The sequence below is a fragment of the Vidua macroura genome, chromosome 9, assembly GCF_024509145.1.
Source record: "Vidua macroura isolate BioBank_ID:100142 chromosome 9, ASM2450914v1, whole genome shotgun sequence".
NCBI lineage: Eukaryota > Metazoa > Chordata > Aves > Passeriformes > Viduidae > Vidua > Vidua macroura.
In genome coordinates, this window is record NC_071579.1 from 21,454,206 (window position 1) to 21,742,563 (window position 288,358).

Sequence of the window (288,358 nt, forward strand, 5' to 3'; positions counted from 1 at the left end):
TACACCTTAGTATAATGCACAATTATAAACATACTTTCCACATTATAGTTGGCCTGCAATGAGTACTTGAGTGGAGGAGCCTCTATGCCAGTGTACATCAGCAACTGGTAGCCAAAATATTCAGTGGAATTTGGGATGAGGGCAATGGTTGGCGTTTCTGTTGATGATCCAGATGTTGTGTTCCCTAAGTGCATCGTCTACTGGCTGTGTGATCTTGCTGGGCCTGTCTCCTTTCCACCAGGACCAGAGGCAGGCTGTTTGCACATGCAGTCAGTACACAGAATGCCTCTAAACTGGAAGCTGCAGTTACCCTTCAGCCTTGTCACCTCCTCAGAACAAAAGACCAGACAGTCTTAAATGTTTAATTGTTTTGTGACTTATTGATGGCAGTGTGGCTCCTTAGCTGGGAAAAAAAAAATCATTTTTTAGAGAACTGATTTAGATCTGTGCCTAATTTTGAAGGGAATAAGAAAAAGGAAGTTTTTGTTTATCTACTACCCTTCACAAAGAGTGAGAAGAAAAGGGATCTGGTGTGATACAAGTAGTTAAACTCTAGGTGAGTTCTGCATGTCACTCTGCAGGAGTGCTGAAAGCACTTAAATACATTCCCATCACACTACGTGTATGAAGGCGTTTTTCAGAAAAATATTGGTGATAGAAGTGCTTAAAATAGATTGAAAGGGCGAGGTTAACTGTATCGGGACCACTTTGATATCCTTATGCCTTTGAAATGCAGAATGAGTTATTAAGATTTGATAGGTGGGAAACACGAGAAAATATTTGTTAAATACTTAAAATTAATCTAAAAGTGACTCCTGGTAAGTGGCATCATTGTGTCATTTCCATTATATTCTTGGTCTGTGAAGCCCTGGATCTGTCTCCTCAGGAGCTGGGCCTCCTGGCTCTACTGAAATAAACTCCTACAGCCATTTTTTCTGTCTCTGCTTGCTGGGGCAAGGAGCTCACTTGAAAGTGTAAAGCTCCCACTTCTGCAGCCCCATGAGGCTGGAGCTTAAACCATGATCACCAGCATAGAACAGAACAGTGCTTGTCCTGGGCCTGCAGCCAGTGACATTTGGGAGGATGGCTGGAAGTGCCATATTTCAGAGGAAAGAAGGAGGCTTTTTTTGACTGACTACCTAGAAAAGCAAGACTAAAGGTGCTAAGGAGGTTGGAATATGATGAGAGTTTGTGTGGATTAACGGACAGCAGGGCAGTCAAAAGTATATATAAAAAGAAATACATCACACTGATATCACCTCCATGTGTTGTTTTATTATTTATGTATATATGAAATTTTAACCTCTTTTTCCCAAGAGAAAGGGCTGCATTTTTGCCTTGAAACACAACCAATGGAAAACATTCAGCAGCCAGCAAAGTAATGAGCCTACACTATAGATTTTTCAAACTGCCCAGTGATTCATGAAATGTTTCTCAAAACTTGAAATATGCATTGAGAATTGGTCAAAAAAAGGTAGAAACAATATTATAGATCAGTCAATACTGCCTCTCCTTTATGAAAGCAGTCTGCCTTTGAACTTCTGACAGAAGCAAACAGTGATAGACGCATAAAGAAATGAAATATTGCACGGAAATAGAAGTGCAAATGAAAACAGGAGGGGGAAATGGTGAGATAAGATCTGCTGAATCTGCTGGTTTTTCCTTCTTATTTCTTAGCTTCCTCCCCAATCTAAATAAATGTATTGGATGTTTCAGAAGAAATGTCTAGCTCAACTGAACTGACTCATCTGCTTTAAAACCACACATGAAACACTGTGCTTCATTCTAATTACTTTTTTGGAGAAGTTAATCAAGACATATCCTGGCATATACAGTGTACTCAAAATTCCTCATCTAAAGTCAGAAAATTTGAAGATTAAGAAATTAGCATAGGAGGCTTGAGATGGAGTTAACCCAATACCAGTTGTGGAAGCAAAACAGGCATGAGCAGGAGCTCCTCCATGGCCTTTTGTTTTACCACTCACTACCAAAACAAGAGAAGGAAGGCATATATCCTGTCTATAAACAGAGCACAGATTTAACACATGGACTAAAGCAACTGAGGACATCATTACTATGATTTTGTGAGAGATTGGATAAATTTAAATGTGGGATATCTTTGCTGTAATAGAGGAGATCTTAAGATGATCCTGAATGGCTCGGTTTTCAGTCTCTGTATGTTTGTTCCTTTGGAGAGAAAAACTACACCAACAGGAAGTCAAAGTGTTAAACACAACAGAATTTCTAAACTTTAAAAAAAACTCACAAGGCAAATATCAGACACAAAACATCAGAGCAAAAAGGAAGCAAAGAAGGATAAGTGCTCGTTATGGATTGGTTTGCAGTTCTTTATGTATTATTAGAAAGTCGATAGAAAACTCTCCTGCTATTTCTAACACAAACACAAACATCGCATATGATGACAGGCTGAGCAAAAACTGTGGCAACCAGGGGATCCACTGGCAGCCAACTGAAAAGGCACAATCATAGAATCAAGTAAAGTCCTTCGGTGACCAAGCTATACAGATCTTATGTTGGTAATAGCTACTGTTCTTATCTACACATTTTGAGGAATCATCTTTAATATTCACATAGTATATCACTATATATGCATATGTGTTAATTCAGTGACCATGTTTATGTAGTTTCCTTGATTAATTGCAATTGGACATGGAATCTAAACGTACAAGAGAGTACAGAGCAGCTATAAAATTATTATTTCCTGTGTCCAAATCAGGTCCTGCAAACCACCCTAGACAACTCTTCTTGCCAGGATAAATGAGTATTGTAGGAACTAGCCTGAAACAGTGGGAGAGTTTCTTCACTGCAATAGACGTCTAACTGGATGCTTGAAACCAGCTGCTGAAACAGATGGATTGTTTTCCTTTACGATGTGCTGTGTCCTTGTTTAAACATTTCTGCCATATTATTGATATTTGTCACTCTTAAACAAATACAGAAAGCAAGCCTTCTCTGTTCCATACAGGATAGATATCTTGGGTATCTAGTGGCATCCTCAAATCATGGATTAGAGCAAATCCATGGCTACATACACTCATTTTTCTTTCTAACACTTCAGGGCAGAGGACCAAGTTCAGCTCAGCTGCAGAGCTGGACAAGATTTCCTGCAGCAGCTGTACCCTTCTTTCTTTGAATTGCTAATAATACATGTTATCACATTCCCTAGCCTTTGTCATCCCCACCTGCCTCATCGTTTTTATTCAAGTGACAGGACTTCAAAAAATCATGTACTTTCCCCAATCATGTCCTATATTTTATTCAAGGTGATGATTATATGTCTATCCTCTCCCATAAACTACAAGGCCAGGAACATACTAACTGGAGTTTTGCCCCAGTACTTTTACTGCCATCTGATTGTTTCCTTGGTGGGAATTGCATTTGGCCTCAAACACTCATATTTATCTATTCATTTCATTTTTCCTTTTTGTTTATGGTTTATTTTAGTTTAGATGGGATTAATTTGATGTCTTTTCCTTTACCATAGTTTTGCATGGTATCTAATTTTATTTGTTACCAAAAGCCCCCAAATTCCATAAGGTTTGTTCAGTTTTGCATGTGCTTGGTACTTGAAACGTGAAGCTGAGCTGTGTAGAGCATGTGCTGTTTCTATCCTGACTTCAAATAAATGAGGCCTTAGGCCATTTATGGTTTAGACCATCAATTCAGATGTCAAAGGAACAGGTGGCAACGTGACACAAGCTGTTCTTGCTCATTGTTGAGCTTCCTCTGCTCAGTCTCCTACTGCTTCATCTCTGTCACAATCCTGAGTCACTCTCCAGCAATGGTTCCTCCACTTTGGCGGGTTCAGTTTCTGTCCATTGATAAATGAGAGCTTCTCTGCTTCTAAGCAATATCTGTCTGGAAAACATGGAGCTTGGAATGTGAAAGCATGTCTCTTCTGGCACATTAACTCAGGCACAGAACCACATCACTGACTAAAGCCTTCTGGGATGAAGTTGGCTCACATCAGCCAGTCTGGAGCCTGTGCAGAGGAGCTCGGGTCCATCTGCACATCAGCTCCAACTCACGAGCAGTCTGCTGCGTTGAAGGACTGTGGGATGTGGTTCAAGAACTTGCAAACAGGAAAGAAGAACCAAAGCAGAAAAGTGAATAAATGGACATGATATATTAGTATGAAATAATGTAATACTTGTTCTGTGTATGTTCAGTCACTGCTTTTGGAGATTTTTTTGGTATATATTTTAATATCCTGCTAGTAAGCAAACATTGACAGTGTTTCTTCCTAAGTGAGGAGAGAAGAAATTATGTACTAGTGTTGTCTGTATAGCTGGCTCAATCATTTTAATCAAACTGACTTCATAAATTTCTTTGGATCCTCAAAATTTTTTTCCTAAGCACTGTTCATATTCAAGAGTTGTCTACACACTAACTAGTCCTCACAAAATCTATGTGGCTTCATCCCTATTTCCAGAAGACAGTTGTGTAGTGAAGGTAAGGAATGTTGCTCACTCAGCTCTAAGCTGTCACCTTGTAACTGTGAATATTCAGTGCCTTGGGTATTGAAATCCACAAAGCCTAAAGATGGGCACTGAAAATTAGAAGGCTGTTTTGGAAACTTGAACCTTCTTGACTTCTCAAACCCAAGAATTCTTATTTCTCACCATCACCTGAGAATTGCTGCATTAGCAACCTCTCCCATCTCGGCTTGAAAGAAGTTTCAAACAGAATGGGGTGGGAAGTGACCTCACACAAATACTGGCTTAGAACATTACTTGACTCTGATTCTGCACTTTTCTAGCTACCATAAGTTATGAAGCCCCACAGTCTTTCCTGAATTACCATTAGCAGTTACCCAAAGCTGATGAGACACACGGGAGACTAATGCGCCTTGGAAAAAAAACCTGTTTTCCACGCTCTGACCAGAAGACAAAGACAGGCTATGCACAGGCTCATTTCATGAGAAGCTGAGTCAGCTTCTATTAGCAAATGTTTTAGGCATATGGTCCAACTCTGGTTTGCAGTTTCCTTTCCTCAGCCCTTTTTGCTTTGTATTGCCTCTCCAGACAGCAAGGCACAAAGGACCTACAAGAAACCATGCAGACCTGAACCAGAAACCATGAACCAGGAGACATGATCACTGCAGTGCTTTCAAATTACCTGTACTAATTGTTTCAGCACATTACACCTACAACTAAGACCAACAGAAACCGTTCTCAAATCCCCCCATCCTCATCTTCAACTAAAACCACTTGTGCTCTTTTCTTTCCCTTTTTTTAAACTTTTCTTTGTCCAGCCATTGAGCAGCTGGACTAGGTCCTCCCTGGCTACTCTTCCCCACCATCTGCTCCACCACGTATGTACCAAATCCATTCCATACAGAGCTCCATGATGTAATTGGCTAATGATTGGTCTGCTTGGCAAGCTGCTTTTCAACAGAGCACCGGGTGATTGCCAGCACAGCTCCTTGTCTGTAGCTATATCATTACAGGATGTCTTTCTGATTAATTAGAAATGCAGTACTGTAAGTTTTAGTTTCGCAGTCTGGATATTATTAACTAACATTCAGAAGAAAGACTGCTCTCTTCACAGCTTTACATATTTGAAGGGTGAGAGAGGAAGGAGAAGGGTGGAGGAGGGTAGAAAGAGTATATGCAGCAAATACAGAAATAGTGCAAGGTGGGAAGCACTTTGAAGGGTGTGTCAGGGATAAACAATGTCTTAGCATCACAGACAGTCCAGAAGTCAATCAAAACATTATGAAAATCGTAAGTTTGATCTGCACAGTTTCAGTCACACAAACAGAAAAGAAATCTGTGGGGTCTAAAGCTGCCCATGGCTGCTGACATTTCAAGCCAGCTAATCAGGATTTAGAAGATGAAGATGGTACACAGAAGGTATGGTATGCAATGGATGCCCCCTGATCATACCCAGTGTAAGTGAAATAACATTTCTGAAACTTAATAAAGAAGTGGTGTAAAGGGAAATAACATCTTTGCTTCCCTGTGCCTGGAGCACAAGATCCATGAAAAGGGAGGCTATTTATTCAAATTTGTGTGATTAAAATATATTCCTAAACTCAAACCTATGTATTTCTGTATAAAGATGTTACTGCTCAGCATGCTGGGCTGTCTTGAAAATACAGCTCCGGACCTAAGCTGGATCATTGCCTTATCTTTTATCTCACCCAAAGCTGCTTAGTCTTTGTGTACACGTGGCCTGACCTATCACTATTATAGTCTATTGCTATTGAATTGTTCATAAATCTTGTAATCATTAGACAAGGTTAGCCTTCACATTTCAAAAGGGGAACTTTTTTTTTTTTTGCCAGCCGAAGTTGGCTGTTTTTTTCATCTTTGTAACACTACATTATGCAAAGCAGGTGCTGACCAGCAGATACTTCCCTGACTGCAGGGTGCTGATTCTGGCAACATTGAAACAGACTGAAACATATAGCAATATAGGTTACATTGATCCATTTTATTCCTAAATGCAGGTATTAACAAATTGGCAAAGTTATTGGCCAATTGACTCAAAGTATAAGCACTGAAATAATTCATCCTGAACAATGCGTGGTTTTATTTTATGTTTAGTACAGTAGGCTCACCTGCACGAATTTGCTGTGCTTGTTTAATATCCTCTTTAAGATGAAAAATGATGCCAGTTCTGTGGTAATAGCATCTTTTGACGCTGAGAAAGCATTTCACTGGATTGAATGACAGTTTCTCTTTACTATGATGGAAATTTTAAAATTTGCTGTAAATGTATTGCATCAGTTACACTGTTCTGAGCAAGGATGCATACTAATGTCACAATACTATCTCAATTTTGACTTTCGAGGGAGACTAGTCAAGGGTGCCCACTTTCAGTGCTTTTTAGCTAATAGAAGCAAACCAGTCCTCAAAATATTGGGGAGATTGGGTGGTGACTCTATAAACTAGATTGCATTAGAGCTTAGAGCTTGAATTTGCAGAACTGCCCTTAAAGTGGTGTTGCATTTTGTTATACATTAATAACCCTCTGGAGACTCTAAAACAGAGTCTGCAGGGAACTATGGTTTCTAAACTACTTCCAAAATATGCAGTAGATTAGGATTCAGCTAAAGAGTTTGGAACTGAAGTCATGATAACTGTGGAACTGCTCTGAGTCCCTCACTAACAGCAAAACTTAAAACTCACAAGTCTGAGGACCTTCACAATGGCCTGCATGGGGTGCAGTGGGGCTTCAAATGAAAAAAAACACTTCAGACTTGGATTTTCACATGACTTTAGGAAGGAAGAATTCTTTAGAAGCATTATGGACTGCTCTCCCATGCTGTGATCACTGGGGGAATGTAAGGAAAAGTGGCTCTTCCCCTTGCAGTAAGACATATCACCATGAAGATAAAGGACAAATCCTTATGAATTCTCAAAAGGCTAGACAACTTCTTCATTACATTTTCTTCAGTGTTCTGAAAGAGTCAGAAGTACACCAGAAGTATTAGGATGAATAAGCCTTTGTCTCTACAAACAGAAAGAAAACACTTTCAGTCAAAGCAGGCTTCCTGCTTTCTCACATTCATATAAGAACCCCCTTCTGTGATATTTTAGACTTTTTTTGTACTGCTTTCCTGCATCAATAATGCCGAGAGAGACCATCCTACCCCACAGGTACTCTCCAGTGCACATCAGTGCACCTTACTTGAGTCTTTCCCCACCCCTAGTTACTGCTGCTGTTCTCTCATGCACCAGATGAGCCTGGAACTTCTTGCAGACAGACACTGGCAGAGATCCTTCCACTGCCAGCTCACTTAGAGCCATAACCTGTAACCCCCTACCAGTCTCAGTGCTAGAGATTTGGGAAGCTAGAATTGGTCCCTATGGCAACAGGGAAATCTGCAAAGTCCAGGTAAAAGGCTGAGAGGTACCTGATGAAAGTCACTAAGCAGCTGGTTCCCATTTATCACAGGCTTCTGCAATTAAGTCTAATCAGATCAGCATTCCCACTATGGAAAATATTGTTGGTAACACTGCATGGCCAACTAAATAAGTTTCTTGGGTGGAATGCAATGATTATTGTAGTACACAGGAGAACCAGGTAAGGTGACAGGACATTGATTGGGCCCTGAAATCAGCATTGTGTAACTGCCATTTGTTCTTGCTCACCTTTGCCTTTCAGTAATGTGGTAAACTGAGGAATCCTGAAGGAAAACTAACCTAAAATGGTTAAATACTAATCTTCCATTCTCATACTATAAAGAATGGTGCAACTGAAGGCACTTTTTGAAAATTATTTACTCTTATTCTCCTCTGAAGTTATTTGTATTAATGTCTTTGTTACAGGCTCAAATACATGGTCATCTAAATTAAATACACATCAAGTGAAACATTCAGGAACAAGGCATTCTAGTTACAAAAACTGAGATTTCTGTAAGTACTTAGAAGTTAAACACAAAATCAGTAAATAAAATTCAACAAATGTAAATTGAAAGGCAAAATGAACTCATTCTGGTGAGTTAATATAATTCCCTTATGGAATGCTGGTTTCCGTACTATAATTAATTTTAAACACTAAACCAGTATGTCTGGGTTTTGATAATTATAAAAATGCATTCACCCGTGTCCTTGAAAATTATTAATATTTATCATAAGATATATCCTGTAGACATTAAGAATCAAGGGAGACAGTGTTTTCAGCAAATTCTTAAACAGCTTTACTAAAACAATAATGGAGTTTTAAATACTTGAGTCCAAACCAGAGAGACATATAGGGCTAAATCCTCAAGCCTCCTTCCTAACATCTACCTCATAAATCACTCAGGCAGAACTTGCACTGAATCTCAAAATCAAACATTTCAGGACTAACTATCCCATGTGCTCACTTCATTCCTGTTCCACTCCAGGGAGCCAAGAGTATCAAGTGTTCTAAAGGGATGAGGCCATAATGATCTTATAAAAAGATTATGGAAGACCCTATAGTTCTCCTTCCTTTCAGGGACAGCTTTAGTGATAAGGAAACTGCATCATGACACTATTGAGTAACTTCTCTGACATTTCAGCAACACTGATTATCTGTATTTCTGTTCATGGATATTTTTAAGCCTCTCAGCACATTTGGACCTAAAGCTTCACACTTGTAGGGACTCAAACTCATCATCAGTAGCAATAAGATGCTTCCCTTAAGTCAGCAGGAGTCAGTGGGGGGTTTGCTTGCATAGAAGCTGCTGGATCAGATGCCTGCAATCTAGTTACATGTTGGCTTACGGATTATGATAAACCTGAAAAGCAGAAACTGGAACCAAATATGAGTTTGGCATTTTGCCGTTTCAAATAAATTAGGTTCCAATTTAGTTTCTTTTCCGTTTAAAAAAAACCCAACCAAAAACCCAAAAAAACCAGCCCCACATATCTCACTAATTACTGAAATGAAAGTTGACCAGAATGTGCTTTCCTTCAAAATATACCCCAATCCAAAGTCAGGAAATGGCAATTTCATGGAACAGATGATGCTAACATACACACTAACGTATGTGTGTGTATCTGTCTATGTATACATATATGAGTATAGGTATCAAAACTTCCTTGGTTGACTGGTTAGCTCTTAAACTTTAGATAACTTGTTTGAGAGAGAAAGCAGAAACTTACCCACAATAGCAGCAAGGATTACAATAGCAAAGATCAATAAAACCTACTGTACCCTTCCAAAATTATAGGCAAATATCACTTTACATTTTCAGAATTGGTGGGAAACAACTGTCATCTTCACAGATTAGGAAAGGGAGCTGACTGTTGGTTGGAATGTTAGGAAATCTTTACAACATTTTGTGGCTAATTTCTGCAACAGACTGAAGGAGCTGGGTTTTCAGAAGATACCCTGAGTTTTTCTTTTTTCATTTTGCTGAAGCTGAGCAGCTGAGCTCTGTTTGTGATGGAGACTGTGAAAACACAGAGGACCAGAGGAGACAGACGTAGATAAGAAAAGGCATGTTTTCCATATCCTATCTCTACTCAATAACTAAAGGAGGCAGGAGCACAGCCATGTCAGTATAGGCAGATGTGCATCACTCTCTCTGCACTGATGATGCAGCAACCTGTGCTCCCACAAAGCAAATTAACTTACTGCTCTTTCATGTACCAATGGACAGACTCCAACCAGCAAGTTAGATAACGTGCTACATACAGACTGACAAAAGAAACAATGAGATTTACACTAATCCAGAAGTACTGAAGCTACACAGCATAACCACTGTGGTGCGAAACAAATGGAATGTTTTAAGGAATGTCTCCCTTGATTCTTAATGTCTACAGGATATTTCTTATGATGTTTTAAGGATAAGAAGTTCTTACCTCTGAAAGTGGAGTTGTAACTGGTTTGCCCTCTCTCTTTCACATTCCTAATTTTGTTCACCTTGCTGACCACCAAGAGAGGAATGAAAAGAGTTGGAGTGTGTGATTGTAGGGTGCTATTTTTTATGTCAGCACTCTTCATTATTGAGTTGGCTGTTTATGCTGCTGGTGTGTAATGTTGTGAAGCAGATGAGCTGGTAAAGTATGAAGGGTATTCTATAACCTTTGCTGTACTTTGAATTACCGTACAGTAACTTAAAATTCAGAAAGGCTGCTCTGAGCAAAATCAAAATACAATAAGATAAACTCCATTAGGAACTGATGCACTAGGGTTGTTGTTGGAGGATGGCAAAATGGTCTAATTAATAGCTATTGCATTAAACTCATGCTGCAATTGCACTAATGACACTGATAATATTGATGACATTGAAGATAGGGTTTAGTTTAGAATGGAAATGAGCAGAGTATTCATCTTGAACTGCATATTGCTGTAGGCAGTGGAAGGCCTCAGAGCTTCTTTGTTTTGTTGTTCCACTGTTCAGCTGTTTTTCTTTGATAGTGCAGCTTCAAGCTATTAATATATATATTTACTCAGGACAGAGCTTGCTCATTTCACTGAAGCCCCACAGCTGACATTTGGCTCTACTGAAGAATAAGCATTTATTGGATTTCATTCCTGCTGTTTGGTTTTTCAGGGACAGCTACATGTAGGTGGATAGTTATCTAAGGGGTTCCCTCAACTTCTTTATAATTATTATAAAACATTTCTCTCCCTTATTTGGCTTGTGAAAGCTGTTGGCAGCAGGAATGCCAACTCCTGCATCCTGAGATAAGGTTTCAGTATTTGGTCTCCATTCAGACTCCTGTTGATATGTTCTTTCTTTCCCTTTACTGATGTATCTGTTTGGCTTATGTTATTGTTCAGAAATAAACACATCACAGTCTTCCAGTAACCAAGCTGATTTCTGTAGGTAGATGGGCTCTTCATCAAATGTCAGGGTCAGTAAAGCTCCTGCCCACTCAGATATTAATGCCCACTGTCTCACAAACACCATTTATTAATATTAAATGTCAAATCCCAGAACTGAAACAAAAATGACTGAATAGGACCAAAACCTAGCAAGCAATCCAGAGCTTGGAATATATCTAGGGAATTCATCACAATAACTGACACCCAAAACCACTTTGATTCCTAATGGGTCATGCCATACAACTAAGATCAAGACAGCCCTGTGATCAAAAGAAAATAGTCAGATTTGCATATACTGGATAAAAACCTTTTCTGTACCATTGAATTTGGTGACAAAATTATTCTTGCCAAAGAAAGATTAATTTCCTTGCCTTTATCCAGACTTCATTCACCTGTCATGTAAACTTCAAGGCTGCAATTGCTGTCACAGGTGGTACAGAGTCGCAACCAAGCATTCTAGGAGTTTACTCAGGTGAAAAACCTCTCAAATGCCTTGTTGGACAAGTTTATCACACAAAGAGTGTGCCAGACCTCCAGATACACTGTACAAAACAGCTAGAGCATCCATTTAGCCAGACATGTGCAGACTCAGCTAATTAAAGGATAGTCCTCTGGTGAAGAACTGGTGTAAAGGCTCTGAACTTCTCACTTCAGAACAACAAGAAATTGGTATCCATTTTAAATACCTCCCTGACTTCAGGAATGGTCTCTTGTGATAGGGAACAGCCTATCTGCTCCCTCAGTGGCAGTAAAATGCTGGGTCATTTGGTATTGAAACTTCTCTGAGTGAGTCTTATCTGTTGCCTCAGGGGCATACTTATTACTTGCTTTGTTTATGTTTTAATTTACTTTCCCTAAAGATAACACTTCAAAGCAGCAATTAATATTCTTGTAACCTCTTTACTGGTTCATCTTAATACCTGTTCATACATTTACAAAGAGAAACTACACAAGGAAGGCAGCAAATATAGGAAGTATTGTAGAGGCCTCGATATATTCCCAGCCTTTACCATTAATTTCTATGTTTAGTATTAAGAATAGTTGTAGGTTTTGGTTATTCTAGATTAGGAATTTGTATGATGTCTTAAGCAAGTTATCAGCTTGGTCCTGATCTACATCCCAAAAATCTCTTAGTCCAGAGCTGTTGATAGCACAGCTGATTGCTCCATTTCACCAGTTATAATGTGCCACAGAGCCAGAAAATTCTCCTTTTCCAGGACCTTTCTCTGCCGTACTCTGGATTTTGTAACAAAAACTTTTCTGTGCACTTCCCAAGCTTGTCCAACCATTGGCACAGATCAAAAACAGTTATGACAGTAGCTGAGAACACACTAGAGCAGTAGAAGCAGAAGCACTGACAACTTTCCTTTCCAAAAACATGATTTCCATGGTTATCTTGGTTTGTAAGGTCCAGTCCCAAATTACTGTGTAGAGGAGAGCATCTCTAGCCCAGATTCTCAGCAAATGTCAATCTACCTACAGCCATCAACTCCAGAGCAGCTGCCAAAGCAAGCCTTAGAGCTGATTCTGCTATCTGCTTTCCCCAGAATAAAGAAAGGTTATTTTTCATTAGCATTTCTGTCAGTACCTTGCCTCACTGTGTGTAGTCTTACACTGATACATTAATATGTGGTCATTTGTTCATGATTTGGATTAGGAATGGCTGGCAGGTAGTCAGTCTGGATTCACCTATTTCGACAGAGGAAAAGTTACCAGCTTTGCTTTTCCATTAGATTTATAGGATTACAGCTGAAATCAGACCTGGATCCAGGGAGTTTTATTATCTCTGATCAATAGGCAAAGAACAGGGGTAATATTGTTCATGTAATATGGACACAGTATCTCCATAGGATATTGGAATAGCATTCAAACAAGGAATTACAAATCTAGTTTGCTGGGAGATACCATTTACTAACTGAATTTCTGTTCAGTTCTTCAGTTTAACTAAAATGGGGATAAGTCCTCTCACCTGCCCTATATAAATGAGAATGATATTTTACTTGGTACAGGATTTACAGAATAGTATCTTATACTAAGATGAAGTTTATGAAAGCCAAAGAAGTATTTAACAGATAATGTTAGACCTTTAAGGACCTGTGTTCTCCCTTAAGATCTGTGCAGAAGAGGTGCTGAACTTTGGCCTCCTGCTCTGACTGAAATAACCTTCAGACTTGCCAAAGCTTCCTCTTATGTGGGAATCAACAGAAGGGAAATATTCTTGCATTTTTAAGTTACGAAAGCTTCATTACACTAATTTTGTTAATTGGTTACTAAACAGCTTACCCTAAAGCTTCATTTCAAGTCTACATCTGCTCTCATTTTTTACCATATCTTAGTATTTTATACAGTATTTATTTTCTTTTTCCTTTTTTTTAAGTGGCTATCCTGTACCTAAGGCTATTTTGCTGCACATGCTCCTGCCTCACTGCTTTTTACCTTTCTGTGAACTACAGAATGTTTGTTTGCAAAATAAGCTTCATGGGTCCTTTACTGCATTCAAGAGCATTTTCCCCCCTCTCTTCTGCTACCCCATGCAGGATGTCCATTCTGTCTGGCCAAAGTAAACACAGCAAAGCCAAGGCTGCCAGATTCCTATTTTGTTTGACCTTGCTGGGACAAGTGGTGATCTGTGTTATCTACGTATTAAAAGCATCCTTCAGAGTAAAAAACTGGCCATTAGAAAGCAAGGATGAGTAAGAATGCATAAAAGTTGTTCCCAAATCAAATGCTTTCTAGAACTACATCAGCTTTAATGAGAAATGGCAGCTCACAGCACTACACACATCTTTTTATACTGTCAAACATAAATGCACAGGAATGTATAGGACATGATTGGCAAGTGCAACCACCAGATCTGCCAAAAAATTTGTGCACCTTGCCAAATAAATGCCAGTCAGACTGGGCAGTACAGACACTGTCTCTGGCCCTGGCACCTTTGAGCAGTAAACCTCTGCCCTGCTAATAAATGGTAAAACACAATTGCATTTTGGTTTACCAGCATATGGTCAGAACAGCATTATCTCAGTCCTTGAAAAGAAGAATCACTCTTCTTTTCTTCCCCTTTCTTCTCCATTTTTTTCTATTTTTTTTTAGAAAAATAATTTCATGTTCCCCTCCCTATGCAGCCAGTAGTATGTTCTGTTACCAGTCATGAGTGATGTTCTGAGCACTAGAGTGCACAACCTGTTTTAATGAGTTCTGGCAGAACATCAGACTCATTCCCCCACCCCCTGTCTAATTACAACCTGCCATTTGTATGACTCTGGTTCAGGCTCTATCAGCAGATCTATTGGATACACCTATTTCTAGGGATTTATAAATAAGCAATAATAATGAGCTTAAAAATGACTGAAGAATGGCATGCAGCTGCAATATTTTTGTATCCTTTCTACACTGTTGACCCCATTGACTTAGGATATTTTTGAGGTCTATGTAAAGAGCAAAGTTTCCTGCAATTAACATATGCTGTCAATTAATTCACTTTTGGTACTTGAAGTAAAGTTGTGAAACTCTTTGGTGACAAAACAATTTGCGAAGTTTCACCCATCGTTCAGAGCTCATCCTGAAAGGACAAATACACATATTTTACTTGCTGCAATTTAGCAGACATGTTTATATCTAAAGGATGACTGATATGCCTAAGAGTCAAGCCTGATGAAAGCCTTCAGCAGACCTCGATCACCACTAACAGGCTGAAGCTACTTTTGGCTCCTAAATATTGATAAATTAAGTTTAAAACAAAGCATTTGAAAATTACTTTCCGTTTTACTCATGTGCCAACCATGATTTTTTCTGGACTGAGATCTTGGCAGATAGATATAGGATATATATCTAAGAATTTTTAATGTGGACCAGCTAGGGACATAAATTGCTACAGAAAAATGCCATTCTGATGATTAAGGACAGGTCTTCACCATCCTTTTCTAATTCTTCTGAACTGAACAAGAATTTTGCTGAAATAAAATCTGCTTATGACCCAATCTACATGGTGCCCAAGTTGCTTTTGAAAATTTTAAGGCTTTATGGATAGAACTACATACACAGACACACATATGTGTGTACAAAAAAAATGCTGGTTTGATTTTCTAAGCTGTCAGTCACTCTCTAACAACCGTAGACTGTAATCCAGGACAAAATCAAAACATACCTTCCCTGCCTGCAGAGATGGGTCATAAAGGTTTTAGGGTTATAAAGCCATCAGCTTACACACTAATCAGATCTTAAAATATTTGTTGTCTATTTAATAGGATTGACTTAGGGTCCACTCAAGAGATTTGGAAAATAAAGGTATCAATCTTCACAGTTGTTACCTTGCTTCAATACAGGAATGAGTCATTTACTTTGCTTATTTCTGTAGTAGGACACAGTTCAAATTTCCTAAAAATCAATCTCAACTTCACCTGGTTACTAAGCAGTCAACTGCAGTACTCTTTCATTAGCCTACTTTCTTGGTAATTCTGTGGCCTGAGCCCAAATCTGGGGCTCCCATCAGGCCCCAGGAAGAAAATGAAAGGTGACTGAGCAAGTAAAACATGTAAGAGCAAATGCAGATCTGCAATTCCCACCACCCACTCATGTCTGGCTTGACTGGGTGGTCCAAGTATAACTGCAGTGCAAAGAAAATTTAATGAAATATTTCATTTAAATACTACACCTGAGAGTTCCTTACTGTTATACCAAGAGTACACAATAAAGACAGTACTTGCTCTTTTTTCTTTCTACATAGTTACCAATAGAGCAAAATTGATAATCTGAAGAGGAGCTTTATAGGAGGTCACAATTTTTTTTTATTATTGCAAGTCCACTTCACTCCATGCAACTATTTAATATGCTTTTTGATTTATTTCTGTATTGCATTTTCAAATCTCTGCTTTGTTCTCTGAACACTGCATGCCATGGCTCATGGTCTGACTTTGTGCCCAGTATCTCCTGCTTTCATCTACAGAGCTTTTTCTGGCTCTGTTATCTGGAACACGTTCCTCAAGGCTGGTTAAAGAGTGGATGATGGGGTATTACTTCCCTTATCCAACACACATGGATCTTCCCATAAGACAATGCACAGGCAGTATCTGTGCTGGTTGTCAGTCTTCCTTTGCTTTTGTAAATCAAGAATGTAATCTAGTTAATAGGTTTCCCCTTGTATGCCTATTTACATTTCTACAGCTTAATATATTCCATAAATTAAAAGGTTGAAGGGGCATATTTCAAGTTCAAACTCTGGCTACAGTTTTACAAGTGAAGGCTGCAATAGCTGTAAAATCCCAATTTCCAGAAGCGCTACATGTGTTAATTTTGCAGACAAGGGTATAATGGTAAACACAGATGTAATAAGAAATATTATCAAATCATTCTAAATAAAAAGTAGTTTTAATTTAGTAGTTCCATCTGCCATTAGTAGGTCCATTTACCTGCATCAACCTATGACTGCATCAGTATCTGATGACATATACCTCTGCATCCTATGTTTCACCTTTTTTTGCTGCCTGTCTTTCATGGATCCCTAGTACAAATAAAAACTTTATTCTTTAAACCACTCAGTCATTAACTGCTACATCTACAGTACCAACAAATTCCAGGTTTTATTAGCTGGCACTGCTATGTCCTGTTTTCTGCAGACAGAACTGGCATTGTTTGATTAAAGGGACTGCAGGTACTAAAAAGGTCGTGTTTTGAGGAGGACATTCAGAATCTGTTCATTTTGTCCAACTTTATTTTCCAGTTTCATTACACTTAGCAGAAGTCACTTGCTGCTCCTAGAGAAGTAGGATGCATAGTGGCTATAGTCAATGATGATTTTTTAATTGTAATTTATAGGTTATTTAATTTCATTCAATCCTCAGGTATTTCTTCTCTCAATAACCTGAACTAGCATATAATGTTAGGGTTCCCATAGACCTAGGATTTGCTGCAAGTCTTCATGACTTTAAACATAACTTTTACCTGGCACTCACTTTTCCTATGTAGAAAGCAGAAATAACAGTAGCAATTTAATGGCTGTGAGACATTCCAGAACTGTTGAGAGGTGGCCACAGAATAATTCAGGTAAAATCTGTAACACTCATGGAGTGATCCAGTGAGGGTTATAGTAACACTTCGAGCTGGCCAAACATTTTTGGATGGCCTGTGTGAATTAATGACCAGCCTTAGTTCTCCATTTGGTTTTCTGGTTGCTGTTCCTTTTAGAAACAGTGTGAAAAATGCAAAGAGAGTTCAGTTTCCCTGTTTGACAGTTGCCAAAGGAGTAATTCTTCATACAACTTTTACTTGCATCCTATTACATTGTCATGTCAAAAAAACCAGTGATAACTAAAATGAGCTCCAGTGTGGTTTTGGAGTATCTCTCTCCTAACCTTTGTATACAGGTAATAATTTCTAGGGTTGGTCATCGTTCCTGAATATATATAGAAGGCTGTATAAGGCCTGAATATAGCTCCTTTGTATTTGCAAGGTGGCAAAATAATGGAGTTTAAATCTGAAAATTAAGGTATACAAGAGAAAATTTCATGAGTCATAAAAGTAAAGATTCTAGACAAAGACTGTTCAGCATGGATCTAACCTTCATGACTGCAATTTTTCATACTATGAGATGCTTCAAAAGAGTAGGGATGCTCCCTGGTAGTGCCCATTAATCCTTTGGAGTATGCTAAAGAATGGATTCCTAGAGGGGTAGATACTGAAGTTCAAGGATGCTGGGACTCCTGAAAGGCATCAGAATACAATATAATCCTGCTGATAAAGGAAGGAAAATGCCAAGCAGCCAGTACAGCTTCGCAAATGTCTACTCAAATAATGGAGGGCAGCAAGAATGTTCTGGAAATTGAAAGTATTATATATAAATGAACAGAGTTGGACAAAGATAAGAACAAGTGAATGTGCACTGAGGTAATTTTAGTTAAAGAAGAAACAGTGAATAAAAGAATATTTGAAGATATCAAAAAGAAAAAGTACACTAATGAGAAATTAGACCAGGTAATAAATGATCAGGAGGATTATCTTACTAACGATTCAAAACACAGCTGAGCTGCCCACACTGTGGGTTTGGGCTTTTTTTTTTTTTTTTTTTTTTCTTTTTTTTTCCAAGTTTGGTCTGTAAAAAAGAGAAATAAGGAAAGGTGGTGTGGATAGTTAAGAAGTAAAGAAAACCTGTTATTTCTCTATGCCTGGCTCAGGAGCCCAAAGTTTTACCACCCTTCCCTAGAACAGACCCACCTGGAGACAGGCATGTTTTCCCCAGATCTCTGCCTTCACTTCAGGGAAAGTTTGCTGAACCCAAGAAGTTTCAATTAACTGTTGTTATCAATGAAACCTGACTTCAGTGTATTTATTTCTACAGTTAGCTAGACTAACATTTGCAAGAGGGATCCTGAGGCTGGCTGAGCTGTAAAATAAAGAGTTTGTATCAAGTGAGTCCTCTCTGACTCAGTTTATATTGCTTTAATTCTAAGAGGTGGGAACAGAACTGTGCATGGAGATACATGACTATAGGGAGCTAGATAAGACCTTAAGAGGAGTTTGCTTTATTCTGAGACAGAGTAGGTAATAGTCAGCCTATTTCCTTTTTCCCAAAATCCTCTGCAATATCTTGCAAAACTTCCAGAGGTAGCCTGCTCCAAACTCTTTTTTTTTTATAAATCAAAAGGATTTCCTAACATCAGAACAACAACATGTGTTTCAAAGAGATCAATTTCTTTATTTTTATTGTCAGTAGAAACATGGAAATAAAACCCCTGTATCATTGTATTTTTCAGACAACATTTCTTGCAGGTGATTATTATATTCAGCTGCTTCTTTAGCAATCAATTCTATCAGCCTTTCATTTCTAAAGCTTGTGTTCTTGCTGGCATTCTCTCAGCTTTCTCCAAACTGTCCACATGATTAAGTGTGAGATTGCAAGTGGAGTACAATGGTCCTGGAGAGCCCCAGCAGTACTAAATATCATGGCATAATTAGATCACACTCCTGTTCCACACTTCAGAGTAGCATTTGCTTTCTTTTATATCCAGCATCACATTTGTGGAGTGATTCCTATCCAGTTTCTGGCCAGATAATTATCTGCAGTGATTTTGCACAGCTAATCAATTCACAGTGTGTTGGTGTTTCTATCTAGAGATCTGCCTCTATTGGATGTCACCTTACTGATTTCAGAATGTTTATCCAACATCTGGCAATATTTTTCCATCACCATTTTCAGTTTTTATCTCCCCCTTACAGACCCTCCCAACCTTTTGGTCTCATCTACATTGAATTTCTTTTTTTATCCTCTGTTTCACAATCTCAATTAATAGCAAAATGCTTATAAAACCAGACACAGCAAAGATCATTCTGGGATTGCACTTATTTTGTCTTTAGAGTTTGATGTATCAACAGACTTTACAAATTACTCACACAATCTTATTAAAAAAGTATTGAAATTGTTTCAGATGTCATCACTGTTTTAGCAACAGCAAGCAAAAATTGCCACAAAGAGGGGGCCAGAATGCTTTAACAGTGACAATTTAAAGGAAGTGGAAAATAAATATTTCATATATTTCATATATCAGCATATAATTTCATACTAAATTTGCCAGTTTTATATTTTAGTCAAAGAGTAATCATACAAAAAAAAACCCAAAAAAAACATGTAAGAAACATGAGTAAAAATATTAAGAATTAAATCCTTCCTCCAAAAATCCAAGTCACGCTTTGTTATGCACTGCAATTCCATAGAAAGGACACACTGGAAAGTCTAAAGAGAGAGCCAAGCACGGTAAATTAAACCTTCCTGTGAAGATCTGAAGAAGCCAAAACAGTAACTGGCTCTGTGTTGTGGAAATATTGTATCACAGCCCAATGAGGTGATAATCCCCTGGCTTTGGTGACACTGCACATGGAATTCTGTACACAGCTTTTGGCACTCTAATACTGAAAAGGTGCCGGTGAACTAACCACAATTCAGAAAAAACCTGAGAGGGTGTATGTAGATTAGAGAGGATGCTTTTGAAGAAGGATTAAAAGAACTGTTAACATTTGCTAAAGAAAGGCTATAGGGAATATTATAACATCTACAAACATCTACATTTGACAAGGAAAAAGTGATTTTTTTCAGTTATAAAATGGGTTGCAATAATGAATTACAAAATTAAGGCAAAAATCCAAACATAACCAGAATTAGAAGGAGCTTCCTAAGTCTGTGGCCAATGCATGTGTTTACTGTAAATGAAAGAAACTCCCTCTTTCATCAGTAGGAGAACTTGCTTGAGAAACCCAGTGAAAGTCAGGAAATGGATGTCATCTTCATGAACTTTCTGAGCACATGGTAGAGTATCATCTCACTTCCATCTAACTTTCCATCTCACTTAACGTTGTCAAAAACTAGACTCCAGATTCAGTTTGGAGTATTGAGTTTGAAAAATGGGATCTCCCAGTAAACCTTTCCAGAAGGCAGTGAAAGATGATGAAAGTCAGGTAAAACTGCTGTTAAAGATACTTCTCAGACTTAATGAATAATCATTGCTCACTACTGTTAAGAAGCAAATGGAATTTTAGTTATGTTCTTGTCTGAGCAGCTGAGCAGCAAGAGAACGAAAAAAGGAGTGTCCTGGTCACATGGATGACACAATTAGATTGGATTCAATTAGATTACTAGGAATCACAGAATGATGCAACTTGAAATAAAAAGCATTCTACCAAATAAATGAGAAATGGAACATTAAACCTATGCATTATATCCCTTTCCTCCTCCTGTGAGTGATCCTGCCTTGTGAGATGGAGGTCAACTGGGGCAAGCCATGTATCTTGAGATCTGTTATAGCTTTAATTACTGCACCTAAGAGTGTCAGGTAAACCAAAAAGGGGACAAGGACCAAGGAACTGATAATCTAAATAGATTACAAGGGTTAACATGAGCCCCAGCAAAGCAACCCCAATAGAGAGAGATGGGCCCCAGGTGATACAAGGCCATTCTGCCACAGGGATTTTCAGAAGCGAGAGAATGGGCCCCACATGAGAATGCAAAGATTTGGTAACACTTTTATTTTAGTCTGGGTAATGGGGTGCAGCCTCTTGGGCCACTCTCACCAAGAGTAAAACATTGACAAGTATTCATTGCCTTCAAGATTTGGCCTTAGGTGAAAGAAGCAATGATTTCAGTACTTGATGCAGGACTTAAACAGGACTCAGAGAATGTCTAAAATTGGTTAAACAAGAGAAAAGCACTAGTCCTTCGACTAATGCACATAAATCCTCTTTTTCTATGAAAGAAGTCACTTCTTAGTATTTCCATTGTTTCTACCACAATGTGGTTTTTTTCAAAAACACTGTTCATATCTGGTTTCAACACCTAAATCAACCTATGAAAAGGTGTATGTTTAATTGCAGTCCATATATATATCAAATGAATTAAAAAAAAAAAAAAAAGATCCTGTGATTTATTTTTAAATAACTAGCTTCAGTTATACTTCTGTAGAAGCTCACACAATTTATTGACAGACATTTTCCCAAAAAATTTAAACAGAGAAATATTAGGTACGTGACTGCTTCTGTACTTCAACAACCACCATTGATAGAGAAAATAGTGGAAAAAACTAGACATAAAGAATGGATTTTTTGTTGTTTTGGCAGACAGAGCAGCATTACCTTAGACATCATTATTAATATTCATATTGTGCCCCAGGATACTCACAAAAGCACCAAGAAAATTTAAAAAGGATTTTAGCAAAGTCTTTTAATCTGTTTCAGAGATTTTATCAAGTTATATAAAATTGACAATGTCAAAATCCAGAGATTGCTGCCTGTCTCTGATGAAGTTATCAAAATCTGATGAAAGAAAGCTGTGTTACAATTGTTAGTCAGGAAGCCTGGCCAGGTTTGCTTCCATACTTGCTGGTGAAACAAAAGTTACAACTTGTAGAGAACAATTGAATATTTCCATGTGTTATTCCAGCAATAGCTTTCCCTGTCTCTTGCTTCCAGCTACCAGCAACGCTCGCCTCCTAAAATCTGACAAATGGACTGTGTTCAAAGTTGGCTAATTGGCACCTCAGTAGTGTGGACGTGACTTCTGTCTCTTCAAGCTCTGACAGTTCATCTGCTCTCAATGGTAACTTCCACAGAAAGCCCAGACTACCCTTTTATCATCCATTGCTATACAGTCACAAGCACTTGCTGTCACAATTGTCAATATACCTGAAACAAAACTATTGTAAAAACAGTTTCTATGCAGTCTTGAAGAATTTGAGCTGGTTCAAAAAAGCCTCATGAAGATATAGTATGGCAAAACAGCTTCTAAGATATTCTCAAAGCCTATAGAGAAGATAAAATTGAACCTGATTTTGGAAAGTGTAGGATTAGGAATGCCAGAAGTATGCAGTAATTTAAATTTAGTTTGGATTCTTAAAATACATACATTTCTGCAAAAAATGTAAGATATGGAGGTGCCACAATTGATTAACCCATTTGATAATAATTTTTCTCTTAAAATACGTGATAAATATTGTCAATAACTGATAGTTTACACTGTTTTAAAATAAGTCAAATGTTCACTCCCCTGACTGCTTTCAGATTGGAATTTATAATGGCAAATTAGCAGACAGCACACTCACCTGGACTATGCCTGTTGCACATGACAGGGAGTCCTCACTAACATTTGGGAAAAAACAAATTCATAGTCTTTACAGCCTAATAAACACTGAAAAATCCACTCCAGTCAGCTTGATTCTCTCACTATAACTTCAGCTAAGCAGTGTACTGGGAGAGTACCTGGTTTAAACAGGTAAGTGAGCAATGCCTTTAATGTAAGGGCTTCGTTTGAGTGCCTGCAGTTTGTTATTTGTTTACCCAGGCTTAAAGCAAGGTGATGCAGTAGGAATCACACAGACAACGTCTGGACTTCAGGTAGTCTGATCAGGAATGAACTAATGACATGAGACCATGGATATGTATGTCTTCAGGACCAGCATCTTTGTGTTGGTTAACACCATTGAAATTAATAGACTTGAAGTAACCAAAGTGGAAATATGAACAAGTATTTTCTTCTTGTAGCTTAAATGGGTTTTTTTAGTAAAATTCAGATATCAGCTTGGGAAATTTGGAGTGTTCAGAAAATGGATAAAATCCCTTCCTTTTTTAAATATAAGTTTTACAACCATCTTAAGTGTTTTGTAAATTAGATACAGCAGACTTCTCGAAATTTTGGAAGAAAAGAGGGGACAAACATGGCCAGACACTCCCTAATGTATGTCAACAATGAGCTCCCATTCAGAGATTTTTCCATAAAAACACTTTTACCCAAATGATTTGCTATGGCAAGTCATTGCTGACTATATTAACAATTCCAGTAACCATTAACATATGTGAAGTCTTTTTCATATGACTCATCACTATCAATAAAGCTCAAAAATGAAACAGAGAATAAGTAAGATTGAATTGATTTGTAACTTATAGGTCAGTCAGAAAAACATTTTTAAAAACAGATTGTTAAACAGTTGAATTTGTCATGGTCTCAAACTAAAAAACCTTCACCTCATTCTAAAAAGCATCAGTAAAATGAAAAAAAAAAGGGTTTGTAAGAAATATCTTGGCAAGCAGTGATTAAGTAAAATAACCTTACTTTATTAAGTCTTCATTATTTCAAGGCAGCAACTTCTACTCTATGTTCCCCCACCCCTGAGTGCAAGACTAGTCAAAAACTATGTGGATGTGAGGATGTGAGAGAAAGGGCACAGCAGTATTTCCTCCCACTTCTCCGAGTTGGCTTGCAGTACTCTAAATGTGATGTAATACATGGCAAGGCAAAACTCTTTTTATCACACCCAGAGGAAACTAAGACTAAAGAAGAGATCCACTTGCCTCTCAGGAATCCAAAGCAGTGGTGATCAAAATGCCACGTGAGGCAGGGCAGGATGCCTGGGTGTTTGTGAGTGTGTTTGAGTCACATGCTTGAGGAGTATTGCAAGAGCTGGCAAAAGCTGCTGAGGATTATCATAAACCTTGTGCATCTGTGCTGGTTAAGCTCTGAAAGGCTCTGGTGTTGCAGACAGTCCTGTGGGTATTTGTATGTGTGTGTACATGGGCAGTGACTCCTTCCAGAAATCACTGCCATATATTACACCAGTTTCTAGGAATTGCCCACTCTTTTATGACATGGGTACATATTTATACCTGCAATGCCAGGATTTAAAATAAAGGTGCATGAAAATACTGGGTCAGATTATAATTTGCACTAAGGTAACTGTATCTGCTTTTGGCCATGTTATGAGGCTGTAAATAGGGAGCAAATTTCAACAGATCTTTTTAAACACTCCTCTCCATTGCTCAACAGGTGGCAGACACTTCATGTAATCATAAGAATCAGGCCCCACCAAAAAACAGCACAACATAAATTCAAATGGCTAATAACTACAGTTTCAATGCATTTCAGCAACCATATGGAGATAAATTCATAATGTAATTAAAACAGTTCAGAAATTCAGAAAGTGAAACACTGTATTTGCAGTTTCATTCACAGCCAGATTAAATGGTGTTATTTTGCTCATCTCATAGAAAATTTTATTCATATTTTTTGAGGAAGTGTCTACATAAGCATCTTTTTTGTATAGTTCATGAAAATAACAGAAGTAAGACCATTTATTAACTGGAACCTGACAGCGTGTACACATGTGGTCTTATTTGCATAATTCAATTTAACTTCTGTGGAACCACAGACATGAGCAAGCACCTCACGTCTTTAAAAGTTCATAAGATCAACCTGTGTCTGTTTTTCTCCTTCAGTATTGTTAAATTTGGTCCAGTGTAACCACACGTGAGTACTGGGCTGCAAAAGCATAAATTAAGGGTTGATGATCCTTCACATACTGGTTTATACTGTAAAATAATATTTGCTAAATAAAAACTGAAGAAAGAATGACCTTAGGCTTGGTATTTCCATTACATTGAAAAATCTAGCAAAGAAGAAACAAATCCATTTTACAAAGAAAGCAAGAATATGAACAGTTAAATACCACTGTATTGACTTTGCAAGGTAATGGAAAAAGCAGTGCTTTTGTTTGTAGAAGTTACTATTCCACAAGTAATTTTCACTATTTTAGCTATTATTTTTCTATTTATTCTCTAGAATTTAGATGAGAAAAATTAGCATTTTTATTCCTTTACATTGTCCTAAAAAATCAAACATATGTGTCTCCTGCAATGGAGATACACACAATATCCAGAACTTCTATTTTCCATTTTTTATTTAACTAATACTGTCCTAGAAACTTTTTAGCTTTGGGTGAAAAATTGCATCTCAATGACTTTACAGAATGTCAAAAACTGTTAGGTTAATAAAGCAGATTTTTAGCTGCTTGCCTTTATTCTCCTGTGCATAGCTCCAACTACCCCTATTTTCCTTCATTTGATCATAAGACTAGCAATAAAACTTCACTTCACCTTAATAAAATAGAATCAAAGCATATCATTTAATATATTTCTATTTTATTTTAAATAGACACTGATTACTGATCTGAAAACATATCATTCTATACTGTTGTACCTTTCAGCCTCATTTTTCCATTTATATCCATTGTTGACTGTGATGGAATTATACTAGCAAAACAATATGATCCCAGCCTTGAGAAGGTGTCTCTCTGCTAGGTCAAACAATTTGCCATAATGAAAATTGCAAAAAGAAAATAAGTGCATTCACTAAACAGTCAAGAACATTGGCCTTTCTTCTCCATGCCTCATGATAACAGATTGGCCTTGCCAAGTTCCATCACAAAAACATTTTCATCTGTAGAAGATATTATAATTCTTGTTTTGAGTGATTGCTTTTAGATGACACACAGCAATAAATATGAACTTTATTTTATTTAGTGACCAGCGCTTCTGAAAGACTGCAAGCCGACTAGAGCAGCAGAATATTGAATACATAAAACTGCTGTTAAAGAAGGTTAAGGCTGTGTCATAAACCATCTAAAATGTTATTATTATTTCAAGCTCAAGCTGATATGCTGGTGTACTGTTGGGAGAAAAGAAAAGAATACAATAGCAGGAGTAAAAGCAGAGTCAGTCAGAAAAAGTCCCAGTAATAATGACTTTGGGATTACTCCAATACAAAAAAGGGCAGATCCACTGTGGGTTACAGTCAACATCAGTGATACCATATCAAAGTCATTCTACTGCAAAGCCACAGGAAATTTTCTTTCCAGCTAATGGTCTAGAAGATGCAAGGATTGGCCTTGTCTGCAATTAATACGATGTGAACAAGAGGCATCATTTGGGAAGTGAAAGTTAAACTATATTTCTTCCATATTTTCTGTTTCCACTACTACTTTTTACATCTGGAATGTAGTTGATGGTGTTCATGCAGAACAGACAGAAAAAAGGTCCTGTTTACTGCACAGATACTTCAGTTGGATGAACAAGCACAAGTTGTTATAGAATTTACCATCCAAATAACAACACCTTTGTACACATTCACTCCTCTCCCACTCCCACGCAGCGTCCTGGGGAGTGGGAACCTTTTTGAGGTTCTTTGGCTCTTTAAGCCTTAAAAATGGTGTTGGGCATCCATCAGTGCCATAGAACCATGTTCCCAGATCACTGCTATGTGTACTTTTATTTGCCCCCATAAAAGTAGGCTCAACTCTGCCTTTCAGTACTGACTTCAGCACTGTCTGGTAAGAAAAAAACATTTACCTCTTCCAGAAAGTTGAGGAGCAGCCTCATACTTTCACAGAACTTGGCCAGAATACAGCCTAGCCCTGCCATTACTTCTAGCACATTTTAGAGATCATGATATATTCCAAGTCCCCATGCAGCACTCAAGCCCCAGTGACACAGCACTCTGTTCCTCCCCTTGGGAAGCACTTTGCCTCATTCAGTTTATGGACAGTCCTAACTCTTTCAGTGAAATTTCACCTATGAACTTGAGCCTTAAACAACTTGAACTTTAATCATGTATGAAATAAAGCAGTGTAAAAGCCTTGCCATACTTTTCAGATTATGCTGCAGACTATTCCCCCAGCCTCACAGGCCTACCCACAGCTCCTCTAGGGTGTCAGGAATTGCCTAAGGCACATGGGCAGGTTTTAGGCTGCACAGCCAGCCAGGAGGAGTTTCAGCATTTCAGCCTCCTCTTGATAACACTGCTGAGTTGAATTGATGATTTCTGCACAATCATGTTGTTATAGCCATAATGGTTGGTGGGTAAAAGAGAGAAGATGATGATACTTTTAACAACTCTAATGAAAAATGTAAATGGGAATTATTTCTAGCCTGTGTGAATTACAAGCTCTATTTATTGACTAAGTGCTATGGCTTGCAGAATGGCTTGTGATTTACTTGTGAATTGTACATCTGGTTAAAACATCTGAAATTCACAATCTGATAATCAGCTGACTCTGATACTCTTGGATTTTAAATTAAGAATGTTTTTCTTCTACCCAGTGCCCCAAGGAGCTAAAACCAGGGTAAAATTAATTACATCTTTTCTACTACCTATTTGCTTATATTAACATTAATCCCATCATATTTTTTTTTCCCAAAATACTAGCTGGTTTGTTTTTTCTCTCAGCCTTTGTACCTCCTTGAATTTTATAATGCAGGGATCCTGGAAAGCAAAGCCTGTTCTGAAGCTGTAAAGCTGACAATTACAGTAGAAATTTGCTACATCTACCTTGCTCAAAAAGAACCCCTCCACAAGAGAACAGAACATCTGGATGGCATCTTCAACACCTTGGCATATCTAGTATAACTGCAGTCTGGTGCCAGGCACTGAAAGAATTAATTACCACACTAGCTCAGCACTGGAAACATGATGATAACAAGCAGATAAATGTCATGTACCTAGAGACGATGTGGTAACAACTTCTTTGATAATGATGTAGATATGAGGTACAATTTAGAAGTAGGAATCAGAAGGTTTTTCTTTGCCTTCCTCTATGGAAAGTCTACCTCCACACTGAAAATAACGAGCTGATTTTCTTTGTGAACTCTTTTCTTTCTGTTTGTGTCTTCAATGTATGCTCTACAATAGGGGAAGGAATTTGGATGGTAAAAATGTTTCTCTTTAAAAGTGTTTAAATAAAAATCTATTTTCTTCTATAAATCAATCGTACTCCACATCATATTATTTTTATTATAATGTGTGAGGGAGAAGATAGAAGATATTGCATATACTGATAGGAAATGCTGCAATTTTAGGTTAATCACTGAAAAAAAATTACAGCTTGGTAATGAGGTTAAGAATGAAAATGCAGTCTATAAAAAAACCTTATGTGATATACATTTCAAATGCAGTTTTAATCAACCCCTTATGGAGGAGGATGAAATCTAAGTAATAAAAATGACACACCGCCTATGAAAGTTTTAAGGTGAGATGAAGTTATATGCTAAAATGAGGCTGGATAACCTCACAAATAGTTATTGGGTATCATGTATCAGCTTTCCCAGGAAACTGAAAACTGATTGGGGCTGACAATGGCTGTTACCAGCAATTTCCAGGACAGCTTCTCCATGCTTGTCAGCAACAAAAACTAATGCAAGTCTTAGTATAGGTGTCTTAAAGCTGTTTTCAGTGTTATTTTAAAAAAGCACACTGTGACTAGATATCACAAACAAACCAGATAGATGATGACAGTGTCTTACAAAAAAAAAAAAAAAAAAAAAAAGAAGATTCCTACTGGTTTTTACTTATTTTTAAAATACAACTTCATTATCAGGTCTAAATGCAACATTTCATATCAAGAAGTCCCTCTCATACAAATAAGAAGTAAACCCTAGCATACTTATTAACATGTCTAGAAATGCCAAGTAATGAAGCAAGGGGCATTGGAAAGGTTGTTTTATTACCACAACTATAGCTAACACTAGGCTTCTTTTACAACAAAGAAAAAGCCCAACAACTTTAACATGACAAAAGATAAATCAGTGCTCTCGAAAAGCTATTAAGCCATAAGTGTTAATTTCCCTTAGTTAAATCTTTGCTCCATCACCTTGTTATATATGAATCATTTCATAAAAGTGAAAAAATGGTGCTTTAGAAATATTAAAATCATAGTTTTATGTCTTCTTGAATAGGTCAGGTTCTTAAACTTTCAGTAAAGGGTATCTAAATGCAGCTATCTTTATAAAAGCTAAAAAAAGATGACAAAGTGCAGTGGAGAGAATCTGTGAAAAATCAAAAATACAGACATATCTCAGGTCTCATTGACTTTTAGAAACACTTTGAACAACAGCTGTAGCCACTGGGGTGCTGTAATGACATAGCCCATTATAAAAAGTAACACTAAGTAAATGTAGGAGTGGAAATTTAACAATTGGACGTTTAATGGCTGCAATTATGGCAAAAGAATAATGAACCTATTAGACAGAAGAACTGGCAATTACTCTAAGGCTTATTGCAATACAGCTGTGAAAAAAGTAATACAGAAGCATGCTTAAAAATGGTTATTAAGGGGGGATAATGCATTCTGTTTACCTTGACAGAAGCAATTTTTCTTCTGAAATGAAATGGAGCTTTTTGGCTATCAGACACGGGAGCTCAGATGTGATGGATCCTGCTATTTAAAGGTAATGTATTTTCAGATGTGCTTTTCTAGGTATAAATGATGTCTATACAAGACTATAACAGCTAGATATATCAGTCAACAAACAGACAGAGGAAGATGTTTAAGAACATACAGAAATGAAAAATAAATAGCATGCAAAAATTTAAGGTACCCTCTAAGCAGTCTAAGTAGCTACTCTTCATGAATGGAACTATTAAGTAGTAGTTGTCTCTTATCAAGACAGATTAGGTGCCAGACCCATTAGGGACCTTACAAAATTCCCACATTGGGATTCAGATATAATTGATTTGGCTTGCTTAATTTTCAGCTGTATACATCCAAGTGAGGGTGTAAGAGAATGGAAAGAAGTAAACAGGGGTCCAGGTGAAACAAGGAAGGCTTGTTCAATTGTCTCGTATGGAAGTGAAATGTTTGATTAAAGCAGTATATCATTTTTAAAAGTAGTTTCCTTTAGATAGCCAGAGGCAACAATTAAGGGAAGTTGGTGAAAGTTTTGGTACAAGATACAGGATGTGTTGTTCGTCCACATATTTAGTGATCTGACAGAAATTCAGAGGACAGCCATTTCAACCTTGCCCAGGCCAATGATTTAACTGGTGACTGTGTTAAGCATTGTGGAAGTAAAATGTTTCACACCAGGTCATGGAATTGTTTCTAAAACACATATCCTAAGCTCAACTAATAATCAGTATGTGTTGATCAGCTTTCTACTTCGTTTAGTGTGTCATGACAGATTTATTAAACACACCAACTCTCAGCTGTTCCCACAGAAGAGCTCAAAATATAAATATGGATTTAACTTGGAATGGCAGAGAGTGTAACCAAAGAAAGGGCCTCAGGGCTCTTATTGTATCATTTGGTGCAGATGGTTAGAAAGAAACCAAGACTTGACTTTAAAAGGCAAAGCAAATAGGATCAACTGATTGAGGAATAGAGTCTTAAAAGACACAAATCATAATGCCTTATGAATGCCTTTTTAAGGCCAGGAACAAAAGAATCAAAACGTTATGCACTAACAAAATTCTTGTCAAGGTCTTTGCTAAGCTTGCAAAGATCATGGAAATGAATATGCACAAAAAATGGGTTAAATCTTGGCTTAAACAGCACAACAATTAGCAATCTGTGTGTATTTGGTTCAGGTTCTGGGACTAACTTTGCCTGTTTTATGTAGCTATGGCTGCTCAAAGCAGTTGAAAAACTGCTATAAGGGACCATAAAAATATTCCTGTTTGCTCTAAATTATTCAGTAGGTGATTTAGGCCCAAGGCCAGTGTGTGAACATGGGTATGGAAAAGTGGCTTTGAGCTTTGGCTCAGCTTCCTAGCATTGAAATTAATTTTAAGAATGAAAGGGTGAGTTGAAGATTGACCTACAGACTTAAAAAGGCGTCTAAAAGCAACATGAAATGAAAATCAAGCTATTCTTAATGTGTACCAAATGTCCCTCTTGCACTGCGGTACTTTTGTTACAAGCTTTGGTTACTCCATGGAAGTGGTTCCATATACACATATTCCCTGCATCCTTTTCTCAGGAAGTGTCAGTTGCAGAAAGTCCCCAGATCACTGAGAGCAGAAGGCTCTTCAAGCTCAGGAGTGGGAGCCATATAGGCTATGCAGAAACATATTCTAGAGATAGCAGAGGAGACCACTAAGGAGCTCTAAGATAAACATAACCCTGTATTTCTTGTCCAGAGTCAGAACTCATTTACTTCTGAAATGCAGGCTGTTTACTTATTCCTAAAATATATAAATATCTATATTTATAGATGACTTGTGAATGATAAAGTGAGAAAATACAGTATGATAATTCCTCTGAAAGAGAAACTACATTGACCTAGAAGTGTACCCTGAAGTTAGTGACACTCATACCATCACTTCTAAAGCATGCCTGCCAGACAAAATGTCATGATGCTATAAATTATGTCTCTTTCCCCACATACACTTCCTCCTTGTTTCCTTCATCTTCCCTGAGATACTGCTTAGAGGTTTCAGACCATACTTACACTAGCAGTGTATTGCATCAGCATGCAAATTATAGTTACATCCTGCAGTGTGCGAGTGGCTGTTTTCTCAGTGCCTCAAACATGAGACTTCTCCTTAGATTGCAATGTATCAGTGGCATCTCTGGCTGGGAAGGTGATGTTTTCACACATCCAACCCAAGCATGACTAAGAATGGAGCTTTAAAAGCATAGTCTGCTTGATTAGTGTTGATCTGCACATCAGAAACTAGTAAATAGAAAATACAAGAAGGTGAATATGAAGAAAAGTGGAAAAAAACATACCATGAAAAAGTGCCATTAAAGCAGGATGCTATCCTCAGTTGTCATCTGCTGAGAATATATTTGTTCACCAAGCAATAAATAAACATATCCTCAGGTTCCCTGCTTTGAAATGATGCTACAGAAAACCACATTGCTATTACAATTGAGTTTAGGCTATCATTTGGTTTATGGCAGAGATGGCAATAGTTAACTATCTCTGGGAGGAATTATTCATTCAGAAGGAGGAACAGTATTTTGAAGACCTCCCTACAAACTTTTCAGCTTCCCAGACATGATGCATATTACACAAGACTAGAGAAGAATAGACACTGTCTTTGAAGAAGCATTAACATGCAGTGCCATCTCTTAAATGTTTTAATTGCTGGTATTCAGCATTTGTATGAGTCAGACAGTATGTTTATATCAATTTTCTCTTTCTTGCTAACTTCCTTTTTCCTCAGAAATTGCTGAGAGGAGTTTCTGCTTTTTCTTTACAAGCTGTACATATTCATCTGGGTGCCCCTCTGCTCATTATCCTTCAGAGAGAAAGCCCTTGCTCTTACACCTTCTGAAACTTCTTATAATATGTGTGCTTTTTCTAGCATGATTGTCTTTCAAACAGTACAGAAAGTCGCCGTTAAAATATATAAGGACTATAGCAATGGATAAAGCAAGACTGGGTAATTTTTAATCTTCTTGAATGTGCTAATATAATTGATTCCTGAATTCTAAAAATTGTCATTCGGGTAGTCAATACACTAGGGACAGACACTCAGGATTATCCTATAAAACTTCTCTTTTCTTTTTTTCTTTTTCTTTTTTTTTTTTTTTTTTTTTTTAATTCTCCTGCTACAGCAAACCTTTTTAAATGAGCTGTAGGTTTTCCTGGTTCATTTAGCTCCATCTGTCTGCTCCAAATATGGTCTCATTACGTGGTAGACTGTCTAAAAGTATCTTCTTTCTACAGAAAACTTTTAAATTAAATGTTACCAGAGTATGAGAGCTTGCTAACCAAGGATTTGCCCTGTTTTCCCAGGAGGTTCTTCTCAAAGAAACATTCTATTTTCAAAAAAAGTCCAGAAGGAATTCCACTTACTGTGTTGGAGCAACTGTGCAGTGAAATAAAGGATTGCTGTGTGAACCAGTGCAATCCAAGGCTGGCACAGCACCACACAGACACCCCAGCTCGGATCTGGAAGCAGGACAGTGTTGGTCAAATGGTTGTGACCACCCCAAGAACCCCTGCTGTGACAATAAGGGGGTGTTTTGGATCCAAGCTGCTTTGTGTACACCTATGTAGGTGTTACTAAGCTGGAAGACAGAAACTCTACAATGCAAGATACATCTGTCAAGATGGCTAAAAATACATCCAAAGGTGTGTCTGTGAAGAGCACAGTGGGTAGTGAAGAAAGGCTTTAAATGGGCTGAGCAGAATATCCACAATATTCCTGCCATTAGCTACTGAGTAAGATTAGTGGGAAACATCAGCTTGAATGGCACTGACTGTGTGACAGACTCAGGTTTGGTCCATCAGAAGTTAAGCATTTCCTGTCACCAGAATACAGCACCAAGTTCCTAATTGAATTAAATTATAAACCTCTGAATTCTCACTACTTTGGGGAAATAAAGATGAATAATTAGCTCACATATTTTTAATGATTGTCTGTATTTTTTTTTTCAGACAGTAAAAGGGAATTCTATGCATGGCTGCATTTTTTGAGAGCGCAACTAGACTGTATTATTTATAAAACAAGGGTGTTACTTGCTTAGATTTCATCTATGCTTTAGAACTGGACTGACATCTTCACAGCTAGTACCAAAATGTTATTGTTTAAAAGAAAAAACAAATCATGCCTCCTAAAGTTTCACAAACTTAAAGTATGTCTACAAACATCACAAAATGTTTGGAAAGTTTGGGTAAACTCAAATTTCATGAGAATTGTTTGTCCCTAATTTCATGCATGAGTCATGTAATTGCCAATGAGTAATGAAATAGGGAAGCAGGTGGTAATGTCTGCACACTGAATTATGAGTGCAGTTCTGAGGCAGGATGCTTTTCAGTCTGTAGAAGAGTTACTGAAAAATGTGACAGACCAGGTTCTTTTAGTTACTGGACAAACAGAAAAGATCTGAAAAAGCTGTTTAACAGGCCAGCTAGAAAGCTACATCAGAAAGTCTGTTTTAAAAGAAGAAAGATGATTTGCCAGATAAGAGATATGAAAGGCTCAAAAAATTCAAAGGATTCTGAGGGGTCCTATTATAATCTAGCTCATCCAAAGATAAGAGAATAAGGAAGATTAGAGAGATATATTCACAATGAGTGAAAAAAAAAGTCACACCCTTTTTATTCTGCCCAATAGCTTCATTAAAAACAACAAACTACCTTGTTATAAAACTGAGATCCACTGTCTGTGTTCTTCCACTCTAGCACAGCCTGTTGTATTGCATGACATTTGCATATTCCCATCAAATTTAGGCTGCTTGCACATCTTTCTAAGCAGCATAATACCACAAAAAGTAATGCACTAATATTCAGTAATACACCATCCTTTTGACTGAAGACAAGAAATAGAAACAAAAACAGGTATATAATCTTCAAAAATACCGTTTTGGAAACTGATTATATAACTATATTGTATTTCTGAAATGTTTCTCACCAGTGTTTTGTATGTGCTACTTTTTTGACTGCTAAAAGAAAAAAAAAAAGAAAAAAAAAAAGAGGCTAATGATATGGAAGCACAGCTTCTCCAGTTCAGCTCAGGATCAGTTCAGAAATTAACAGCACCATAAGAACTAGACATGGATAGACATGACAGTTGTAAATCATGGGAAAGCATTGCACAGTATTTATAGTGCAAAAGTCTTCACCTGTCATAAACTAAGCAATCCTGTAGGCTGGTTGACAGGCACACCATATTTCAGAATACAATGGAAATAATTAAAGCTCTCTTTATTGCTGGGTCACTAAAGTAGAATAATGAAATTCAGCAGAAGGATTGCTAACTGTGGAAAGCATTCAGGAGTGCTCTGCCATTGAGATCAGTATTTCTGACTTGTCCATTTTGAAAGATGATAGCTGTGTACTGAAAGCTAAGGGCAAATGTTTTGTCACTGGCTTGGTGCATTACAAGCTCCATTTAGGACTAAACCATCCGTACAGTGACAGGAGAGAGAAACCATGTAAACCACTACAAACTTGAGAGACATTGTGGGATCTCAGCTGTGTATGTCTCATCCTCAATGAAAGAGAGTTTCCAAGCAGTAAAGGCTTTGAATGGACTTCAGAAAGTAACCTGCACAGGAAAGAAGTGAAATTCTCCCATGGTTTGCTCTGAAAGCTGCAGTTTGTCTACCTAAACACTGAGTTTGAGGAGCTGTCTGAAAAGTGAGATCCATACTGCAACTAAGAAGCAGAACTAGCTGGAAGAAGAAAAGGCAGGAGGGATCTCTTTGGACCAAGGTTGCTAAGCAGAATGAGAATCAAAGGTGAAGCAAGATTGATCAAAAAGAATTTTCTTGTCTTCAGATTTTCAGTGCTCTAAAGTCTTTGAGAAAAAAAATGTCCCTAGGATTAAGAAATGCTTTGCCAAACATGGATTATGATTATTACCTCAGTACCAACCCAGGAACATACTGAAGTTGCTAGGCTTTCTGGTTCTATCACATCTTCCAGTGCATCAGCAGATCAGGGCAAAGCAAATTAATTGTCTTGTACTTTGCTTTATGTATTCTTACATCTCTTAATGAACAGTTTAACAAAACTAATTCATAGCCAACACAGAACAACCTAACAGATTCTAGCATTTGTGAAATGTCAAGTAGATTTATGTGCTCACAGAATCCAGAGCATATTTCTAGATCTAAAAGTCTGACCAACAAAATAATCTGGATGAAATGAGAATTCTTACAAACCACCAAATTACTAACCATCAGTGTTCAAGAATCTGCTCTGCATTTCTTATATTTCTGATTCTTAATGGACAGACTTCTGTGACCAATGTGCATGAGGAGAAACTATTATAACTGTGTCTGCAGGAAGAAGGGCACTTGGCAAATAAAACATTCCTTTAGACAAGGCAGTTGCAAAATTGCATATGGGTCTGTAGCCCTTTGCTCTTCACTTCTGCTTAGAAATAGCTCTCTTTGGCTAAATTAAATTAATTTCTTAATGATTATCAATTATGATACTTGTTGCTGGTTTCTGTTATATTCTGCAGATTTCCAGTTTAGTGCCACTGAGATGTACACTTCCTGACCTTCAATACATTAAGCTAATGTATTACCACATTAAAGTAATCAGATGACCACAGCACTTCCCACCATCTGCAATTTACTTTTACAGAAATGAGTGCAGAAGCCATCATGTTTGTGTTGTCCACTCTAATAACAATCTCCTTGCTATGTAGCTTTTAGTTCATTATTATAATGCACACTTTCCAAAGGGAAAAAAAAAATGCTGGTGGCTATAAGAAAATTTTACTTGCTGAATACAAAAGCAAGGTCAGTTTTTGTGAAAAATGTGAATTTGACACATTAGGGAGAGGTATATCCTTTATTATAAAGTGAACACAGTAAGGACAAACAGCCCAGCTTTGGGTGTGCAAGGCCAAGTGAGGGATTTTTTCCCCCTCAAAAATTGTAATAGCTGTTATATAATATATAATATATATAATATATATGACTTTTTCCTGAAAACCTTGCCTTATCTGTATTCTTAGACCATAATAACAACAACAGCCATTTTTCCCTTTATGTGTTTACAAAACTGAAACCTTGAGGTTTCTCAAAATTATTTGTAATTTTTCTCTATGTTGTAATGTTTATTCACCTTTATACCTTAAACAATGCCTGCACAGAGACATGAGTGTGCAGCACTGAAATTGCATCACAAGTATTTGATAGAGAAAAAGAAGTTTCTCTTGTTAGAACTAGCAGAAGGAGTTAAATTCTAATGCAATAATTACAAGAATTGGAAGCTTTGTATTTTTCCAGAAGAATGTATAATGTAACACAGCAGATTATATCCTAAAGAGAGCTTGCTGCATGTCAGCAGCAAAACAGAATCAAATTCTAGCTCCAAGAGGCATCTGGACTTGATCATGGAGGTGATGGAGCAATGCAAACAGAAAATGCATAATAAATCTGTATATGTTTTAAAACTTATAAACTTATCTTACAAGCTGGTTACATGATATATTCTCTCTGAAAATATTATAGATAAACTTGTGCCAGCTACAGTCCATCAATTTTATGAAATGGTATTTAATGAATGCAGCAGATTCCCACAGCATGAGTACAGAACCATCATGAATAATGGACATAATAAAAGAAATACACCTCCAAGCACAGAACAAGCTACTGACTACATCATCATTTAAAAAAGAATAAAAAGAAGAAAGAGTGACTTAAAGAGTTATCTGCAAATATCATTCTGTAAACAAATTTGAATATAAAAGCCATACAGAGTTTTTATCCTTCAAATTTGTATAAAGGATTTGTCATCTCTGAAATGACAATCCATTCAAAGTACAAAGGCAAGCGTGCTGAAGGTACCAGTTTGATTTACCAAAAATACCAGGAAATAGGGCAGAATGCAGCTGAGCATAAATTCCTATGAAAAGTTATCCTCAAGTGAGTGATCACCAGGGAGCAAAATACTCGTGCCTCCACTTCATAGAGATATCAAGGAACAATAGTGCACTTATCACTAATCAGTATCATTGCCACTGTACTCCAGAAAATTGTATTTACAGAAGCTTATTGCTTCCTTTATTTTACTGTCCCCAAATATAAGACAGATTAAAAATGGCCCTAAACTTCCCCTGAGCAGAAATAAAAATACACAAAAAATTCCCAAATCACTTGTCTCCCCATTCAGACAACAGTTTGAAATCTAAAAGGAAATGTATTTCCCTGTGTTTTCCCAGTGCACTGCCTGCCACATTCAGGCCAGTATCACGTATTGAAAGATCAGCTAGTCGACAGTGTGATCACCTGACAGAGGTGGCACAGACAGCCCTAGAGCCTGCATTTCCTACCCAGCTCAGGGTGTCTGCCTTGGGCACAGCTCGGGCTGAGCCTGAGAACAGGAGGGCTGAGGCTGCACCTGCCAGCCCTGAGCCTTCCTGGCTCCTCTGCTGCCCATGCAGCTCCTCCTGAGAGGGGAATGTGAACTCACAGCAAGGAGGAGGGAGAAGTAAACACCCCAAACAAGAGTACAGCCTCCAAAACACTTTACAGACAGGGGAGAGGCATTTTCCACAGCAGAGACTGGGTGAGAGCAACCCTGAAGCAAAGCCCTTCCTACATGTTAGCTGGGTAGCCTCACCTGAGGGTCAATGTAAATAACCACCAAGGGGGGCAGGTGAAAGGAATCTGGGTTTATCTCCTCCCTCCTCTGAACAAGAGCTATGCTTCAGTGAGAACCTGCCCTCTGGAAGTTCTCCCCTTCTGCATTATAACATTATAAATAGCAAATCTTGTTATGTACAAAGTGCTCAACAAGCCAGTGAAGACTGAGGCTGAAAAATGCTGGATCTAACTGTACTTCTTAATGATCATTAGTAAAAACCTGGCAAAAGCAGAAAAGGCACACGTAGGGTCCCACGACTGGTATGAAATTTAAAAATCCAGAATCCAGAATTTTATACAGCGTGCTTACACCTCAGTTAATGAGTCTTTTGACTCAAGTGTGCTGCTTAGTGCCAAAAGAACACCTGCTCTGGACAACATAGTGTTACCTCCGCTACAGATAGAAAAGTTTTCAGCTGGCTATAGACATAGTAAGGGAAGAGAAACTGATTTTATTTATCTGAAAGCTAATGTCTCCTATGCACAGAAATATCAAGGAGAAGGTATGAACTTCTACCAGATGATAGAAGACAGAACAGGAAAAAACTGCCAGAGAAGTGAAAGAAATATCAAAAGCAAAGTACTAAGTGAGTGGTGTGGATGTTAATTTGAACACAGAAATGTTGTTTAGATTTTAGGATGACTAAGATGTGTTTTAAGGGATCTCAGAATTAATCAGAGGCTTACTCATGCAAAGCAGTGGTATGCATGGGACCCTGTATCAGCAACTGTGCTTTTCACTGTTTCTTTTTTAATGTTTCAGGAAGCCAATTAAAAAACCACAATTATAAGCAATCTGGTTATGTCATTGCGTTTCCTGGATGGTAAATCAGTAAAATGAGGCTTGGACTTTGTATAATTGTGCCCATAGATGTCTCCCTGAGGAACTGAAATATACATGGAAAAAGATACATGGGGTTTTGGTTGGGTTCATTTGGAATGAAAAAGCACAACCCTACTGCAAAGCATATTTGTGACACTGGGAAAAAAATAAATGTTGTTGTTGCCATCTGGCTCTTTCAAAAGGATCCCTTCACAGATCTGTCTCTGCCTATTTACACCATTTCCATTGTCATCATATCTGACCATCCTGTGAGACAGCACTCTGGGCAAGAAGCATGTAGGATGATATTCTGAAAATTATGGAGACGGTTCTCAGTGCAAATCAGCATAGAAAGATTGATGAATGAAATATGTAGTTTACACCAATTGAGAATCTGCCCTCATGAATTAATCACCTGTTCTTAAAACATTTTAGAAATACTCTTGTCATGGCTGTTCTGACTGTGTTCATCCTGCCTCAGAGACTGGGGATAAGGGAAAATGTTTTTTTGCTTTCATCTTCTGAGGAGCATTTCAATGTTCATGGACCCTCTTTAAGTGTATTCACACACAAATAGACCTTATATCAGGAAATTTATGCCTTCACCTCTGAAATTCTCTGTAAGGAGTAAGGCTAAGAGGATCATGGAAGGGCACTGAAGAGAGAAAGACTAAAGATAACTTAAACACAACTACTAAAAGCTAACAGTGAGGTAGGCAGGCAGTCCTTGTCATTCCATGTGCAATATTCAGGAGCACAAACAGAATATTGTGCCCTTCCCCCTTACAGAGCCAACTCTCCTTTTTTTTAAGGCAGTAATTGCCTAACAGGTCCTACCAAAACTCATTTTCTGATTAAAAGCATTGTGGGCATCCACTCAAGGAACATGAATAATACCATGTGATTAGACATCCATTTAGACATTAAATACTCACTAAAAAGTCCATTAGGAAGCCAAAGAAATATCAATATCTTAACAACAAAGGCGCTAATAAAATATATTTACCTGATTTGTGGGAGGGACCTGGTTTCAAGAAGTACAAGTGGCCATATTCAGCCAATGAACTGCTCCTTTCCTAATTTCATATCCCATCCAAATGATAAAAATTTTTCAAAATATTTGACCAGCCAAGACAAAAATCCTAAATGAAGTCCACAGAGTTTCTTTGTACAGCAGAAGAAATGCTGTCAACTTCACATGATTGTAACTAGTGTTCTACCAGTCTTTGTAAACTGCCATTGACATACACAAAAAAAACCCAAATCTGACAAAATCTTTAAAACTAAAAATGGGTTCAGAAATTCTGTTTTCTTACCAAAACCAGTCTAGCATAAGGCAGGGGGCACAGACAGCTGCAGTACTTACATACTTCTCCAGAACCCCCTAAACGGGGGAAAGGGAATCTCCTATCTTTTAACTGTTCAATGATTTCTGAAAGCTTTCAAACTGGTTTTCCATCTAATATCACAGACCTAGCACTACTGCTCCTTAGGTACCTTATAAAAATTGCTAGGTGTTCAGATATGAAGGAGCATCAGCATCCATCCCACACAGGTGGCTTAATCCTGCTCCTATTTAGTTCACTTGAGAGCAACAGGGGCCACTTCTGTGCTGCTTTAAGTTTCCACAACATGCCCTAATCCCTGCTCACTGCTGGCTCAGCACCAGCACCAGTGCTTTTGGCAAAACATGGCTGTGGAAGCCTTTCAAAGATACAGGAGCTTGCACTGGGATGAAGGACTGTTGGGAATGCAAACATCCGAATTTTGGTATCTCACTGAACCCTTCCTGGACTCCTCCTCACAGCAGATGATCTGATTCCAATGCACTACTTAGGTAAAAAGGTATGAAATTTGAATCAAAATCAGTCCTACGATTTTCTTATAGTGGCAAATCCACTTAACCATATTTGAAGTAGGAAGAATTCCTGATTAATTCACCAGGATTTTCACACTAACCACAGCTGCCAATAAAAAACCAAACCAGAACAACCCAGTACAGGGAGTAGGAAATACAGTGACAGCTTTTACAGGTGATCACCAGGTTAATGTTAAAATATTCACAGGAGCTACTCTTGCAAAGGCTGTGAAATGTGAATATTTATCTGAGCCTGAATACATACTACACATCATGCCTCTAGTATATTCATTTTTCCTCAGCATTTTGCTATGAATAACTCCTCCAGGAGTTGATTCTTTCACTACATTTCGGCCACCTCTTACAACAGTTTCTACTTTTCACTCTTTAGGGACCACTTTTATATCTTTTTTCTAATCACATCTAGCTCCTTTGCTGGAAGTTGATTTTTCTTTCACATTTTTTCTTCAAGAAAAAATATTTTCCCAACTACAACCTTTTGTTCCTTTCTCTTCAAATCACAGAATTATCATTCTGTAGCTCCCTCTAAAAAAACCCTTCTATTTTATATAATTACTCATAGATCAAAATAGCAAAAAAAAAAAAGTTCTTTCCTACTGCAGTTTTTTAGAGTGTTTCTGATAACTATATAATGAGAAAAGGCTTTGGGCTTTGCCTGTATCCTAGCTGGATATTACTTGTATTTAGATCTTGACAATCTGGAGTTTGAAATTAATTTTCATGAATATTTATTATAAAAAGAGGACACATTTGAAATTACAATACTTCGATTCTGTTACGGTGTAATCGACCAGCTTTCAGACAGAAGAACAGAGGCTCAGAAAGAAATTACCTGAGATCCCTGTAGGACTCAACATTCAGTCCAGATTATCCATTTGTCTTCAATGGAGCAATGCTGATGTACTCCCACACACAATCTGGCCTTGTTCTCTGTGGTACTATTGCACCCAATACTTCTTTTTAACAGATTTTCCTTTGTCTGAGTCAAAGATTTTTTTTTTTTCCCCATTTCTGATGCATCTCCTGGAAAAGCATAATAATTCCTGGAAACTCTTCTAGAGATGAATGTGCCGAAATTTCACTGTGTAGGGGCAAAATATTATATTACATAATATTGAATTTTAGTCCTATAGCAGAAATTTTCATCTGGGGATATTAGAGCCCTCAAAATGTAATATTCCAACTTCTGTATTCAAGCATCAAGTATTTACCTGTCAAATAAATGCACTTTCAGCTGGACAACTTAGGAACTCCAGTGATATCTGAAGCTCATCAAACAATTCTCAGGTTTTTTTTCCCTTGATTTCTTGGGTAAGTATTTCAAGCTAGACTGCACATATGTATGAGCAGCAGTCCTAAAGCAAAGCGGTGAGTGCATCCCACATGTCCAGATAAAACATCATCTCAGGTTTATTGTCCAGCATTCTGCAGTTACAGATGTGGATGACACACAAACTCCAGAAGATCCTTTCATGCATGTGTCTGTGGGGAGCCTTCATTAACAGCAGAGCTGAACCCCTAAAGCCATCACTGGAGGTTTTTGCACGGCATCCTCCTGGCCCTTTGCCAAGGGCCATCTCCATGGCCTCTTACAGCCCTGGCACTGAGGTGTTATTTACCTCGTCTGGGTTCACAACAGCACCAGTGCTTGCATGAGAACATATTTTCTGACATTGCCTATTCTTCATTAACTTTTAAGCATTTAACTAATTAGATTTCACTTTGTGAAATGGGCACTAAGTAGGATGGCTTTTATCCTGGCTCCTACTCAGTGAAAAATTATGGGATTGTGAGCAGCAAATGTTAATCGACTATACAGCAGTAGCTGAGTTCTGCTGCTGCCCTTCTCTTCCCGTTGCCCTTTTCGAGACTGAAGGCTGCCATTATTGTTTCATTCCTCTGACCTCTTAGAAGGGCACAACAGAAAGGTCAGGCTGCTCTTTTCTTTCCTCTCCTCCCCATTAGCTGGCAATCCAGACTTCTCCAAATCTCTTCCCATAGTTTTCCACTACACAATGTCTCCCTGCATACTTTGCCTCTGTCCTTACTTCTGATTTATTTTTCTAGTACTAACACATAAAATACAGGCACCTCCAGTTCTCCAGGTATCAAGACAACCTCTTAAAAAACACATGACTGACACCTGTTTGATCATACAATCAAACAGGAACAAGAAAGACACTTAAAATGTGATAAAACCCTCCAAGGGTTTCACTGCTGCCTCCCCTCAGCCCATCTATGTCTGTGACCAAAGGGGAAGCCAGCAATCTGCCTCATAACTGGTCCTGAAAATTAGCAAAGGTGTCCACTGGAATAGTAAATCACTGCCTCCATCTTCCCACTCACTTTTGTGTAAGCCTAATGTCCCAATGCAAACAAAGCTCATGTGATCACATACACGCTGCTTGTTTGCATGCCTGTCTACTTCCATTAAGTAACTTTGGATTTCACTGGGTAATTTAAAACTAATTTCACAGAAAAACAAAGGTCTCAAATATAGGCATGGGTTTCATGGAGCTCAACAGCCAGATAATAGGAGAGGGCCCCTACTAGAACTTTAAATGAAGGAAAGGCAGGAGCAGTTTAAATTGTCTCTTTTTGTTCAGTTTGCTCAGAGGGAGGAAGCAGAAACAGTGAGTGGGTACACATTTATTAACTGGACCAGAAGTCTACACATAACTTTAAACCAGCCAAAGTATGTTTTCTTTGGACCACCAGACAGGAAAAAATGTGGTAGAGAATATGTGAAGGAGCTCTGAAGCCACCTTAGCTTCAGTTATCACAGTAGAAAATCTCTCTGGAAACATACACGAGATAGGCAGGAGAGGCATAGGTGCAGTGTGGAAAAAGAGGACATAAGGATATCACAGTGTATGAAGGTTTTTAAGGGACATGGGGAATGTGGAGCAAAATCAATGGAGAAATGCAGACTATTAAGGACAAATCCATTGCTAACCAGACTCCACTTCTCCCAGAGCTAGTAATAGGGCTATGCCTTATGTCCCTTCACTGACAATAAACAGTGCAACCATATCAGACAGAGCTTCTTCTAAGGATTCATGCAGATTTTCTAGCTTTCTAGATCAAAGAAAAAGCTTCAAATGAATCTGGGAGACAATGGCATGAATGGTCTTATGGGGTAACAAGAAACTTCAGCTCTTATTGATACCAATGAAATGAGATCAATAAATGCAGTCACATAACCTCCAAAAGCTCAGGCAAGCCTAGCTAATTCATTATAAATGAATGTAGCAGCACTTGCTCTGTTCAGGTGTCAACACTTTTAAATTGAGATAATATACTGGCAAAACATTTTACTGTGTTATCTTCCCAAATAGCCTTACTAGAGTATTTATGCTGTTCCCTGAAATTGTAGAGTTTCCAGAGAGCCCCTGGCCAGGCCAAATACAGGCATTTGTAAAACTGTCCATAGAAATCTCTGCACAAAGAATCAGGCTGATCCTGAATAGCAAAGGCACTGTCTTTATTAATTCAAACATTTTTTTATTAAGAGATTTTAGTACTCTCATTAACATTAACAGCAGAAGAGCAATACCTTGTTAAGAGGAAATACAGTAGTGGAAGGAAGAATGCTCCAGAGAGGAAGGTTTTCATGAGGCTTAAAGATCTTTGGCATAAGATACAAATGAGAGAGAGACTTCTGTGTCTCAGAAAAGTTACCTCTCTGCCCACAGGAGAAATATGTATGACTCTGAGTCAATTAAATATGCCCCCAGGCTTGATTCCTATAGCCAACAAGTTGGATGCTAACTATTCCTTATACATTACAAATTATGAATGTACTAATTTTTCATAACTTGGATGTAAGTAGCTCTGCTTTGTAAAATCCAAAGCAAACATCATATATAGGTTTCCCAACATCTGAATACAACTGACAAATTTGTTCAACAGAAATAAGTAAATTTGGAATAAAATTCAGGAAAAATGATAGATTTCTTACTTGTTAATTTCCCACTTCACATGCATTATCAAACAAAACATTACTGAGTTAAATTATGCAAGTAAATTTGAAATACCAAAGTCAAAAGACAAGCCTAATGTATCTTTAATCTTCTTTTTGTTCCCAGAAGTTTTAAACTTTTCATACTGAGAAAAAAAAAGTAAACCAAACAGCTAGTATACGGGGGCCTGATGACATCTGATCTACTGCCTGTTGTGGCCCATCAAACATGACTCTAGGCACACTTAAAGGCAGGGCATGGGAGGAATAAAAATGATTCTTTCATGTATTCATAGCTAATAGCTTTTATCAAGTTAGCATGTAGACTGATGAAGGGAAGAGTTGAAATACTTGGTGACTTGTCACACTGGATCCTTTAACTGTTTGAAATAGTAGATTATTTTTAGACAGTTGCTGCTGTTCAATTATGCATTTTTGTTTTGTGATGCATATAATCAGTCACCATATTCACAAATTCAAGATTTCCCAGTGGGACAAGTTTTGAAGATAGGACTTCTATTGCTTTCTCGCCTTATCAAAATGGCAGCAAGCAACAAATATCTTTCAAATAGCACTTTCAGCAACAAATATATCAGGAAATATCCTGAGATAGCAATCCTGTGTTCCAGACAGAAAACTGTTTTGGGGGCTATCAAATTCCAGACCAAAAGGGTAATGCATGTGTCAAAAGAAATGCAAAATAATGAACCTTAGGTTTTATTGTTGACACATTGTCAACATTACGAACCATTTTGGTGACCAAAACAGGAACAAAAACCTTTAACCAGGGCTACAAACTCTCCTCCCATGTAGGAAAAGAACCTGTTCCTAGTCAGGAGGAATGGGCAGAGCTGCAGTTGTCCTTTGTGGTACCTGCATATCCCAGCCCGTGCCAGCCCATCAGCACCAGCTGCAGACGCAGCAATGGTCACACACCTCCTCTGGGAAACAACTGTGCCTGCACGCACCTGCTTTGGCTCCACACAAACCCTTTCCATTTTTTATTAAATGAAAAGGAGACATGTACAGGAAGTCCACCTAGATTTGCCCCATATATCCCACCAGGAGCTTAGATTATTTTGATATATTAAAACCAGAATTACATTAAGTCACTGAGACACTGAAACATAATTCTTGATCTGGAGATGCACAGTGATGGAGACCCAGGCAGTTTGGGAATGTGAGTGCAAATCATGAGCTCTTAGCTCGCTGGATGCAGTCAAAGCAGTATCTAAGATTTCAAGCCTTACAAAATTTAAGGCAAAAGAACACCAAAATGCAGCTCCAAGCTTTATCTGGTACATTCCACTCTATTAATATTGTGTGAGGATATTCCCACAGGACGAGGAGCATGTCAAAGATGGCTATTTTTGCTTATGCATCATTGCCCAGAGGAGAGGGATATCAACACAGTTTTTACATTTCAAATCTTTGTTTTGCTTAACATCAAAGTTATTTCTAGAGCCCCCTTGTGAGAATCAAGATGTCATTATTCTGTGTACTGAATGGGGAGTTGGTGAACAACCCGATTCTGGCCTGAAGATTTTTCCCTTCCCAGACAAGATGTATATAGTCAACTTAAACAATAACATTTCATACAATTCTCTTTGATTAGAAATGTGCTCAGAAAACAGTCCATTAAAATCTGAATGAAAGGTCAAGTTTCCATTTGTGTAATTACGTTTTTTTCAAGAGAGATCAGAGAGAACCCTGTCAACGTATTGTGGATTAGTATCTGCCACCATATGGCACTTCAAAATGACAAACAGAAACAATGCACATTCTTCGTTAAAGAAGCAAATTGTAACCCATTTTAAAAACTGTTTTACAAAATCAACCCTTGGTATTAAAGACTAGGAACCTGGGGACATTCTCTTCTATTGCTGTTCAGATACAGAAATATACAAGACCAAGTCCTGGGAAATTATTTTCAAACTTCTGATTCTTTTCATTTGTACTAGCTAAGAAATCTTTATAGTATCTCTATGCCTAAGGAAACATTTGAGTTGATTAAATACATGCTTAAAAGGCAAAGTAAAGATACCCAAGTACAAAGGTTTTGTAGTTAGCCGTATTAAAATAACAGTGGGAAAAAAATCCATGAAATTCAAATGGGATAAAGTTTTCATATCAGGACTGCTGACAGAAAACAAAATCAAAACAAGCTGTTCCTCCTCCTCCTCACTGCTTCCCCTTCCTACAAATTATGAGATAGGCTTAAAAATTAAGAATACAAAAGGAAAAAATATATATTTTTACTTCCTTCTCCTTTTGAACCGCTGAAATATACACAGGTCTGTTCCGAGGTTTTGTTGCACGATGAACTGTGTGTTTTGGGGGGGTTGGGGTTGTTTAGTTGTTTTTTTTCTTTCTACAGAGCGTTCTCAAAAGGACCGGGTCTTCTGGGGAGAAAACCCGACTCAACAAAACCGCGCACAATGTGGCACGGGCGAGCTCCGAGCCCGGCACACCGGGCAGCGCCCCGGCTCCGGCCGGCCTGCGGGGCCGGGCACACCGGGCAGGCCCGGGGAGCGCCCCCGGCACCACCGGCACCCCCTGCCCGGCCCTGCCCCGCCCAGGACAGCTCTCCCGGGGCAACGGGGCGGCCCCGGGCCGGCAGCCGCTCACGCCGAACTGGGTGCAGGTGCTGGAAGGGCTCCCCAGAGCAGCCTCTGCCACCCCCGGGGCGGCAGCGCACTCACCGCAGCCCCCGGGCAGCGCCACAAGGGCGGGTCTCTCTGTCTGTCTGTCCTGCTGCCAGGGACCCCCTGCCCCTCCTGCAGCCCCGGGCAGCGCCACAAGGGTGGGTCTGTCTGTCTGTCCTGCTGCCAGGGACCCCCTCCCCTCCTGCAGCCCCGGGCAGCGCCACAAGGGTGGGTCTGTCTGTCTGTCCTGCTGCCAGGGACCCCCTCCCCTCCTGCAGCCCCGGGCAGCGCGGGGTCCCTCGCTGTGGTGCAGCCCCGCTCTCCGTGCGGGGCAATGCCCTGCGCACAGCCCTCGGACCGGCCGGGGCAGCCGGGCGGCGGCAGCTGCCTCCCAGCCCGGCCCTCCCTGCTTCAGCCTCCCCGAAGGGAGCGGGATGAAGTCACCGGGACAGACAAACTTCTCCCGAACAAACCAAACGGAGCCATTGTGATCAAAAAACCTGCGGGAACAAACCGTGTGAAACAATCATGCGGCCTCTCTCCTACCTTATCATTCCAATTACATTCTCCTAATCTACAAAATTGAAAGGTAATGAGCAGTTTTTCCTTAAACCACATTAAATAACACTGTCAAAATGCAAATTTATTCATTAAGTATAAATGAGAGTGTTAAATATTCATGAATTGTTGCTTGCAGTATATAATTAATCCCATGGTCTGTGTGTCCAAAAGCATTTAGAAGACAGAGTAGAGAAGACGGTGCTGTAGAATGATAACATTTAAAGCATGTTTTTAAAAGCAAAGGTCACCAGCCCTTTGGATTCTAAACTATTACCAGTGCTTATAATTCATTTTAATACCTCTTCAGCATATATACATGCTTTCATGATTCAATGTTTGTATCCTCAACCCTTGCTGTATATAATCTATTCAAGAAAAGAAATACTTGAGAGGGGAAGGTGCTGTTAAATTATCCCATTCACCACTGATACACTCAAATTAATACAGTACTTTCCACATTTTAAAACTCCCAAGGACTGCAAGGCTGCCCTCAAAAAATGGTGCAGTTTGACTCCCTCGTCCTTTTTTGGAGGGGAAGGAAAGTGCATTCTGACACTTGAACCATCACTAAAGCTGGTTGCCATTTCAAGTATCATGAAAGATAAAACAAAGGCTTCACACTAGAAAAGGACTGGCCTCTTTTTTTTTTTCTTCTGTGTCATTTGCAGATATGAAAGAATCCCTGAATCCTGTACTAAGCTTTAAGTAAGTGCTCCCATTGATACCAGTGAGAAGTACAGTACATAAAGTGCTGGAATTTTAGGTCTCAATGTCCTTAGTTTAAATATTCACTCTTTTCTCTGCCCTTCTTAAATTCCCACTGCTTCTTTTCATGCAATAGAAACTACTTTCAGAAACTGTCAGCCTGCTTTGTACTTTTTTGGGGTAGAATATTTGAGGTGCTGATGAAAATAACTGATCTTTTTCAAGATAGCATGAAGAAATAACAAAAAATAAAATCCTTATAGTGTTCACAATAATTCCCTTCACAATCTCTTGATATTCTCAAGGTGCTTACTGTATACAGCTTTCAGCCAGTTGTGAGAGTATAAACTCTGCTGTCTCCCCTTCCTTCCACAACACTTGTAGAAAAAAAAAGTACATGACAGTGACTTGATCTTTTAGTGTAAGACATTTTTACCATGCCATTTTGTGTGTGTATGTGATTGTGTGAATTAATCAACACAATACCAAGTGATTCACAATTCCAAGTAACTCAACCTGTTGTTCCCAGCACAGTCCAGAGGAACCAGGAGCTGCAAGGCTGTGCTCAGACAGATTTTTAAAAAATGTTTTTCCTTGCAAAAACGTAACAAATGGTCTGCCATTTGTATGCAGGCACAGTTTGTTCATTCAGAGCCAGGAGGACTATCTCTGCATGGCATGGGGCTTGTACTGTACCATGTGGATTTATCCTGCAAAATTAGGTGCTGGAATACTTTTAGTTTCTATACAGTATGTTCAGGGGAAGCATTTGCTTAGCTCCCTTCCTCGTTCTGCAGAACTAATACACAGGACAAGGCAGCAATCAGACACTTTACTTGGTGACATCACCATACATCAAGTGTCTTTTTCATCAATCAGGTCACTAAGAATGATGAAGCAATGCTACTTGTACTATGTCAGATCAATGAACTGAGCATCTTTTCTAGAGTGCTGACAAAAAACCTGCAATGTGAGACCAAATTGATCTGATTTGCCTTATTTTAAGGCCTATTCAGTAGGGCTTGGTGAACTATAAGGCATTATAAAAACAGGTTGAAGGCAAAGTTGGTCACAGAATGCAGGATAATGTTTCACTGTGTATTAAAGAGGGAAGCTGTCAGACCCCAAGGCCAGGCAGCTGCAATGCAAGCACTGTTGACAGTCAGTTTACAAGACATTTGTGATAAGTGCTTTTGTTGTAATTAAAAAGCTGTGCAAATCTACCCAGTTGTGTCGTAACCAGTACCTTATCTCCTGTACCAAAACGAGGACAGACCTCACCTGTCAAAGACAATTAATTTAGATAGCTCTCCTCTGGACAGGAGAAGAGTTAATCACAAAGTCTCTGGCAGAATGTTTTCCTTTTGCCAGTGAAGAGTGCCAGCTGATTATAATTTAAATCTCTGATACAAAGATGCAGATTTGGATCAATTTTAAGACAAAACAAGCCAAATTTTAGTATTTCATTTTTTGACAGTTCCTTTGCTCACTTTACACATAGTCTCAGAACCCAGACTCCCTAGTTCCCAAATTCTGCCAGTCCTGAGGAAAGATGGAAGCTGCTAGCCCAGGGACTGAGCAGCCCACAGAGGTCTGGTTACTCTGTGCAGCAATAAACAGATGGGCCCGAGCAGATGAGTTAACACAGCCTACACTTTCCTTTGAACAGACAGTTTCCCTCCATCTCCAGTTCACCCCCACCCAAATTCTAGAATTCTCCAGAGGCAGAAGTGTTTTTCAAAAAAGGACAGTTAGGGATCATGTATAGCCCAACCAATTTGGGGAAAAGGCTGGAGATTAAAGATGATTGGAAAGACTGTATGCATCAGTGCATAGGGATTGTCTCACAGATCTCAGACAAGGTCAGGGAACCCTGAACATTGCTTAGGAAGAAGAATGTCTGTGTGATCCTCCAGGTTATTATCCTTGGCTGGTGAATGAAGGAAAAGAAGATTCTGAACTTGCAGCATCAATCTTTTGATGCAGGTGAAAGGACAGCACCATTTAGGTGGTCTCCTGCTCTGCAGAAAGGCAAACAGCTTGCTAGGAAAGAGGCTAAAAATAAGTACTAAATAATTACTAAAAGAAGAACTGATTAAAAAAACCCCAAAATCCAACCAAAAACCCCTAGTCTTTCAGAATTAAATTAAGATGGCAAAACCAAAATTCATGAAGAATGTAAAAGTAGTAGATTTTCTATAAAACAATACCAGATAGTCTGGGTAAAAAAAAATGAAAGTAATTAAAATTACATATTTATAAATTCAGTGTAGCAGGTATTACTGAAATTACATGGGAAGAATTGCATAACTGAAACATTAAAATCAATGGTTATAACCTATTTTTGGAAGATCAAGTAGAGAGAGGGAGAAGAAGAGTGGCACTTCACAGTAAAAGAGCCACAGTCTGTGTTCAGGACTGGCAGCTCAGAAGCAAATGATGTGAATGTAATGGATCGATACCCTAACAGATAAAACACTAGATGGGATAGTAGCTGCTGTCTGCAAATCACCCAATCATAGAAGACAGCAGGATGACTGGATGCCTTTGCACCTTCTGTAATGTGTAGGAGCAAAAAGGCTGCACAATCATCTGAGTCTGCAGCCTGCCCAACATCTGCCTGAAGTTTCATGATGCCAGTACCTCTGCTGAATTATTGAACATTCTATATGAACGTTTCTTAAACCAAAATGGAGAACTCTCCAAGAATGAGAATTTTATGTCAGACAGCATCTCAGAAAAAAGAAAAATTATCAGAAGCATTTGGTCAGAGAAGTAAATTAATATTAGTGGCTATGATGATAACTTGATTGCTCTTTATGGGCAGGAAGACAATGAAGCCCACAGTTATATGGATGGTGCAGTCTTTTTACCAACCTGAAAATTATGGAAAAGGAGAATCATCTCAGAGAAAAAACAGTTCAATAATTGGAAAATACAAACGTTTATTAGCTGAAAAAATCCAGAAAGAAAGTTGTATGTGTTCAAAAATTATCTAGATAAAATGGTTAATGAAAACCTCTACTTAATTGTAAATCAATGAAATGAAAAAAGAAGGTTAATAACACTGAATATAGAGTAGAACTAAGGCATTACATATATAATTCCTCCAGTAAGTGTAGCCAAGTTGTAAGGAGAAATTTATGGCCAAAGAATTAAGGACAATATTTTTCAAAATCATTAGGAATCCTGACAATAGTACCAGTTCTTTATCAGATTGAAGGGGAAGATTTGTTAAGAGTAATGAAGACAAGAAAGAAGTGTTCAATACGTATTTGTGTTCAGTATTTAAGGAAAAGACAGACAATTGATGATACTCTATGAGGATGATAAACTACCAGGCAACAAAAAAAAAATTCAAAAGAAAAAAAAATTAAATGGTTACTGATGTAAGTAAGAAACACTTGTGTAGGAAACTTCAAGTAACTTGTATCCAAGAATTGTTCAATAGCTGACTGCAGAATCTCTAGTACTATTACTGCTTTTTGCTAAGTCTTGGAACAATTGGGAAGGTTCCAGAAAGCTGGAGGAAAACGTATGTTGTGTTAATATTTAAGAAGGATAAACTTAATGACCTAGATAATTACAGTCCTGTCAGTCTAAAATTGATCTGGAGTAAAGTAATGGAATGGCTGACAAGGGACTCAATTACTAACTAATTAAAGAGGAGAAATATGCTAAATGCCAATCTAAGTGCAATATGGAAAATAGATACTGTCAAACACATTAGCTGGCTTTTTTTACAATTGTGAGTACAAGTGAAAGACAACACTGTTGATACACTTGGATTCTATATGACATTTGATGTGGTATGCATGACATTTGAGTTAAGAAAACATGACAATACAAAATTGACATGTCTCACATTAAAGGAATGGAAAACTGGTTAACTGACATTTCAAACTGGCAATTTAAATGGGGAATGATCATAGAACAGGTATTCTGCTGGAATAGCTTTCTGGGCATACACTCAGAATTCACAATTTTATCAGTAATTTAGCAGAAAACACAAAGGTTCACAGAAGACTCAGTCATTACAGAAGAAATTGGTAATAAAAAGAAAATATCACTGAGATTGTTGACAAAGTATTACTGGGTGATCTGGTGCAAATGAATAAAATAAGATCCAAATGTAAAGCCACAGGAGCAAAAGCTTCAGGAGTCCAGGCTGGCTATTCTATGGGGGTTTGAAAGCTCTAAGAGGGCTAATTCAACAATTAAACTATTCTTTTTTTACTTGATTATCTGGTCCTATGACAAACAGTAAAATAAACTCACATTCACATCCCATGTCACTACTATCACATCTGATGTACTTCAAGAGTAATATATCCAACCATCCTGCATGGAAAAAGGATGAAATGAATCCATATTACATCATGCTACTAATATTCATTCAGAGCTCACACTGTAATAGTTCTGAAGTGAACATTATGGTTAATGCAGAGAGTATGCCTGAAAAAGTAACACACAAATTCTTAACAAGCCGCTTGGCAGCATATCAGACTTGAAGGACCCTCAAAGCTGAGCATGTGAAAAGCATTTCTTCCCTTTATTTGGTCTTATCCTTACCACAGAAATACTTTTTTTCATTTCCCTTACTCTGGTAGCTGACAAAGTACAGCCCAGTTCTAAGTGGTATATACCAGAATCTGGCTCAGAATTAGTAACAGCTGCTGCATTACATATGCCAGAAAAACCCAGAATCTCCACTCCTTTCACAAACCAGCTACCCTACATATGTTTACTTCACCACATACAGACCAAGTTAAGATTTACAGATCAGAGCTATTGCTTGTTAATCAATCATGTTCTTACCTGGGAATGGGAAAATAGCAAAGTTTGAGGCTGAATGAGTTCTAGCTCCCTTCCTCCCTTAGCACCATGGGGTCCACCGGGGAACAGCTAATGTAGGCCTCACACTCCGGTATCTGCAAGTAGAGATTTGCACCTTTTCCTGAAATGTGATCTCTCCCCCAGCCCTTCTAATTTACACAGCTCTCTCAAGCATGTGCTCAGTGTCCACTCCTGGGGTTTCAGTGGCTTCAGCCCGAGACCGCTACGCTCTGGCAAGGACGTGCCCTTTATGACCAGGATCCAATGGAACTTTTCCACAACGGGCATTTGTGCCTGCAATGTGTTTTAACATACAGAAATACAATCATGACTTATTGCAAGTGTAGGTTTTGTGGCTGAGTTTATCCAGCATTACTGAGTATTTTTAGGGCACGTGCCTTAAAATGTCTTTAAAGTGTGTACAGCTGGTTTATAACACTTATGAGAAAAAAAGATCTTTGTTTCCTTGGGTTCGGTGAACTGTCAGATGTTATTATAGTGGTGTATACATAAACAAGAATAAAAGTGTTTTGCACAAAATCATGCATAAATTATGTCAGACAATTGGAAAATTGTATACATTTATTAATGTTTTAAAATAATCCAGGCACAATTTTGCAAATACACAGAAGCACATTCTCCAAATGGGAGCAAAAACTAAGTAACATATAGCAAGAAAACACATGGCAAAACATACAAAGTTAAGTATAAATGGTATGAAAGTTTTTCTTAGTCTACGGTGGTATCTGCTATCAGAACACTTGTCAGCATTACAAAAGGCAACCAAAGAATACAAGTAATAAATTGTGTAACATGAACCACCTAAAAAAGTTTATGTTAGCAGCATATAGTAACTTTCTAAGAACAGAAGAATGCTTGCACACTGTATATAAATGCATATATGCACACATATACAGATACAACTGGAAGGCCACAAGAACAAAATTATCCTAGAAAAATGATTAAGGGAATTTTTATGTGTCTTGCAGTATATAAAAACAATGCATGCATTAGCAAGCACCCAGCATGTTCAGGATAAAATTACATCCACAAGCAGAACCACATTAACTCTTCATCAAACAAAGCACTTACAATGCTGTACCCATGTTGGAACACTTTGTCCTATATCACACTCCTGATTTATGGAGCACATTTGGATGGTAAATTTAGGAATAATTAGGAGCCCTTGATTCCTATGGTCTGACAGGAGGAATCAGATCTCAAATTTGAAAGAAAAATACCCATGGAAAAAAATACCCTTGCAAAGCCTGAGTTATAAGATGGTCTAGCAGGAATTCCACTTTCCTCTGGGACAGTCCAGTACAGTGGCCTCACTTAATGAGCTGTAGTTTGCATGATGGAGTGTTCCTGAGTATGCACACCAGATAAGGTCCTCTGGATGGAAGCAAAGGATGTGCTCCAATCACTAGTGGCATTCAGCCCCTGGGATCAAACTAGAGGTAAGTGTGGAGATCAGGTCCTTAGCACCAACAGTTTCAGGCTACAGGTCCCATCCAGCTAAGCTAATTCTTTGCTAACACAGACACAGGGTTTGGAAATACACAGAATAAACATTAATCAACAAGTACTATAAGCTGTATTTACCATGTAGATTAGTCTTAGTTGTTCTTACTTGCCCCTACCTGACAAAAAAGGGACCTTCCCTACAGACACCCATTGTGTTTGCAGACACTCAATGTGTTTGCATTGTGTGTGAGTGTCTGTGTATGAGGGGGATGCAGGTGATTAGCCAAAAGATCAGTGAGCACACAACTTGTTTTTCCTTCAACCATCTTCAGAAATACTATTTTCAGTAGCAAAATTATTAAAAACTCTGCAGGCATCTTAGCCAATCTTCCACATGTTCAATTAGTAGTAAAAAGATACTCCCATAAATAAAAAAAAAAAAACCTAGGGATCATTGCCCTCCTAACCTCTTAACAACATCAGTGTCAAGAAAGTCATTCCCAAGTTACACTTGGGATGTGAGATTTCCTTAGAACACAACACAGAATTGTGATTGTGAGTGCCAGAGTAGGTTCACAAAAGCAAGCTGAACTATTTCTGATATTTCAGTGAAAAATGTCAAATTTAGTAATTATTTCCTGACTGGTTTCAACAGTTTGTTTGCTGCCAGCTGCTAATGGCACTTACAGAGCTCCAGCAAAGTGCTCTGGGCAACATATGATATGAGAAAAAGAAAAAGTACTACTTCTGCTGCTTGAACTAAGTTTACACAAAACTTACATTATTTATTATAGTGGAGAATAAAATGTGTAACATGCTATCATGCATAATACATGGTAAGAACATGCATTAGTTCAAGTTTACAGTCTCTTTCCAGTAAATTAGAACAGCTGTGGCAGATGTTGACAGCTGCATATTTTGAAGAATTCCCAGAAATAGCAGCAAGCAATGCAAAAAAAGACATGAAATCAGCTGTGTAAGACATTAATGAAACAGTAACTCTTTGTGAGTTAATAATACAAACAATAACAAAACCCAGTGATATCCTTCCTATCATATTCCAAGAAACTGAGTTCAGCACCTGAGGTGAGACTGTGCCCCAAGCAAATCACACTGCTGACTGGGAAGTGTGTCCCTGCTCTGACACTGCAGCCCCAGGGCAGATTCAGCACTCTTCTGGTCCCCAGAAGGGAAGGAAAGGCAGGCTTTATGTGGATCACAGGCTGCCTAAATCAGATGGAGAATTCTTCTCCACTGGGGCTGGAAAGGGCCCAAAGCTGCAGCTTGGTGGGGACCTACAAAAGCTGGGGGAGCAGGCCCAGATGTGCTACACATGTTAGTATGGCTTCCACAGAAGTCCTCTCTTTCAATGGAGAGAGACCTTTTCTTTCTTCAGCCCCTTTTAGAGGGTTTGCCTAGGAGGCTCTAATCCAGAACAGACACACAATCTTCTGTAGATTATGCTAGACAAGGTTTACAAAAAGTTTCCCCCTTCCCTATGTCTTTAGCTATACACATCACAGCAATAGCCAGAAAAATATAAATCAATTTGGTGGCTGGCTTCACTGCTCTATGGTTAAGTTTCATTCCTGTGCATCCTCTCAGGAAAGAAGGAACAGAACAAAACACATCTGTTGAAAATGAAATGTTTCCTCCCCAAAGGAACTAAATATAGTCAGGAAAAACAGGACTTTTTAGAGTAAATATATGGTTGTTGCTCACAGTACATCACAATGCCCACAGACAGCTCCTGTGTGATACTAACACCGAGGTTCACTCTTGTGGGTACCCTAAGGTTCATCATAAACACACCCCAGGCTTGCTTCAGCACAACAAAAGACACACTGTTTCTGACATACATGCAGAAAAAAAGATGGCAAATTCTAAGCATCAATATGTAAAGTGCTTCTGATTTCCTGCTTACTAAGAGCATCATCCAGTTATAATTCACAAGGGATTATTTACTTAGTTCTTACTTACCTGGACATGTCTTCTGGTTGAGCATCTGTGCTCTACTACCAGCTATCTTTGTGTGGGGTCCTACTTCAGTCCAGCCCACTAGCAGGTGAATAATGGAAGACCATCAGCACCAGCCCTCCAAGAGTTGGATGGGCTTCTCTTTATTAATTCTGCAAAGTATTTTGTGCTTGGTACTTCCCAGACAAAACACTGCTTACCTTGGCACCCAGGAGTGCAAGGATTTTACTGGGGTAGGTGCTGTATTCATGAACTTGCCAAAGCCACTTCCATTAGTTTTGAAGAGAGTCCTAAGGATTCCAAAATCAGTGAGTGTTCAGATAATTTGTGTCAGGCTGACTTCTTCATCCCTGGTGGTGTTAATGTGCAAATATTTAACAACACAGAATTTGCCTCCATTTTTTCCTGTAAAGGGCGTGCTTTCCCACTGCTGATAATTCCTACTCAAAAGACTAGGACAATTATTCCACACAGGAGCTAAAGGCATTTGAAGAAACTGAACACTACTTTAGTAAAGTATTTCCAAGAGAGATCAATGGGTACTCCTTGCCTAAAGCACTTTAGGGGCATGTTTTAGAAGTTGGAACACCATCTGCTCCTAAGTAGAGCTCTCCATAAGTCCTCCCCATTTACTGATGTAACTGATAGGAGCAGTCTGCAGATGGAGCCTCCCAGCCCAGATGGAAAGGGAATTTGGCTGGATAAATAAACTAATTTTTTTCTTTCTGAGGAGAGGCTTTGGTATAAGCAGAAGGATGTGATCTGGACATCTAATGGGGATGAAAAGGTTGGGATGATGTCTGTTATGTCAGTTTGGAAAGAAAAGCAACACTATTTTATTCAGTCATTTATCTATGAATAGTAATTAGCCAGCCAAAAAGAATATTTTTAAATGAAAACTTCTGCTCCTATTTAAAACTTTCTATTTTGAAAATAAAAAGTCAGAAGGTAATGTAACATAATACATAAAGTATATTAACATTTAAATGTCTATTAAACCCAAACCATTTGTGCCTTTTTCCCCCTCTTAAAAAAAAAAAAAATATTTAAACTCCCCCTACATTTTAAAAGAAACTTTTGATGACTACTCAGCTCATGATGGCAAAAAAAAAAAAAAACAAAAAAAACAAAAAAACAAACTATTTTTGAGCATTCCTCTATTAGCAGCAATGTGAAAATGCATTTTGAAAACCTCAGGTAAACTCCCTGCTTGTTTTATACTCATGAGTAGTTGATTAAAATAGGACTGCTTGAATGAATAAGCAATTAGGATATGATTACATTCAGGTAAACTGTAGTAGTTTTATCTTAAAGAATTAATAAGTGATTCTCAGCTGATTTCTGAACTGCTTTCAGAAGGTGAACCACCAAGATCCCTTATATACATCCTAGTACTGACATTCTTTCTTTAGTACCACAGCTGGTTTTTAACAGATTTCAACCAAGTAATTTCTTTGTAGAATCATCTTTAACACAGTGGTCACAGTTACTTATACAATAAAAATCATGTAAATATGCATTTAACATGCTAAAGACAGGCTCATTTATGTAAGAGAACTGATGTTCATTTTTTCTAGTATGAATGAAGCCTGCTGCAATGTTTCTAACGTGGATCTGCTCTTAAGTGCAAATCCAGGCAGAGAGTAACACCTTTATTTTGCTCTGTGATGCCCAAACTCTCATTGTGTTCTCAATTTTGTGTAAATTTAGATGTTCTTAGAGCTGTATTTTTCTTAGCTATACTTTGTGATAGTGTTTCATGCAGCATGCAAGCATTCTTCAAAGAGCTTCAGAATGAAGCATGTATTTTACAATACATTTATGGTGAATTGGCAAGTATTAATTATCTTTAAAACTTTCTCAAGCTTAAAAACCAGGTGAACACAACTTAGGCAGAATCCTTATGCTCACTGGGGAGTAACACCCAGGGGAATAAACACTCTGCTTCATGAGGACACGTCCATGGAAGTCTGTCCAGTCCAAACAATTTCCATGTGCAACACTTTCATAGCAATTTTCTATTAACCCAGAAACCTTCTAAATACAAGTTCAATTGGCTGATGTTCTTCCTTGCACTTCCTCTTCCCTCAAGGGAATGATAGGATTTCCCAGGCTGCCCTGTAAAATATGTGTGGAACATTCTCCCTAATTCTGCATGCCCTGCATTTTTCAAATTCTGCCTTACAATTTTTTATTACCTTTCCACATATCCAGCCACCTATGTGAACTGCACAGATGTATGGTGATAAATTTGGTTTTTCTACTACAGCTCTTCTTCCAACCATGACCTTTTCCCCCCTTTTTGATTTCATCCCATGTTGTATCAGCATACAACTGATTTTAAACTCCAGGGACAAGAAACAGCCACTTTTAATTACTTGTATATCACAGCATTGCCTGTAATTTTCAGACACTTTGGGCATCTTTTCTTCAAAGCATCATACAAATAAGTTGAAAATGGGAATACTCATCTCAACAGCTTTCAAGAAAGTCAGTCAAGAAAGGGAGTAGGAAAATACTATTGTTCTCCTGTTCCAAACAGGAAGGTGAGACATAAAGTCATGCCAGAAACCTGTGACAAAGCCTGTGTTTGAATACAGATGTTTATCCAAGATCATAAGCATGGCCCCAGCCTTTGTCTGACAACCAGAATGAATACTTAGAGTACTAAAGAAAGCAGTGAATGCTGAGCTATATTAAAAAAAAAATAAAATCAGAGAGCTGCATTTATGGTAGAAAATAAAAGGGGTAATAGAGATGATACCCTGGAATCACCTATCAACAGGAACAAGAAAGCAATGATCAGGAGGAAGAATACTGAGGAAGAGATTTTCTCCCCATCCTATGAGTTGGAGCTGTTGATGAGAGAATATATATGCAATGAACATATAAAATATAGATTTATATATACAAATATACAATAGGAAATAGTCAGTATACAAATACTTACATGTAAAAATAGTTTTTTACTTTCCCCTTTTCTTGATTTACAAAAGCATACAAAGTTTCCTGTTGGTAAATGTTTAAGCAGTGTGAGTAAACCCTGTGTGACATGTTCCACACATAATTCCTTCAAGTGTTCACAGTATTGGCTATTACAGTGTTGAATCTGACATTCTAGATGTTAAAATATTCATAGGACACTTTCTAAACTTAAAGCATTAGTTTAAATACAGTTTAAATAAAACTCACATGTGTATTTGAATTATGGTCATATTACAAATGAGTCTGCTGCAGTTGAAAACTTTCCATGACAGTAAGCTTGGAAATACATACTTAAACTAGAGATGAGTATATTTTAAGATTCTTGAACTGCCTTTTAATGTGCAGGTAATACTGTGAGATGGGGAGTTCTTTCAACTTCATCTGAAGCAATGCAAGCTGATAGAACTCAGTATTACAAATTATCCTCAGTAGGAAAGCGGATGCACAGAACAATTTGCCATCAGAGCCAGACACACTGTCACTTTCTTCAAATACCCAACAGACAAGAATAAATGACAGGTACCATTGTTTTTGTGTTAAGAATAAATGATCTGGAGCATTCTGCATCAGGAAAGTGCTTTAAATTAAATTAAATTAATCCTCACAATTCTCTTGTGAGGTAGATAGACACTACCCTTGTTTTTAAAGATGGAGAAACTGGAGATCTAAAATAAATTATGATGGCTGCATGGGAAATACTGTCAAAACACTGTTATTTGGATGTTGGAGCAAGTCAAATGCACAACTGGAGTAAATGGAGATATTAATGAGACAATGTTACACTCACCAGCTTGGGTACTGACAGCAGGCTTGGTACAACAGCCAAAGGTTTATCATGGGCTGCAAAACACAATCGTTGCCAAGTGCCATTCTGCTGGAGCTGAAGTGTGGGACAACAGCTTCAAAAAGCACAAACTACACAGCCCCAGATGGTGCAGACTGACCAGGGTGGAAGGAAGCTGCATTTCAGAAGTTATGAATTAATCAGGAGTCTTGAGTAGGAAATATCTTCTCATTCAAGAGTTGGGTACAGTTCAAGAACCATGCTTAGCTCATCTCTAATTTTACCATATATGCAAATGCTCACAATGTGCTGTGTATCAATATATTCAGGTGTTGTTTTTTTAAAATTTACTCACTCCTGGATCTTGGAGGTCTGTATTTTCCTCACATTTCTCTTGTTGAAAATTTCTACTGATACCACATATGGAACTAGTGCTTCAGTACAGCAAATGAGCTACAAATAATAATTTTAAATATCTGAGATGATGGACAATTTTCAAAGGACCACCGTGCTCTCTGTTTGTACCTGTATATACAGGAAATCTCATCTGTCTTTAACTGCTCCTGCCTTGAAGTAAAATCCAGTTAAAGTATAAAGTGCATAGTGTGGATTAAAACCCTAAGAAATAACAAACAATGTGTCTGCCTTCCACAGATGATTAATTTTGCTTAACAGCTGAACCACCACCCTCTTTGTCTTCTGGTTTTTAGTTTAGTGTTACCTAGGCTGAGAAAGGCCAGCCAGATGTAAGCAAAACTATTGTAAACTGAGACATTTTTGTAATATGCTGTTAAGGGAGAGTTAAGTAAACCAGTATCAAGACACTGTCCAGTTGGGATGTGTAAATATTATTGTGTGCTTCTTGGCCCACTTAGCAAATACTTTCTTTTCTGTGATAAACCTGTGGCCTCCATATGGAGCATTTTCATGGAGAAAGTATTCCTCACACTCATCTCTTCCCGGCTCGTAATAGTGGTAGGGAACTTTGCGAAAGCCTTCTGACCTAGGGAGAAGAAAGACATACTTCAGTACTGTTTTCAAGAAAAACATAAATATATAATACACCTGAATACAAGATACAAGCATCCTGGCTTGGATCAGCAGCAGTGTGGCCAGCAGGAGCAGGGCAGTGATTGTTCCCTGTTCTCAGCATTGCTGAGGCCACACCTCAAATTGTGTGTTCAGTTTTGTGCCTCTCACTACAAGAGAGACACTGAGGTGCTGGAGTGAGTGCAGGGAAGGATAATGGAGCCAGTGAAGGGTCTGGAGCACAACTCCCATGAGGAACGACTGAGGGAGCTGGGAGTCGTCCTCCTGGAGAAAAGAAAGCTCTGGAGGGACCTTACTCTTTACAACTGCTTGAAGGGGGGTTGTAATGAGGAGAGAGTTGGTCTCTTCTCCCAAGGAACAAGTGACAGGACATGAGGAAATTGCCTCAAACTACATCATGGGAGGTTCAAATTGGATATTTGGAAAAATTTCTTCACCAAAAGGGTTGTCAAGCACTGGAACAGGCTGCCCAGGGAAGTGGTTGACTCACCAGCCCTGGATGCACAAATATGGCACTTGGGACACAGTTTAGTGCAGACTTGGCAGTGCTGGGTTAATGACTGAACTCCATGACCTTAAAGGTCTTTCCCAACCTAAACCATTCTATGAATGATCTGAAATCCTGTCCATATGTCAGCACTTGAACTCCTTTGCTAAACTGCAAGAGCTTTCATTCCATCATGATTTCCAGGAATTTTCCTTTGGCAGAAGAAGCTCAGTGTATCTCTCAGCATACACCCATCTTACCAGTCTGTGAGAAGCCGATGGGCTGGCTCTTACGGGCACTGCACATTTTATTTAAGCTGTGATAACTCAGCCCACAAGGCTCCCTCCCTAAGCAAAGTCTTCTCACTGGATAGTCCTAGCTGTTGAAACTGGTTCTTGAACTGGCTGAACAGGGCAGTTATAAGAGTAACATCCAATTTAAGTAGGTAATCCAGTCAGAATCACAGCTTAAAGGGGACATCCTTCTCTGCTGCCAACAGTGCTATCATGCTGTTGACCAGTTTTACATCAGGGCTATGCAATGCCAGCTTGGCTGAGCTCTCTGAGGACAACCTTAGTCCTGTCACCCCTCATCCCAGGGTGCCTACTGTGTGTTTTCATAAACAAAGAACAACATATGTTCATTCTGTTCATTCCATCTGGATGACTCAATCAGTGAGATCTGCAAGTTCTAAAAAGTCAGCCTCTAATGTTAAGATATCCTAATTAAACAGCTGTGACTCAAATTCTGTTGTTTGTGACATTTTTTTAGGTTCTGCCAGCAATGAGTCTCACACTGGAGTGACACAGAATGTGGAGTGAGAATCTGCACAAAGGCTTGACTTCAGGAGCTCGTGATGCACTGGACTGGTTACATGCAGGACATGGGCCAGCTTAGGCACAGAAGAACAGATGTGTATGTACTAGTGCCATACATTGTTCATGGCATTTCCTGCTTTTCCGAATGAATGAGGAATAGTTTCATTTTATATTTTTTCTACCATACACAGTAGATTAAAGTATTTAACTTGGACTTTTAAAAACTGTGTTTAGAGTTATACTTCTGACCATAGGATTAATCCACTGTCACTGTAAGGTCACCAACAGTAGCTGGTTGGAATTTATGTCAGTTTATGGTGATAAAGCTCACAGGACTTGTTTTATTATCTAATTAGAACCCTCTACTACTCAAAACAAGCCATATATAACTGAGAAAGTTCAAGTAGGTTGCTCAATGGTAGTGAAATGTAATTTCAGGTAACTATCCTGGGCTAATCATTTTATTTCACTTCCAGGTGTATTTGGTATTCAGAAAGCAATGTATGAGTTTTTTGCTCTACAGATTTGTTTTAGCAATGTAAGCAAATACATTTTATCAAAAGAATATGAGCATACTTTATTTCCAGCTAATTCAGAAACTGCAAAAGATCTTTGATTAAAAATAGCTCCTTATGACATCTGATGTTAGATTTTGTAAATGGTTTTATTTTATCAACAGCACATGCCATATCAGGAGTGAATATGCTGACAATAGTGTCACATCAATGCAAAACACTGGGAAATGACTGCCTGATCCATTTTTTGGATTTATGATACTAAAATCAATTGTGAAATTTTGACAAGACATCAGAATTGTAGATGCATGAAAATAATTTTCTTTGATCTTACTTGCAGTAGGTGTCATTTATCATCCCATAGACATGAATTCCATAGCAGGCATCCATAGCCAAAATTAAGGTAAACCAACCCGTGCTGAGATATGAACCTGACTGGACTCTGTAAAAATACAACATACACAAAACAAATTGCAATGAGAAATTATCAACACTTTATCAAAGAAATACAATCTATTGCCTGGGACAAAAGGCATTAAGCAGCTTGACAATCTGTCAAAACCATACAACTACTTTGAATTATTTATAGATGTCCTCTCATTCTTCCCAGCTTGGAGCCTCCAGCTATTGTCTACAGAAAAAAAAAAACCATGTTAAATACTTGAAGTCAAACAGTGCATCTCCAGTAAAACAGAGAAGTATTTCTTTTCATTTATTTATCTCTTAACTGAAAGACAGCAATTAGTGGAGTTTGTAAAATGAGATAAAGTTTACCAAAACATAAAGTACTGTTGGAATTTGTGGTGTGTGCATGTGAGTAGGCACCATCTTCTTCTACAAGCAAAATCTTAATCTGCAGTGGTCTATCCTCGACCTGAAAATTCAAACAGTTAGGAAACTTCCAATGATATTTTAGTACAAAATCATCTAATATAAGGTTCTGTAAACCAAAATTCTGCGCATATCCCTTTACCTAATTTTGTGTTATCATTCTTCAAGCTACCATAGCAGAGAGAAAACCACAAGAGGATAGTGCCCAGATTGACAGTCTTTGCTCAAATGATAGATATATCCAATCAGCCCAGAAGTATTACCTGCACCAGTGGGAAAAGGATTTGGCTCACAGACTGGTTGGTTGAGCCAACACATGCATTGTTAACCACAAACCAAATCCTGTTTGCTCTGCTCACACAAATGTTACCAATGGGGGACTAGGAGTCCATGGAGTTACCCAGATAATGTGGGCATGCAAGACTCACTGTTTTCACACCTCACCAGTAGTGAAAACACACTTAGCCCTTGCTGCTTATGAACTGGCTGAAGTCCAGCTTTGTGCATGTATTGTTTTCAGTTTGACTGAAATCAGTGAAAATAATTATCTTTAAATTATTTTAAAATGCCCCATTTCCAAAGAAAGACACCACAAAACCATCTTAATAGAGCACCTTAATAGAGCTGGGTGTGAGTGAGAGGAGGGGCTAGATGAGCTTTCTGCCACACTTGTAAGCTCTTAGCTTTTGGGTATGGCAGGGAGCAGTCTGTTCTCCATCCGAAGTTAAAGCAGCCTAACGTTTGCACACAATTAAGTTTTGCTGTAAAAGAACTCCCAAGTAAGCCCATGTGCAAATCAGTTATTGCCACCAACAAAATCTTCTGAAAACATAGGAATAAAATTTTCATGTGGAAAAACAAAACCCTACAGCAATTTACCCAGCCTATAAGCCCCAACTTCCCTGTGAGAAGAAGAACCAACCTAATGGTTTTTTTCCTGGTTCAGAGCAAGAGTGTACTCTGGTCTCCTGCCTCCCTCCTCCTGCATAAAATACCCATCAGTGGCTTTTGGCACAGATTCTGTGTTACTTCCTTGCTCAAGTTGAACTAAATACTATTCAAGACAATGGGTGAAAACGTAGTTGTACAACCTTTATCATGACAATTACCTGGCACATACAGGTCTGAGATCAAATTCCTTCTCTGTGTAATACCTTCTATTATGGATACTAGAAAAGCTCCAAGAGCTTTACATTCCTAAAGAAACTCCAGTACACTCCAGTTTAAATAAACCTTTGGTTTTTTAAGTGAAAAACAATTGCCTCAATTCCCAGTGCTGAGTCCAAGAACACTGAAAGTAGTTAAATATTCTCTTCCTTGCCCATGTCTGTCATCCTTCATGGTTGAGCTGGTGTGAACTTCTATCCCCACCTTTCCTGAAATATCCTTTCCTTTGGGGAAACAGCTAAGTATCTGTTTAGCTGCTTTTGTAAAGATCATACTGGAAATAATACATAAAGGCTTAACTTAAACTGAAGAACAACAAGTGGAAACTAAAGACAGGGTGCCAAACACCCATGTTTCATTAGGTGGAAACCAACTGTAATTGTGCTTCTACTTTTGACAGCTTTATAGCCACAAAAGTGTACAGCTGTTTATCTGCCCCATCAGGATCTTCATCTCTTCAACCAGAAAGTTCTGCTACTGTCTAGCAGGGAGAATTCCCAATCCAATTCATGTTATTTCAAAATAACATTCTGCCATGATAAAAGGCTGCATTGCTTCTAACTTGCTTTCTGCTCTTGCACCAGGAAAACACTGGCCTTGAGCTTTCAAGGCATTTTAGAATCATAATAACCATTTTTAAGAACACGATGAAGATCAGGACCCTTCCAATAATGGAGAACACTATATTGACAGGAGCATCTGAAATTTGCTATACGCAGGAGGAAAAAGGAATTTAAAAAAAAGAATTAATCAATATTTCATGTCTTGTTTTAACACCATTGGACCTTAGTCCTCTCATCTATATACTGCACTGGCAGGATAAATAAAAACAGCAGAGTGAGTTCCCAGGTACCTTCCCTGGGAGATGAAGTACATGACAGAATACAGATTATATACTTTAAACCAAAGCACTTATATTCATCCCATTTTTTCCTCTGAAGATACAAAGGGATAGAAGGGAATATACTTAAGGAGGGGAGATTCTGGATGATTTGGTAACACCATCTGGATGATTTGGTAACACCATAAACATACTTTCAAAATTCTAATGAAAGCAATATTAGAAATGCGAAAACAATTTTAGCTGTCCCTAAAAATCCATAAATCTTTGAATACCTTTTAAAATATCATCCCATAAAACTGTAGTGCAAAGCAATGTCTCAGCCCTTGCTATTATGCTAACACTGTGCACTCAAATTCCCTCTCTACAGGAGAGTTTTACATGTTTCTTGGTCACGGGTTTTTGAGACTCATTAGAAAAAGAGTTCCTCTTGTTACTGTAATTGTACTCAAATTTCAAATTTTACACATAGGAAATTAAAAAATCCTCCATTTATGGGTAGTGTAAGGCTATGTAACTGCACAAATCGGGGGGAAGGAGGATATTAATCCCAAAACAGGATAAACAGGAGTTTGTTAAACATCATCTGCAGAACTACAGCAGGCAGATCTGTTGTGATATATGTATGTGCAACAATCCCAACATTGTTTCCTATGGCTTAGAGAGACTTTTTTTCATAGTATAAAATTAATGGGGTACCAGATCTGGACAGGAAATTGTCTCAACAACTCAGGAGAAAATAATGCACTGTTTTTCAAAATACACTTTTAAAAAGATGGCTTTGCTTTTAAGACATGATTTACAGCTGCATGCAGCAATAAAAAGGCAATGCTCACAAAAAGTTGCTTTGTTTACCTTAAAAATGAAACCTTATTTTGCATACGTCCTACTTTATTAGTATTCTTAAAGAAATGACAGTTATAGGTTGTAATTCACTCTGCTAAATGCCATCCACCATTTCAGAAAAGTACATAGGCATATGCTTAACATTAAAGACATTAAAGGACCAGTGGAATCAACTTAGTTAAAATGCTTGAAACTAAGTATATGCTTGCTTATCTTGCTCTTAGTAAAGGTTTAAGTGCTTAAAATGTCATTATTTAATCTCAGAATATATAAGTAAGCTCCAAGATTAATAGTTACTTGAAAGTTTAAAGTCTCAAAACATAGAATTTGCATTTTTAGTAATGCTTTCCATAACTCCAGCAGAAGTAACTGATTACAGTTTCTCACAACATGTTACAAAAGAGACTTGCATTCTATATTTCACAAGAAAATAGTAAACCCAATTGCTAGAGTTGTTATATGTGACACATATAGCTTTAATTAAAAATCAATTTAACATAAAAGCCAATAGACAGGGCTCTTCAGTTCTAAGTTTTCACTATTTCACAAAAAGAATAAGAAATTGATATAACGAAGATGGAATAGAGAATGCACCCTAAAAATGCTGCAAACTGAAATTCATCTTTTTTGACATCTATAACCATGCTTTGATGTAGGCTAAATGAAGGAAAAACTCATTCTTTCTGTCACTGGGGGTAAATGCAAGAACATAAAATATTTTCTTGGTGATCCAGGGCAGGTGAGTTCAAAGTGAGTAAAAGTTTTCTTGTCACTTGAGTTCTGATTTTAGCAGAGAATTCCAGGAAGTTCTTTTCTTCATTCAATTGTTCCAGGATTTTTTATGTGCACAATCAATTTTAGTTCTATGGTTCAATGGACTGTAATTTCCAGTGGGGACTTCAGTGGTAAAAAATAAAAATGAAAAAAAACGTTTGTGAAGGCAGAGAAGATGTCGACACAAGCAATTGCATGTCAATCTGATTGCAGAAAAGAATTTAGAAGTCTATTTTTTAATTCTTTTGGGAGAAACTAGAGATCACAGAAGGTCAATTAAGAGTGTTAATTAAGATAAAACCGAGGAAATTTAGTACTTCAAAAAGCTATTAATTAACAGAGAGCTTGCCAAAAGCATTAGATAGACACTTTTCCTTTTTGACTTAATTTCAAAATATTGCAGTAAAGTAAAATTCAACAGTGACAGATTGAAATGACAAAATTCTACAGGCCAATTAATTGACAAAAAATACATCTTTTCATAAAGGCTGTTTATAGAATCTAATCCTCAGATGACTCTCCTACCAAACTACTGAATCAGCAGCAGCTTTATTTGCAGCAGCTTGTCAGGCTTCTTGATTAATAAATAAGTATAAATAAGAGTATTGGTCTAAGCAAACAAAGAGAACTGTAATACATGGAGTAGAGGCTTTATAATGTGAGATGCCCTTCCAACAAAAAGGTTTGTTAAAATGATTCAAAATAAACAGAAATATTTTCAAAAACATGTCAGAATTAACTTAGACTATGTTCAGGTAGAATTATCTCTGGTACTTATTTGTATCTGCAGTGCATCAAGAGACCATGAATCCTCTGGGAGGGGGTCGGGGTACTCTGGTTTTGCCTGGCACTCTGTCATGTGCCCTGTGTCAGCCTCATCTGTGACAGGTCCTTGGGAAGGAGGGTAGAAGGTACATGGCCCCTCTGCACTCCCTTGTTAAAGACAATCAGCTCTTTTTATCCCTGGGTTTCTCTGGGTTTTTGCATTGCTGAAACACAGTATATTTCCTTACAACTAAAAATACAGGAAATTTATCTGCCAGCACATACTGGTGAGCCACTACTTAATTCTATATACTAACCAAATTAATGTACCATTGTACTTATGTTGACTGAGACTTCTCCCTTTTTTTTTTTTCTTCCCCTGTGGGATCGTCTCTGAGTACAGCTGCTGTAAAACTCTTCTGCTTTGCCAAATTAAACACCCACATTCCCCAAGTCACAGTTTTGGTCTATGCCTTTCTCTTCACATCAGATGTAGGTTTGTAAATGACAGATTGGAATGAGTTGACAGAAAAATGCACCCACCACTGAGAGAACAGCAAGACTCTCACCTCTCTCCTGAGGAGCACATACACTTCTCTTGCCAGACAGCTGTTGTTTTGAGAAAAGTAAAGGAAGTACCTTTGGTACAGGTACCTTTGGTACAGGAGAAGGGCAAGACTCTAAATCCTGAAGACTATCAGCCCTAGCCTGGATTTATTTCTGTTTTTTCTAAGACATGGTACTTTGTTGCTAATTATTTCATTACATACTTTCTGAATTAAAAAGAGCACAAGAGCAAAGAAGATGCAAGCACAGAGAATTGATTTTAGCTGGTAAAAATGGTTGCTATTTCTGCATTATAAAGGTACCTGTTGGGCAGCCATTTATCATAATTATTCATTCTTTTGTACATCTGTGTGTGAGTGTACACACGTGTTTGCTTTGTATTCCATAATGGTGCAGGACATCTAATAATAAACAGCTGTGCCCCTCTAGCAGTGAGCAGACTGTCTCACACATCCTGCTTCAGGTCATGAAAAGTGAAACATTTGTACATTTATTAGCCATCATGTATAGCTTTATGCAAAGCTTAAACAAGTGGAATGCATTATGAACAGCACAGACCACATTCCAGATTCAGACAGTGACTGTGCCCAGCAAGATGTACCTGGGTGTGGAGAAGTGATGCACTCCAGCCAGCCCAAACTCTTGGCAGATCATCCCTACTGTGAATCCTGAAAATAAACTGCAGTTGGGTGGCATGCTGTTCAGTTAATCTCCAGAAATATTGGCTTTCTGTTTATATTAATACTGCACCAATGGAACACAGGGAAAAGAGTCCATTTCAGCAGAGTTTCTATAAACCTGTAGTAAAGGCTACTCCTAACTGGCCCATGAGAATCTCCCCCCACAATCTGTTTTAGAAAGAGATGCAACAATTAATAAATCCTATGTCAAAATGGCATTGAAAAAAAGACAGGAAGGACACTTATGAATGATCACAAAAAGAAGCGGAGAAATGATGGCTTTGTATTTAACTGCATCTAATTAAAAAACCACCAAAACTATTTGACTTACTATTTACTTATTATTTTGGGCAAGACAGGCAAAACCAACATTAGAAATAAGGACTAGTCTGTTACTACAAGTACAGAAATAGCTCAGGCATCTGCTTGGGTGTTTAATTTATGGATTTATTTCCAATTTTTGTGTTGTGTACATTTTTCTAATTTATTTCCTTTCTTTCTTTGTCTATTCAATACACTCATGGAAACCTGAAACAAAGAGGAAAAAAACCAAGGCAGCAGCCTGAGAAAATTGACTTCTGCTGTCCAAGCTTCTGTAGTTTCCTTATTTCTGATTCCTTGACCTGACTTTGATGCGTCTCAGTTCAGTTTTGAACTCAGGCAACGAGACAAGGAAGTTACTTCACTGTGGCAGAGAGAGCTCCTTCAGACACCTCTGCTGCTGAGCTCAAAGAAGAAAAGCAGAATTCCTGTTTATCAAGGGTGATCACAGAGGTCCAGCTTGCTGCAAAGCACACAGAAGAGAAACAAGACTAAAGAATTATAATGTAAACTCTGCCCTCCAGCCTATATATTGCACATACATATTATTTCAAGGTGATTCTCATGCATTTTCAAACCTGTGCTAATCTCTTAAAAAGAATGGCATCCCCTGTCGAGAACACAAATTGGTAGATGGATTTCTTACAGCTACTGGGCTTCTACAGGTTGCACTGAGTCTTCAGGTGAGAACTGTGGTCTTGGTGCAAACTGTTTACAGAACAGTAAATCCCAATTTCAAACTTTTTTCCTTCCCCACTCTCTTCCCTAATCCTTCTGTTTCCAGAAATACATATTCTTTTGATTTCTCTTGAGTCAAGATTCTTTATTTCCCTTTCTTAAGTACAGAATGTGGTTGGAGCCACAGCCCATGCTATTGCTGGACTCAAGTAATCAGCAGAAGATGCCTCTTGTGAGTGCCCAGGTTGCACTTGTCACCTGGGGTCCATGCACTCGAGCAGTTTATGCACAATCACAACCAACCTCGACCTGCTGCAGCTGCACTGTGCAGAAGGAGAAGTGCATGGCTCCACACATCTCCATTTGCACTTGGATTTTGTTGATGAACAAAATGTATGTGTAAATCAGGACAGGATGCACAGAAATGTTGCCCATTACAAACATGCAATTAAGTTTAGAACAAAGGAAAACTAAATTCACATAAGCAGGTTTGCGGGCTAAGCTGTTGGCATCTTTACACAGCCAATTTTCTCTTCAAAAATCAGCTAAGTGAAATTCATTCTGTGCTTAGGAAGACTTTATCAGGAAATGCAGCTCCTCTGGTCAGTGGCAGTAGAGCACTTGCTCCACAGGACAATTACTTATGCTCACAGTGGTTGAAGCAAATGGGGGGTGATACTAAACTTCCCTGGTTGTGGCACCACGGTGTAATCCTGTTCCCCACTTCTTACTGGACTATGCCAGGCTGAAGACTTACTGCAATCCATGGTGGCTGTGACAAAGGGAGTGACAGCTGAAACCCTGGCACAGGTTTCAGGGCTGGTGCCACAGTTATCTGTAGGGCAGCTTTATGTGCTCTTCTCTTCACCAGTAGCTACATCCAGTTTGCTGAGTCCTGGTTCAATATTTTCACACAGCGTGAAAGGGAGTAGAGAAGGATTTAGATTTTCATCCTTTGTAACCAGAAATGAGTCAAAACTAAAAACTGTGCCAAGTGGAAGAAAAAAGACAACAGGGCCTTTTCCCTGCATCTCCATTTAAATCAATATTTGCTGTCTTGGGTCTGCACATTTTTCTACCGCGAGGATATAAACTAAACAGAGCTGCAGTTAATCCAGGATCCCTGAAGAGATTTAATTAAGGAGGCTTTCCCACCCTTTTCTTTTGGTATTAAAGGGTACTCACTACTCCTAGCTGCATATTTTAGTGAAATGTATTGTAGGTGAATACAGAAGAAATTTCTTGATTAGCTCTTACCTTCTCAATACAAGATACAAAGGAGTTCATCTAACCTCGTCTGAAAGCAGCTTAAATTTTTCATAAAAACATTTTCTTTTAGGTTGGGTCTTTTTTATCTTTAAATTGAAAATATGATACAACTTTGTAAAGGTGTATATTGTATTTCTGTGACACTGGGATGTGAGCAGAGGCTTTTATAAAGATATTTTGTTTTATTGCTATGGTGAAAATGAAAGAATAGCTAGCACGAGATTGTACCCTAAGTCTATTCATTTAAGAGGAAAGAACACTGGACCAGATACTCAGCTGACAGAACCCACACTGATGTACATCAGCTGATACCCTTTCAAATTTTCCACAGTCTGCAGTCATTGTGATAGTTCAAGCACTACTTCTTTGATACTGATATGGAAGGGAAGGCGATGTTACATTGTTCTCCACACATTTCACATTTATCTGAGAACTTTGCTTTTTGCCAGGATGGATGCCCATACGAAAAAAAAAAAAAAAAAAAGCTTATGGAGGGCCAGAATGTTAACTGTAAGTATTATTTCTGAACAGATAATATTCACTGGAAAAAGAGAACTCAAACTCCACAGATTAGACCTTCATCAGTGCACATTCCTCTATCAACAACTCTTCTTGCCCAGCTCTGGTATTCAGAAGAGTGAGAAGGGTGTTTCCAAGTATTCTAAAATTCATTCCTAATTTGTTGCTAAATTACTAACTGATTATTTACATTACAGTAGCACTGTGAATCCTCACTGTGCAAGGCACTGTACACACACAGCAGTTTTTGAACCAAAGAGCTAAACTGTCAAATACCCAAGAGGATCAGATCCTTTGGAGAACACACCTGTCCTTACCCCCAGCACCGCACCGCATCATAAAGCCACGCTCTCTGGAATTGCATCCGGAGCCACAGAGCTCTTCTCTACACTGCCTATTTGCACTAACCAAAAGTTCATTTCTGATTATGGAACATCAATATTTTTAGCAAAAACAAAGTCTTAAATCCAGACAAATTATTCTGATATGGAAAAAGGAGGTAAAAAATAGAACTTGCGTGGGTCTGAATTTTAATTCAATTGCAAGAGGCCATAAAGTAACCCATCAGTCAAGCTTTGAAGATTAACTGCTAATTAACACAGATGTTGCCTTCCCTTTTACTACTGTAACTTTCTCCAGATTAACTTTTCCTTAAAGTATAAAAGGAACAAAATATTTCTCTTTCCTTTTCTTTTTTTTTCTTTTTTGACATACATTTTAATGAAGCACACACACATATATAGGTGTCATATTATGATTTAGTATCAATATTAGGGCCTTGCTTACTGTCTATATGACATCAAAATAGATCAAGTCTTTCACTGCTTTCTTAATTAACTCATCTCTATCCAAACATCAAGAAAGAAGCAAATAATCTTCACATCTGAGCTACTGAAACTTCCTCTAACTCCTCCACTGCTTGGCTTATATAGTAGGTGGCTTTCTGAAGGGCATCTTCCACTCATGCATATTGTGGGCAGAAGATGTTGAAGCCTAATTAAAGCCTCACTTAAAATATAGGGTCGCAAATCCTGAGGACACACAGGATTAGCTTTTGTCATTCCTCTTCTGTTCCCCCAAAGTCACTATATTTATACAGCAGGGTCTTCTGAAGGGCAGATGCCTGCAGCCACTGGTTCAGATATCTACACTGGAGGCAGCACCTTGGTTGTAGGCAAACATATGGGGCAGAACCAAGAATGGCCCAAGTTCTTCTCTTAGATGGCAGCCTTTAGAAAAAGCATGGTATAGCAAACAGGTCAGAAAAGCAGGAGACTGCCACAGAGAAGCTCACAGGAAGAGGAACTAAGGGTCACAGCTTATTTCCTACTATCCCACTGAACTGTGCTGGACAATTTCAGAATATATTATTCCAATATTCATTGAATAGTCTGTAGGAGGTTAATAATACAAGTGGAAGCTTTGAGAAAAATCTCCATACTTATTAGAATGGCAGTTAAATGCTCGAAACCAGAATTTTTATGGCTTCTCTGCTATCAGCTGAAGTAGCAAATTAGTTAATTTTCCAAGTCTTTTGCAATCCAGCTTTTTGAGAATAATAAACACAAGAATCATCATACTAATCATCTAGCCAGCTCACTGTCAGTTTAAACTAATGCCTAGGTATCAAGAATGGTGAGGACTTCAGCTAGCACCAGGAATAAGATATTTACAGTGAACCTAAGTAAAGTGGGATTCATGAAGTGGGACAGTGGTCCTTTGCTTTATAAATAAATGCTCTGATTTCTCTTCTACATTATACTGCTCCTAGTAACACCATCTTTTCAGCAATTCCCAGTATCAGCTAGTTAAGACTTGGCAATGTCACCATGGAATTGTGCAGGCAAGCAGCTCCTTGAAGGCCACATATGTGACAGGACCCATCAGAGGAGCTTGTGGCTGTTCTCCTCGCACCAAGTTCAGGACACAGTTAATCAAATTATTATCTCCAAGATTTGCATAACAAACATTAAAACAATTTAATTAATTACAACTAGAAAATGCAACCCCTTGCCACAATTTAGCTGACTCAAGTCAGCTACATCCTTTTGGCACCAAACTGTAAAATCTAGAACTGACTAAAATCTGTTCTATGGTTACATTACAGAGAACTCCAGGTAACAGTAGGAGCTGCACAACTGGAAGGAATACCACATTAAAAATTAAGAGTTCAATCACATACAATAGCAGAGATAGTGTCACAATTAGCTTTACAAAACAACATAATTCCTTATAAAGCTCTTTCTTTGCCTCTTCATGCTATGTGCCGATAAGCCCTTGCCAACAAAGACATCATACTAATTACAATTAGTTATACAAAGTGTAGGACAACTTAAATGATTTATTGATTTTTTTCCTCACAAAATAAATGTTATTTTGAATTCCAAATATACAGTAAAAAAGTAAAGCAGAAGCCACAGATGTCATGTTCAGTCCAGACACGTATGAATGTGAATATACTTACAGGGACACTCAATCCATTTAAAACTTTAATCTTTTCCCTGGAAAAATCATTGCAGAGTAGGTTTTATGCAATTAAATTCATTTTTCCCTGAGCAGAGACATTTAAGGTACAAAACCAAGAGCTGAGCTGTTTTAAAAAAAACCCCTTAGAATAAAGAGGATCTTCCACCAATTTTTTTCTTAATGTCTTCAGGTCAACAAATAAAAGCATGCACATTTGTCAAGCAATATTAATGTGACGCTATGTTTGCCTTTTATATAATTATTATCTACATGCAATCTGAAGACATAAAAGAATCTGAAGTTGTATTAAATAACTTTCTGTGTTAACTATCAAACTGTGGTAATGACTACTTCATACCTAGGCATGGAAATAACAAAATAATCTTTCTGCTTCAGTTCTTTGGGAACTCCTTCTAAAAATTACTACAAGACCCTCCTTTGTCCTCCATCCTGCAACATCATGAAGGTCCTCTAACCATACTGAGAATTTGCTTCTCCTGTGAATATCCTCATTGTTCAAGTGCATTTCCAGGAAGGATTTGCAGCACTGAGAGTCTGAGCAGAACACAGCACTTGATCCTTCAGGGGGACCCTCTCATAAGTCTATTTTGAACTCCTCTGAAGTTAAAAAAAATACCTTGACTCACTGAAAAGTTAAAAGCTGATGCAGTCTGATGTTCTCCCAGTCCTTTCTACATGCCCCATCTCCTGAGTGCCAGTGCACTCAAGCACTTGGATGCAAACCTTCCGTAACACAGACAATGAGTGTACCCAAGAAAAAAGGCTGAGACACAACAGCCACCGCCAGGAAGCAGCAGGTTTACTCCCTGTTCTCTGAGTGCCTTTTGCCATTACACCAACCATTTTGTCCTCAATCTTGTCAAGTGAAGGCATAGCACTTAGGAAAATACATTTCTCTTTTTTTCTGGTCTGCAAGTCAGCATTATCTGATTAGGTCTACTTCCTAGGGCTTGTTCAGTCTCGCTTATCAGACACACTGGAAAATATTTCCAATAATAAGCCAGCAGAAATCTGCCTTCATATCTGGTGTCAGGCTACATATAACAGAAATCTTTTCATTTTAGTTTTAAAGTATTGCTTCATTCAACAAACCGACTGCTGGCTGACACACAATCTAACCTAAAGGCTATGGATCAGCAGGTAAATGCAGAAATTCTATTAGTTTTCAGACCTGAGGTTTACGCCTTTCATTTCAAATGAAATCAAAATCCTACACATGAATAGGTAAAGCACAGAGTAAAGATCCTGTCTTAAAACCATCCATTACATATTACATGAGTGCAAGGAAGAAAGCAGTTTCTGCATCTTGTAGATACTGTATTTCTTGTGCTCAGTGACTCTGGCAAGGATGGTAAATAGCAGACATAAAAGAGATCCATTCTGAGAAAAAATTAAAACCATGACGAACATTATATTAGGCAATGTGAAATCCTGCAAAGGTACAAAGACAGGCATAGTCAGATATGCTTGATATTAACAAAACCTCTCCAAGCTTGTATAAATTGGACTTCCTTACCTAAATCCTATTTTAAAAGTCATAATCAAACTTGTCTGTGCTTTAAAGGTTTTGGAAATGAGCATCCTCATATAGGACCAGAAGAAGGAAATAGTGCAAAAGGGCATATTACAAAGTATGCAGAATACTGAGGAGAATATTTCTTTTTCCAAACTGAAAGAAATATCACCAACAGAGCGTTTTCATTTCTTTGTTCTTTCTAGAAGTGTACACACCCAGCTTTATATAGAAATACATGAGATTTAGGAAAGATTGACTCCTAACTTAATTTTACTTCATTTTACTGTTTGCTCTAAAGAGATAAATTCACTGAAGTTCTCAGAGCATAGGCATCAACATTTTGACACACTATATGAGCTGAATCCCCAGACTAATAGCAGAGAGTATAATTCACTTCTGGTGTGGTTTTCCTTGACAATGGTGGATCATGATAGTCTTACAGCAAGAAAACAAATTGTGATTACATGGTCACAATTATGATCACACAAATAGTGGTTTGGTTATTTTTGATGTAGGTCTATTCTGTGCATTCAGTTAAGGAAATTGTTACATGGCTTTGCTATTTATTCAGGGAAAATATAGAATAAAAGCATGACTTTTTGTTCCTTGAAAACATAGCTGTAATATTTGCCTTTGGAGTATGGCATTAAACAGTAAAGAAGCTTGTTGGGCTCCCTCTTTTTCATTATATAAGCCTACTCAGATCTTTCATTTGTACTCTGTGTTTATTTGTATTTAATCTGCATTTTCCCCTGGCAATAGGTTTGATAACCTCTAGTTACATTTTGTGCTGATGCTATCTTAAAGCTAGATGAGAACAAGTGAGTTGGTATTCTTTATCATAGCTCTTAGCTATTATAATACACAGCTCTCATTCATAGATATCCCTTACATTTTCTCCAGGAGAGGTAGAACTGTAGGTGTTACACAAATATATTATGTCAACTGGCCTAGAGGGAAAGCAAACAGAAACATCAAGATGCAATGTACAGGTCCAGCACTCCCCCAGGTCCAGTAAGTCAATTAAATCACAATTTATGAAGAAATAAAGACCCCAAACATGATAATTCTTGTTTGTCTCAGAGATGATAACAGAAATGATGCTTTATCTTGTCCTTTTGACAGGTATAATGGCAACTCTTCTGATTCTGCACAAGTATTTTTGACAAGAAAAGAGTGCTCTGTACTCTTCATTCAGAGGCTGACCTAAATGGTGTTTTAAAAGTAACATTTTGTTGGGTTTTACTAAACCATGGCTTCACAAAGCTAATATAAAATGTAAAATATAAATAGAAAATATAAAAGATCAAGTCTGAGCTGGCATCATTGCTTATGGAGTACCTTCCATCACAAAAGGCTTTTAGTACAATACATGCACACTGACAAATGCAGCCAATTGCACATGGCAATGGTAGAGGACAATTTAGGATGAGGATGAAGAACCATGTATCAAGTGAACTCCCCAGAAATATGGGAGATTCTTGTTCAGTGCTGGCAAGAGAGGAATACTGCTATGGAGCGGTTTCCCAATGCATTCTTGAATTACCTTGGAAATTGTTCACCTAAGTATTGACCAGATCTGACTACATTTAAACTTGTTTGATCTGATGAGATCAGGCTGTACTGCTGCAAGTTTGAGATAAGAAGCTAGAATTAGAAATTGCAGATCTCAGAAAAGCAAAGCAAGAAAATGTACAACCCTAAACCATTCAAATGGAAATCATTCAATATAAACAGGTAGTTTCTTCTTGAACTGCTCATATAATATTCCATATCCATGGATCATTATGAAAACCACGTGCATACACAGATTATTACACAGATTATACTGAAGATGTCTTACGTCCCCTCATAGGTTTGCCAGCATTGCTCAGGGCTTTGTTATTTGAGAGCAATGTCATTATCCTTTATCTTTATGCTGTGTAGAATCGTCCTCCATTGTGCAGTATTCATTATTACACACTTTGTCATGCACTGCCTCTGCATGTGTATGTAACACACACAGACTACACCAACTGATTTACAGGTACCACAGACACACACTGCACTCACATCCATCAGAGTATTCCTCACCCTCACAAGGCAAAGCTGCAGAGTTACACTGGTTTGTACATTAGAAGATCACACTCTGTAAACGTTGAATGATTTTAGTGGTGACATTATGACTTTGTTTTCCATCAGTTTGTTCCTAAGAGGATGTAAGATATAAAAATGTACTTGTGGAGGAAGGAATATAAATAAAACTATTTTATAGATTTCAGCAATTGCTCAAAAGCTTGAGAATAACAATACAGGTGTGGAGGGAGAAGAGAGAACATCTTCAACTGAGATAATTCAAGTTTGCCATTTACTTGTACAAGTATTACCAGAGAGCTGCTCTTCAACCAGGGAGCTGTCACTTCTCTGAACTTGACAGAAGCTTTGTTCTTTTTTACCTTTGTATTTTTACTCGATTTTTCTGAGTGCAGGTAAAGGATTAGTCTGAAATCATGTTTTTTTCCCCCCACTGTGGAACGAGTTGCCCACCTCTAACTTGTAAAATACAATGTAGACTAGGCAGAATCCATAGCATTTAAACAGAGTTTACAGAGGCAACCAACAGAAAACAAGCAACTGGAGTGGAACTATTTTGTACAGAACAGTGTTTGAAAAGATGCTAGATATTATCTCCCTCAGTCCTCAAATACCACAGTAAATGAGCACATAACTCAAACCTCATTTCTTCCTGGAACATTTTTTAAAACTGTCTTTCTTACTTATTTCTGGAGTTTCCCTTTAAGAAGAGAATCTGGGATGAGAGCATTACAAATATAAGATAATCTCCTCTTGATAACTTAGTTTGCTAGTGCATAAATCATATGAAATGTGATTCTGAACTGCATGAATGCATGAAAATTAACCATGGGAAAACACACTGCAATCCAGAGGTGAAATCTACATTGGCAATATGCTCCTTTTAAAGCAGTTTGATGCTGCACATAAACAAGCCCTCATAGTTTTATGCAAGGTATGTAAGGACAAATATTATCATCAACAAGCAGAAGAGCTAAACCTGGGGGGACAAATCCAGCCCTGTGCAGCTCAGTTCCATCTATGCTGAGCTCATGTACCCTCCCCAGGCACGCTCAGCAGCCTGTCAGACCCTGCCTGAGATGAGCTGGGGGGTACAGGATGTTACTGCTCCAGCTGTTTGTCAACACCAACAGCTGGAGGTGGTTGATCCCAAACAGTTGTGGAACACAGAGCACAGGTCTCTAACCTGCTCTGAGCAAAATAACCAGACTAGACCAACTCCTGGGCCTTGGAAGCACAACAGCAGGGGCAGCACAGTTAGGAAGGGGCTGTGTCTTAAAGCAGTGCAGCCAGGAACGTCAATCTTGGTAAAGCATTCATGAGCCCCGGTAAAACAGCTTCCTAGAATTTCTATTAATAGGACATTGGAAAAAATAAACCCACCAGGAGAGAGCAAAATATCTGATCTTGTGACTATGGACAAGTAAATGGCTTCAAAATGGCCCGATGCCTATAATGACAATTATTGGAATCACATTTTTTCCAGCCTGGATTGAAGCATACTTGATATTCACATAGAAAGATCATTGATGTAATGGTAATTTCTTTGCCACTCCAGGAGCCTGAGTAGCAGACTCAGCTATGATTAAATCATTCAATTCACCTCTTTGTATCTTTTACCTGGGATGACATTGTTATTTACCTGAACCATGGCTATAAACCCTCACAATTCAAGTATTATACAATGCAACAGACTATTGCCAACCTGAGACAAGACCACTAGTAAAGCACTCCTCCCTAAGCAAATAATGCTGTGAGCTTCTCAGTACTTTGCCTTAGGTGCTTAGCTTTGTTCAAAAATAATAATGAAAAGAGGCAGAAAAGATATTTGACAAAGTGGTCAGGTGGAGGCTTACATTAAGATGGATTTTCATTCAGTAGCAGCAGGTTGAAGAGGCACATTCTAGAAAATAGTATTTTTGTTCCTTCCTCCTCTTTCTAAGAGAAGAAAAAGTTTCAATCCAAATTAATTTTTATCAAAATTCCATAAAAATGAAGTAAAATTATTTATGCTCTTTGTGATCTCTTTCGGTATTTGGTCTGACATTAAACTGCGCTGTGATTACATCCAAACGACTTTGTGGATAGAGGGCTTCAACTGCCCCAGAAATAAGAATTAGAATTTGCACAAAGTTGTATTAAATTATTACATTCCTTCACATTTTGGAGTGCTCCAAAATAAACAACAACCTTTTGGGCTTTGTTCCAAGTGCTTTCTGCAAACAGAATTATTAAACTATTCACACACCTGTCAATGCAGGTTAGAGCATGGTGCTGGCAACGCCAAGGCTGTGGATTTGATCCCTGTATGGGACACCCATGCTGAGAATCTCTTCCAACTCAGAATATTCTGTCATTCTGTGATTCTAACTTACTAACTGAAGCACATGGAAGCTGTGTCAGATATCCACATGGCCTACTCATGGACAACACAGTTGTACTCTCACTGTCTCCAGACTCATAGTATCAAGCCCAGAGTAAGCTGCAAATGGACAAAAGATAAATCTAATTCTCAATCAATTGCACTGAAAATGCACCATAGACTACAGGACAACAGGAGGACAATATGTTTGGCAAATACAGGTTACAGAGACAAGTTATGGGATGTCCCACAGGGCATACATAGGCATTGGCAATATGACCACTGGTATGGAATTTGTCCTAGAGGTTACTGAATGGCTCCCTTATGGGTGGGCAATGTGCCAGCAACGTGCAATTGCAATGGCCAAGCAAATGGAGGTCCACCAAAAAGTGAAAATCCCTGTCTGCTTCTGCCTCCAAATCTCATAACTAAGTGGGATGTATGCTTGGTTTTTGCATGCAAAGAAAAACCTTCATCCTAGCCTGAATGCATAGAGAACTTTTCAAAGTACAGAATTTCAAACAGGATTAAACCCCAGTAAATCCTCTTTTGCTGTGCAGACTGTCCTTTCACTGAACACAGGTTTGAAATATGGAGAAGCTGATTTCCCAGAGTGCCATCCTTCTTTGGCTCAAATTCTCACAAAGGTTTGTTTTCTCAGCCAGCCCTGCATATTCCTCCCTGTAATGAGTGCCACTGTACTGTGAAACAGTCAAAAAACAAAAAAAGGATTGCCTTTTCACAGGATTCAGGCTCCTACAAACAAGAAATAAAAAAGAGACAGTTATTGTTCAACTCCATCTCCCAAAATGGTGCAAAATTCCTGTCAATAAATTGGCCTCATGATCCTGGGGATTTTGCAATTATTGTTCTCCATATTTTACAAAATGTTCTTTTCAAAAAAGTTTGAGTAGATCTTCAAAAATTTAAATGAACTGGTCTGGAAAGGGCAAGTGGTCAGCTGTGAAGGCAAAAGAAAATAACCAGTTTTCATTACAGATTTTATATATCATACAGAAACAGCATCCTAAATTTAACCTATATGGCACCCACTAATGAGCATGAGCCTCACTTGAAGTAACAATATTTTGCTGAAAGAAAAAAAAGTACTGATGGTCTTTTTCTAAATTCTAGCAAGAGACAGAAATTATTTAGAAGAAAAACAGTGCAAGTGTTGTAAATATGGCAAATATTTCTTTAGTATGAAGCAGAAATTATTTTATAGCTTTCCTGTGAGAAAGTCTGAAACTCATTTTCTTTTCCTGCAAAGAAAAGTAAAAATATTCTGGAAGTGTATAACTATTATGCTCTAAAATATGTATTAGGTACAGATATAAACTCTCCTAAGAAAACAGTAAGAAAAAATCTATTCATGAAACTGTACATCATTACTGCTCTGGTTTCTTCTGGAATAAAAATTAGTATTACAGCAATTAAAAGGATGAAACACAGCAATTAATTCATTCATTTATAAGGGCAAAGGAATAGAAACCTAAGTGCATTCCCATGGGACTTGCTGAGCCATTTAGCACCTTCTAAGTCATCTACCAAGAAAAGGTCACTTGAACTAATCCATGCTTACACCTTGGCATCTCCACTGAAACATGTCACCTCTCCACTGCAGAGGAATTACTTGCTGCCTATGACACTAAGTCTCAGAAACAAGGCAGACTAAATGGAGGCATGACTGATGTGCATTTCACAAGCCAATGAAATCTATACACTGGGTGTCTCAGGAGACCAACAGTCCAACTTCCTTTGGAGTGTCTTCCTCTTCTGTTTACCTTTCAAAGCATTCCTCCTCCTGACACAGTAACAGCAGTGTGGAAAAGGAGTCATCAATACAAATCAACATCAAACAATTAACTTTGTGGGACAAAACTCAAAAGGAAGCTAAATGTATTTGCTTATGCTCATTTTCCCGAAATTCAGGGTTTAAACATTCATTACTAGTTGAGACTTCATCTTCTCCTGGTCTCCCAGGCTTTCCCTACACAAAGCCATCTCTTTGTAAACTGGGAATCCTGAAATCTCACAGTGAATGCCTGGCAGCAAACAAACAAATGAAACAACAGATCACAGAATAAAAGCAGCCATAAAAAAAACCCTCATGTATAAAAATTAGTTGTCAGGTAGCTGACAACTCCATTCTGTCTTCCTGTAACTTGTAACATGCAGGAAACAATCCCTTCACATTTATCACTATTTAGCAATACTACTCTCTCAGGTCTCAAAGCTTGGACCAGCTACAATTGCCACCCACTCCATATTCATGGAATCCATCTCCTTCTCCTGCCATCTGTTCTTTGTCCTGGATTAATCATGATGTATAGGGCAATATGGTTGTTACCTGCTCTGAGCACTGCCCCCAGTATCTTAGCATAGGTTTCAGCAGGATCCAGCTGCGCGGCTGTGAGTATCGGCTCCAAATGCTTGGTGCGAAACCACTGGAGCACAGAAGCAAGTTTTAGGGCTAGTACTATTTCTGATGCTCTTATCACTCTTTGTTCAATGGTGGAAGATAGTTTTTCTCATATTTCTTATCACTACCATGCTCCAAAACTACACTTGTTGCAAACATACCTAGTTGGTAGTGACCTCTGATGGATAACACGTGATCATGTTTTAAAGTTAGACTTCAAAAGGATTCTAAGATTTACCTCTGAAAATTAGGCTTTGATTGGTCTATTTGGGAGTATTATCTGTGATAATACATGCATTTTAGACTCTTGAAGAAACCTGACAGGTGCTAGACATAGAAATTGTAATTTTCCTCTGTGAGTCTGGCTCCATTACACACATTTTCAGATCCCATTTTTTAAGCAAAAGCCCTGTTTAAAAAATAATTTTACAGGTTTTAAGATGCCTGTAGTCATTTATTCTGAATTTCTCCTTTTTATTTCAGTCAGATATTAATAGAACAGCAAAGAAAAATCTTCCTGTGGTTCAAAGAACTCGTTTTTCTCTATATCTGTCTTTGCTTACATGTGAGGGGGGAAAGGCTCTGATAATCTACAGTACAAGCAAGAAATGCAACAAAGGAAAACTTATCTTTTAACGTGTTCTCCCATTTTTACTTCAGGTGAAACAGGCATTTAATATGCTAGAGGGTGCTTTCTGTGTAGCCTGAACAGCAAAGGGACCCAGCATGCTAAATGTCACATATAGAGCCTGAATCATAACACAGCAGCTTAGGTACTACTGGAAAATCTGTGACAACTTGAGACAGATGGACAGGAATAGAAGTTTAACCAGGTTTGAAGCGAAAAATTAAATACCAGTGAGACTATTTCTTACTATTCCCAATATTAAGAATGTCAAATAATTTCAGAGAATCACAGAATTTGAAAAACTAGAGTGAGGGTAACATATGCAGCAAACCACAGAAGACTTTACCCTTGCAAACAAAGTTGGTGAGCATTTTTGCTCACAGGAAAACCATCTTAGTTTGAATTTGTATGATAAGTAAATATTCCCACTTCTCTGCTGGTTTGGAAGAGAGGTTAATAGAGGTGAAACATTCAACCAACATCTCTAACATACACATTTTTCTATGCAGGAAATCATTACTGTTCCTGCTTCATGATTTTATCAGCCTGGATATAAGATCTGCAAAACAGAGAAAGGTTTACAAATGTAAAAAATTCCTTTTTAGAGCAAAATAGAATTACATATTTATGTTTCTGATCAGAAAATAAGCTAGGACAGTAATTTCATTGAATAAACAGAGACCAAGTCATCACCCCTCTCTCTCTCTCTCTCTGCTGAGACCAAAGCTGGGATTTGCAGATCTCATCCACTGAGACTTGGATCGTCAGACCTATCAAGGCTGGTAAGATTCAATCCAAGCAGTTATAACATTTAAGTGGATTCTATTTTTGTTCAGCTCGAATTAACTGTCTGAAAGATTCATTACTTACATTGTTCAAGGCCCTGAACAAATCTGAGTTAACTTTAGTGGTTCATTTTCATAGGACAGAGCTAGTTTGTACACAAGTACAAGCTGAATTTTACCAGTGACCTAGGTGGATTTGATATGCACAAGACAAAAAAAACTCAAGGTACTTGAGCATGTTAATTCACACTAATACCAAGTGTATGGAGTATTGTAGTTTAAAAATCTTTGATGTTAACAGCATGAGTGATAAAATATGGGTCTAATCAAAATGACTCAGTATTGCACATTAAACCCTGCAGTACCCAATTACTCATTGCTGTTTCTGGTGAGAAATGTGATATTCAAGGGTATAACCTAACCTGCAGCCATAAATAACACATATATTAAAAAGAACAGGTTGATGGCAGGGCTACTAAATGCTGTTCTTTAACTTTGTGATCCTAGCTTTGAATCCAGTGGTAGCAGTAGCAGTGCAGTAGTTACATGGTACGATCAGGTCCGTGGACTGAACAAAACCACAAAGTGGTTGCGCTTGTCAAATGCAACATTAATAAGCTTGGGCTTGTTATGGAGATGATATTTCTTTGAAGAAGGATTCACATGTTTTGAACTTGTCATTTTGATTTATCTAGGAGTCTCTTCTTGATTTGCCTTGAAAAACCTTACAAGGGACAGCAAAAGAGTTTTTTGGAATGTCTTGTCACAGGAAAAGGCTTAATGTTACTGTACACCCACTTTGCTAAATAAGCAACCTGTCATGCTTGTATTAATTCAATCAGGCCAAAGCTGAAATTCATTTTGAAGCTTGTATTTCATAATTTTTTGTCTTGAACCAATTGAGCTTGTTGTGTGCGAACACAAAGCTGTCTGTCATAGACAGGGAAAACAACTTTTTAAAAAAGAAGGAAAAAACCCTGTCAAATACTTTGGGTTAGGATTTTTTTTCCCTTTCAGTTCAAACAAGTGCCTGCTTTGTGCTGCAGAGATTGGTACAACACTTCATCCATTTCAAACGAGAGCCTGCTTTATGAACTCATGGCAAACGGTTATTTTATACAGCAACTTGCAGATATGATCCTCTGACAAGCAGTGCTCATTAAAAGAACATCAGCTGGCTCAAGCTGTAGTCTTGGTCGTTACTGAAGTAAGTCAGAGCCTTGGGGATTTTAACGCCATTTGTTCAATAAATAGTCTCATTCTGCCCAGCTGAAAAAAAATTTCCAATTTAAAAATAAATCTTTTGTAATGGGCTCGAGGAAATGTATGGTATGGGAGGATTGAGAAGTTATCTATTATACAGGCATTCTGTTCACATCCACGATGATTCTGCCTTGATAAACGAACAGTGACACTATTGGCAAACCTGGGATTTGAAGTAATGGTTCATTAATGCAACTGCACACTAAGTAATGTACTTGGGTGTCAGCATTCTGCTTGGTTTTCTTCCTCATTGTAATACTCTTTTTCCTTCTGGATATGCTTAAAAATATCCTGGCATTCTGTCAATATATTAGTTTGAGAACTGTCACCATGGGCCTGTAACCGTGGTGTGTATATGTAACTGTGCATTGACACATGCATTGGCTTGATGCATTCTGGTGATGCGAGTTCAGTCTCCTGTAGAGATCCAAATTATGATACAATTGCACTGAGCTTACAGACTTGTCTCATGCTGGGGTGGAGATGATGTGAGGAGCTAAACTCACAAAACAGAGCAACATGCTCATACTGCATGGTTTGAATAGCTCTTTCAGCTGCACACAGAGAACATCTTGCTTTTCCTTAGAGGAGTTCACAGATTAGATATGACTGAGCTGGGGATATGGGGTATTCAGTTCTTCCCTCTCACTAATACAATCCTTCTCCTTCTGACTGGAGAATCCCTTCTTCCCTTCCCTTCCCTTCCCTTCCCTTCCCTTCCCTTCCCTTCCCTTCCCTTCCCTTCCCTTCCCTTCCCTTCCCTTCCCTTCCCTTCCCTTCCCTTCCCTTCCCTTCCCTTCCCTTCCCTTCCCTTCCCTTCCCTTCCCTTCCCTTCCCTTCCCTTCCCTTCCCTTCCCTTCCCTTCCCTTCCCTTCCCTTCCCTTCCCTTCCCTTCCCTTCCCTTCCCTTCCCTTCCCTTCCCTCTTTGTTTTTTCAAACTGTATTCAACAGCTCCCACACCTGCCTGTCAGGAACCAAATGTTTAATGCAATGGTTTGTATAGTCCATGAGTCTGCTCCAAAAGGGTGAGTGCTCAAAGGCCCTGGCAAGAACATTTTGTTGTATTATTTAGTATTTAGAATCTATTTGAAAAAAAAAAACACAATCAGAATTGGTACTGTTGGTATGGCAAGGTGTTAGAGTGCAAATAGAGTAAGGCAGGCTTCAATATCAAGGGGAACAACATCCAAAAGGGACAGACTTAATAATTCCTTCCATCTGCCACCTATAAATGACAGAAGGTTGATCAAGCCATCTTTGTGTGATCAGAGAGGAAAAGCACATTTTCAGCACAATTATGTAGCACTAATTTTAACTATTATCATATTTGTCAGCTAGAATTGCTTGCTAGTCATTGGATGGCTTACATATATTTATTGTGTGAAGAACTCAGAAAAGGTGTGTGTAATTGTTTTAAACATGTTTCATTAGTTTTTAATTTGTAGACTGATGTGACTAGTGTGGAATAAAGCAGCCTCATGCTTCCTGCCCCAGGAAATTCTTGGAAATTAGATATTTCAACTCAGTGGGATTCACATTGCAATGTATTTTAAATTACAAGAACTGAGTCTTTTGCTCGCTTCTGTCCATCTGTGTTATAGTCTTGGATTTACTCCTATACACAGAATGTATAGATTGCTTCTTATCTACATAGCTTAGTGCAGCTTACACAGAAAAATCAGGAAGGAAATCTCAAAGGCAATTATGTTGGAATTAAACAGCTGCAAGGAATCGTCAAATGCATTCTGGCCAGACCCAGCGGGAGTGTTTGCAATAGTTTGAGTTTATGTGAAAACTCACCTCACATGGACTTTCTGAAGGAAGACATAAGTCTCTGGTCAGGACACTGTGAAATTTTACAGAATTGCTCCGTTTTTCCCAGTCCTATAAAGACACCACTGGCAGTCAGCAGAGCTCTCCTTTGCTAGTGGCTACTCATTGTAATCCCTTTTCCCCCTGCCCCCACAGGTAGGGAATGCGAACAAATATCCACTGCAGTCAATGGGATCATCTTAAATCCTTCAGAGAAAGTTATCCTACTCCATTAACCCACTGGGGACTGGCTGCAACAGAGGCCAGAGTGTGGTTTAGTCCCAAACCTGCCTCAGTTGCCACCCAGTTTCTCAGGATGCCTGTACCAGCCTATCTGTGCACACAGACAGGGCTGACTGCACTGAGCCAGCAACGATGACCTGCTGCTCAAGCTGGAGAACACACCAAGGAGCTGGCCTGACTAATTCCACCACCAGGCTAAGATCATGTTGTATTTTTAACTTATCTTTCCAGCTTGGCCAGGGGAACCTCCATTCTTATAGTTTTGGCATTTGATGTGCAGCACCTAAGGAGCAAAAAGACTTAACAAGCTGCAAACATTAAGGGGGTGCTTGAAAACTTCTTGTTCCAAGCCCACATATCTGATATTGAAGGTGCCCATTGGCACATTCCAAGCAAGAGCAATTTAAAAAACTGAACTAAACTATTATTGATCTGATTTTGTCTGCTGTGCAAGGTGCAGCCCTTCACCCTGAGGTACCTATGTATTTCCACAGCTGACGGCCACTCCGAGTACAAGTTGATTGATTTCCTTTTTGTATCCAACAGCACTTTAGTGGCATTAAATATTTTTTAATGGCACTGATTAAATTTTAAAGAAATTATAAAAAATCCTCCAACCAAAAATAACAACCATGTCTCCCTTAACTGTAGCACTGTTCCAGTTCTGAAACAAGCACGCTGTCTGGTTGCATTGGAGGGTCACATCTTGATTAAGCAGAGTGTCAAGAGTATTGATAACATCTTTTCAGTATTCTGGGGAGCGGCCGTCAACAAAATCCTAACAGAGTACAATGGCTTCTACTCTCTCTTTATTAATCATGAAAATATATTTACCATTGGAGCAGAAGTGCATTGTATGGACACATAAGTCCTCTTTGCCCACATCCACATTGCAATCCCCTTTCATTTCACAGGAACTGATGTTACAATGGAAGTCAGTTCATATGAATCTTCCTGTTGCAAACAATTATTTTTACTAGAAATCTTCAAGAAAAATCAAAACAAAGCTCACAGACAAATAAAAATGACAAGTTCAAAACAAAAGCACATTAAAGCTTACAGAAAAAAAAAAACCTTTTTCCCTCACCAAGTCCAACTTAATAAAAAAGAAGATTCTTACAATCACAGTCCTGTTACATACAGAGATGCCAGAGTCTACATTCCTGATTGTTTTATATGAGTGGTGTCAGGAAATTGCCCTTTCAATAGTACTAAACAGGAAACATATCAAATGTATTTACTTTAAAATCAAATGCAGGTGAGCAGGACACTAATTTAATTTCTCCTTTTATGGTAAAATTTCTCTCTCCTTTCTGGGCTGCAGCTGTCTGTTTGCAGATTGTTTGACTTGTCCAGAGAATGTAGAACATGGACAGAATCTCAAATTGTCAGGGCACAGCAGAGGGGAGAAATTTTCTCCTATAGGTCAGCAGTATCTGGTGTGGGTCAGACAAGTTTGAGTGTTCACAAAAACCAGGGAAAAAAAATCCCATTGCAATATGGAGAAAATCTTTCTGGAAAGAATTCACTGAAGCTGAGTTACTTGTTTTACCAATCCCAGGAGGTGCAAATTGTCTCCTGGGATATGTCAAACTGCCCATGTCTTGTTAGGGCATGCAGTTCCTACTGGGAGATGGTCAGCATCTCACGTGATTTGGCCCTTTTACACACAGGGGCAAAAGAAGAGAAAGGAGAAGACTAAAATACCTGCATGGCTCATATCCAGGAAACTGAGAAGGCTCCTGAACACAAACAGCAGAGGGGAGCAGTGAGGTGGGGCTCCTGCCCAGACAGGGAAAATGTTCCATTTCCTATGTCAATCCTATGGCAAATATTTGCAAGGACTAAGCAAGCACACTTAACTAGCTATTCTTTTTGCAAGCAGAAGCCACAGAAGATGTTTATCTGATTTCATACCTTAGCTGTCACTGTGGAAATTAAACATTCTGCAAGTCACTTTCGCTGTCAAATATGGAGACAGTTGGCAAATGAGGCCATAAAGCGAGAGATTAATTACTGGTTGCATCAATTGTTGCTGTTTTCCTCTGTCAATTACGTCACAGTTAATCATGGAGTGAACTCCTGAGAGTTTTGTATCACTCTTCCCTGCATTTTTCACAAATAAAAAGTAAACAAATGTAACCAGAGGTCAGGCGAAACTGTCCGTATTCACTGGCAGGAAAAAGTTCTGGGAATTGCAGCATCTCTCTCCCTCAAGATTAATTTAAAAGTTTGAATTTCACAAGACAATTTAAAACTGGCAGATCAGGACATCATGATTTAATTTAGGAATTTAAACAATATTTAGGCACATATTTATTCCTGGTAAGGGATTTTCTGATTACTGTATTTAGTAATTTCTGGGTCTTGGGGGCTCAGAATAGCTTACAGTAGGCTACATAAGACTTCTCATAAATGGTCAGGGGCAAAGAGTGAAATAAAAGAGAAAGAATGGAAGGAATGTATGTAGTGTAGGTCAGTCTCCTTAGTCACAATTACTGAGCTAAGTATTTCTTCCTATGAGGCCACTCTGGACTGGGTTTTCACCAGAAGGACTAGCTATAATAGATAAAGGCTGAATTTCATAGAAAGGCAGAAATATGATTTGCTATCAAAGAAGGCAATATACCTGCCTGTGCTGGGCAGGCAGCAGCATTTCAGTACTCCTCTAGTACTTTAGAAAAGACAAGCATCCCAGCTGCCTCCACAGGTGTCTTTTTTTAGAAAATGTGTTATTACAATTAATTTCATTAAATAAGCCTAGATATCAGCATTAGCCCATGTTCATATAGAATTTCCCATAGGAGACAAGTTGAAAAGAAGACTGTAAAGATGTCATTAAGGTATGTGCATAGATGAGGGAATGAAATCTTCCTAAAAATTAATGTAGAACACTCTAGAAGCACTCTAGAAGTTTGAGTTGTTTTCCTTGGGTTGCAGGGACAGTCAAATCCAATTCCTATATGAGTTAGGGAGTCTTCTTCCATCAAATTTGACATATAGGACTAAAACCACCATAAGCAGATACAGGACATCATTCACACCTGCATCAGTTCATTCCTCCCTACAGACAATTATGTCCACACTGTAATTAGCACAATGAGTATGAATACTCATAAATGGACTCTGCAAGAATAAGAATTATTCTCACTTCTACCTTACAGGACCATCAATACCTCTACCAACTTTCTTCCTTTCATTTGACACTAAGAAATAGGAAGTTTAAAACCCTGCTCTGGATCAAATGGCAAATCTTGCTGACAGAAACAAAAAAAAAACCTCAATAGTTTTTATTTTAAACATAGGAAAGAAGCTCTATGGATTACACTTCACAGAAATTATTAAGACTGAGCATTAATGAAGGAAAAAACATATGCATTTAATTACTTGACCAAAACCATCTTTCATTGGGGAAGTTGGTTGTAATTTGTATTTAACACTGCTCAGTGATACAGCATGGGTAGAAAAATCTTCACACAGTTCTGTGTCAGAACAAGCCATTTGTATAATTTGAATCATTTGACTTGACTAAGGTAACAGCATCTCAGTCTTACACTGGAAGATTTGCAATGAGTGAGATAAACAAGACACGCTGCTCAGATAAAGGAATAAAAATTAGCAATTACTGAGGGGTTGCTACTTGAGTTTGCTAGACATAAAACTGATGGTCATATCATCTATCTTTTCTGCATCATAGAGGCTGACTGGTGTGAGATGCTTGTTGTTTCTTGCCTACTGATCCAGGAACACTGTATTTCCAAACAGTTGTGGGAATGGAAGCCAGCAAATGCATTTTCCTTCACCTGGAAGGTAAATGTACTTGAATATGTAACATATGTGAGGATATTTCAGTGGTTACACCAGTTCTGCTGGGCAAAGAAAGAGGTTAAAGAGGAGACTTTCTCTGTGTAACTATATAGAAGAAAATAGGCTCAAAAAGTAACATAATACCAGGGACATTTAGACACAGATTCACCACTGTACACAAGCCTCATGTGCTTTGCTACCGAAGTTTCATTTCAGCTCCTTAGCACAAGCTCCACTGCTCTGTGTGGGACTGGCACCTGCTTTCACTGAAGGGAATTCTGGCCTGACATGAACCTCCTTTTCATACCTACTTTCTTTGTGTGATTACAATTAGATCCAAACCTTCCTACAGCTGTTGCAGAAATTCAAACCTTAGCAAAGATATTCAAAATTTTATAGACAATCTTCTGTTAAAGTCTGTAATTCTTGCCTCCACAGAGAGGGATAACATCAATTTATAGATACATACATCTTGAAGAACATAATTCATTTCATTCTTCATTAGAGTAACTAATGACTAAACAAATAAGGGATAACAATGTGTTTGTCAGAATAAAGAGGCTGTGAGGGAGATCATGACATCCAGTCATTCCTGTGAACTGCATTTCTCCAATCTGGTGTGCCAGAAACTACATGTCATTCAGGCTACAGCCAAATGAAGATTGGAGTATTCTCGTGCATGCTGTTATGACTGTAAAAATAATTAGTTGCTTATTAACCTACAAAGGATTATCTTGAACCAATAAGATTCTGCTTGTTGGACTGGAGCCATTTGATTACCTCCTACTTCTGTTTACAGGGAACTGGGGACTACTGCTATTCACTCTATCAGTGGTTATGAGAAAATTACTTTTTCCAATCAAGCTATTATGGTTATGTGGCTTTACCTTTTCTATTTACTGATAGTATGAATTACTACAATATTGACATTTTTTTTCTGGTATTATTTTAACAATTGGTCAGCTTTCAGGTTTGGCCATAGGGCTGTTAAAATTAACTGCAATACAACAATAGATGTTAAGAAACATCCTGACAAGACCAAAAGAAAAAACAATAATATGAGGTAAGAAGGCTGAATTATTGCAGTTGTAAGTTAATATCATATACAATCTGAAAGCAATACTTGGCTGGTTACCTTCCTGACAGGCTTATGCTTGACAAATCTTCAGCCTATGGTGGAGAGCAGTACACTGATTATTTCCAATTGCTGCCAAGTTCTGTACTAGACCCATGCAAATATTTGAAAACTGTGTCTGCAATAAGCTGATTGGTTCAGCATTTAATTTTTATATAACAAAAAAAACCCCCAAAAACAACAGTGAAAAAAGAAAAAGCCAAACAACATAGAAGTGAGAATTTTATGGGATTACAAGCTTACTCAGCCATCACAGGATGCCTGAAAGGCCAAGCACTTAGATTTCCTTGGTAGAGATTAATTAGCTAGCTGTGACTCCCAGATCTCTATTTTTAAATAATGACTTGCATAAATCTCTGAAGACAAGAATTTAACATTACACACAAGCATGGCTGCAAGATATTATTATCACTGGAAATTTTCAAGTTTGCAGGAAACTGATGTAATGCTTTTTCCATGAAGAGTAAGAAAATTAACCCTGACACCTATATAATTCCACTTGGGCTCACCTCGATTTCCGATAAAACACTACAAGAAATTGCATCCTCATACTTCTTATACAGCCCCAGAGTTGGTAATATTAAAAAATCTGGCAAGGTGCCTGTGTTTTAGCTAGAATTAATACTTGTGAAAAGGGAAACGTTTGGGAAACGTTGCAGTAAGCAAGGCCTGGTGCATTTGTTCCAAGGCTGCGTTACAAACATTCATACATGGATACTTCTACCTTCAGTGAAGGTAAGCAGAACTGTTTTGCCATTTTTCGGATTGTTTTTGTATGTTTGTGCTTGTTACCATTGGGCTCACACCTCTCATTCTGAGCAGCTGCACTGAAGTAGGTTTAACCACCTGCAGGTTTCAGATAAGAGTTGCTCCTTTTTCCAACTCAGGTTTTGAATTCCCTCAATTCATGCAAAATTTCTGTCTGCAGTCATGGTAAAGACAAAGAGCAGGATGAAAGGAATAGCTGCCTGCAGAGCGATCCTCAATAACTGCATACCCCAGGATGCTGTCGTCAGCTGGCAGGATTCAGGTGCCATTCACAAATGTGATTTTTAACAGAATGATAGTCAATAGAATTGCCATAACATTACAGTGAGAAGAGAGGAGACATGAAACACTCCAAAGTTGATCTATGCTGCAATATTAAGTGAATTACCAGCATTTTGCAGTAGGTTTATCTCAAGGAACACAAAAATAACTCAGCTTTGAAATATCCCAGTAGTTATTTAATAGGCGCAAAAGATCAACAGATAATTACAATGTATTTTGTTAATTACAGTGGATATGATTTATGGTATATTTTAATTACCACAGAGAACCTAGCATGAAGGATGAACACTAAAAAGTCAAGATAAATATATTAATACATCACCTATAAAAATAAACTTATTAGGTAACATGTACTTCACTGATCTTTGCAAGAAACTGCCAAGCTACAGAAGAACAGCCCTTTTCTGTTTTTTACGTAAAGACCCAGTGAGTTACAGAACCATCTCTCACTATTTGCCAGATTCAGTAGGACAAGTTTTACTCCCCATCACAAGCATATACCTTTAAGAAGTCCAAAGGAAAGAAAACACCTAGTGCTTCAGTTTAAATAGGTGACATCAAATGCTATTTTCTTAGCATTATTTCAGCCTTATGCTAATGAATTCAACACTGCTGTAGGTGAGTCTCTCCTCAATTATGCAAACTTTGGTCCTCAGTATAGAGGTCATTATGTGACACACAAAATTTGTATAGTAATGAGGTTATTCACATTCTGTTACAGTGCATAAGAATTGAAAACCAAAAGTGAAATTAGCTTTCTTCCTCATCTTTTTTGTCTTCATAGATTTAGGCTAATAACTCTGTGGTATGGTATGACTGGGATACGAATATTTTAGTATACAGCACTGAACTAATATCACAAAGCAAACACCATAGTGGGGAGCATTGCATTAACACCCCTCTCCTGAGCTCTGGGAAATGAATTTCAGATGTAATACAGTGTGATGTTTACCAATTCATTACAATGACCTGGCTTGCTGCTTCCCCTGAAAATGGCAAAAATGGAAATGTCACACATATTTGCATTCAGGAGGTTACTGGGTATCACTGCACACTTCTCATGCTGTCTAAACCCAAGTCTGGTTTTGCTGTCAGTCCAATGGCTCAGCTGTGACCCCGTGGATGCCTCTGGGGGCACCAGGGCACCCTGGGCACTGGTTGCTTGTAGCATGAAGGGGATGAGGCACTTTGTCTCCTAAAGAGAGAAACTACACTCAGGACAACCCATATCCCACAGGATCTTCTGGAAATCTTTGGAATAGGCTGGAAGTGTGACTACAAGCAAGGGGATGTGGCAGAGGATGGCTGGTGTGAGAAGCTGGAACTAGCTTGTGCATTGCAAAGGGATTTGAATTGACGAGAACAGGATTTCAGACTGGGAAGCTGCTCAAGGTGGTGCAGAGTGCATCTTCAGGCTTTAGGTACATTCATGGATAAGGACATCCACATGCAGCTATCTCAGCTTAAACCTCCTCTGTTTCAGATCTCTATGTTATTGGATCTTTTTAGACTAAAAAATAACTTCATGAAATCTGTGTACAATATATGGTCCCAGTGTCTTTAAAACACATCTTATGCAAGCCACAAGAGTGTCTGGATTAAGACAGAAAAAAAGGTTTGGAGTTTTTTTCCCCCCCTTTAAATTTTCATTAGCAAGCTGATGAAATCTACAAAGCCAAGCACAGAAAATTACTTCAGAGTGACATTCCAGTCTTGACAAGGCAAAATGCCCAGCACCCTAACTTTGTGGAATATAAAGAGTGATGTAGAACACTTAGCTCCCCCACAGAAAGAGAAGAGCTATAGCCAGGTCAGCTCATATTCCACAAAGTGTCTTTCTGGTAGTGATGAGGATGTGCTGGAACAAAAAAAGAGGTCCAGAATGTGGTTTCCATTTTATGGCAATTATTGATCGTCCAAAATTCAATCTCACTGCAAACTAATAAATATAATTTCCAAAGCAGAACTCTACAAGCTGTGGGATTGGCCATTTTTTATCCTTAAGTTTCAGTTTAAAAATGAGGTTTGAATTTTGATTTATTATTTTTTCAGTAAAATAGCATTAATCTCTGTTACGCACTATTTTGAGTTTAATGCAAATACGACCTATAGGAATCATGCTATATTCAGAAAACTGATTAATGGCTGATTAATACTCAGTGTTCTTCTGCTTTTCTGAATTAAGGATACACCTGTGTAGAACAAAGCATTGCAATACAAAATACATTTAACTTTAGCTAGAGGAGTGAAGTGCAAACAAGTTCCACATCTCCTGTCTACGCAGTAATAAAACAATTCAAGAAATGTCTATCCAAATGGCCTGACCTTCTAAAGTAATAACTACCCAGCAGCTACCAGTGAGGTTGCTGTACCTCAGAATTAGTTTAAACTAAAGCTATTTAAGTGGAAGATTTTTACAAGGAAAACATGCAGTCATGGGAACAGAAATGGACGGTGCACCTTGGGAAATCCCATCACTGTCAAACTCTGGAGTGAACATCTAACTTTTGGTACCAAAATGTGTAAATCTTAGTTTTATTTTCACTGTGTTTTGCACACAATGGCTGACAAATAAAAAGTAATTATGAATTAGTGGTGACACTTACTAACTCTTCTGGGATATGCTAAAGCCAGAACTTCTAGTCCAGCATTTATTCTCTTTCCAGTTCTCCATCTTTACCTCTTGCAGCAGATCTGTGGCCTTGCCAGCATGTGCAAAAACCAGCATGACATAATCGTATTATGAAAAGTGTTCTTTTCAAAACAGTACCTTTTGTGACTTTCTGGGAGGCACAAGTGGAAGGATTCCATCATGGCTTAATGCACCTTCCAGAATTTCTCAGCTTTTGGGAGATAATAGCTGTTCTCTGATTCCTTTGTGTGAAACGCCAACATATTTATATTGAGATCCAGAGTCTGAGGCTGAAGCATCATTACAAAAGCAGTGAAGTAGGCAACAAGTTCTAAATGCAATTTTCTGTGAGACAGAAGTACATTCTGTTTCACGTTTATATTCAATGATCTTTACATGCTGAATGCAATACCATCATCACATCTATTTGAAATCTTTTTCTGCTACTGCACAAAAGAAATTATTCTTAATCACACAGTCTGGCAAGTCTTTAGGAGACCAAAGTTTCCCTATGAGCTGAAAGGGCTGCATCAGGAGAGATGGGGAGGTGAAAGACAGCTATTGCTCAGCTGCAGGACAAATCCTGTACTCCACACCCTGCAGATTGGCAGCATCCAGCACGGGGCTGCTCTGCTCACCGGGTCAGCTCAATTCAGCTTCAGCCTGGAAGAATTACTCTGGATCCAGAAAAAGGAACTTCTTGTTAAGACTGGGGCAATTGTTTAGTATCTTGCTAATGGTGCTGAATGTGCCACTAGTGAGCAAGTACTTGAGGTGTGGAGCAACAGCATGTGCATGAGGTTACAAAATTAGTTGTCTCACTGAAACATATGGTTTACCTTTACTTGGGCCACGCAGGTAATCAGAGGACTCTACCTGTTTGCAAGAAAGCCTCAGCTTTCATTAAGAAATAATGTCTGAGATTGACAAGCTTGTTTACCCAAATGCAGATGCAGCTGAAATTTGGAAATGAGAGAATTGTTGCAATTGCATTCAACACTGAGGGTGGGTTGTCTAGGGAAGCCTCTGCCTGTGCTCCTTCCAGGGAAGCATCAGTGAGATTCTCATTGCTCTCATCCCTCAGGGTTTTTGAGAAGGGAGAAGCCCTCTGCTCAGCACAGGAAAGCAAACACAGCTTCACTGGGACAAGATCCTGGTGTAATCATGCTGTGCTGTGAAAAGTAACTTGGATCAATGTGGCTTTCTGTACTGTCAGATACCAGGTACTGCAATGCACCATTTTCTCTGGGTGATCCAGCACGTGCCAGACGCTATTTCAGGAGGACCAGTGGTAGAACTAAAGCTGATGGGCCACACTTGTATGGTGGAGGGAAGTGAAATGGTGGGGACAGTGAGGTCCCATGAGTGACTTCAGAGCTTCTGGATGTAAATGATCCTTTCCCTGAATCCGTGAGACTGGGAGGTGCAAAACTCATCTATTCAGAAATTAAGTCACCTTTCTCATCACAGAACTGAGTTATATTATCTGTTCAGTGACTTCTTGGCTGCCTTCCACCTAAGACACTTCCCATTCCCTTCCTGTACCTGGAGCTAAAGTTTCAGCCTTAGGTTTTCCTTAATATCTTAAATTACAGGTTTTGGGTTTTGTAGCTCCTGAACCTAAAAAATTCTTAGTTCAAATTATGTTCCAAATCTCCCTAACCATTCACTTTGTCATTCAAATACACACAAACATAGATATGTGTATGTAATCTGAAACACTTCTATAAATTACTTTGATGACATTTCCAGTATTCCTCATTATAATTAAAGAACCTTTAAGCCATTCCATCATGTGAGAAGTGAAAGACTCTGGACATGAGACTCAACATGAACCCCCTTTTTTCAAGAGTGAGTTTGTGGGGCAGTTTCACTGTATGATCATAAGACTACAACCCTGAAACCTCTGGGATTAACTCTTTCCCATCAATTCTGAATTCTACCCCACTAGTGGCATTAAGATGAAAAATATCTGCTGGAACATGCAATTTTTATCACAACTATTAATGAAATGCAACATCATAAACAATAAAGCTTAATTAGTAACTAAAGTGTCTATGGCAATTAAATAAGAAGGAAGTGTTCTGGAACACAGCAGGATACTTGGAGTCATTTAAATTGCAAATGGATTTCAAAGTTGCTATTGATGGAAGTTTAGGGGAAGTTAGGATTTTTAGAAAATGAGACATTTAGTCTATGACACTCAAATACGTACCTTGGCTTAACATGAACTTGGTAACTGGAACTGAAGGTGGAATTAATAGGAGCAGCCAATCATATGAAGTGCAATGAAGAAGCATTAAAAAAAAGGTTAAGAAAAATCTCGTGCAATCTAATGCAGTGACATGACTCATTAGTGTCAGGCCAAAATAGAACTTAAAATGAAAGAATACATGTTCAGTTATACAGTAAGGAAATTTTGTTAATGTATTTCATGCCTGATTATTTAAAACTGAACACAGCTGCTTACTATACTACACAGTCATAACTTGACCTGGAACACTGCAACCATTTAAGATACAGAACAAAGGTCCTATTTCAGGACAGTCTGCAAGTAACTTAAGTGGACAAGTGGTGGAACACTGTCCACTTGTTTCAACTCACAGTTCATTCCACTTGAATTATTCAACCTACAACAGCAAAGCTCTAGTCATCTAGAGAAGGCTCTACAAGAAGAAAAACAAGGAGGAAAAGAGCCAGGTGGCTGAGATTTGAGGCCAAGATTTCTCCTCTGTGACAGGAAGGTAAAGCATGAGTGTCTTCTCTTCCCCAGAAAAAGTAATTGAAAGCTACATGGGGAAAGAATTATCACTGGTTGATTCACTAGGCAAGTGAGGTTTTGGTTTTGCAGAGAGCTCTGAAAGCAAGCAAATCCTCCTGGGTTTGCAAAAGGACAGGTGACCTCCAAACCAGACTCGTCCTCAAGCACCTCACTACTGTCTGCACCAAGACTCGCTGTGTTCCCCCAGGAATGTGCACTCAAGCATGCTGAAACATTGCTGGTCTTGGTACAGCAGCTGTGACTGTGCAAACTGCACCTGAGAGCCTCACAAAGGCCATCCAGCTTTTGAGCTGTCCATGAGGATATATTTAGGAAGAGGCAATTTGGGGTTCTTTATCTGCAGGGTACAGGAATTTGAATTGTTCCCACTGACAGTAGCTATAATATGCCCAGTCAAAGATTCATTTTTATGATAGAAAGAATGGAAAAATAATGGCTTTAGATTCCTTCATTTCACAGGTTCCCATGAACTTGAAGTGCTTTAATTTTCAGACCTATCTAAATCTGAAAACACTGTCTGCCAGCTCTAATTGGCTTTCAGGATCCCTTCAAGGTTTTTTTTCTCTCTCTTGTTTTTTTCATGTCTCCTTCACTATCCCATGCCCACCATATCAATCTCAGTGAAATTAAAAAAAAATAAAAATCTGGGCTTTGGTGCTATAATAGAATTCCAGCTGGTTTCATAAAAATCCTTGGCATTTTCTGCTTTCTCCTTAAGGGAAGAGGTGAGTAAACAGAGCAAAAGGTATTTGTCAATCGCTTAATAAATAAAATCCCTTGACACTTCTGGTCCTCTTTCATCTCTCTTTGTTTGCATATTTACAAACATCCCAGCATCAAAAGAAAGTATTTTCAAATGCATTCAGGAGATTGTTTACTTTGCTCTTAGTGCACAGGAGGTAAAAGCGTCCCTTACCTAATGGGAGCCCTGTCAGCCTTTGCTGATAGTAAAACCCATCTCCAAGCTTTTTCGTCCCAGAATGTATGTGGAATAAGCACCAAAAGAAGCTGATAACTTAGCCATGGGGATGTCTGCTCTACAGGATGGCCTCTCCCTGGAATATCTGCTGCTCTCCAGTGAACCACAGAGAGGATCATTACCACCACACGGCCTTGACAGGTGACAAACTTCTCTTTCTTTTGCTCTTCTGTATTACAAGGAGACATTGCCAGTACCTTTCTTCTGTTCTGAGGTACAGTGGGCACAGTGAATAGCCACACGTATTTCTGAGAATGCTCTGCACTCCAGTGCTCACATCTGTGCAACATGAAAGCAATGAAAAGGCATAAAAACAGTGAAAGCAAAAAATAAAAATGCATTATTCAAGGGTTTGAAGTTTTTGCTTTATGTTCTTCTAATAGCTCTGCAATGAAATGCCACTGGATCTTTTCAAATGAGTGCAGAAAATCTGACCTTGCAAGTGCTGGCTGCTCCTGTCCTAGTGCTGAGTGCTTCCCCTATTGCTTTAGAACTCTGGTGCTCAATGCATGTTCTTTATACCTATGGGACCAATCTCATCATTTATATTTTTATATTTTTTGTATCATTCATATTTTACTATTGCAAAGTGAAAGAAAAAATGGAATTGTCAGAGCTTGTATTGTTAAAGTGTGGAGTTAGCCACAGAGCTGACTTTTAGAGCAAAACTTAGAAACTGGAGGGCGCATGCAAATGTCTGAATACTAAGGGGCTGAGAGATTGTTTTTCTTGAACTCAAACTTCAGTCAAATGACATGACATATGGAAATCGCTCCTTCAGGACTGGCTCATTAGTGCTCTTAAGACATCTCATTCACCTTCCATCTTAAATGCAAAAACTTCCACAAGTTTTGTATATATTAAACGAAATAATAGTTTGCACACAAATGCATGGGCAGGTTTTCAGACAGCTTAGGGGAAAAAAGTACTGTGTTTGTTGCCACAAAAAAATCACCTTTTTTTACCTCTGTAAATGTAAACTTTCAGGGGTGGTGGTGAACTCTGGCACCCAGGGCCAGTAAGCCCTGCACAGATGAGGAAGGATAGCAAATTATGAGACCTGAACCAGGAAACATTCACATTTTGCAAAGGGTCTTGAATCTTTAAAATGAGCCAAATCTAAATCCTAACTGAAAAATATTTACCTTTGAGCTATTTGTTAGGAGGTAAGCTTAAGTCATAGATCTAGTTTGAATTCTTTTGTGCTTCCTGATACCTGTATTTCTTCCCTTGCCTATCAGTGCAACAAACAGGGAATAAAAGCTTTATAATTATAGCACAAGGCACAGCATGAGGAGAGAGGATATTCACACAATTTAATTGAGGCACTTTTTCCCAGGTTTTCTACAGCCACAGAAGAGAGTCAGCTTCACAAGGCAACTCAGAGCCCCTAAGTAACCCTCTATGTCCAATCCCCTCTCTCGGATATGACTCTGAAAAGAACTCCCATAGCAGTGGAAAGAGGTTTTCTCTTCAATGAATATAGGGAAAGCAAGAAAGCCAAGGTGTCCTAATGAAAGTTCCTAAGCAGTATTTTGAGTCTTCTCTGTTCTGTTTATGCTTATTCCACAAGGCTGTGGCTGACAAAAAAAGCAGGTGCCTCAGCTGCCTCTCCTTTCAGCAGCTCCAGGGCCGGAGGTTGATGCTGAAGCCTGTAAAGCACCACAGCTGTGCCATGAGAGGCAGAACAGGCAGGATGTGATGCTTCACATCCCAGCACACCAGATCCTGCCTCTAACAGCAGGTCTTCACAGAAAACATAACCAGAAGAAAGGAAGCACTACCAGTCTGAAACTGCTATGTGTGGAAACTGGAATATGAAGAGAGGTGCTGAAATAAATGCTGTGCATTAGTACTGAGAGGCAGTTTGCCCAACAGAAGTGCTATCCTGTACCTATTTTAAAGTGTTTTATGATTTTAAAGCATCATAAAGGTCAAAGTTTAATAACTGTGGTGTATAATTCCCTCTACCTTTAGCTCTGCTTCTAGTGTTATTAACTTATCCGCAGTCTGCACATAATATGCAGTGCAGCAGTTGGAGCAATGCTCTGCCAAGCTGACAGGATCAGCCTCTCAAGGGATGTAAGGGTAATTCACCCTCCAACTTCACTGAATCCTCTTTGGACCAAAACCTGCTAGCTGAACAAAAGTTGCCACAATGTGTCATCTGCTACAGCATATAAGAGATGTGAGATGTAGCAAACATTTGTAATTGAAAACACACAGCTGAGTGCAAGAGGAAGCTGTATTTCAGAACAGGAATGGGATGGTTCCACATGTATAAATAGCAATTTTATTTAGTGTTATGCAGCTTCTAAGAATAAAACACTTGCTTTTGCTTCCACAGGAAAGAACACCCAGGCTCTAAACTGATTAGGGTGGCCACTTTACTTGTATTACTGTAAGAGCAAAATGCAGCCCAAGTCAACATTTCACTGTGGAGGAATCCACATTCTCACAGCCTCAATAAAATCAGTTCCCCAAACTCAATTAAAATAACAATTTATACAATTAACTTAGTCATTTTTTCCTAGCTCTGGTTGTTCTCAACTGCATCCACGAGGAGACTGATCCAAAACACACTCAAGCCAATGAATGACTATTGGTGGCTTCAATGGTTTTAGAACAGCAACTGTTTAAATGAACTTGAACAGATTGCTGCTCTAAGACTTGATCATAAATATTTAATAATAAAAAGCCCAACATTTTAAAGTCATTATGCAACAAAAGTGATTTTTCACAGAGAACAGAGAAACTTCTCTCTGGCCCACACTTTTGTCTGGGTGAGCAGTAACATATTTTTGCACATTCAAAATCAAAACTCTTCTTCTACAAAAACTCTTCTATGAAATAGCAAAATTTACTTTCTGCAAATGTTTATACCAGATGTGATTGCTTGACTGTTTGCAGAGTTAATGTGAGAGTGTGAAGTAAATTAATTTTAAAATTAAAATAAATATTCATAGACTTTTTTAGTTCACGTTATTCATCCACCTTTGTTTAACATAGAAGCCAAGGAACAAATATGCAGAACAAAGGGAGATATGAACATAAAACCAATTTCCTTTTTTTTGCCCCAGTCTTTCTACTTTCTGGGCATAGCCTGTTACTCCCCAGTTCTGGCAGTTAGAACATCCATATTGAAAAAGAAAGAAAATGTCCTCATTTTGCTCATCCCAGAACACAAATGTGGAAAAAAATGTGGCCTTTCTTAGCTGTAGAAAATTGCAGCAGGGATAACCTCCCTTCCTGTGCTTGAGTCTATCTTCAGAATTAGTATTAATGCCGTGACACCACACAACAGACATATGGAAGTGTTATTTGTTTCTCATTTACCAAGCAGATAAGAATATGGAAATAGTTTCAGTCCATTTGTTTGATGAGCTTCCTAAGCCAGTAATAAACAAATCAATACAATTAGTTTTGGCTCATCATCATTAGAAACCTTCACTACTGGGATACAATTTAATTATACCTCTTGTTCCACAGCAAAGAAAAGCCTTTGAAAATAGACTACTTTGCCAATGATCGAACCAGGAGGGAGGAGCAAGAGGATACATCAGTGATGGAGGAGTTATTATCTAAGCAGGGTGTACAACATATAAAGCATATTGTGCAATACAATTTCCCTGATTGCAAGTCTAAAATATTCCTGCCATTAAGTGCTTATGAGCAACCCAATGTGAAATCCAGCTGTAAAATGACTGTGTATATGGCATGCTTCATGTGAATGTTGCAATTAATATGGCATGCATCAATCACTCTTGGACTTGATTACAAATGCACTAATCCTAATTGATTAATTAAGCTGCAAAGTTACATACAGTAATGTAGGTTTAAAAAATCCTCACCATATGTGTGCTAATGTGCCAAAATATACTTTCATTGTGGAGATTTAATGCTGATACTTCGCTCTCAGCTGTGCATCAAGGGTCTAACAAGTTGGGCTGCACTAAACAGACATTCCCCAAACTGGAGACTCTTCAGTAGAGGAATGCAGCGATCTATAACATCAGTAATGGAAATAAACACTCACAGTCAAATTCATTCAGAGTCAGGAATACTTTTGGGGGGAAAGGAGGAAAGGGCTGAAATCTAAACCTGGCTTTCCTGATGAACTCCAGCATCACAATTCTACTGTGGCAACACCAGCTGCAGAACAGTCCTCACCTTGGAAGGGGTAACAGGAAATCTCAAGTTTTTGGTGCACTGAATGCACAGAGTGGCAGCTCTCCAGCAGCACCAATCAAAGCCTCGAGGCTTTAACTGGGATTTGCACATCATCTCTTTGTGCCACAGTTGCAGCCACCCTTTTCTAAACCAAGTCTGACAGGCTTGAAAGTGAAGATTACCCCAGAGAGGAGGCAGCTGGGGTAGGGCTGTGCCAACCTGTGTGGGGAGAGGGGCCCAGATAACCTGTAGCTGGAGATGAAAGAACTACACAAGAAAAAAACCTCCAGTGACCTCCCCGTTGTGCCACCTTAGCAAGGCCCATGTTTACCAGGCTGTTGATTGCTATGGTTTCCATCCTCCAGGGAAAATACCTTTGCAAAATCTAAGGTGACTTGATGCATAAATAATGCAATTGAGGTCACTCAAAACCCATTACATTCATTGCACATCCAGTGCAAAGCTCACTATTGTATTTATAACAATACATCTTGGGATGACACATTTTAGATTGACTTGTAGGAACTTTTTACACAATCAATAAATGCTATCTCCAAATTAATTGCTTAGATATTTAAAAGTGTATTTCTGCTAGTACCCAGCATTAGGCACTGGCAATCAATGCACTCTGCTGTATAATTATTATTCTAATTTTTGTCTTATTTTTGAGTGACACTAAAAGGAAAAAATACCATTATTTTAAAATACAGGAACTGCTGCATGTATACTTTGAAAAACTGGGGTATATTTTACATTTCTATATGAAGACTTAAGATGCTCACTTCAGGCAACCTTTTTGAAGTATCTTGCTGTAAACAGACACGTAAAAATTGCAGTAGGTTGCCTTAGCTGAAATTGAAGTTAAGTGTCATAATGACAATGGGAGATGTTGAGATGTAGTCTTTCAAAGTGTAAGAGGTTGGTTTTCAGTTTCAGCTGGTCTCCAGTGTTATCAGAAAGGACCAAATTATCCTGGAAGGCAGGTATGAAAGGAAAATTACCCCAAGGTTTCTTAGTAATGCCAGAGTAACACCACCAATGCAGTATCTCGGCAGTACAGAACCAGAGAGAGCATTTGAAAATTTCCAGAAAATAGTAGGATTTTAAAAAGCCTCTTACACAAGCTTCTATATTTTGCTTGGGAAAGTCTGTGAAAAATCATATGGTCTATTTCATGTTTGTTTATTGTTATCTTTGTCTTCAGGATGCAATGCAGTAATGTATTTTTCACTGCATGCATGTATGCATTCACCCTTCCTTAGGTTTAACACTTTAGCTTCTCTTTCATCAGATCCCTGGACCATAATCCAAAAGTAATAGTCCAGTATCACTTAAAGTGTCATCTGAGTACACAGATATTAAACAGAGCCAAGCTGATAAAAGGAAATAGTGAAATGTACGGATGGCTGAGTGCTGGAACAAATTTATCAGCCTCTTCTATAATGCATTATCACTAGATACTGGTGTGGCAGAGTGGAGAGGGCACCATGTGGAGGAGCTACTTAAAGTCCATTTTTCTCTGAGGAAGTTTGCACTGCTCAGATTGAAGTGCTCCCCTCTGCTGAATTGTCTTTGTCACACCTTCCTCAGCCTCGCAGGACACGACAGTGGCTGCAAGCCAATAAAGCAAATCCTACAAGAGGCTGCAGGTCAAATGAAAGGGACGTCAGCTTGGGGGAAGAAATGCACATTTATTTGCCTAGTCATGCCTGAAGAGCATGGGGAGCTGAACCTTTGGCACAGTTCAAGGATCTCTCAACAGGACTGTGCCTGCCTCACTCATTGCCTCTGCTGAGAGTCCAGGGGAAAAGCCAGCACTAACCTTAACTCAAATGACTCTACAAGGAAAAAAAGGAAAGTTAATCAAATCTGGGCTGTTGTGTTAAAAATGTAGCAAAACTATTTTCCAGGGTGTCTTATCCTCTACAGTATTTCACATAAATACAGGAAAATTTCATCCTAACATATTTTTGTTTTAATGACAAGACCCTGGGGCTGTGAGATTTCACAATTTTATTTTACCTTATCTACCATGCTTTGAGCCCCACTTTTTGGAATCCATTGACTTGACAGCATGTGCTGCTTTTGCTGCAACCAAAGGAATTTCCTAGCCCATCATGATTTCAAAGAACTGTTGGAAAGCAAACTCAAGAAGCCCAGGAAAAATAATAAAATTTAATGGAATTCCAGTTTTATCCTTCTTAAATCTCATCACCTCGGCTCCAGCCTTGGATGTGAATGACGGCATCAAGACCCTTGGTGACACCTTCTGTTCCTGGCCCAGAATCTACACAGGGACTCAGAGGAGAAGCTCCGAGCACGTGTCAATGCAGATGTGAGGAGGAGCACAGGCACTATCTGCAAACAGAGACTTTCTTGCAGCACCTGGTGTTCTTCCCAACAGTACTGACTGCACCAGAGAGACAAAGTTCAAAAGGCAAGTAAACCAGCACACTTTGGGACTTGAAGGTGAGGCAGCTGACTGAAGCTGTGACCTCACATGCCAGTGAAAAAATGCCAGGCTTGTTACCACATGTCTAGAAACCCCTTCCGAAAAGAAAATACAAGTGCCTTTATTTCAGAGGGCATCCATTCAAAGGACTGCACTCATTTTGTGCTTTTAACTCAGCATCTGATTATAAATATGAAAAAAAAATTGATTCTGTCATCAAGTGAGCAATTTTGTTGGTCTATTGTTTCCTTTAAAACAGATGATAGTTGCAAACAGAACAAAACCAGCTTAAAAGCCCTAAATGCACAGAAGTTTACTTATGTTTTTTCTGTGGTGCATCACTGTCTGACAGCTCTCCACTGGTGAGTCATTCAGATCCATGGTTACAAAGTCCATTAGGATCTTGCAGTGAATTCTATTATCTGATTGTTCTAACATTTCTAAGAGGATAAAGTGGCAGGGCCACATTCTCTATTTCTAGAGTGCAGTTATAATAACAGGCCCAGAACTCCAGCAAGCACTTTGCAATATTCAAGTGCTGTAAAACACCGTGAAATCTAACAGTAATATCTTTGAGACCCCTCAAAATTGTTCTGCTTTTCAAGGTTTAGGTAATCTGATCTGGGAAACTTATGCCAATGGGAATCATACACATTCATCTGCAGATTCTTGTTCAAAGGACAAATCTTGTAATTTCAGAATATATTATTCCATTTTAATTGAACCCAGGATGTTGAAAGCATACTGTAAAACTCAGTGCATTTCCAGTATCATTATTTCCTTCGAAACTGAGTGGTTTGAGTGGTTGATTGTTATGGAAATGAATGAAAAATGTCAAGAGATTCTGAATTTTGAGTGTTCTGTTCCTGGTATCAGATCAGACTGTACTGAAGCATGTAATTAATGGTGTATCTGCCCAATCTACTCAATTACACTGTTTTTAGAAACTAGAATAAATATTTCTTGTATGTATACACCCAGATGGTTAACTTGCATTAGCTGTATGACCTATAACTTTGAATATCTTTGCATGCAGTTAGATACTGAAGTATACTGTTCCATCACCGTAATTTCTTGAATTTAATACTACATTAATTCAGCAAGTCACTAAAAAAGCATTTGAGATGAGATAAAACAAACGGTAAGAATTTCACCTAATCTAAAAAGTCCAGTAACAAGGGAAACATAGTTTTATATTCTTGCCTCAGAAGAGTCTTTCACATAATCGCTCAAAATTTTAATTTCTCTGCACAAAATGAAATTCCAAGTGGTTTTTGACAGGCATAACTCTTACGCAAACCTATTTCATTTTAGTAGCTGAACATCAGTTCATACCATAATGAAAAGCAAATCTTTAAAGTTGTCTCTCTCTCCTCCCTAGCATTTAATATAAATCAATGACACAACGTGACCACTATGACAACATCTCTCCTTGCAGATCATTTTCTTAGTTAGCTTCACACATTTAATCAACAATGCTAAGATACTAAAATCACTTTGCTGCTTTTTTCCTATTTATCAACACTGGATTGATTTGAGGGCAATAGTTATGTGTAAAACAGCATAAATTGCATTTATGTTTAGTGATCTAAGGTGAGCAGTAGAATTTTTGAGTACATGTATCACAGATGGTGTGGTATATTTCAATAGGTCTCCTGTTAAAAGCTGTAAATTTCACTCAAGCTCAGTAAAACATTTTGCATATATAAACTGACCCCTAATTGTGTGCTGACACTTGTAATAGTAGAGAATCCCATGGATCTTTCTATTTGGTTTGGAAAAGTGCTCTTTACTGTAACATTCACTCTCTCTCTTGGCATATCAAGGTTTAACTGGAGCTCCAGGATACACTGCTCACGGTCAGGAATTCATCAACAGCCAGGGAGCCTCTTTGTTACTCCTTCATTCTCTGGGCTTATGAAAAGAGCTGTTAATTCAGTGAGCAGCACTCTCACCTCTGTCCCAATGCTGCTGGAGTGATCATCCTGATTTCTCCCACACCTGCATTGTTCTAAGTCTGCAATAACTCCAGTGACATCATCAGTAAAACTGGTCTTTGTGAAAGGAAAGTGAAGCCCTTTATCTTTCTGAGACCAAGTGTTCTTTTTTACTGTAAAGTAAGTGCTTCTTCTGTATTGAAACTATTAAAAATGTCAGGGTGCCTTTTGCAAGGCCAGAAACATTTTACTTTTATGACCAAGTTCCAGTTTGAATAATTACAAGAACCAGCTAAAAATATGTCTTCAACTAAAAGGGGCAACATTTTCGTGCAAATGTTTTCCTTCCATGCCACATTTTCCCCACTGTGTCAAGCACACATTTGCTCTTTTCTTTCTTTCTTAAATGTCTACATGCTCTTTAGTAAACATTGCATTTCATCCTGGAGGTGACTGCATTACACAGTGGATAAAAGAGACTCTTTTATAAATAGTAAAGTCAATTATTTCTTATTTCTTCATTTCCACCAAGATTAGCTGTTATAAATAAATACATTTACAGTCATCAAATATTACTGTCTAATTTCCCACTAGATTCATTCTCTATGATTCTTTTTCATAAAATCAGACTCAGCTTTTTTATAAAAAGAGATCACATGATTTTTAATTCCACTAGGATTATGTCTTTGGGTCAAAGCATAATTGCTTACAATAAATAGAAGCATAAAAGAGTGACTTGGAAATGCAGAGACAATATGTTGGACCCGTTTAAAAGACAGCTGGTGTCCCAATTCACTGATAGCAATGCTGGAGGGTATTTGTTTTCCCCTGCTATGTGAAAATTCAATTTCCTTTGAACTAGAGTGAAATCGTATTTTTATCGATTAAAGGGAACAAAAAAAAGCAGACAGGTACCAAATTTTGTGGATATCACACAGAGCATCTCTGGCCTTGCATATGGCATACTACTGCTTGAACTTAAACACTGTTGGTCTTAATTTCTTTAGACAGCAGCCAGATCTAGGGAGCCAAGTGGGTATCTATGGGAAGACCAGTGGAGAAACAATTCCAAATCTTTACATTTAGTTAGCCTGAGGCTCTAATTATTATACACTAGAGCAGCTTGGCAGGAAAGGTATATAATGTTTTGTAAGGTAAGAAAGGGTCTCCATTCCCCACCCTGGCACCAGATGGAACTAATGAACTACAATTAATGTAACATTTGCTTCATCCACAGATGAACTAGCAGACTGAAAACTACAGGGGATGTATGCTCAGTGTTGCTCTGAAAAGGAGGTGCAAAGAGAGCTTTTAAATACCAATAGCTGTGTGCTAAGTAACCTCTGCACCCCCATCACCAGCAATAAATTCTCCTGAGTTGCTGTAGCCACCTGCCAGTCCCTAAACCAACTCAAGAAGCTCTCCTAAATGTCAGTCGCTTTTGCAGTGGCTCCCAGACACACATCTGGCACCGACTGTAGGTGCTTTGCACAATTGACTTTCTAATCCCTCAAGGTTATTCACATGCGGGGAGTAAATGCCTTTTCAATCAGCCACAGAGCAGCTGTGAACAGCTGGAACAATGAAGAACAGCCTGCCAGAGCTGGATCCTCTCCATTCAGGTATCCTACTACTGTGGCAGCTCCTGATGCTCTGCAAGCCCTGGGAAGGTGATGGAGATCCAAGTATCCCCACCAGCTGCCCCCCTTTGGCTGCTACACCCCAGCACTGGCTCTGCGGGGTGAGGGCATGGGGCATGTGGGGCCCAAGGCAGCAACATCACAAGGATTTAGTGCCTTTCCTGAGGCCCCAGCCTGGCCAGTGGGAGCACACTTGTTAACAGCAGGAGGAGACATTTGGAACAGTAACATCCAGAACTAAAACGATCGATGGGAAAGATAATTTACTCCAGGACAGCAGACGCCAAAAAAGGTTAGTCACAGAGACACAGGTCTGAACAGGCACTGTAAACACAGTCCAGTATCAGCTTAAGGTATCTTATTCCTTTGCAAAAAGAGTTTCTCTTTTATCATTTCCTCCAGTGGGTTCACTGCTCTGCCCTTTATCCCTCATCTCATGGAGAAACAGATTAAGTGTTCAGCAGAGTCACACAACAGCCCACGGGCAAGTCTGACCCAGCTGCAGCTCTGCATGTCCTAGAGGGTAAGTTTACAATGCCAGGAGAGAGTGCCACACAGAAAGCTCTGTCCTCACCAATACTGCCAAATTACCAATCTACGAGCATGCTAAAGGCTTTCAATGTGTGTTCCTAAACAAACACCTCAGTGCAGACACTTGTAACAAAGAGAAGGCTTTCCCACAAATAATTAACTTTTCCCCCTTCTCTTAAAAAAGAAAATGGAAATTTAGTGAAAAATAGTCTGTGTCCAAACAATATTCTAAGAACTTAGAAGACCAAGTGTTAATGGGCCAATGGGAAGAATGAAATCCATAAGAAAAGGCAGCCAACTAAAACTGCCAACCATACTCACACACTTAAGTCCACAATTCTGTTGTCTTGACTGTTCCATCTGGGTTTAGTCATACAGAACCAGAACAAAGCAATTTCAGCCTTTTCTAAACTCGATTTTTGCACTGGAAGGATTCCAGGTAACTTTGGACAGTAATCTCACTGCAGTGAGAAATGTCAAGACTTTTCTATATCCAAGTGAACTCTAATACACCTTGGATGGTTGTAGGACTTCTGTATAACAATTAAAAGCTTCCCAATATTGTTCACTATAACTGAATCTATGGAAAAATACTTCACAGCTATTCCAACACCTGCTATCTGGCAAAACTTCTTTTTTTGGTACCTCTCTCACTCATTTTTCCGTGTCACCTTTTACCTCTGACCCAGGGTGGAATTAAATTTCTGACCTAGTTTTATGTTGCTAGAAACAAGAAATTCTTTAGAACCAGGAAGACAACCAGACTGAAAAGAGTATGACAAAGCATTTGAACTTTCTGCTGTGATAAGAACAAATCACCTCTGTCATGCCTTTACCAAAACCTTGAACTGAGTAGAACAGCAAATACCTGTTAGATGATACAACACATAACAAGATATTTAACCTCTATTTACCTCACCTTCCTTTGCTAACCATGAGCTAAATGTCTAGATGACTCATCTACACCATCTTTAGTCAACTGAGAAGGGGTGGAAAATTTGTTTCACCCATCTTTAGATGACTCTTTCAGAAAAATACTTTTTAGAGATGCTTACTGAAAATTGCCTGAAGGGAGATGAGTAAACTCTCTAAACCAAACGTGTATCCTCCACACTTCCAAAGTGACACACTGAAAGTCTACCTGCATTAGATACTTTTCATCTCAGACTTATGTCACTTCAATAAACTTCTCCAGATTTTATATTTAATGTGCTAAGAATTGAAATTCATTTAGTTAGCTATGTTTAATGCAAGCCTTTGGTTTTCATCAGCTCTTACCTGCAGTATCTACTGCCTTTTACATTAGCATTCTGTGTCAGGAAGCTGCACCCTATGACATTAAGGGTCTAAAAGTTTTATGACTGTATTCTGTAGCATTAAAATCAAAGAACCCAAATCAATGCTACAGAGCATAGAATGCTTCATTGGGAGTTTCTCACCATTAAAAACACATGTCCTATGATCTATGTTGTAAATACACACTCAATCAATTTTTAAAACATGTATTACTCTAAGTGTGTAGTGATGGTAATGGGAATGGCAAGGATGCCATGAGATATTCCTGCCCAAATGCCTCCCCTGTGTGGAAGATGTTTCATTGAACTGATATGTGAAACTATCAAAACAGTCATTACAAATACACATACACACAGTTTGTTAGTTATAGCCAGACTTTGGTAGAACTGATGACTAAATTTATCGCCATTAAAAATGTTAAAAACTCATTCTGGAAAGCCAGTACTTCTATAATCCATAAGGGTTCAGATCACACCATAAGATACAACTTATCTCCATATAATCTTCCACACAGTGGCTTATAAATATATTTTCCTTTGATAGATAAGGTAATGGTTCAGCAGAATTCTAACTTTCTCCTGAAAACTTATTCAAACAACAATGAAGATCAAGCTGTTCTATTAATCTTGATATGACATGTGATTACAGGTGATTTTTTTAGAATCAGATGAGAAAGCAGAAAAGGAAACCCAGCCCATAAGCCAGTCTGAATGAAAACACACCATACCATTTTGAATTCTCCTCTTCTGTTGCCAGGCACAGACATGTAAGAAATGAAAGTATGTGTGAAATGCAGGGTGGAAAGGCTGCTGATCCAACTGTTTAGCATTCAAAGGGCATGAAACAAAGAAGTGAAAAGGGTCTAAAGTTTCTGCATGCACCTGCAGCTCACTCGGTACTGCACAGTGCTTGGCTGATACAACTTCTTAAACTAACATTTCAGGGTAACTTGGAGTTCAATTGTACTTTAAGTGGAGAGAGCTCCTCTAGGAATTAGAATAATCAATTACTGCAGATTAGGCACAGCAGATATAACTTTTGTGTGAACGTTTAATCTGAAACCAATAGGTTCTGGCCTCAGTAGAAAAGCATGCACTTTGTAACTCTGACTTTAAACAGTGTTTTCTCAGAAATTTTTTCACTGAGATTCTCTATCATGTTGCCTTCCTACCCACTCCTTTAGTTTAGTTACTACTACTACCAAGTTATAATGCTAAGACACCTGCAACACCAGCAACCATGCAGAACTTCATAATCCTGTTCAGGAAAAACAGCACAAGACATTTAGACAAACGTTACCAGAAAACCTCCGCTTCTTCAACTAATGTAAACATCCTGGAGTAGTGTTTCCAGTTCTGCTTTCAGAAGAAAATGGGAATTGGATGGGAAAAAAAGCAAGACACCTAAATTACTCAGGGAACTGTTTCATTTTCAGATGTAATACAGGCTATTTGGTCAGCGAGGTGCTTTGGAAAATATTTTCCCTATACTTGTGCCATGTCCATTGATAATAAATAGTAGTTACTGATGATCAAGAAATGTAAACAGGAATAAAGCACTGGCAAAACTTAGCTGCCAGCTCTCAAATTTCCTAGAATGAATTGAAACATCTTTCTGGCTTAGAAGAGAGTTCCTGAGGCAGCATCCCATGTATCAATCCTGTTTGTGAACAAAAGTGCAACACAACGTCTGACCTCCTGACTTTGGTGGGGGATGTGCATGTTGAAAAACAGATTAGAGATCTGCTGTTGAGGCCAGGCTTGGATTTACAGGGATTTGGTGGCAGTGAGAAGAGGGGAATAAGGTGGTAATGGCTGGCTGAGAAAGCTGTAACACTGCTCAATTCACAGTGCAGGTGAAGAGAAATCTGCAGCACACAGCAAGAATGGCTTTTCTGCCTTTTTTAAAACAAAAAGTTTTCATCAGGTTCTATTAATGCCACCTGGACACCACCACAAAGGCTTCCGAGCTTACAGTTCACCAGGCTGAGGAAGAATTGCAGCGTGTTGTGGATTATTTACATGAGGATTTATACAGCTAATTTCTTTCCTCTCATGCTATAAGATCACTCACAGCAGCTCAGAAATGTCTAATGAAAAGAAAAGTAGTGTATCTGATTCCAGTCATGCTGTTCTAAGAGAATTAATTGGAGTCGTCATTACCTTAAACACTTCCATTCAGAGTGGGTTTTATGATGAGCTCAAGAAAAGTAAATGCTGTTTCAAATAGGTACCTCTATATATTAAATCAAATAAATGAATGATAAAGTGCTGGCACTTTTTGGCTATAATCCTGTTATTGCTTAGAGCTATTTCTAATGCAAATAAAGAATGATGTAGCAGAGCTATTTAGCAATTTTCTTTGATGGGCAGTGTTAACTGTGGGGAAGTGGCAGGAAAGCAACTGCTTGAATATGGAGCGCTCCAACATGTCTTGTAATATTCCTTGCCAAATCTAATGATCACCTCTCCCTCCTGCAAATTGTTATCTTTAAACAAGGCTCTGCTGAGCAATACAAACCTAACTTTGCACAGAAGCCAAGACACAAGAGATGGGTCTAGTGATACAAAATTTTAGGAAACATAGAATTTCTAATGAATTCTTTTAAGAAATCCCAGTTTTTTCTTTCTGCCTATAAAAATGCACTTGGTCATCACTTGGTCACCCAGGACTCTCTCCCAGTTGAGCAGGACCTTGCACAGGTAAGAATAAACATTTGTGCCTTCTGAATCTCAGGGTAAAGCATCAGAGACAACTGGGAACCCTGACTGAAGGGTACTTTCATAGCTCTGCCACAGACTTGCAGGATGATACCTCTGTGCAACTTGACAAATGACTCCCTGCATGAGTTTTACAATCAGGAAAATGGGAAAATTAAAGCTGATTTAACATCCTGCTGTGCTTTAAGGTCTATGGATGATATGCACTATGAAATGCTAAATAATATTAATGAAACCCAACACTGACTTCAATCTCAGGAAGAAAGATGGGCTGGGGAACTGTCCCTCTATTTAATAAAACATTACATGGGGCCAGTCGGAGGTTGTCATCAAGTGAGAGCATACATACCAAATGTGGTAGATTATATTGCTACTGTAAATTCAAGCACAGAAAACTTCTTCAGAGACTGCTAACTATCTGGACCATGTGAAATGGTGCATAAACATCAGCTTTAAAATGGAATAGCGTGTTCTCTCTTCAGGATATACATGGGGAAACAATAAGCCACATCTAACCTCAGTTTCTTGGGCTTCTTTGATGTCTGTGTCATAAATATGAGATGTGGCACTGACTGGAAATCCCAAGCTAGTGGGATGCAACATTGCTGGCTGCAGCCCAGATTCCAGGTGTTCAGACCCAGAAACACAACATAAGAGCGAAGTGCCACAGAGAGATGGCAAGAAAGAAGGACCATCCCCATCTGCACAGTCACCCCAGCACACTGAACAGCCCCCCCTGACTGTGCTGTCACACTGCAGGTGTGGTCCTTTGGAGGAGTGTCCCTGGGGGGACACTCAGAGACACCCAAACGTGTCTCAGCCCTCAGCAAACACTGCTACATATCTGGGGGGAAAGCATTCATACTGCAGTGTCCTCGTGAAATATGAGACATCCTGAAGCGAATGAAAACATCAATAAAACTATTTCCACTAGGATAACAGGTCTGGAAAACTGGGCTGACCTTGCTGAAGAAAATGGCCAAGGAAAAAACAACTCAGAAAGATGTTTTCCAGTCAGGCTGACCAGACTTGAAGGATGCTAACCAGCATTTTTGCAGCACTACATTTTTGCTCAGACTTTTCCTTCTGAAGAATGACTTCGGAAATGGAGAAGCAGAGCTTGCTGAGATCCATATGTTGCAGTGAGAAGAGCTGTAACTCTGAGCATTTTCCACAAGACTGGGCAGGGCAATCTGTCCTCAAAGGGCATATTTACAGGAAATCATCAAAGATAAATTTGTGGTTTCCATGTTCCTGATTGGAGCAGATGATTGCTATTGCAGGTTCTCAGGTTTCCTGCTGTTTTCAATACTTTGCACTTTAAACTGTCTTACAACTGACTTTGGTCTTTTTTTTTATTTATTAAAAAACACTTCCATCCATTTAACTAGGTGATGCTTTCACAGCCCTTTGAAGTTGTAAAGCACTGCAAATTTAGAAACTGTTCTTAATAATCACTTGGACAAATGGATGCAGAAAATTGCATATTGATGGAAGGAGTTTATGTTCTTTGCAGTCAAATATTTCCTCACTCGTTTCATGCAAAATTGCTTGGCCAAACAGATTTTCCCAAGGCTCTCTCAATAATGAATGTAACTTTCTTTTGTTTCTGGCTCTTCTCCGAACCCATCAGGAAAGGGTAAAGCCTAATGACACAGGTCTGTTGCCTCCTGTAACCCTCTGGGACTGTTTTCTCTAATGTGATTGTTTGAAAATCAGCAGTTTTCTGCCAGGAAATAAAATAAGCCACTTTCCTTCCAAGTAACACTGAAAAAAATCTGAATGTCACAGAGCCTGCTCACTCATACAACATTAATTTTTAAAAGAATCAATTTTGTAATCTTTCCATTATGGTTTATTATAATGATAATAATCACTGTGAAATCAAGTTTTTTTTTTTTTTCCACTGCTAGCGCTGGTGGCTGTCATCAAACCACTTTGAGCAATGCTGAAAACACCTGGACTAATAAACCAGGCATAATTTATTTATACTTTAGTTTTACTTATTTAGAAATGTATTAAGCATCAATTCCCTTAGTAGTTGGTGATGTTACAAAAACTAAAAGCAAATAAATTATAACTATCGACCTAAAAGTCACTGCCAGGCTGGCTATCTTGTACATTTATAATAGAAAAGCACTTACAAAAAGCAAAGCACATGCACTCTCCTCATTGCCAGCCCATGAATAGAGTCTCTGTGTGAACACTCCTGTGCTGGGAGCCCACAGAAAGGCTGCCCAGCCCCAGATCCCTTTGCTTTTCACTTGGAGATCACACTGTGCGAGGTGGTTGGCACACTTGAGAGCAGTTGTGAAAGCTCCTATATTCACATATATAAAAATTGCCTTATAACAGCTTCAAGCCTTAATCAATGCTTACATATACAGAGCTACATACCTGTGTGACAGGGAACATGCACTGTTCATACAGCAGGTCAGGCCAGGGCTTAGCATTTAACAGCAGGAGCACAATGGGTTTATATTATGTTCACATTTTACAATAAAAAGTGTACAGAAAAATCACTTGTTTCTGATCAAAATCTGAGCTCCCTGCTGTTTTAATTCCTGTAACCAACAATCATCAATAAATAATCACGCACAGCTTCTATGCCCCACTGTGATATTTTGGTTTTGTTTTAAGAACTGGATGTACTGAGTTGAGATCTGCAGTTCCGGACCTGCAGACTTTCAGGTGCTCTGCACCAGGATTCAAGTGAATGAGGAAGCACAAGGACAAGGGCAAGAGCAAGGGCACAGAGGGAAAAGCTGCTCCTCATCACATACCTTGCAGGTCTGTGAGCTGTTTTAAAGGAGATTGTGTTGAAAACAGGAGGTGTGTTCGAGGCAATATGTTTTACAATAGAAGGACAAAAGGCTGAAAGAAGAAAGCTATATGGATGACATAGTTACAAACAATGAGGCAGAAATAAAAGAGGAAAAAATGTCAAAAATATCCGTTAAAAATTCAGAAAAGGAAAAAATATTTCAAGAAAAGAAAGGAACATGTAATAGAGAAACAAGTATCCCATTGGGAAGAGCGTGGCCAGCAGGTTGAGAGTGATGATCCTCCCCCTCTTCTTAGTCCTGATGAGGCACATCAGGAGTATGGTCTCCAGTTCTGGGCTCCTCAGGATAAGAAAGACAAGGAGCTTCTGGAGAGGTCCAGCAGAGGCCACAAAGATGATGAGGGGTCTGGAGCATTTCTCTCGTGAGGAGAGACTGTGGGAGCTGGGCCTGTTTAGTCTGGACAAGAGCACACTGAGAGGGGATCTCATCAATAACATAAATATCTCAAAGGTGGGCAACTCTTTTTCAGTGGAGCCCAGCAGTGGGACAAAGGAAGGAGCAATGGCCATAAACCAAGACAAAAGAAGTTTCATGTTAACACGAGGAACGAGTTCTTTACACTGTGGGTGGCAGAGCACTGGAACAGCTGCCCAGGGAAGTCGTGGAGTCTCCATCACTGGAGACCTTGCAAACGCATCTGGGCGCGTTGCCGTGCAGCCTGCTCTGGTGACCCTGCCTTGGCAAGGGGGGTGGAGTGGATGATCTCCAGATCAGCCTCCCAACAACAACAATCCTGTGATTCTGTGATCAGAAAGAGAAAGTGTAAGAGAAGCATGGAGAAGAAAGAGTTTGTGACCAAAACACAGCGACAACATTACAGCTTGTGATTTGAGTTAGCTAATACAAATGGGAGAGTCTGAGAAGGCTTGAAAGTTGAAATGCTTCAGGAATTATTTGGGACCAGGCCTAAAGACTCACAGACAAGGTGTGCCTTAGTATGTACTGAGCTGTCCTGGCATTCAAACAGAGCCTCAGACAGTAACCCTAAAACACTCTGAACACCCTAAAACCATGCACACTGCAGCTCACAAACTCAGCCCACCATTTAGCTCACTGGAACATAAATTAATTAAATATCATGCAAAGAGATTTTCTATTGATGTAATTTCATATAATACCTAGTAAAAGCAATACAATTATACTTTGTAACTGCTTAATTAATATCTCTTAATTCTGTTCTGGAGTGAAATGGATTAGATTATATAACTCCCACCTCCATGACTTTGGCATTTAAAGGTAACATTCAAAAAATAATTATGTTTAAAAAATATGCAAAATATTGAAAAGTGGAGGACAATCTTGCTGCATCTTTAAAAATCAGTGTAATATGGTCTGTATATAAAACCACAAAAAAGTCTTAATTCTAATTAGTCTTCTTGCCATTAAGATAATTTGGGAGCTCCATCTATGCATTCCTGAACTAAACATTCTTCACTCAGAGCTTAGTATCCTAACATACATACTGAGAGATTTCTCTATCCATGCCAAAGCCCTGTTTTGCTGTTTGTTCTTGCATGTTCCACCCCTGGATGCAATAGAAAATAAACTTTCTCACCTGCCTGACAATACTTTGATTAAGTATTGTAGACAATACTGAATCAAAATTGCCACAGATGGTAGGTAATGTACCTGTTTGACATTTCTCATTCACCCAAAGAGAAACAGTATTCTACTGACTGACTCAGTGTCAAGCTGCATTCATTTTTCTAACACTTCAAACCTGAAGAAACTAATTTTATTTTTAAATTTATGTTCTGCATAGTCATGCTGCAAATTTGACTCCCTCTGATAACTTAGTTTCAAAAATGTTCTTTGTGAAGTCTATGTGTACCATTTGATAACAAAGAACATGCAACCATTGGTCTTAAAACAGTAATTTGAAGCACATGGAGAGTGGACACAGACTTTTAGTACTGAGGCATGCCAATCTACAATTCTGTGCAAAATGTTCTCTTTATGGGAAGAGCAAAAGTAATGTAGAATGTAATTAGATGTAATCTTTCCTGTTTTCATTAGCTATTAACTTTATGCAAAGATAAACTAAAGCATAATGAGTCCTTTCAGTATCACATAATTGTTATTTTAATGGTTGCATTATGAGCAATAGAATACTATAGATCCACCTCTCATATTAGTGGGCAATTATTTTGAAACTTCGTATTATAATCTGCCCACAAAGACCAATGTATTAATGCCACCGTTTCAGTGTAATGATGACCGTGGTTTTGCAATCAGTATGATAGCCTCAAGGAAAAATGGAAAGTAATAATGAAGAAAATGTTTATATTACATGCCAGTCTCAGGCCTGGAATGCAGACCAAAGAAGTTTAAGGAAAACATGTGGAGCTTCTCTTGCTTGTGCTACCCTGAAAATGGTCAAATTTATATGACAGTGTCGTGGTTTGACACAGAAGTGAATTTTCTCAGGAAGCTGGTAGTCAAACCAACTTCGGGGTTGGATATTGGCATTTGGACTGACCACTGAAGGCATGGACACGCCTCGGAGAAGACAGTGGGTTAAAAGCAAGAACTCCCAGGGGAGCTGTCTCTTTGGTTCCGGTCGTCGGAGAGTGCAGACTCTCCCCTGCCCAGCCACGGGCTGGGTGTGGGAGGGGAAGCCACGCGGCCTGGGAGAGGTAGGCCCAGGGGGCTGAAGGACTGGAACCGAGCCAGCTCCTGGATGGAAGGGTGGAGAGAAGCGGAGATGCCTTTGTTCCCCCTCGCCCCAGAGTGAAAGAGACAGAGAGCCTGACAGCACCTGGAATTTGCCAGCAGAGGAGAAGGAGAAGCGGGGGAGGTGCCCAGCCTTGGGAGTTGGAGTTCTGGGCAGAGATTTCAGCTGTCCAGGCAGTCTGAGACTTTTAACTCTTTCCTGGGAAATGGAGGCTTTGTAAAATATTACTCCTCCTTGATTTGTAGTGGAAGAGAGACAGTCCGGGACATGAGATGTTAGAAGAAGAAATTTTTAGGTGGGGAGGAGATGATGGAGTAGCTTTTGGCTGGACTTTTCTTGTTAGCCATGGACTGAACCAAAATCTCCTGCAATAGAGACTGCTCTTTAGGGGGATGCAGTGGTGACCCAAAAGACCTGCTTCAGCTTCAAACAGCACAGGAATGGCAAGAACAGAAGAAAGCTGAAGAGGGAATGGTGATGCCCTCTGTCTTCGGGAAGAAGATGATCTCTGTTCTTGAGACCCTCGGCCCCAGGGGAAGAAGAAAATGGGGGGGAATGTAGTCCCAAGATGAGAAGCTGAACTGTTGTATCTTTGGGTCCGTGGCAAAGCATCCTTAAAGGAGCCCTATGAGCAGTCTGTCCATGCACGGTGGTGAGAGCACTGTGACATGGAAAGGAGAGTGTCACACTGGCAGATTTTCTCCAGGGGGTTGCCATGTGTGACATGGAAACACAGGAGGTGGCAACTGTGTTTCCTGGGGGGTCTGTGGTGCAAGAGAGACTTCTCTCTCCCTTGATGGAGTGAGAATTGATTATCTGAAGGGTGGCAATTTGATCAGGAATCCGGGGTGGTGTTTCACTGTGGTTTGTTGGAAATTGGGTGGGGGGAGGAGGAGTGTTTTGGAGGGTCTTTATCCTGGATTTAGTGTGTGTGTCTTTTATAACAGTAGTAGCTTAATAAAGTTTTTCCCTTTGTTATTAAGCTTGGGCCTGCTCTGCTCTGTTCCTGATCGCATCTCACAGCATTTATTTTGGGAGGGTGTATTTTCATGGGGGCGCTGGCACTGCGCCAGCATCAAACCATGACAGACACCAGTGATTATTTCAAAAACAAAGGAAAACTACCAAGTGATCCAAAACTAGGAGCTTGGAAGGGAAACTGGAATAAGCCTTCCCTCAATGTATCATTTCCAAGTACCATCCTAAACCATATCCAGAAATCCTGAAAGCCTGCATTTACCCCTGATAAATACTGAACTGGCTTTAGCTACTCCTCCATTCATTGCCTCCCTTCTGACTAAGCAAAGCAGTGTAACTTGGCAGGAAATGATTGGACAGATCTAAGCAGTACATAAAGCTTGAGGATACCATGGGGATATCCTCTGTAAAGTTAAAGGAAGTTTCATATCCAAAAGGCACTCCATGAGCATGACTCAAAATACCTCTAGGAGTGTGACGGTTCTGGGATGTCACTGCAGCTGAGAGTCCCTGGCACATTCTGTACAGTGAAGCTGAAATCCAACTCTCCCGAACACTGTGCATTCTTGGAAGGGGAGGTAAAGGCAATTTCAGACCATGAAATTAGTCCCAAGGTGTTAAGGACCTCTGCTTGCTTCTTCTCCAAACACGAAACGTATTTCAACAGCATCAGCACTTATATAAAATCAGAGCAGCACAAACAGAGCGAGTGAAAATCCACAACCACTGAGCTCTGGCAAAGACACAATTCTCCCTTGACAAAAGAAAAAGCTACACATGACCAGCACTAGTCACATTTCCTAAAGGGCTAAAAAGGTGTGCAAAGAATGCTGAAATGCATGGACAAATAATATTGATAATATATGAAATAATACTTGAAAAAAAGAAACTAAAAATCTTCTTTTCAAGGAATACTGCTTTGCACATACTCTTTATTTTCTTTTCCTGATATTTTGATTGATTTTAAAATGTCAAGAGACTACTGCTGATTTCATATAGAAGGAAATGTGGTAACGTTTCCGTGTTTGGCTGACAATGGGTTATAGGGAAGCAGAAATTTGTTCCATAGTGCACTTCCAGACCATTCCAACCCCAAATAAGGACTGTATGAGATTGAAATGCCTTCATGGTAAGCACACAATATTCAAAAAGCCCTATGGACATGAATTTCTGCACAGCAATAGCTTCTGCTTTCCCCTAGTGTCCTTTTCTCTCAGAGCAGTCAGGTTGTAAAAAGGGGACAAATATCCTTTGCCTCACAAAGGCATTTTGAGACTTAAGTGATACCTGCAACATTTTTCAGAAATGGTCTCATGGAAAATATTTAGGATACTTTTTGGAGACAGCAGTACTAGAAAATCTAATGAATTTATTCAAGAAAAATTCTGAAACATATGGAGAGCAAACTCAACACAGAGCACATACTTCTGACATTTATCTTTGTTTTTATTGTTAAGATAAAAGCATGCTGATTGTTTTTTAGAATTTCATCTGCTAACTTGTTCCTTTCTCTAACTTTTTCTACACTAGTGACATCATCTGCAGCAATTTTTAAAGCTTTGCAGAAAATCCTGTGCTCTGAAAGCTTTAATGACTCATGTAGAGAATGTTATTAGTCAAGGAGTTTATGCCTCCTTTCTGTAACCTGTAGGACTAGAGCAGAGAGGATATGTGTGTTGGCATGACTTGACTTAAATAAAAAAAAACAAAGAAAAAGAACTCTCTAAATTTAAGGATGGAACACCAACAAGAAACTTGTAAAAAACAAATATGAGCAGTTGAAAACCTTTTCTTCTACTGCAATTGCATGTTTACTGAATTCTAATGCATCAGACAGGGCTGCTCAGGTTCTGAGTGGTGTCTCTGGTAAGTGGTCCCAACTGTACTGAATGCTTCCACAATCAGAAACTGCTTACAAAATCCTGAAAATAGAACAGCTGAATCTTTGTACATCTGTATAAAAAAAATTATTTCCCTTCAAACACAAACTAAGCCCTATGCTGGTCAATATCTGAGACTTAACACAAACTGTTTGAAGACATAAGAGTGAAGATTCATAATAAATCCCCACTGTTACAGTTATGTTTTTCCAGACCGTTGAAAGTTCCAAAACCTGCTGAAGATGTGAATCTCTGAGAAAAATTGTACATGCTGCTCTTGTGCATGTTACTCTTCAAATGCAGAGTTGCCTCATGGTTAAAAGCTCAGAGAAGTTGAGTATCACAGGAACTGTGTAGGAGTGATTGTTTTCCAAACACAGGTTGTAGCAAATCCCAATAGCACATCAGGCTCCCCAAGAAGCATTGCAATGAATCCTGAGTCACCTTCAAAGGCATGTGCTATAGATCCATCTATTTGAACAGTTTCACTGTTCTGAAATTGCAGCCTAAATTCTTTATGTGGAATAACAAACACAGACATAAAAAAATGTAGAATATCTGCTTTGTTTTCATCTGGGTAAAAATACATATTGAAGATGTGCACAAGCAAGCACCTAGTTAACAATGAGTTCTAAATTAACATAATGAGTCACAAAAATTCCCATTTCCCCCTAGTTTTCCTCCTGCCTATGTCTATGAGGTCTCACACAGCCTTGACTTCTTACTAACTAAATTTTCCATGCAGAATTTGATTACTAATATTTCTACATTTTAAGATAAAATACTCAAGCATAAGTTCAGGCTAAACTTTTTCTACTTTCAAACAGATTTTCTTTTGCTGTATTGTTTACTTGTACAAAGCTTTGAGATGACAATCTTTTCTAAATATCATTCTGTGAGCTGTGTATCAGAGTTCTCATACACCTTTTCTTATAAAAGTAGTTTCTAATACATTTGACTAGCTCATGGTTGGACAGATGTACAGAAACTCTTCTTTATCCAAAGCAAGATATTATTGTAGAGGCTTATTCCCTGTCTCCTAAAGTTGCTATCCTCATCTGAGCAGCAGCTCTGTAACACAAACCTCCCAGTGCATCTCATGCAGTTTGATTCCAGTATTTTATTTTGCTTAGCACTATAAATTCAGCTCAGAGCTCTTTAGGGAGCTTCCATTAGAAACCTCACAGTTACTAGTAAGCAACAGGTATCACATTTAAGCAATAGCAACATTACATTTATCTTCTAATCTGTTTAATATCTCTTAGAAAAGAATTGCTGTGTGACAACAGGTAATAAGTATAGACTTCTATGGTAATCACTCTATGTTTTTCAAGACAATTACTTCACCTGGCAGCAAGGCTGAATTTTAAGAAATAGATTGATTTATTTTTTAATAATTTTAGATTTTTAAAAAAATATTTCTATTCCTTCAAAATTTTAAGCTCCTTTAGGAACATCAATATCTATTCTACACACTGTGATCTGAAAAGTGAAAAACATTGAACTATGGAAGATGAACACCAAAGGCTTCATTCAAAATCTATGCTTCTGCTAATTTTTCTCTCCAATACTTTTTTCCATTTGCAACCACAAAATATCCTCACCACCAGCAGCAAAACTGGAAGCCCTGCAATCGAGGATGCTACCAGGATTGCCAGCATGAATCACTGACTTACATCATCCTTTCCAAAGGTGGATGTTCATGGGATGTGAGAATCACAGGATATGCTGAGTTGGAAAGGACCCTCAAGGACCTAATCCAGAATCCCATCCATATGCACAGTTCCTTCTGAGAGGTATCAGCAATTCTCTCATAACAATAAAAGCTGCAGAGTATTTAAAGCACAGGATGGAAAAGGTGTGCAAAGTTCATCAGAAGCAGAAAACGGATCCACTGGCACATAAAGAAGATGTGATAAATTAGAAGACATAAATGGATAAATTCAAAGAACATATGAAAATGCACAATGATAGTGCATTTAGGATAGATCCTGATTATATATTCCTTGTCTTTAATCATTAATTAAAAAGAAACAACTCCATGGCTATAGTCAGCAACCACTGCAGAATCAATAGGTCTCTAAGCTCACACCAATCTATAATCAGCCACAGCTTTATCACAAAATAATAGCTAATATTGATATTTTTTAATAAAGTTTCACTTTACTATGTAATTAGTGTAATGTAGTAGGAGCTGTGTTTCTTAATAGAAGTGCTGGTGCTTTGAGAAGCATTTACTGGCATGTTAATAAAGAACGGACTTCTTCTATTGAGTTCCATCTGCCTAATAGAGAAAAGTGTTCATCTTAATTAGGAAAATCTTCATAAAGAATATAAATGCAGTTACTAATGGGCTGCAGGGAATAAATGCAGAACACTCAGGAACAACTGGTGTTTTACCAGGAAATGGAAGAGTGGATATAAACCCCCAAACAGTTGTTAACCATCTGGTGATTGACCACAAATAGCAATAGATGCTGAGGTTTTAAGTGTTTTATAATGAAAAATCTATTTATTTCATTAAGGTTTCATGCTTTAGACCCTTGTTTTTTCAGGTAATAAAGCAGCCTTGACTGACAATGAAACTATTTAAACCCTTTATGAATTAAGATGGACAAATCCATTAGCATCTTTTGAAGGAATTACTTTATAAAAAGAAAGAATGGAAGTGCCAAGCAATAGTTCAAGAAAGATCCACTGCCAAGTACTTGAAAAATGGTCACTGTATCAAACACGTATTTTTGGGGTTGCTGAGATGCTCACGGGCAGTTGAGAACCTTTTGCTGACTTTATTGGTGCAGCAGCAGATATTACATCATCATGATAAAGACTACGGCCAATTGTAAACTACAATTAATCTTTGTCCTTAAAAATGTTCCAACAGGCATTATTCATTTCCTCTGTCAGTCTGAGTCAGTTTTTTCATCCTTTTCTTCCTAAAGTTCTGTAATTCAAAGACACTGATATTCCCTAACTCTGCTCATTTTCTATTCAAAATGAAATGAACTTTTACTCATCATCCAGAATTTTTTTTTAATCACATTAATATAAAGTGCTGATAGGACGTACTTCCCAAGTGCCAGAATTTAACTCTCTAAGCCAGACTCAGTATCAATGTTCACAGTTTCCCAAGGAAAACAGCTTTCTGCAAATTTTAAGCAACATTAGCTAATCTTTTATATTCCCTCTGAATAACTTTGATAAAGAAACCAATACATACATGAAAGCAAGTCCCAAAAATGAAAATATCATTACTATAGTATTTCATTCAAGCCAAAAAGGAGAAACACAGCATAAAACTCTGATATTCTGGACACTGGCAGCTTTACTGCCTTAATTCACAGAAAATATCACCAAACAATAGAACTTGCAGCTACTTGAACCTCAGAGAATGTAATTTCATTTATTCATTTCAATGACATTTTTACTAGACTATAGCTTCATGTAGATTAGTCAGACACATGAAAAACTACATATTAGCTGAGGTGAAGCTGTGATGACTGCAGTTGACTTAACAGTGTCAATCCAAATTTTAGATGAATGTAATTTGCTAGCTCTAAATGACAGAGATATAATATAGATCTCGTATATCACCAAAGTAATAAATAATTAGTGAGCAGAACTGAGTAAAATGGCAGCTTGAACACAACCCCAAATTTTGAATCTTGATGCAGAAGTCAGCGATCAGAATGATACATCTTTCTGCCTTGAATGATAAAACAGCTTTCTCACAACCTAACACATAGCACCATCTGGCATGAACTGAGGAAACTAAGAACTTCTGGAAGAGAAACACACAAGCAATTTTGTTTCTTCAGAATTCTCCAAGATATTGACAGAAGTCTTTCAGAAACAGCCATTTGACTGCAAATGTGGCTCAGTGAACCTGCCTCCTGAAGACATGTGTGTAGCTAATAATCTTTACAAAATGTTGGCTTGAACTGATTGGGCATGGGATGGGCACTGTCAGAGTTAAGACAGTGCACGTGGAAAGTCCTCTAAAGTCTACCAAACTGGCTGGGTTTCCGAACATCACCTCACATCTCTTACTGGGAATTTTAGGAGCTCAGGGTACATTTCTTCAGCAGAGCTCAGCAGGCTCTTTTCAGTAGTTACTCACTACAAACACCCAGTTCAGCTGTTCCTTGAGCAGTACCAGCACTCAGCACGGGCTCTTTGCTGGGGCTGAACACCTCCCCTGTGCAGTGGGACACAGTGCCCTGAGCCCACTGCCAGCCCCGAGGGGGACGCGGAGCTGGGCCCTCCCAGGCACTGCTGGGAGCTGCAGTGCTCAGGGGCTGGCCCGAGATGCTTGCAGTAGAAACACAAATGGAGTTTCCTGCAGTCCAGGAAACATCAGACTTCTCTGCTGATATCAGCACAGATTTATTTTAGCACTGCTTGTTCAAAGTGACTTTTAATGCAGACTGTTTTCTAAATGATCCTTAAAAGACACTTCTTTCTTTCTCATCACCTTCACCTAAGGCAAGAACATCCAGTAGCATTGATCTATTTGTTGCTAGTTTTCATTAATTTTACCCTCCCTAGGGGTGGTGAAGCTTTGGTGCCAGCTAATTAAAACCTATTTAGAGATGCTCAGTGCACTTTATCAGACCAGAATTAGCTTTGCTGCCTTAATGAAGACTACGGTTTTCTCTGTTATTACCAATTAAATGTTATTATATCATATTGCATTGTATTTGTATTGCATGGCAGAGATATAGATGGCTTTAGAACCACTTCTCTGGATTGAGGTACATACAAAGATGGCACATTTAGTAATTATTTAATATCTCTTTAAATCCTTTCACTTGAGTAAATATATATATAATACACCAGCATATTAGTGAAGTACTGGAAGAAGCTGCCAGCTTTATGCTCCCTCTAGGGAAGTACCAAGTAAAAGGCATTAATGAAAAATTGTGAATGTCTGGTAATGAATATTACTTATGTACAATAATTATTCAAAGTGGATGAGCATTCACCACTTGAACTCGACTGCTTCACTAACAAATACTCTCAGAAAGAACATATGTTCCCCAGATTCTTAACACTCATGCAAGGTTAATTACCCAGTGTGGACAGCCCATATCAGAGGGTATTTTGTACTGCTGTAGAATTAAAGAATGCATTACAAAATGAAAAAAAAAACCTGTTTGTTCAAAGTTACTCAGAGGCAATTCTTATTTCTTCCATGCATCAGTAATAAATCATTCATCAATACCAAAGTGGATTTTGGACCTGCACCCAGGGATAAAGCTTCCATGTCAGCACTGCAGGACCAGAGCTTTTCTGCAGTAGAGAAGTGACTGCAATACCTACCTGTTAGCTGCTTCTCACTAAATCCTTTAAAAACTTGAGCACCACAAGCATGAAACTGCTGAAAAGTCCCACTAATTACCTAAAAAGATTGTACATCAAAGAGTAGAAACAGAAAACTCATTAAAGGCTTGACAGACTAGAAATCTGCTGCAATCTCACTATGCACTACAGCATACACTGTACAGAAAGACAGTATTTTAGGATTAAACTAAAATAGATGTAGTTGCAATACACTCAGTACATTTTAAAATATGAGTTGAAATTGGTTTCCTTCCAGAATTTTTGCTGGAAACATGTCGAACCAGACCTCTGTTCAATCTAATATTCCAAGCAAGGGTTGATGTTTCTCTGTGGAACTGATGAATATTTGGCTGAGGTACCTGAATCTGTCTCAGCATCATAATAGCCTGGCACAATGTGTGGAAGTATTTTCATCACCCACAAATCTCCAGTGCTCTGCATTTACTGCTTCCACAAACGCCACATACCTCTAACAGTCTCATGACCCTCCTCAGAAAAAGAAGACAGATCCTGCAAATTGAAGATGTTACAGAAAATGAAAGAGTTTCCAAACTGAAGTCCCCGATTACCAGGAAACTGCAAGATGTTTTCTTGAGATACAGAAGGCATTGGCTGGTGATGCATCAATCATTTCCCGTGTTTTTCTGCATGACAAAATCACTAAATGATGTTAAAAACATCACTAAGTCTTTGATGTGGAAAAGCAGGACTGAAAATGAAAGTTGCAGTAGATACAAGGACGTTAGCTGGCTGCCACTGTGAGAAGTGGTGGGTTTTTCCCTTGGTGTCAAAGGGACGCACGTGCACAAACAACATGAAGGGTCATGAGACAGGCTCATAAAAATTTATTGCTCTTGCAATGTGAAACTTAAGGAAAAAGAACATGGGCCACTTTGACATTAGGCTGCTTAAGAACTTTGTTATAAGCACTGAGAGAAATTCAATCTGCTTTTGACATGAAAAGAAGCATTTGTATTGTGTTAATTGCGTAACTATAAAAACTTGAGATGTGTTAATTTGTTGAAGAGGAATGGATTAGGCTAGAGAGAAGGATACTTTGACATTGAATGATGAGATATTTTCTTTCATAGGAAAAAGAGGAGATTTTTTCAAGGTCTAATCTCACAATAAGGATTTTGATGAAGTAATATAAAGTCGCTGTGACTTCACTGACTCATAAATATAAACAAATTTATGTACGGCAATAAAATACTGTACCTGGGATCATATTTAGCTTGATTAATAGGTAAACAGGATGACATGGATTATTAAAGGTCATTTTTCAAGAATGGATCTTGTGTATATATTAGCCTCTGGTTATCAGTTTGTTCAGTTAAACTAAAGAAGCCATGATAACCTTGATACCTTTATGAGATATATGAGCTCCCTCCAGCTTCAGAACCATAGCAGCAACATGTGCACTTGGTGAACAGGGGCCGGCTCCTCCTTATGCTCCAACAGTTTGAAAAATAGGAAAAATCAACTGTCACCAAGTTCTGAGAGTTTAATACTATAGTGAAACAAGTACATTTGAGATAACAAGCTTTTCTACTTCAAAAGCTAAGTCAAAATTTCAGACTATGTTAAGCTGTTTGTGAAGACCTGTATCTTTAATTTGGTGAGAATAGCAACAGTCCTTTCCAACCTCAAATTCATGATGCACAAATTTTAAAATTGCTATTAAGGCACAGCAGTGATCTGGAAACTCCTTCCTAGTTAGCTCAAGTGAGTATGTGTGACAGGTGCTCTTCCATGCCAAAACACAGATGACCTGAATTTTTGCAGCTTAGTTAGAAATTCTTGAATTTTATGGTCTTAATTCCACAAATCCAGTTTCTGCTTTGAACATGCTAGCCCAAACAGTCCTCATACCTTCACCTCTTACAGCCTCACTTGAGTAGCATAAATAGACATAGAAAATAGAATTTCAGCATAATACTGGTAAAAACTTAAATCTATTCCAGTATGTCTGATAACCTGTTTTCACCAAGAAACAGAAATAATGCATAACCCTGAGGTCTGTGTTTGAAGAAAAGCTACAGTGAATCTCAACAGAGAAGAAAATGCAATATCTAGAATTATCCTGAGGTTGTGCATTTGGAAATGTTGTTTGTGTAGGATTATCTTCTTCAAATAAAATGTCAATTTAATCAATAGTAAATTGAGCTGAAAACAACACACAGCTTTGAAAACATTTCAGGAAGACATCCAATATTTTTGGGATTCAAGCCAACAGAAATGGAATGAACAGAAGGTAGCGTAGGTGGGGTAAATGGGGCCTAGCTGCTGCCTCATCAAGTGCTTATAACAGTCAAACCCATATAACAATCCATTAAAAACATATCTGGGGACTCATTTAGTAGCTGACATCCCTCATGGACTTTTCTCACGTATCTTTTGTCAAACATTATAATTGTTCCTCACTTTTAAGACTCACCGGTCTTTTCCTGTCTCCTTCTTAAATACCGCATCGCAGTAACTCATGCGCTTCTCCGTTGTCACGTAGATTTTGGCAGTTGGGTAGCTGTCAACAGTTTTCTTCAGCATGTTGTACACAATGCCATTTCCATCCCTCCTCATGTTTCGAAAAGGACCCCAGATCACGTAAATGGTGTTGTTGGTTTCTTTGAAAAAGTACTCAGGATTCTTGAGCAGGAGAGGCACGCTTGTGTGCGAGACCACTCTTACAGTTGTCCTCTTCCCAACATCTTCCTCATAGCCCTTTGTGGGAGCATTGTTCATCCTCCATATGCAGGAGGACTTGTCTATCTCAGTGCCCACCCTCTGGCCAGCCATCTGTCCCGAGTTTGAAACAATGGCACAGAGTTCACAGTCAAGTTGTAGAGGCTGGAAGACAGGAAAAAGTAACATATATTGCAAGTTTTTCTCTGTAAAACATGAAGACTGAAAATTCAGTTAAAAGAAAAACAGGTACAGTACAACAAATGGATAGCAATGCTTCTCTTTAAAAAAACATAGCTGCAATCCCCACGTGGTAGAATTGCTTGAAAGCTCTACCACTACAAATGCAAACCTTTTCAATGAAATAGAAAAGTTCCAATCTTTGCCTTTGTTCCCACCTTGCAAAGTCAACTATACAGATAATAATTCTTTTTTTTCCCTCTAAATGTTACTCTTTTCACTAAAAAACAAGGAAATAAAGAAACAGTAGAAAGCAATATTTAGATCAAGGGTGTCTCTTTTAACAAGGTGTTGTCAGCAATAGGAAAAAATCTACTGAAAAAGTAATGCTGGAAGTTTAACTGTACCTTAACTGTGTTTGTGTCTGAACTAACAGTTCCCAAATTTGTGACAGAAGTCTAATGCGAAATGTATCTCTAAAAAGCAATCTAATAGTATGAAAATCCTGCAGCTGGAAAGGAGATGTGGACAGAGGAATATGTTCTCTCCAGAGAGCAGTTATGATCCATGGAAAATGAGAGGTAGAGGGACTGGTGACACCTGAACTAGGAAATTAATCCTGAGAAAAATATAGTCAAAGACAGTATTTTGTGACCATGTTCTAGGGTGCAATTACTCCAGTATGAATTGAAAATAGAAAAAATAATATAACAGAGATATAAGGACCCATCTGATGCTCCATTTGTCAGAGTATAAAGAGTAAATGTCTTTTTGTTGTTTTGTACAGACTAAAAGTTGGATTAAAATTGGATTGTATAAAGAGCTCAGTCAGAAATTGAAATCAAATGAAAACTAGATCCATCAAAAAAAAAAAACAAACAAACAAAAAAAAACCACCCAACAACAACAACAAAAAAAACCAACCAAAAAAAAAAAAAAAAAAGACCAAAAAAAACCAAACAACCTACAGAAGATCATCCAGGTCAGAGATAACCTACAATTTTTTGAATAGCCACAGACTTGATCCTCTGTCATGCTCACAACTGGAAGCCAGTGACCTCAGTTTAGTATTTTTAAAGAAAAATTCCCTTCACGTTCTTTGGACATTTACTCTGACAGGATGCTAGGTGCTTTTCTGATCAGACTTGTGGTTATTTCTCTTCAAAATCACACTTCATTTAGCTGAAGTGGATGAATAGCCTGCCTACATTTGACCACTATAACCCTAGGATGCAATTGCTGACAAAAAACCAAATTCTTTCATAAGGGGGAATAATGCAAGGACAAGAGAAAACATCTGAAGAAAGTCAAACTGTAAGAGCTAAAATATCTCATCTGTGGGTGACAAACATTGTACTGAATTAAGGTGCATCCTGCATGACTTGTGCAGTAAACCTCACAATTTCAAAGCTTTGATTTCTCTGTTGTGATTGATTTGATTTCATTATGTGGCTGGTTCAGGAAAACATTCTTTCCTCATTTCACCAGTAGCTAAAGATTCCTGATTGAATGCAAAAGCATTGTCAATGTTTCCTTTAAAGAACACCATGCATTTTTAATAGCTGGTATAGTTTTAGAAAGCTGTCCTGCATGGCTCTCTGACAGCAGGGATGAAATCCCAGGAGATGCAGCTGAACGGAGCAGTCTTTCTGTTTACTGCTTACTTACAGAAATTCTCTCTAAGATACATTATGAGGACATGGCTGGGTGACCTAAACAAATCCATGAGCATAACTCAAATTCTAGCATGAAGTGAATTGTTACAGACCCAGCAGATTAATTTATAGCTTTCAGGCTGAACTTTCAAACTAACAAATGCTGAATATGAAACTGCTAGATAGGAAAAGCCAATTTGGCCAAGAATCTGGTTCCATTTAAATTTGTCTCATACTCAGAGCTGCTTTTTTCACTAAATTCTTCCTTCTCCATTAAAATGGAGCTGCTCTCTTCAATTTGGAATTGTTTGAATTTCCTCACCTTAGTTAGAAATGCATTGCACATTTTCTATTCACTCAGTGCAACTGTTCTGCTTGAATAAGCTGAGTACACTCACTCCTGCAACTGTGTCCCCTGGTTTTCTAGCTCCTTTGTTGTGATTCATTTATCTTGTTCCAAATTATAAAGTGCTTTCATAATACTGAATGCCTACACTAGGTCAACATATAATCTGCTCTTCTTGAACAGAGTCAGAGGCTAACCCCCTCCCAGCTCTATCTCACAATAAATTTTTTACAATGTAGAGATTTTACATGTCCCAATATGCACATTTCCCAACAGAGATCCCAGAGTTAGGAGGCTGAGACCTATGATAAATATTCCACTGCCTCCATCATCTTTTTGCATCATATCTCCCTCAACATGTGAGAAAACACACATCCATATTCACTCATTGAACTCCATATAGAGACAGGCCACCAGTTTGTGGTGCTGGTTTGTGTCACAGATGAGAAGGGTGGTTTCAGTAACACACATGAATCCACATACAATACAAATGGCTCGGCCAGGCAGTCCAGGCTGCCCTCTCATCTGCAGAGATGGTCCAGCAGCACTGGGATTGGAACAGATTGGAAGGACCACACAGAAACTCGTCCTGTTACTTCTCATCCTCTGTGGACCCAGAAAATCAGGCCAAGGTTCATCTCTCACAAGATCTTCATTCACTTGCATCATAGATACATGAGTTAAAGACAAAAATATTAAGAACCATTCAGGTTTTCTTCTCTTTTCATGCACTTAGACATTTATCTCACCTCTAAACAGCAAGGGGGCTGAGCTGTTATTACTGCTAGAAAAATTTCTCATTTTTTTGCTGACCAGAAGTATGTAGAAGACCTCAGAAGAGCAGCTGGGTATGGTTCTGACAAATAGTCCCATCTTTTTCCTGAATGATACATTGTAACTGTTGAGGAACACTTATATTTTAATCAGTAAAGAAAATGAAATGTCTGACCTTTCCATTTCCTGTGCAAGCTTACAGACAATAGAAAAGATAATTAAAACTGTGAATTAGAACTCGCAAAACAGTGCCATTTCTCTAGCAAAGAGAAATAGCTGTGTACTAAAGGTCACTTATCAAACAGTTCTAGTTATTAAATCTTTGCATTTAGCACTGAAGTGGCTTCACAGAATCAAAGGTCAAATCATTAAATAACAAAATCAGCCAGAATTAGAAAAGGTCACAAGCAAATCCAACTAAAGTAGGTCACAAAACATGATTCTCTTCCACACAGGATTTCATTATTTGGAAAATTGTTTACTTTCCAAATTTGACAAGTTCCCCACCATTTCCAGTGTCTCCATCAGGAGGCTGAAATTCCAGCCACGGAACTATTTGTATGGGTAGGTTTCCCAATGGCACAGATCTTGGATGACCAAGTTTCCCAGCCACAGCCCTGTACATCTGCTGAGGTCCATGGGGGGATGATCTCAGGCCAGGTCTCTGAACCACAAAGTAACATCTGGACAGAGCAGACACATGCCAAGCTCTGGTCTCAGCAGAGACTGCCAGATTCACTCCTGAGCTGGACCAAACCCAGCTCAGGGCCTCTGCAGATGGAATTTCCACTAATGAAAAGCTGAATTTCTCTTGTGGCTCCTCAGCACTATAGACCGGTGGCGCGCTCTCTCCAACCACCAACTCTGTTCCACTCTGAATCCCACAACTCATCACGCAGAGAGTTAGGAAACTCAGACTAAACTTTCTCAATTGTTACTTTAACAATATGATTGTAATTTTGTAAATTGGACGCAATGCCCATTCACTACATAATGAGGCAATTATTAGCAGCTTGCCACATATTAATTTGCTCCTTTAATGTTGAAACAAATGAGATCTTTTCTTATAATCATCCTATTTGAGTGAATTCTAACAAAGCCGATTGAACAAAGCTCCAGAGAGACTTTCTTTATTTCAATGCCATTTATTCTTCTACTCTTCTTGGATGTTTCAGAGGATACAACATTTATAATGATGCCAATAGGGAATAGATTTTGCCTTTATTCTTCTTGATATTCTTTTGAGGTCTTTGAAATGAAAGGTACAAGAGAAGCATTAACCGTCTGGCATTGTTTTTATTGCTTTTCTCTACTTTACAAGCAAAAAATGTATTTTAATTTTTCCTGTGTTTCAGTGATTAAACGAGCTGGTTTTATCTACACTTACTCAATTTCTTCAGACCTCTGATTGGGAGAAAAGACTTGCCAAGCTTCTCTAGGAAAAAATTCAGCACATTAAAGAAAAGAAAGATAGTATTTGTGTGTTCACCCAGCAAGCACTACCAAATTAGTACAGTACTGTATATAACTTACATTATATTACTAACATCAAGCAAAAATGATAAAATTTATTAAAAAGACAGGTCAGATTACTCTGAGTTTGTGTTTGTTCCCCATTCCCCCCTATGGCAGTACTGTGGTTTTTTTTACCTTCAGCAGTTGATTTTGGTCCTAGCCCTCAGCATCACATCCCAGCAAACATCTCTGTCTTCATAAAATTTAATGTTAAGATTTCATAAAGATTTTAACATTTTGACATTATTTTGAAATAAGCCAAACATCAACATGCATCCCATTTCCAAATAAATATAATATGATCTGATTCTTCATAAGACTGTTCCTGAGACTCAAGTGCCTGGGATATTTTATTTAGATGAATGTCACTGATATGTACATGAGTTCTAGCAGAAAGTTTTTATTTAAATTGAATGAATTGGAAGGGAGTGCATAGGAGGCACATAATGGGACTAATCTTACAGCAGGAGACTGAATAAATAACCATATTTGAAAGTCTTTCTATACACACTGGCCCAGTTGTTACAGAACTGTTTGATTGCAGCTCTTGTTACAGCTCCTTAAAGGGGCTGTACCAGCCCTTTGCTTGAACAAGTATCTTGGGGATTCTTCATGTCAGTGGTAATGAGACAGGAAAACAAAGGAAGCTTGGACTTTGGGCAGAGGTTGAAACTTGTGGGCCAAAGTCACTCACCCCATCTAAACTTTCAACAAGCAAGTGTATTTTTGAAACATTTTAGTTTTCTTTCTCATGGAAAGGAAAAAAAACACGAACCAGAAACTCAAATCTTCCAAACACAAATCACAGTGCAAAGTGATGCAGTGTCATCTTTCTCACTTTTGAGACAGCTCCAGACAACTCCATGCCAGCTCCTACCTCTTTCAAAATACAGCAGAGCACATGTTCACCAGAATGTTGCTGATTTTCCTGCTCCTATTGAGAACAATACAGTCAAGCTTTGAAACAAAGCAAGAATTCAGCACACCTCACAATACCAAGAGCTGAAAACTAAATGCATCAAATATACCTGAGAAGACTTTGAGTAGAAAGAATCAAGTATATAACCTATAAAGAATAAAACCAGGTCTTGTTTTGTATTTTAGGCATTTTCCACTACTTTAAGGCAAAAATTGAAAAGTCAAAGATCATACCTCTCATGATAATCTCAGAAAACAAAATTTACAAAAATTGAATAAAAGCCATGTCCAGCTTGATCAAAATATCTTAACTTTCTATTTTTCAAAAATTGTATTTAAGTAATTTTCTTAAATGGAGCTAAAATGTTCCTCCAATTGAACACTTCTTTATTATGAAAAGGTGAAAGAATGAGAGTTCACATTAAAAAAAAACAGTCCCTTTCATTTTTTTTTTCATTTTTCCTGATTTCCAGCTGAAACTTAATGGAAACTAACACCTTTTAAATAAGCCTTTATTCTTCTGGAATAATAAACTATTGGAACACTCTCAATAGCTCTATTGGTAGAAAAGGCTTAAAAATGCAAAGGTGGCAGGGAGTAAATAAGAACAGGAGAAACTGTTCTGCCTCTGCATGGAGGGTTAATGAAGGAGGGAAGCTGCCAGATTCAGGGCTTCAAGTACAACAGAAAGACCCAGGAGAGGCAGAGTCTGGAGGACTGATGGTCAGCAGCTCTGAAGGACTTAGGGCACTGAGAGTGGCAGGTGAAGAAAGTTTTGCCCCAGGGCATTTCCTGAAGGATGTGAAGACCTGTCCTGCATGAGCACTCTCAGTCACTCTGCAGAAGACCCATTTTCCTTTGTGTCTCAGGTGCCTGGCAAACTGCCCTGTCCCTAGGCAGGATGGCAGAAGGGACGTGCTCTTATTCACATGAATAGATCATGTCACAGAAGGGGGAGTGAACACACAGAAGAGAAGAGAGAACAGAAAAAAATTCAGACACCTATGAAAGGGTAGAATGTAGTTTAGTGCTTAAAAGGGAAACATGTACGGGGAAGAAGGATTTGAGAAAAAGCAAAATACTGATATATATAGCTGAGAAGATAAACCCTGATGTTTGGGAATGCAATCCAGCAAAGAAGAACTAAAACTCCTAAAGATATTTGTTAAGTTATAAACTAACTGTTGTGAAGAAAACTAAATCAGACATGTCAATCAAATAATTTAGGCATGAATAGGCAGAGAGAAAAGCTTTTGTCTATTGCACTGCAACTGCCCAAGTAGAAAACAGATGAAAATGGATATGTTCTGTCCAGCATATAGTATATAGTTTGTAGGTAAGCAGAAACCCTGACATCCCTAGGCATGCAGATGTCTGCACCTTCAGATCCACACAATGAACACCTCTGAACTGGAAGAAAAGCAGAATACTCTCTGGCATATATATATATATGTATATAAAATCAGCATACAGAGACAAGTACACCCAAGAACATATGTGGAAATGCTCCTGTCAAACACTGTTGAGGATTGAATTGCTATGGAAGGGAGGCAAACTCCATCATGCACACCCTACGCAGACAAGTTCACGAAGTAGGCACTAAAACAGCATTGACTCTGAAAAACAGCCTATCAAAAAATTAGCTTCATAGCTGAACAAAATGGAAAACCAAACAAACAACATTAGTTCTAGAGTATTCCTGACTTCATCCCAGAGGTTTAGACGATGACCATAAATAACCAGAATGTTTGTGACACTTCATCTATCACCCATCTACAAACACACAGGGTTTAAAATATCATGACTTTGTAATAGTTCAAAAGCCGGGAATTCTTCCAAACAAATACTGCTTGTTGAATGCTGAATCCAGTAAGTCATTTATCTTAACATCCACCACATTGTTCACCTGCCCTCAGTACTACTTGAATTTTGTGCACAAAAGTTACTGGAAGAACACCATGTAAACCAGACATTGTCCATCAAACAGCATAAACAACTCAGAGCACAACACAAGCTGATCCTAACAATGGCACCCCTCTTGTCAATCTGCTGCAGAACTGTATTTGCAACAGTACATTTGCTACCAGCAAAGCATGTCACTTGATTCAGCAGGTTATTGGTATCATAATATTTAGCTCTAATTTATCTTCTGCAATTTTCTGTCTGTATCACATTTCTTTTCTGCTTTTTACACTTAGTAATAAGGAAGATAACAACTGTTTCTTCCCTATGCAGACATATTTGCTCAGCAAACAATACAAACCACCAGGAGGTAAAATGTCACAACTCAAGGAGACATAAAAGGGAGGAATGTCCTGTTAGCACATGGGCTGAATAGTGAATGAATCTCAGTACCAAAGGACAAAACCAATTTTTCACACCCAATAACGCCTGGCAGCAGAGCAGAGGTAACATGTAACACACAATCCTTCCTTACAGAGTAGACTCTAGAAAGACATCCTTGACAGTAACCAAGGCCAAAAGAACCCTATCCACAAAAACTGTTTTTCCTTTGCAGGTAATAGTAAGTATCTCTGCAAAAAAAATAATTGGAATTCCTACAGTGAAGATGCCTACTGGAAGACTATGTCTAAGGAATTCTCTGTCACATATGGAAAACATGAGCTGCTCTAACCGCTGACTTTAATTTGTATTTATTATAAATACCCGCAGATGGCGGTAAAGTATATAATGTATACAGATTTGTTCCAAATTTGCTTTCTCTAATAACCTCCTATTATCAGCATTCACCATCAATCATGGACCATTATCTAGGAACTTAGTTGGCTGAATCACAGATGCAGTAATGCCTGTAAGGCCTCTAATCTAAATACATTTGAAAAAATTAGACTCACAAATAAATTTGGGGACTTCTAGTAGGAGGTTTACATCTTATTTCAGGTCAATTTATTTGGGATTTGATATGGGGAAACAATATCAAGGTAGGCAGCAAAAACTGTCAGAAAAACTTCCTTGTATTAACCTATCCTCTTCTTTCCCATGAACACCCACCTAACGGGCTGGAACCCTAACCTCTAATTTATTTTGGTTCCATGCTGTCTAGACCTATTATTTAATTTTGTCTCTCTTGGTGGTCTATCTGACAAATTATTTGTATGCATGGAAGGAAAGTGATAAGCTAAAATGCTAATTTATCCATTTTTTTCTGAAATTAAAAGAATTATAATATCCATGCCAGGAATAAGAATAAGGTTTATTACAATAGCATAAAAACCAGTGGCATTTTTCATTTGATAAAATAAGCTTTAAGAAGCTTTCTAAGTTCAGTGTTCTTAATTTCAGGACGCCTTATCTAAAAGAGAATACACAGTTACTTTTGACCACATTCATTTGCTTTCACTCGTACATTGGCAATATTTGCAGTACCACCTTATGACTGTCATCTGTAAAAATGTTTAAAATTTTCTCTAAAAATGTAGTTTCAGGTTAAAATTTCACTTAGCAAGTCTTAGTCCAAAAATTTATTTGTTTGAAATATCTTCTATTTTAAAATCATAAAGTCATTTCAGTTTCAGAAAGAGAAAGGATTAAATCATCATTTTGTCAGACACCTGAAATTTCAAACGCTATGGCAATAGGCACTAGGACAAAAATTTTAAATGGCATAGAAAGTTCTGCTTAAATTATTAGGCAGATGTGTTTTACGTTTTTCTAAGTCATTAATGAAAGCTATTGAAGCATAGCTGCATATTTTAAAACTTTGAAGTTAAAGGTCTGTTTCAAAAGAAAAAAATCACTGTACATATACTGTCTTGTGATTGCTTTTTCATCATTACCTTGGTGCATATATCCACTAAGCACCTTTTAATCAGTGCAGATTTCATGCAGACAACAGTTTCCATCATGGACTAACAATACCTGCAGTAACTCAGTAAGCAGAAACTCAAGTGGAAACCACTGGGGCTAAGTGACTTGTAAATAATGGAAAGATCCTTCTGTCGGTTCTCCTTGCTCATGGAGCTTCTGCTCCTGCCACATCCCAAACAGCTCCATTTACCCCTCACATAAAAGTCTTTACTGGAGAAAAGCCCCTGAGCTCAGTGGCCTCTGCCAAACCTTACTGAAATCAAGGGCCTTGTGCAGGTCTGTGCATCCTCAGCACAGAGCTCAGAACCAAACCAAGGCCTGAGGTTCTGAGTAACACACACACAAATGAGCTGGTAAGTGAAACATGCTAGAAGCAATGGCAAAACAAAATCTTATCAAAAGATGAAAATAATAAACCCTATCAATCTTTTCTCTACTACATAGTCTGGCCTCACAGTGACATAGTTGCAAGATATAAACAACACTACTTCCAAAATGGGTATTTATAATCATATAGCTCTTCTACCTATAATTTAAATTTTTAAGAGAGAAATTAATTTTTAGTCCTTCATACATCTTCAAAAGAAAAATACCACTGCAACATACCTATACACTGACTTTCTGGCTAAATCTATGGCACATAGATTTGGGTAAATCTGGGTAAATGGAGGCACATTCATTGCCTCCATTACAGCTAAAAGTAAAACTCCCACTGACGTGACCAAAGACTTCATGGAGACTTCACCTAACATAGGAATTTTGGGAAGAGTAATTTGGATTTGCAGCTCGTGGATGGACAAGATTACAAAATCATGGTGCTACTCCTTTGCCTGGGCAGCTCAGAGGCCTTTCAGCTGTGATTCAGCTTCAAGCCATGAAAAGGACGCAGAGTGCTTTCGTGACGTAAGTTACCTACTCACAAATCCAGAATACAGTGCACCTTCTCTGTGTGTGAGCACACATACTGATGTTCTGGGCTGGATGGACTTCCTGGTCACTACTGAAACTATTTCCTACCCCAAGTCTATCTCTGGCATGGAAGCCTTGGAGGCCACGTTAGCTTCCATGCTGGCATCAGATTCTACATTTCCACTCTGCTTGTGAGTGCACAGAGCTTGTGTAGATTTTTCTGTTTTGTTCATTTAGACTGTTGGCTTTAATAGAGCTTGTGATTCCTAATGTTTCCAAGGACTGTAATGACAGCAGGATCTTTGAAACTTGAAAAGCAATCTTAAAGGTCAACACCTAAGCTCATCAGTGGCTCTGTAACTCACACTGATACAGCAGTGACTACCATGGTTCTGACAAAACAGGTCCTACAGGAGAGCAACTTGAGAAAGAAAATCAGTACCCTCTGAGAGCATCTGCCTGCCGTGGCTTGCTGGCACGATGAATGTGGCAAAATACATCTCAGCTGAGGGCCTAGAAAGAGAAGAGATCATGGAATACTGAGAACTGCCTTCTAAGCAAACAAGTTGTGCCTCTCCTTTCGTCCTCCATCTGGAGCAATGCTGCTCCACGTTACAGGCTCTGTTGCACCTCAAGCTACCAATAGCTCACAACTTCACAGTGGGAACTGAGAAGGGAAGTTCCACCTCACTGCCACAAAGCTGGTGTGAGAGACTTGGGGATGCAGCTGAGTAAGAAAAAAAAAATCAGCTGAAGTCAAATAATTATATAATAATCATCCAAAGGAAATGAACAGGTGTCCAGATTACAGCTTATGCTGAGGAAAAGCACAGAAATAACACTTCTTCATTTCTATAAACAGTATACAAGGGAAAACTTTTCCATACTCAACGTTAGCTCTATGTTCTCGTTTGCTTGGTGACTTTAAAAAAAGCGCACACATGTACATATGTATTAACAACATCCAAAGGAGCAAGTGGGAGAGATGGAGGGTCTAGATTACATATTAATTTAACTCTAAGAAAATATTTACAAAGCAAATGTGCAAGTTTTGGCATCCCCTCTCTCTGAGTCATACAACTGAAGAATTATAGATGCAGCACGACGAAGTTTGTCTGTGTTCAGCTACCCCATCATACATGGTGTCAGACATTCACAGTGTTCTCATGGCTACAAAAGACCCAGGCAGATGAGCTGAGGAAAAAAACCTGATGGACTCTATATATATATATATCCCATTTAAAAAGAATCCTTTTTTCAAGGAACGCACTTTTATGACAGAGGGCAATTAAGCTTTGAAACAGGTGCCCAAAGGATTCTAGAGTCTTTGTTCCTAGAGATTTTCAAAGCTTGAAGAGGCAGAGACCTGACCTAACCTTGATGTTAGTCCTATTTATAGTTGATATTGGACAAGGTGGTCTCCAGAGGTTATTTCCAACATACTTTTTTTTCTGTAGTTCTACAGTTCTATCACTAAGAACCAAGGGGAAGCTCAATGAATTTTAATGAAAAAGACAGCACACATTTTTAATAACGAGGACTATTCAATGTCCCGAGGAACCTTTTTAGAAATAAAAGAACTCAAAATGACAACAAAATATTGAAATAATTAGTGAAAAATCATTCCCTTTTTTTTTTTTTTTCTGTTCTTGGTTCTTTCTACCGCCTCTCACACACAAAATCATACAAAATAAAGCAGGAGAGAGAAACATTCCTAAAATGAAAATGGGCTAAAGATTTGATCTGCATGTCCTATGAGAACCCCACACAGAAATTACACCTAATAAATCTTACTCCAGATAAAATATTATTAGGCACAGTTACAAGACTGGAATCCAGAATGACCACAGGTTCATTCCAGCTGGTTGTGGCACAGGGTGTGGACAGGGAGCATGGTGCAATTTCCCTCCTGCCATGCATGAACCAGCGCCTGGACTGCTAAAGTGGCTGTATCCAATAGGCCATTACTTTGTAGGTGTTTGTAGAGAAAGCTACATGTATTGAGTCCTCCTCATAAGACTACTTTCTAAGGCTCTTGGCAGTGAATAGAAGGTGATATACCATGCCATACCTGAAGACCAGTGCTGGGAGTTTTTGTTACTCTTTTTAGCTCCACTAACAGTGGTGCCTTCTTCACCAGTACTGGGACATGACTGAGATGCAGAAGTGGTGGCTCAACTGGACTCCAAGGAGAAGAGGTGTAAAAAGAAAGAAAAAAACACCACTGAAGCAGAATGAATAGGTCTTTTTCAGAACAGAAATCTAAACTGCTGCCATGCACTCATGTCAACTGAGCAGTAAACTGTGGCTTCACAGGCTGAGACGGGGGGAGGGATGAGGAGGAGAGCTATGTTCTAAAACATCAAATGCACATTACATTCCAGAAAAATGGGGAAAACTCCCATACCATCAGACCTTCAAAATTCCATCTATTAAACAGCAGAATTATAGTGGCTACAAAATGTAGGATACTGAAAATCAATTCTGAAAAATCAGAGGTAAATACTGTATTTATCCCCTCTTCTTGGAATAACCTCACTGCAGTAGCAAAACAATTGCTGATTGTCACAAGACCCTTGCAAAAATCCTGCAGACCCCATTTTTCAAAAGAGCAATAATTAAAAAATAAAGTCCTGTGGTGCTTTTCCTCTATAAGCCCTGTTTATGAATTCATAGCACAGCATGAAGGTTATTAAAATCCCATATGTGAGAACCACACACGGCACAAGGAGATATGAATTGGCATTCCACAGAGATAATGCTATCTAATGGGCAAAACAAGGAGCACGACTCCATTCTTCTTCAGAGCACATTGGGAAAGGGCAAAGAATCTGGCTGCTGCTCATGGATGCCTGACCAGATGCAAGACATTTCTTCTTCTTACCTGTTGATTAACAAGTTAAATGTGAGGAGCACGGCTGTTATCCTGCCTCAGTATTCCCAGGACACCCTTTTACCTACAAACCATTTGCTGTGGGGGGATTAAATGCTGTTTGGGGTAACCCAGATACAGTGACTATTAAACACATTGCTGTTTACTTCCACATCCACACATTTCAAATCAAAATGTAATGAAATGTGGAGATAACCAAAACACCTCACAAATTCTGGAGTACTGCCTATCCGATAATATAATTATTTTTCAAAAATTATTCATTTCTTTCCCATTTTATTGTTGAAACAAAACAGTTAATGCTGTGCTTTATTTTAATGCCAAAGCTGTTTTGATCCCACACAGCACAGAGCTATTTTGAACACTATCAGCAGCTGGAAAAACTTCAAGAAAAAGTGAGAACAACCGTTTTTGAAAAAAGGTTTATGAAAAAAAAAAACTGACAAAGTACAGACAGGCACAAAAGATTTCCTCAGTTTTCAAATACTCTGGAACTTTTGTTAAAGAGAAAACAGTCCATGGTTCTGAAATCCTTGAGTCAAATTTAATGCATAAAACATACTTTACTTAAGGACACTGATCAAAGGTTTGTAAGGCTGTTTCCCTGCCTTGCATGTATGATCAATCAGCCATCAGCAGAGAGACCACAGGTGTCTGATGGGAGCCATCACTAATGCCAGAGATGGAAAGCACTCCAAAATAGGAAAGGCAGGATCTGCCATGAAGCAACAGGAGACAGAGCATTTTCTGGCAGTATTAAAATCCATGTGCTTGCTCGGTACTCTGCTGTATTGCTGAGGAAGGGCTTCCTTCTCATCCTTATCCCTATGATCACACAGTGCTGCTCAGCCCTCACTTGAAACACCACTGCTAAAATTCAGAACTTGGATGAGAGCTGTGAAACTTGCATGCAGATATGAACTTTCTCTAATTTCAGGCCTGTTCAGATTCAAGATTCCCATTTATACCAATTATAATCTTTCAGCTGCACCTTCCAATCTTGTCTCTATGTGACAGGCCCCATCACGACATTGCACTCTCAGTTTCAGCTGTTGGAACCTACCATGCCACGATCAACATCACTGTCAGAAATTACAACCTCTATCGGTATTTTAGAGATGCAAAGGAGAGAAGACAGTGAAAACAAATTAAGTTCCATAACTAAAATGAAAAATCCTTTCCCTCTAATGACTCCTGCCTTCCAAACTGTCTTTCTTTATGCATCAGACAATTTGACTTGGGATTTGCTCCCTGACTAGGCTTAGCTGCACACTTTGGAACAAGAGACCCACAATGAGGAATACATATGACGTAGCAATGAAATTCTGTAGCATGCCATGCCAAATAGAGAAGGTTATCCTTCCACTCACTCTCACAACTAAAGCTACAGTCAAGAATTTAATACTGCTCCACAAGCAAAAGCTTTCTCCCTTCATCTTCCCACTTCATTTCTGCCAAGTCACAGAACAAAATAAATATCCAACCAAAAAAAAAATCTTCTATCAGTCTTTTGAATACTTTTGGGAAAGAAATCACTTAGAAGTGATGTGTCAAGGCACCTTGTCTGCTTCTTTCTCTCCCTTTCTCAGTTGAAGGACAGTTTTAAAAAAGCAAACATAAAATCCCCTGCCATCCATCCCTCACTAGGAAAAATTTTGAAAAGAAAAGCACTTAGAAGTCTCTTTTTGTCTCCATTATTCCTTTTCTTGGATGTGGTTTGAAATAAAAATAGAAATGAAATGCTATTTTCACTGTTTTGAAGTTCAAATCAGGCATGTCTCCTGTAATTTCTTCCATTTGCGTTTTCTCTGTAACAAGTATCAGTTTTGGTGTATACTGCATTACATTTCAATCTCTTTTTAATCTCAACATCCCCCTCCCAAGTAATGAGATTATGATGCTATAATCTTATTCTGAGCATAACCTTTGATTTCTATGGATTTCTATTCCAACAAAGATACATCCGTTCTGCTGGCCAGATGTCAGCAATATAAACATTTAGCTAATTTAATTGATGCTTTAACTTCCTAAAGTGGGGCAGCCTTCAGTGACAATGGCAGTCATCTCCAGAGCTACAAGTCACAAATGTGTGCTCAGTGGCAGCAAAATCGCCAATACAGGTTTTAGCAACTAAAAAAAGCAAACATAATCCTGAGACATACATAAAGGGTTTTGAAATTATCTTTTCACTCTATTGAGCAGCACTGATAGTAAATTCAGTCTGGGCATTCGACTTCAGCACAGATTTGGATCTGCTGCTGAAAAGCCAAAAAAAGCAGAAAGAATAATCCATGCCATAGAAAAATTAACCAGAGAAGAGAAAGAGAAGAGAAGAGAAGAGAAGAGAAGAGAAGAGAAGAGAAGAGAAGAGAAGAGAAGAGAAGATGGAGAAGCTGTGATAAATGTTTCCAAATATATAAAATATGCTGCAAAGGATTCTTCACGTCTGTTCTACATTAGCAGGGTGCTAGCTAGCTTCGGGTTAGACTTTAAGCAGCTTTCTATATGAAAACATAGTTATAAAAATGTTGCCAGGGGCACAATTACAAACTTGCTATCTCTGGAAGTCCTTTCTTATCCTATTTTCTGCAATTCTGTGAATTTTAGTAAGTTGATGTGCACACAGTACTTCCCAACTTAGCCTTCTTGGGTGATGCTAAAGAAAGAAGATAATGTTCTGTGCTGCAGTCTCTAGCTCAGCACTGTGCTCTGCACTACATGGAAAAGCAGCTATCCAGGTATCCTTTACTAAAAAGGTACCAGGGCAGACGTGTGATGGATGGAATTCATGTTCTAGTAAAGCAACCTGCAATTTGACAAACCTTAATCCCCAGACAGAGAAATCAGTAAAATGAGAACAGATCAGGTTATCCATAAGCAAAGGTAACAGCTTCAAACATTTCAGAAAGTCAAGAGTATTTTCCTAATTATTAACAGTTGTTTTGTTACAGTGTCATGCACTTCTGATTTTCAAGTTCAAGCTACAGAAAAAGGAAACTGAAATAGAAATATTCACTAGCCCATCGTCTTTTATGATTTATGCTGAAATCCTGCTTAAATGCAATAGAAGGATTGAAATCAACCCTTCTTTCCTGTATATCTATTCAAATGCTACCTGAAGAATTCCTAGCAAACCTCTGTTTCTTGACAACAGTAGATATGAAGCTGTCTTTGTGTAAAAGCTGTATTTCTTCATAGTTTATAATAGCTCTAGACTTGCCGTCCCTTTTCTTTCTTTTCAGTACAAAGAATAGGAGAAATTGTGGAATAAAGTACCACTCATCGTGAGTAAGGATGTCAAATTCTTTTCTATTTTAAGCTCTGTCAAATGATAAGCAACTAGACCGTGCTTTCAAGGTTGCTTAAATAAATAATATTTTGTATGAGTTACTTTTAAAAAAGCTGCCTGATGTACATATCACAGTCTAGAATAGTGGTATGTCTACAGTAACTGTGGTGTTGAACATGTATTTAAAGAATAAGAATTTCTGTATGTGCAAAAAAAATGTTGCTTTTAAAGTCAGTCTGAGGGTGTGCATTTTCACATGTTTTTGATCAGCTCTTCCCTGACACTTTTCCAAAGTCTTTGCCATATTGTTAGCATCATCTTCATATATAGCTGCCAGGGGAAAATGAATCAGATGCCACAAATTACTCAAGGGCAATGAAGCCCTAAAGGAACCTTCTGCAGAAAGTTTCTGACTACAGAGCATAAGCCTGCTGTGCTCTGAAGTTCCTTGGTGGAATTCTCCTGTGAAGGCAAACATATGTTTGTTTACTGCAGACACACCCTACACATCCTACGGTAAAGAAATGCCATTTTGTGGCTACTACCTTTGACAATGCAGATAACAGAAAAGCACTCATGAATGTTTTAAAGCCATTGCAAGGTGAATGACCCTACTGACCTAGGAAAAACACACAGGTTAAATTTGCATTTCATGTGTTACTTGGCTCCAAGCTATTGCAAATTTACCTGCTAATCAAGTAACTGTATCACTTGTAAAAACAGATATGGGGTTCCACAGGCAATAACCCTTGATAAAACACTATGTATTGTGTGGGATCTCTGATGCTCCCCTGCATCACAGAGGTCTTGTCATTCATGACTTTCAGTGTATCATCAAACAAAACCCACCCCTTGTGGAAATGCACGTGTAGATACTGCACTGCAGCAGATTTCCACATCCATCACTGCAGCTGAACTTGTCCAGAGAACTCCAGGCTGGCCTCAACATTTGCAGATCAGTTAGAGTAGTGAATGACTCCCTCTGACAGAGATCAGTGTGTTTACAACAGCTCCTGTATGGGAAGCAAATCCTGCACTCACACAGAGCTCACTGGATACAGAACCACGTGCACACAGTTACACAGCGAGGGCTCACCTATGATGGGAGGAAGAGGTTATGAGGCAAAATAACAACTGCAGGCTTCAGAAAGACAGACTGTAAATGCTGATGTGCTTCAATTTTTGGGATGTGATTATTCAGTTATTCACATTGGGATGTGAGAATCAGATTCTCTTTTTTTGTGTGCTTGACTTGACATTTGTAAACATTTAATGTAATAGCACAACAAGGTCACTCTATTTTGCACAATCATGCTGAGATTTTCTCTAAGACACAACCTTTACACCACTCTTTTATTTATTTACTTCTATCTTCAGCAGCACTATTCATATGACCAGAATCTGTAACACTGACAATTAAAAAAAGAAAAAATGTCCAATACCCACACCCAAGTCTGTCTCAGTCTGGTAATGCAGACAAAGGAAAAGGCACAGAAGACTTAATTCTACTTTAACACTAATATAAACTTGAAATTCTGGGTAAATTATGCCAGTTGCAGAAATAAGAAACCTTCACTGTCAAATGTAAACCACTACAAAGAGATCTGAACAAAGGAAGGTAAGAGACGGCGCAAGTTTCTGCTGAAAAACTGCTGTGCTGAAGGAAGATACTGCTTCTGGTATATAAGTGTACTTTGCACTTTTGTCCTTTTTGCTGAGCACAGAAATATCAATTCTGTTCCCCAAAAGAATGATACATGAGAAATAATGAATACAGATATCCTTCAAATCAAGATAGGTTTTTTAAAAATACCTTTATCATAAACAGGAGATCTTGTTAAAGGTTGTGTAAAAGTACAGATGAGGGGTAATTAGCAGGGTATGAAACAACCCCCGTGAAGAAGCAATAAACAGCACAGAGCAGAAAAGATCTGTCTGTGGGTGCATTTTCAAATTTAGGAGTCTGAACTTTGGCAACCATATCCATTTCTCAACTGGTGGAGTGGCCATCAGGGTTACTTCCGATACCAAGTTATTTCTCAAAGAAATATAAATTTTTCTAGTCTTGCAGCAAATGGATAACAAATGACATATAACTCACACTCCCTTGGACTCTACTCCTAATAGTGTCATCTTAAGCAGCACTTCCTTCTGAATAGGCCTCTCACAATCAGTAGCATTATTCCTGGAGTCACCTATTGCTTATGTTCACTCGATCCCAAAATACTGCAGTTTGAGGCAACATTCATTTTTATGCGATTTTGTTTGTGCTGTGTAACATTTGCTCTCTCCTATGTGGAGAATCCACAGACAGATGCAGGGAGGAAGGAATGGGAATAGAAGTTTAATAAGGCAGAAGGTAGGCAAGAACAGCAGGGAATATAAGGGTCCAAAGTCTCAAAGACAGTTAGCAATATATAGCAATATTTACCTTGTGGATCCTGGCACAGGGGAGAAAATCTGAATTGACAGCTTTAAATGCCAAGAGAAAGACTTTGTCCTGTTCAAAGACTTGGTATAAATACCTGACTGGGGTAGGTGAGAGTTAATTTGAAAGCAAACTCTTCTCAGTGATACCCAGCGACAGACCAAGATACAATGTGCATGAACAAAAATACAGGAAATTCCAGTCAAACATACTAAAAACTTTCCTATTGTGAGGGTGGCTGGGCACTGGAACAGGCTGGCCAAAGATGCTGGGAAGTCACCATCCATGGAGGCATTCAAGCACATCTGGAGAGAGCCTTGAGCAATCTGCTCTAGCTGACTCTGCTTTCGGGATGAAGTTGGACTAGATGATCTCCAGAGCCTCCAAACCCAGAGGCAAATACAACAATCAACCCCAACTGAGCTGTGCTCATGGGAAAGATCACTCAGGAGAGTTTTTGTGGTTTTTTTTTTTTTTAAAGAGGGAGACTGTGTGTAAAAAAACCCTCTTGCTGTTCAGCAAAGAAAAAGGTGTACAGCTAGATGTATTCTTTCTGGATCTCAAAAACTGATTTGATACTGCTTCATCTAACAGATTGATTTCTAAAGTAGGAAAGCATGGCATTGAAAAAGACAGAAAACAGAGCTGGTTATAAATCTTTCCATAGACAAGGAAACAAGGATATCTATAAACAGAACATTCCAAGGTTTTACTGTAGAGAATATGTAATGCCATATGTGTATCTACTAGAACCACTTGAGCTTTTTTAATACCACTTTTTGCCATTACAAAGAAAATAAATCAGGGCATCTAATGTAAATAAAACATAAAAATAGAGATGGATAGTAAAAACTTTCTGCTAAGGAGAAAGAAATGAACTTGCAACCTTCTATGCTAGCCAGTGGGCCTTTCTTACACATAATGGAGCAATTTCCAGCATAACATGTATTTTCTGTCAATGATAGACAATATATATATCTTAGATATGCAAATAGTATGTAGACTTTTTTAAGCCTTCACTACATATTTTCATCTCTGCTAAAATGTATTTTATTGCTTTTTATTGTTAGCATAAAACTAGTAATAAGCTGAATCTGCACAGATAGTTGAAGAGAAAGATGCAGGTCCACAGGAGCTGATCTCAATTGACTGCTTTTAAATGCAAGACTAGGGAGAGCTGAAATCATAGCTTTGGGACTAAATATCAGCAAACTCTGTGCAATCACCACACAAGAGTGGCAAAGTATTATACTGCAAAAACTCAAACATCTCTGTATACACAGTGTAGATAATTACACCAAATTGCACCAAAACAAGGAAGAATGAGGAATAGCAGTTCATTCACATTGACTTCTTTTGTTTGGTTGCTCTGGTTTGGTTTTGTTGGTTTTTTTAAATTATGTATAGGTATCAGCCCATGTTCTGGGAAGCTAACCAAGAAATTAAAATTTGTAAATACCACACATACCCAGGTTCATTTTGAAAGATGAAACCCATGTTTTTCAAAAGGGTTCAGAAAGAATGGTAAAGTGCAAGCTTCTGAGATAGAATGGTAGTAAAAATCACACAGACTGAATCATAAAAGGAAGGAATGGACGCTACAATACCCAGAACAAGGAACGGATTTGAAGGTTACAATAAATTATACACTAAAGCCAACTGTACAGTTTATTTTCAATTGGTGTCACTTTCTGAAACCATCACAGAGCAGACGATGTTACAAATTCTTTAGTGAGCATCCTGAGCTGCTATTTGCAAGAAGGATGCTTACTGTGGATGAAAAATACAGCAGGAAATCAACCAAAATCACAGGCTGTTGTGATAGAAGAAAAAAAAAAAAAAAAAAAAAAAAAAAAAAAGAAAGAGAATTCAGGGAAGACTTGTGTAGTGTAAATGTCTCCAAAATATAGTGTAAATGTCTTCACTGCCTTCAGTGTACATGCATTGACTACCACCCTTTAAAATTTTTATCTATTACAAATTTTTGGTAATTCAGCCAATACAGAATTTAGCATGTGCTTAAATGCTTTGGGATTCATTCTGAAACACATGAAAAAAATCAATGCTTTTATCTGGTTTGGGATGAGGCCCCTGTTAAATATATCTGGGGCTAAGCATGAGCTGAGGTGTTTTGCTAAACAAGTATCAGAGAGAAATAAAGATTTCACAGAGTCATTTCTGTCTAAGCAGAAATGCTACTGGCCCATCCAAGCCAGTGAGTTTCAAACAATGTAAGGCAGAAGCATTTGGACACTACAAGACCAATTTCTTGAAGAATCCCAAGTGTAGCAGCCAATTCTGCTGTAAGTTCTGGATAAGTCCTGGGCTTGAGCTGTCATCCTTGTTTGTTATCATCTGACTGTCTGTGTTCTCTGTGCTTCTGATTTTAATTCACATGAACAGGAGTGACAGGAAAATGTGACCCTACAAATCCTTAACTAGAAAATACGGGTCACAACATTCAGCCATGCAGCTCAAATTAACAATGGTTCTTTGTGGTTTACATAAATGCCATGACTGTCAGAGCCATATCAACCTAAGTCTTAACAAAATATTCCAAAAGGCTTCACAATATGAGGCTATGCTATAATGTAAGTCATTGCCAAATTATTTCCATACAGTTTCTAAAAGAAAAAGGTTTATAAGAATAGAAAGCTTGGTAAAAGTCTGGTAAAATTGATATGAAAACTGTAATAACAGTGTAAATATAATTTCAGAGTCAGCCATCTATTTTCACTGCAGCTTTAGATATTTTGTGAAAGGCTAGAATTCCTGTATATTAAACAATCAGAAGAAAAAGATACAACTAAAGACAATACAAATGGAAAACTAAAATAAATATTAAGTTCTAGGTGCAAGTAAAAGGTCACTTGCAGCTTATTTTCTGACATAAACCCAAAGTTACACTATGCTTCCCTTGTTCCATTACTTGCCTAAAATCCATTTCCTTAAAGGAGAAAAGAAATTCCTTCATTCCTGTAAATCAATGTTTAATTATAGCACATATGACTCTAAGTCCAAGAACTGGTTCTGCAAAAAATTACAAACAGTGCTTTAAAGATGATGTCTGCATGGCTTGGCACATAATGCAGACACCTTTATTTGTGATTTCTTGTCACCATAATGACACCTTTTTATTTCAGGTAAAATCTTAGAAAAGGAAAGAAACTAATTGAGTTATGAGTATCTAGACAGGGCAAGGTGAAAAAAGGCTCAGCTTTTCAGGCTTTCTAATCCTGAGTCTATCACCTGGGTTTGTATTCTGATGCTATTACTAATGCTGAAGATAACCCAACAACACCAGCAGTCCCTTTGGTATGCCGACAGATCTAGCATGAGTAGAAATGTAAGAATGTAGTTTTACCAGGAAACAAGACTGCTTTAACTCTGCAAGTTCTTATGGACAGCCCATACAGGTGGACAGGCACTGGTGCAAAGGAGCTGCCTTCAGGAATGGAGGCTGGCAAGGGTGGCTCTCACTCACCCCATATCCCTCCTTTTGTCCCTGTGCTCAGCCAGGTGGGTGAAGGGGACCTGGTGTCTGACAGCAGCAACTGAGACATCCAAGCATCTCCCCTCAGCCAGGAAGCACAGGCAAAACGGCCTTTGCTCAACCCTTGGCCATATGCATACTCAAGTGAGGCCAAATTTCAGAATACTGGAGTCCCACATTAGGTAGAGCACTTACAGTAAAATTGTGGTGGAACAGCTCAAGAGAACAGCATCACTGAAGCACTGAAATAATTTATTTGCATGCACAAGACAAAAAGTCTCAATAAAGCTTATTTACTTTCCTGTCTCTCAATTCTCCCTTCTCAGTCTCTCAATTTTTCCACTTCTGTGTTTATTGTTCTTCTGTGATATTCTGAAAAGTTCCAGATCATACAGGCAGGTAATGCCAAGTAGAAAGCTGCACTTGAAGACTAAAGTATCTAACTGCAGATCACAATTTTCCAAAAGAGGTGGGTGAAATAAAATTATTGTTTTAAATGAAGGCTATAGCTGAAGACTACTCACACCCATGGGAGAAGAGTCTTATGAACACACATCTCATTAAAAGTTGCTTCATCCAGACCATCATCAGCCATGAAGACCTAGAAATAACCTAACATAGTGAGTAAGAAAACAGACTGCACTGAAAACATAACTTCCTAAAAATAATTAAGCAAAGAAAACAAATTCATTACCACTGATGTAAACCCTTCAAAGCTCTGGCAGCCTGAGGTTTCCTGCTCTGCAGCATGATATCCAAGGCTCATTGCAAAGCCCTGTTTATCCAACTGCATTTCTCAGTAGTTCTACCTAATTAACAGTTTGGCAATGAAGGAGGCAATGGGGGAGCGTATATATGTAAATACACCAAAAATATGCTAGGGAACATTAAATGTGTAAAATCAAGCACTGAAAATTTAGGGAAGTGTCAGAATTAGAGTTGCTATGCAGCCCTAATTGGGCAACCTTGTGTGCATGCACTATGATACTATCTTTAATTACCCGACCACCTACTATTTTTTCCACTGGACCCCTGCCTGCACTGACTGACATAATGAGCAGCTACTCAATGCCTTTGTTTTCTTGTTATTAGTCAATGTGTCCCCATGCCTCATTTATTGAGCATTATTCACACCCTGCTCTGAGACTTATTAATTTCTGCCTGGGCTGTCATTTGATACTCACAGTAGCTCCTCCCTTCTCCAATACCATTCTAAAGAGAGAAAGGAAAAGATTGTATTAGCCTTCTTCAACTAAAGAGGTCTGAGAAATTTATAATCAAAGTGAAAGTTATAATTTAAATTAAGAAGAATACACTCAATGGCATACAGAACCCGGAGCAATTAGAATTCTTTGGTAATTTATATGTTGAAATAGTTTTCGTCGACTTGAGCTATCTCTGTGCTTCATAAATCAGACCCAAGGGTCTCAAACTAAGCATTCAGAAAGTAAACACACACAATTAGTAAAAACGTGGCTTGATTAGATTGGTATCACATGGAAAGTCTGTAACAGAGGCAAGAATAAAATATAGCAGCTAGCATTAACCTGACTGTGACAGCCTTGCCCTCCATTCCTGTAGTGTCCCGACTCCTTCACACATTTTCATTTCTTCAGCAAATGAGGCAGTAGTCCTAGCAACTTCTTTATACATTTCCACCCAGCACCAGAAATGGTAAAATCTGGACAATGAATGAGGCTGAAGTTGTGCCACTCTTCAGAGCCATGAATACATCAAAGAATTCTGAATCAAAAGTGGAGAAGTGATTTTATTTATGGCATTCCGTGGTTCCTGAACCTTGACTTTGCAACCCTACTAGTATTATGTCAACCTCAAATGTACAAAAGGATATTTAAAAAGCCAAGAAATCTGTCCTCAGCATGAGAGTGACACCTGTGTTGTCCAGCAGAGGCAGAACCTGCCTATTCTCCACAGAGATTTCAGTAAGTTGAATTACCACAGCAGTAATGGCAACAGCAGAACACCACTCTCTACTTCAGTAGCCACACTATTTTTCCTTTGTAATTATAATGTCATAATTGTTATTGGGAAAATATTTTTTCCAACTAGCTCTACTAAAAATATTTCCTCCTGACCAACTAATATGTCATTAAGAAATAAAATATTCATATTAAAGAAGCATCCAAAATTTTTTGTCTAACAGATAGTCATCTTCCAAAATTCATTATGTAAACTAATTAAGTGGTATTTATCAAGACTGTGTTCTAAACTGCTTTTTGTGTCTTTCACCCACTGGTTTTCCATTTGGCAATACAAATTATTCCCTGGACATACAAGCCCAACACCTCAGAAGCAAGGCAAAATAAAAGTCTGGAGTTTTAGACTCAGGAACCCTGAGCTGTGGTCTGTCCTGCTCCTGACCTGCTTTATGTCTCAGGTAAATGACAACCTTGGCAAATCAGAACTGCTTGGCTATTTTAATGTTATTGAAGAAAACCACCCCAAACCACCCCAAAGGTTTGAGGTTTTCCACCTCAAACCTCTCCACAGGGAACGCTGTTTGTGAAGGTGAAGTATCCAGCATGGTCCATTTCGAGAATTACCATGCCTCCTCCTATCTCCTCCCTGAACATGGGGATCAGTGGAACGAGGCCTCCAGCCCTCCAGGTGTGACCCTGCAGGGACTGGGGAACAGGCAGGCAGATCGATTCCAGGGAAGCCCAGCAGGGGAAATCTGAGGTATTGGCACGTGCTCCATCAGTCAAATTTAAAATTAATTAAAATTTCTTTTTGCAAAGTCGTGTATACTTGCCATGGATTTAGCTATCAGACAGCTCTAGACATTATGCAAGTCAATACAAGTTCCCATAACAGCGTGATGGATAATGCCTTTCTCAGGTGCTCACTTTCTGTGCACAGCAGGTGTTGAGATATTAGAATTGAAAATTCAAAATATTTAAATCTAAAAATCGATGCAAATATATGTTCTAGAGGAATGATTTCAACTGAGTATTCAAAGTATAGAGAGGCCATTGAAATGCTAGTAAAACACAATTAGCAAGTGACACAGCATTTACTTATTAATTTATTTCTTTTGTACCAATGCTTACAGGAAATGCAGCAAAAAAAAATTATAATCAGCAAAAATCTTCTCTGATGACAGGTGTTTTCTCCTATTAGCTCTGCAAAACATATCAATCCTGAAAGAATGATATTTCCTTTCAGTTTTGCCTAGCAGTCTGCATAAATAAAATGTTAACTGCCAGGACATAATTTTCAGTATGCTTGTCTTATTTCAGATGTGTGTTTTCTGTTTGGAGCACAGCTGTTCATATTTCCCAACATGAGCTTCAGTGCTGTAAATATCTTCTCTATTGAGGGCTACTTTCCTAAACTGCTGCACAGGGGCCACATACACAAATTGTGTTAGTGCTAATGTAAGCTGTGTGCATGCAAATCCATGCACAGCACTCAGAAAACGCACAGCACGGACCTTGACCCCAACGCTTCGTCACTGAACCAGAATTGCTCTATTTAAAGCTGTGACTGTGACATAAATCAGGTTTTTCAAAAGGTTTTTATTCAGCTAAAAGAACTCATTCTGGGATAAAATTTAAATAGCTCATGCTGCAGAACTGCATTAATGAAGCAAATTACTCCCAGCAACCTGGAAAACAAAATAATTTGGAAACTGAAGACTGGGGTTTATAGCTACGTTTTTTCAACTGTTAGCACTCTGTGCTGTGTTAAGCTCAATTTCTTCCCTTCTGAATCTCAAAAACAAGTCCTTTGCCTGTCAGCATAACACAGCTGGCAGCACGATTGCCTCTCCACTGGAAGGTCAGGGATTCACATCTCTGACTGAGACATGGGCTTGTGTCCAACGCTGACAGTGCAGCAGAGGTTTGGGGGATGTCTCTGCACAGCTCGAGCTGCCCGCATTCAGATGAGACACCAGAGCAAGGTCACTGCTGCCCATCACTGGGGACCACCTGGGTGAAAGGTAACGTTTCCCTGGCCATTTTCTCAACAGTAGGACATAAGCACGATGGCTTTAAGAAATATTTGCTTCTAACAAATAGCTTTGAGTATCTGGGACTCTTTGGAAGGAATTGTTAAACAAAATAATAGAAATCCATGGGGCTATCCAAACCATCCAATGATATTTCTCTCCTTACTCTGCAAAGCTTTCTTTGTTTAGGAGAAAGGGCAGCCTACTTCTAAGAACAATGAGAGCACAGAGTTCAAATACACATTATTACATTTTGTACAGATGGAGCATATCTTGAACAATTTTAGAACCATGGATTCACAAATTTCCAGTTTTCTGATGGAAAATTTGCAACAATAATTACCAAATTAGGTATATTTCAGTCAGTCTGATGCTTTAGGAAGGGGGGGAAATGCAAGAAGCATGAGCATGGGAAGTAAAAGATATTTCTGCACCACTTTTCTCTGAGCAGTCAAGTGGATTCTGTGGCTGATGGCCACCTACCCACTCTGTGCCCTGGCTTTGTGTGACTACAGGGACAGAAGCTGATGCACAGACATGGACATTTTTTCATCTCTTACAGGATCAATCTATATTGTAAGATCAAGAGCAGAAAGAATGAATGGCACAACTCCTGATGAATGTAAGGCTGTTGCTCTGAAGGCAGTGAAATATCACATCTTTGAGTAAGAGCTAGAACAATACAGAGATAACCTAAGAGAGTGCCATGGAAGCAGGGCTACGGTGCCTGGGAACCTGGGCAGTCACTGAAATCTCCCTCTGTGAGCAAGGATTTCATCTATTGCCCATGGACTACAAACAAGTAAGAAGATTCCTCTTCTTAGTTTGTTTTGTTGTTAAATCAGACACTATCTGAAACAAAGACAAGCCAAGAAAGCAAACTTTGGGTACAACAAGAGATATGATTGAAAAAAAAAATTAAAAAAAGGAATCTGAATTGATTTGAAGGCCAGAAATTATGAAATATGTTTTTCTTTCCAAGAAAGCCCTCACAAGGAAACTGAGAGCACTTGCATCATTTCAGGTATTAATAAAACAGAGCTCTTCATTGTGTTAACTTGAGAAATCCTAGGGAAGTCTCAAGAAAGGAAATATGTTGCCTTATTCATTCATGTGACAGGAGAAATAAAAATAAAATAATATCAGATAAAAACCAAATTGGACTAAAGTTGTATTTGACCACAACTGGAAATGAGAAGCAAAATGTAATATATACATAGCAGATAGTGGAATAAAATTAAGCATACAATAAAATTGCTGCTTCTATAAAAATAAGAAATACACATATACCTAACATCCATCATGGGAAAAATTCCAGTGAAGTTAGAATTAGATGTTGAGGGTAATTTCAGCAGTAACCTATTTCATTTCTATAACACTATAATGATTTCATCAGTAACAAATTCTCTAGGTAGTATCACACTGGAAAGTTTAAGGATGGCACCATTAAATAGCATCCATAATTGTTACAATCAACTACACATTACACAAAAGGGTGCATTTCCAGATGACTGTTAAATGTACCAATTTACCAGATTAGCATTTTGCTGAAAGAAACACTCAGAGCCTTCAAGAACCTATTACCTATGGACCAAAGCTCATGCCAAGTCCATTTTCTGCTGCAGAAATAAACTGGGCATCCTTTCACAATAGAACTTATAGTACAGCTGAAAATATTACTGATTACCATGTACTGTTCTGTTATGGAGGGGCAAAACATGGGGGCTTTAAATGCCTCTGAGAACAGGGCTGGGTGAGCTGATATGCTGAATAGATGCAGATGTTTCCTCAGCTTGTTCAGGCTCCTTTGCTCTTACAACTATTGCATGGAGCTGTGACCTGTGCTTTGCAAAGGCTGACAGGATTTGGGCTGTGAACCTGACAAAACAGGTACTTTTTTAACAGGAAAGGAATCTTGCAGACACACGCCCAGGTTCCACAAAGCATGAGGACCTGAGGTTTCACTTCAAGTGTTACTGGGACCAAACCTAACCATGCAATCAAGAAACACCCTTCTCCTTTCAAAATCACCACAATCATTAAATAATAGACACTGCTCTGTGTTGAGCACTTTTAAAAAGTATGCTATTTCAAATACAAAATAGTAGAAGAATTCTTGGACATCTTTAGGTAGATAAATACTTCATTGCATCTAGAAATAACTAATGGTTGTATAGAGAGATAGATACTCATATTGGAAAGAAACAAAAAAAACCTACATTCATGAATCCTCTAGCAATTTAAAAATTCAAACAGATTTTAAGATGTATTATGCAATAATATCGACTCACACATCTAACACAGAAATGCCTCTTAGTGATATGTAGTTGCTAAAATTATATTTATGTTTATAAAGATCTTGCCAGACAAACTAGATTTTTCAAAGAAAAATGACATGCTTAGTGAGTAAAGGGAAATTACTACAGGCATTCTTCCATTTACTAAAGATGGATAAAAAGACAGATTTTCAGGAATTCAGAATAGAGCTTCCTAGATAATCGAACAATTAATATGAATGTACAAGAAATACAAATGTATATACAAATCAAGTGTTCTGAACAAAAAATGAAGGTCTAGTTTCTTAACAGATCCATTCTGTTATTCCATTATGAAAACTGTTCCTCTAATGAACAAGGGCATTTAAACTGCAATAACGCTACTGCAGACTGAATGGGAAAAATTTCGACCAAAATCCTGTTTTCAAGAATAACTTAAACCACTATAAGATTTCTGATACAAGGACTGAAACTAACTAAGGAGGAAAACTCCAACAAACCACAAACCAACCAACCAACAAAAAAATCACTTTGCCTTTTAGTGTTATACCTTTTCTAACTGGCCTCATACAACACCATATTTATGATTTTTTTCTTGCTAAATCTGCCTTATTTTTACAAAAATCTTCAGGAGAAAATAAATGGTATTTGCAGAAATAGTGCACAAGCATGAGGAAAGTAACATGGTGGGCATCACCTTGGAAAACAATTAAGTGATTCATCTCATGGAAAAAGATCCAAGACACGTTAGGAAAAATAAATCCAAGGTAATTTGATATTTGGAAACAGAGGGACCATGTTATGTCATCTCTCTTCCATTACAGCTCAATCCCAAACCGAGTTCTAGGAAACTGAACACCAAGAAGTGAGGAAGAAGTGGGCTCTTTCTACGGATGATTTAGGAAAAATAAAGGAGCATTTTGCTTGATAACATGGTGATGAAGGTGAAACTGCAAGTGTCCATACACACTGGAAGAAAAAAGAGAATAAGAACTAGAAACATCTAAGATCTTTAAAGAAACAGGAAATAAAGAGATACAGACAGCTGTAATATTTGCCATATCTCAATCTCAGAAAATACTCAAGTGGTAGCACATGATCTTCTAAGGGATGTGGGTAATGGCCCAAGAATTGCAATTATAGCAGCAGGCAGGTTAAAATCTGAGATAACATGGAATATGGGTCAATCACATACTAGCAGGATGATGAGTGGCCAATTGGCTTCTTTCAGCTCTAGATTTTTTTTTCTTTTTTTTTTTTTTTTTTTTTGTATATGAAACTATTTAGCATACAGTGAAACTAGCAGAAAAATATATGCATTATTCATGCTATTTGTGGCAGACAAGCACTGTAGTTTCAGTGAACAGGACTGGAAGTAATACCAGAGGAAACAGAGACCTTAAAGGAAGACCCTAATCTCAGAAAACTCAGAGTGTCGCTGTAATTTTTTTTAAGGGTTCTGTTATGGTAATAGTCATGTTTGCAGAAAATTATTTCTGCGCTATTCAGATAAACAGCCTCACAGAGGGCCATTTCTTCCCCAGGAAATGAAGAGTGGATAACACCCACCAGAATGGGAGCAAGGCATTTAAGAGCAAGTGGAGGGAGCTGGTTCCTATGTTATTATCAACAGCCTCTACATAACAAATGATCAAATGATTTAGATTTTACATCAGAACTTACCTTACACTGCAGCCAGCAGAAGTGGCAACTAATTTTAAACAGGAAACAATATCACCCCTGTCTATTGCTTGAAAATGACTTCTCATCTACAATTATCTGTCAGTTTTGCCTTCTCATTTTCAGCTATCACCATCCCCCATACCTACAAAAGTCCTTTCTCCTTGATACTTATACTCAGCTCCAAAATAATTTATTAGGAGTTACACATGCTTATCAAAGACAGACAGGATTCATGCAGAAATTAATGGCAGCCTATGGAAGTTGCTATATATCATTATATAATACATGCCAACACTGCTGTCACAGTACGTGGATTGCCTCATCCTTTGTCAATCAGAATGAAGCATTAGTGCAGTGCAAAGATTATTTTTGTTGTTGTTCTGACAATAAAGCTCTGGCTGTAATACAATGGTAATAAGGGATAATCTATCTGGGATAGTAGATTCACAATCACTTTATGACAGTCAATATGACTATAACCTTTTAATTTTTGAACATGACCACAAGTAACTTGATCAAAAAATGTTACTTGCTCTTCATAAACATGAATCCTTTACAAACATGATGATCCTGAAGCAGTGAAGAATACTTTGGTCTACATCAGCAGGACAGAAATTGAGGCAAGCTCATCAGAGTTCCAGCCTGTTCCTCTGCCCACTCCTTTCTGAGTAAAAGATCAACACTGATCATCATTATTTGCCTTACAATAATGTCATCAGCTCCATCCGTTGTCACTGATACTGATGGTGACAAGGCACATTCAACACCAAGGGCCAGCTGGAGCAGAAATGAACAGGACAGCTCCAGAGCAACCTCACGAGCATGGAGGATCCCAAAGGTGATCCCACTACCTCCAAGGCACTCCTGTGGGACTTTTTGAAGGTCTGCCATGGAGATGATTAATGAAGAAGCACCATCTGCTATGTGTTTGAGAAAAGTGATTTTTCTGGCTTCTTACTGGAGAGCCGGTTCAGCCTTGGAAACACTGAAAGGGCCTGTACTCAGCCTTTGGAAAACACTGACATGGCTTCAAATAAACTTTTTTTGAGCTCACTCCATTTGAAAAAGAAGCCATTCTAGTAAGGACATCAGAAAGAAACTTAAAAAGAACTCTGACCTGAGACACAACTTCGCCACAGGTTCTTTTGATTTGAAACCTATTTCCAGATGCTCTTCCAAAGCCTGCTACCAGAAGGCTGGATGAATATATTCATCTTGAGGCCACATCTTGACTCTAGCAGGAATCAAACCTTGAGCAGCAGTAGGTGACTTAAGAACAGCCTCTTATCTCCTAAATCTCCAATCTATGCCTTCAAAGCATAAACAGTAATATATTTTGGGGGAAGAGTAAATCTGATGATCTAGTGAAAGAAATTCTGGCAGTAAAGGACAAGCCAAACTGAAGGAGAAGCTGAAGAAAAATCAGCAGTTTTGGATTGGTTCTAAAAAGGAAGAACTAATAGCAAATAGGATCAACATTACAAATCTTTTACATGTTAGGAATAAGACGACACAAGAAACTGTATTGTAAGCTGGAAAAATGTTGATAAATCAATAAAATTAATTACACAAAAAACAACTGAGAACAAAACTGTCATTCACGGATCAATTCCATAAGACACTGTATGTCATCAAATATAGGGTTATTGTTTTTACCTAAAGGCCAGACTTTATCCTTCACCTTGGTATTTAATTTCTGTTGTAGGATATTTGCCAGTGCTGATCTAAGCTTTCAGTGTACTGCCCTGGAACTACTCTGGAGTGAGTCCTGTGCATGCAGTCAGGCATTTCATAGGAGTCTGAAGGCATCTGTAAAAGCTTAGAAATATACTTTTTCAACTTGATGCACTCCAGAAATTATATTTTTTCTCTTTACAAATGTGAATCCTAGGTACCAGCACTGGAAGAGGCAGAAAGGAGGGAGGGTGGTAGCATCACTGAACTAGAACCAGGGAAATCAACCCAAACCAACTTGCACTTTGGCTGGTGTAATGCTAATATGAGACCCTTGAGTGCTCTTTTCAGTCTCTAACTGGAACAGAGCAGGTTCCATCCCCTGGAGTAATATTGATCTAAGACTTGGCAGCATTTTCATCAATTTCAAATCCAAAACTCTGGGTCCTAACTACAAGAAACTCTTAAAGACAAATTCAAGAAGGGCTACTTCGAAAAATGATGCTATTAGTTGCAGAAAAGAGGACTTGTCTGGTATGAAAAGGTAAAGGCAGTAATGTGCATCCCTGGGGTTGGGGATTAAAAAGGAGGATGAATTGTTGTTATTAAGAGGACAATCCCAAAATCACTCTAGTAATTTCTCTGCACTCATTTGGGGATTTTCATTTAACACGGTATTTATTCATCTAATGGGCCAACTGCTTTTCTAACTGAGCGATTACTGTAATCTCTGACTAGCTCAATATGGAAAATATATCAATTAGAGAGAAAGAAAAATAAAGATGGAAGAAAGAAATATTGCAAGTAACAGAGAACTTCATTTTTTCTCCCTTCCACTTATCCCCAGATTGAACTGGTCTTCATTTTAGGGTGCAGCTGTACAGACACCATTTTCAATGAACTTTCCAGCATTGGTGGGAATACAATTTATTGGTTTAGAGGTGGTTACAAAATTATTTGTGATGAGTACACAAAATTTACAGCTACACCCACATAAAATGTAGCTCCTTGTAACAGATACTGTAAGTCTATTAAGTAGAGCTCTAAGATGCACACACTGCCAGCATAGTAATGCCATTAGTGGGCATGAGGTTTTTGATACAACATTCATACAGGTCTCTTACAGAATATTTGTTAGTATGGACTAATGTATTCAGCCAGACAAGAGCCAGTATCCCAAGAAAAGCAATTATTGCTGGTACAATTTGCATCTGCTCCAAGAGGGTCTCTGAGCTCATTTCTCTCTATGCAGCACTTACACCAGTCCACCTGTTCCATCCTGGTTTGAGAGCACATAGCACAGATTAACAGCTCAAATATGCATTTAAGGTTCACATTTTAATCTAACAAAAAGCCTAAGAGAAAATGCTCATGTGAATGAAACTTTCCACCCACTCAGAGAACAATACAAAAGACAAAACTCTGCTCAATCCGCAGAGCCTCACAGCAGAACCTGGAGCTGCCAAACGCAGGCTGTGACAGATGGCCATGGGAGCAAACTTGGAAAGCAAAGGCTTTCAAGGAAGATGGCTGTGGCTTTAAAGCTAACTAGAAATTGGCATGGCTGTCAGTGTTAGGAGTCTGTCTCTTGAGCGGGTTCTAGCTGCTGTGTTTACATGTGCACCCACATGCGTCTGCGTGTGGCTGGCACGCGGCTCCCTGCAGGGAAGTATTAATAGCTTTGGGTCAGCTCTGTGCTGTGCATCTCTGCCAGAATAGCTGTGCTGGGCAAGAGCTCAAAGAGCTGAACTCACTGATTGCCATAGCCAGCAGGAAGCCCTTGTGTAAGAAGGATTATAAGAGCAAAAATCCATTTTTAGTGGCTCTTTTTACTCTGCGGTGTATTTTATACACCAGTACAAAGTGTACCTCAGCTGCCATCTCCAAATCCAGAACTAGTGACACTCTGCTGCAACAGACACCTTGAATCTCTGTGAGAAATGGACTCCAAGTATAAACTCAGGAGGGTGACACTGGGCTTCTTTTGATGAAGGCATCCTCATTTTTAAACAGCAGTAGTGGGAGGATATTCAGGGAGGAGAGGAGAGGGCACTGCTCTCCCAGCTGATGATCTGGAACACCAAGGAGACACCTTGCCTGCCACTAATGCAAAACAGCCCATCCTTCATTTGGCAACTATTACTGACAAAAGCTGAAATCATGTCATGGTAACAGAAGTAAGTTCTCATCCAGAGTAAAATCAGTAAGCTCCTCCTTTATCACCTTGACAAGCCTCACTCTCATCTGCTCATTACATCTTTCCTATTTTCCCCAGAGGTTTGGTCTAACTCAAGAATACATTACACCCAACCTCTCTGCTCTTTTCTTTACCAGTCCAAAGAATACTCCATTCACTTTTCTGGTCCAGCTGGCATTCAAACTAAAACTAAACACTACTGACAGAAATTTTCCTATCAAGCTAGCTAACTGCAAAAGTCAGCTTTTCTTCTGAAAATGTTTTTCAGATTTTTTTTTTTTTCCAGATTATCTCCAGTCAATTTTCTAGGTGTCGTGTCTCTCCTTTGGGGACACATTGTTCACACGTTTCACATGGAGAATACAACTGGCATCTTCTCAATAGGGAGACTAACATTAGCTACTATACCCATACCCTTGAGCAGCAGTATAAAAAAGTCCTCAAGAAGGTGGAAGGAATCTCTGAAAATTGCATATAACCAAGGTGGATGGCAAATCTTTGATAACAGTAACCTTCAGCGATATAACCTATAAACTCCATTCAACAGATCAATCCAGCCCACAACTGCATCACAGACATTTATTTCTACCAGCCCAGGTTCTTTAGGGATTGACTTTTGAAGGCACAGCTCACTGGCTGATAGTAATCTCTTCTCAAGTCCCATAGCCTTTTTTTTTTTTTAAAGCAGAGCTGCCACACAGGCAGCACTGCTTGACTCATCACACTGAGGCTCTGTGTGGAGCAGATTTAATTCCTCTATATAGAATACTTGATATATTTATCCTGGCACTTGACTTTTTCCTCATGAGACACCATCAGAGTTGTGGCAGCTTTAAAAACCTAAGCTAATTCCATATATACAGAAGGAAAATGGCTGAGCTGGCAGGATTTGCTCCGCTGAGGACTCACATTATCTGTGCTCCCTTCTCTCCTGCAGGTTCGTAACAACCTGAGTGGTTTCAAGTGGACCTTGCAGCTTATTTGTATCATTCTCTCTTCTTCCAGGCCAAAAGAGGGCTGGAAAGAGGAAGAGGGCAGTGAGGATTCTGGTGAGGTCTATTTGTTTAGTGAAATCTATTTCTATAATAGATGATGTTCTACTGGAGTTGCTCATTTGGTGGTTGAAGTCCTTGGCAGGAATTGTATTTCTGAGTGTGTGCCTATGGCTCCCAGAGCCAGGAATGGGAGCTCTGGAACAGTTAGGAAACACAACAGGGGCAGGGGAACAGGAACCATTAACTCTCCATATGAATGTCCCTCAGAAGTTTAACACACAATATGATTGCCATGTACTAATCCTTCTGCAATACTTCCAAAAAAAATTGTTCCTGAAAATGTATAAAATGGAAAGAGAAATATATGCAGAAGATACTGCATGTTTAGTTGTACTTTCATTACTATTAATATTACATTATTTCCAATGCTGAAATAATGAGTAACTGTGCAACTGTGATAAAAAACTGAGTCTTAGAAGGGATATAAATGATAAATTACTATGAAACAAATGACCTTTTACTACCAAAATATCCTGTGAATTCTTAAGTTGTAACATAGAACAAGATCCCAAAGGAAAAGAGACAGGATAGAAGTCATCCATGTGTCAGAAATAAAATACTAAAGCAGCTTTCTGTAAGGACCTCAGGGCACAGGGAGTTTCGGCTGATGCAGCTTTTTAGCCTCTCTAGGACCCAGTTTTTCCCAAGAAGAGTATGAAACAAGCATCTCTGGAGTCAGCTGAACACACCATTCAAGTTCACAGTCTGGTACCTTCTCTTCTGAGATGAAACCCAAAGCTGTTCTCCAATAGCACTCCAATATTCTGCACTGACACTTCATAGTGTTATTTTCATCCATTACTAACAGAGGCAAAACAAACCTTCCCAGGTTGGTTGCTAGCTTAACATTTTTATAATGTTTCTTATAAAATTTCGGTCTTTTTGAAAAATGTTTCTTACTTCCCATGTTGGGAGAGGAACTAATATTAAAATATCAATCCCATTCTTTGCTTTCCTTATGATATTTTAATTTAGTTTATCAAGTTTTGAAAGAAGGTGATATCTCATGGTTGGTGTGGGTCCATCCAATGATTACGTATAACACATTGACAACTATGGTTTTGCTATTGTTGAAATTGTATGTGCCTTGTCTTACACCCAGAGACCACATCACAGCCTGCATTTCTGCATGTTATGTTAATTTTCCTCTATATTTCAGGTAATTTTTAAGTGCGCGTAATTTATTGTGTTTTAAAAAGAATAATAAAAAGGATAATGCAAAGGTCAGTAGGCTCCGGTTAATATGCATATCAGGGCTATTTAATTTGTGGAAACCTCCATTCATTTAAGCCAAGTCCTACTACAGAACTTCTGGCAAAAAGGAAAAAAAAAAGGAATCAGATTTAGGCAATCCAGTAGCTGTGTGTGCCACAAGTGGTGAGCAATTAATGCTTGTAGCCAGGTCTGTTCAGGTTAGGGACAAAATGCTATGGGATAATATGATCCAAATGTATTTCTTCAATATCAGTACAGTACTGATGAGTTTTTCAGTTATGACAGGATTTTTAAGAAGTCTTAAGTGCACATTCCTTTTATCTAGTGCTCATCACTGTAATGCAGGATTCCTCAATGTTCACGACACAAAGGCTCTTTGCTCCCTCAGAATTCATTTCAGAGGAAGCCATTAGATCTCACAGCTGCAGTTTAATGTAGGGATTTTAGGTCATCTCAGAACTTACCCTTTTCCAAGAACAGTTTTAATCTTTGTTCAGTACTTGAATATACTTTTATAATTATGCTTCAAGTGTTATTGCAGCTATATTTCAGATTTTACGTATGTAGGAAAATGCTATATTATTTTAATACTGACGGTAGAGTAAAAATCTATTCAATATTCACCTTTCAGGAAGCACAATCAAATATCCAAGAACACTATTAGACTTGCCTAGCATAAAGTTTCAAACTGCTAATGGATTTTAAATTGATGTCATAATGCTGCAATTTAAATACATGATGTTCATTAATTTTGCCAGAACTCTTTGTAGAGTAGGAGTGGTATGAAAGAAAGAGGAAGGTTATATTTTTTCTACCTGCTTCTTTTTATCTGCTTCCCCATTTTTGATATACAAAAAGAGTCATTACTTCAGCTTGATGTGGGTGGGGAGTGAAGTTTATTCCAGTAGGTTTCAATTGGGTAACCACCATGGAGTGGTATCAAATTAATATTTTCTACAAAAAAAATCACCAGGAACAGGATAAAAATAACTAACACATGCTAGTAATGACATTCCCTAAAGACAGACTTCATGGGACCTCTCACCAAAAATCCATAGACACGAAGTGGAGGAAATAAAGGAAAGAAAGAAAGGTCATCTTGTTCATACACCTCCTTCTCACTGAAAGGTCAAAATTCATGTATTGAGCGAGACAGCAATATTGCAAAACAGGCAGGCATAGCTTCCCACAAATTCCAAGGAGTCACCTCAGATAGGGATATTGAAAAGGGAAAAGAGCTCACATCATGGAAGGCTGCTACAAGATCCTCTTTTACTGAGGGAAGTGTGGGTGGGCTCTGGATGCAAATTTTCTAGGTGAAGAATCCCCCGTTTCAGAAATACCTCCAAAGTGAAACTAAAATGTGTCTAGCCATAGTGGCCCAGTATATACAACACTTCACATCTATTTGTATTTCAATTCTAATGTATTTACTGTACATAAAGACAGTTTCCCCAAAGCTGTTGCTATGGCTACAAATCAAGGAAACCATAGCAACAACCCTGTATTATGTACAGCCTTAATTGTGGATTAAGTTATGTCTCTCTTTGCATTTTGTATTAAATACTCCAATACATCTAGTTTTAATATTTTTTCAGACTTTTTAACAATAGAAATTCCACAATACTACAGTGTCAAGTCAAATACACAACACCCTTGAAAAATGTCTTTACAGCATTATTCTGATCATATCTAATAACAGCCATATCATTTTTTACATGAGATAAGCACTAATGTTCACATCATTGTATTTCCTGATCTTTTTTTAATACAAATGATTGATCACTACCACTTTAACCAAATAATTGATTTTCCATCATCTCGTAAGATTTTTGAAGTCCCATCCCACTCAGCCCTACCCCCCCAAAAAAAACAGGTCCTCCTAACTTAAACTTTTATTGCTATGGAAAATTTTGGAGGGTTGGGCCTTCTTTAGTTTGGGTTGGTTTTCCTTTTCTTCAGAGAGTATGTATGCAATAAAGGCACAGAAGTAGTTCATTCTTGATTTTCTAGCTTCCCTGTCACTTCAGATGACTGATTGGGTTGGTGGCAAATTACCCTAATTCCTCTCGTTTGTTGACCTTCTACTTTTAAATATTTAAGTACACTAAGGAGTTGACATGCAGCCAGACATTGGAGTGCTGCCTGAGAGGAACAGGTAAAGGAGAACAGAAAACAAATGTGAAGAAAAGAAGGATGTTAGAAGTGGCTGAGGAAGAGGAGGGAGTTGCTATCAGACAGCAGGAGACACCAGTGGGATGACAGGATTCAAAGGACACTCTAGGAGAATATGAGCACATTCAACAAAGAATTCATTCAAAGAATTCAGCAAAAAGTTTCCCTCAATAAAAGACAAAAAGCCCAAATTCACATCTCTAAAAGCCTTCCCTCCTATATTCCCTTCCATCACTTTATTTTCTGATAATTCATTGTGGTACTGTTTCCTCACACCATTTGGTCCTTGAAGAGACATCATGTGTCCCATTTTGCAAAAGTCTTGGCCACATTTGTTTGGGGCATTAGCCTGTCTCACAGAGTAGACTTTTCTGCTTATCTTATATACCACAGCAGCACAAAAAAAAAAAAACAAAAAAAAAAAACTAGAAAATATCTAAGTTTTATGAAATGAGCAGAAATTCAATGTATTTGACACAATAAAGAAATTAAGAATTGAGATTTTTCTGGCTATATTAATACAAATAGTATAGAAATGCTTATTTGACAAAGTAATATGTGTTCTAAACATCATAGTCTGAGAAAGCTATGAGTGTGAGTTAGGCACATAAGCTATGTAAAAGCTTTTCACAGGAGCATCACAACAAAAGTTCCCTCACACAGGGAATAATTAAGTCCAAAGTTAGTGCATTTACAATAAGCATGCCATGTTCAGGTTCTTCATTATCATTTTAATTAGCAAATATTAATGCAATCTACAAATACATCAGGGAAAACAACTAAAATTACTAAGTTTAAGGAGTCCTTCATGACCCAAGCCAAACTGAAACAAATGTCTTACGAATCGACACCGGTCACCAGCTTCCAGGACATTCATTTCCATTTACTGTTAGAACTTCCAAGCGTGTTATCAAATTCAAGGATGAATTAAGGCCCTCACAAACTACTTCTAAGCTCTGATGAAGGCAATGGTGAATAAAAATGGATTAGCATGCTCCTCTCCTCTCCAGTTATCAGTTCAGACTGATAGCGATCAAGTGACCATGGCAGCTCTGCCTCATTCGGATTCCGCGCCTGCCACTGTGGCAACAACCCAGGGACAAGCAGAACACGCTGCCCTCCCATTTCTGAGGGATGAAGATGCTGGATGAAGCCTTAACCCTTCTGAGCTCAACAGCACCTCCCATTCCTTTCACTGGGACTAGGATTCACATCTGAACAGTTCTCCTTTCAGGTGCTTGTCCTTTTTCTGCTTTATAGATGATGTACTTGGGCCTCCAAAATAGTGCTGTGTCTTACAGGAACAATGATTAAAAGCTAGATATGTTTAAAAGAAGCTGCCTCCTAAAAACTGCCTCTCACTCATTCTGAGTTTCTAATATCTAACTAACATTTCTAACATTTAACCCACTAAAGGTAGGATAATAACTAAGTAATCCAATACACTTACAGGACTAAATATAATGAAGTGGTGAAGTATTTTCATTCTCTATAAAGCTGTTATATGAATGAATTTCACTCATTAATAACTGTAATTTTATTGAAAAAAAACATAGCAGCTAATGGAAGTCTGATAGTATTTCTCATCATTGACAGTGCTATAACTGATCACAAACTATAGAAAGAGTTCAATTTTTATGTTACCTTATTTTGAAAGATTCCATTTTACAAATATTACAGAGAGGAAAAGTCTGAAGAAAATGCACCACCACCACCAAAACCCAACAGTGGCACTAGAAATTTTGACAACTAAGATACTTTAAAGCAGGAGTCCCTGTAAAACCTAATTTCATCAGGCAAGTATTTTTATCACACAGCAAGTATTTTGCAAAGCAGATACACATCAGTGAGTTTTAAAGTACAGAATGCAAATACATGCCTAGTTTTGAAATAGCTATCAAGTATTAATGCAATACTTCCAGAAAAATCCAGCAAATTTCTAGCTTTATACATTCACTAGATTCACATATGTTTATTTCACATATCACTCATTTTTCCTCTTTCATTCCCATACAAACAAAAATAAGCTACTTCCTCTTTGGGAAGCCCAGGCAAAATTAAACATTTTTAGGACCTTACTACAACAAACACAAGAAAATTCCCTTTTGCATTAGAGGGATTGAAGGATTGAAATTAATCTGAAAGATTTTCTTGTTTGTATGAACAAGTTTTCACTCACTAAAGGGTGATTTTGAGGTGAGTTCATTGCTCTCTCCGCTGCAGACATGACAGATTTTTTTTAAATTTCAAAGGTCATTTACGTGGTAGAAGACTTCTAAAATAGCCACTTTGCTCAGAAACACCCTTGTTCAGTTTTGACACTGGGCAGGTTGCAAAAAAGCATTAGATGGGATCGGAGAAAAAGAAATCTACTGCTCCATTTTGCCAGGCTGTTAAAACCAGGTCTTACCTCTTGTGTTTTTACATTGATATATCCATAATGAGTTTTCAGAGGCTGCCTTTGGCCATTAGAAAATGGGATCCACTTGACTCTGGTTTGTCCAAAGCAGTTTAGGATCAAAGGGAAAGTTACTTCATTTGTGAGACGAACGATGATCAGACAGAGGAATGCTGCAATGAAACTCACGGCAACAATGGACTTCCTCTGTAATGAAAAGAAGAAAGGAAATAAATTATTAAAATTGAGAGTTGGTTTTAATAAAAAAATACATATCTTCAATTGGAGGATGAAGGAAAAACACTTGAGAAAGCTTTATGTGAAATTATTCCTCTGGTAGTCACCTTGCTGCAGGAGCACAAGGAGACAGGTGACTGGATTGTTTTATTTCAATAAATTTGCATTTCAGAGGTTTTGCAGAGTTTCTTTTAGAACTGGTTGCAAATGAGTCAGTTTTGTTCACAAAAAACAAAAAGCCTTTTTTCAAGGTTCAAAAAACATCTATCAACTTTGAATTTTATTTGCATTTGGAGTAAAGATTCTATGTAAACATCCACACCAAAGTCTTCACTCAAAATCACCAGTTTTCTAGGGATGACAACACAAAAAGGAAAGTGCCATCTGCAGTGGCACCACACAAAGTTTACTGGAAAGACATCCCTACAGATCATTCCATGCAACAGAATTCATGCTATAACTTTAAATACTTTAGAATAAATTGTTGGTGAAGTCAGCACCACATTCTACCTTATTCCAGGTTGATGAATTTACCAAGCAAGGCATTATTATTATTATTATTTCGGACAAGACGATCGCCATTGTTAATAATTCAACCAATCTGAAGCCTGTAATTAGTCCTTCCCTTCCACCTCTAGCCCATCCAGTCAGCTGGACTGGAGAATGTAATCACAGAAAGATCACAACTTTTTCCCTGGGTAACTCCCCAGTCTGCAGGTGAAACACCTGTGAGAAAGCAGAATGTTTTCCTTATTTTTATCTACTGCAGTCAATTACTTCTAGACAAATTACTTACGGACAAACATGTTAGTTGGCATGTGTAAAGATTTTAGACATGATACTCTATTGAAAAGATTATTTTTGCATTTTCCCTGTGGGAATGAAACAATTATCATTTACATGTGTTTTTACTGTACTTTAATTACATTCTAGGTATACATAATTTGCCACAGTTTAATTACTCTACTGAAGGTAATTCTATCATTGTAAACAGTAACATTTACAGAAAATACAGGGGAAAAATCATTTGCCTAAGGGCCTATACATAAGTGTATAATAACACTTAATGCTGGATGACAGAATCTGATCACCCCAATTCCCATCTACCAGCTAATTCCCAACGAACCAGCACAGAACACATTTAACACCACTCATTTGACACAATGACAATAAGATCACACATGATGCCATGGTAAAGGCAAGCTCTCCTTGCAACCAGATAAGAGGAGTCTGTCCTTGCACAACAGTGAGAATCACAATGAGCCCAGAGCAAATTGGAAGGGATGTTATGATATTTCCACAAACAAGAGTTAACAAAATAATCCATTGCAGGGGTCAATTGCATGGCTCTGTGTTCTGATGTACTGGGAGGTTACAATTTGTAAGATAAAAGCAATGAGAGACTGGGCTGGAAAACTTGGGTGAAGGAGGTCACTGTGAGGAGAAAAGGAAGTGGAGGATGAAGAAGTATTGTGGCAGCGTGATTCAGTGAGGAACCTCAGCCAGCTAATGGCTGTGCAATGTAAAATTAAACCCAGCAAATCTTCAGAGGGCAGCGCAGCAGCCACAACCCAATCGCAGCTCTCAGAATTCATAGAAGCCACTGCACTTTTCATCATCTGCATTATAACAGATTTACATTAAATTGCAATAAAATGGCTGGGGAGCACTTCTGTGTCACTTCTCTTTGTAGCAGATGGAGTCAGAAACATTTAGCTATATATCAGAGCCTTGTAAGTGCTAAGAGCAGCCAAGATGTGCAGTGCAAGTGATAATCATAAAGCAATGAGAGGGAGCATGGATTAGTCATATTATTTATTGCAAATCAGAATTAAAATATTGCAAATATTTAAAGGGGAATCTAGAATCTCATTCCACTACATGAGCATGTTTCAATCAAAACATCCACAGCAGGAAGCAAGATTGCTTGTATGATGCTACTACCTGATTTCCACATACCCCATCTTCCTGGTTTATTGAATATCCCTTTTTACTTCCTTTATTTTGTGCAGATCTGTTCTGAACTTGAAAACAGTGCAATCACCTTTATGTGCTTCTCACAGAGAGTTGTTCTAAACAGCCCTTGCCCTGAGAAAAATTCAGATTGTGCAGCTAAATTTCTTGGCCTTCACTACGAAGCCACCCGATTTTTATATTTCTTTTCTTTAAATGCACTGTACTACCAGATGAAAGAAAAAATATGGCCTTTTGGTTTTTTATGTTTGAAAAGGAAAACAGCAAAGATTTTTCTCTGTTGCTTAGCCAGAAAGAGTCTGCACTAACAAGAACATTCAAATGAGAGAAAGAACAGAATTAAGGCATCTGTTGAAATTGGTTTGAAAAAAAAAAATTAGCCATATGCAAACACAATGTTTACTTATCAACTTGTACAAAGGACGTTTGTATTAAGTATTCAGTTCCCCTGCAATTTTTGTTGAAGGCTTGAGCTCCAACTATAGGCATTCTCTGTGGGAAAGACTACTGAAAACTGGTATTTCAGTGGCTCTATAAATTTCACTGTAAAAATACTGAAAAACACCAAAGCACATACTTTTCATAGTTTTAGCTTTCTTAAAGCACCAAGTAAAGAAGTATGATCAGTGGCCACGAGTATTCTACAGGGCACTTCTAAAAGTAATTTGATTCCCTTAAGTCCCTATGTTCTTTACCTGCTCATTAAAAGAACAAACAAAACAACCAAACCCAGCTGCTATTTGTCATTAACTGCTTCTTGTAATATCTCCTTGACTGCAGATAAATGGATTTTGTTATTGGTCCTCTGATAAAACTTAAAATTTAGCATTTGAGAATCCAGAAATTCTACATGTCATTAGGATATGACAGAGTAGTCTGAAGCTATATACAGGGATGAATACCAAATTGTAATTTGTCTCAAAATTTGTCTGCATCAACATTTTAAATACTCAGACATCCTACCATTTGGGAGAGCTTAACCAACACTAATTAGTAAGTCTGCAGAGAAACAAATCCTATTCCTTCTTAATTTTCAGTTCTCATGAATGCAAATAGTCTCTTAACAAAAGAAATGTTTCTCTAACATGGACATATCCTATGCATAAATTTCAATCAATCCTTTTCTTTTTCTTAGCTAATCTAATGTAGACATTTTGATATTGACAACATTTACATAAGAAATGTATATCCAGTTATAAATATCTTTAAAATGTTTCCCATTTTTTCACATACTCAGTGAGGGGTACACAGTAAGACATATGTTAAAGTTTCTTATCTGGATGACTTGCATGGTATATTAGCTTTTGTTACATTTTATTTCAGTCACTATAGTATCTGACTAGCCTAGATGGCAGTGGCAAGAACAAAATTACCTTTCTCATGAATAGAGGATCCTCTAGCAGAAGAGGATTTAAAAAAAAAAAAAAAAAAAAAAGGTAGAAGAGGAAAAAAGTTGATATTAGAGTACATGAACTGCCATACCTGAGACCCCACTGGGCCAAAAGCTCTCACTAGGACTAAACAGTTTCCTCTAATTCTTTTTGTTTAATCCCCACAACAGCACCATCCCACTTTTGGCATCAGCTATTTCTCAGACACCAAGCTCATTCTGTCTACTATGTATATCAAAATCAATAACTAGCAGGCATGAATCATATTCATTTTATATCTAGGTTGTTAAAGTAAGAATTGAAATAAAAACAGGAGTGTTATACTACTCTGCTGGATAGAATTTAATTTAAAACTTCATGGGAATAAAACAATAACTACTTTCAGGGGTATAAATATAAGTATTTGGCAACATGGTCCCTAGCACTGTTTATATGCTTCATATCATCTAGTTTTGGCTAATTACCAATGCCAGGGTGATTCATTAGTTTCAGTTTGGCAGGAACTTGACAGTCTGAACAAGTTTTAGACATTTTTCTTTCATAATCTGTTAAGAAGTGTGAGATGACAAGATCATTTTTTAATAGTTCAATAATGCCTGACAGAATAGTAAGACACGAACATTTTTTTGTGTTGTATACAGTTGTCTAGGAGGGAGGAAGGAAATATTTTCAGCATAGGAAGATAATTTCTTAAATTGTAAATTTTACTGAGATCTGTACTAAGTATCTTTATTCTGCTTTCTAGCCAGAGCACAACACCCTGCCACTTGGCATGTATTATATGGCAGAGACTATTAAACCACTTCACAAGCAGGAGTATATCCTCATCCTAGTGACTTTCACAGTAAAAACCCATTTCACAGGTGCATAAACTGAGGTTGAAATCAACTTCCCTAAGATCACAAAGAACTCAACAGAAGAAGATTTTTACTCAACTCCTAAACTTTCATTCTAGAACTATTTTGGCTTATTGTTTCTATCACAAGTAACTGCCGGAATTTATTAAAAGACAAAGTTGAACATGATATTATGGAAGATTCCAGTAAAGAACCCTAGGAGCCATGCCCCAAACAGTAATTGCAAATAAGCCTTTTTTCATAAATTGATTTTCTTCAGTACTCATTCTTTCTTTTATTCTATAGATGGATGGCAGCACCAAGCTTGGAAGGACAAATGAAAGGTAAATACTTATGTGAGGGCTTTGGTTCTCTTAGATGTCACAATATACAGTAATATTGTATTATTTTCACAATGCCTGCCTTTACCGGCCCAGTGAGTAACTCAATCACTTTTTTAATATCTCTGCACATCATACTACTTTCATTACAGGACTGATGCAGGGTTTCAGTTTTTACTCAAGTATAATAACAATTGAAAACAATAATGGCTGCATTTATTGAATTTGTTTCAATTTGTAGACTGCTATATGTAAAAAATGGTTTTATTTAATTTTCTCTTTTATAGTCCTGAGCATCTCATTTAAAAGCTACTTTCTATTAGAGAGCATTAAATGAAATTCTTTCAGCACTCTAGGTCAGTATACCTTACTGATTTCACTGGTATTGGAAAAAAACATGTCTTCCAGCTGTTTCTTTTATCCTGAAACTCCCTCTAACAGGGCTGCTGAAGAGATAGTCAAGCAGGGGTCCTAGAAGTTTACAAAGAGAGTAAGATATATAGCAAAGATCCTTCTAGAAACAGGCATGTGTCAAACACCATTTGCATAAAATCAGTAGCTGAAGATTTACTTTCTTCTCTTCCAGAAGTGAAAGTTAACCTGAATATGTTCAAAGACTCCACAGGAGATTGCTGTCAGTGTTTCTCTCTCAGAAGAAGAGAAGAACAAAGCTGGTAGGGTTTATATCACCAGTAAGATCTGGTTTGGGTTCAAAAACTAGTCAAATTAGGATTAAAGTGGTTTTTTTTTTTTTGTTTTTTTTTTTTTTTTAAAGGACATCTTTGCTAAACTGGAATGTAAGCAGCCAGGAAGCTGAGAAATAAGAGCAAAAATGAAGTTCAGTGATGAAGAAGTAATGCAAGAACTGCAGTGTACCTAAAAATAGGTAGTTACAATGAAAGAAACATGTGAGTTTTACCCTGAATGTGTTTCTTGTAAGAAGCTACCCTGAATCAGGACTGGGTTTGAGGACTATGCTGTTAAAGCAGGCATGAGTAGAAGACATGTAACTTCTTGCACAGCCCATCTGCAGGAGCTCTGCCCTTTTCTGTGGCTAAGGCAGATCAAGGGCTCTCCAAACAGCTCGTTGTACCTCTTGTGTTGCTGTCATTTGTTAAAAACTAGTTACTTAATTCCATTTTCACGGTGATTCACAATTCACAGGTGCTGTGTCTAGGTTCATGGCAGCTTATATTCAACCATATCTTTCATTAAAGCCAAAACTGTGCAGAGTGGGTTCAGGTTTACTGGGGTAAGACCTGAGCAATGAACAAAAGAGTAATCAGCACAGTCCAAATAAGTGATGTAACAGCAGCAGCCTGTATTTAAAACCTTATGTAAGAGATAATCCTCCTCTATGTAAATTCCTTTTATTAGTCTCAGGTAACTGCACAAGTTTCTTACACGCAGCATTCTCATCAAAAAGATACTTATTATTTACTTACTTACTTATTTAAGTAATAATATGAAATTATGTAAGGTGAAGAACATCCAAGTTTCAAAGAGCAATTGTTGACGTATTTTGAAGGCCTTCCATATGCTATCATGCATAAGAAGCTACTACATTTGAAAAGCCTCAGTGATTCTGAGCCCTTCAAATTGCAAAGTGCTGACAGATTTCAGGAATTACTTTGTGTCAACTATTCCCTCTTGCCCTAAACTCTAAGCTGGATAAGAAGGAGCATTTATTTGTCTGGAGATATTCTTATCCCTTCAGGCTTTCCAGCACTTTGAGCTCCCCATATCCTATAGTTCCTGCTATTTGTTTCATCCTTACTCAAAGCTGAACCTGTACTTCCTCCAGCAGTCTACTCCTGGCCCAGGGTTCCCTATGCCAACAGCCCCACTCCACCAGGAACAAACACATCATTAGCACAGCCCCAGTCTCACACACCACAAGGTCACACTACCACCAAAGCAACCTAAACTTCTGAGCAAGGCATGCCTTTGGCTAGTCTGCTACTCAATTTTATAGTGCAGCTGAAAGCTGTCCAGTAATTTAAAAGATCTATCCCCATAAAATCCCCGTGGCAGCAAAGCACACTTTAAATACAGTTGTTGATTTTTCATTCTATAAGATCTGTTAAGAATATTTAATCTAAAATTCCAGTTACTGATTCACTGATGTCCTTCACAACTAGGGTGAACTTCATCAGCAGCTGTAGATGCATATTATATAAACACTAATGTAGACTCTGCATGATAAAGTAGAATTAAAAAAGGAGAAAAAAAGAAAAGCCTCTGCAGTACAGCTCTCAATTTATTTTTTTCCTGGTGCTGGATTATTGCCCAGCTCTTCTTATCAATACCTTGGCAAGCTTTCCGACACACACAGGCTGACACACGCTTCCCTATAATAGAACTGCTGGTACAAGAATTTGTGATCTTTCAACCTGGCAGTTGGTTGTTACTACTTATTGAAGTAGTACCTGATTGTAGCTATTTTTCACCTGCTGAGAAAAGTTCAAAGAAAAAAACCACCCATATGTGAGTATTAACTCTTATCCTGCCAGATATACCTCACTTAGATGACCTTTCTTTCTCCTCTATAGAAACATAAAAAGATTCATGATCAGCAACACCCCAAGACTGAATCTGTAACTGAGGGATTTTCGCATACATTTTGAAAGGCACTCTATAGCCGCCAACATTTTCATGAAAACTCTTTTTAAAAAGTTGATTCTTGCAACCAGAAATAAGACTAAAAAATGCATAAATCGGTAGAAAAACAACAACACCAAAAAGCCCCACTAATACATCAAGAAAGATACTTAGAAAACAATAAAATACCACCAGACCTCTGGTCAGCAGATCTTTATATTTGAAATAAGATGTAGTCATTAAAAGTCTTTTGCATTTCTTTGCTATCCTACATGAAATACCAGAAATACTCAATTTCTTGTTTCAAAAACTCACAGGAAAGGTAATTTGATGGCTTCTAAAGTGAAAGGGAGGTAAATTCAATTTTTGCTCGCAGCAGTAAAATCATTAGTGTGATTGGTATGCAGCAGCAGGAATGGATGTTAATCACATACCTATATGGTTAGTAAATACTACACTGGGAGGTAACCTCTGGAAGTACTAACTTCTAGATAAGAAAGAAAATAATCAGACAAATAAAATTAAACACTTGACAGCAGCCCAGAGGCAGAAGAAATGAAAGTAAATAAAATGTTGTAATACCCCCACATTCTCAGGCTGCACATCTGTGAAGAAAATGCCTTTTGCTGGAAACCTTCACTTGCCTGCAGCTCACTTCTGCCTGTGGGGGAACGTTTATGCTACACAGCAAAAACTGCATAACCAGAAATTCACACAAATGAATTGCAATTGCCTACCACCATCTGGACGAGTCCAGACTTTCTCCATTGAATTTTCTTCCGTAAAGATCCCTGATTGCCATGCTGGACTTGAAATTAACAAAAAATTGACACCATGCCTCTGTTTCCTTCTAAAAGCCATTTAACACTGGAAGACAAAGGAGATCTTGCCCAGCCTGTTGCTTGGCAGGAATCTTGCTCTGGCCCTTCACACCAGCTTCATCCCACACTATTCTTTGGGAGGACAGCACTTTTGGAAAGTTCCTCTGGATGTTCTCTCTGCCAGTCTCTGCAATGCACCTGCTGTTCATAAGCATGAAGAGAAAAACAGAAGCAAGGGATCATTACTGATTTTAGTCTTGCACCCTCAGCCAGCCAGGGCACCCTAACACAGTGCAGGTGAACGCCTTGTTCCCGATGCAAACCCTATTTGGTGTGAGGAGCCATGTGGGCTCTTTAAGGTCTGGCTGAATAAAAGGCTGGCTTTGCTCTGAAATATAAAAATATTCAAGTGATAGCTCCTTCACCAGGCAAAGGTCCAAGTTCAGAAAGAAGAAAAAGGAGTTTTTACACACTGGTCTTCTTAAAAAAGAAAAGAAGGAGGGTAACTGTGAATTAGAAAGAAGCTGTTCTTAAGCAGAGATGAGAGATGATGCACTTCAGCCAGGCTGCAGGAAATCTTTTGGAATCTCTTCTCTTTTTTTCTTTTTTTTTCTTTTACATTTAACCAAGAGACTCTCCAGCACAGCTGTAGGAATGCTATCCTGGACTGGCAGGAGGCAAGAGCAGCCTCTATGGATGGCCTTTCACACAAAGCAAGGAAACCTTGCTCTAAGTTCTTTTGGCAATTTATCAGTTTTCCATCAGACATGGAAATCTCACTGTTTACTTTGGATAAACCTGTTCCAGCCCATTTCATCCATACATAACTGCCACATACGTCATCAGAAAAGCAAAATGTATTATTCAATGTCCCCAAGCATTGTCTGCTCCTGGCACATTGAGGAACATTCCAACAGGCATAGCCATTTACAACCAATAAAAAGCACGACCTAATTACAGAGAAGTCAGGGCTGAGATCAGCTGTTTTGTAACAGGAATTGGAAATTGTCTGCCATGTAGCTGGGAGCATGCTACTTCGAGTGAGGGGGGAAAAAACACTTTCCCTCCTTAATTCTTGTTCTTTTCCATATGCTGTTTTCTTTATTGGAAGCTTAGAAAAAGGGGTTGGAGAAACAAAAAAAAACAACCAAAATCAGGACACCAGCATGGCAGAATCCTCTCTGAAAAGAGACTTTAAACTATTCCTGTAGCTTACAGACCTTCAGGGCGCCAAATTTTTGAGCAAGTGGAGGCACATGGAGGATGTGGGATTTGCTGGGATGGTCACATTAGGGTCCATTCTAAGGAGTGTTGCATGTTCCAGCACAAGAGCAATATGCCATAGACACACAAGGAATAGGGAGGGGATTTAGGGGGTATGTTTGGATGAAGGCATGCAGAACCCAGCCAGGCACTTTTATTGGAAACATTAATGATCATATTATTACCACAGCACTACAGAACAGAGCTTTTCATCTAGGATGCACATCAACTGCATTAAACACTGCATGCTCCTAGCAGCACATCTAACTATTTTATGACCCCAATGAAAAATAGGAGGCAGGAAAACATTTTATATCTTTTTTAGGAGGGGCTGCACTAAGCAATGCAGTGTCAACACAGAGGGGCAAATGACCTGTACATTTTTGGCAGAGAGGTTTCTTTCACTGACGTGATCTGACCCTGCTTTACTCATTTCTTCTCATACAATCACAGGAATATGTTGCAAAGCAGCAGGAACTTGAACAAATTTTTTTGCCCACTTAATACAATTGTATTCCTTCTACAGGTAGGAGTTTATTCATTATTCATCCTTGGATAACATGAGCAAGAGGCTATCAGAAGCCATCACAAAAGAGACTCTCCAGATAGCAAAGATTATGCAGCACTGCAGTTACAAAACACGACTGCTCACATACTGCTCAAGCAGTTGATGACATATCCCTCCATTGACTGGGGAGCTCCTCAAATCAGGGCACTGAAACTCAATAATAGCACTGATCAAGGCAATGCCTTCAACTCAATTATAAGCTTTATTGATCATGTCTTCTCTTTATAAAAAGAAAAAAAAAAGTGGGCATGGCAGGGGAAGTAACCACAAAGCACTGAGCTGCAGTGGGACTTGGCAGAACAGATTGCTTGGAGCGGGAAAACTCTTGCCTTTTGTGCTGACCTCACACTTCTAGGAATTAGGAAACTGTTTTTACACAAACCTCTTTTCATCAGGAGGCAAAACACAATTTCATGTTTACAATGAAATCCATGATCTGAGACTTATTTTGTGAATACACTCAGTTGAATGGGATACCTGCAGTGGAGTAGCACCCAAAAGCCACAATCAGGAGTCAATCTCCATTCTGATAAAAGCTGTAAATTCTTTGGATTCATTATGTCTGCACAGCATCTCAATAGGAGCTAGAGAAAAACATAAAAATTGATAGTTTTCCAAAAGACATTCTCCCAAGCAGTAAAGTTTAATCTCTCACTGATCTGTTATCCTGATAGAATAGTACAGGGACAGTAACATATATATCCCACCCAAACACACATTCCATCATTGTATCACGCTCCTCTCACGCTGGGTGAGCTAACTGAATTGAACTTGACCTTCAAAGCCCTTGGAATGCAACAAAATATCTCTGTTTTCTGACATTTATGGGTGGCTTTTCTGCATGGCTGCTTTTATTGCCTGGAAAATAATGGCAAAAGCTGTGTGTACAAACCCACTACAAACACTGACAAATCACATGAAAGGAAGATAGATTTATTCAGTGTAGATTACTCCACAGCTAATCTAATCAAATCCAAGTTTTACATTTTTAAAGTAGATCAAAAATTCATAGAGTTAGCATTTCAATACAATAGATATATATTACAGCTTTATTTTAATCTGCAAGTGTAATTGAACTGATTTGGATTTTCTGTGCTTTTATTTTTGCTTAAAAAAGCTTTATGTGTTTCATGTGAAAATGCATCATTGAACCAGCATATGCACAAGAATAACCCCATGAAAAATTCATACAGAAGATTATCAATCTCTGTCTAATAAGGCTTAGATAAAAACACATTTGGACATAATTCTATATTAAAATCTGAAAGGGCTACATGTGGAAATGCAAATATATCCTATTTGTGACTTTCTTAAACTTAAACCACTCCTGGCCACTCTATCAGAGCTGATCTAGAACATTTTGATGGAAGAAATGCAACACAGTTGGGCACCTAGCACAGTTTTCCATCTTTCAGTCCGTCAAACATAGATTGTCGTGTTATTTCAAGCCCCTGGTTCCCTGCATACACATTCTACTCATGTGCATGCAAGAAACAAATAAAAGTAGTACAAACTCCCAAAACATTCAAACTGAGTTTAATTTTTGCATAAGACATAATAAAGACATAATCTACTGTCCGGGTACTTGGTTCTGTGACAGCATATCCAGCTACTTGCACCAAACTAAGCCAGCTGTGGAATTTTGTCCCTCCTTCATATAAAGATATCTCTAATTGATTCAAAGGACAGCAAGAGAAAGCCAGAAGCACAATTAAATTTGAACAGGAACAGTAAGATAAATACAATTTTTTAATTCTTTCCCAGGGCCTTTGCGTATGAGTTACTCAATTTGCAAACTCAGGATCCCTCAACTCCCACTTGTGCCAAGTCTGGTGTCACCAAACCCAGCTTGTGAATGTTCTTGCTGACGTCTGTGTGACCCAGTACTGCACCTCTGTAGCTTACAGCCACAAGGGAACATCCTAAGGTGCCAGCTGTGCAAGCCTTGACCTGGACATCAACAAGTTCTCATCTTTATTTCTGCAGCTGGTGCAGGAAGCAGGTTCTGCCCACAACCATTCTGTAAGATGAATATCTTCCACCCACCAACAGCCCTAAGGCCATATATTATCAATTATCTTAAGCACCAATCTGGTCTAAAGCAGTAGAATAAGGCCACCAAAACCTTAATGAACTCATCACAGTGTCCCAGAGGTTACAGAAGGTTTTTTCCTTTCCAGCAGGGAAGCTGCCAGAGACACTGCTGAGGTTAAACACAACCCTTTGCAAGTACTAGGCAAAGATGAGTTGTCCTAAAGTTCATTTAGAACCAGAATCATACTCAGTTACTTCTAAGAACAGATCCTAGACACTTCAACATCTACGATATTCAAAAAGTATGAATGCAGGAATGTTACTCTTACATTTACTGTTTCATATATTTCCAGAGTTTTCCATTATTCCTCTCAAAGGTCTTCACTTTTATCAGTTTTTATCTCCACCCCAGTGCAGGTTAGGCAGCAGTTACCAACACAAGAAGGAATTTGCCCAGGACATAACACCCCACTGCCCTGTGGCCACACGTTACTGGCCATCTTTCATTGTGCCCACATTCTCTGTCAGAATACTTGGGTCTGTAGTAGTTTGTACACTCATTACAAGAGTTTATGATATGTTCCAGTCACTAAGAGTCAAAATATCTATCCCAGTGCCCTAAAAATAAAACAGCATAAGATTTTCTCAGTGAACCTCTTAAGTCTTCTAGCCATAAATCTCAACAAATAATGCTGTTTGTTTAAATTAACACCACTATACAGATTAATGAGACAAGTTGTCCACCAGTCAGGGGAGGGACACAAAGATGCATCCTAATGTATTTCATTTCCAGGTTCATTCATTTAAGTGTTATATAATGTGACGTTCACACATTACTGAAGAAGTTAAAAGAACAAAAGGCACATCGCTAATCAGCTGATCATTTATCATTTGATTTTAGATGCCAAAATTAAAGATGCCCTTCCTTTTTCGTTAGATATTTTTGGTACTTTTTTCATTAAATCAAAAATATGTGAGTAATCAGAATATATATCTGCAATTTCCTTGCTTCTGCACATGTAACTAATCCCAGAGTGCTAGAAAATAGATTTAATTAGTTGAAACCTTAGGTCTGTTGGGACTCCCACAACTTAATGCCTAGAAGATCCAGCTTCAGATGTTAATGTTCCAAGACATTAAATCCTGATATTTTCAATTTCTCATTCATAGTTATTCAGCATTCACCATAAATGTCACTGGCCAAATTTCAGCCCGTCTTACTCCATTTCCCTTTGTCTGAAAGCTACTACCTCACTGAGTACCACAACATCTAATTTTATACCCTCTGACTATGCTTAGATACTCTAATCCTCCAAAAGTCACACCGCACTCCCTATTTTGCCAGGTAGTGACTCTACTTCAGCAGCTTCTTACTACCCCACAATACTGTTGTCAAACTTTCCTTTTACATACCTTAAGGAACTGCAGTATTTAATACTTTAATCCCTTCTTTTTGCAGTTATGCACCAACTTCCCATTTAAGTCAAACCTCCCTGTCAGTTTCTCCTTTCATAACTGTTTTTAAGAATCTTGTACTTAACTGTTCTTCATTTATACATAGTCTTCTGTCTAGCTGACTAATTCCAAGCTAAATTCCCTCTGAGAACATGATCTTTCATCTCATAATAATTCTTCTTTTATCCTACTAAATAGCCTTTCTCTTTCTGGAACCAGAGTCCTCTGCAGAGCAGCGAGCGTATGTGTCCCTTTTTTCTGTGGTTTGGCTTTGGTTTCTCTGTTATGACACTTGCTCCTGTGGTTGCTGTGATGGTCATGTGCTGCTGTATTTCAGCCCTGTTAACAGCTTTAAGACTTTGGTACTGAGATCCAGATGTTCTGACTGGAGTTGTGTTAAGAGAAAGAAAGTACTCAGGCCGTGCAAAGCGCCCTTTGTGACAAGAGGCACAGTTGGAAGTTTACAACACTACAGTGAAAGGAGGTGCTTTGGGGGCTACTGGGGGCACCACCTTTTTGGAAGTACTTACCTACAAAGCACTAATTTAAATGAGCTGTCTCTAGATCAGAAGCAGTTTTCTAAACAGACTATATTTAATGTATCTAATTGGTCCTGCCCATTCTCAGAACCAGACCTTTGATATATCTTCTCTCAACTGGATTTAGCAAGGTAATTAAACCAAACTCTTCAATCTTCCACAAATTAAGTCCCACATTCTCCAGATACTCCAGCTTCTCAAGCTCTGCTCTTGTTTTCAGGTCATCCTCCTGGACCACAGGTAGTAAACTCAGTCTTCCAAAAGGGACCTCACTCTGTGTGTTCAGCTATAAATCTGCCCTGACTGAAGGTATTTCATGGTTCAATTTTATTTAGATTCCTGATAATTTTGTGAGTGATCAGCATGCCCATAATGAGTCCTAAGTCATTAGCTAGAAGCAAATGAGCTGTCAGTATGTCAAGCACCATGGTTGCTTGATACTGTTTTTCTAGGGCTTGCCTAATTGATTTTTATTTTTTTTTTTACATTGCAGAACATCCATAGAGTCCTTAGCGTCCTCTGTTACTTTAACTTTGGTATCAACTGTAGAAGACAAATGACCTCCAGAAAGCTGTTACAAAACAACTTTCAGAAATGGTGTCTGTCATGCCAGGCAGGACAGAAAAGGCTGCAGCAGCTTGAATAATAGGAGTTGTTGGGCTTAGGGTCAGATTTTTGGAAAGCACCCTCCACTTTCTGACAGGGAAGTTACTGAAATAGGTCTTGAAAACAGCATCTCAATCTATTTTTAAGCCTTTAGTTACAACTTTAAAAACAGTTTGCAATGGTCCGCTTTAACTCAAACACTTTGGAAGTGTCTCAAGGAAACACGTTGTGGCCAGGCTGTACCATGACAGAAAACCTGCCACAGCGAGGTCACTTCACACAGGAATATTCACTGTGGTTTTAAACAGAGGTAAGGGAAATTTTGATACTAAATGATTTAGCCTCTCAAATTTTGACCAAGACTGACCAACCATGTCATATGTTATCCAGTGAAGAGGAGACGTGTTAGAGGACAAAGTCAGCTACTAGGGTTACAAACATTTTATTTCACCCTTCTGCCTTTCTACACTGAACCTGTCATCTCCTAAAAGCCTTGTACTGTCACCTCAAAGAGACAGCAACTGACACAAGCCACTTTAAAGTGAAAGGAAAAAGATTTTGTGATATCATAAAACTGGGGGTGATAAAATAACAGTAAGTACAGCAAGATATTTGCTGCTCATCTTTCACATCTGTCTTTTCTTGTTGTTATTGGACACTCACAGAAATGGAGAAGTAATGCAGCTTCTCTTGTACACCCAAAATGTTTCCCTTTGGTGATCCAAAGAATACCAAAACTAATAGCAAAGCTCTGCACTGGTTAAAGTTCTCTGAGTTTTCTCTGTCTTCCCTGAAGACAGGAGAGATATAGACATGTGAAATTAATACATAGAAAAATAATTGATAAATTGTTGGACTACTTTACTGCACAGAGACCGAGGAGAATGGAAAATCAGGGAGGTTTTGACAAATCAACTGTGAGGCAAAAACTCCCCTAAACCCAGTCATGGTACATAAGCTAAATTAGAGAATCAAGTCTGCACCATGAAAAAAAATGAAGACCTTAAAAGATCCCCTTTGCCACCTGCAGCAAAAGCAGACCACAGCAGGCAACAGTGCTGACTAGGGGAAAATGTTGTTATTCTATTATATAGGGGTAAATGATTTGCTCAATAAGCTGAACTAAAAGCCCATTAAAAATGGCATGAGAGAGAAAGAAATGATACAATAATAGTCCACTAAGGCACAACTTTAAAATGCAAAGCTATTCAAAATTCGTCAATTACTCTATCTAAAAATCAAACCAGGTAAGGGAGTGACACCACTAAGAAAGCAATTTTTTTTCTTTTTTTTTTTTTTTATTATGCTGTTGTCTAATAATGAGTAAGTTTGGTTTGATTCATTTAAATTCATTCCTCCTAAGCAGCACATTACAACAGTACTGGAATGAGATTTTTAAAAATTACTATTTCATCAAAGGTTTTTAATACCCATCTATGATTTAATTTGATCGCCAAATTTGATCTATAATGATATTAATAGATAAAAAAATCCATAGTAGAGTCCATTATTGTTGAACTTTATCATCTTTTTGAAAGTACAATGGTAAAATTATCTATTAATTAGATTAATTTCAAGGAAGCTTAAATCATCCTGACCCGTGATACTTGCTTGCAAAGCTTTTGTAAGAGAATAATTAATAGGCAATAGTCCAGGAATATTATTCTAAGCAGATGCAAACCTTGAACTTGCAGTCACTAGACTTAAATTCTAACCAGGAATATATCATCTTATGGAAACTCCAACACCCTGGAGGGCTGCAAGAAGGGGAAGAAGAAAAAAAGATCAAAGTAGATTGCTGTTGTTATATACAGCCTGTATTATTGCTTCACATGACCACAAGCTAGAAATGAATCTAAGTGAAAATTTCTGAATTTTAAAAGTTCAAGGTGAGAAGGACTGTGCCACTCAAATAATGGAGCCTTGTTTAAAGAACATATCTTTCAAGGCATTTAATTTGTCACCTATTCTGCTGGAAAAATGTACAGCCTTGGGCAAATATTTAACCCTAAGCAGTAGCTAGCAGTAAATACATACAGCATGGAAGACAAATACAAAACTTAAGCATGATTTTGCTATTTTTCCTCACCCTTCCATAATGACAAATCAATTTCTACAGATTTTGGATTAGATCTTTTCCAAACATTTATCTCATTCCCTGGTCCTAGGTTTAAAAATTTAATTATAAGGTCTTTATGGTAGAATGGCATCCACCAAACAAGGAATGGAAAGGAATCTAGATTAGAATCTTGTATGCACATGTAAATTTTCAACACAAATTAATCCCTCTGTTTTCTGATAGACCGTGTCACACTGAACTGTCTAATAAATTGTAAAATGTTTTCCGTGTTGATGGATGGAGCTCTTACCTGTAAAACATCTTCAGAATAGACTGAGAGACTACCAAAATGTTCTGTTTCAAAAACTGAAGAGACAGAACAGTTTCCCATGCACAGAGACTCCCAGAATACCCTGTAAGCAGGGAAGTGCTGTTCTGCTGTACGTGCTGTTTTATAACATCTAAGCTTTTAACACTGACACCATGCAGAACAAAAGCAGATCACTGAACCGAGAAACCTAAAACCACGTTTCCAAGGCTTCAGGAAAGATCAAACTGACTAGATGCATGTTTATAATATTGTGACTAAACAAGGAAAGGCTGGAACAAAGGAAAAGGACCTTCTTCCCATCCCTTGAATCCCTAGTCCAACTCCTACATAGCACACACTGAGCAACACAACATGATAAATACCACTGCCTTAGCTATAATTTTCTGACATTTTACAGCACCGAGCAAGAACACTTTTTCTTGGGGAAATACTGTGTATTTCTGATGAACTATTTAGCAGATGCTTAATGTGCTGAATTCAAATGAAATGTTTGCACCAGAGGGTCACAGGAAGAAGGACCTCACAGCATGGCCCTTGATCCCCTGTAAGAAATATTTGGTGCGGCACTCTGTAAGGCCTGAAGTTCTTTTATAACTAAGTTTCAAGAATAAATTCTACCAATAACACTTTCTGCTATCTCTCTGGGAAATCTAGTGAAGTGAAATTGATTTTCTTTTTTTATTAGCAAGGCTATTAAGCATGAGGCACCAAGAGATGAATGGAGAGCAAGCAACATAAAGAGACAAAAGTGTCTGAAAATGCCTTTTATTTGTTGCACAGTTTCTTTTTGAGAAGAAATCACAGAATCAGAGAGTATGTTGAGGTGGAAGGGACCCAGAAAGATCATTAAGTCCAATTCCTAGCCCTGCACAAGATCATCTCCAAGAGGCACACCATATCCCAGAGAGCATTGTCCAAATGCTTCTTGACCTCTGTCAGGCTTGGTGCTGTGACCACTGCCCCGGGGAGCCTGTTCCAGTGCCCGGCCTCCCTCTGGGCAAGGAATCTTTTTCCAACATCCAGCCTAAACCTCCCCTGGCACAACTTCAGGCCATTCCCTCATGTCCTGTCACTGGTTGCTGCAGAGAAGAGATTAGTGTCTGCACCTCCTCTTCCCCTCACAAGAAAATTTTAACTGCAGAGAGGTCTCCCCTCAGTCTCCTCTCCCCCAGGCTGAACAAAGTGACTGCAGCTGCATCTCACACAGCTCCTCTCAAGGCCCTTCACCATCCTCGTGCCTTCCTTTGGACACTCTAACAGTTCAATGTCTTTCTTATACTGTGGCACCCAAAGCTGCCCCCAGCACTCGAGGTGAGGCTGCCCCAGTGTAGAGCAGAGTGGGACAATCCCCTCCTTTGCCTGGCTGGGGATGCTGTCCCCAGGACACTCTTGGCCCTCCTGGCTGCCAGGGCACTGCTGACTCATGTTCAACCTGCCTTTGACCAGGACCCCCATCTCCCTTTCCAAGGCACTGTTCTCCAGCCTCCCATTCCCTAGTCTGACCAAACATCCAGAGCTGCCCCATCCCAGGTGCAGAACCCGGCACCTCTCCTTGTTGAACTTCATATGGTTGGTGATTGCCCAGTCCTGTAATTTGCTATGGTCTCTCTGCAAGGCCTCTCTGACTTCAAGGTGTCAACAGCTCCTCCCAGTTTCGTATGATCTGCAAACTTGCTCAGCAGCCCTTCCAGTCCTGTGTCCAAGTCATTCATTTGGGAAGCTGTTGAAGAGCACTACCTGCAGGGGGGCGAGATCAGTCTCTGTCCAGGCTCCACTGGCAGCACACAGTGACTCCAGGAGCCTGCCTGCGTGTAGGAATCTGCAGGTGCAGCAAGCAGCCACTGCAGAAATATGATCCTAAATTTGAAAAGAACCAGAAAATTTCTCCTAACTTCTGAGATTCATCTGAGCTCACTGGAGACTGTTCCAGTAAAAGTCACATACTGCTGATAGCCCACTTCTACTGCTCAGTATAGAGAAATTTGAAACTGGGGCTTGCAGATGAGGTTAAGAAACTCATTATCCATACATCCTTCTTTCCATCCTTTTCTTTTAAACTCATGTCCTCATTGCTTTTTCTTTGATTTTTCTCCTGCTTTGATCATCCAGGGCTGACCATACAGTTTTGTTCCTAGGTCATTTTTCAACAGAAGCGTAAGTGGTAGGAGAGCTGGAAAGCAGACCTAAAAGGCACAGGATAGCAGCACACTGCTGCTGTAAAACAACTGGCCCTTATTCTGATCTTCTGTCTTCCTGATGCACTGTTTTCATGGCTTGTCTTTTATAGACAGCGTGATAAAAATATTGTAGGCATAACATTCCATTCTCTGGGAGTAGAACCGTTTGGTACAGAGCTTGGTACACAGTGACAAAGAGAACAAAGGAGGATACCCCCAGTCCCCCAACACATGTCATTTACGATGCATTTATGGTCCTATGAGAGTGGAATGAATTCCTACAAACAGAATTAATATGATACCTTGTTCTTTAACATCTGAAGGAGGCAGAAGTAAAAGAAAAATGAAACTTAAAGTGTCTCTTATTTCAAACAAAAAGAGGATATTTAAACAGGAGAGTCTCAGGGGAAAGATTTCATATCACTACAAACAGTGCATTTGTCCAGAATATAACAGCAATGATAATGTTACTAATGGAAGTAAGGCATCCTCACAGCTTCCTGTGGATTGTAAATTAAAGAAACAAGTATCAGAGCTAAGATACCCTTGTATGCATGTGCACGAGTGCCCAAATACACAGCTCACCCTTCACAATTACCTAATTGTAATGTCAGATCAAAGATAATCAAAGTACAGATGGATGATTTCTCATCTGCATCTGGCTGTGGACGTTCTGTTTGTCATTGGGCCTCGGTGAGAGCACGAAGCAGCAATACACTCATTAGTCCCTGGAGGTTTCTGCAGTTTATGATCAAACAGAGATGAGTTTTCCATCTTCCTGCTGCTTGTATATCATTTAGCACTACAAGATGTTTCATGAATAATGGAAATAATGAAAATATGTCCTCTAAGACACTCTCCCCAAGCCAGAGACCACATACACTGCAGTTATTAACTAATTATATATGCATTGATTAACTGGCAGCTGCTGCCAGGCAGAGTATTTACAGTGCATATTACAGCTCAGCTTTGCCTGCCTTTCCTCAGCCTGAGAGCTTGCTTTGGATCCTCAACTTCCATTGGAAGTTTTGTGAGAAAACGGCTCTTTCTCACAAAACTTAGAGGAATGTGAGTAGCTCTGAGATGACCGGGAAACGCAGAAGTTATTTGGAGCAGAGGACTGGACAGGCAGATAAACAGGCACATAAGCATGGCTGTATAAACTTCAATTGTGACTGTTCTTCCAGTTATTTCCTTGTGGGCTTGCACAGCACAGTTTTAAAGTACATGATAAGTAAGAACAGACTGAACAGCTTTTAAAGTATGGATTTTTCTTATTTTCCTGCAAACTTGAGGATAACAAAGAACATCCTCGCTCTATCATAGCTCCACCTGCTCTTCCCAGGCATTTCTTGACAGTTTTCAATTCATGGGAACAGTAAGACAGGATCCAACGCTGAGTGTCAAATAATTTTTTTGTAGCACTTAAGTACAATGTAACTGCAAAGATCCTTAGGGACTTATTTAATAAAGTAGGCTGAAATACTCTAATTCAGGATCCCGCTTGCTTTAGTAAATTCTATAACAAATCCGGGACCATGTGGGGATTCACAGTTGTAACTATATTAAGCAGCATGGCCAGCAGAACATTTTAAAGCAACTAAGAGAGAATTTAATCCTTCCAAGGCAAAAAAGAATTTTTCTTGAACTGTTGCCAAAAATGAGCACACGTTACACAATTTTAATTCCATTTGTTGGAAGCATATAAGCATTAAGTAGCTCACTGTTAGATGAAAAGTAAGAATTACAGGCAGTAAACATCTTTAATATAAGAACTCACTACTGAAAACATACTAATATTGGGGATTTGGGGTAGTGGGGGGCTTTTTATTGGTTGTAGACAGAATTATTTTCTTGTTATAATTTGCATGCAACTTATCTGTCTGCTATCCCTCCTTTCTGCTTTCTCCTTTCTGTTAATACACACTTGCAAATTTTGACAAAATGATAAAGAATGCTAGGCTGGTCTTTTATCTCAGACTTAATTAAATTCCCAAGAGAAAAAAACAGCAGCACCCATACTTGAGGTCAGTTAGGCACAACTCAGCTATTCAGCATTCTACTTGACATCTTGCTGGCTGGCCAGTGCATGCACACAGCTCCAGACTTGACAGATCGTTTGCCATCTTGCATGTCCAGAGTACAGAAAGAGAGAGCAGGGGAGCAGGAGGGCACGTGAGATCACCACACATGGAGAAAAACTTGCTTACTCAAATATCAGCAGTGTTGTAAAGAAATGCTAAAATTCTTTCAGCAGCTCATCAGACATGAGCAGCTCAAGTCTGAAGAACCCCGAGTGCCATTTTACACATTTACCTCAAATTCAGAAGATGCTTTAATGCAACCAAGCTGGAAAATGCAAATATTTGTTAAATCATGTAGGACAGTGGTTCTACAACCACACTGCACTGACAGAGCCTGATTTTCTCTCACACACTCCAGCTAATGTGATGTATTTACGCCAATTGAACTATTTCTGCTTTTCATCACTTAAAAGAATTCAGTTAATATCAACAGAAAATTGAGGTCTTTAAATTCCATTAACTAAAGGAGAGGTTGAAAGACACATATACTACGGGTACAATAAGTTGCAGATCTTAACTGGAATGTGTTATTTTTATATCAATGGGCAAAGTTACAAACTGGTAAGTAGACAAAAATGTATCGTGTCAATCTTGCTATGTTGGCATCTCCCTAGAGATGAAGAGCAATGAGCAACGCCCCATGAGGTTCAGGTGCATGGGAGGCTTATACAAAAAGCCAGGGATGGGGTGGAGGTGAAAAAAACAAAACAAAACCCACAAAACAAAGCAACCACAACAACAAAGTTCTGAAATTTGGGGCTGTACAACGCATGTGGATAGAACTACACAGCTTCTATTCCCAGGGATGCGATTAAATACATGCTCAAGGCAGCAGTGTGATTAGAATGAATTGGTGCAACAAAATGTTCTGAGAATGGAAGCTGATCCAGTTCAAACAAGTGAGAAATGAGGATGCTACAATGTCGAATATTTAATTAACGAAAGAAAAACAGGGAAAATTCACTAGAGACAACTGTTCTGTATTCCCATACATTGGCTAGTTAGCTTGAGAAACATTTCTATTACTAAACACAATTTTAAGAAAGGAAGAGATGCAGGTGTGGAAGAATCTGATATAGTTCAATTAACATTTTTTGGTATAAGATTTTAATGATAGCATCTTGAAAAATCCCATTAAATGTGTCGGGAAAATGTCTGCTCCTGATTGGTTTGGCATGTTCCAGAAATGCTGTCTGATTATACCTCAGTCCAGAAGATTGAGAAAGCTGTCTTAAAGGATTTCAAGCTACAGACTCACATTTCTGATTTGTACAACTGCTGGAGGGCATTGTGGAGTGAAAGCATTTTCTGAGGGTATTGTGCAGAATGTGCATCTCAAGTGTTTTATACACACTATTCAGCAAACCTGCCTTCCTGGACAGCAGTAAATCAACCAGCCAAGCATCTTAAAAAGAAATAAAGGAGAGTAATACATTATATAATTTTTCTCTGTTTTGTCCTGTGAACAGACTTCTGATAGTGCAGAGTGCAGAGGTCTGTTTGATAAAGCAATTTGATTGATAACAACTGTGCCATTCCTCTGAAGAATCCACATGAGTATCACAGATGGTGAGATAACTTGCTGTAATTTTCTCAGCAAAGAACACTGAATCAAGCTTTCAGCCTACATAGCAGTCAATAATTTCCAACAAAAATCGCTAAAGGATTTTTTTTTTTTTTACTTAAGTAGAGAAAGAATTCTGTACTTGCACCTCTCAAATTTCGATTATCCTGGCATCCACGTCTCTTCTGTGATGCTGGAATGTGTTCTACAATCAGCATGTTGAATATTTCTGCCCCGGTGATTCTGAGTGCACATGTAGGTTAATGTCAGACTTTGACAGCGATAAGGAAAATAGTGAAAATATGGGAAAGCAAAAGGGGTAAAAAAAGGCATAAATAATACTGAACTACAACTGGCTGAACTGAGATGCTTGCAATTCTGTAGCACTGAGGGTGTGGTCAAGTAATCACCTTGTACTATCTTCACATTATACTATACTAGTTGGGTCATGCAGTGTCCTTGTGTCCTGCTACTTGGAGCCTAACTAGAATAGCTGGACTTAATTAAATTTAGAGTTGGTTCATGGGGTGAAGCATCTAAATCTACATATAAACCAACCACATTTAACATGCTTAAGGATTACATAGATTAAGGAGGGAAATACCAAATAAAGCATTTCTATGGTCCAAGCTACTCAACTGCAGTTATCCCTCATTAAAGAGTTTTTATCAAATACACTGACCACAGAGTAGACCCTCAATCTGCAGGTGTGCTCTCGACCGTAAGGGTGTACAGGAGTGTTCTGCAATATCTAACTGACAATAATGGGCCTTCAAAACATGCACCACACTGGGTCTCAGACTGCCTTCTGCAAACTGAATAAATAAGCCTTCTGCTTTAAAAAATGTTTATTCCTATTTCTCTAATAAGCAGCTCTTCCTTTTTCATCCATAATATCCAACATAAGACAAAGTTATATCAAGACAAATGTCCATTTTCAGTGACTCTTCTGTCAACAGGTGAAACTACTATCTAGCCATTGACACAAGAATTAGCACACCTGGATTCTCACATCTCCCCGTACATGGGCACTCACTGCAGTGTCAGAACACTAGACTAACACAGCTAGTCCAGGTTTGCTACTTGGGAGGCAAATAAAAAAATAACTTTGTCCTTGTAACTCAAATGCTGTAGTAACCTTGCTCCCCATTAGTCTTACAGTTTTTCTGAACAGCACAGAACTTGAAGGCACTGGAGTCTGCCTGACAGTGTTTGTCTCGAAGGTTTACCCTCCATTGCCTCTTCAGGTTTCCCACATGCTCCCTCTGCACACAGAACCCTAAAAGCATTCCCACCGTCTGCATTCTTGGAACGTGCACAAAACCAGCTGCAAACCTTCTTCCTCTGCCATTGTGTCTGTTCTCTGTCTGAAAAGCCTGCTTTGATTCCAGCTCTCACACCTTTCACGTCACTGGCATCTCATTCCATTCTCACTGGCTTGCCTTTGGAGAGCTCTTTCCCTTGGGAAGAAATGCCGCAGCTCCATTGATCGGCCCGTGCTGTGTGTACGGCAATTTCACAGCAGACTATATTGCCTGAACTCTGTGGCACAATTTCCATTGGTTTACAACATCTCTAAGGCTCTCAAAGTGGTCTCATCATCATCACAATTATTTGTTTAAAAGGCTGTTCTGCCCTTTGACTGCTGCCTTTCATTAAGCCCACCTGCACTGGATGGAACAGCATGATTGTTCCAAGTCTACATCATATTTTGGTTTTTGAAAAAGAAGCAATGCTTCAACTCAAATACAGAGCTTCAACTAAACTGCCAAGGCATCTTTTTGCCCCTTACTACTTTTTACTGTAGCTGATAAAATGCCAGCTACATATCTTTCCCAGTAATACAGCCTGGGAATTTGCTTCTGCATTGACCTGCTCAAACGACTTTCTGCTATGACTAACTCCTGCAAAGAAACCTCAGATTCAAATTAAGATGAAGAGCTTTCTAGCCATTTCCCATATTTCCCATGCACATCTCACTTCAATTTTATGACTAAAATTTAAAAATTGTCTTCTTTGTATAAGGAATTGTCAGTCTATAATTTTAGAATCCTTAAAAATTCTATTCCCAGCAATGGGAATAGTCCATATTTCACAGAAACCTGGCATTTAATTTCCTTCTGCTTTCCTGCAGTTTTATTTCAGACGCTTTTTTCATAACACTGCTTCTGAACTGTCTGATTTTTACTTGTTACTTTAGCATTCTTGTACAAAATACACGTTTTTAAACTCTAACAGTACCCAGTCTCCTCCGTTTCTACCACTGAAAAAGAATACTCTGTTTTTTAATTCTATAAAATAAATAGAGTCAAATAGTACTTTGCTGTGAAGTGCCTAGAATTTGTCCCTTGGCTTTTCTGCTATTGCCATTCTTCAGAGAGGACAGAAATCCCTCCCTCACCAATTTAAAGCCATTAGTCCTTTTGTAGCCATAGCACTTGCCAGAGAGAACCTTCCATGGCAGTTGCAGACAGCTCTAGCCTGTTAATTGAGTACCTGTTCAAGCATTTCCCATCCCAAACAAAATACTCTGGGACACTTGCAGCTTGCCTCTTCAAGTCCTGCACAGAAGCACAAGGCTTCCCCTGAGGCCTGCCTACATGGTGGAAGAAAAAAGACCTGCATCCCCTGAGGAGGGCACTGGCAAGGCTGGGACACCAGGGAAGGGATGTCTGGCCTCTACATTCCCATGGCTGCCACCTCCTGATGCAATGATCCACTTTGTCTTCTAAATCCTAGCCAACAGTTTTACCCCTACAGGTAGAGACTAAAGAGGTTCTGAAGACATGTCTTTATTAAAAAGTCAGAAACTGTGCAACCAAAGTCTCTGTGTGTGACTAGGGGAACATCACTCATCATTCATGCAAGCCCAAGCTTTTCCCAGGTTACTCATTAGGAACACAAAAAAATCCTATTTCATGTTTCTACACAGACACTCCAGACTTTGAGGCTAGTTCTTGTTGCTAACAATAATGGTTGACAGGTTAGAGTGGTTCCATTATAAAGGAAACCCAAAAGAATACAGTTAAAGGTTTCACAGCTCACCAACTCTGTCACTGCTTGATGTTTCAGCTTGTGAACTCTTGTCTTTGCACGTTCCTCCTAATGCTTTTATACAACTTTCTTGCTGGACTGTTTATTAAAGCAGCTGTGTCATTTGCGGGATAAAAAAAAATCTAATAAAAGAGTTCCCTCTATAAAACAATTAAAAATAAATGCAACAGATGTGTAGCACTACTCTTGGCTATTGATTTCAAATCCCACATGACTTTCACTATTTTATTATCATTTACATGATAACTCAGGGTAGAAATTGTTCAGTGAAATGCACAGAGACTCACTTGAGACCTGACCTTGTTGGGTTCCACCCTCCTGCATTTTCAATTTGCCTTCAAGTTGAGTATTCATTTTTAAACCACACCAAAGCATACATATGGCTCATGATAAAATTCTCAAGAGGAGGCCACTGGTTTCAGGAACAACAGTAGAAAAAATGTGAAGAGAGTAGTGTGAAAAGAAATGTCAGCAAGGCTCTGCGTGATTGAAGTCTCTTCTGCATTCAATATTTGAATTTTCTGCATTATTTATTGCCACCATCAAGAGTTTAATCCTTAAGGCATCATTCTGCATGCAGTTTCCTTATAAGCACATGAAACCCTAAGTAGCTTAATTCCAATACAGTTATATAAATTATTAACTTCATCACCAAATAGGATACGAATTTCATCTGAGAAATTGTCTGAGATCCAGAACTTCTGTGTGGAGACCAAATTTCCTATATTCAAGCTTTTACAAGAGTTCTGTGAAAACAATCTTTCACTTGAAGGCTATACTGCAGACAAGGACCATCTTGTAAACCACAAGCAGGACCAAGGAAATATCTCCAAACCCAAGCATTTACCCATAAGAATCCTATTCCAACCTACATTTCTAATTTTTTCACTCCAACTGACTAAATATAAACACCCCACCACCACTACTCCCACCCCTTTCCCCCAAACCCCAAGCAGATTAACCTACAATGTGGCCAATTGTAAGGTACCTTGAGGTGACTTACTACTTTGAGTGCATCGAACATGATAACCTAGGACATGGCAAATCTCACAAGAGAAAACTCTGCAAGCACCACTTCTATTATTCATTCCCTACTGTCACCCTGAGTGCTCTCAGAAGAGTTCTCCAAATGTCACCTTCCCACTAACTTTTACATAGCTACATACATGTGGCTAGAAATACTGCTTCAAGTATATCCCAGTGTAAGTGGTCTGTTTCCACAGACACAGAAAATGCATTAGTTTCTTCTAAAAAAAAATTATATGGAAAAGAAGAAAAAAAAAAAGGCAACAAAAATCAAGCCAAGCAAAACCCACAGAGCTGGTACCGTCTTCTATGTTATCCTCAAAACTAAAAGTAGAGAGAATTAATTATTATTTTTAACAACACTAGAACTCTAAAGAGCTTCCTCCAAGGATCACTGAAATTCACAGGAAGGCATGGGTTGACTTATTTCTGTAGCAGTCCTGACCTTACATTCAGTCCATGAATTTCTGCTTAGTTTGCCTGTATTAGTAATTCCGTTTCTATTTCTGGTATTTCTATCCAAATATCTGAGAAATAGCAATGCTTTCTGCAAATATCTACATTCTGGTACATGAGGAAATATGTATATTCTTTTTTAATTACTAGTTTTTATTTCTACTTGAAAAGTTTTAGCCATCTAACTGAGAAAAAGAAATGAGACAAAATAAGCAGTTTTCAAGTGGAATACTACACATCAAGCAAGGGACTGTTTGGCAAAACTGGTAAGTATCACCTGATAAATCAGCACAGACCAGAATTCACTGTTTGCCCAAAACGGGAAGAAGAAGCTTTGTATTTTGTAAAAGTTAAAGAAAGCAACCACAAAATATAAGTATCTTTCTGAAACCATCCTCAGATGTCTTAGGAGGAAAGAGAGAAAGCAAGCATTGCAAGATTCAAGAACGAAAATGCCGATAACATCTCAGCTGAACCCAATTTAGGATCTGAGCCAAAATTCAGTAAGTAAAGGACACGATGAGCTTCCAGAGGGCAGGGAGATGCTGTTCCCACAGGCAGCCACTGCTGCTGGTAAGCAAGGAGTGGTTGTGGGGCAGGCAGCACGTACCTGGGACACGTCCTGCCAAAATGTGTATCTAATTTTTATTGTGTATACTCCTCTGGACGTAAGAAGTTTTAAGAATTCCAACATTAGAAGCATTTTAAGTAGACTTCTGGGTTTCTTGAGCTAGCCTATTAAATCAGTGGTCTTTCTTTCAATCCCAGGTCCCTTGAACTCAATGAGTTTATTCTGCCTGAGTAAAAGGTTCATGTCGTTCTCCACTGACTTCTTTTCATCTTTGCCTTCAAAGAAAAGCTTAGATTCTATCTGGCAAGGTAGAAAATGCTTCCCACAACCAAAACCTTTATGAACATTTTGAATTCTGTTCCATTCCAGTTTTAGTGATGTGTGTTTACATTACAGTCTATATATTGAAATGAGAGAAACTAAGGCAATGCAGCAAGGTCAACGAACCTGCATTAGGGTGGATGACTAAGCACATCAGATTGAACACACAAACCACAGGATCCATTACAGTTTTTTTGTTTCATATTGTTTTTCAGCACAGCCTTACCTACAAAACACTTTTGTAAAAGTAATGCAAACCCCTCTGATTTCTCTTGCATGGTTTCTTATTTTTAAAAAAAGCCAATCACCTTTTTCCTTAGAGCATAAAAGAAATGTGTTTCTTAGAGTCTGCTTTCATTAGAAATCAGGAGTAACATCAACTTTTCTACAAATTACCTTTGGAGGCCACATCTGGTTAGCTTAATTCTTCAAAGATTGCCTTGCTCCATCTCCTTGGCTCTTTCTTCCTTTGTCATATATTGGCTTGTTTTATGTCTGACAGTTCTTTTATTACCAGATTTCATTTTGAATCCGATTTCCCCCCTGTCTCATTACTTCTGTCTTGCTCTCTGTTTGTTCTCTATTTCTTTTTCCTGTCTGACAATTCTCTTATTAGTGGATTTGGTTTTGCCTTTGTTTCATGCTTTCTGCTTTTATTCTCTTGTGTCTTATTTTTGCTTTTTTACTTATTTTTCTCCTGTCAAGGCCTCCTTTTCTTTCTGCCTATTCTCTCAAAAGGTATATGCTTAGCTTTTGTTTAAGGTTACCAGATTTCAGCATGCTGTGGAGTTAGTTTATTGTTAGATATTGCCATGCAGAAGGAATCAGGTTTAAATCACTTCCTTTGGTCTATGAGCAGCCACTAATTACATATTTATATGGCCATAAGCTCTGCTTCTCAGCTACTACAACATGTCCTAGAACCAAACCTTCTAGTTTAAGAGCAAGGACACTGCTTTTAAAGTTCATTACTTTTCCCCAGCATTCTCCATAAGCCATTAGGTTCCCTCCAGTTAGTTCAGAGAGAAGGTGACACTCAAGCCCTGCCTTCCCTCTGCTCCTTGCAGGTTGGCACAGCGTGCTCACTACAGTAAATCCTCTCCTGCTGCATGTTAACAGGCACAATCAGTGGTACCTGCAGCTCCCCGTGTCCCAGCTCCTCCCCAGGGAATCAGCTCTATGTGTACACCATGCAGGCTTGCTGTCAGACATTTCAGGGGGAAAATGAGAGCTTTTGTGTGCTTCATTGGGGCTAAAGTGGAAATAGTGTTATTGATGAGCTTCAGCCAGCTGGTCTCCTAATCCTTTAAAGAGCTCCCTGTACTACCAGGATTCTGTATATCCTAGGGACTAGCAAGCACCCACAGGAAATAGCCCTGAGCGAAAGCCAGGGGACCTCAGTTATTTGCCACTTGCATCACTCATTTATTTCAGGTGCCAGAACCTGAGGCTAGACCAAGAAAGCACTGCTGGGACAGGGGGCTGATCTGAAAGGAGATATTTGGCCTGTACTGATACTTCAATAGGATGTTTATTTTTACAGCAATAGAAAACACAACTGGGTGATCTCACTGCCACTGACTACAAGAAGCAGGAGAATATTGTCTCACTGCCCCTTCAGATTGTTGTTTAGGTGTTTTTCAAATTAAAAGGGAGGTCTTGCAGTCATAAATTTTCTCCACCATGCTTATGGATGGAGAATTCTGCTTCCAAAGGCACCAGCAAAAGGAGCTTTACAAGATTTCTGGGTGAGAGCTCAAACTGATTTATTATTTGTCAAGAGACACATTAAATAAACTTGGCCTTTTCTGCTGTCATCAGCTGTCTGAAAGACAAGCTATAAGCATTAGAGTTTCCTTTAATGCCACAGCACTTAGGTTAGAGAAAGCACAGTTGAAGCATCTTACATTTGGAAGGAAGGTGGGATGTCAGGGATGAATATTGCTTGCTGGGGCTGTCTGTTCCTCAGTGGGGAATTAGTTCCTGTGCAGTGTTTTCTGTGTATGTTTCCACTGGAGGTGAACAAAGTTGCAAATTGCCTTTGGTAAATTAAAATTTGATGAGTCACAAAGAGGATGAAGTGGCATGTCCTTCTCATAGCCTGTAACCAGGATCTCCGTGACGTGATTCAGCATTCCTTTAAGGATCATTATTGCCAAGGTGCAAGAAGCAACTTTCTGTTAGTTACTTTCAGGACACAGCCTCTCTATTGCCATTGCAGAAATTTTCACATTTGTTTTTTGTCACAGAACTCCCTCATAGCTTCTGGTTCTTTAGTCTTAAAAACCAAAAGCAGTACTCCACACAAACAGCAGTGCAGACTACCACAGCTATGATTTCTGCTTAAGCTTCTGAAAGCTAAAGAGAAAGCAAATGGTGTGCCATGCACTGTGGGTTAGGCATCCTGATCAATTTACTACTGAAAGCTAAGAAATCAAATGGATATAATGCATACAATGATGTGGGGCAGTGTACCATAAAATTTAAAGGTATGCAGCCACGAAGAATTATTTGCTGTATTTAAATCCTGTGGACATACTAAAAACTGCAGCTGTGTGAACCAGATACCAACTTGCTATGCACAAATTTTGTGTTCTTAGACCAGTATCAGATTCTCCGAGTCATCAAACTGATGATGAATGAAAAAGAAAATAAAGAAATTACTCAGAAATGTACTGATGGCAGGGCAGGCTTTTTTTTTTTTCTTTAAGCAGATGCATCTGCACGAATTTCTCCAGACTAAATGGTATTAATCACATTACCACAGTAAGTCCCACAGCAAAGATGATTCATCTGCTCTGCTGATAAGGAAGGCCATCTCTGTTCCTGCAAACCAGACCCCTCTCCACATCACTTAGCTTCCTATCTTGTGATTTAAATAGAAATGGGACTAGACTGCACACCCTTGACACACAAGTCCAACTAACATTTCAATAACTGTTCACCACTATGCATAAAAGCCCTTATTAGCTGTCTTTGAGTGCTGCTGAACCTGACACAGCACTAAACTGTGGCAAACAGGCTGGGATTAGAAATTTCAAAACCATTTAGATGCCTTAAGATGCACTATCATAATCTGCCTTTGGGAATGATCTGCCCTCATAGCAAAAGCTACCACATTAGCAACATATTCCAATTCCCACACACTCTCCTGCTGCCATAAGCCCTGTTTCAGCATTCTCCCCTGTTTATGCTGGATTTAATCACAAAAAGCACCTCATGCACCCTTCCAGGGCAGCTAGGACTAGTTATTTGTAGACACATGCTGCTTTTAAACTAAATCTGTATGACTGAGATTTCTTTTTTCCCAGCATCTCAAAAAGTGGAGCACTCAAAGGGCAAAAAATAAATTTCCTAAAGTACCCCTGTACACCATAGAAATTGGAGACTGATCTGTGGTCAAATGCAAGACAAACACTGCAGACCTGCCCACAACTCTGCTGTACCTGTTAGTCCCCTTCTCCAAACTGAGACTGGCAAGTTGCCTCTGCACTACAACTATTAGCAGAATTCAAACAATGCCAAATGAAAGATCCAAAAGGGATCCAGGGTCTTCAGTTTCTCAACTTCTGTGGCTTTAATTCAGGCCAAAGCAGCAACTCTTTAGAACCCAAAGGTTGATCTGGAGGGAAGAACTGTTCCTAAGCTTCTGCCTGGAGCCCATCTATACCATATTCAGAGTAACTGCATGTGCCATAACCATCATGGACTTGCACCCTTCTGCCAAAACTGTACTCACTTCACTGAGACCTAATTTTGCCCAAAGTCTGAATTACTTTTGTTTGAATTACTTATTTCAGACAGCATCCTGTTATAAATTTGCTGGGAAATATCCCCTATTTTTTTATCAGCAAGATGACAAAAATTTAAAACACAGTTTATATTTTTCAAGGCCAAGAATTTCTGGCTTTACAAAACACTATTGGCTAGTAAATAAACACAAAAGAGGAGGGTAAAAAAATCATCATGCAGGATAATATTTCTCTCATAAATACTCAAACTATATATACCTAGCAAAGACAGAGCAATGCAAGCTCCTGAACACTTCAGCTGTTCAGAGAAACCCTTGGATATTGTTAGCAGATAAAAGGTATGTTCTGAAATTAATATCCTTTCATTTCTCTTTCACATACTTCACATTAGTTGAGATAAAATACCTCAAATGCAGCCCTTATTGAAAAAGTAAGGATACGTTTCCATAGCCTTAAAATGTACAGATGCTCCATTTTGATTTCTTCCATGTTTGTTAAAGATGCACATAGGGCCAGTGTTTTTTCTCCTGTATCCTGCCCTCAAGAAATGCCTATGGTATACAGAAAAGAAGTGTAAAGCAAGGACAAGGTTTGGGCCAAATCTACCTATCTTGTTTTGTTGCCATCCACTTGATCCTATTTTCTCCAGTGTTACAAAGTATTTAGATGCAAATGTCACGTTAATGCACATGAACAGAATAGTTCAAGCAAAACGAAAGCAACATATGGGTAAAGCACATTATTAAAATGTGTACATATTTCAGGCCATACTTCAAGACAGCTCTCCCTCAAAAAGGCTTGAGTTTGCCAGTAAAAACAGCATCCAGCAAGCAAACAAACTCATTTATTTCAGAAGTCAAAGACCAATTCACCTTCCCTGTAGAAACCCTCATGACTGAAATGCTTTGCTAATTGATAGTGGGTATTTTTCTGGTATAGAAATATTTAATCTACAGACATCAAGTGAGCACAGCAGGCTCACTCTGAAGATGTCACCCTGAAATGAGTTGACTCAGTTGGGCATCCCTTCCAACCTCACAAAACCACTTTTCATCACTGTAGTTTTAAAAGCTGTTCCAAAACTTCACTGGTTTGAAAATACATACTACAAGACAGAAATTGCAGGGGAAGTGGGAAAGGCTATAATATTCCTATAAAGCAAGATAAATTAAAGGAAACAATATCCTCAGACACTTTGTTTTCTTATTAATTTCAGACAAAACCCTGTCTTTTGTGAACAACAACTTCTGATCAATTGGTTCTAATTGTTTCATAACCAATCACTGAATTTTTTACAAACCACAGGAAGATTGCCAGTGAAATCTATGCCTCAGCCCTACTAAGACTGTTTTATGAGCTGTCATATCCTGCAAATTTCATTTAAAACCGAGCTCTGCCTCTGAACTATTTAACAATTAGATGAGATGTTTTTGCTACAATTTCACTGCAACTCAATTGAGATGAGAATTCAAGTGAAAGAAAACTTCAAAATGCCACTCAATTTATACTCATCCTTATATTGCTTAAAATACCCAAGACCACTTCCAGCAAAAAATCCAATTGCTGCAAAAACTTAATGAGCCTTAACATTTCATATTCCACAGACCCAAACACGGACAGACAAACTACAGGTTGATGTTGTTTAGAATACTGTAGGACACCAAGAGAGCACTCCGGGGTAAAAAGCCCCTTGCTGCTAATGGTCTGTTTGAGCTGACAGCAGTGACACACATGCACAGGGTGAGAACTCCTGAGGGCAAAGTCATGATACAAATGAAACTTCATCTTCAGAAGGAGGGGGCACAGATTTGCTGGTCGTGTCTATTGCGAATTTGTGCACATGCAAATAAAAGAAAGGGTAAAAAGCAAACCAGGCTGAAAGTTAGCTTGAGGAATAAAGAAGCTGACATGTGAATTTAGTATATCATCCAAGAAACAGAGGAGGAAATATATGCATGCAGTAGGGAGAAGGAAGGGACGCCTGGAGAGAAGGACAAGCATTATTTGCCAATTGGCTTATAGAATCACATCAGTGTCTCAGCTGGAAAAGACCTTTAAAATCATCAGGTCCAACCACTTATCTGACTCCATCAAGTCCACCATTAAATCATGTCCCTAAGTGCAACAACCATGACTTTTAAAAGCGTCCAGCCCCGCAGCCACTCCTTACAGGACTCACTCTCTAGGCCCTTCACCAGCTTAATCCCTTCTATGAGACCCCAGTATCTCTTCCCTTCTCTGGACACGCTCCAGCCCCTCAAGGTCCTTCTTGTAGTGAGGGACCCAAAACTGGACACAGGATTCGAGGTCTAGCCTCACCAGTGCTGAGCACAGGGGGACAATCCCTGCCCTGGTCCTGCTAGTCACACAATTGCTGACACAGGCCAGGATGCCATTGGCCCTTTTGGCCACCTGGACACACACTGGCTCATGTTCAGCTGACTGACAATCAACATCACCAGGTCCTTTCACACCAAGGACCTTTCCAGCCACTCCTCCCGAGCCTGCATGGGGTTGTTGTGACCCTGTGTGCCATTACATTCACACCTGATCTGCCATCCTAAACACAAAGAAAACCGGTGAGCCCTGCCTAGGCCTGTCCTTGCTATGAAACCATCAGTTGCAAAACAAGGTCTGCCACGAAAGCCTTGACTAGAACAGAAGGCACTTAATACTTGTACGAAACAAATAGGAACTGATTGAGTCTGCACTAACATTCAGCTGAAGGGCCACTAGAAGTAGTGAGCAGCATTCCAGTATTTTTCCAGCATCGTCCCTCTCATTTATTATTTTTAGCTTGCTCCTCTAAGAAAAGAAGTCACAGGTGCCTCTAACCTGCCTGTCTATTCACCACTTTCAATAGTCAGTTTTCCTTGCAAGTTTCATGAAATTCTTCTTGACAGGGTGTACTCAAAAGTTACCTACACGCACTGCACTTCTGGTCCACACCAATACACACAGACTAGCCAGTGCCCAGGCCTCCTGGAGCTCAGGATCTCTCATAACACTGGCTGGGAAAAGCCCTGCTACAAAGGAAGAGAGCTAGACAACACCAAGGAAAACGTCAGAAGTACAGCAAGGAGATGCTCTTTTGTAAAGGCTGTGAGGAAACAGCCAGAAAAGCAAGATATATTGTGGTGGGAAGGAGGGAGGGAAACATACAATGACACAAGAGTCCCATCCTGAGGCAAGCACGTTGTGTGAACTCCATTACTAATGGAATGACTTTTTACTCATTAAGGAACTCCCTTCAGATAGTCTCTTGGTGTCTGCTCTCATTGCTTCCAGAACAGAGAGATTCACTAGGAGGGTCAGGAAGCAATATGTCCATGGGACAAGTGAGTCAAGGTAAGGGTGTGTGAATGTCTGCAAAGGTCACAATTAAAGTGCTCACACTCTATCAGCAGTGGCACCATTCAGCCACCAAGTCCAAGCCTTATCATGGACCAGCACAAGTCAGAAGCCACTACAAACACTTTTACATAAATACATTTTCTGTTATCAGGAACCAAATGCTTCCATGGAGAAAGTGTTAGGGTTTTGTTTACAGCAACAATGAGACACAACAGCAAATTAACAGAATTCCTATTTCTGATAATCCTTTTTGACAGAATTCATCAGCCAGCTCAAGAGTGCTGTAGTTTATTCTGATTAGGATGAGAAATTAATGATAGAAGCAAGTATCTCATGCAATTCTGTCTGATAATAAAAAAATGAAAAAATAAAACCTGAGTAAATAAACCAAGAACTCTCCCAATCAATAAAACAAAACAAAACACCCCCTTCCCCCCCCTCCCAAAAAAAAGAACCCAAACACATTTGCCTTGAGTGCAACACAAATTAAAGTAAAAGGAGTTATTTTCTTTACTCACAGAGTGCCAAACTTCCTTCTAGCTGACACTTAGTTCAGTATTTTTTGGCTTTTACTCTGAACTTGAATGCCAGGGGTTTTGTGACAATATCCAGTGGTTTAAATACAGCCCTCTCTTACTGCTCCAGTACTCCATGTACTTTCTCTCACCTGTATATCCAAGGCTACATAAAATCATTTGCAACAAACCTTCTGCCCACATGCACCCTGTGCCTGCTCGTGTTTGAAGTGGAAGCTGCTGTCACTCTACCATCTGTTCTGTAAAAGAGCATCTCTGTTTCATAATGGTATTCCCAGATGAAGGGCAACTTCTGCTTCCCCATTGGCAGCAACAGTTTTAGTCCAATTCAGAACAATATCTATTAGCAGAAATAGAGGGCAAAAAATACTGCATTCCAACATAAAAAGAAAAAAATATCTTTAAATAAAGTCACCTGAAGGGCAACCCAAAGGGCTCTGAAGAAGTTAGAGACAGTAACATTATCCAAGAGTGTGTGGGTCTGTCCTGTTTTAAACCGTTTAAAAGGAACCATTTTGATGCCAAATAAAAGCAAGAAAATGATTATGATAAAAGGCCAGCTTACAATGTTGTTGGATCAAAGGCCATCCAAGGCCACCTGCCCTTGCAAGCCATTTTAAACATAAATCTCCACTCTTTATTCATTCCCTTTCAAAGCCTGACTGAAAGTACAACCCAGTTGTGACAATGTGGGAATAAATTTAAGAAAATGTTTGAATTCTGAGTGTCTGATCCTACAACTTTAGTCTTATATCAAGCAATCAATTAAGAAGGTGCTTTTCTTTTTTTTTTTTTTTTGGTCCAGGAAACACATCAACTCTTCAATGCAGTGTTGTGGAGTTTTGCACCCATGGCCATTCTTGCTCAGGCCAATATCTCTGTTCAGCCTCAGTAGCTTTCCTCTCTGATCATGAGCAGAATATTATGGATTCCATGCACTGTTTGTATTCTTTGGTTCCTACCTTTAGACATTGGATTTTTAAAAACTTTTTCTGAAAAATTCCGATTTCCTGTTCATTTCTAAAGTCAGACTTACAAAACATGCACAATCTACCTGTGCTTGATACAGCTTGTTAAATATTTCATTTTATTTGTGTTTTTATTAGCAGAATTCAGCCCTCTAGGGCACTTTTACAAAGGATGCTTTTGAAATGTAAATGTGATTGATTTGATATTACATCTTATATCATTCTTACTTGCACAGTGCCTTTGGGAACAAGAGAATGGAGTTTTCTTTTTACTAATGAAAAGGTATTTTCCCTTTTCTACACACACAGAGCCTACAAATTTCTTAAAAAAAAGAGTTACCTGTCTTCATATGTTCATACTAAGCAACTTTTAGTGCTTCTTCCATTTTCTGAATTGTTTTGGATAACAAAACAAATAAATTTGATACTCCCATTTAAGATGCAAGTTCAAATTTACACACAGTGCAGACACAGTTCCACATTTAACAGGCTGAATAGTACAAACCTCACCAACATTATCCCAGTTGCTAATGAAAAGTGCATACAGCAGTTCAGCTCAGTGGTCGAGAATATGCTGCTGTGTTTGCAAAACCCCATTATAACTTACTCATGTAGGGAGAATTATTTGACTGTTTTAAAAAGCAGTTAAATAAATGACAAATCCTTTATATAACATTAAGTTCCTTATAAAGAACGTATTCCAGAAGAATATTCCAACACCTGGAAATTTTGGGCTAGCACACTCCCATTTGAAACCCACATGTTACACTTTTCCCTGTCCCCAAGAGGGTGGAATGATCATAGATAATATATTTCACTGCAGATCTGCAATCTCCTTGTTTCAAATAAGGAATATTTGTATGACTTCTACAACTCATCAAATCCCAGCTATTTAGGAGAAATGCTCCTCACTGTAATAAACAATGGTAACTGTTTCCAAATAGTGCAGTATTGTCTGGGGAGATATTTAAAGTAAAGCGAGTAACTAAGAAGCTATCGGCGTTTCACACACACAGTGTTACAATACACCCACAAGAACAAAAGGCATTTGGGTAAAATGTAACCAATATTAAGCGTGGAGTTTTTCCAGTGAATTGGTAAAGCTCAGAAGATGCAACTAATTGGAACAGAAGGCTGCAACAGTTAGACTCTTTCAGAAAGAATAGTTAAGGTACGTTGCCATATGGTTCTGAAAACTCATTTAATGCAATCCAAATAGAAGAACATGTGCATATACCCCTGTGAGTTGCCCAAGCATTAATACTGCCTTTTAACTCAGCCATTTAGTGCAGGCACAACTGTTACTGAGCTGCATGACTTTAGACAGTGAAGGTAAAATTAAACTGAAAAGAGTTCAAAAGCTGTGAAAACAGCATAAACCAAGACAAACTCTCACCTGTGCCTTATATGACATATGATGTTCCATTCTGCTGAAACAAGCTTTGTATAGCAAAAAACTTTTTAAAACTTCAAAAGAGCAACTGTATCCTTGCACAAACTTGCACAGTAGTTAGAGCAGCGTGACCATGCAGCAGATCCTGAGGCAAAGCACTTAATCTATATAATATCTAAATTGCAAAGCTACATGCTCAAAATACAGAAAGAGCCACAGCTATAAATCACTTATAGAAAAGCCCTCACATTTGACAGTATCAGGTGCCATCTGTTCCTATTCAAGTGTGCTCCTTGGAAAAAAAAAAATCAAGAAGAAATTAGAGTTGAAGAAAGAAGTTGGCATGACATTCATGAATCTAACAAAGAAATTCAGTTAGAACGGACAAAATAGCATTTAAGACCTTGACCAGCAAAATTTGATTGTCATTGACTACTGTGAAACTACAAACTGTTTTACTGATGAAGCAGCAGCATTGTCAGAAGTTAGTCTTGCCTTTAACTAGGATGTTGCACTATTGATAGTGATCCAGAAATAACACCAAAAGCAGAACTTTTGCTCTTCCTCTGTCTGAGAAAGTCTGGACCTCATTAAAATCCCAAGGCTTAGTTCACCACCTAACATATAAACCATTCATCCTTCCATCTCCCAAAAAAAAAAAACATCCTGCACCAATGAGTAGTTTGAAAATCTTATTCTCTATTATTCTCTCTTCTACTGGAGCTATTCTTACCTTCGGTGTCAAGATCTATCATCGTTATAAAATCTTTGACTGCTAGTTATTTTTACCACTGCACTTAGCATGTTCTGGGCATCAAATAATATACAAAGTAAGCCCTTTTACTGAAACCTTGCCCAAAGTAAGAATGGAAGACTATTTCTGCTATTGTTCAATTAATAAAACTATCTCATATCCATAATCCCAGACTCATCCCTTAGGAGACAAAATATAATCCCCTGGGAGGTTTCAGTAAAAATGGAACTGTGCTCCAGTTCTGTAAGTGGTAATTTCCTCCCACAAGCTCAGTGTTGATGGGGACACCCTGCACAGGTTCTGCTCATACCACTGCTGACAGGATAATGGCCCTGTATTCAGACCTGTTCCAGTTCCTCAATCTTAATCACCTGGAGGCTGAAGACACTTGCTTAATTGTGTATATTTTACAAGCAGTCAATGCAAAATTAATTACTATCTCTTCCAGTCCTCCAAAAGACATTTTAAAGGATTTCCAGATGTATACAGTTTTTAAAAGCATCCTCCATTGATCTATGTCTCTGCCATAGATCTGTGTGCTGCTTTCTGTTCTCTCCAATCTCAGCCTGGAAAACATCCAGGCTTTTCTTTTTGGGATGCATTTTCTGCATCCCAATACCTAAATGTATTCATTGACATTTAATAATATGTTTTACTACTCTGGCCTTTGAGTGTGCTGTATTGCAACTGCCTGGGCATCCCATAGTTTCCCCATAGGTCAATGACATTTCTAAGGAGGGAAAAAGCAAAATTCTGTTTGAGCTGATGGTATCACTTCCTTACTGCACTGCCTTGAATTCAAGGTTGTAAATAACAGGAACAACACAAGGCAGCTGATTGCTTTTGGTGTCAGCTCCCTTCAGAAACTGCCTTATGGCCACCAGTGAGGCCACACTTGCAACAACAGGCCACACAAAAGTCGCACTGCTTTCGCTTTTAAGGACATAAAAGATTTTGCAGAAGGTTAATTCAGAATATAATGTGTCTGTAAATGAGAATTTTTGAAAGCTGCAGTACTTATTTTGAAGAAATTTCTGTGATACAGAATGCATGGGAAAACTGTAAAGAGCTTTAGCTTAAGAATAATTTTATGTCACTACCCTGATTGGCAACATTTAGCTAGTGTGGAAAATAGTTATTTAAAAACCCATATTTAAATGTGCAAGACAGATATTCAGATATTCTCATAATCTTCAACACTGCAGATTTTCAATAGTATAACTTTGCATCATTGAGCAGTCTTCCAAGAGAACAACATGAATAATATAAATTAATTTATGATTTATTTATCTTTACCCCGACTGCTTTAGTGTCTATATTCTCACAGCATATTGAAATGCAGCCATCTCTAGCCTCCAAACTAGCCTCCCAGAGCCCCAAAGCAGCACACTGTGGGAGAAAGCAGAGCAAAAAGGTGCCAGAAGAAACATTATGGGAAGGAAAGGTGTCACAGAGATGTCAGTTCTATACAGAGAAATGTAAATGTCTCGTCTGAAAATCTCCAGTTTTCTGGGAACAGAGGCAATGAAAGATACCTCATGAGGGCACACAAGTTAGAGCAAGGGACAGACTTCTAGGTGGACAGTCAATATCTAGTGATCAAAGCTTTCTTCCTTGAAATCAGCAGAACTCCTACTGATTTCCATGCATTTTCCTTCCCATAGCTATGTTTTGATACAGGAAACCTTAAGTAAAGGTGAACAAAAAGCACTTCAGTGAAGAAAATGCCTCTTTATAAAAATAATTATTAAAGCCCTTCCCTGTCCTTTTACCCTTTCCTTCCCCCCTTCAGAGAAGGCATCAAAATCTGGTTTTCATCCCCTCAGATCAGCCCTGCCTGTTGTTACAGCTGTACCAAAGCTGACTGATCAGCTTCGATGTTTTGGTCAGCTACTTCCCATTAACAATCTTTGTTCTGAATAATACTCTGGACAAAATAGCTGAACATCAGCTACCTGAACACACATGTCAGTCACCATTTTACAAGCCTTGGTGTCTGGCTGACTTTCCAAGAGGGCTGTGTCATGCTAACACATGTTTTTTCTGTCCCAGAACACGTGAGATGGCATTAGACACCTCTATCAAAGCAACTGAACCCCATCGTTCAGTACAGACCTTCCCAAAGCAGAAAATTTACATCAGTCTGATAAGAGCTATTCCAAATTCAGCACCTGGGTCAGGACAGATGAAGAGGAACCTCAGAGCTTTAGTTATTTTTATATACAGTTTAATTCCACTGTTGTCTCACAGGACAGATTCCCTTAAGACCATATGGAGCTTACAGATTTAAAACTGGTGTATTCTATAAATTCACTGCATGCTTGAGTTTACATATTAGTCACTGCTATTTTGTAACAGTAGATTGTTGCTATAATATTAGCATTTCATACAGCTTCACAGTTAGGGAAGATGGAATAATCATTTGGGAATCCACAGGGGGCCAGCAAAACCAAGTAAATGTTTTGCTATTCAAATTGTGGTGTGAAGGCAGAATTTTTCATCAAAAGTACTGGTACAGATTTTTCAAAATCTCTTTAAATACCTTTACTACAAACTCTGTCATAACACACACTAATGCTTTTTCCTGACTGCCAATCATGAAATTAATCACTGAATTACCTAATTATTTCTAAGATCTTTATGATTCTTAGAACATTCTTTCTACACAATTTCCCTTCTCATTTTGTAATTGATCAGAAGAAAATATTTTTAAATATGCATTACCTAAGAAAACAACTATGATAAGAATAACAAATGATTGCTATCTGCTGGCAGAAAAACATTACAAGTTACAATAATTTGACTGAATCTTGAAATGAAGTCTGGATTACAATATTAAGAACAAGGCAGAAGAATGTGGGGTTAAAAAAGAAGGGAACACTAAATATGTGGAAAGAAAATCAGTGAATTTCTTACTTTACTCTTCAGAAGTAAGGTCAGCAGGCCCTTGAAATTTGAATGAATGCTTACATTAAATACCAGGTTCCAAAATTGTTATGCTTTTTAGAAGCAAAAAACTCACTGAACTCTTCTAAAAGAAAAACGTGTTAAATTCTATTTCAAAATATTTCAAAACCTCTGCTGTTTTAGACCAGGGAGACCCTGGTGCTACTGCTCTGGTGCAATTGATTTACTTGCACAGAAATCATTCATCTATCAGTATGGAAAACATAAATGTCAAAGCAACTATAATATATGTGTACCAATAAAGTCATATGTTATGCCTTCTTTTTTTTTCTTTTTCTTTTTTTTTTTTTTAATTCAGCAAATAGAAAGGCTTTATTAACCTTCAGTAGAATTAAACAAGGTTTTTTTAAAACAGAGGATCACTGGGTAACTTCCATGCAAGTGTTCTTCAGAAGGGACAATGAGCCCAAGCTGCAGACCAGTAACCAAAAACTGCCAGCACCAGTTTATTGTGGGATTGTAAAATAACAGTGTCATAACAATGACGATCTGCAAGGTCAACCTATTCTTGTGGCTGATGCTGTCAGTAAATTTAGTTATAAAGTAGTTCAAAAGAAATCATATGTCTGAAGAAACACACATAGCCACACACATCTTGGGAGAATAAATGACTCACAAAGAAGCAAAAGACACTCACTTCCTCCATGCTTTCTAGCAGTTCTCAAATCACTTTATTTGACTTATTCAACCATCCCCAATTCATTTTCCCCTTAAGGTAGTATGACTAGATTAAAAGAAACAAACAATTAAAAAACCTGAAAAAATGCCACAACCACACAAAGACCCCTCTGCTCAAGAAAAAAGTAAAAAAGGAAAAAAACTAGGTAAAAAAGACCATACCCCAAACAGTGTAGCTCTATGTGATGAGTTCATAGATGAAGTTAGAAAGCAAAAAAGAAATCTCCTCTCATCATCTACATCACAGCAATATGGCTCTGGCAAGGGCTCATCAATCACGCTCCACATCATTAGATGTTCTAGGAACAGTCACACACTGCAAGGTGGGAAACTTGGAAAAGGAAATCAATGTGATCTGACCACTTCTGAGAGCAATGGGATGGAGAAGTGCCTGAGTGCAATGCCAAGGTGATGCTGTTCAGGAGAGACCCCAGGCAGCTCCCAGGCTGCACACTCCAGCACTGCCCTTGCTGGGCTGGGAGGTGACACCTCAGCCCTCCTGCAAGCCCTGGGCAGCTCCCCCAGAGGAGGGATGTGGGGCTTTGTCCTATGCTCAGTTTTGATCAACTACGTCCTATGCTCAGTTGTTATCAACTGAAAACAAAATACAAGAGGTGGACCAAAAGATGAGGCACTTGTGAGAATGCAGTGCTGATGATATTTTAGAAGTGATCTAGAGCTGAGAAGTTCAGGGGAAAAAAATTGAGGAAAAACTATCTGTGGTTTGAATGAGGATCCTTTATGAACATTTGTTTTGACATTTAAAAGTAAAAAAATAACAAAAATAGAAGTTATACACTTGCTGTCTAGCAAAAAAAAGTACCCCAAACCAAAAAAAAAAAAAAAAAATTTAATACTGAAGTTCCATTTATGTCTCTGTGAGTTAGACAACTTTGTATTTTTGGTCCAAAGTGTTTACTATTAAACAGTGTGATAATCACAGTTCAGTATATTCTAGGATCAGTGGTGCTTGTGGAATTCTTAGTTGGTGGGGATCTCAAATTTTGTAGCAGACATACCTTTGTGTCTAATGCAACAGACAGCAAAGAGAACAAATTCATACAAAACAGGTACAGCACAGGCCAGAATAGTTTTATACTAACTGTTCCCCTCCCCCAAAAAAACAAACAATAAACCCCCTCACATTATTTTGCAGAAGATATTGCAACTGTCTCCTACACATCCCCCCTGGGTGCTCAGCCCGAGTCTGCACGCCCAGGGGACCTGGGGACAGAGCACTGAGATCCTGCTGCAGGCCAGGCAGGAGCACAAAGGCATCAGAGAACATGAACTATCACAACAGTGGGTATACAATAGAAAAAGGTATGTTTAAATACAACTTCCCCAACTGAAAATATATTTTTAAACATTTTTTTACAGAATATGTCAAAATTTTATCAGGATAATCCTGTTCCAACCTAATTTAGTATTCAAAATCCACTTACTTTAGAAGTTTAAGAATCTATGTCTTTTCCAACACTACCAGTTTTTTCTTGTGTGCTGCTTCAGGAAAGCTCTGCTGGGTCCCACAGGTTCATACCAAGGGCTGACTTGATACATCACAGCCATGTATACAGGAAAATGCTCAGCGTAACATAAAAAGTCACTTTAAATATCTATTCTTTTTCCTCAAAGGATCTATTAAGAATATTGTTTCTATTCTGGAATACCATCCACCCTGTGCAACACATTATGGCTGTCTGGGATCAATACAGCATCAGGGAGAATTTTTTTCCTTTCGTTGTCCCCCACTAAACCTCAGGAATTCTAGCAGGAACAGTCTGTGTTATGGACCTCTTTATCGCTGACAAAGAAAACAGGTGCAAGTCACTGTAAGGTTAATCTTTCTTCACAGCTATCTCTCATCCCTCCAAAGGCTGCATTAAACACCTTCCAAATGACAAAAAAAACAGGTAGAGTGAAAACAACAAAGAAAGAGAGACATGAAAAATAGGGCTCTTCCTTTAAAACCATCCAGAACATGAATTTGAATTTTGCATCTAATTTCTACATATTGTGGCTTACAGAAACATTAAAAATGTATAAACAGAATGGGAAATAGCTTGAAGAACACAGAACACATCTGTTAACCAAATGGAAAGTATCTTAAAAATTAAAGAGGTTGTGGAAATTATTTGGTTTATTCTTCTGCATTGCACACAATCATTATGTGTTCTTCTTTTCTAATTGAGTCCTCTAAGCTATAAGAGATTAATAAATACAAGTGCCCAGCCATAATGTTTGTTTATATCAGTCTTTGATCAAGCCTAACTGCAACAAATTGGGAAGAGTCTTTAAGTAATTACCAGCATTATTATAAAAGAGCAGCAAAATATTTGCATAACATATTTCTCTCAGACCAAAGCTCCAGTAGCAATGAGGGAGGACAGTCTTAAAATGCTCTTGAAGACCTCAAAGTACATGAGAATATGAATTGACCCAAGTAAGAGAGCATGAATGGACCTGGGTAAAAGAGGATACAACATGCTAAGACTCACACTAAAACCATTTTTGAAGGTAAAGTGTTCTTCATATAGTATTTTCCATCTATTGTGAGGAGCAGACAAGGATGGACATGGGGTCAGCAAGAAAATAAAACTGAGTATAACCATAAAGGGAATGTTGGAATGGAATGTCATCACTGTAAGTGGGCTGTCTGTAATTTATATTAATGGTATGCATAATGCCACTCTCCTGCCCTCCCAGGAAAAAACAAACAAATAAGAAACCAAAAACAAAACCCCCAGAACCCCACATACACTGCAAACCACATTTTACTGTTTGCATAGGCTCCATTTTGAGGTTGTCAGTACACTGAAAGAATCTACAAGAAAATTAATGAGAGATACAGCAAACCAATAAAAAAGGTGTATTTTTCTTCTATGTCTTGTTCTACTTCATTAGCCAGCAGGAGGAAAGTCTTGGAGCGTGCAACTCTGCAATTTGTCTGTTGTCTCAGAAACATACCAAACATATTTGATATGCTGGAGGGAAAAAAAATTCTCCTTGACTTCCTTATTATTAATCCACGTCTGAGAAGTCATGCAGTTTTCATGCATCTGTACCTGAACAGTCAACAAAAGTGAGAAAACTAGATGTCTATGTCCTTTGGTGATACAATCCAGTCTTGCCATTATTTAAAAAAACATCTTTTTGGTTTTTAATCTAGAATCAGTACCATGAATCGAGGAAAAGATAGCCAGTCTTTTCTGTAGCACACTGCCATTACACAACTAAGACAGACGCTGCTACTCCATAAAAGAGCAGATAGTTAATTTCACTCCCACCAGAACGCTCTCTTCTAGAGAGATCTATTTTTACTTCTTCAAGACCATTAAAATATGTACACAGCCAATCCTTATTCAGAGCTAAAGGCAATTTTTAAATTACCAGTTATGATATTTTATTCTTTGCTAACAAGATTTGTGATTTATATAGCATGCATAGTTTAATATAACTATAATTTGCTCTCCTGCTGCTAATTGATGAAAAAGCATTAAATACCTCTTTTAAACTTTGAAGAAAAATTATTAATTTTTAATTATTAATTATTTTCTAATGTCCATTATTGTAGACAAACTGCTTAAAATAATAAAGATGATGATCTAAAAATCAGTTCTGGGATTACCTTTAACTTCCACACCATTAATACCTCTGTTACATACCATAAACTAATTAATATAATCTCTTTCTTTGCTGTGTAAGTAACAGTAGAGGAAAATGAAAGGGCAATAAAATGTAAAACCAGAATAATGTTGTTTGAACACAATTTCCAACTTTGTTATGTGCAATTTAAAAAAACATAATTGTACTGGTGCACAGGCATATATAGTAACTATAAAACAAGCCTTATTTAAAACAAACAAACCCACTAACATTTCTTTTTAGTTAGTTTATAGAGCTTTCCAATTCCCTTGAAGATTTTTATTTTAGCTAGCAGAAATTCTGGTAAAGGTAGCCAATGTTTGTTCCCTGACATTTCTGCTGAGAAGAAAAACAAGGATTTGCTCATCTTGCTCTCTGAATCCACAGTACATGTGTAAGAAATAATCAATAGATCTTGGTTGCTACTGCAGAATATTTCTGCAAATAATCACTGCAGTTGTAATCCTTGGGCCAACAGATGGGGGATCATCTTTGACTCTCCCCTCTCAAGAATGAAAGCTTAGGTGTCCCAAAGCTGTCCACTTCCTATGTAACGTTTCCAAAGCACATTTCTGTGTTGTGTGCACATCAGTACAAATTAATTTGGGTCCCTACTGTTTCAGTTTTGATGATTTTTCCCACACATAGCTGCTAAAAATATGTTGATTTCAAATGTTCCCAAAAAGATGTAGCCAAAATTGATTTCTAAGTTTTCCCAAAGCTTTTAATTCTTTTAAGGTCAAACACCAAAAAACACCACTCCAACCCACCCCTCGCCCCCAGTCACTAAGATGAGCCAGATCTTGGCAGCTTCCAGTCATAGTAAGATCATTTTGGCCATGCTTGGCCTCACCTTTGGCTCTTCTGCCAGAATTCCAGAGATTATCTTTATTCATGGAAATTTTAACAAAAAAAAAACCCCAAACCTGCAGTTTTCAAGGTTGCACACAATGGCACTTGTACAAACCAAAGCCTGCCTATGCCAGCATGCTTTGGGATGTGAGAGTGTGCAACTCATCTGACCACATAAGCAAGCTACAGCCCAAACCTGAAAATAATGTCTTCAATATTAAATGCTTGCACAGGACTAAGTGACTACGTCCAACAAATATTGTTCAGTAGACATAAAATACTTTTTTTCTCTATCAAGCAAAACAACACTAAACAAACCCCCAAAAACCAACCAAAAAAAAAAAAAAAAACAAACCCAGAGTAAATATATTTCAGAGTTCCTCCTCTTTAAAATATCTGTATACCTCTGAAGAGAGTTTTTCCAGGAAATTCATATTGTGACTTTACAGTTTACATCCATTTTTTATTGGAATTATCTATATAAAGTTTGCTGTTAAGCTCTCTGGACCAAGCACCGTGCTCCTTGATCTTTATTTCAAGACCAAGAGGTTCTTGTCCTTAATTAGCTTCTTAAGGTTGTAAGGTTTTTAGCACCACCTCAGTTTAGATGGATAAAGCCTTAGCATAATGAGATTACTAGAAAGCTCCACTTTACAATCCAGAGCATTACAATAATATATTTAAAATACAGTTCTTTGTGTACATGCAGCGGGACAAATGCAGAATTATGAATGATATTTACATGCTTCCACCTATGTGCAAATTTTGCAGCTACATCAATAAGGCTTTTTAACTAAGACATCTTTACAAAACACAGATATTTACTTAAAAAGCTTAGGTTAAAAAAAAAAGTAAATTCAGTGAGAGAGAAGACAATTTCAGTTTATATCTAACACACTATTGACAACATTACTTAAAATGAGAGGGATATATATCTAGAAGGGCATAAAATCATGATACCCAGATCACTCACAGAATTCAGAAGAGACTTTTTCACAAACAGGTTCAGGCCAAGGCAAATTCCTAGGGTTAGTCACAAGTGTAATTCTAACACAGAAGGTCATGTACACGCCCTAGGGAACCACAGAGTTTAGACAAACTTGAGTTAATGGAAACTACTCTCTTAAGATCAAAAAGAGGAACAACAAAATTGAATTTACTTGATTAAAACAAATTTGATCTATTTCCAGAAGAGGGAAAAAAGCTCATCTCTGATCAATTAAGATTCTTTGAGAATGCTGCCAAGATGAAAATCACAGCATAATTCAACCAATTCTTTTTTAACAGAAAAAAGAAGAAACATCTGAGGTGAGCTCTAAGGTGAGCGCTTAATTAAGACAGGAAATTATTCTTAGAAATAATTAATTTTTAAATTTCAAAACAAGCCAAAGGTTACAAAGTAAACTTTTAGTAAAAACAACATCTCTTCTGTTCCCATTTTTGCCCATGAGCACAAGCAGAGGAGGATCTATGCATTCTCAGCCCTCTCAGGGATAAAGCAGAACTGCAGAGATTGTTTCCTGCAATCAGAATTTTTTCTTGTGTCATCAGGGAAAGACAGAAGATGAATTTCTATCTAAAGGTGCAAATGTTTTTCCTGCAGGTTTCAAGCAAAGATGAATATTTGCTTCACTTCAGGCAACCAAGTAAGGCTGAGAGTAAGGAGACACCCGAACAGCTTTTCACTCAGGTGAATTCCTTGGGAAACCTTGGACCTTTCTGAAGACCAGCACATACACACCATGTTCCAGCTCTTCTGTGGAATTAGGATCAGTATTTTCAAGTGGGATATCAGCATTATAGATAACCAGCAAGAGCAGAAGAAGATTTGACTTTTAAAATACTCAGTGGTCATAAATATGGGAGCAGTGCAAATTTTATCGAATGCAAAAGAAAGCAGATCATTTAAGAGAATGTGCTTGGGCTAACAGCAGTTCAATAGTGATAAGCTTCAACCACTATATCATACAGCAAAAAAAAGAAATAAATTCTTGCAAAACCTGTCCACTAACACATGATAAAGGGGAGGGAATGTATCTCCAAGGTCCCAAAGTCAGTGACGGTGGATATTGGGGAATGCTGCTGCTATTGGAACAGAGCTATGGGCTACATGGACAATTGGTCTAACCAAGCAAAGTATTCATATTGTTTTTTTAAAATCCAAGCTGGTGAAACTGTTATGTGCAAAGAAAAAAGTGCAGAAGTACAGGTGAGGAGGGAAAACCACGTGCAGCTGCAATAATGAAAATGGGCATGAACAAAGACAGCCATCACTATCACCAATTCTGAAGTTCAATCAAGTTTTTCATTCACATGCTTCCAAGGATTAGACAAGTATTCATTAATGAGGTAACCAGTCTCTGTCCAACTCATTTTCAGGCAAATTAACTAAAAAGAGAAAAAAAAAGCCAAATCTAACAGGAAAGATTCTTCTTAAGCTTGTTGTATTTTGAGTATACTGCTATGATTTTATGGCATATTCATATATGAGGCAACATCTAGACAGGTCTCCATTTTAAAAGTGCTTGAAGAGATGGGGAAATATAGAAACAGGCAAAAAGTTCACGTTAGACTCCTTGGCTCCATCCCCATTTATTCTCCTGCAGTGAACTTGGTGACAGAAAGGAATTAGCTCCTTCAGATACCTGATATTGGAAGCTAAAAATACTGAGTCTCCCTCCTGCACACACACACACAAAGAACAAGCAGTAATCACAGCAATGAACCAGATACCTGTCCCTGAGCAGACTGACATGAAAGGAATTTAGTTAGAAACTGGAAACTCTTCTGATCACAATGAAAAATTGCAGCAAAGTTCGACAGAGAGAACTTGAATAAAAGCAGTCACATTATCATCTGTAATAGGCAATGGCTGCCACAGGCAACAAACAGCATTTGGATTTTTCAGCACAAACCAGGAACACCTATATAGAATTCTAGAAGCATTTTCAATCCACAATTTCTGTCATATACCAAGAAAGCGTAATAATGCATTTAGAGAAAAAGCAGATTAGTCAGTTGCCAAGCTGTGTGAAATGGTCAAGTCTATTATGAAATCTCATAAAGATAAACTAACATGCAATAGATTAATAAGGGGAAATACAAATACAAGAAATAAGTAAGAATACTCAGGAACTCTATTATAAAGATGTACAGATACATGCAAAACTAGTGAGCAATACCACATCCAAACAGAGATGATGTGTGGTACAGGCTTGGAGGCTTGGAGTCCACTCATGCAGCACTTCAGAAGGTGAGAAAACAAGGAAAAATCAAATGCTGAAGTACAAAACATGCATAAACTTAATACAAAGAAGTGTGGAAAGCAAGAAGAGCAATACCCAAGACAGTAATGCAATGGTTAGTTCACAGAGAATAATTGTATCACAGCTTCCAGACAAGCAAATACCACATTGAGGCAGATAGGAACAGGGATCAGCGGCTTCGGAGACAACATTTTGCATGAGTAACATTAATGCAATGCCCTGTTTTCAGAGCAAAGACAACACTAGGTATAGACCAAGAGACACAAGTGCACAAACAATTAAATGCACTACATCATGCAAATTTCCTCAGAATTTTGCAAGAAAATAATGTAAAGCTACTGTGAGACAAACTGAATTAAATGGTCATAAAACTGAAGGAAGTATGCAGATTAGGGTTATATACAAAAGCACCAAAGAATAAACTCACGGAGTGAAGTTCCAGAAAGTAGGGACAATACAATCAGTGCCTTCAGCTAAAACAAGTGGATGGCTGCTCCTGGCAATGCTAGAACAAGCAAAGTGTTCTTATGAGAGATGAGGCTGATGCAAAATAAAGATGCAGCCTGGATATGTCTCTTTTAACTTGATACAGCCATCAGAGGTAGCATGAAGCTTATTACCAATCATCCCACCTTGAAGTAGTACGTGAATGAAAAGAAAATCACATAACATGAGGCCAGTGAGGTGGTGCTTGAAGGATCATTCCTATGAAAGGGACACTCAGTACCTTGTGTGTGAAGGTCACTATCACCAGAGGAAAAATACACACTTGATTGAAAATAAATGTCTTGTAGTAGAATTTGCATGTGAAAAGTTTGGTTCAAGGACAGGAAACCACTCTAGTGAAAAGATCATAAATCATCAGAGAGCTGCTTAAAGAAAAAAAGTCAAGAAAAAAAGACTGAGGTATACATAACTGACTTGCCATCCAGTACAACTCAGTTTACTCAGGCTTATATCCAGCACCTTCCTAGGATGGGGCTCTTTCCCAATAAATTCCCAAAAATAAGTTCCCAAAAACAGAAAGACCTTCCGTCCCTGTGTACCTGAGCAACGAGGTAACAGCACAAGGCACGATTAGATATGGTGGTAGCTGAATCTCAGTGACAAATTATCGCTGAGACAAGAAATTCTCTAAATATTATTTCCCACGTCTTTTGTAATACGAACAATGGATGCCTCACAGACCTCAGTTACAACAAAAGGTACCTGAGCCCAGTGAACAATTGTAACTCACACAATGGTGTCCAGTCTAAACACAAGGAAAGAGATTAACGCAATGGAGAAAAAGCCCTCCAGCTTGCTGGCTAAATGGTCAGATATTGTAAAATTACCCCAACACTGAAAAGCAGCAAAACCTGAAGTCAAAAATGAGGAGAAAAATACATATATATATATATATATTACATTCCTTTGTGTAAAGGCACGGAGGTGTTCAAGAAACAGCTGGATGTGACACTGAGTGCCATGATCCTGTTGATACAGTGGTGATCAGCTAAAGGCTGAACTCAATGACCTTGAAGGTCTTCTCCAGCCTTAATGATTCTATGATTCCATGGTTATGTTGAAGATCGGCCTTAACTTCAGCTGATTATTAGGCCGAACTTCAGCCACATTTGAAGACAGTCGGTCATTCAAGGCAAATTGCAGAGCAAATCTGTTTAGCAGATGATAACTTATTCATAAACAAATTGCAGAGGGCTGTGAAATATTTCACCTAAAGAGCCATGTAAATTTATTCATAACAAACCAAGTTATAACTGAGAATGCTGAAGAGGACATAATATGCTCTTGAGACGTGATCAGATGTCCACAATAGAAAATGGTACATTTTTCAAAAACACTATTCTATCAATAATTTCTATTTTTTTTTTACTCTAAGGAAAGATTCAGACTTGCTTAAGAAAAAAAGAAAAACTGAGGTCACTAGCAGTTCCCAACACAAATTAAACTGTGAAAAGTTAGCATCTACAAAATCGGATAGTCTTTCTGCCATTAAAGCACCATTTCTTTCACCTTTCCTTGACTTGTGTTTATTATATAAATATACGGACAAATTTTTAAACCGTGATTAAGACAAAATGAATGGCATGTTTTTTCCAGCTTTGCCTCTTCAGACGAATCAGAAGAGTAGGACAGGTTCCCAGGAGAGGGTCTCCCAGTAGGACAGTGTGGCTGCATTCACAGAACACCACAGCAGCGATCAATCTCCAGCCAGGGTCCAGTGGGAAGGGCCTTGTCAATCAGTGTGTCACCACTGCGGCTGTGCCACCACACCTGGCTCTGCAGCAGGGCCCCACAAGGACAGTTCCATCCCCTGCTGCTGGCAGGAGCTGGTGGTCACAGCTCACTGCTGCTACCCTGAACTGCACAGAGGATGCTTTACATGCCTGAGGTCCCATTTCAGTCCCTGCTGACTCACGTGTCTTTTCCTTAAGCAGCTAAAGTTTATTACTCGTCAGTCAGCACAGTTATGTTCACATCTCTGACTAATTATTAAAGAATACTAATACAGATGATTTACATGAAAATGGACTTCATTGCCTCGGATAAAACCAGAATTAATCATGCAGAGATCTCTTCTGTGCATTTGTAAATGTTGTAGGGAAACCAGGAAGTCTGGCTGTGTCCCAAGAATGTGCTCATAGCACTAGAGCTATCTAGTGTAAAATATCACTTTTTAAGTAGTAGATTAAATAAATACTGCATCCCACAAGTGGAGAAATTTAGAGTCTCTTTTCAAAGCTCTTTTATAATAGTAAAATACCATTTTTTATGCAAGAAACCCGGAGTCTGGGAAGACCAGGTAAAGAAAAAGAATCCCCATGCCACACTTCGCAAATGAACCCAAACAAACCAGTTTAGGCAGAAGCATGAGCTTAAGCAGAGTAGATTCCAATAAGTCCCCCAGCTCCTGCAAGCAGCACAACTGCAAGAGATGACTAGCTCTGAGAACTTTAACGTAGCAGAACTTGCAATTATTGTGTTTCCCATCCCTTCAGCATTTATAGCAGTGTTGGAGGATCCACCTCCCTTTGAAGGAATTTGGTCCTTAACCAATGAAAATTGTTTCCGCGGTGCTAGAAGAAAAAAAAGTCCAACTTCAGAAGCAATGTGGAATAAGCAAGACATGGTCTTCTGCTTGAAAATGTCAAACAGCTTTTTTTAAACTCTTTGGTTACTAATTACTCCTTTGGTTAGCAGATATTTTTGGTTAAGTTGCTGGAAGAGTTGTTCTCCTTTCCAGTCAGGAAGAAAAGAATAATTTTTTGACGACGTCTCAATCTGGAGAAAACATGGGCAAAACATTAACCTTGTCCTTGAACTCATGGTAAGGATTAAGCATAAGGGACCACTTGAGGGAGACTAATGCTAATTTCAGCTACCTGAAGGCTGAAAGTAAGACTTGTAAAACACCAATTCCTTCTGCATAGCAAGGCACACGTCCTATCTGACCTCTGATCCAGACTCACCTCTATATCATATACAACTGTGTCCCACCCAAATAACTTCCGTTAAGCTGAAAGTTACGTACTTCAATTTAGGAGTGAAATACTTAGCCTACTGTAACTACAGGACAGAAAAGCCAAAGCACCAGTGTTACACAAAGCCTTTGCAATGGCCAGGAGCTAACCAGCAAAAGGAAGTCCAGACAGTTCCAAAAGCCAAACCACACCCCTGCAGAACAAAGATAAAACACTCCCAGAGCTCCAGCCAGGCCAAGCCAGAGGAAAAATCTGAATGATCACAGGTCTGAAAGCAAATCACTGCTGAGAGAGGCAAGGGAATTCTCTGCATCAGCTTCCTGGAGATTATGCTGACCTGACCTATTTCATATCCAGATGTCAGCTACGACCTGGTTTTGATGCTCCCAAGGAACCCTGATTTCACCAAAGTCAAAATACGTAAGAAATACAGGCAGAGTCCAGAAGAGGAATTCATTCCTGGCAGGCAGTTATCAGAAAACATGATGTATGAAATATAATATAATCATCACATTAATGCAGAGTTCTACATAATAAAAGCTAGTTTCTTTCAGTGTTCACTGGGGGAAAGAAACAGGCCAAGGAACCTTTAATAGCACACCTCCAGTACGTATAAATTAAAGAACATCTGACAAAAACGGAGCAAAATAGTTATTTTGAGACATTTTCTCCTTAAACACAGTGATGCAAGGCCACTGTCTCCCTAGGGCATTGTTCCATCCCTTGAGTGCAGTGAAAGCTAACAAGAGTCACTAATGACATGTATGTGAACAATAGGTCTGTTGATAACATTACTGGACTTTTTAGCACCACTTGTTCCTGTTCAGCAGATCCTGAAACACCAGTGAGTGGTGGTGATCTGTTACATGTGGATAGCTCTGTTTAGAATTGGCTGCACTCTTAGTTGGTGAAAGTGAATCCATTCTCTCACTTTGCTGGGTTTATGCACACAACTCACTTCTCCCTATGTTAATTTTAAGGCTTCAAGGCCAGAAATACTTCTTTTATGACTTTTACTTACTTTACATGGATTCATAAGCATACTCATCAAGTGCATCTGATATTAGCACATAAACACATTATCTAGCAAACTGTGAGCAACCCAGGTGAAAGGTGAGAGCTCTGAAAAGTATCACATGCATATGACACAACTTTCCCAAAGCCACATCTCATTTAGTCTTTCCATCTCTGCTTCCCTACTTTTATTCTGCCACTAAATTGCCTGACTTCAACTCCCTCTCAAATCCTCCAGGTCTTTCTCCTCCTCTCTCAGATTCAACCAGAAGGCCACCTGCCTAACAGCCTTATACTGCCTTTCATGTTTGTGTTGCACCAGTTATCACTTGATCTCCATGAGGATCAACAGTGCCAAAAGCACCACTGTGAAACAACTAAAATGAGAAAATGGGACACCAAAAAAAGGAGACAAAAAAAAAAAAAAAAAAAAAGAAGAAAATTATGATATAATAGCCCCTGTTTATATGCAAAACATTAGGCAGCTAAACTCAGCACTGTGACATAAATAGAACTGACTTCTGCACTTTCAAAATGTCTAATCTCCACTGGAATCCCTAGTGCTTAATCTGCCAGTCACCACACATGGATTTAGTATTTACTGCCAGGTATTAACTTCAACTGTTTCAAGCATAAAAATCCTGAGGACTGGACAATACAGCTAAGAAAATATGGTTTTTATCAACTCTTTTCACAAAGATGTCCTACGTTGTTTTAACGAATAAAAAAACAATCCTCCTGACTAAAGATTTAATACTATGCTACATATTTTGCCAGTATGACCATATAAATATCCCTGAACCAGAGCAAAATGTGAGGCTAAACTCTCATTAAAAACAAACCAAATCACACAGTGCCAGATTAGAACTAAATCTCCTTTACTGTAAGTGGCAGAGGACTGTGGCAGGGAAATTTCTGGGGAGGTTTTTCACCTCTGGACCACACCATCTTCTGTAGTCCAGAAGAGCCTTGAATTTTTACCCCCAGGGTCCCTTTGATTAATCTGGATAGAGACCATGAGTTATAAGAAGAGAGTGCACTCCTTAGCCATGTTATGCAGGTTTCCATTGAAAAAGCAAAGCTTTTTCTTTCCTTCTGATTGTTCTTTTCCTTCTAGAAAGTGGAAAAACAGGGAAAGATTATCTCTTTTAGGAAGGGCAGGAAACAGCTAATCTGAAGCAAATGTAAATAATTACCTGAAGTCTCTACTTCCGACAAGTAAGATCTGAACTGCACACAGTTCAAAGGGTTTCTCTGTGCTCCTGTTACAAGTATCATACAAATATTGGGCCAGAGGCTCTCCATTCCTCAACTGCTCTAGTGAAGAACCAGATATACTGAGACTGTGTTGCTCACTGGAGCCTGCTTGCCAGAAGATGAAGAGACAAACACTCTGGTACAAATACTGGCATCCCGTGATTGACAGTGAGAGAAAAACTCCCAGCTCTCACTAGATTTGGATCTCCTGATTTCCACGGTGATTTTCCTTCACATTGCCCTGACCTATTCATGGCATATTTTGAATATGCTATATGGCCTACACTAAACTGGCATTTCAGGACAAGGGTTTTGGAACTTCCACACAGCAGCTACCAAAGTAACTGTCATTTATGGCTACATCACTCATTCAACGCTTTCTCCTTGATTGCTAATGGTCATCAAATTTCTTCTCACTTCATTAACATTTTCAGTGCAGAGATCACAAGGAACTACATGCTAGAATATGGCAGTTTCTTCACTGTCTAAGGGAGTCTCATATATTTCATTCTACTAAATCCAAATGCCTTCTCTCCCTTTTTTCAATAGGTGCAACCAGACAACAAACATTTTTCAGCCAATTCTTGGCAGAGCTCCTTTAAACGCTACAGTCATTCTGCTTGCCAACTCATTTACCAAATACTCTCTTTTGAATTGGAATGACCCTCACTGCAGTAAATTTAAAAATGCAAATGTAGTCGGCAGGCTGCCTGTATTTGCCCAACTAAGAGCTATATACAGTATATGAACACTTCTGTTCAAGTAAGCAGAGGGTGCAGGACTAGGTGTTTATTTTATTTTTATTGGCGATCGTGTTTCTGTCTGATGGAAGGCTGGAAGCTTAAATAAAAAACCTCCTTGAAGTGAAGGTCAGTACAATCAGATACTTAGAACTCAGGGTTTAATTTACCATATGAAGGTTACTAAAGGAAACCATCAGAAACTACTTTGCACAATGCGACTAATGCAGAAAAGCCAGCATATCAATTGCATCAACAAATTTTTGTATAGGGGGGCTGAAACATTTTAAATGTCAACACAGAATCAGTTTAATTCTCCAGCATCCAAACAGGTGTAAAGAGCAACCCTGAGTAAGTCTGCTTGCTAATGGTGAGGTAACACACCTCAGCACACTTGCTAATTGTGAGGTAACACAGCTCAGCACACACAGGCTCCAGGCAAACAGACTTTTATTACCCCTTGAGAAAAAAGTGGAAGTGTTGGTACCAACTGAGGAAATATTTTTCTTGTGCTAGGCTGGTATCTAAAAGCAAATGCATTCTTAAAAAAAATATAAAATACAAATCAAATAATTCTGTAAGAACTACAAGCACTAACTCTGCAAACACCATACTCAAACGTTTCCTTCAAACATGCTACGCTTTCAAATCATATTTAAAAGTTAATTGTTTAATTCTGCTCTGAAAATATTCCAAAATCATTATCAACTGTATGCAAGCCAGATTTTCACAAACTCAAGCTACTGCTGTACATAACCAGTGGACTTTTGCCTGCAGTAGCAAAGATAAATAACAACACTGTTCTTCAAGATGTCCCAGGACTTGGTTACAAATTAAATAATACATCACTTTCTTCAGGGAGAAATCACGTAGCTAGAGCCCCATGAAAGGTTTGATCTAGCTACAGACTAACTGCAGACAGACATCTCTACAGTGTTACTGTTATTGACAAAACTTCCACAACAGGGACACCTAATAAACTAAAAGGAGCAATTATTTCTGCACTACATTCCTTACCATCTCAGTTCTCCAAGCCCTTTAAGTAATTTCCTTAGGAATAATTCAAAGCAATGGCAAAGAGTCCTTGGAGAAGTGTGTTTGACTTTAGCAGACTTCTGAAAACTTCTGTGAGCAAAGATATGGCATTTCTCAGATACATTCTGTGCTCTGTACAGGACATGCTTACATTAAATACCAGTTTCTCCTCAGCAATACCTCTATGAAAATATTTTTCTTTTGATGGCATGGGATCATTTGAGTATTCCAGGAGAGCAGCACCCCCTTCTTCCCCAGATCCTCCCACACCTCCATCCCCAGCAGCTGGCTCCAGCAGGAGCACAGCCCAGCACAGCCCATGCACCAAGGGGCACAAGCAGTCACAGATACAACTGCTTCAGGCAGCCTCTGTGCCTGCATCTGTGTGTGGATGTGTAACTTCACTGAGGGCTCCTTCAAAAGGAAAGCACTGATAAAATAAAAAATACCAGCAGTATGTCATTAAATACTTGTCTGCACAAAGTGTCTGATCCCTCACATATAAAATTCTGACATTTTGCCACAGCACATGCTGGTACGTCCAAACACCTTGTTAGAAATATGAAAATATCTGATAAAACTTCTTTTCCTAATTCTTTATTTCACAGTTCCCAATTCAGAACACAGTTCTCTTGAGCATCATCTTTTATCAGTGCACTAGCTTCATGCTTTTTGAAATATAGAAGTTGTCTAGACACCAATGTCTTTACTGGCTCTCTTAGATGGCAGTACAGTAGACAAAATTTTCTGATTTATTTGCGGTTGATATGAAATTAATCTGAATTTGGCCAACATAGCAATGAACACAGAGCAGACCACCTCACTTCATCTGATCACCAGAAAATCCACCCAGCACATGCAGCAAACCAACACAGCTGGAAAGTCTGGAAACAGGAGGCCAGTTGAACAACAATGGACAGACACCCTTCTGGAAGGTGTGAAACTGCAGCAGCACGTTCTGGTCTTTGTAAACCTCAGAGGGAGAATTCCACACACACAAATCCAAACCTCGGTCAATCCTATCTTTAACTGAGTCATCAGTTTTTCTTTCCCTAAACCTGTAAGCCAAAGCAGGTATCTAGTGATCCAAGTATGGATGTAACATGACACTCCTCAAATCACACGTTTAGATCCTATCAGCACTCCAGTAAATATGCTCAACTTCTTGAAATTTACCTCATGAAATCTTGCCATAGAATCAAAACAATAAGAAAGTATCTTTCCCAAATTTTACCCAACTAAACCACCATTCTACTCACATGGGTACATAAATTAAATAATTGATCATCTTCCCAACAATGTACAAGATTTATATTGATCATGCCATTTAAAGAGACTAAAAAAAAAAGCTGTCTTCTTACAGTGAACATAAAGAGTAATTACAGAACTACTGGATGGAAAACAATCACAGTATTTTAGTTAAAGAAGCTGAGACTAAGTAGTGTAATGTACTCATCTGCTGTCTGTCATAATGAAGGCAGTAATTTGTTCCAAAACCATTTAAGTATCTTAAATCATTTGGTGCATGATAAACTTCACAACAGCACTGCAAACTTTTAAAAAGCTGTAATTTTGTTGGAAATATGAGTTCAGGATTAGGATGGCAAAAACAGGGTGTGATTAAAGTAAGACATTTCACTTTCTAAAGTTCCAGGAGGGGTTCAGGGGCAGGGGATGACGTTTCCTTGGAAACTAGTCTGCATGTATAGTTGCACTGTTTAATATGGATTAGATAGCACAGTTACTACAAAGCAAATATAATTATTATTCTTTAAACCAAACAACTCTAGAAAACAAATATGTACAATCTCTAAGAAACATAAAAGGATGTTCAATAGGACAGCTCAAACAGCAAGGATGCACAACCAGAGCAAAAGAGAAAAGCCACCAGCACCCAGGCTGTGAAAGTAATAATGAGAATAAATTCCATGTGTGTCCTCTTGTGTAATGAATGACTGCCACAAGCACAGTTCAGACTTTTATTTGCTTGGTCTCCCTACAGTCATAATTAGTAGTACATGTTTCAGTTGGCACAGGTCTTGGAAACAGGCAGCCTTTCAGGAGAACAAACTCATTTAAAGCCATTTTTGTTAACAAGTACATCTTTTATACGGGCCACACATAAGATATTTACCAAGAAGAAACCTTAAGGGAAAAAAAAAAAAAAGTTTATAAAATATTGGCCAATCATCATGCTTTAAGTGGGTACAGTTTAGTCCCCAGAAACATCTGCTCCTGCCTTGGAATATGGTTCTGAATGGCCTTGATTTTAGGATCACTAGAGGCCTCTAATGTCAGCAGAAGGACTGCAGTAGTCACCTGCCCTGCAGACACCCATGCATATGGTTAGGTATTTAAATATGCATTCAAACCACAACCTCCACAAAAAATATGAGTGGAAATCAACTGAAACTAAAGGCTACAGCCAAAGGCAAAAAAAATCTCACACAGTTTACAATTAAGTCAACCATTTAAAAAAAAATTTAAAGTCTGCACAGTTTTCATCATTTCACCTGCACTGTTAAATTACAGAAACCAACAAAAAAGTTAAGGAGAAAGAGAATATTTAAATCACTGTGGCTTTTAAGCACTTGAAGCTATTACACTTCTGCGAAATAAAATGATAGAAAGATAAAGCTGTTCAGTTTTTTAGTCAGAGATAGATCAAAGTCAGCCCTGAACTGCAAGTCTATTTAAATCAGTTTTTGATACAATAAATTAAATTTTCAGATACAGAATGCAAAAATTCAATAGAAAAATTGATCTACAAAACCAGAGCTGTTACATGAAACATTTCCTTATTATGAACCACCTAAATAGCTGTCAGCTCTCCTAACAACTTCATGTTAAAAGACACACACAACAGAACAAAAACACCACCATCACATTAAATCCAAGGCCTATATGCAATTACTGCCTTGCTATTTCCTTTTTTTTAGAAGACATGCAGTTATTTAGTTGAAGGCACTTGATAAGGAAACACTGAATAAGTACTACTAACTGTTGGTGAGAGTCTGTTCACATGCTGATGTGAACTTAAATTTCCACATGAGGTGGGATTTTTTGTTTTCAGTGATCAGCAAGGCAGTGTAATTTTGTGCAGTATATGGATAGTGCTGAATTTCCTTACACTGTCAAATTCAAAACCAACCTCTTCTTCTGAAAGAAACTCCATGAAAGAACATAGGCAGGATCTCTCATGACTTGGAGAATATTCTCAATAGTCCATGGAAACTTCCTATCACAAATAAAAAAGAAAAACAAGACCAAACTACCACCTTCATTAAAAAAGCCTCTTGACAGAAAAATAAATTACTAATTAACAATTAGCTAACTATAACCACAGAATTAGACATACTTTTAAAAATTACTAGCTTTTAAGCATATTAAACACTAAAATCTAAATGTAACCAGGTAAATGTTACAGACTGGCACAATACATGGCACCACTTAAAGCAGCTGTCTGGGAGCAGGGCTACATCAGTGTGAGAACTGTATTTTAAGCACAATCTTTACAGGATTATTGTCCAGTTTATTTACTGCTGTTACCATGATCTATGGCAGTGTGACAACTGTCACAGTCACAATGGAGTATGACAATGGAGTGTCACACCACTACCAAAAAAAAATAATTTACAATAACTGCACATTTCTCATTCTTAGCAGTGATCTAGCACAAAGTCTTACTAGAGTACAACTCTTGCAAAATACAGTACTGCTGATGTCAAAATCTATTACATAAATTTCCAGTGATTTAAGCATAGTTTTAAGATGGCATTAAGTAAAGAGCTCTTAATCAACTGAACACTCCTCTTAAATATCTGTCATTTACGAAACAAGATCACAAAGAGGAGGAAAACCCCCAACATTTATCAAAGGTAAATGAGTTTCAGATAGCTTCAATACTCTGTGCTAGAAAGTTACCACAGAGGTGGAGATAGCATCTATAAAAACAGAGATGTTATTTATATTTGCTCCTTCTCTAAACTTAATGCTCAGCATTCCAATGCAGAGTTGCAAATTTTCCTCTTACATGGAGATGAGGAAAGGATAAAAAAATGAACCTGCATTGAGCATGGGCCTTTCCTGTCCCTTTGACATGACCATGCCCACGGGTTAAATCCTCTACCGCCAAGGCAACAGCTGACATCACCACTGCAGGAACAGCAGCTGCACGTAAAAAGCAGTTTTTTGTTCCCTAAATAGATCATCTGCTTATCTCACAGGATAATTAGCAAAATTCAAGAATTTTTAAAAATTAAAAATAAAGTTACAAAGATGGTAAATCTGAGCAAGACATAATTTGCTCACAATGATACAGTAAATTAGTAGAAAAACCCAGTATTTCTGACAATGAATGGCAAAGCTCTTCAAGAGGACCATATAAACTCAACTTTCATTTCTCTCTTATACTTAAGCCATTTCTGTTTTCTGAGGACAAAGTGGAGAATGTAAAACAAAGACTACTAAAGAGCTATATAATCCATTGCAAATGTCCACATTTAAGCTTTTATCATTTAAAAATATGTAGATATAAAAAGTCAAGTCTATTAAATTGTCCTGTCTTAGGTTGCAGAACTTCTAGAAGTACGTCTTACTATTTTTAACATCTTACCACCCACCTCTTAATGTGTACTGGTCTGCAATAAAGTTGTTCTGCTGACTTAAATGCAGTAGTAGTCAAGTTGTGCAAGAAGCATACTAAATTAAAACATTATTAAAAATAAAAGCAACTAAACCACTGTAATTTATAGGTGCACACTGAATAGTGAGTAACTTAATACCTGCAAAAATCCAAACAAACCAACTAATCTGTCAGTCAATAGTAATCAATCAGGTCTGCTCTCTAGGGTTTTTGGTACTGTCAAAAGCATTTAGGAATAACTCCAGTGACAAAGCCAGAGAAAAACCTTCCAACTTGTCTGTCTAGTGAACACATCTCAAGTAGTAGCAATCAAAATCTTCAAAAGATAGTTTATTTGCAGTTCAAAAAGCCCATCAAAGTACTTGTCAAACAATGGACAGAGGACAGCAAACAGAACATCACTTGGATGACATTCCTTATACCTTACTAACTCACAATGAAATGCAGAGGCTTTTCTGGCTTCTGGAAGCAGGACATGGAGAACCAGAAGAGCATAAATAAAGCCTAAGAGAGATGGAAATCACTTTTTTTTTTTTTTTGTTTGCTACTTTGTTTTCTTGAGGTATCTTGTTTCATTAAAAAACAAACAAAAAAACCCAAAAACCCGATTCCTTTAAAGTTTTACTTCTGTGGGTACTTTTTAATGTAATCTCCCCTTTTACCCTACATTTCAACATCCCATGTCCATTTGTGAAAACACATAGAAGCTCATGAGTTATTTCTTTGTTATTAAACCTGCAATTTTCAATGAACAGCCAGCTTTCACCAAAAATATTCCCTAAAGTAAGCTACAATTGCAGGAAGCCCCAGATAGGCACAGCAATCCCTGTTCTTTCAATCTTTCTCTGTAAGCAAGACAGCCTCCTCACTGGTGCCAGGGAATACAAGGTGCTGCCCCTTATGATGTCTGGAGCAATATTTGAGGTTGTGCCTTTGCTTATGCCTCTTCCTCTCTCCGCCGTTCTCACTTCAGCAAACCTCCCACTGGAGTCAATTAGAATTTTGCTTGAGTAAGCACTGCAGGGTATGGCCTGTTGGCATTAAATAAGTCATCATTTTTAATTGCATTTTAAGTTCCATCAAACTACAGACTCTACCTCACATTGCCTTAGTAAATGTTTACACAGGGTAACAATTTGGATCATGTTAATATTCGCAAGCGATCCAAATATACACTGTACAAATACTGAGGTTAGGCCAGTTATTTCAGGACAAAAGATACCAAGATCTATTCTTCTTAAATTAGTATGTATTTTGAAAGTTATAAGACAGCCTAAAGTTATTTATTTTAGGGCACGCACACATTTCTTTTAGATAATTTGGTTGAGTGCCAGAAAGTATTGTATATATGGAAGACCTTATAAGACCTTGCTTTATCAGTAAATTCACCCTAAGCCTCTTTTTAAGTGTAACATTATTCATCTTGAAAAGGCTGCAACAGCATGCTCACCACTTTTCATTATTACGCTAGCTGCTATCAAAACACCCCAAAAGCTCTCATTATTAGGATTTTCTCACCAATATCACTACTCCTCCCCCTTCAAAAGGGATATTTAAACAATTTGGCTGGTGTTAGCTGTATTACACATTTAGGATGTCTATCCTTTGGAGCACGTGGGACTGGAATTCATATGAACCTCAACAAATGCTGTAGAACATAACATCATATTTTAAAAATTTATTTATTTTTAGGATCCTAAACCACTTAGCTTAATAGCATTCTGGATATGTGAAGGACAAACACATCTTGCCATTTCTACTCACACATGTGCTTCTGTTACCTTATGTGGAAATACATGGAAAACACTAAATTACTCTAACATTCCTATTTTTTCCACCGATTCCTTCAAACAAAGAACCCCAGAGACTTGAGTGAATCTTATGGTAATCCAGAAAATGCCTTTTTTTATCCCCCCACAAAAGGAAGTCCCCATTTCTTTGAGCACCTATCTCTTTCAAACATCCTCATGCTCAATTCCTGATTCATATTCAGGATTAATGACTAAGCCAAGACAAATAAAATATTGAGGTTGTGTAAAATTAAGTCGCGCTTACTGAAAATGGGTAACTAGAAACTTAAAGGAACACATTTGCTATGTACACTGTGCTTACTTACAGACAAAAAAAAAGTGAAGGAAAAATACTTTTAACGCCAAAAAGAGTAGATTGTTTCTGTAGCATTCTAGAGTTAAAATGCAAGGTACAATCAGTCCCTTAGTAAAACTGAATCTGACACCTCTTTTCTATTGAGATTAGGAATTATCATTTTGCAAACCCACAATTTGAAGCATCAGTGTCAACCTGTCTTGAATGCAATTTAGATTTTTCAGTAACATAAAATGCCTACTCTTCCATAGTCATTAGTAGCTGGCATAAACAGTCTGACAGTACTGAAAGTGAAGGCCCCAACAGTTTGCAACACTAATCCAGGATTTTGCCAGTAGCTCTAGAGCTCTCAGAGGGGCAGTAGAAACAAATCTCTTTAACTACAATCCCTATTATTTTTAATTTTTGTACTGATGATTTGCAAATCTTTTTTCTGGGACCAACCTGATTTTTGTTGAAGAACTAGAAAACACACAGTGGAGGTAAGAATCACTAACATTTATGCACATGATTTATTTTCTTCTAATTAAAAAAAATGAGCTAACATAGATTAGCAGTTATTTCTTAGAGATTAATCTAAAAACAACCAGAGAAAAAAATGTTGCTTTTGAAATGTAAACGTCTGAGATCTCTCATTCCCTCTAGTGGCCACTGCAGCTTAGACACAGGATTCAAAAATGTATGTGAACTGCATCCTTCCATTTGATATATGTAACCAGACTGAGCTCTGCCGTGATGTTGCATTTTAAGTGGAACTCCCTGAAGAAATCAATGGGGAATTCTGCTTAAAAAACAGTAGCATATTATGCCCTATAGTTGCCTAAGGAAGATTTCTTCCCTGCAGGGACAAAAATGAAGGTCATTCTCTAGGAAGAGTGCACTAGGGCTGGGCTTAAAGTAATTGAAAATTACATTAACATTTTGATTGTTTCTCATGCCTGGGCCTCAGATCAGAAAATATAAAATAGAGATTTAGAAAATGTGAATCAAAAAAGAACTGGTGCAATTCATGGTGAAAAGCTCATAATGTAAAACAAATAGGAAAAGGCAAGCTGCTTTTTAAAAAGACTCACTTCAATCTGACAGATCAAGAAGCTGGAAAACCTTCAATCTATTAAAAAAAAAATCTATGCTTTGTGCTTACTGTTATATTCAAAACTCCTTTGAAAAGGGAAAAACACTAGTCTAGGACTAGAACAGCAACATGTGAACATAACATCTTATTACCTAGGTTAAGGGAAGAAGATAGCAAGGTACTAGAGAAATTTCAATCATGAATTCAATTCTTCCCAATCAAAATAAAAGGGAAACTTAGAGGAGTGTAATATATGCAGAAGAGAGTAATTCAAACTGTTATTGCTAGTTTCCAGGCTAAATACAAGCACTGCAAGACAAAACAAAACAAAACAAACCCCTGGATTTTACAGTTCCTGTTCACGGTAGATTAAAGATTGAAGATAAATAAAGTGATTGATTAACATTGTGATGGAGTGGCAACTACTGAAAGTATTGAGATATTATTAAATTGACAGCAAATTATACAAAGTCAGTTCTGATATCCTCATCTTAGAAGAAACAGAAGAATTGGATTTCTATGGCAGCAGCACATGTAACCGATTAAAATCTGGAGTTAGCCTGCTTATAAAGGAAACATGAGACTGGACTCATCACATTGGAAGTTTGATTAAGAGCATGAAAATAGCTAAGCTGAAATATACTTCCATTAAAGACCCAATGAGCAATTTGCAACTTAAAATGCCTCTGTCTGTCTTGAAAAAAAAATTGAGTAAGCGTCACATAGGATCTCTATACAGAAGCATCTGAAAATACTTTTGTTCTAATGCAAGACTGTAAAATATCAGTTAAAATATCATTCTCACTTCTGAGTATCACACATGAAAAAAAAAATGGAAATTAAATGGGGAATCCAGAGAATGATAAGCAATGAGGAAGATCAGACCAGAGATTCTAAAAAAATATTGAGAAAGGCTAGGGTAAACACTTCCATTAATTCGAAGGGGAGATGACAATGTGATATGCTTCAAATACACAAAAGTACAAGCAGTAAAGGGATTAAGTTTCAGCAAGACCGATAAGGACAACATTTTCAGACTGTAATGTCTGAAATACAACAGTTTAGCCTGCAAGGTCTGGCTTATTGAAGGTGTTAGGAACTAGTTAGACAATCACCAGCCCAAAGGAGCAAATACAGCTGATCCTGCCTTCGGGCAAGATCACAGGGGTGATGACAGGGGTCCTGTCCAGGCCTCTAAGCCTATCTACAGGTGAAGAACAAGGCCAGTCACTGAATCTGAAAGACAGAAGATAAGAAGCAAAACAAGTGAATTAACAGCAAATACTCTTTAACACATTAGCATACTAGGCCACAGAACTCATTACCAGGGAAAAATAGAGGTTGAATGTTAAATACCTTCCTAAAAGCAATCACCCACATTTACAGATGCTGAAAAATATCCTCAGACTTACCAGGACTGTACAGCTATAGCACTAGTAAGTGGGATTATTTATGGTTGTTTACCTGTTAATTTTGCAAAACAAAGGATAGTTCAGTGGGAAGGTAAGTGAGGGTAAGACCAATTCCTTCCACAGTTTCCTGTCCTGAAAGACAGAGCACTAATCTGCATGCCCAGACATTAGGAGAAAAATATTGCCTGTCTCAATACTCACAAAAGGCCTAGACGAACACTGCATTGCAAAACTAATGCATTAACACCTGTGCTTAACTATGGCTTGTGCTCTGCTAAGCACATGTTCTCCCTTTAAAAACAGTGTAGATAGGAGGTAACAAATTCATGGGAAAGGGTGTGCATTCCTGGAGAATAGGAAGAGTCTGCTCCCATGAGCCTCAAAAAAATCAGAACCAGATTTAACACATTTGTCATCCCAGAAAGTCAGTGTTCTCTCAGCAACACATAACATTTCTTAGTGTGGAAACCGGTAAGAAATGGGTGATGCTAATTGACCTACACTGTCTTTTAGCTTCACATCATCCAGTTCAAGTTCTAACCAGACTAGTGAGCATTCAAATGGCATCAGACCTAAGTGACAACAGATGAGACAAGCTGAGAAAGAAATGGAATTTCCACTTTGCACAAGTGTATCACCGCACTTTATTATTGCCTTCCAAGTTCAGCTACAGGCCACATGTCCTACCCTGTGTTCTGACTGTACCCAAGACAGTCATCTTGGCTGAACACAGTTCTTTAATGTACAAACCAAAAAATAAAAACAAAAAAACTCAACAAAGCCCCCCAACCCAATAACAAACAAAAATCCTTACAGCACAACCTTCCTGCTGTGGTTTTCTGTGGAGATTCTGGTTTCTCAATGGTTTTTTTCTACATTATCCTAAAATCCTTTTTTTTTTTTTTTTTTTCCAGGTACTAGAAATGTAACAGTGCTTTCCCAGTACTAGGATTGGCTTTGTCAGAAAATGAAAACTAGGTCATGTTTCTGACTGACATTACTCAAACACTACATCTTACACGAGAGTAAACACCCACTATTTACATAGCTGTTAACAAAATCTGCAGGGTTATGCTGTTCAGAGTCATTGCCAATCATTCCTTCTCACCGAGTGGATTTAGTGGTTAAAAGTCATAATAAGAACAGTTATTTCTATTAATTACTCTGCAGGTAAATATAGAAGGAGACACTGCTTTCTAAGGCTCGGAGACTGAACCCTAGGTAAAGCACCAGAGCTTTGAAAACGGCACATTAAAATACACCTGCATGTGAAAGGAGTCCTGAGCCTAATATTTCTTTTAAAATTCCCGGAGCGCCCTCTTGTGTGAGAACTGTCAGACACTGGAGTTCCAAAAGTGCAACAACATAATTACATTCCTTCTTATCACGCTGTAACTTTGCCTGTTTCTGACAGGCAATTTTTTTTCCCAACCTGTTTCACTGGATTTCTATTCTCACGGACACATGAGCAGGCAAAGTCAAAGCCAAATCAGTGCAAAATAATCTATTCCTTATCTTGTCTCCTAAATAGTTTCCTCCAGTGTTTTCCTACTCAGCTCTGCAGGAGTGATACCTCCTCCAGGCTGCAGCACTGGCACATACCAGACCCTAATAAAAATAATAAGAAAATATCAGCTAACACTTTGAAGCTGATAGGAGAAAACTGAAAAAAATGGAATTCGAATTGAGAGGTGAGTGAGCAAGGGACCCAGCTTGCTTTTCACTGTCCATTTTCAAATCTCTCAGCAATTGGAAACTTCCAGAAAATAATGGTCTATTTACACTGGAAATAGCAAAGCATCTTTTGTCACAGAAGAAGATGAAGACTGAAAGGCATCTCAGACACTTGCCCGAAGGTAACATACTGACTGTAGCCACAGATTGCAAACTGGCAGGTGCTCATGAAAAGCCCCAAATGCGAGCAGCCAGAGCAAAGCCAGATTTACCAGAAATGCTCCTGTTAGAGCTGCCTGTTAGAGCTGCTATCAGCACCAAAAGCAGAGCAGACCCAGAGCTACTGAGGAAGAGTGGTAAAAACAAATTGGGAAGGACGCAGATGGAAGGACCTGAAGTGAAGGTAGAAGGAGAAAAGAAGTCAGGGAGAGGAAAGGAGTTTACAAGTTGAATCCACATAGAACATGAAATCCTCATCACTAAAGTTACTCATTCTTTTAATTCTGTGCTTGACTTCTCTTAGCAATTAAACTGAACGTCCTTGACAGCCTGTCTTCTGTAGCAGCACAGAACTGAAACTAGACGTCAGCTTCAGCCCTTTATGGTCCCCCAAAGTATTTTAATTTTCTAAATTGGAGATTTATGGAAATGCTGACATTCATCTCTCAGTTAAAATGTTATCATATTGCTTACAAATACAGACTTTTTTTCTCCTTTTAGCTAGAAGGTTGACAAGACAGGCTTAGCTGCTTTCTAATCATTTCCCTGCACATGATTGGCTGTGAATTATATGAGCTTTATCATCTTAATGCTTACATCTCTAAAAGCATCTGGTCACAGACATGCTTTTGCTCACTGCATTGTTTAAACAACAGTGGTAATAATTAGCAACTCTTGAGCAGCCTGATTACCATATGAATGGAGAAACAATTCAAAATGCAGCTGAATTAGGACCCAGCAAACATTTAGGTCTAAAATTACAGAATCTTTAGCAACAGATGTCATTCAAAAGTATACTTACCGCACACCATTACATTAAATACCACTAACAGCAGGCTCTAAATTGCACCACAAGACTTCAGGTTTAATTGAAGAGACTTCATAGTGCTGGCAACCTCTTTTCCTTTGCACTTAATAATGGAACCTGAAGTCGGGTTAGTATGCTTCCAGCACCCTTATTCAATTATTATTCCTAAAAAGAAATGGTTTTTGTCTCATGTTTGTCTCTTCACAGGTATCAAAAAGTGAATCTTTATGTAATTAGATTTGCATTGATGACAAAACTACTAAAAATATCCTTGATGTGACTAAGAATCTACAGTTATTAGAAATGTTACCATTCATTACAAGTGAAAGAGAATTTACAAACAATCACTTCTCATATCTTAAAGAAAAATCTTAAGACACAAGTTAGGATGCTGTGTTGTCCTGCTGAATGACAACCACATTTGTTTCTGCCTTATATTTCAAGGAGCTTCTACAGGAAAAAGCTTTAAAAAAGACAAAACTGTTCATAAAAACAAGTATGAAGCATCATTATTTATAACTCTGCATTAATTCTACTCAACAGAATTAAATGGGATGTCATGCTGCAGAGCACTGGTAAAGGGCTAAGAAAGGCTAACAGAAAATACAAGTTCTGTCATCTTTGATACTCACTTTTGTAAAAAGGCAATGAAACCAGACCTCAAAACAAAATTACTGCAGGCACCCTTTCATGCAGGAGGCTAACCGTGAAAATCAGAAGAAAGACAACTGCAGCTCAATGTGGGCTCTTCTACACCAGAAGGAATACGTGGAATAATGATCAGCTACAGGCACCAATGCACACAGGCTGGATCTAACAAATAATAATGCACAACTTCCCACAGTATATTGTGATATGGGTGTGTCTGTCAACAGAGGGATTCCCAGAGAGAAAATACTACACATAAACACCAAGGTGTGTTAAGAGCTATTTATAACCAAAGGTGTTATCTGTTTTACAAGTGCCTCCATATGCCAGTCCCCCTCACTGCCTTTCCAGATTCCTACATTAATAACATGGAATTTCATTAAATCTTCAGATAACTGCTGGCCATTAAGCCAAGACACTAAGACATTCCTCTCATCCCACAAAGGATTGAATCCTAATGGAACATGTGTACACTTGTTAACCAATCAATAGTCTTTTTTCCTCTCTGCCCACATCTTCAGTGTTGTAAGAAAGCCAGAAGTGGGATAGGATCAGCCCAAATATTTACATCCCCTTCTCTCATACACACATCCATCCTTCATTACTACATGTTCTCTTCCAGACTTTGGTAATATTTACATTTAGTGTTCCCTGTGTTCCCTCTGAGAGGCAGATAATAGCATATGTAAATTATTTCTGTCAAAAATAGCGAAGCATCATTTTTTATTAGCAAGTTTATCATCTCGTTTTTTTCCAATCCATTTACCAAACTGTAAATTATGTCCTCCAAACTTTCAGATTTTATTTGCAGAAGTATTTAGTCACCTGAGAGCCACAGCAATATTTTAATATACCTCTATAATGCCTTCCTGGTTTTGCTTAGAGCTTGGGACAAAAGACAAGGAAAAAAAAAAAACCATACCAAGAAGGAAGGAAAAAAAAAAAAAAAAAAAAGTAAAGACAATAAGTGAAAAAGGCAAAACAAATGTCAACACACAGCACTCGTGGACTGTCTCCAAAGCCACAGCCACAGTAACATTCCTCCACGACTTCAGAGACTGACAGCACATAATGAGCAGCACCCACCACTCAAAGATTTTTAAAGCCCAGTAGCGTCATTTTCACCAGCTGCCTGAAGAACAACTCCCCTGGCCTTGGGTGTCCCACAGCACAAGGCACAGAGATGTCTTGTCTCTCCTAGGTCTGCTGCCTCAGCAAATCCAGTTTACACTTTTATTTGTTTCTTTTCTAAGCAAAATCCAAGCTGGGTCACTTCCCCAGGAATGAAAACTAGAGTTTAAAAAGCATCTGAATTTGTTTCTCCTGACTACACTCTAAACAAGAAGGTAAGAAATAATTTTCTCTTTATACAAAGGAGAGTATTTAAGGCTTTAGTAGACAGCAGCTTAAATCATCCCAGCAATCAATCCCAACCACCAAAATCTAGGTCAGAGAAACAGAATGGAAGTCAGAGAGCTTCAAAGAATGAAACATTCATTTGTTAAGAATTATGGAAAAAGCTTAAGTCCTGGTTAGGACAAAGGTCATATTAAAGCTGCCAAGTGGAAATACAAGAGTTATCTGGAAAATAACCTCCTTCCAAATCCTACATGCAACAAATGCCTTTGAGAATTTGTCAAGAAACAACGCAAAGGAGACTTTGCAGGGTAAATAAATAAATATGCATTGCCATCTTGGAGCTGTAAGTAAATATTTATTGCAGTGATCACAGGCTTCACCAAGACCATCACTAATGTTATTTCAAGATTAATAAAATTAGACGCAGTATTTTACTTAGTTAGAAACTTTCTACTAGGACAGAATATAGCTGCTGTTACAGACAGGTCTCTCTTGGCCTTAAAATGGCTGAAAGCAAGGTGAGACTTAGAAGTGAAGACACAATACAGTAAATTAAGGTAATATGTATTATTTTGTTTTCCTTCCTGCTGCAGCAGGAATGTAAAACTTTCCAAGCCTGTTCCACATCAAGACTACTCTGCAAAAGTACCCCAAGCAGGCTCTGCTCAATTTCTCTGAACACAAAGCTCCAGCTGACCTAGAAATCCACATGGATATTACATATCCCACACTGATCACACTTTCAGAAATCAGAGCTGCTGTGTGGGACTGTTGACAGAACACCAGCTACTAGAATTTTGTTAGTGCTCCAAGTACCTGTCCTGGAAGGTGAACAGGACAGGTGAAGTAATTGAAAATCCCAATTATTGAGACATGTCCTAACTGGTCCCTACAGCCTTTTAACAATTCTTAAGCACAATATGGAAAAATTTCCGTGCCCGCTATTCCCTCAAGCCCCAGTTAAACCTACAAGTTACAGTTAATTGCCTGCGTGTGCCTGGGGGTGGAAGGAGGGGCACCCACCTACAGCTATTTAAGCTTTTCTGCTGGAAAAACAGTACCTGGAAACCCACTCCCTGCAAAAGGAAAAAAGAAGACCTCAGAGCTCCAAGAACAACATGTACAAAGGCTCCTGAGTCGTCAGCGTTAGGAAAACCCACAAATGTCAGAGGTTTATGTCCAAGAAGAAGACAGAGGAGTCCTGCACCTCTATTTGAATAAAGGGAGAGCCCTCCGGGGCACACCCACGGGATTTTCTCTCTCGAGGTTTTGGGGGCCCAGCTCTGTTTGTCCTGAACTCCCGGCCCATGGTGCCCTCTTCCTTCCCCCACTGCTGAGGTACTGGGAAGGTACAGCCTTCCCAAATCACCTGCCACATACTCCCCCTTGAACCTGTCATTTTACCCCAAAGTTCAGAGGTTCAGGCTTGTGCAGACCCTTTTTCAGGAGCCAGCCTGCCTGGGCTCTGCAGCAAACCTGCACAGCAAACCTGCTGCCCAAAGTCAGCAGAGACATTCAGACCCCTTCCAAAGACCTAGACACCCACACCTTCACCCATCCAATGGCTCGTAAAGACACGAGCTTTCCTCTCATCAGCATGGAGTTTCTCCTGCTTACCACCTGAAAGCAAAACAATGGAGCCTGTTGTACTCCTTGTGTTTCTTTACAGTACAAAACAGAACCCTCCTGGCCATTCCTCATTAGAAAGCCTGTGACACTTCCAGAATTCCTCCAAAAGGGATCTGCATTGCAAGAACAGGTTACAGGGCAGCTGTTCTTAAACCCTCATTTTATGTGGCACAGAGAAATGCTTTGCTGTAGGCAAGAAGTGAGGAATCTAGGTCATACCTTGCAATGAAAAACGTAGACATTTAAGGGATAGAAAGGTTTTGATGTGTTCCATGCTATTTTAGTCCATGCCATTCTGTATGGACTCCTGTGAAAAAGATCTTCAATTTGCTCACAAGCAGAATGTAAAAAAAGAATTACTTTACACTGATCTTCCACTATTCTCTCAAAAGTTCTCTGACATTTGTTTGGGGGATGGGTTTGGGGGGAGTTTATGTTGGTACCAGTGATTTGGGACAGTTTTTTTGGGGTTTTGTGCAGGGCTTTTTTCAGCTAAGCATTGTCCTCGAGTAAGGACAGAAGACAAAATTTTAAGAACAAGAAAGGTCAAGTCACTTGACCCCATTCACAGAGATTGGAATGGAGGACGCCTCTCCTTGGTCCAGAGTTTCATTTTTATAAATTCAGACTTGTCATGGCATTAAAATAAATGCACAGCTATATAGCATTATTGAACTGGAACAGAGAATATTTTTTCTGGACAAGGGAGCTTCAAAATTCATATATAGATGGATGTGTTAACTACAACCCTTCTTCATTATTTCAAAGACACTCCTATCAGTCTTGTTTCTGGACTCTATTTTTCATCAACAATACTCTTCTACCAGGGACATGATCCAGTATCAGTGGGTATAGTAACAAAAAGTGGTTTCATAGCAAATTTTAATTTTCTTTATATGCCAAATAATGTCTAAGCTGCTGTCTGGAAAGCTTAAGCTTTTGGAATACCTAGAAAAAGATCAGAGAGTCTAATTTTAAGGGTTTATGTGTTTTCTAGACAGTGGGAGGCTATAAACCACTGCTCACAAGCAACAGATATTGATGTTTATATCTTTATTTAATATGCCCAGCACTGAAGCATTTATAATCATTAGATGCCACAATTTCATCTTCCTGACCAAAATGTGACTTGAAAAAACAGCTTGAAGGTTACAGACACTATTTGCAAGTCTGCAACAGAATAATAATTTTTTTTAAATTCTCTAATACTTAAATGTAATATATGTCCTTTGCAGTGCTCTACTATTCACTATTTCTTAATGCAGACACGCATGAAGACAGTTTAACATCAGTATTATCAAAAAAATTAACATTTTTAGAAACCCTAAGAATCGGCAATATCAAAATTACTTAAAGAATGCCCTTCTTTGTTTACAAAATGCTGGCTGATTCTTGTGATAAAAGAACATACTATTCTCTAAACAATTTGATAATGGAGGGGTTAATTGAGAAAAATGAATACAAGCAGATCATGCCACATTTACAAAAGCAACCTGAATAAGGATTAAAATGTAGGACTTCCCATCTCCCAGCCTAACGGTCAGGTAATGATAACATGGGTTACTTACGTAGCAACAAACTTCCTGTCTCCAAGGGCCACATTTGGGGCTTTAAGGTACATCAACCTCTTTAAATACAACAGGAGCTACAATAATATCTAGAGATGCTATCCAGATGAGGGTCACAATTAATCAGATGGAATGCTACAGTACTATTTTCCACACTCAAAGTTTGCAAATAACTGTCTTTTACTGAAATAGAAGCTCCTCTTCAGGTAGACTTCCCTGGACTGCAGAGAGAAACTATGCTGAGTATCTTCCTTCCCCAGGTAGCTGGGGAAAAAGTATTTGCAGTGGTATGAAGATGCTAAGGAGGGACAGTTTTTCAGTGCCCATTTCGAGAACAGAAATAGGATGCACCAAGTGAATTTAGAGGTGTTTCCTGTGCGTTTGGCAGTCCTTGGCACAGGACACAATAAAACTCTATGGGCTCATGAGCAGATTGTGCAAGTTCACAAAGTTCATTAAGGGTTACGGAATAAACAGAAACCACTGCAGACTCAGGAGGTCTGCCCTGCAGGCTTGCTGGGAGCTGGAAGAGAGCAGAGGAAAAACTGACTGATGCTTCCTTTGGTCTTTTATTTCTGCCAAGTAAGCCTTTGGTCTCGCCTTTCACAGCCAGGCTTATACGTGCATTAGCGTAATCCCCCTCATTATTATTACAATGATATTCTAAAGTGCTCAGGATGATTGGAGCACCAAAATCCATAAGCACAGGGCTACAGCTGCTTGTGAGATGAAAGGCATCGATGCCTTGCTGGTAGCCCTAAAGCACCTGCACAGAAATGGGAACAGAGAGCTCAGATCTCCACATCTCGCTGCTCAGAGCACCCCACAAAACAGCTTGAAAAAGCTCAGTGGTATCTACAAGTACCTGTTTAAACTAGCTCCTTCAAAAATAAACACCACTTCAGGTAAGATACTTGAAAAGCAACTCGGAGGCCTTGGGAGCCTTACAAATAACACACAGGCTCCTATGATCTAAATTCTCACTGATATCAGAGAAATAGAAATCAGGCACCAAGGATAGTTCTTATTGTCTGTCTAAATGCTTAAACTGCTTTTCAAAAATGAGGCTGAGTCCCAGCAATCCTGCAAATTCTTTTTCAATCCCAAGCGTGGCAGGCTTTTGTATTGTTACCCCTTGGGCCAACATGATGCCATCTTCAGTACTTTATGCCTAGCCATATCAGTCCTGGCAGGGCCCTGGCTTCACAGCTTGAAAATCTGTGCAGAGAAAAACATCTGGCAGCAATCTGAATGTGGCTCTTCTTCAGCTGCCTGATTAACAGTGCACGCTGGGCTTGGATACCTACTATCTCTGACACCTCCTTATGCCTCTCACCAGGCTCCCTGGGGAAGGACAGTAACAAACCACAAAAAAAACCCCTCAAATTCATAGAGCAGTCTTGCAGCGTTGCGTTGTTTTCCTGGTCCCAGGCGGCTCTGGAGAGCCCAGCTAGGGCGCTGGTTCTCGGCGGGACTGGGGCTGCCGCTCGTCCCAGGCGCTGCTGCGTTCCACACACCGGGGTGGGGCTGGCTGCGCTCTGTGGCCAGCGCAGGGACAAGACAAGAGGGAAGGAATGTCCAATCTGTCCGCGCGGTTGGCTGGAAGGCTTTTATTGTCGCGTGGAGCTGCGATGGAGAACCGCGGACACTCCCCAGCGCCGCGTGGACAAAATGGCGCTGGGGCCGAGGGCGTGTGGGGTTTTAGAGGGGGCAGGCCAAGGGGGGTGGAAGCCTCCCTCGCCCAATGGGGACAGGCAACGGGGGAGTGACGTGGAGCGCGGTAACCAACGGGGACGCAACAGGGGCAGACACAGGGCTCCGGGACAAACGGGGCTGCGGGGACGGGATAACAGACACAGAACTCTCAGGAGTGAACAGGGGGGTGGTTACGGGACTGGCATGGCGATGCTCCAGTGGCAGGTGACCCGTAGCGGACCACCACGGGGGGGAAACATGGGGTACACAGAACCGGCTAGCTAACATATATCAGAACCCTTAATCTGAACCCAAACCCGGGATGCAACACAGTCTCTGCAACTGATTAGTATTTTCAGTTAGTATTCCTAATTTCTAAGATTCAGGGTCTGGATTTCAGTTCTTCTAACAGCAGTAGATGTATTACTGGCAGAAGCAGGTTCACAAAGAAGGAAAAAAACCCCAAACCTGTTCCCTCTGCTCTCCCCACAACTCCCTCCATTCACACTCTGGCATCAAGACTGACAAAAACACCCAACAGATTACTTGGAGACCAAAAAAAGCCAAAGAAGAAAACCCAGAGACTGCAGTTGCTATGAAATATGTCCTACATAATACAGAAATATTGACACCACTCCCAGCCATCTTCTGGGACATTCTGTGGCAGATGGGAAGCTCCTGTGGCACAGGCACACATCTACCAGAGACTGGAGAGACCGGGACAATGCAGATTTTACCACTGTGCTGTGTGCACCTTTCACACATATCACCACACTTCTGTGTGGTCTCTGCCATCAGGAACCAAAGAGCCTTTTCTCCAGTTCATCACCTTAATTCCCACATTGTATAAAAGCAGGATTCTGTTTGTGGTAGAAACATGTAGAGCAAGAGACAAACCAGATCCAAGGAAAAGAGCAGGATGGCTGAAAAATCAAAGAGTGAGAAGAGCTGCAAGACAGATAAATCTGTAGCAAATAAGAGTCTTCTCAATATAACATCTGTCAATCCACACCACCTTAAAAAGGGGAGAAAGCAAGGCAGGAGTATAAAACAAGGATCCAAGGCTTCTGAGATGGGTTAATAGAATATTCATAGAAGAAATGAATAAAAGGCACAAGGTGAAATCTAACCCAAATAATGTCAATATCTTGAGAAGAACTGCATACAGTTGTGTTGACACTGCTGAGATGACAGATCTCTTAATGTATCAGGCACAAATATTTTCTCATGCAATCAGACATGCAAGACTTCTTATCCCATTGAGCTTCCTTTTCTGCTAGCAAGAGGATTAAGGTCCAGTTGAGTCAATGAGCTTCTTCCCATTGACTTTTATGAGCTCTGGGCTTATGTGTCATGGCCAACACATGTTGTGCAGCATTTGTGTTGCCACCGTCCAAAGAGAAAATTATTTCAGGCTTTTGCATATCCATTTGCTGAATCAGAAAGAAAGCAATTTTGCTAACAGCAATAGAAAATAGCTGGGAGGATAGAAGACAAAATTCATTCTGGACCTTAAAAAGCCAAATTACTGAGCTAGTCAGCCAGTAATTGACACACTAAAATATAATAAGGAGTCCTAAAGACTGAATTCCCCGAAATCACCTGAACAGCCTTTACATTCCAAGGGGTAGGGAAGAGGGAAGGGAGTCAAGACAGAACAAGCCAGACTTGCACATGTACAGCCAGACCCGGTATCAAACTGTCTGTCAGGCTGGACATTTTGTTTTAGTGTACAAAGAACTGAACAGGATGTCCTGGATTAATTCAAATTATGGCCAATACAAATGACAACAGGTCCAACAATTTCCTGTGTGCTCACAATGCCTGTAAGATAACATCACAGTACAGTCAACCTAGAATTCAAAGGTCTGACCAGGAGAGAGCATTTCTCCTCCATGCTTGAGCTACCTGATCTTTTCTCTGTGGTGGCCAGTGAGACCACCCAAGGAAATGGCCTGAGTTGTGCTAGAGGAGGTTTAGGTCAGCTATTAGAAAAAGGTTCTTCACCCAAACTGGTGGTTGAATCCCAGGGCAGTGGTCACAGCACCAACCTGACAGAGCTCAAGCAGTGTTTGGACAATGCTCCCGGGCACATGGTGTGAATTTGGGGGATAGTCCTGTGCAGGGCCAGGAGTCGGTGATTCTTGTGGGTCCCTTCCAACTCAGTTGATTCTGTGAACTCATTGACTGAAAGGGATCCAGCCTGTCACAATGTTCCTTTACTTAAAGCACAGTCCTTGAAAAAATATTTTGACATTTGTTTCTGCTTCCATACTACAACTCCAAATTAATTTTCATCATATATTGCTAAACCCACCAAAAAACCCACACGCACACACACACAAAAAAAAAAAAAAAAAAAAAAAAAAGACCCACGAACTAAACAACCAGGGGCATAATCTACATGCAGCTGCACATTCTGAAGGTACTTTCAGCTAAGCTTTTAAATTATGAATTATTCATGTGTAATACATACCATTTCACAGAACAGCAATCAAAATGAAGTGTGGGGTTTTTACTACTTTGTAGGCTGCTTATAAATATCCATACTCAGCTCTGTAGTCCCATATCCTTGCCTCAGACAAGGCCTTTAGTGGGTTTTATGATGTCAACAAAAATACTTTTTGCATCCACAGTATGCTTAAAAAGCTGTCTCAGATGCCACCTCCCCATACAAATCCCATTCACGGAGCTCTAATCAGACTCCTTTAGCTTCCACAAGGGCACACTGGCAGGGTGATGAGACCAACTGGCTGGGGCTCAAAATAGTTTGAGGGTCAGCCAAGAAATGTAGTAATTAAACCTATTAATTCATGGCACTGCTGGAAAAGGAAACAAAAAGACATGACTGCTAGAATGGGATGAGGACCCTGCCCCAAAACAGAGACTGTGCAGTTCCCAGCCCCACCTTGTCCTTGGGTTTCTGACTGTGTTTCTGCTCCAGGTTCTTGTTTCCTTCACCAATGTTACTCTGCCAGACAAACTAGCTATTTTGGATATTCAAGTCCAGCTAGCAGTAATACTAGCCACAACCACGAAGATCTTTCTCAGAGAAAGATAAAAATCCATCTCCAAATATCAATCTTCAAATATATCGAGCACCCCTCTTTGGCTGGAATGTAAGGCAGGATAATTTTCAAAATGTCAGAGTGCCACATACATTGTTTTCCTAGATTATAGTTCCTATGAAGTAGGTTTTAGTGTCATCTTTTCCATATGCAGTGTTGAATTCATTGTTGCTGCCTAAGAAAACAGTAGTAATTTATACATGTGAGTCTCCACAATGGCTTTTACCACTTGAGTGTGAATTACAGAAAGCACCACACTACAGACTGACTAAATGTCTTGAACTCCGTCTACAATGACTTCTAATGAACTGGGAAAAAAAAAAAAAAAAGAAAAAGAAAAAAAACCACAAACAAACCTGTGGTTTTTGGTGGTGTTTTAGTAACTTACAAACAACGTTCAAACAATTACAAAGTGTTAGCAATACCAAGCCCTACTAGCAATGCATTCATTTTAAGAGGCAGAACACAGCTTACTAAACTGCTTTAAGTATGTTCAATGAATCATTTATAATGAAGTGTGAAACCCTTAGGAAAAAAATAAATACAATAAATTAGGTTCATTTGGTAAATGCAGATATTGACTAAGTATTTCATAAAGCACTCAGAGCATATGAAGCATTTGTTTATAGCAGCACACGCTTACTAAACTACTCACCACTGAAACAGGCAACCTTTAATAAAAACTCACTAAATTTAATTCTGAATATTATCGATCTGCTCTAGTTGTTAAATACATCATTCATAACACATTTAATGAAACATTTATTCCAAGTTATGCAGCCCTCAAAACAAACACATTTTCACAGCAGCTGAAATGGCACCAGTCTTCTCTGCAGTAACTACTTCATAGCTCATGATGAATGTATTAACAATTTATAGGCTATCCTGACATCAGACAGAAGATAGCAAAGACATTCCTTTGGGTACCCAGCAGAACTGAACAGCAGGGTAGAGAAACACCACACAAACACCATGCCCTGGGAGACTTCCAGAGTAAAACCCCTGGAAGGATCCTTTAACACAGGGGCCTGGTTCTTATTTGTCTTTTACCTCTTGCAACTACCTTAAGACTTGCTAGTTTCACTTGCCAGATTTTCAAAGTTTACCTTCTGTTTCTACAGTGTATTTATGCTTTAGAAGTGGGCAGTGCTTTGGACTCAGTTTGAGAAAGCAAACTGGTGCAGTACCTTTGGTATGACACAGTTAAAGGGTCAAGATCCCAGCACTTTGAAGCAGCTTAAAAAGTTAACCAGAAAAAAAAAATTCTCCATCAAGTACGGTGGTATTAAACACCTTTTTTTGTTTGTTTTGTTAAAATATGATTTGGATGTAATAATTTGATTCTTCATTATTCAAACATCAGTCATGCCCCCAAATAAAAGATGCAGGTGCAATTACTGCTACATTTCCTGGCAAATGACCACCACCCACCTTGACCTTGGGACACAGCTTTGTCACTGTATCTGATTTCAATTAAGCTGTGGGTTTTTTCTTGGAAATGCTGTGCAGAGCAGTAGCTGTTACCTTGAAGCTTCAATAACAGCAGAATCTCTGCAGAATTCAATTCTGTTCATTCTTACTCCACTGAACCCTTGCTGTTGTTAATGAAGTTGTGCCTATTTACCCAGAAATCTGGTTATTTTTAAGGAGCTCTGTGCGGCATCTTTTATACCATGGAAATGTGTTCTGACTTACAGAAGCATGCAAGCCTGTTGTCAACACCTCTGCAGGGTGACTCAGTACTCCTCGAAATACTTGCTGTATTTATTTCTCTGTCCCAGCACTATTCCCTCCCTATTCCTTTCCTATTTCAAATTTTTTTTCCAACCTGTCCTCTGAAGCACACAGTTGGCTTCAAAAGCAACAAAATAACATAAAATGCCTTCAAATTCCCGAATGGCTAAAAAAAATTGCTTAAAACACATAGGACAAACCCAATTCCCTATGTCAGGACAACCAGTAGTCCCATTACTGAAACTGAAGAATTCTGCATGTATCTGCCCTGGAAAGACAATCCTGATGAAGCAAGAATTGTGAACAAATCATCAGAGCACAAATTTTTAATTTTTTTTTTTTTTAACTTACTATACTGCTCTGTTATGATACTCCTTTAAAAAGCAGAGCTTAAGAAAGAAGTGAGATCTTTTCTTTTGGACAATATAGGTCAAGCCTCACAGAAAGCAGGCTAATTAATCCCATTTGAGTACTGTCAGAGCTGACCTTGCACAAGTTTCCTAGAAATATGCAAAAGCCTAGACAAGAATTCAAACTAAAAGACTAAAACTTCAAATTCTTGTAGCTGATCAGAAATTTCTGCTGTTGTTAAACCATTGGCAGTGAAAAAATACCTTGTCCCATTAGAAAATAAAAATGTAAATAAATTATCTGCAGTCTACTATTTTCCTAGATTCTATATTTAAGTAGATGGTTCTCAAAAGAGAAGATTATTCAAAAAGACCTTTTTGAGATAGTGTCCTTGACAGTCAAGTTAAGACTTGCACATAATACAGCCACTTGGCAAATTGAATCAAACCCTTGTTTGCTTAGATGAAAATCAAACGAGACAATAAACTGGATTTAAGACTGAAAATTATTCTGACTTGTAAGTCTCTGCTTATTATTTTGTCAGATCTTTTTTAGTAAATATTCCTTAAAATACCAGAGAGAGCTGCAGGAGACAACAGTACTGTTCAGTAAAAGCAACAGTTTCACTTGTCCTTTAGTTTATGTCCTTAAATGAAGAAGATTTTGAAAGGTTTTGGAGTGAGGAAAAAGACTAGAAGAATCTCTGACTATTGCTCCAGAGGAGCAAACCTAACAGGGAGTTTTGCCTTAAACCACAGAAAAAAAAATCTGATCCATTAAGCATAAAACAGCAAGTAAACCAACAAACTGACAGAAAGCAGAGTTTATTTACAGCTTCTCTAAGGTGGAACGCTGACCTTTCAGTTGAAAAATCTGGAGTATTTTGTTGCTCTTGAATATGAAGGCCTGAACTGCTAAAAATAAAGCTTTATTCTAGTCAACTATAGTAATCCACCTATGGCCTCCAGTCTAATTCAGAAAATATTAATAGTGTATCTGTATTAGAGAATCTCTGAGAAAAAAAGTTTAGGAAATGAAAAAAACATTGAGAAGACAGAAATTACATCCAGAAAGACAGGGGATATGAGAGACAGAGTCTGTAGTGACATTGGCCCTTCTTATCTGTCCACTAGAATGTGGACATGCATGCAAACACACATTATAGGCCAGTCTTACAAACAAATCTACTTTAAATTGTTCGTATTTGCTACTCATAGTAAGGCTGCAAAAATATTGTAAAAAAATTGATTCTGTGGCTGTGGGATGCTTGTAATAAATTCTAGAACATGTGTGTTTGATTTCTATCTTTGTGCCAAAGCAAAAATAAACCATTTACTTCCAGAATCAGAGGATGCAAAGCATACAACGCCCACCATCTACAGAGTTTGTCTGAGAACCTGAACTAAGTTTAGCTCTCAATCCAAAAAGATGAAACATGGCAGCATATTAGCCAGAGGATGGTCATTTGAACTTTTCCAGATGCCAAATGAGAGCTGCTTACAGGAGAGCCAAAACCGCACTGAAGCAAAGAATTGTGACCATCATGTTAGAATGAATTAATTTTTCAAACACCAGGCTACTGACCTTTCATTCCAACAAGCATTCTACAACTTTACCAGTAAGCACTTCAGCAGACAGTTGATTTTAAGCTATGGTGAACAAATGGCAAATAGAAAAAAAAAAAGAAGAAGAAAGAAAAAAGGAAAAAAACATTGACAGTCTATTTGCATTATAATCCCCAGGAAAAATGTAGGATGAGAACAAAGCATTTCTTTAACTCCTCTGAAATACGCAAGAATTTGTTTGGGCACATCTAGCAGTCATAATCCATGAACAACATTGCACATTCTACCATTCCAGTAAATATAACGTTGTGAAATTCAAATAACAGTCTTGTCATACACATACTGGCTTAAGCAGAACTCAGTTTCCTGTGCCTTGAGAAACAAGGAAAGGTTTGGATTTCAGCAGAAACAGACAGCTGGAATAAATCACTCCTGTTTATCATACTAATATCGATTAAAGGCATATGTATCAAGGATTCCCTCACTTATCCCTAATACTAAAAAAACCTCTACAGAATTTTCATACCAGTAATAAGCTATAAACCTCACTGCAGGTAGCCTCTCTTGTATTACATCAAGCTTAACCTTCTTGGTGAAAAAGTTAATAACCCTGAATATAGGTTTTAAATAGGGTCCTTTGGGAAAAATGGGGCAGGATGAGAGACTGAACTGCAGAAAGAAAAGCTGAAAAGGACTCAGTTTGCAGTCACACTTTCACAAACCATCAAATTACTAGAGGCTCATTAGTTTAGTTAGATTTTCCTGTCTTGTTGAACATAGGAAGAAAAAGAAGAGTTATACTCCACCACTTCAGAAAATTCTCAACCGAGTGCATTATGCATGAACAAATTAAATTTAGGCTCTAGGACAAAAAACCCTGTCACATTAAAGTTTTCTGCCAAATACAACCCTTCAAGCATTCTCAAGAGTAATGCAAATTGTAATTCCTTTCAGGAGAAGCTTGCGCTTAATTGTAGAGACCTTGAAAAAAGATCAAGGATGCCACACTCATGATAGCCAGACAGCAATTTATTCATGTCCTAAGCCAATTGTTAAATGGTTTCTCCACTAATGACTGAGGGGCCACTGCTTCCATTTCTTCAATCCACCCCTCTACATGTAAATTAAACTTCCAGTGTTTTTACCTTATGGATCTCAGCAAGATTAATGAAAGAACCAAAAAGTCTTGGCCTGCCCACAGGTGAGGGTGATTCTGTTAACACAGCTATTAGACACGCTTCAATAAACCCACTACATATGGTACACTACAATTAACGCTATGAATGGCAGCGGCAGCATTGAAGAAATCATAAAGTTAAGGAATAATTAAGACTGGGAGACCCCTGGAGATCATCTTGCCAAACTTCCTGCCTAAAGCAGGCCTAATTTCAAAGTCACATCAGATTGCTCAGGGCCTTGTCACGTTGAGTTCAGAGTATTTCTAAGGCTGTTTTGCCAGGCCCCTGTGTCAGTAACATTCCAGTCTTGCTGTGTATTTTCCTCCTTATAGTCTGCTGGAATTCTCTTGTTGCAGCTCATGACGCTTCCCACTACGCTCCTATGAGAAAGACCTGCTTCCATCTCTTCTAACCCTTCTGGAGGTAGCCCTCTGCCAAAAGCTACTCCCCAGGTCTTTGGTTTCCCAGGCTAGGCAAACCCAGTTGCCTCAGACTCACAAGATTTTTCTTTTCTAACAACTAGGACATTAGTGGGTGGTTATCTGCCTCCCACTGTCGTTTACAAAGCACAAACCTCAGACTTTGGGGATTTTTCACTTTTAATTTTAGTTCCTATTAAAAGAAGGCACACACATCCCAACTTCCCATACACACAGACATGCCTGCTATTTGTTCTAGGGAGTGGGGGCAGCAGACAGACTTCCACAGCAGTTGATCACAGAATCACAGAATGAACTAGGTAGGGAAAGACCTTTGAGATCATCCAGTCCAACCTATGACATAACACCTCCGCATCAACTAAACCACGGCACCGAGTGCCACATCCAGTCTTTTTTTAAACATGTCCAGGGAAAGTGACTCCACCATCTCCCTGAGCAGACGATTCCACAGACCAATCACTCTTTCAGTGAATATTTTTTTCCTGACATCTAACCTAAACTTCCCCTGGCACGATTTAAGATTGTGTCCTCTTGTTCTGTCAGCTGTTGCCTGGGAGAAGAGAGCGACCCCCACCTGACTACAGCCACCCTTCAGGGAGTTGTAGAGAGTGGCAAGGTCTCCCCTGAGCCTCCTTTTCTCCAGGCTCCGGGGAGAAACCAACGCCAGCTCCCTCAGCCCTTCCTCACAGGGCTCGTGTTCCAAGCCCCTCACCAGCCGTGTTGCCCTCCTCCGGATGCGTTAGAGCACCTCAACATCCTTGCTAAACAGAGGGGCCCAGAACTGGACACAAACCGGATCCAACAAGTCTGTTCCATTTGTTTTGCCACACTCCAGAATTACTCTTGGCCTGCTGCAGGAAAAGAACAGGGGCAAGCCCTGATCCCCACTGGGTGCCTACATTTACAAGGGAAGAGGCAAGTTCTAAAATAGTTAAAGGCCTCTCTTTTGAAGAGAGGTCTTAATTAAGTCAGATGACGGGCTGTCATTACAAGAAATGCCTTCAGGCAACCTCATTTTTGAGCCTTCCCGGGTGCCACCAGTGTTGGCTTTGGAGAGGCAGCAAGCCCTGCACAGCCCCACCAGGCACAGGCACAGCCTGAGGGCACTCACTGCGCCTGGGCTCACGGAACACGGTCTGTCTCCGCAGAGCAAGAGGCAAAACAAAACAAAACATTTAGATCTGTATTTTGTCAACCAACACACATAAAACAAACAGTGTTGTAACACAGAAAGGAAAAGCCAACTTTTCTTTCCTCTTATAACAAAGACTTCTAGAATCTTGGTGATGCTGTCTTTGGCATTATGCATACAGAGTCATGCAGTCCCACCTGTGCCATGAATTACCAACAGTTTAAGCTACAAATTAACACCAAGAAAACATTCTAAGTGCAGTTTGTCTTTGTCTCACAGTTCTACAGTAAATCTTACTGCAGTTGCCTACACTTGCTTAGTGCTTCAATAGCAACAATAAGATTAGAACAGGGGAAAAAAAAGCCCAGACTACAATTCTGTTATTTCTTCCTAATGGTTGATATCTTCCAGTCTGTCTATGGCTTATCTCATTTTCTCACTTCAGTGCTGGAAAAATCTATCTTCCCATCAATATGCAGCCAGGGACTGTCCCTGCTTTTCCCTCATTTCCAACCACCACACTCAGCCCATCAGCCAAATTCAGAGAAGGATGATTGTCTTTCACAGCTCTCACTCCTCTATTTTTCCCACATTGTGGGTCTGGGGAGAAAATGATCGACTCACACCTAGCTACTTAAGAGTTTAACAGATCAGTTAGTCAGTTGAGGTATCTGACATACTATTTTATTTAGAATCATTGTGCAGGTGGAAAGAAATTACCAATTCTAAAGCTTCAAAGAGTAAAAAACCAAAACTTCACATTTATGTTTAAGGTTCTCTTGTTTGCATCAGTTCTGCAAAGAAATAAAATGTGCTGTAAAAACTAACTTTATCTTACTCTTCTTCATATAAATTTTCATATTCAGCCCCCCATGCAATATTAGCCCATATGTTTTCCTGTTTATCGTACAAATAAGTGTAATTTAAGCTTCTAATGCACAACCGACTGTGAAATCCATTAGAAAATTACAGTACAAAGACAGAAGAAAATTTATAACTTCTCAGGTAACATTTCTAAATACCACATAATTTTACTCCCAAATCATTAAAGTAGTTTTTCCTGTAGTTTCCAAGCAAGGGCTTGTCACAGCTGATGATTAAATTGCCATTCAGAGAATACCTTCAGGGATAGCCCGAGCTAATTCCCAGTTCTATTGCAGTTGTTTGATAAAATGCACACAGCATTTCTAAGATTTCATTTCTGACTGGCAGAGTGTAATAAAATAGGAAACAAAAGTGACATTCTTTATCAAAACCTAACCCAACTGTCTATTTTTAGACCTGATTCCCAGACTCAGGTTTCAGAAGGTACTTTCATATAACTTCATTTAAATAACAGTAATACTTATCTATTTGCAGGCTAGCAATTCAAAGCATGCATTGGCCTTAATCTGCTTTGAATTAATCCTTTGCATCTGCTATTACAGTTCAAAGACATTTCTTCAATTAGGTTTAATTACTTCCTTCCACTGCTTTGGATACAGCCCTTTTTATATTTCATTACCTTTCCTCATGGACTGCATGGAAAATAGATGTGTAATAGAAGTACAAAACCAACAAATTTATTAAGCAAGTATATTACATAAACATAACAATACTGTACATGTATCACACTAATTAAGTTATTATCAAAGTCTGCAATCATATAAATGGAATATTAGGAAAGAACTTTTCACAGAAGATCAGCAAAACCTGATTCATTCTCTGTAGTTTTTAATACCTTTCTTACTGAATTTATAAGTACTTTTAAATTCCTGAAAGGAAACATGCCTATTAAAGCACAAAAATAATTTATGCTTTTACTCCGGGGCATATTAAAGAACATCATCCAGACAGTGAGTTGGTTACCAATTACATTCCTCTGTACTCTGCCTGTGTAGTATGCAAAACAGCTTTAGTCTTTCCAGTCCCCTGGAATACCATACCCATGATTCAACACGGATCCCATAATCTCATTTTTTCACCAACTACAGATGGTAGGGAAGATGAAGTAAAGCAATGCTAGTGCTACGTAAGTAAAGCAATTTTTCCAATTTTGTTTGGATGAAAGGCCACAAGTGTTGACTTGAAAAACAAAGCATAACTCAACATAAAATGATTAATCACTATTTTGAACGAAAACAATCCTATGTTAACTAAAGGGAAATATTAGATCAATGTTACCATAACATTTCTGGTCCAAGCAATAAGATAACCTTTAAAGGTCCCTTCCAACCCAAACCATTCTATGATCCTATGAAAACAGCAATTTTTTTGTAATTAGTAATGAAATACTGATAAACAATAAAACTAACAATTAATAAACTGCACAGCTATTTACAGAACACTTTACTGACTAAAGAAATATATGACTAGTAACCACACATCTCAGGCTGCTAGAGTCATAGACCTTGGAGACTCATTTTCATTTAGCACAAGAAAATAAATGTTTCCTCCCAGTAAATATTTTTTTTAAATCAATTGAATGTTCAGGTTTTATTTTAGTTCCACACAGACACCCTGCCCCAAGTAGGCTTCCCACAGTTTTATGTAACATACTGATGAGTTTTCCATTTTCCTTCTTTCAAGAATGTTTATTTCCATAAATGGATGACATTTTTCCATAGCTTGCTTTAGAGCACTTTCATGCAATGCTTCACAAGACATTTTGCAAACACAGGGGATGCTTAATGGCGCCATCAGCAAAATCCTGACAAGCCATGGTACCTTGCCTTGAGGCCCAGAAGGAAATGCAGCTCTCTGGCCTTATTCATGAGGGGCTTAGGACTTCCTGTTGAGAGAAAGATGTGGCAGAAAGAAAAGAAATAAAGAAGAGCAACACTGTCAAATCCCGTTTTCTTTTCAGTGTCACTGATGATGTTTTCGTGCAGATTTTAAAGGTAAAAACAAGTTATCATCCATTTCCACAGTATCTGTGACCTGCATGATATCTGCCCATTGGGGGATGTGCTTTTCACTGTACAATTGTTCCTCACTGCAATGGCCTCGGGCAGATTTGAAACTGAGGATCTGAACTAGAAGGCAAAATAGAGGAGTTCTAACAGCTCTGGCACTTTGCATTCAGAACAAGTACACCAAATTCAGCTTCTCCCCCTGGAATCAATGAATGGGGAGTGATAATAAGGTCTCGTGCAAGATTTCAGTGGAGACAAAAGCACAGTCAATCTTCTTGTTAATTCCTAAGTGCCACCAAGTGTAACATTAGTTGCAGCTAATACCGAAAGCTGAATTTTCAGAAACACTCATTTAACAAGCCTCACCAAGAGGCAAAGAATACTGTGCAAGTAAAGCTTTAACAAAATGCCAGCTGAGCTTCATCCATGTGTGTCAAAAGCACAAGCACCCCTGGGAGATAGCAGAGGAGCTAACACGAGGCCTTTCCAAACAAGTGGTCAAACTTGGAATATCGATGGCATTTAGTAAAACAAGGGAAACAAAATGTCTTCAGAATCCAGCAAAATACGAGATCACAAGCAATTTTGGTATTTTTTATTTGTCAGACAAGCATCACTCTTTCAATAAAGAGCACCTACAATGCAGTTACAGCTGTGTCTTGCTCTTGTAGGATCCAACAAGGGAAAATTTTGTCTAGTCTTGTTTGTCCACAATATGAAACACACTGAAGTAGAGTGGACTTTGAATAGCTCCTCCAAGCTCTCTGACTGACACAATAATGGGTAATCATTCTCTTAATTTAAAAAATTTGGTTGGGGGATACAGTGATAGAAATAACACCTATGATCTGAAGAAATAGGAAGCATAAAAGAACACCAAACATTTTAAGAAAAAAAAATATATATACACTCATTTGCTGAGTAAGAGACTGTATCTGAAGAAAAAGGGCCTAAAAAGCATATCTTCAACAGAAACAGTCACTGTCTATAAGGCTACTTGAGTACAATTACTGTCTAAACCTGCAGCATTAGTGCTATTAGAACACACTGCTGCTTCCTAAATAAATTAGGCTTACATTCAGTCAAGTGTGAAAGATAAGAATGCACAGCACAAATACTCTGTGGTACCTGCAGTTTGTGCAGGGCTGCAGGTGAGGAGGTGGTGGCACCTACAGACATGGGAGATGGCCCAGGGGCATTGTCCAAGGATAGCAAAGCTGGACAGCCTGGAACCAGCTCACCTGGGAAAGATTATACAAGCCCAGGACAAACAATGACCTCCATCAGGATCACATGAAATAGGGAACACTCCCTTTTTTCCATTCTAGGCACACTAAAACTATATTCCAGCACTCAGCAGGCACCAATTTATCAAACTGTGCCTTGCCTCCTCTGTAACTCTGGGCAGCAGGGCCTACACAGAATAAAGCTGAATTTCTGCTTAGAACTTCCCACTTAAACAATGGCTAGATCCAGTCTGGGCTTATTGCCTATACACTGGCTAGCAATCTCTACAAACAATATGAGCTCCTACTCTTGCAAGAGTATTTTGGTAGTAGGAACCTCACAAAGATTTCCTGACCCCTTCTAGGCACCTCTCTCGTACTTGTACCACCTTGTCAGCTGGGCCAAATACAACTCTGCACTACTCAGGAAACTAATTCATCTTAAAAATAACACTCAAGAAAGCAAAAAGAGCTCTTGTAACCCAGTTGCATTTTTGGTTTATGCAGCAGCTATGCTGCACCACAGAGGGGGAGGTGAGCAGCTGCAGGTGGCTTGCAGAGGTGCCAGTCAGAGCTGTGCTGAGGAGGCGGTGAGATGTGCTGCTCCCTGGGGCACAGCCACACGCTGCCTGCCTGACTCTTGGATTGCACACCTGGCTCTGCCATTGCAGCCTGTCCTTGTGGCTGAGGCAGTTACAGACAAGGCCACTGAGCCTCCTTATTTAGGGTTCCCAAGAGGAAGCGTGGTTAGACTGGGGGGTGGCATTTCCAGGTCCACAGTTCTCTCTTTTCACCTTAAGTGACCGGGTAAAACCACTAAGATACCTTAATTGGTTTAATGAAATATGTAATGGGCAAGTTGGAGCAACCACAAAGTAAAAACACAGTATAAACTTCATTTCATAATAAGAGTTGTGAACTGCAGAGACAGACTTCCAGGTCCCTCTAACAGGTACAGAGAACTTAACGCTGGCTGAGAGAACATGCACAATAAAGCAAGGGTGCTGTTCAAGAGGTGTCCCCAAAAGGTGCCATTTCTTCTCTCTGGTTTGGAGTATTCTTTTCTCTTCCAACTGTTGTTCACAAGAAAAACATTTAGTAGGGTAAAATTAATTTTTCTGTGAAAATATTTTTATACCCCATGGAAGAAAATGGAAAAAAGATAGAAAGGGAATAGAGACACACACAGAGACAGCTGTCTGAAATTCTCTCTGTAATCATATGGAAAAAAGTTACAAAAGCTTTCCTTTTGGCAAAACTTCCATTCCCCAGTTACTAAAGATGTGTCTTCCACTAGTTTTTTCCCCACATTACACATTCCACAGCTCCCAAGGATCCCACAGAATGAGTCAGTCTCATTCTCCATTCCATTTTTTAAATGTTGGGTTTTTTTTGTTTCCACATAAGAAGCACTAATAGAAAGCTCTCTTCTGTTAATAGCCGATTTTAACCTGACTAGCTTGCCATTGTTGAATGCAAACACGGAAAAACTATAACAGATCAGCTGACATGAACTTGTAAATAACTTATCCACATGGCTCAGAGGACTGAAGCAAAAAAGTTTAGTAAAACTACAAGGAATTTAAATAATCACATAAGCCCCATTGTGGATACACATAACTTGGAATTAAAATATTTAGTCCCCTGACAAATCAAACCAAACAAAATTTTATAGGAACTTTATTCTGGTGTAACTGCACCCCACAGTAGAACACAACACATCAAAACACAAAAGCCTTCCAGTCTTTTTGAATTAATCTAAAAGATAAAGTGATTTCCACTTATGGAGAAGGGCCAGATCATAGTAACTTTGAGTACACACAAAAACCACAAGCACATAATTTTATAATCTAATGTAAAATAATGTACTGATAATTATTGAAAGTACATCAAGAAACACTCTAAAGGCCTCAGTAGGTTAGCAATAATACCACTGTGTATATTAAAGGGTTAATAACAGATACACATTGTTATTTCTTCAATGTAATGGCAGCCCATCAGTCCAAGAAAATAATTATGTTCAAATGTGGCTAAACAATAGATTTGGAGGAAATTAGAAGTTAATAGCTAACAAAAGGTTGTGAAACTTAAAAGAAAAAAATTAATTGGTATTTGGTGTCTGGCTTTTCCTATTTAGAATTAAATCACCAAACCTCATGGAACAAAGTCTCATATTGTTACATGCTCAGGGGGACATTTTCTTTGCCAAAGCCTTGGTAAACTTTTCCTAGTATTGAGATTATAGATAACTTTAAGGAGAAAAATTTAAGAAAGAGACATAAGATACCCAATCCTACACCAAACAAACACTGCAAGGAACACATCGTTAGAAGAGACAGGAACTATAAATAATTTATTTGCATATCTTCTGTACAAATTGCTGTTCCCATGAAATAAACATGTTTTTTCTGATTACTTCCAACCGCTCCACACCTGCCATTCTACCTGCCTAGGCCAGCATTCCTCTGCCTATTGTTAATGCAAATTGCTGAAAACATACCTTTCATAAGAAGCTACAGCTTCATTTAATTATTATCAAGTGTAGTGCTCCCATGTTAATTTTAAATGTCACACATGCTATGCAGGTAAACAAGAACTGCTTAACAGGACTGCCTTTACATCACATGAACCATTGCTCCTGAACAGCATCACTTACAAGAAATCATCTCCTAAACCCTTCCAGTTCAGTTCCTGCCTCACCTTTGTTCTTCTCAATAGCAAACATGAAAAAGAATATCCAGCATGGTATCACTCCCACTTTCAAATATATGAACCAAAAATTGTCATTTTTTTCAGATGCTTCTTCCAAAATAATAAGAACCAAAATGTTGCTTTTCGTTCTTTTCTCCTCTCTCTGACTTCCTTGTTTTCGCCCGGTCCGCTTTCCTGGAGCGCTGGCCAGGTGCTTCCAGGAGCCGCCGGAGAGAGAGAGAGGCAACAAACACCTTTGTGGGTTCGTCTGATACGGACAGAGCTGTTTAGAGAGCGCGAGCAAGACCGGGATAAAGAGACTCAAGAGATTGGACACTTGTTGTGCAGTCCAAAGTAGGTTGTATTTGCCCGATCGCCGCACGTACAAGTGACAATGATCAGGGGTCCAGACAAAGGTTTTATAGGGGTAAATAAGAGATAAGGTGAAACCAATAGAACAATGCCCAGTGTGAATACATTATAGGTAAAATCCAATGGGAATAACTCCAGGGGGAAGGATGAATACACGTAAAAATACAGAATAGAAACTCCAGCTTTAGGTTTAGGAAACAGAAACTCACATCTCAAATTCACAAAGCCCTTTTGCTCCGTTTGCGTAGCTGCACACTGCAACATCTCCCTCTTTTTTGTTTAATAAAATGAACGGAGCTTTGGGGGAAGGAGAAACTGTGGCTATCAAACTGCAGTGTTGTTTTGTTTTCCATCTTCCCACCATTCTCCTCCCGTGGTGGCAGCAGCAACTACAACAGGTGCGGAGGCTGCAAACTTGGAGGAAGCAATGCTAAATATGATTCGCTTGAGAATCCCAAATGATAGCAAAACTAAAAAGATTGCAACTACAAAATAACAAATGTCCTTTAGAAGGGACAACACCCACCCAGAAAGATCCCAGCCCTTAAACATGCCCTTGAACCAGTCCTCATTCTCCTGCTTTTCTGGAGCCAAATGAGGAGCAGGAATGTAGAAATTGACATCCTGCTAATCTGAAAGAAAAATGAAATCATACAACAAGGTAAACTAACTATAAAAATTCTGCCAGTATAAAGGAAAAACAGGAATTAGGGTTCTCTTCCTCCCTTGCGGCGTTTCCTGTTTGATGCAATTGCATCATCTGTGGGGTCTCCAACACTCCCCTGACCCACCCCATTTGTATCATCACACAGGGTAGGTCTGTGCTCCCCAATTAGTTTTTTTGCTGGTTGGAGAATTCTTCCCCCCCTTCCCTCCCCCCATGAGGAGGTGCTGTCCCCCGAAAGGGGCACTGGCTGGTGAAATGGCCTTCCTCATTGCAGTAATACCACTTCGTTTGGGAGGAGGAGAACTCGATGTTGGAGTTTCTGGGGTTGCTGATGTTGGAGCAACCACTTTTCCCTGAGGACTTTCCACTAAGTCCTCTGCCATCAGGGTGGCTTTTCTTGTGCACTCCTCGATGAGCCGATCCAGCGCAGGTGGAGGAGACGCTGGAAGACCCATGATGACTCGCTGACAGGCATCACTTGCATTTGTGGTGACAATTTCAAATGTGATTTCATCTCGTGCTTCTTGCCCTTCCACCTTTCTCTCTACGGTGTCTCTCACTCGATCAACAAAATCCATGAATGGCTCTGAAACAGATTGCTTGAGAGCAATATAAGGTATTATAGGTTCTTTTGAGGGCATACTAAGAAATGCCCGTTCTGCTGCGTCTTTTGTGAGATCTAACACTGGTTTTGGAATCCCTGCTGCTTGTTTTTGGACTTGATTCCAAACCCCTTCACCTACAAGATGTTCGAGGGTGATCTCATCATCCTCTATATCTGTTGCATAATCGGGACTCTGCAAAATTCCTGGAAGAAGGTCTCCTGCAAACCTTTTCCAAGTTCTTTCCCACATTCTGTATTCTGATGGAGGGAGCAAGCAACTGAACAAGCGTTTTAAATCGGTGGGAACTAAGGTGTTAGAATTGAAAGTTGCTTTTAACATGCTCTTAAAAAATTCGCTTTTTTGTCCAAATTCACGTTTTGTTTTGCAGAGTTCCTTTATGCTTTCGTATGAAAGTGGTTCCCATCTGGAGTTTTGCCCTCTCGCGTAGTACAACACTGGCGCGAGAAACAAGGAGTTTGAATCCTGCCTGCTTTCTGTTTCCCAGCTCCGGCCTCCCCACCTTTCCCGTCGCCATGGGAAACAGGAGGAGCGGGGGCAGGGTCCGGAGGCTTGGGGGTGGAGGTTTGTGTGGGAGTGGCTGAGGTTGGTGATGCCGTGTGGAGCGGGGCAGGATCGGGTGATGGAACCTCGAGGGGTGGAGCTGAAGGAACCACCTGGAGGGGCGGTGCTGTGGGTGGAGGCCTGCAATAGCATTTTGGAGGGGTTTGGTCTGCCGCAAGAAAGGAGGAGGAGGGGTCAGGACAAAGGGAAGGAGGGTCAGGGGCTAGTGTGGGGGGGGTACCTGGGAAGGAGGAGTTCCTGCCACGCTTCTTTGTCCATCTTATGATGAGACAAAGACCCCTGCCATGCGGCCGCCACCATCTTGTGGCGGTTCGTCCTGTGGGGGGTGAGGGAAGGGGTTAGAAGGAGTACAGAAGTTTTGGGAACAGCCACAGCTGTGAAAAGAATCAGAAGAAGATTTAGGAACAAAAGTTTCAACAGAGCGATTAGCATTTTCAGACTGTGGGGGTCGGGGAGACGGGGGAACTAAAGCAGATGGACTCTTTTCAGTTTCCCGCGTTTCCCGACTGTCTGCACCCTCTTTAACAATATCATAAACTAACAAAAAGATCCTCATGAAACCCTTTTTCACTGAAGGATCCCCCTTCTTGGTGCCTTCTGTTAAAACTGTGCCAACCCCCTTCCAAAAAACTTTCTGCCTCACATCCTGAGCTGAGACGTTTGGAAACTTTAAAGTCAACCACTTTATGAACTTTTTCACAAAACTTTTAGAAAAACTTTCTCCTGATTCTGTCAGGGTTACTTTTACTTGGTAATAAATCTCTTTTTGCTGTTTGGACAACTTCCCACCCATGTTGCCCACCAGCAAGCCTCACCCGCCTGCTGCTGAAAAAACAGAGAAAAAAACCTAAAAAAGTCTAAAACCCGACGGCGGCTACCCTGCACGCAGCGCGCTTGCGTGCTCCTTTCCCTCCACGGGAACAGGGGTTGCCTCCACCCAGATCCACTAACCGGGGCCTTCCCGCGTTAGTTCAGAATCTTACCGATCCATCGACCCTCAGAAAACAAAAAACAGCAGCGGTTCCCGGTCTGAAGACGTCTTCTGGGGTGTGCAGAAGCTGCGTCTTCGGTCCGCTAGAAACCCAGAAGCTGGCAGGAGCCAGAAGCGTTTCTCAGCGGCGACAGTGCTGCGGAGCTGAGCGGAGGGAGCGGAAGCCCCCTCGGACTCGCCGTGGTCCAATCGGCTTTTCCCGCCGGGCGGACTCTGGCGCTGGTGGCTCAGCGCTAGCAGCCGTGTCTCCCGCGTCTGGAAAAGCCCCAAACCGGAGCGCTATCTGCCACACTATGAAAACAGTTCTCGCATCAAAGCCCCACATTGGGCGCCACTTGTTGCTTTTCGTTCTTTTCTTCTCTCTCCGACTTCCTTGTTTTCGCCTGGTCCGCTTTCCCGGAGCGCTGGCCAGGCGCTTCCGGGAGCCACCGGAGAGAGAGAGAGAGGCAACAAACACCTTTGTGGGTTCGCTTGATACGGACAGAGCTGTTTAGAGAGCGCGAGCAAGACCGGGATAAAGAGACTCAAGAGATTGGACACTTGTTGTGCAGTCCAAAGTAGGTTGTATTTGCCCGATCGCCGCACGTACAAGTGACAATGATCAGGGGTCCAGACAAAGGTTTTATAGGGGTAAATAAGAGATAAGGTGAAACCAATAGAACAATGCCCAGTGTGAATACATTATAGGTAAAATCCAATGGGAATAACTCCAGGGGGAAGGATGAATACACGTAAAAATACAGAATAGAAACTCCAGCTTTAGGTTTAGGAAACAGAAACTCACATCTCAAATTCACAAAGCCCTTTTGCTCCGTTTGCGTAGCTGTGCACTGCAACACCAAAATAACTGTCATTATTTTAAATAAAAATCCCATTTATACAAATTTTGTACTCATAATTTTAGCTAGTTGACTGACTTAGAAAAAAATTAGTACACCTGTACAGCTCCCAGAAAGCATATGAATGCACCAGCATAAGGATATCTTACTCGATGTAACTTGGGACACTGCTATCAAAAGCAGGTATGTAACCATGTAAAGGCAGTATTTGCAAAAACACAGGATGTTCCTGAAGGGGCAGAGGGGAGTACAGAGAACAGACAGCTCAATATTTAACATTTCCTGAGATCACTCAAAGCAGTTCCCACCTCATCCAGCCATAATTTATTCAGTCCACAGATTGAGGAACACAACACATGTTACAGTCACACATTGTCCTTTAATACTTCCCATTCACAGAAACCAATGAAGCCACTGGGAAAGCAGTGGCCATTCTTTCTCAGCAGTCCACAGGTTATTTACAAGAACCACCACTAAAAAGTGCAGCAGATGCAGCTTTTCCTCCAGCAACAGCAAATTCATTCCATGTGAGTATTTGATGCTGACAACAGCAAAGCAACTGCTCCCTCAGCCTTAAGAGATGACAGGCCCAAGGCAGAGTTTTGCTTTATTTATTGAGAATATATCCAATAAATGGACCTGCCTTTCCCCACCTTGTTTACAGATCTCCACAAAAGATCAATTTCTCCCAGCTCCTGGGCAGAGGTCGCAGAGAAGTTTCAATCACTAGCAAGATAAACCACACCTCCACCTCTCCTTGTTATGTATGTGCACACTTCCAACCCTCTGTGCTCTGAATCCAAATATGGATGGAGAGCAGCTGATAAGCAGAAGAAAATATTGGGAAAGTGTCATGGATAACAACCACAAAATATCTGTTTAATATCTGAAAGTAAAATTAAAAATAAATTTAGAATCACTAATTTTTCTTGTACAAAATAGCTCTAATTTATATTATGGTAAAAGCTGCTCTGGGGAGCAGATTGATTCAAAAATCATATTTATCCATTAGCCACCAGGAAGATAAAGAAATTAACTTTCCATTTCATGTGTAAGCATTTTACCTTCCCTAGAAAACAAAGAAAACTTTTTTCCTCTTTAAGCCACAGACACAGAAAAAAAATCCTCTTAACAAAAAGTCAGTCTGCTGTATAGATACTGCTTTCCTGGGAAAGGATGAGAAAACAAATCCTGGAAAGATCATCATGTCCAGTATTACACTCCTGGAAGGCACACCAGATACTGCTGGAATGAAACATGGCAAAGGAACAGACAAAATGCTAAAAGCTCTTCCTTTTTAAATTAACCACACAGATGTTGTGGTATCTGTGATTAAAACCTAAAATAGGGGTCTTTTAGCTGCATTTCACACTCCCTTAAATTAATCATGAATGTTTGGCAAGAAAACAAGGTGTGCTTTTCTTTTGGGTGCCATGTCACTAAAAATAGGCAACAGCATATCTGTCCTGTAGCTCAAGGAATTTCAATATGTTATGTCAAAGTACAGCAATTTGCTGCTTTCTATGATGGTTTATGTCATGTTCTGACTTGCCAAGTTATCTGACATTCAGGACTTCAAAATGGAAATTGAAAAAAATGAACAAGATATAAACCACCAAAGCTCACGCACAAGTTTACAAATGGCTGAATTTTGAGACAATTCCCTTTAGTATGTGATTCCATACCCCTGATAATCACAGAACCGACTGGGCAATTTGGCCAAATCAATCTGGGCAGGGACACCTTTCCTTAAACCAAGCTGCCCAAACAGCACACAAAGACAGTGTGCCCGCTTCGGCGGGAAGCCTAAAACCTCTGAGCAACACAGGCTTCATTGCTTGAAGATGAACTGCAAGACAAAAACCTTTCCCCGTTACTGCTTTATTAAAACTTATACTTTATACTTATACTTCATGCTGGTTTTGTAGTTTTAGTTTTCACGCCTCCAAGCCAGACACAAATCTCCAGTTTTAAACCAACTGAAGTGTGCTGAAAACTGGAGGTTTTCTTGGTTCAGCTATATGGGCATCAAAATCAAATTCATTCAACCAAAGCAAGTCCTCTTGTATGACTAGACTGACTAGGTGCTGTCTCTTGCAGGGAGGGGGGTAATAAATTAATCATACTTCAAGGACAATGTAAGGTCATTGCAAGCAAGCGTCAAAAGTGGTTTTATACTTCTCAGAATTTAATTTTCCTTAAATTTTCAAGAAGTGAACATAAAAAATACATTACAAAGTTCCATATACTGCACTCCATAAAATTTCACATGGTAATTAAGCACCACTGGACCATGATACGGCAAACCCTAGCCCTGCACATTGGCATTCATTAATGCAGCTTCATTTACTTTGGAGCAATTTAGAGGTAAACAATGTAGAACCACTAAAAAAGAAGTATTTTATTTAGAAACAGAGTAATTGTAAGAAATTTCTTTAAAATAGAAATATCCAATGAAGAAGGAGCATTAGAAAGAATGAAAAATGAAGTTTTGCCAGATTTGTTGAGTGGGGTGAAAAAGGATGGGAACATTAACCTGTAACAAATAAGGATGGAGTGATCCACAAGAAAACTGTTTATTACCTCAGAAATCCTGATACTTCTCTCTAACTCCTTGTTGCAGCCACCTACTACTTTCCAGCTCATTTATGCGCACCTCATAAGGGCCACCTTTGCCTATTTACACCTTCCTCTCCCTAGAGATACAACCATATAATCCTAGGAATGATTCCAGAGAAATGCTGCAGCCCACAGAACTGTTGATCAGGTTAAGACAGACTGAGGAGAGAGCTCACATTACAGCAAACCTGCAGCAAATTCTGGGAATTGGCCCATCAGTGCAGCATCCTTCCATGTGGAGGGGAGGTCAGGTCACCCTTGTTCCTTTTCCAAGGATCTCGCCATCTCTTGTCACGTGAGAAGAAAGAGCACAGCATAAGAATCAAAGAGGATCCAAGTACAACTCTCAGCACAGGAGAACGGATGGATACCATGCATAAACATTGCTGCAGTCAACTTAACAGTCAAGGCAGAATGTGAATTATCTCAGACCTGACTCAAGCAGGATATAGAGGTCAAATCTATGGAAGTGTTTGCATCCTGCAAATCTCTAGCAGAGAATGGAGTGATGGTGAGACTCATAGCCTACCCTGCACAACAGAGCAGACTGAAACAGAGAACATGCTTTTGATGATATAGAAACTTGGAAGAAAATATACACACTCATTGTCATGTACATAGAGGTTAAAAAAATCAAATTAATACCTAAATATCCAAGATTACAAGCACTCAAACACTGGGATCAGATCCTTTCAGACCTTCTGCATCTCCCCTCTGAACAGCTACTTGCCAGGGTGAAAAATTCAATGTAATGAGATCAGCTTTGCTATTTTAGTCTCAAAAGTGCAGATGGAGCATATGCCTGTAGATAGTAATATTATCTGTATTACTGCAGTTTCTGAAGACCCCAATCAGACATAGGCCACTGAACACTCAGAAAAAACTCTCAAAGAAAATTCCTGCCAAAAACAGTTCACTATGTGCACCAAGGGAAAAATGCAACCTGTGAATTTAATTAAACCAGTGGAGATAACCATGGAGAAGAATCATGTGAAAGAATTGTAGATGAACACACAGGTACTGTCAGCTTTGACAACATCCTGCAGAAGAGCCAAAAGCCTGTGCTGAAGGGTTTTGTTTGTTTGAAACCTGTAACTTATGCTTTGCAAAACAGTTCTTTCAATCTTTAAATTAAACTTTAAAAATATTGAAGAGGCTATGAATTTTAGTTGGCCACCTGCTTACTTTGAGTGGACCCTCAATCAGCTGTGGTAATAAGAACATTGCCTCTCATTATGCAAATAATATTTAAACCACAGAGTTCCACTGAAGGCTGATGATCCCTGTTGATGGAAGGTCACATCCAGCCCCCAGGCACATGAAACCTCTGTTGTTCACTGCACAGTAAACACACAGCACACAAACCAGAAGGAAGTGTCTTCCTAGATTTCATGCTTAGTCCTCACTGTACAGGCCCATCACACTCAGATTTTGTTTATTAAGCTCTACCACATGAAGCCTACACAGTGAAAATTGTACTCGGATGACAACATAATCCATCTCCATCATCTTCAAAACTTCCATTCAAAAAGAAGAGTTTAGGAACAGAGTAAGACACAGCCTCCTGCAAACTGCAGCATGTGCAAACTAAATTACCTGGCCTATTTGCTTTAAAATATCATGGTCCAGTCTTCACTGGGGGATATCATGATTTTACAGAGTGTTATCATTCATGCTGTGTTTATTATAAAATGACACGTACTTTGAAGTATTATTTTTCAATTATGCAGGAAGTGGAGTAGGAAGTAATTTATTGTGTGAAATCTGTCCTCATCTTCAAGAGTCACTTGCTGATACAGTGGAACTTAGGGACATCAATATCATTAGGGACAAGACTAGTAATCACTGTTAATCTAGTAGCTGGCAAGGTGACATGCAGTTACCATAGTAACCAGCATAAGATCAACTGTTTGCTTCCAAAAAGTGCCTACACTTCACTCAGCTACTTGGCATGTTTTTTAAAGTCATGACAGAGAAAATAAAAACACATCATGACTTCAAAACTTGCATCTTTCACTGCTTTTCTTTAACAGAGGAGAGAATGCCCCAAAATAATAATTTCACTGGTTTTACTGAGAATGCCCCACTACTGACTAGAAGATGAAGTTTCTGGAGCCACGTGACATCAGTAACATCCCCATCACTCTTACCTAGGAAGAGTGCACAACAAACACCAGAGAGACAGCAGGCACCCGTAGGGAGAATCCCATTCCACAGCATTCTTGCACAGGCTGCACACAGATTATTGCATGCAGTAGTCAGACTATAAGGAGATGTTCACATCCAAAGGTGATGCACCTCTTCTAACACACTCATACCCACTCCAAGTAACTACAGTTACTTATTAACCACCAGCCCTGCTCTTTGCACTTTACAGACACCTCTATCCAACTGCATTTATATTAAACTCTCACTCATATGAAACTCCAACATTCAACAAGTCTCAACATCTTCATCAGAGGGTTAAAAATCTAGGAAGAGAGGAGGGCAAGCAGCAAGGCAGAGTCAGAGCGACACTCAGGGCTGAAGTGGAAAGGACACACTGTTGCTTTGGCTTCCTATTAACTGCGCAACCACTTATTTCAAATCTATACCTATAGGTCCCTGGGGTTTTTTTCCTGTTTCCACACAAGCTCAGGGCAAACCCCAGGGAAAGGAGAAGGGTGTAGCTAACAGGTTTATATTTTCAGGAAGGAATGACCCTAGTGTTGTGTCAAAATATACATATTATTTTGAATTTCCTTGTTAGGAAAAAAGCTGTAGACTTAACATTAAAAACTTATATACAAGTAAGTGTCTTGAGCTAGACATTTAAATTACTCCTGTTGGATGTTTGTCTGAGAAAATCCAGCTTGCCTTATGGCAGTGCTAATCTTCTCATATCTGTTTCACTTTTTATCCTTGCACCTGCCTGTATTAACAAGATTAAGAATTAAGCTGGAAGAGGGCTGTCTGTCAAGGAATACCAATTAATCTATTGATTTAACCATCAGAATAACAACCAAATGGAGTTCCTGGCCCAGGCAAACAGAAGGTTTTTACTGTATTATAATTCAAACTCCAAGTCATGCTTGTGGCAGGCTATGTCACCAGACTGCAGAGGAAACAATTAGGAGGGCAAAAAAGACACTGGAGTTTCCTTGTAAAAGGATTCTTACTCAACTCTTATGGCCAAAAGGAACATTGTGCATGTAATCTTGCCACAGAATTTTTAAAAAAATAAGAAAATTCTGTTTTCCAGATCACTGGCAGATCCAACCAAAGTTATTTAAGAGAGTGTTTAAACAGGAGTGTACATGCTTATCTTTGTGAAACCAAGCTCCATTCACAGAGCTCACATCTCATCTCAAATCACAACTCTGAGCTGCACTACTGCTGTCTGACTGAAGGAGTTTGTTACCATCCAGCTCCAAGCACAACCTGCTAGTTCAGGGAAGTTTCTGCACTTGCAGCAGACTTTGCCATATTTATTAACTTTAGCTACCACAACCTAGAAGACAGACAACTCAATAAACATCCATGTGCCACAGACCCACTAGCTGAGAATGAATGAATGAATGAATGAATGGGGAAAAGAGTGCAGCAAAATAACAAGTTTTTTTCAAACTTGAATGCCCAAAAGTAGTGCTAAGGATCGGATTCATGGAGACACCTAAATGTTCATTATCCCGTAGCTGTTTTAAAGTTTTGCAATTAATCTACTTCGCTGATACGCTGAAAACCACTGCTATGAGAGGCCATCCCACAGTTTGAGATAATCTACGCTAGAAGATCAGACTGCAAATAAAGAATTCACAGATCAATTTTACTTGCTAAAAGAAAGAGAATGCAAATACACTCAAAGTATGCACAGAAAACAGCAAGGCAGGTAAAGAACGGATCTGGAACAGACCAGATAAGAAATGGATCTGAAGCAGACCAGGTAGCACACGGATCTGAAAGCGAGCAGCCCGAAGCCAAGCACAGGACAGTGACTCCCTGCAAGTGGCAAGGGAACAAACGCCGCTTGTTCCCCACTGACCGCACTTCCGCCTCCTCCCCTCCCATTCAATCCCAGCGCTGCTGGTTCCCTCCATCTCCATGGCATGCGGGCTCCAAATACTTTTACCTCGGTGAGGCAAATAGGCTGGAGAAAGCATGTGATCACACGGTAAGTTTGTGCTTATATTTGCTGGCATGAAGGGAGAAAACCCGCTATCAGAGAGGTTGCTCAATTAGAAAATGCGGTTAAATACTGAATATAATTGTGTGGAGCATGTGGATCTGGAGCAGATTCAGCAGGGGAGTGTGTGCTTAAGGAGCAACTGGGACAGCTGTAGACATCTGCAGCCGTTGCTTTAAGAGCAGTAAATGCTGCATGGTTAGAAAAAGAAAATAAGTTGCCCGTTTTGTCCTTTGTACTGGAAGTCTGTTGCCCAAATGCTATTGCTCCTGAAGGAATTCAGCGTAGACAAAGCTGAGACAAACCAGAGCCCCTCTCCCCCCGCTCCCATTATTCGGTACGACTTCTCTTCCCGCTAGCTCACAGTTCTGACAATGCAGGGAAAAAGAGAAAGAATGGCAGAGAGAAGCAGAGCACAGCTGTGCGTTGCAGAATCTCTCCATATTCATTTGCCAAACAAAGCCAGGACTCAAAAAGACAACGAAGATGCATTAGGACTACACCAAATCCACGCCGCTGAGCAGCGAGGGGCTCTCTAACAATGCATTCAAGCAACAGATAGAGATTTACCTTCAAAATGCAGGCCATGTTCTTTCTCTATCCTTCCTACCAAAGAGCAGCAGGATTCTACTTTGTGAGCAGCAGTTCCAGTGTCAGGCAAGAGGCTGGTAGAGCTGCAGAACTGCTAGAGCCTACATTCCTGTAGATCCAAATGAAGGTACCACGCATCCAGGATCCGTTAGTCATATTAGTCTTTTAATGCCCTGTTCGTTCCACCCATCAGCTCCTGCCACTGGCTGGGAGCCAGCCCAGCACCTCCCCTCCGTCACATGACCGAGTTTGATTCATGGCTCCAGAGTGTGTTTCCTAAGCTCCGGGACGTACGGGCAGCAATGTGTACCTTGCAGGGGCTCTGCAATGCCTGCAAGTCAAGCTGCGTGCTTGTAATTGATCCCTGTGCATCCCTCCCGGTGTGCTCAGGGGACGGCTGCTGACAGCCGGGCAGAAAAGTCCAAACTCTCTCTGTTACCGGGGCTGTAAAAATCCTTACGCTGCTTGTTAGAGTGCAGTATTGTTTCATGTTCAGCCCTTTTCACTGTACAGCAGGATTCCCTTTGTCTAAATTGCTGCCTTATGAGAAACAGTCATTATCAGCAAACAGCCCGAATATCCCACCAGACGGGTTTGCATTGTGTTGTGCATGCCTTTTTGAGTGAAGAGCTGGCATCCATCACAGGGAATGAAAGCCTGGGGTCGTTTGTGAGGTTTTTTGCTTGTGCAACTTTCTTTGGGCTTTCTTAAGATAAGAAAGTGAGGTAAAGTGCAGATGGATAAATTCAGCTGTTGGAGAAATCTTTCACTTTACATAATCTCATCAAATTCAAATTCTTGTCTTACATAACATACTCTTTATATCAAAAAGCTTTTACTTCATATTTGTCACTTCTGCAGTCTCTTTCTCCCCTTTTTACACTTTCTCAGTACTTCTCATTACTTCATCTTGGAACCCTTTGCATTTTCCGTACTTGGCACCTTCCCTGTATTCCTTTTGTGCCACATTGCTTCACTCCTGCTGCTTTGGTACCAAAAGCTCTCTGGCTCCCTTAATAAATTCCTTGTAGGGTAGTGGGTGTCTTCATCCTCCCTGCAGCAACTCGGGCTACCTGTCTACATGCAGGCAATACCCTGCAGCTCATGTTAAGGGGCCATCTACCACTGAGCCCCTCAATGTGTGGGAGCCAGAAGGGGTTAGTGCTGTGCTGCACATTTAACAACCAACACTGTTCCCTGCCTGGCAAAGGCTCTCCTGTCCAGGTGCAATCCCTCAAGACAGTAAGTAGGTTGAAAGTAAAGGAACTAAATGTCCTCATTTGGATGCAGGGGCAAATCCTCCCCCAGAGCAGAGCAGAAAGGACCTGGGGGGATTTCTCCTGCTCACACTCCTTAGCTGCCTTGCTGTGCATTTCCAGAGAAGATGCCAATCTGCTTTTGGGCTTTGCATCAGCAGCCAAAGTGCTGTACACAGGTCCTGCAAACTCCTCAGCACCTCTCACCACTGGAAATCCACTCCTTGTTCAATTACAACCACAAGCCAAAGCTCTTGAGCTGAAAATTGTAGTGTTGCTGGGAAGACTGATGAAAAATAACTTAGTGAAATTTCTATCTGTATTGACTAACATAAGGAAATATCTAAATGACAAATCACTGGAAGAAGGTAGTAAAAGAGGGATTTACAACACTTTCTGTAAGAGGCTACCACCAACCAATGTTAGATCATTCTGGATAGCAATTTATGTGTCTTTGTATACTAGCTATTCATAAGGAGTTCTGTAACAAAGCTCTGTTTCTTAGTGAATAAGGTAAGCAAATAATTAATTCTTTCCTGAGTAAAAATTAATTGCCTTTTTTTTTCTCTCCAGCAGTCAAGAATCTAGCTTTCCTCAGAGTGAAACTATTCCTTTCACCTGTGTGATGGCATGAAAGAAGTTTTCATCTGAGGCAAATGAAAAATATTCCATTCCCTTCCCACCACCCTCCATCCTACCAGCCCTGTAAAGAATAAAAGGAATGAGACTGGAGGGAAACCATCCTGAAAAGGTCAGCCATTTCAATATGTCCAAAGCATTGAGGGATTTCCAGTGAATTATAGTCCTTAGGGAAAGGCAGAGACATGGGCAGTTGTCTTGTTTTAAGCATCTCGGACATGCTTTGATTCTAAACATTACATCAGACAAATGTGGTGAACTTTTAGACTTTTTGTAAATGGATATTGTCATGGTTGGACACTGGCGCAATGCCAGCGTCCCCATGAAAGTGCACCTTTCCTAAATAAATGCTGTGAGATGTTATCAGGAACAGAGCAGAGCAGGCCCAAGCTTAATAGCAAAGGAAAAAAAAACTTTATTAAACTACTACTAATACAGAAAACACATAAACTAAATCCAGGATGAAGACCTTTTAAAACACCCCTCCTCCTCCTCCCAATTCCAAAAACACCCAGCCCTGAAACATCACCCAGGATTCCTGATCAAATTACCACCCTTCAGGTAATCCATATTCAAACTATCAAGGGAGAGAGAAGTCTCTCTTGCACCACAGACCCCCCAGGAAACACAGTTGCCACCTCCTGTGTTTCCCTGTCACACATGGCCACCGCCCAGAAAAAAAAATCTGCCAGTGTGACACTCTCCTTTCCATGTCACAGTGCTCTCACCACCGTGCATGGACAGACTGCTCATAGGGCTCCTTTAAGGATGCTTTGCCACGGACCCAAAGATATAACAGTTCAGTTTCTCATCCTGGGACTACAGTCTCCCCCATTTTCCCCTGGGGCCGAGGGGTCCAAAAACAGGACTCATCTTCTTCCCGAAGACAGAGGGTATCACCATTCCCTCTTCAGCTTTCTTCGTTTCTTGCCATTCCTGTGCTGTTAGAAGCTGAAGCAGGTCTCCCTGGGTCACCACTGCATCCCCCTAAAAGCTACTTCATCATCTCCTCCCACCTAAATATTTCTTCTTCTAACATCTCAGTTCCCGGACTATCTCTCTTCCACTACAAATCAAGGAGGAGTAATATTTTACAAAGCCCTCATTTCCTGGAAAGGGTTAAAAGTTCAGACTCCCTGGACGGCTGATATCTCGGTCCAGCGTTCCGTCTCCCACGCTGGACATCATTCCCCCCCCCCTTCTCCTTCTCCTCTGCCGGCAAATCTCCAGGTGCCGCCAGGCTCTCTGTCTCTTTCCCTCTTGGGGGGGGAACAAAGGCATCTCCGCTTCTCTCCACCCTTCCGTCCGCAGGAGCTGGCTCGGTTCCAGACCCTCAGCCCCTCAGCCTACCTGGACAAGGCCGCGTGGCTTCCCCTCCCCCACCCAGCCCGTAGCTGGGCAGGGGAGAGTCTGCACTCTCTGACGACCGGAACCAAAGAGACAGTTCTCCTGGGAGTTCTTGCTTTTAACCCCCTGTGTTCTCAGAGGCGTGTCCATACTTTCAGTGGTCACTCCAGGTGCCAATATCCAAACCTGACCACTGATTGGTTTGACCCAACTTCCTGGAAAAAATTCACTTCCATGTCAAACCACGACAGATATTTATCTTAAAAATACTTCATCATTAGTATGAACAGCAACAGCCATCCTTCTCTCTTTCTTTCAGGAGGGATATGAGATTTCACTTTATTTTCTCCTTGGGAGAAAACTGAAGGTGTGACTTGAGCTGAGATCACCACAAAGAACAACAGAAAGTCCAGCCTTAGGCTGAGCTAATTTCACCTCAGAGAAACTACATGGGGAAAGGCATTCACCAAATGATAAAAGCAAAGAGCCACTGTAAGCACATCATTCCATGAGTCTCATGAAGTGCTTACCTGAACTTATGATATTTTTGAAATCAGCTTTAGGCCAAACACAGCTCACATAAATTTCAGTCATGCTTGCAACATTCCATCCAAAATTAACGTGGTTGCTGTTGCCTGGTAGGGATGTCAAAGGCAGTGTGAATCTGAGTCTGAGTCACTGTGACAGGCCACACAAAGTCACTACTTCTAGTTCTGAGGACAAAGACCTTTAGTTCTGAGGACAAAGACCTTGCATGTTTTCCATCTAGTCCAAACCCTTCTGATACATTCCTATGGCGACACAGCCTTGGGGAAAATATGGCTGTGTGGGCAGCAGCCCTTTTCAATTCTAACTCTTAAAAACTAATTCTGTCATAAGGAATCAATCCTTTGTGGAGAAGGCTGATTAAACCTTAATTTGCAGAGATTAGCACAGCTACACAATCCCAGCATCCAAGCAGGAGTTTGTGGTGCCAGTGTGGGTAGTTCTGCTGGGCAGGCTGTGCCATGAACAGTTGGTTTGTTTGGGGGCTGGACACCGTGGCACTGATGAAGCTGCACTTTCACCTATGGTAAGAACTTCAAAGCCAAAACCTCACAGATTTAAACAGCAAGTTATTTTTTTAGTCCCACGTCTGTATTTTAAAAGTGCAGGCTTAGAGAAAGTCTGAAAGCTATCCTCTCACTGATCATTGAAATCAGACTCTGCTTCATGTAGTGGAAATGTGCCAAAAAGAAAGAACCTGTTCTTACACTTGCTGCCACTACAAAGTTTTATCAGACAAGGATGACACAAGGTGGCATTTTTCACCCTTCAGGTGCAACCTGAGTCAGTGGCAGAGTAACAGATCCATTCTGCTGTTATCCAGAGATCTCATCTTCCCAACCTTCTGTGTCAAGTTCTCTTTACCTCATGTAACACACCACTATAAGTAAGAAATTTAAGGTACCCAGCAGCCCAACGTCATGGCAGAGGTAGAGGATGAGATGATTAAAAAAGCAGCAGGTTATGATTTGAACAGAAATCTTACCAGGTTATGCAAGTGCTACTTGAAATTTTAATTTAAAAGTCTTTATGCTGATGATTTTTCAGGTAAGTAAAAAGGCTTAATCGAGCCTGACCACTTAATTTTAGAGGTGAACCTCTGCTACATTCTGGAGTGCAGAAGCTGAGGAGAGCAGGTAGGACTTGTTACAGTCTAAATTCTACTGTTACTTTTCAGAATATCCTTACAGCTTAAAGCAAACTTGCCATGTGCACGTTACTGAAAGAGCCAGTATTTATTGCCCTGTCCAACTTCCTTCTCAGCACAATTCATCTGAACCTTACTCAGCTGCAGGGACAGCCCAGATCCATTAAAAAAAAAAAAAAGTTTTAGTCATGGAATACTTCTGCATGTGCCACTGGCAGGAGACAAGGATTGCTTGGCATTATTCCTGCCTTTGGAAATTCAGCTCATCACCTCACTATTATTCAGTGTCATGGTAACAATTCAGCACAGCCACACAGCACTTGCAGACCTTGCATGTTCTGGTGTTCCCCCCAGCCCCATTCTAATGCACACACACACTCTCAAAAAAAGGCTCCCCAACTTTCTTTCAACTAAACATTCTTTAAAAAAAAAAAAAAATCAAATGTTGGCCACACCTAACTACACATGAATATTCAGAGATTAAAACACAAAGGTCTGTAGAAGTTCCTGGAAGCAGAAAAAAGTAAACCCTACAAATCATTAATCTTTTCAGACTGTTGACATTTTATTTTTAATGCATGCTCATCTGAGAAATTCACGTTTCTGTTTCAAAGATGGTTATTAACCAGTGATCATTTTACACTGAACTACGGATTGTTGGGCTTTTTTTATAGAAATGAAAAAGTGTATGTCATCTGTTATTTGTAATTTGTGTTTTTAATTAAATGTGTTTTAACAGAAACAATGGCTTTTTTTTATGCAGGGAAAAAAAACCCAAAACAAAAAAACAAACCCCACATGCTTAGAAAAGAACAGTGTCTCTCCCAGACAGCTTTCCTCTAATTAAAACAGGCTGAGCAACTCTGAAGAGTGCTGTATCTGCTTATGCCACTAGATGTTTTGTCTGTGTAAAAATAGTATGATAATCAAATGTATAACTTGCTGCAGTCTCCAGGAGAAGAAAACCCAGCAGTAAATATTCTGAAGGGCAATCAGAAGCTAAATGATGTGTTTGAAAATGCTCTGTCATCTGCAGGTAACTGCTGAATAGAGAATATGGTTGGTCAATAGGTATTTCTTGTACGTTCTTCAGTAAAGGATGTATTTGGTTTCTCCACTACAAAGTTTTTACATTCTTTGCTCTGTTATCAATGCTTTACACTCTGCCACGTTTTTTATGAGCTATAACTAACATCACAAAAATACTGATAGTGTTTTGCACTGAGATATGGCCATGTCAGTTTATCCTCTAATGAGATTTTATCCTGGAGAATACAGCTGGGCACATAAAAGGAGCTTAGGAAAAGGAAGCAGCCAAACTTGAATCATGGCATGGAAGGCCTTAAATTGGAACAAAATTTAGCTTAGGAGAATGCCTCCTCCTGAACTACGGAAGCAGAGACACACCCTGCCTCCCTCCTCCAAAGATCAGCCTGTTTTTGTGGGCTAAGCTCTGTCCTTATCCAAACGGTTTGTCTAAAAAAAAAAAAAAAAAAAGGCACTTTGCACTTGAATGGAAAAGCTTAAAAGTACAGCAGGGAAGACAAATATATTTAATTCAGGAGTGAATTAATTTTGGTGCAGGGCTGGGGAGGGAAGGGTAGAGTTTTTCACCACGCTCAAGTAACATCAACCCCAGCAGTGCCAGAACTGAGCCACCTTGTTCAGCAACATCCCACTCACACCATCACAAAACAGGATATAAACTAGCCCCAAGTGCAACTGGTGGTCTTGTTTCTGGAAATGGCATGAATTAGCATTTTTTTAGCATGCTATAAATCAATCTTTAACATGATTCCCTTAATTTTAGGAATAAAAAAGGTTTTCACGGATTTTTTTTTTTTCTGTCTTGGATATATTTTGTTCAGTTATGGCCACAATGTTGAGACATGCAGAAAAGAACTTGATTTGTGCAACCACAAAAGTAAGCAATATTTTCTCAGTAGCAGAGGTGTCATATGGGGAGTTTTACAGAAGACAGTCAGAAAGTCACAAAAACCTCCTATTCTGTTTTTAAACCTCATTCTGTACTTGATTCCTGAATTATGAAACCAATTGAATTACTGAAGTCCATCTCTACTCCTTCCATTAAGATTCTCTCAGTGAAATTCTGTTCTTGGCAAATTTAATATCTTACCTAGCCATAGCATGAGCAACAGCAAAAGCTGCTTATAGATCTGGAGTCATGAGCTTTATTCCTCTGAAGCCAAATAAACCTCTACCCTACTGCCCTGTTAAATCCACACTCTCTTTGGAGCCTTCAGGGGCTCTAACCAGCCATCATGCTGTGTCCTAGTACCAACAGACTTTGCTCCACTGGATATAAAGTGAAGAAAATATACTGTTAATGAAGTTATTTTCACCCATAAAAGTTGCCAGTAGCAAAGCATTGCCATACTTTGAAGAGTCCACCTCAAACCATTAACATATATACTCAAGGAAAACACCTTTACATCTTCTGGAACATCTGACAGCTCTCAAACAAATATTTAACAAAATCTATCCCATGCAATTGTTGTAATTAACAATTTTACGAGTTTACAGCTGCCAACAGTCTTCTCTTCAACAGTTGTCTACACTGCTGTGTAATAGTGAACAGGAAGATAAAAAGATGCATCTCTAAGGGCATCTTAAGGTTTTTAATAAATTTAAAAAATTGTGAATATTGCTTTGTTGGACCAAACAGCAACCTTGAAATCAAAGTTGCAGCACTGAAAACAAGACTAAAGAAATACAGGAGTTCAGCCCGAGTATACAGATCTCAGAATTGTTTAATTACATGATCACACCATTCTTTCCCCAAAGGAAGTTTTGGGGTTGTGGGTTGTTGTTTGGGTTTAGGTTTGTTTGGGGTTTTTTCAGTTGGAGTGAGAAGTGAGGTTTGGGGTTTTGGGCTTCAGTTTGTTTTTTTTTTTTTTTTCCATTTGTCCACCCTTTTCTAGTTCAAAAGATGAAACTTGCAAAAGATGAGTTTGAATCAGCATGACATGAATATGCTGTTTCCTACAGGATCACTACTTCATTTCCTAGGAAAAAAAGATACAGTGCATGAGAAATGGTTTTAAAGAAAAGCTGCAGAAGTCTGATGATTTAAATCACTGAAAGCAGCTGTGAAGAGGTGGATTTTGAACTTGTCTCCAACAGAAATCCACTGCAATGGTCTCTGATTTAATAGCTAGGCACTGGTATTGTTTTCCCTCATTTTCTGGACTCAAAATTTGAAACCACAAAGGCTTATTTACCAATGCTCTGGGTATTGCAGCTGCAATTGAAGGTAATAGGAGCTACAATCTGATTATATTAATTGATACATAATGCTGAGTCCTCTGAACAAAAAAAAATCTTGGGCACCTGATATTGGACAGCAGCATAAAAGGACACATTAATTCTTTTCCCTGTGACTCACTTTCTTTCCTATGAAACAGTAATATTTTTTAATGTCAAGGTGTCATATTACAGTGAATGGCATAAGAGTGTCCATTAGGAAATTAGGCAACCTGTCTTCAGGAAGTGCTTTCACTGTCATGAAGTAACACGTGGCACAGAGCCACACTGGGGCACGGTGGAGCAAATAGAATATTAAATAGCTGCTCTCCACCTGCATCTGGCCAGCCCATGAACATAAATAAGCCAGAACCACTAGAACAAAAACATGTTATTAATCATATAATTTAAGACTATGTTTAGAAGATAATTAGACCAATAATTAAGATACGAAATAATAAATAATTTAAAATAATTAGGGCTGCAGAGGTAATTTTAAATGCTCAGGTTTTTTACTATTTTTGTATCCCAAAAGTCAGCGGCACAAATTCCATCTCCTGCCACTACTGGCAACCCTATCATATACCACCTGTAAAGTTTTCTAACTTCCAGAACTATCCAGGATTCCCACTCCTGAGAAACCAACTTGCACAGAAGCAGCCACTTCTAGACCCACAGTACAAGGCACATCCTTCCCCTGACAGGTGGCAGCAGCAAAGAAAGGAAGATCCTGTCCTGTGGCACACTCCAGTCTGGTTAATACCAAGGGCTGAATCCACCAGCTCAGGCACTGAACAGGACACAACCTAAGCTGTCCCTATCACTGTGTTTTTTCTCAGTTAGAAACTCAAGAAAGAATGCCTGCCATTGCTATGCTAACTTTGAGAAAACCCAAACAACCTCTATGTTATTTTAAAAGTCCCAATAATGCAAGAAACAGAAAGACTCAGAGTTAAGTCAATTTAACAGTCCAAATAACGTGCATACGGTAGTCCTTGGAAAATTACAAAGTGATGTTTGGTAATTTTGATATTTTAAGACTTCTGGTGACCCTGATATTTTGCTCAAAGTTGGTTTTGAGTTTTCAAAAAGTCATTAAGCCCTCTGTTAACAGCTTCCCCAAACTGAAAGTTGAAGATTCACACATCCACTGTAGTGACAGAACACTAAGATTTGGTAGTCTAACTGTTTTAAAAATGCTTTTTATGAGCAGTGCAATCCTGCCATAGATTACTCTAAGCCAAGTAAGAGACTTCATGGATACAGTGACCTTTGATGTAAAATACCAGGTTTTGCAAAGTTTTCACAGGAAGCAAGTTCCATATCTCCAGAAGTTTATTCATATTGCTTTATAATTACACCCTACATGTCAGGAGGAAAGGAATAAGACCTTGGATCCAACTAATTTGAGAACATCTAAATGAAATGTGTTCATAATGCTGATTTTTAAAATTTATGTGCATGACAAGTTAAGACCTTTCCTGCCCCTATATTTTCTAGATGATTATCAGCATCTCATTTTTCTATGTCTCTTCTTATTATTGAGAGCATACCATCAGTGTTAGCAGGTCACATAACACTCTATTTCTTTTACACCAAAAGTAAAAGTAATGTTGCATGTCAACATCCAGGACAGGAAAAAATAACATACTTTGAATATAAAACATTTTGGAAAGAAAATTGTTTTAATCATCCTCAGGTGGGTAACACTCCATTTCATTTTCCCCCAGAGACATATCACTAGAATTAGTGTTAATCTCAATGAAACTACAGAATTTCTGTTAACCCATCAGAAAGCATCAAATTTAAAAATAGCTTGTAATTTATTATGCACTGCATAATACAGTTTTATAACATTTTTATTGTTTTTGAGACCTTATAGGATTTTCCTTATCAAAATGTGACATAATTCTTCCCATAGCTCAGTTGTCTATAATGCTGCAGTACCAGCTAAAGAAAATACTTTATAGTTGGAGATAAACTTACTGTGCCTGGCTTTCTGTTTTAATAAAATTTACGACAGCATTGGAGAAACTGCAGTACCAGATTTCATTGACTGAAAAAACCACACATTGGTAGCTAAGATTTACTTTACACCTTTCTTTTGGCATTTTATATAACAGTCATGGAAACAAGCTGTCAGGACAGGTCCATGGCAGAATTTAAGGACTGGTTTAATTTAAATTCAGGGGTTCAGATGCAAACGGGATGACTGCTAGCAATAGAAAGTGTCTGAGCATATGGATTGCCTAGATTTTTTTTTTTTTTTTTTTTTTTTTGCATGACACTAAATGAAACACCTAACTACAAACACAGAGTTCCTCCATTTTATTAACCTGAAATTAAGTTATCTTTTGCAGTTAAAGGCCCGTGAAGTAGATTTGCATATCTATGGCACTGGGATAGAGGGAGATTTTATTATATTGGACTAACCCTCTCCTTTAA

At 38.9% G+C, this 288,358-nt stretch overlaps 1 protein-coding gene across 1 annotated transcript; it reads right to left on the reverse strand.

Annotated features, from left to right (window-relative positions):
• Nucleotides 1-61,853: 61,853 nt before the first annotated feature.
• ST6GALNAC3 (ST6 N-acetylgalactosaminide alpha-2,6-sialyltransferase 3) lies at nucleotides 61,854-185,730 on the reverse strand. The gene is made up of 5 exons (XM_053985787.1): nucleotides 185,633-185,730; nucleotides 173,177-173,378; nucleotides 132,046-132,455; nucleotides 64,242-64,349; nucleotides 61,854-62,040 (listed from the first exon to the last, which is right to left on the reverse strand). Exons 1-5 carry the CDS (start codon nucleotides 185,728-185,730, stop codon nucleotides 61,854-61,856), a joined length of 1,005 nt encoding a protein of 334 aa, XP_053841762.1.
• Nucleotides 185,731-288,358: the final 102,628 nt, after the last annotated feature.

Bases quoted from the DNA above. Each gene is read 5' to 3' on its own strand.
- ST6GALNAC3 (XM_053985787.1), bottom strand. From the start codon at position 185,730: ATGGCCAGTAACGTGTGGCCACAGGGCAGTGGGGTGTTATGTCCTGGG. The intron at 132,456-173,176 runs GTAAGACCTGGT...CCTGTCTTCCAG, and splicing joins TCAATGTAAAAACACAAGAG to CCTCTACAACTTGACTGTGA. The intron at 62,041-64,241 runs GTAAGATCAAAG...TCTTCTCCCTAG, and splicing joins ATAAATGACACCTACTGCAA to GTCAGAAGGCTTTCGCAAAG.